Raw genomic sequence first — 208,139 nt, forward strand, 5'->3', positions numbered from 1 at the left:
AGGTCCCCTCAGCTTCCCTGTTCCTCCCTTCGGGTCCTTTCCGCTCAGGCGGCCCCTCCCCCACGGCCCCCCTGCAGCTGCCCGATGGAAGGTCAGTAGTGACCCCATGTGGCAGATCCAGGTGGGGGCACGCTGAGCCTGCCCGGCTACCGAGGGGATCGCCAGCACCACCGTGGTCTCAGGCTGCCACCTGGCCTCAACACATGCTCCTCCCCACCCCAGCGGTCAGTATGACAGTGCCTCTGCTAAAACCCGGCTGTCACTGCTCACCTGGCTCAGCAGCAAGTGTCCAAGGCCACAGTCCCTGCGTTCTCGGCCCCTTTGACTTCCCTTCCCGCCTCTCTCCACTTCCCTCGCTCTCTTCCAGCCACACGGCCTCCCTGTTCTACCTGGAACCACTCGGCATGCTCCTGCCACAGGGCCTTTGCATGTGCTGTGTCCGTACCAGGCACACCCCGCCGTCTCTCGGACTGGCTTCCCCGCTTGCTTGGGAACTTAACCACAAGCCCCTGTCGGTTCCGCTGTCCCCAGCCACCCTCATTAGACCTGGCACTTCCTCTCCTTCCCTGTTGTCAGAGTCCTCAGACCTCAGCAACTTTCTGATTCACCGTTTTGGTTCCATCTGCTCCACAATGGCAGGAACTTGGGCAGTTTCGCTCCTGATTCCCAGCATCTAGCAGAGTGCCTGGCACCGACCAGCAGGTGCTCAGTAAATACTCCTGGAATAAACGAGGGAGCCTTTTGGGACAGAGCTGCCAGCCTTGGGGCCGCCTGCCTCGTGGTTCGGGGCCCTGCTCCCTTGGCTCCCCGGCTCCCTGGCTCCCAGCCCAGCTGCCAGGTCCACTCAGCCAGGGAGGGTTGGGGAGGGGGTGGGGATGGGATCGTTGAGGCCGGGGGAAGAGGCAGGGCTGCCAGGTCCCCCGCGGCTGCAGAGGGGGTGCATCCAGCTGCACCATGTCCTTGCCCTCCCATCCCGCAGTGATTCTAGGACAGCCCTCCTTGCTCCCATCAAGAGAGGCCGGCGCCAGGAGAGGGGGGTCCAGCACCCCAACATGGCAGGAAATCCCTCCAAACCTGGACGCACCCCCACACCACCCCTGCTCCCAAACATGAGAATTCCCTCCCTCCTGGGGAAGCCCCTCGTGGGACAGCTCGGTCATCAGAAAGGCCCCCAACGCGCACGAAAACCTGTCGTCCCTCCTGTAGCAGCAGCACCACCGCCACCACCACCAGCACGGAGGGGACCCCGTGCCCACGTGCCACCACAGCCTCGTGCCACTGTGGTCCCCAGCACCCGCCATCAGCGTGGCCATCCCCTGGGTGCTCTTGGCTCACAAGGCTACGGTGACACCGCTTCCCAGAGGGCTCCCCCTGGGGCACCGAGTTTCTAGAAGCTGTGACGACAAAGCACCACAGGCCACAGGGTGTAAAAACAGAAACGCCTTCTGTGCCAGCGGAAGGTGCCAGCTGGGCCGTGTCCCCGGGGCTGGGGGCCAGAGCCTGTCGCAGGCCTCCTCCCAGCCTCCGGGGGCCTCAGGCAAGGCCTGGCTGGCGGGTGGCCCTCTCCGTGTCCTCTCGTCTTCTGTCCCCGCGGATTGCCAGCAGCCTGTGGGGTCCTCTGCCTCCCCATCCTGTGACTGCCCCCGTGTGTATGTCTCCCCCCTCCTTCCCAGGGGCAAGGACACCGCACTGGCCTAATGATTTCATTTAAAGTCGGGCACCCTGTTTCCAGATAAGGTTCCGTGCGCAGGGCCTGGGGGTAGGACCCCAACCTCTTTTTTGGAGAACACGGTTTGCCCCTAAGAGACCTGTCCTTGGGTTGTCTGGAAGCTGCTTCCCTCTGGCTTCTGCTCCCCGCCCCCGCCCGGGGCCCTCAGCACCGCCCCCCCTGCCCCCACACAGCCCACAGTGTGGAGACCCCACAGTGCCATCCCGCCAAATAGCCGGCTCCGTGCCTGCCTCTCCCTGCCCACCTCCTTCCCCGGACCCACTCTGGCCTGTCACAGCCCCTCCCAGGGGACTGAGCACAGGGACCCGCAGGGGCACTCCAAGGTCACGCAGCCAGCAGGTGACGTCAGCCTGGGCTCTGTGGGCTCTGTGCCCATGCTCCCAGCACCTCTGCTACTATGCCCGCTGGACCCCTGGTCACCTCTCAGGGCACAGGCAGACAGCTGGAGGCCACCCTTCCAGCCTGCGTGCACACACATTCCTGCCCTAGCCACCTGGCCAGGCTGGGGCTGCAGGTGACCACGCACAGGGCCAAGGGGACAGATAGAGGCAAGTGGTGACCCAGTCCCTGGTGCAAGGGGGCAGAGGAACACAAGCCAACCACTGACCACACTGGCCAGGCCTGGAATCCAGCCCCTCCCCACCCGTGGAACTCAGCCCCTCCTCACCTCCCCACATGTTGGCATGTGGCTGGGCCTCCCCCAGGGGTACCCATGCACATCCTGGGGAGAAGTCTGACACTGAAGAGTGCGAGACCACCCACAGAGCAAACCTCAGGCAGCTGTGGCTCACGTGGCCCTCACCCCCTGCCTGCTGGGTGGGATGGGGTCCCTCTCCCCAGTACAGGACCCCTGGAGGATCCCACACCAGGCCACAGAAGGTGCTGACTGCGGCTGTTACTTCCACTGGCCACTTCCCCCCAGCAAGCCCCAACACCCACCCCCAACACCCAGCCAGACAGCCCAATGTGGGACTTGATCTGGGGTCTCCAGGATCACGCCCTGGGCTGAAGGCAGATGGTCAACCACCAAGCCACCCAGATGTCCTTATACTGATGTTTATACTAAACTTTTCTTTTTCAAATTATTGTGTGGTTTCTGTTTCCCTGATGGAACCCTGATACACCTTATATTCTGAAACCTTGCTAAATCCATTAGTCACAGCAGCTGTTTTGTAGATCCCATTCGGCTTTCGAAATAAACAATTATGTCATCTGTAGAGACGGTTTTCCTCTGCTTTCCAATCTTCGAGCCTATTATTTTTTCTTGCCTTATTCCAATAGCCAGGACCTCAAATATCATTTGAATGAAAGCAGTGAGACTAAGAAACCCTGTGTTTCTGATTTCAAAGAACAAGTGTCAATAGTTCGACCATTAAGTAGATTATTTAGTAGATAAAAGTAGTTCTTAGTTTGCTTTTTTTGTGTGTGTGTGCTTACATTCTAAAAAAAATCATGAATGGTAGAGATGCCTCCACCATTGTGCAGTCGGCTAAGCATCTGGCTCTTAGTCTAGGCTCAGGTTGTGGTCTGAGAGTCATAGGATCGAGTACTGTGTAGGGCTCTGCACTCAGTGTGGAGTCTGCCTCAGTTTCTCTCTCTCTCTGCACCACTCCTAAAATAGAGAATTCTTTTTATTTTTTTTTTTAAGATTTATTTATTTATTCATTCAGAGAGAGCAAGAGAGAGGCAGAGACACAGGCAGAGGGAGAAGCAAGCTCCATGCAGAAAGTCCGATGTGGGACTTGATCCCGGATCTCCAGGATCACACCCCGGGCTGCAGGCGGCGCTAAACTGCTGCGCCACCGGGGCTGCCCGAGAATTCTTTTTAGAACTCCTAGAGCAATTTGGCAATGTGGCAGGATACAAAGTCAATGCCCAGAAGTCAGTGGCATTTCTAATACACTAACAATGAGAGTAAAGAAAGAGCAATTAAGGAGTCAATCCCATTTACAATTGCACCCAAAAGCATAAGATATCTAGGAATAAACCTAACCAAAGAGGCAAAGAATCTATGCCCTAAAAATTACAGAACACTTCTGAAAGAAATTGAGGAAGACACAAAGAGATGGAAAAATATTCCATGCTCATGGATTAGAAGAATTAATACTGTGAAAATGTCAATGCTACCCAGGGCAATTTACACATTTAATGCAATCCCTATCAAAATACCATGGACTTTCTTCAGAGAGTTGGAACAAATTATTTTAAGATTTGTGTGGAATCAGAAAAGACCCCGAATAGCCAGGGGAATATTAAAAAAGAAAACCAGAGCCGGGGGCATTACAATGCCAGATTTCAGGTTGTACTACAAAGCTGTGGTCATCAAGACAGTGTGGCACTGGCACAAAAACAGACACATAGATCAGTGGAACAGAATAGAGGACCCAGAAGTGGACCCTCAACTATATGGTCAACTAGTATTCGACAAAGCAGGAAAGACTATCCACTGGAAAAAAGACAGTCTCTTCAATAAATGGTGCTGGGGAAATTGGACATCCACATGCAGAAGAATGAAACTAGACCACTCTCTTGCACCATACACAAAGATAAACTCAAAATGGATGAAAGATCTAAATGTGAGACAAGATTCCATCAAAATCCTAGAGGAGAACACTGGCAACACCCTTTTTGAACTTGGTCACAGCAACTTCTTGCAAGATACATCCATGAAGGCAAAAGAATCAAAAGCAAAAATGAACTATTGGGACTTCATCAAGATAAGAAGCTTTTGCACAGCAAAAGAAACAGTCAACAAAACTCAAAGACAACCTACAGAATGGGAGAAGATATTTGCAAATGACGCATCAGATAAAGGGCTAGTTTCCAAGATCTATAAAGAACTTATTAAACTCAACACCAAAGAAACAAACAATCCAATCATGAAATGGGCAAAAGACATGAACAGAAATCTCACAGAAGAAGACATAGACATGGCCAACAAGCACATGAGAAAATGCTCCGCATCACTGGCCATCAGGGAAATACAAATCAAAACCACAATGAGATCCCACCTCACAGCAGTGAGAATGGGGAAAATTAACAAGGCAGGAGACCACAAATGTTGGAGAGGATGCGGAGAAAGGGGAACCCTCCTGCACTGTTGGTGGGAATGTGAACTGGTGCAGCCACTCTGGAAAACTGTGTGGAGGTTCCTCAAAGAGTTAAAAATAGACCTGCCCTATGACCCGGCAATTGCACTGCTGGGGATTTACCCCAAAGATACAGATGCAGTGAAACGGGGGGACACCTGCACCCTGATGTTTATAGCAGCAATGTCCACAATAGCCAAACTGTGGAAGGAGCCTCGGTGTCCATCGAAAGATGAATGGATAAAGAAGATGTGGTTTATGTATACAATGGAATATTCCTCAGCCATTAGAAACGACAAATACCCACCATTTGCTTCAATGTGGATGGACCTGGAGGGTATTATGCTGAGTGAAGTCAGTCAATCGGAGAAGGACACACATTATATAGTCTCATTCATTTGGGGAATATGAAAAATAGTGAAAGGGAATGAAGGGGAAGGGAGAAAAAAATGAGTGGGAAATATCAGAAAGGGAAACAGAACATGAGAGGCTCCTAACTCTGGAAAATGAACTAGGGGTGGTGGAAGGGGAGGAGGGCGGGGGGTGGGGGTGAATGGGTGATGGGCACTGAGGGGGGCACTTGACGGGATGAGCACTGGGTGTTATTCTATATGTTGGCAAATTGAACACCGATAAATTTATTATTAAATAATAATAATAAAAATACTAAATGATTATTAAATTCTGTCAAGAATTATTAAATTCTGTCTCCTTTATTCTGTAAATATATTGAGTTATATTAATCTTCAAATGTTAAGCCAACCTTGAATTCCTGAAGTAAATTCTACTTGCTCATTGTGCAGTATCCTTTCATATTGTTTTACTGGATATGCTAATATTTGCTAAGTATTTTTGTATTTGTTTATGAGGGATATGGATCCACAGATATTTGTCTTTGCAATGTCTTCATCAAATTATGGTATTAAACAAGTTGGAAAGTACTATTTTTTGAAAGAGCGTCTTTAAATTTGTTAGAATTCACCAGTGAAAACATCTGGGCCAGGAGTTTTATTTGTGGGAAGATTTTTTTTGTAATTAAAAATTTTCAATGTATTTAATATACAATGCCATTCAGATTCCATATTCCATTTTTTGTCAGTTTCAGTTAAGTTGAATTATTCAAGGAATCTGTCATCTCATCTATATTGAATTTTTGGCATGAAACTGTTCATAATATTTTTACTTATATTACTAGCTGCAGACTCCAAGTGATAATTGCCTTTCATCATTAATTTGGGGTTTCATTTATTTTAATATGCCTAGCAAAGGGTTCTTGAATTTTTATTTATCTTTTCAACATGCTAACTTTTTGGCTTTGTTAATTTTCTCTATTTTTTTACTTTCTTGTTTTTTATTTCTGTTATTATTTCATCCTTTCTACTGATTGGGTTATTTTGATATACATGTATATCAGATTGGCTCAGTAGGGTAAGGACCCCACCCCTGGAAATCAGCTGTGACTAAAGTTGGGGTCAAATACACACACAGTGTACAATATACACAGTGTATATTGTATACTGTGTGTGTGCGTATTGTATACTGTGTGTGTGTATGGTTTTCTTAAGTTAGAATATTAGTTATTAATTCTAGACTGTTCTTTTTTTTTTTTTTTTAATTTTTTTTTTAATTTTTTTTTATTTATTTATGATAGTCACAGAGAGAGAGAGGCAGAGACACAGGCGGAGGGAGAAGCAGGCTCCATGCACCGGGAGCCTGATGTGGGATTCGATCCCGGGTCTCCAGGATCGCGCCCCGGGCCAAAGGCAGGCGCCAAACCGCTGCGCCACCCAGGGATCCCCGACTGTTCTTTATTTTCTATTATAAGTATTTAGATTTTCCTCCAAATACTATTTTGTTTCCCAAATGTTGATATTTTGCATTAGTCTTCAGTTCAGATTATCTTCTCACTTCCGTTATGATTTTTTTCTTTGACACGCGAATTGTTTTGAAGTGTGGCTCCTTTTTCTATCTTTTAAACCAAATTTTCACATATTTAGTTTTTTTCTAGATATTATTTTTATTACTAACTTGATTGACCCCATTGTAGTAGTCCCATGATTTCAATTCTTTGGAATTTACTGGAACTTATTTTATTTTATTTATTTTTTAAGATTTTACTTATTTATTCATGAGAGACAGACAGAGAGAGAGAGAGAGAGAGAGAGAGAGATGGTACTCCAGGTACCACGCCCTGGGCCAAAAGCAGGCGCCAAACCGCTGAGCCACCCAGGTGTCTCTGGAATTTATTTTATGTTCCAGATTCTGGTCTATATTGGTGATCATATCATGGGCATATGAGAGGAATGTGTATTCTGTTCTTGGGTGTAGTACTGTATAAGTATCATTTAGGTCAAGGTGATAGGTAGCATTATTCAGATTATCTATTACTTTATAACTTTTTGTTGAGCTGGCTTTTCAGTTGCTGAGATAGGGTGCCAAAATCTCCAACTATGAATATGGAAATGCCTGTTTATCCCTTAAGTCTGTTGTGGGTTTTCTTCCTCCATGTACCTAAAGTTCTATTATTAGATGCATTTCCATTTGTGATAGCTCTGTCTTCTAAATAAAATGACCATTTTGTCATTATAGAAAGGTCATCTAGATCTAGTAATACCTTTTTGAAGTCTGTTTTAGGTGGGTAGGGGGTTGGGTGAAATCAGGGATGGGGATTTAAAGCACACATTTATCATGATGGGCACTGGGTGATGTACAGATTGTTGAGTCACTATATTGTACACCTGAAACTAAAATGATATCATATGTTAACTATACTGGAGTTGAAATTAAAACTTCCTGAAAAAATGAAAAATAAAAGTAAACCAGGTTGGGGATCCCTGGGTGGCTCAGCAGTTTAGCACCTGCCTTTAGCCCAGGGCATGACCCTAGGGTCCTGGAATCGAGTCCCACATTGGGCTCCCTGCATGGAGCCTGCTTCTCCCTCTGCCTGTCTCTGCCTCTCTCTCTCTCTCTTTCTGTGTCTCTCATGAATAAATAAATAAAACCTTAAAAAAAAAAAGTAAACCAACTTAAGTTCCTGGAAAGAATTAAGTCTATTTTGTATATTATTCATATAGATTCCCTGGACTTTTGATGCTCACTGTGGGTATATGTCTTTGCTTCTGCTTCTGTTAGTTTTCAACCCATCTCAATAAAGTGCACACAGTTATGTCTTGCTTTCATATCCATTTTGACAATATATGTTTTGCCTCTTACTTGTAAAGTTTAGTACATTAACATTAGAAGATAATCATTGACATGGTTGGATTTACATTTACCACTTTATTTATTTTTTGTCTGTTTGTCCTGTTTTTTTTTTTTTTTTTTCTTTTCACATAAACTTTCTTGCCTTATTTTGGATTTTTGAAATATTTTTTTGGAATTCACTTGCAACTTATCTATTTTTAAAGCTCTTTTTGTATCATTCTTTAGTAGTTGTTCTAGGGATCATAATGTTCATTCATATCTTTTTAGTTTATTTGGGATGACTCCTGTCGTACTCAACCTAAAAGGTAGAAACCCTGACCCCATGCATCCTCCTCTGTTGAACCTAATACTAAAGCTGTTGTATGAAAAAATAAATAAAAATAAAAATAAAAAAATAAAAAAATAAAGCTGTTGTATGTATTACATCTACCTATAAAACTAATAAGACAATTTTATAACTTCTGCCTTAAACAGCCCTGTTCATTTCTTTAAAATTAAGAGAGGAAAGTACTCCTTTATACAGCCCAGGTAGTTACCGTTGCCAGTGATCTTCATCATTTCCAAAATATTCACGTTTCAATCTGTTCTCACTTCTTACTGCCTTGAAGAATTTCCTTTGGCATTTTTTCTGTAGTGCAGGTCTGCCAATGAAATAAACTCCTTAGGGGCACCTGGGGGGCTCAGTCGGTCAAGCGTCTGCCTTCGGCTCAGGTCATGATCTCAGGGTCCTGGGATCGAGCCCTGCATCAGGCTCCCTGCTCAGTGGGGAGTCTGCTTCTCTCTCTCCCTCTCCCACTCCTCCAGCTTGTGCTCTCTCTCTTGCTCATGCTCTTGCTCTCTCTTTCTCAAAATCTTAAAAAAAAAAGCTCCCTAGTTTTCTTTTATCTAAAAAAAGTTTTGATTTAACCTGCAGTCTTAAATATTTTTGGCTGGTAGAGAATTCTGGTTTTGACCCTTTCCCCCTCCTTTGGCAATTTAATGTTCCTTTATTGTACTGAAACAAGATATTGTTCCACTGTCTTCTGGCCTTCATAGTCTCAGCTTGTAAGTCAGCAAGTCTCAACTGCTGGTTTTCCGTGTCATTTTTCTCTGGATGCTCTCAAGATTTCCTCTTTATCTTGGTTTTCAGAAGGTCCATTACAGTGTGCCTGTGTGTAGTTTTCTTTGTATTTTATCCAGCTTGGGGTCCACTGAGATGACTAAATCTGACAATTTATGTCTCTCACCAAACTGGAAATATCCTTAGTCATTAAATGTTTTGTATGCCCTATTCTCTCTTCTCCAAAACTCCAATTACATGTATGTAAAATATTCTGATAGTGTCCCACAGGTCTTTGAGGCTCTGTTCATTTTGTTTCAATCTTTTTACTCTTTATTTCTTTTTTATTTAAGTAATCTCTACACGCAATGTGGGGCTCAAAATCACAATCCCCAAATCAAGAGTCACATGCTCTAGAGACTGAGCCAGCCAGGTGCTCCCATTTTGCTTTTTATTTTAGAGATTGGGTCATTTCTATTAGGCTACCTTCAAGGTCACTGATTTGCTTCTGTCATCTTCATTCTTCTATTAAACACAACCAGTTTTTATTCTGCTTTTTGGGGTTTTCTCTCGCCCCCATAATTTCAGATATTATATTTGGTTTTCTAGAATTCCTCCTTTGTTTCCTATGATTTCTATGCTTACTTTTCACTGAGATTTCCTATCTTTGCATTTATGTAAGCCTATTTTCCCTTATATACTTGAAGATGTGTATAATAGCTACTTTAACATCCTTTACATTGATTTCTTTTTTTATTTATTAAATTTTATTTATTTATTTGACAGAGAGAGAAAGAGAGAGTGAAAGAGCACTGATGGGGGCCAGGGGAAGGGGCAGAGGGAAAAGGACAAGTAGACTCTTTACAGAGCAGGGAGCCTGACACAGGGCTCGATCCCAGGGATCATGACCAGAGCTGAAGGCAGACACTTCACCAACTGAGCCACCCCAGCACCCCAACATCCTTTGTCATTTTAAGGTTGGTGTCCGCTGATCATTTTCGAGTAGGTTGTGTGTTTTCCTGGTTCTTCATATCATTTTTCATTGTATGCTGGACATTGCTAATATGTTGTAGAGGCTTTGGGTTCTGCTGGAATCAAGCTGCAGACTGTACCTACTGGTAGCTCAAACCTCAGGTTGAGTCGGCTGCCCATTGCTGATGTGTGCCCCACCATGCAGGCGTGGCTCGGAGATTGGGCAAAACTTTGAGCAGAGTTTATGCACAGAATTTAGGCTCTCCCAAGCTGGCTTTCTCCCCTGTGGAATTCCCTACCCGCTTTCTAGCAACTGTGCTTGTCCCAAACTCTGTCTTCCATTCTTCAAGCCAAAAAGACTGTCAATTTCTATTAGGGATATAGCCACTCTAACAGAAGGGCCAACATCAGCCTGGCTCAGCTGAAAAGCTACATGATGGAAGCTCATCCTGTGCCATTCACTTTTCCAAGTGTGGACTTCCCTCCAGAATTTGTCCTTGCTCATTCTTCACTGCCTTCAAGTCATTGCTGATATTTTAAATTTAGTTTTGCTCTTTTGTATTTTGTCCAGAGCTCATAATGCTGTCTGAGGAAAGGTCAAGTCCTGTAGGTGCTATTCAGCCAGACTGGAAACAGAACACTTACGTACATGAAACATGACAAATAATTAAAGACCCCTTTGTTCTTCTCCTCTCTGAAGAATATGGTATGTCTCTTACCTATTCACTTTTTATGTGAATATGTCTTCTATGTATATTGTTCAAAAAGTATAATACTGGGGAACACAGCTGGCTCCATTGGTGGAGCATGTGACTCTTGATCTTGGGGGTCATGAGTTTGAGCCCAATGATGGGTGTAGAGATAACTTAAAAATAAAATCTTTTTTTAAAAAGCGTGATACTGGGGCACCTGGGTGGCTCAGGGGTTGAGCATCTGCCTTTGGCTCAGGTCATGATCCCAGGATCCAGGGATTGAGTCCTGCATTTGGCTCCCTGTGAGGAGCCTGATTCTCCCTCTGTGTCTTTGCCTCTCTCTCTCTGTGTCTCTCATGAATAAATAAAATCTTTTTTTAAAAAAGTGTGATACTGTACAATTCATGAACTACATATAGGATGCAGGACTTTTAGAACTTTACATAAGCCAAAACACATGGTATTTACCACCCTCTGATTTTTCTTTTCCCCTCTCTCTTTTTTTAAACATTTATTTATTTATTTATTTATTTAAGAGAGAGAGAGAGAGAGAGAGAGGCAGAGACACAGGCAGAGGGAGAAGCAGGCTCCCTGCAGGATCCTGATGTAGGACTCGATCCCAGGACCTTGGGATCATGCCCAGAGCAAAAGGCAGACACTCAACCGCTGAGCCATCCAAGCATCCCATTTTTCCCCCTCTCAATGTACTATTTGGAGATCCACCCATGCTGAGACCTGCAGTTCACTTCGTTCATTTTTACTATTCAATCACATGGATGTAATCCCTTTATGTGCCATTTCTTCAACTGATGGGGACTCAGGCTGCATCTAATTATCTGCTCTGACAAGAACACTGCAGGGATGCTCTTGTACCTACCCCTTCGGTTATTTACCTAGACACACAATTGCTGGATCAGCTTTACCTTCGCTCAGCTTGCTAAATTGCTCTCCCAAGTGACCGGACCAATTTATATCTCTACTGTCAGTACATAAAAGTGCCCATTCCTCAAAATATTAACAGTGGTTATCTATGGGCAGTAAAATTTCAAGTGATTTTCACCTTCTCTTTCGACACATTTTGTCATTGAATTTTTTTTTCCCCTTTCTGATCAGTTGTTCTTACAACACAACAGCAGACTTCCTGTTATCAAACCAACAGCGGAACCTGCCCTTCCTCTCGCACCCTCTCCAGGTCAGGGAAGGCTGCTGCCATCAGCTGCCTGCATATCTCAAGTGAGAAAGCCGGTGGGAGCCCAGGACTCTCTCCTCCGTCTCCTCCCTGCACGTGCCTGTGTCCTGTGCACCCTGCTTCAACTCTAAATGCAGTTACTTGTGCATTTCTTTGCTTATTTACTCCCCAACTATTCTGCAGGCCCCCTGGGGGCAGGTGGTGCATCCTCCTCCTCTGTGTATCTATGAGACCAGTGCCGCCAGGTGCAAAGCAGATACTCAAGAGCATGCAGGGGATTGCAGAGTGGACACAGCCTTCCACACTCCACAAACGAGAAAAAGCTTGGAGAACTTAGCCCGCTCACACACCCACAGTGGGGGAGGGGGACAGAGTTCCAAGCTGAACCCCCTGACTTTGAACTCCCTGCACTGGCCAAAATGGCCCAAGCCATGCAGCTGTGACTCTGAGCCAGCAGCAGCAGTGAGGTGCCCGGTCCCTGCTCCTGGCCCCCTGGTGACGGCAGCCTGGCTTTCTTCAGGGCAGACCGACCACTTGCTTTGCCACCGGCTTTTATGTTCTGGCCGGGATTCAATAATTCATCGTGGATATCAGCTCCAAGTTCTGGGCAGCCGGCCCAATCTCTGGAGTCACTTAAAATCTCTGTCGTTTCTGCAAAAGTGAATGTTTGAACAATTTACGGCACGCATCTTGTCACCAGGGACGCCCTGGAGTCCTCGTTTCCACATCATGTTTCATTGTTTTAAGCTGAAACGCACCACGCGCGCTTGCAACACATTACCACCATGGTTGCTTTCGTCTGCTGTGGAAATTATGGGGAAAGTGGGCTTCGATACAAGGCAGGGTGACCAGGCCACGCCGTGCTGGAGCTGGGATTCCACGATCATCCTCCATGAAAGGGAGACTGTTATCAAAGCAGCCGCAGGAACGCGCCTTGGGGCCACCTCTTGGAGTCAGGAAATTTGAGACATACATTTCACAGACGTGGGTCACACCGTAAACCCTTCTGCATAATGCACAAGATGTGATTTAATGTTGTTGTTAATTCTGCTGTTCATAGCGGTGCGCTCTTGAGGGACCCATCATTTTTATTTCTTTTTTTTTTCCTGGCAACAAAACTCTGAGGCTTTTCTGGGGTTGTGCTGAACTGTGGGAGCACAGACCCCTTCCCAAGGGCACGGGAACAGATAGCAAGCAGCTTCTCTGGGCGCCGTGGCCAGTCTCAGCTCTCTGCCTGGCTCCGGCAGGTCAGAGCTGGAGGGCTGGGTTCGAAAAACAGAAGAAGGAAGGAAAAAACTAAAAGAACAAGCTTTGGTGGCAAAAGAGGGAACAAATGAAACCATGGTCACCTTCCAAGCTGCGCATGAGGACCGTTCTGGCCTGGTTTAGCCGAGGGCGCGTGAAGGAGCTGAAGATCTGGTGCATGGGGAGGGTGGGGAGCGAGTGAGAACCACCTCATCTGCAGCAGGGACCCGGCAGAGGGAGACACCTGCCAGCCTGTGGCCCCGCATCGTTGGTCTGCTGTCCTCCGGCCTCCGACCACAAGCAACCTGACGCACAGAGCCCTCCTCTCCAGGGAAGATGGTTCAGTGAGCGGCAGGGACCCCCTTGCAGCAGCCTGCAACCCAGCGCCACCTCCTGTGCTCGGCGGACTTTAACGGGATCCATGTCCTTACGAACTGGATGGACGGCCAGGACCCAGGGACGCTGCGCTCCAACCCTGACTCAGGATGGAATCCGTGCCAGCGAATGGCTCAGAGAAAGGAGCAGGGCACTGTCCCACTCTTGGGTCCAACAGATCCGCAGCGGCAGGTGCCAGCGTCCACTGACACATGCTGGGAGGTGGCCCCAAGGTCACACGTCCCCTTCTTTAGAGACAGAGAAGATAAGCAGAGCAGAGGACTGCACACCTGCGGGTCAGGGCGTGGAATTAATACCGTGAAGGTGAGAAGAAAGGGCACCTGCTCGCTCCAAGTCCCAGAGTGGAGCCCTGGGCGACCCCAGGACCCAAACGGGCACCTGGTGGGGCTCAGCACCCCATCCCAGGCCTGCACAGGCTGATGGGAAACCTGCAGCAGACATTTATTCTTTGCTCCCCTCTCCTCTGCGCAGCAAGAGCTTGGGGTGCTTGGCACACAACTAATACTCGGTGGAGGGGGGCAGGATGCCTGTCACCATTCAGTCTGGAGCTATGTGTCCCCTCACCCCCACATCCATACGTGGAGCTCTAAACCCCAGTGTGGCTGTAAGTGGAGAAGGAGCCCTTGTGGAAGTAATTAAGGTTAAATGAGGTCCCAGGAGCGGGCTTCGAGCCAGCAGGATCTGTGTCCCCATGGGAAGAGACTCCAAGGGCTGGCTCCTTCTCCATCTCTCCCCGTCCCGCTGTGCGAGGACACCGTGAGAAGGTGGCCGTGTGCAAGCCAGGAAGAGGGATTTCATCCGGTGCTGGGCCTGGCGCTTCCGGACTCCAGCGCATAAGAGATAAACGTCTATCGTTTAAGCCCCCAGCTTGTGGTATTTGTTGTGACGGCCCAAGCAGACTGACATGTCTGGGGCGCTCTGGGGTGCCAGCCCCCTGTCACCCTGGCCCCGGGTGGGGCACACCGCACAGGCCCCAGCCAGTTAGTGCAGACCTGGCCACTGCGATGGTCGCGGTGGGCACGCGAGCCGAGCCTGTCCATCGGGGTGAATCTGGGGGCTCCGTGCTACGAATGTGGAACGCCTTTCTCCTCTGTACCTAAGCTGCAAACACAGGGTGCATCTCCCCATGTGGAGGGCTCAGGCTGCCTGAGCCCCAAATCTCTACTCTGCCCATGGCCAACCCCGAGCCCTCCCACTGTGACCTCGGCCTTGGACCTGACACTGGTTCTGGCCAATGGGGACGAGCGTGGAGGCCACCAGCCAAAGCCTGCAAACTGCACGCACCTGTCTTGGTGCCCCCGCACGCATGCGGTGCGCCCCGCTTGGCCTACTGGCCACATGCACGCCCACCGGGGAGCCACGTCCCCACAGCTGACCTGCAGCCAGCCCGACACGCATGCGAGCCCGGAGGAGAGCAGGAGAGACGCTGCCCTGGCTGCCCCGCCAGACGATGGTGGACAGCTGAGGCTCACAGCTGCCGCTTTACCACACGGCGGGACAGCCGCAGGAGATGCCAGATGCAGGTACCCCACCGACAAGCTCCCACCTCCGGCTCAGCCATGCTGGACTGTGATTCTAGACACATCATCTCATCTCAGCCCACAGCCCAAGAACGACGCAGAAGGGCCAGAGCCTGGCTGCTCACTACAAGGCTCGCCAGGAGTTTTTTTATTTTTTAAACATTTTTAAAAAGATTTATTTATTTATGAGACCCAGAGAGGCAGAGACCCAGGCAGAGGGAGAAGCAGGCTCCCTGTGGGGAGCCCGATGCGGGACTCGATCCCAGGACCCCAGGGTCACGCCCTGAGCCGAAGGCAGACGCTCAACCCCTGAGCCACCCGGGCGTCCCTCGCCAGGAGTTGAATGGTGAGTTTACGAAGCACGAGGAGCACACGGAGCCCTCAACGCGACATTTCCAGCACTAGCGGAGGGTCCTGGCCGCCATCGGGGGCCGCGGGGGGCGAGACGGGGCCCGCGGGGTGTCTGTCTCCCCTGTGGCCTCTCGCCAAGGGGCCGCCCAGCTCACCTGCCCCGGGTTGTTGGTGCGGGGCTCCCCGCGGGCCTCTGGGGTGCTGAAGACCTTCCCGTAGTACTCGATCAGCAGCTCAGTGAACAGGTTCAGAGGCACGAGGGCGCTCAGGGAGGACGCCCCCTGGGACGGCCAGATTAAATTCAGCCCGAAGACACACGCCAAGTTGGAGCTGTTCATCTTGTTAAAAATGCTCTCCCGGGACACCTGGAGGACACACCCAAGACCCGGGGAGTGACTGTGGGCTCTGTGCTCTGGCCTTGTGCAGCCACCTCGCTGCCCTGGGACTCAGGTTCCCTGTCTGCAAAAGGAAGGACTCAGTCTTGATGCTCCGAGGGACCCTCTGGCTCTGACCACCCGTGAGCTCCTTCTGGGATCTCCTCAGCACCCCCGTCTTCTCTTCCACTCCAGAGGACTGGGGAGGTCCCCTCAGGGTGAGGGAGTGCAAGCTTGGTGTTTGGTGTCACCCAGCCAAACCACGTCCCTGGTAGTTACACTTAGTGTTTTTTAAAAAAGATTTTATTTATTTATTCATGAGAGATGCAGAGAGAGGCAGATACACAGGCAGAGGGAGAAGCAGGCTCCCTGTGGGGAGCCGATGTGGGACTCGATCCCAGGACCCCGGGATCACGCCCTGAGCCGAAGGCAAATGCTCAGCGCCTGAGCCACCCAGGCGTCCCTCTGATATCTACGCTTTGGCTGATGAGCTGGACATAGTCAAGACTGACTAGCACACGGGGGTCACTGGAGGACTGGGGGTGCTGGTAGGGGGAGCTGACCTTACAGCACTTACAACCCCAAGCAGCAGGATACATCACCCATTTTACAGATGAAGAAACTGAGGCCCAGAAGGTGGCAGGGGGGCTACCTGGCCCAATCTCTTGCTTGCCTCCAGGGTCCTGGGGACCTCCAAGAATCAGAAGAAGGACAATGCAGAGCCTCGGGGGCCATGGGAGAGCACAGGACCCGGGGGAGCACAGGTGCACAGCCTGGTGACCTCCTGGGGATCTGGTGAGGATGCCCACACTGCCCAAGCCCTGCCTCCGTGACACAGGCAGCCCCCAAGCCCCTGCAGGAGCCAATGCTGTGCAGGGCCAAGCCCCGTGGACGTGTTAACGTCAGTGCCCTGGAGGAGGACAGAGAACAAACCCATCTCCAGCTCATGACAAAGAAGTAGAAAAATGATTAGGATAACTTCGTTTTCAGCTTCTGAGAAACAATATGAAGTGATAAAGAGGGAGAACGAAATAGTTTTTTTCTTTTAAAGCCATGTTTACTCCCAACGTGGGGCTCAAACTCATGTCCCCAAGATGAAGAGTCTCCTGCTCTACCGACTGAGCCACCCGGGTGCCCCCGAAATAGTTTATTTTTAAAACTAAGAGGTGGTGGGAACACCCAGGTGGCTCAGCGGTTGAGCGTCTGCCTTCAGCTCAGGGCGTGATCCCGGGGTCCCGGGATCGAGTCCCACATCGGGCTCCCTGCAGGGAGCCTGCTTCTCCCTCTGCCTCTGTCTCTTTCTCTCTCTGTCTCTTGTGAATAAATAAAATCTTTAAGAAACAAAATACACACATACACACAAATCTAAGAGGTGGGGTTTGACAGGCTCCAACATGTGACACTGGCTGTGCCTGGGGGGTCCCCTCCACTCCCCTGGTCATCACATCCCCAGGCCACCTGCCATGGAGCAGGGCTCCCACACAAGCCCCGAAGACCCTGGGCTGGTCCCTGCTGCGGTGTCGCCACACCGTGGGGAGTAAGAAGCTCTGGCCTGTGCCCCGCGGTTGGGAGCCCCAAGGCCCAGCACTGCCTCGTTCACACCTGCACCCGACACTGCCTATGAAGGGCCCGGAGAGGTGAGGTGTTCCAGGAAGAGTCACGCGACAGGATGGTGGGTCTGGGAGCAAGATGGGGGCCCATTTGGATCTGGTGACCTCGCAGACCACTGCTCCCTGCCCGGACTGGGGAGCGAAGCCTGGACCCAGAGCCAGGACAGGTGTTTCTCTCACTGTTCATTTTTATGCTGTGCAGGGGGCTGAATGGCAGCCCCACAAAACAGGGGTCTCCCTGGGACCTGTGGGCGTGGCCTTACGTGGACAAAGGGTCCTTGCCGGTGGAATTAAGGGTCTCAAAGTGAGATCATCCTGGACTATCCAGGACTCAGCCTAAATGCAATGACGGGCACTCTTATAGGAGAAAGCGCAAGGAGGCTGGCCACACGGAGGGGACAAGGCCACATGGAAACCGAGGCAGGAGTGAGGCGGCGACAAGCCAAGGGACGCGGGGGCCACCGGGAGTGGGAATGGGCAGGACAGACCCTCCCCTAGGGCCTCAGTGGGAGCACGGCCCCATCCACACCTTGACTGGCCTTCTGGCCTCCAGGAGCGCGACGATAGATTTCTACTGTTTGAAGCCGCTGCCCAGTCCGTGGCCCTGGGTTACGGCCACCCCAGGACACTCATGGCCTCTCACAGGAAAGGCCCACTCGGGCTGCTCACACCCGTGTTGCAACCGGTGCCCTGGCCTGGGGACACAGCCGCCTCCCCTCCACCGACGGGCCATGCAGATGACGATGCAGGAGCAGGGGACCCCCCACCCAGCAGGTCTTATCAGTAAGTGGGGGCAGCCACGTGTGGGGCCAGCAGGGGAGACACAATGGACCCTGCCTGGCAAAGTCAGGCCTGGAAGTCCTCTGGGCTGAGAGGGAGCCCCGAGCCCCTGGGCTGCATGGGCACCACGTGCGGGAGGGTCCCCCTGGGCCAGGCACAGAGTTTGGGCCTCCCCCTCCGTCCACCCCCCACCCCGGGGCCTGCTTTGTCCACTCACCTCATGCAGGAAGCCCATGAGGTAGCTGAGGACGGTGTAGTTGTGTTCTGGAAGGCTCTGCAGGATCTGCCGGCAGCGCGTCACCCGCAGGCTGCTCTCCACACCTACAGCGGCACAGGGCTCTCCCTGAGTCCTTCCCGAGGGGACAGCACGGGCGCAGAGAGGAGGACAGCCCCGAGGACGGACTGTCCCGAGGTTGGGCCTGGAGCCCTCGCTCACTTCCCGGCCCCGTGGCTGTTCCCTGCTGAGCCCTCCGTCCCGAGACCTCCGGTCCCTTCTTCACACCACCTCGTGCACCTGCTACCTACCAGAAAGCCCGCAGAGCGAGTCACTCACGCTACGCTCGGGAATGGCCTAGACCACAGTCGGCAAACTACAGCCTGTGGCCCAGTGGCCCACTTTTGTCAAGAAAGCCCCAGAGCCACACCCACTCATCTGTAAGTCCCCGGTGGCTACCGATGCGGGACAGAGCTGAGTGGTGGCGACACAGACTGACCCACAGAGCTGAAAGATGGGCTCATGGCTCTTTACAGAAAGGCCTTAACCTGTGAGCGATTTCCTACAGCTTAGGGGCCCACACCCACTGGGGGCCTGGGGGAGCGGCCCAGACTCAGACGCACCCCCGCCCCCACTCTCCCCGTAACTAAAGCCTCCACTCAGCTCCATAAACCATAAAAAGTCAAAGTGAGGGCAGCTCAGGTGGCTCAGCAGTTTAGCGCCGCCTTCAGCCCAGGGCGTGACCCTGGAGACCCGGGATCGAGTCCCACGTCGGGCTCCCTGAATGGAGCCTGCTTGTCCCTCTGCCTGTGTCTCTGCCTCTCTGTGTGTGTCTCATAAATAAATAAATAAAATCTTTAAACAAAACAAAACAAAACAGTCAAAGCGACGCACATCCACAACGATTCACAGGGTGCTCACCATGCTCCGGCTGCAGACATGCGTGCACACACGTGCACACACGCACTCCCCACTCCTCCAACACACTAACCTCCCCCAGCTAAGCCCTGAACACTGGGTGCTTTCCAAACACAGTCCCCGCTGCAAGCACAAACTTCCCCACTCTGCACGCCCTCGTTAGCCTTTTAATAAAAGCTATTCTTTAAAAAAAATTAAAAATTTTTAAAAAGCCATTCTTTTCACGAACTCAAGCTGCCATAGGTAATGCCAGGGTAAAAGGAGTTCTCGTGAAATAATATTTCCCAAGAAACCAACGAGCTCGGAGGACACCGTCGTGTGGCCTGGACCTCAGGCTCCTGACCTCAACCTCACGTTCCCAAGAATTGTGGTCCCTCCAGCTCCCACTACGGTCCCCTGGAGAAAGAGCACTCAGGGGCGAGTGAGAGGGAGCAGCCTGCTGACTGTCCCCAGTGTCCAGCGGTGCCATGAGCCATGCCACTCACTTTATTCACATGTAACCCTCCAAGCAGCCCCGCTTTTGGAAAGTGAGCTCAGAGAGGTTAAGTGACGCGCCCAACGTCACATGGCTAATGCCTGGTGAGGCCCAGACCTGGCTCAGCGCTGAGCCACACTCTTAACCTCCTTGCAGCACAAGAGACGGTCGTCCTGGCTGCGACTTCCTTGTGCCCTGGACACTGCAGGCCCCTGGGGAGCCCATTCCTCCCGAGCGTACCCCCGAAGGCCTCGCTTTCACATCACTTCAAGGAAAAACCCACCCCACCCGAGTAGGGCTGCCAGATGAAACAGAGCACACCTAGTTAAATGTTCATTTCAAATAAATGGCTAATATTACTTATATTTAAGAAAAAATAGTCCTTGTTTATGGGAGAATCAAGTTGAGGTGAGCATCCTGTATTTTTTATTGCTGAATCTGGCAACCCTGCGCCCGTCACCACGCTGCCGGGCCGAGTGAGACCACGGGGTCTTCGGCTTCTGGAAGCATTTCGGTTTCTCCACAAACGGAACTTCGGGACCATCTGAGTCATGACATTAGCAGGTGGCAACACAAAACTGGAACTGCCCCGAATGTTTACCCAGAGTGTAACACGGTTGATGGAATCTTACACAAGCATTAAAGAGATGAGTAGATACGCACACGAGGAGGGAAGGAGGAGAAGATGAGTAATGTCAGAAAACACTGAGAAAGCCAGGCTCGAAGAGTGTGCGAGAGGAGAGGAGCATCCCTGGCCGAGGGGCGAGCGCACATGGAGCTGCTGCGGGTGGCCACCACCGTGGGACCACAGGGGTCGGCAGGGACTCCCGTCCCATTACACAGCCTTTGCCCTGTTGGTGTTTGGGATGGTTTGTTCTTTTACACTATGCGCTTGTGTTATTTCCATCATAGTATAATTCTTAAAAATTCTCAACATCAGCCTCCAGCCCGGCCCCACTCCCTGGTGCAAAGGGGCCACCGGTCGAGCTTCACCCCTCACAGACTTCAGACTTGATCTTTCTGTGGCCAGATCTGTACCCACGGGCCGTGCCTCGATCCCCTTAGCTCGGCGTTCCACGGCAAAAATCCGGACCATCTGCATCACCTGGGAATGGGCTTAGAAATGCAGATTCTTGGGCCACTACCTGGACCTGCTGCATCTGAAACCCCGGGGTGGGACCCCGCGACCCATGTTTTCACACGCCCTCTGGGGGGCCTGGGGGAGCCCGAGAACCTTGTGGCACTGCCAAGCCTCCACCTCTGCTCGCTGTCCTGCCCGGCCCGCCTTTCCCCTGCTTCCCTTCCTGTGAACGCCGACGCCCACCTGGAGACATGCTGCCCCCGTGTGAATCCCCTACACTTGGCTCAACTACGCGCCTGTCCCTGCAGCTAGCCCGGTGCTCCTGACGAGCAGGGCCCGCGTGGTCACCGCCCTCCTGTCCACGAGTGCCCAGCACGGGACCTGGCACAAGGTAGTCACGGCCAGGACGACCATCTCCTGTGCCGCAAGGAGGTTAAGGGCGTGGCTCAGCGCTGAGCAGATCTGCGTCCAGGTCTGGGCCTCACCAGGCATTAGCTGTGTGACTTTGTCACTTAACCTCTCTGAGCTCACTTTCCCCATCTGCATAAAAGTGGGGCTGCCTTGAGGATTAAATGTGCATAAAGTGCGTGGCTCGGCTCAACGGCACCAGTGAGCTCTGGGGACAGCCAGCAGGTGCCCGTGTCAAAGATGAACAGATGTGGGAGGAGGCCGGTGTGGCCTGTGCCACGCTCCCACTGTGCCGAGATGGCTGGCACTTTACAGGAAGAATGAGGGCACAGGGAGGGACACGGGGGAGACGGGCAGTGTCAGGGCAGGGGGTTAGGGAGCGTGACCGGGCCCTCTGGGTGTGTTGATGGGAGAAACACACTCACAGGAGGGGGCAGGGGTGCAGGCTGGGGTGAGGCCCTTACCCTCCCAGGACGCTGGGATCTCCCCTCATCTCAGGGACGGCTCTGGGGTCCCCACGACAGTCCTGAGGGAGGAGGACTCCATCCATCCCCAAGGGCGGAGGCAGGGTTTCTGAGTGCAAGCTGTCTCCGGTAACTGTTCTGAGAAGGCGTGAGGGCGTCTACCCACACCTGGGGGCCTTGGGCGGCACAGCCAAGTCTCCTACCCCCATCCCTTTCTAGATGCAGAAGCAAAGGTGCTGGACGGGGGAGCTCCTCCAGAGCATCTGGGAGGGCAGGGAGGCAGCGCCCTGACTAGGGCGGTGTGCCCCAAATCCAGACGCCCCCTGCCACCCCGCCCTCCCAGCCCAGCTGCACCTGACAACCCTGCCCCCTCCTCACGGGCAGCGGAGGCCCGGCCTGGCCGTGGTCACTGTGGTCCACGGGGTCAGGTCCCAACAGGAGGATGCCGGGCCGCCCCCGCGCCCCCCAGACTGGCCCTGGGCTGGCTCTCCAGGGCAGGCACCTACTGGTGATCTCGAGAATCTGCTCATAGGCCTTGAAGGTCAGCAGTGGTTGGGGCAGCTCTCGCAGAAAGGTCTTCAGGATCACAGCAGGGAGGTGGATGTCCCCGTAGTCGTCAAAGTTCACGGGCTTCCCTGGATACAGAGCGAGGTCTGAGTTTACGGGGCTGGGGATTCCGCTTCACGGTGGCGCACAGGGCTTTAGAATCCTTGACATCCGCTGGCCTCGGGGATGCTGCCACCGTGCCCTCCTCCGCTGTCCAGGTCTGGGGCACGCCACTGACCCCCACTGTGTGGTTTGGTCCCAGCCGGGAGGCGGGTGCCCAGCACCCAGGACAGAGGAGGGCCAGCCCGCAGGACCCCGTGACGGGCCTGTCACCGGATGGGACAAGGCATGACTAAGGAAGGATGAGGGCATGCGGGGGCCCACGGGAGCCTCCCTGGTGGCGGCTGAGAAAGCGGTGCCAAGCCCGCCGGAGGGGTCGCCCAACAGACACCCCTTGGAACGGTCCGCACGTTCCAAGCCACCGTCCAGGCAGCAGGAGCCGAAAAGCCCTAAAGGCTTTTGTATGACTTTACCTAAAAGCAAAATCCCAGGAGCCGGGACTTGGGGTTCCCCTGGGCAGCTGCCCAGGCCCTGGGCTCTTCTGGGGGTGGGGGAGCTACGCTACCTCGGCATCTGGGACTCTGCGGCCCTGTGGGCTCTGCGGGCCCTGCAGGGCTGCACAGGCCGCCGCGTGGGAGGCTCAGCGCGGAGGGTCTCCGGGGGGCAGGCTCACCTTGATTGTACAGCCGCTGAATCTCGCGGATGGTGTGGACACTGGCCGACCTCCGGAACAAGCCTTCGGCGTGGAGTCCTACAGAGAGAGAGCCTCCAGGCGTCTCACAGGTTCCAGCACATCGAGCTTCTAGAATGTTCCGACCTCCTACCCAGGCATCACCCCCCGGTGGCTGGCGGGGAATGCTCTCCAGCCTGGTTCATTCCCTCTCACCCCCACCTTCCACGATCTTCACCTTTATTTATTCCTCAAACCACCATATTCCCCATCCCCACCCGACGGCCTACTTCTATGGCCCCCAGGAAGGGAGAACCTGGTCAGATGGACCCGGGGTCCAGCCCAACTCTGTCCGTCCAACTCCTGTGTGAGCTTGGCGAAAGCACACAGCCTCTCTGAGCCCGGCCGCCCTGTCTGCAGAGCCCCTGCCTCTGAGGGCTGCAGGAAGGACCAACGGGCGAGGTTTGGCACGCGTGTGGCATCCGAAGGCCTCCGCGGGGGCTGCTTCCCCTCATTCCTACAGCTGTACCCTCCCGCTGACCCATCTGCTATGGCAGCCACTGGCTGCACAGGGTGATTGGAATGCACATTTCATTAGTAACAATTAAATAAAATAAAAAATCCAGTCACCCAGTGTAGGAGACACACAGGAAGTGCTCGACTGCGCTACTGCCACCTGCCGCTAGAGGTTACCATTATGGACTCTGCAAACACAGAACCTCCCAAGTCTTATGGGACAGCACTGGGCTCCCCACCCCCCACAATCTCTTCTCGAATCTGAAGCCCAGTGAACTATTCAAGGTACACACCCAACTCTGATCGGCCTGTGCACAGAGCCATTCCGTCTTCGCAGGTTAACTTCCCGTAGGGACTTACACGGACCTGCACGGTCCGGCCTCCCCAGTCCCCTGCCTCCAGTCTGCCCCGTGCTCCCTACTACTCCTGGCCCTTGCATGCGCTGGTCCCTCTCTCTCTATCTCTCTTTTTTTCTTTTTTCTGAGACACTGCAGTAAACGTTCCAAGGTGGTTCCCAAATCCCTGGACCCTGTGGGACAGACACTTTCTTCCAGGTATTCATTCAAACACTAATCCATATGCCGCAGTCAAGGGACTTGGCAGACAGAATGCAGGTCCAAGGCAGCTGACCTTACCACATGGAGATTATCTTGGGTGGGCCTGACCTAATCAGGCAAGCTTTTTAAAAAGGGACCAGGTTGGGACACCTGGGTGGCTCAGTGGTTGAGCATCTGCCTATGGCTCATAGCATGATCCCGGGGTCCTGGGATTGAGTCCCACATCGGGCTCCCCACAGGGTTCCTTCTTCTCCCTCTGCCTGTGTCTCTGCCTCTCTCTGTGTCTCTCATGAATAAATAAATACAATCTTTAAAAAAGAGAACATGCAATTCCAGGGACATGCCAGGTAACAGAGCCCCAGGGACCCCAGCCATGGTGGCTCCCGCTTCTCATCTGATGCACCCCCCCCACCCCCACTCTGCAGCACCTGCTCCTGCAGTGGCCGCCCCTCCCTGGTAGCCTGTCCCACCCAGAGAACTATACTCCTTCTCCCAGGGTGAAAGCAGCCTCCACACCTCCATGATTTCCCTGTGGGTCTGAGCTCTGGCCTCAGGAGTTTGGAGGAGTCACAGGGCTCACCCCCTCTGGTCACTGAGCACACCCACCCCCACGGGCAATTGCATCTGCAAACCAAGATATCATGCACCTCCTTTTTGGAGGGCTTTACATGTATTGTGTCATTCAGGCCCCACAGCAACCCCATCAATTGGCTACTGTTACTAACCCCACTGGACAGATGAGGAATCAGAGGCCCAGAGAAGATAAGTAACTACCCAAGGTCACACAGCTAGTACACAGTGAAGCCAGGATTCAAAGCTAGCAATCCATGTGCCTGAGCCCATCCCTGCACTGGGCTCCAGCCCCTCCAATTCCCTGGTCTGCAGGGTGCTCAGGATGTGAGATGGGCTCCTCAGGCCAGACCCTCATGTCCCTGGCTCAAGTCAGCTCTCACTCACCTTTCTCTCTTAGGTACGTCACTGTGAATCTCAGGACAGGGGGGATGAGTTCACCTTGATTTTTGTCCTTGAGGCTGAGGGAAAAGAGAAGGAGGCAACAGTGTTTACCTGGGCAGGACGGGAGATTCTGGTACTCTCCACACTGATGCAAAAACACAAGCTGAGTTGTGAGGGATATGGAGGACAAAAGAGGGAGGGGAATTCCAGGCAGAGGGGAATGCACAAGGGAGGCCCAGAAGCATGAGATTTGGTCAGACTGTTGGTTCTCTACTTGTCCTATCAATCCTTTAGAGAAGGGCACTGAAGTCTCCTCACAGATCTATGCATCCATTTATTCCTCAGTTCTACTAGATTTTCCTTTGTGTATTTTAAAGCTCTGTTACTAGCACACAGTTTTTTAAATTATGTCTTACTATTATGAAATGTCTCTCTTTGTCCCTGGCTTATTCCTTGTTCTGAAGTCTATCTTGCTTAATATTAATACAGCCATTCCAGCTTTCTTTTGGTTGGTGGCTGCATGGCATATCTTTCTCCATCCTTTTACCTTTTTAAAAAAGATTTATTTATTTATTTTGGCAAGAGAGGGTGAGCATGTGAAAAGTGGGGAGGGACAGAGGGAGAGAGAAACCCAAGCAGTCTCTGCAATGAGTGGGAAGCCCGACATGGGGCTCAATCTCACAAACCTGAGATCAGACCTGAGCTGAAACCAAGAGTCTAACACCCAACTGACTGCACCATCCAGGTGCCCCTCCTTTTACTTTTAATTTGCAGTCTTTTAACATTTTATATATATATATTTTTAAGATTTTACTCATTTATTTGAGAGTATGTGCACAATTGAGGGGAGGGGCAGAGGGACGAGCATACTCCCCGGTGAGCAGGGAGCCCAATGCAGGGCATGATCCCAGGACCCTGAGATCATGACCTGAGCCAAAGTCAGATGCTGAACAGACTGAGCCACCCAGGCACCCCTCATTTTATATTTAAACATCAGGAAGATCTTCCTTTTCAAAAACAAAATCCAAACCGAGAATCTCTCTTAACTGGAGTGTTTATGCCACTTACATTTAGTGTAATTATCAATATGGCGTGGTTTAAGTCTACCATCTTGCTATTTGTTTTTTATTAATTTCCCCTCTTTCCTTGATCTTGTTTTGCTGATTATTTTTTAGAATTCCATTTTATCTCCTTATTAATATATTAGTTGTGTCTCTTTATTTGTAGTGGGCCTAGTTTTACAATACACAGTCTATTCCTAAAATATTACACTACTTGACTTACAATGTAAGAATGTTACCACCGTAAAGCTCCACTCCTCAACCACATCTTTGTGTTAATGTCCCAATGTACAGTACTCCGACATGTTATTCATCTTCTATTTACTCATATATTTACGTTTCTAAAACTCTTCATCCCTTTGTAGGATCTAAATTTCCATTTGGCATTAAATCTCTTCTGTCTGACACACTTCTTACAGTGTAAAAGTGTAGCATTTCTTACAGTGTAGAAGTGCCGGAAATAAACCCTCTCAACTTCAGTTTATCTGAGAAAGTTTTTACTGTGCATTTCATTTTTGAAAGGTTTTTACTGGGTATGTCATCTTAGTTCAGAAAAATAAAATTTTGGGGATCCCTGGGTGGCTCAGTGGTTTAGCGCCTGCCTTCGGCCCAGGGCATGATCCTGGAGTCCCGGGATCCCTACATGGAGCCTGCTTCTCCCTCTGCCTACATCTCTGTCTCTCATCTCTCTCTCATGAATAAATAAAATCTTTTAAAAAATTTTAAAGATAAGAACTTTTTAAAAAAATTTTTATTTATTTATGATAGTCACAGAGAGAGAGAGAGAGAGAGAGAGAGGCAGAGACACAGGCAGATGGAGAAGCAGGCTCCATGCACCAGGAGCCCGACATGGGATTCGATCCCGGGTCTCCAGGATCATGCCCTGGGCCAAAGGCAGGTGCTAAACCGCTGCGCCACCCAGGGATCCCAAACTTTTAAAATTTGAAAAATATATTGCTCCACTGCCATCTGACTTGCATCTCTGTAAGAGAAATCGGCTGTCACTCTTTGCTCTTCTATGTCTAGTGTCTTTTTTTTCCTCTACTTTTAAGATTTTCTGTCATGGGTTTTAAGCAATTTGATTATGATGTGCCTTGGTGTCATTTTCTTCATGTTTCTTATGCTTGTGGTTCAGTGAGCTCCTAGAACCTGTGGGTTTATAGTTTTTATCAAAATTTTTTAAAGATTTATTTATTTATTTATGATAGAGAGAGAGAGAGAGAGAGAGAGAGAAAGAAAGAGAGGCAGAGACACAGGAGGAGGGAGTGGCAGGCTCCATGCAGGGATCCTGATGCGGGACTTGATCCTGGGACTCCAGGATCATGCCCTGGACCAAAGGCAGGCGCTAAACCGCTGAGCCACCCAGGGATCCCCTAGTTTTTATCAAATGTAGAAAAAAACGTTTTTCAAATATTTGTTGTCTTCATTCTGGAACTCCAATTATATATACCCTACGCTATAATATTAATTTTTAAAGACTGTTGGAATATTCTAATTTATGTTTTAATTCATTATGTAATAATATCACAGTCTATTTTATAAGTTAAACATATGACTATGAAATAGAAATGGTACAACAAAACTAAACATAGGTCAGGAACATGAATTTTCCCAGCAGCAGGTGCCCAAAGGAACACATGTTCCTTGCAGGGCCCAAAGCGGAGGCAGGGAAGGTGATGGGAACAGCATTGGCTCGTGGTGTGTGTTCTCTGCCATAGGTTGGTCTTTTTTTTTTTTTTTTTAATGTTTCATTTTGAATTATTTGTATGGCTTGACTGGGCCGAGGGATACCCAGCTATTTGGTTAAATATTATTGTGGGAGTGTCTATGAGGGTACTTTTGGATGGGATTAACATTTGAATCAGTGGACTGAGTAATAAAGCAGATTGCCCTCCCTAAGCAAGTGACCCTTCCTCCAATCTGTTTAAGCCTGGATAGAACAAAAGGCCAAGTAAGGGAGAATTAAGTCTCTCTGCCTCTCTGAACTGGGACATTAGTTCTCCCCTGCCGTTGCGCTCTGACTCAGACTGGAACAACCCCATTGGTTCTCCTGGGTCTCCAGCTTACCAACTGCAGACATTGGGACTTCTCAGCCTCTGTAACCACACGAGCCAATCCCTTATAATAAATATCCTACTGGTTCTGTTTCTCTAGAGAACCTACACTAATATACTGGGTCTGTTTCTACTGATCAGTTTTCTCCTAGTTACAGAACATGTTTTCCCGCTTCCACCTTATACTTTTTCTTTGGAAACTTTATATTGTTGGCTGCTAGATTTTTTTTTTTTATTTCTCTGAATGGAGATGAACGTTGTTCTGTCTTGCTTTAAATCATCTGGGATACTTTCAAGGACTGCTTTTAATTTTGCAAGGGAGGCTCTAGAGCAGTGGTCAGCCTAGGACTAATGTAACCCTACTACTAAGGTGGGAACTCCACCCAATGCCTTCGGTACTGAAGATCTTACTTTAGCTGGGAGAACAAGTATCGTCCCCAGCCCTGTGCAAGCTCTGAATAGTTTGGGGGCCTACTACCCTCCAGTGGTGCTTTGAATTTCCTTTCATATAGAAATCGTTTAAACACTCAGCCAAAGACTAGAGGGGATCTTCTGCAGATGTCCAGAACTCTCCATGCAGCTCCCTCCTCTCTAGAACTCTGTCCCACAACGTCACCCACCTACGGCCCCCCCAAACTCAGAACTCTGTTCCCTCATGTCTACAAAAGCACTGACTGGCCTCTCTCTGCTCTGCGGCCTGGAAAAGCTCTCCAGGCAGTGGCTGGAGGAACCCCAGGGCTCGTCCCCCTGGGGGCTCTTCTCTCAGGGATCACAATCCCATGCTGCATGCTGTTCAATGGCTGAAAATCTTCTAGTTTCAGGTAGGGCAGTTAATTTGTTCTGGGACTCAATCGTGGCAAGAAGCAGAAGTCATCCATTTATCATTGCAGGGTTGCTGGAGGCAGAGGGGTGGCCTCAGGCCTGGCTACAATCCGTGGTACCCTTCAAGCTTCCCTGGCCCTCATTCTGCTCCCTTGGGGTCTCTGCTTACTTGGTCTCCCAAGTAAGACCCTTGGGGTAATGGGGACAGGAATGGGGCAGGTATAGTTACCCCTCCGATTCTAACACACAAACTTGGACCTCTCCTTCTTTCCTTGGTTCCCCCAAGAACAGCCCAAAGCTCAGCAACCCCCCACTCTTTGGGAAAGAGTAGTCACCTTGCAAATATTCAGCATTACTCCTTGCTATGCGCTTGCACATCCATAGTTTCATTGGATTCCAACAGGGAATGGGTGGATGAGACAGGCTGTCATCCCCCCTGCCTCACAGATAATGAACACGGAGCCTAGTGAGGGGAGACTGCCTGCACCCCATGGCTGGGTGCACAGTCCATTATCTCTCTGTGACTCCTAGAGACTCATGTATGTAGTAACAGCACTGCTGTTACCAAAATGCCTGTTAAAATGTAGCCACTGGCATATGTTTTTGTTATAATGGAACACAAGGCTGGAAGTAAGCCAATAACCAAATGATGGAAAACTCCAGCAAGGGTCGAAGGTATACTAGTTGGTCTTCCTGGCCTCACTAGACCTACACTTGATGCAAAAATTTTGACTGGAACAACCTCAGGATGTTTCCTTCCTCTTTGGCACTGACTTCCCCGATGCTCAGCGAGCTCTGAGGCTCCAGGTCCCCTGGTGGCCTTGAGGACACTGGTCCAGGCCCCTCCTGCCAGCACCAGCTCTCCTTCCTCCAGCTAAAGGCATCCATGCTTCCATGTCACGCACTGACTAGATCCGGGTCCTGGAGCTGCAGGGGGTGTTCGGGTCGGGGACTCTTTCCTCACCATCACCCTCCCACCTTGTGGGTGAGCCTGGAGGGATCCCCAGAGGGAAGGCCCTGAGCACGTGAGAGGGTGTCCTCCAGGAGGTGAGGGAGGGCCTGACCAGGAGGTGTGCACTTCCCTCGGGAGCCCCTATGTTCCAGGGCAAGGGGGCCCAGCTCTGGTATGTGGTGGCGACTCATGGCATCAGGCTCTAAGACATATATGACATTTCTGGAACGGAAGTCAACAGTATGTGCCCCAAACCTTAAAAATGGCCATATTCTCTGATTCTGGAAATCCATCTATTCCTAGGAATTCATCCCAAGGAAATGATTCCAGATGTGTGTGCAAGGCCTGAGTCAGCCTCAATCTCTTCAAATCCGGCGTCCAACACAGGATGTGAGACACAGTAACAGTGGCTACTTGGGGGCGGATGAGAAGAGCAGATTTCTGTGCTATTTATTCCTGACACAGAACGCTGGCTGGGCACCACAGTGAGGTCAGCTGGTGCTCGCTGCTAAGTCTTCCTTCCCTCTCTGCTTTGCCAGGCTCTCCCGAGGATGGCCACCTCCCTGCCTCACTGATGGTGGGCTTGGCCATGTGACCTGCTGTGGGATGGCAGCAGGCATGATGTTCACCACATCCAAGGAGATGCTCTGAACGAGACTGCTGCAGCTGGGCTCGGCCATGCTTGCTCCCCTCCTCCAGCACGACAGCAGCTTGCACCCCGAGAGCCCACTCTTCCCACCTGGTGTCAGAAACACAAGACACACGAAGCAGAGCTGAGCCACCACCTACACCCACACCTCAGGAATAAACGCTTTGTCACTAGACCCTGCCTGAGCCTGAGACTATTTGTTAAGCGGCACAGCCTAGGAAGAGCTGACGAATACACATGGGAAGAATGTGCGCTCTCAGGAAGCTCAGAGTCCAGCACTGCAGAGGAGGTATTTTAGGGACACACTGAGGATGTTGGATTTAGACACATGGAGACGGGATGTGCAGGGAACGCAGGGAATGTGCACGGAGGTGAGAACGCAGAGGCTGTTTTGAGAAACCGCCAGAACTCAGATGGGGAAACCGAGGCCCTGAGAGTTTAAGCTACTTGACCAAATGAGTGCAGAGGCAAGATGCAAACCCAGACTGGCAGGCTCCAGAATCCAGCCTCAGCACAGCAGCAGCACTGGGACATAAATGTAAGCCACAGATGAACGGCAATGAACAGCACGGACATCATCCACCAATGGCACGCGTAGCCCCTGGGAGGAGGGTTACCACCAAGACGCATAGGGAGGGAAACCGAAAGTGTGAGCTCTGGCATCAGACCTCCTGAGACCCAATCTTGGCTCTGCCACCGCAGCCGGGAGACCCAGACACACCCCTCGGCCTGACCCCGCCGCCTGCCTCTATTTCCTCTTCTGTTAAATGGGGTGATCATCGTACCTGCTGCCAGGGTGGCTGAGTTAGCATGAGCAAAGCCCTTAGGACACACCCTGCGACTCCAGAAATAGTCAGGAGATATGACCTACAGAACAAATGACATCACGCGACCCAAAGACTCAACATTTGTAAAAGGAAGAATTAAACTAAAATTCGGGATCCCTGGGGGGCTCAGCGGTTTAGCGCCTGCCTTTGGCCCAGGGCGCGATCCTGGAGTCCCGGGATCCAGTCCCACGTCAGGCTTCCAGCATGGAGCCTGCTTCTCCCTCTGCTTGTGTCCCTGCCTCTCTCTCTCTCTCTATCATGAATAAATAGTTTTTAAAACAATCTTTAAAAAAATAAAAATAAATAAAATAAAACTCACGGCACCCTCCTGGCCAAGGATGCTGTGCGGGTGGTGACAGTAAACGCACATAAATCCTTGTCGCCTTCAGACTCCTTTCCTGTGAAGGCCCTGGCACGCTCACTCGCGAGCAAGTGTGCTTCCTCTTGTCCTCTCTCGGGACAAGAAACTGCAGCTGGGACCCCCCAAGAGGCAGTCCCCCTTTTATCAGGCCTGTGCAGCCTCCCAGCCTGGCACGTGCTCACGCAGGCACACAGCCCCACATGCATCTTACCTCGAATGCTGCAGGCACAGGGAAATCCGCCACCCGCGCTCCGTCTCTCCCACACCTCGGGCCTCAGTGCTGGCTCGCAGCCCGCCCTCTGCCCAGCACACCTTCCTTCCTGGCTCCGGTGCGCCCTCCCCACCCCTCTCTCCAGGCCCAGGGCACAGTCCTCCTCCAAGGAGGAGGCCTCCTCGCTCCTCTCTGCAGGGCGCAGGCTCCCTGTCCTCCGTCCCCCAGCACCGTGTGTGGACCCCATGACGCCTACGGACTTCTCGTCTGAGTCACTGTGGTCGACGACCCTGGTCACAGAGCGCCTTGCCCACGGTGCCGCTAATGCTGTCGATGACTGGCCGCCAGAGGTCCTGTACTGTGCAGATGTGGCTCCAGCGCCCAAAAATGTATTAACTCACTGAATCTTTGGGAGAGTTCTAGAAGTTTCCATGATAAACCCCATCTATAGATAAGGACACCAAGGCTCAGAGGATTCACAAAACCAGGCCATGGCCACACATGTGGAGGATCGTCAGTGGCCTGGGGGCCACGAACGCACTCCCTTAGATGGCACCTGCAGGTGACAGGTGGGGAGGTCACTCTGGACCAGTCGGCAGGCTTGAGCTAGGCCCACGGGGGGCAGGAGGGCCAGACTAGAGAGGACAGCAGCCAACCACACCGGGCACCACCGAGGGCTCAGCCACACCACACAGAGCAAACCCGCCCGCTGAGCTCTGCCCAGCTCCTGGCCCACGGAAGTCGGGACACAAACACAACGGTGGCTGCTTGAAGCTGCTACATGCTGGGGGGCCTGAGACCCACACAGGTAAACTGGAGGATGGACAAGAATGTGTCGCCAGGGCTCGGAGCCACGAGTCTGAGCCCACAGCCCCTGCTCCTGTATCTTATTCACTCAGTTTCTGCTGTGATTTTATGAGCCCAAGTTAGAGACCAGACGAGGATGCTGGGAGTGGCTTGGTGACTGGCCGGAGGCCCCACAGCCCCGAGGGGGGCAGAACTGGATGCCGGGCCCGGCCCGACCCAAATCTGCCACCGTTCTGCAGTGACTCGTCAGGTGGATGGCCACCAAATCCACCCTTCCTCGTGCTCCACAATTTACAGGGGACTCCTCACCACGTGGCCCCCGCGACAAGCACGAGAACTCCACCAACAGCACCAAGGGCCGGAGCCAGTCTCCGCAAGGATGCTCGGCCTATTAAGCCCACACCCTGAACTGCAGTTCGGAGGGGCGCACCAGGCTCAGGGGTCTGGGGGGCAGGGTGCTATCCTGGGGTCAGCACCACCGCCCCCAGGGAGCACTGGGGGTTCTTGGCACATGATGTTTGCTTGTAGCCCCTCCCCGTGGGAGACTCGCTCAGAGTAACCCTTCCCTGGTTTTGCAGGCGAGGAACACGCACACGAGGGACTGTGTGAGCTTTTCAGAAACAGCAGGGATGGGGAGGGAGGGGGAGCAGGCCTGCGTCGCTGGGCACCAGGCCATCCTGGATGGTTGGTCATTCATCACTCGTCCTCTCCCAGCTCCTAAATCAGGACAGTGGCTGCTGCTCACCTCACTGACCTGCGGAGGTCTCAGCCACAAAGGTGGCCGGGAGGCCCCGGGCGCCGGGACAACGGGCAGTGCAGCACGCTGCCAAGTCCTTGTACCCGCTGCAGACCCAGCCTTGCGCTCTGGCCGGGGGCTTTGGTGGGGTTACCCACCTCTGCGTGGCGGCCTCTGAGAGGTGAATGAAAACTGGAAAGTTCTGTACCATTAACGAGACCAGTCTCCAAAACTCTAATGGGGTGGGGGTTTCTAGCAAGGCAGGCTGACCCAGGTGACTGAGAACCAGAGCCCCAGGGGGCCCGTTCCCACCCAGCATCATTTTCTGCTCTCCGGACAGCCACGTGGTACAGGAGAGCAAAGACGAGGACCCAGGCATGAGGGGAAAGAGAGGAGAAAGCCAAGGCCCATCACCTCTTTCCTTGTGACAGCAGGCCCTGGCTCAGCTGAGACCTTCCGCCCTGGGATCCGAGCAGCTCGGAGCTGCGAGGTCCTGCTTGCGAACCAACAGCCCAAAGGGGACCTCTGAATCCGTCGCCCCCACATCCTGCTTCCTGCAGATATGCGAGGAGGAGGGGAGGTGTGGGCAGGGGGACATGCCCATTCCTCCCACATGCACATAGGTTGTGTGACGATAACAACACAGCGGGGAGAAGGGATGGTGGTGAGTTTCATACGGCGGTGAGATGAAGGCATCCCTGCTCAGAACCAGTCTGCGAAGAACGAAGATGTGAATTCTAACCTCGAGGCGCAAACTATCCAAACTGACTCAAGAAGAAACGTGAGACCTTAAAGGGTATAAGAAGCGAAGGGCCGAATTTATAATTTTAAAAGTCCCCACGAAGAAAAGTTCGAGATCAGAGGGCTTCACGGGCACATTCTACCAAATGTTAAGGAAAGATGTGCTCTGAGCCTGCACATATTCTTGCAAAAAAACCCAGAAGCGCCATGAAGCCAAGTCAAAGACATCACAATATAAGGTGACTGCACACCAGTATTTCTTAGGAATATAGATGCCAAACCATCCACAAAATACAAAATACTCGATAGCAAAGCAAATAAAGTGCCACATAAGAAGACGATCTACTAGGAATGCGTGTGATTCAGCCTATGAATAAGAGGTCCATGCAACATAAAAATCAGTGTAATTACCATATTAATAAAGGACAAAAACTATGTCATCTCAATAAAGGCAAACAAAGCATAGGACCCGATCTCACATCCCTTCATAGAAGAAAAAGAAGAACAAAACCCAACCACTCAACGAGCTAGGAATGGGAGGGCTTTTCCTCAGCTGGATAAAGGGCATCTATGAAAAACAAACAGCCCAGATCACATTTAACGGTGGAAAACCCAGCCACTTCCCGGTAAGAACAGGAAAAGACACTCCTACCCGACAGCATCCTGGAGGGTCTGCTCTGTGCGATGGGGCAAGAAGAAAGGAAGTAAAAGGCATCCAAGATGGACAGGAAGACGTAAGACTATCTCTGTTTACAGATGACATGATCTTGGATACAGAAAACACTTGACAAATTCACAAAACACCTATTAGAACTGATAACTGATGTTAGGAGGTGGGATATAAGATCAGTGTACAAAAATTGACTCTTGCTAAACACCAGCAGGAGGGAGCAATCCGAAAAAATGAAATTGCTAAAACAATTTCATTTATGGGACACCTGGGTGGCTCAGTGGTTTGGCACCTGCCTTCGGCCCAGGGCATGATCCCGGGGTCCTGGGATGGAGTCCCACATCGGGCTCCTTGCGAGGAGCCTGCTTCTCCCTCTGCCTGTGTCTCTGCCTCTCTCTGTGTGTCTCTCATGAATAAATAAATAAAATCTTAAAAAAAGAAAAAACCAATTTCATTTATCATTGCATCGCAAAGAACAAAACACCCTTACGTAAATCTAACGAAAAAGCATAAAACGCACGGACTGGAGATGATAAAACATCATCGGAAAGAAATGTAAAAGATCCAAATATGTGGGAAGACCTCCTGTGTTCATAAAGTGGAAGATGTGCCACTGGGAAGATGGTAGTAATCTCTCCCCCCACAAACCGACGCACAGAGACAGCACAACCTCTATTGAAAAATCCCAGCTGCCTTTGGACAGAAACCGACAAGCTGATTCTAAAATTAATCCAGACGCCAGAGAGACCCAAGAAAGCCAAAACCATCTGAAAAAGAACAACGCTGGAAGAGTCCCACTTCCCGATTTCAAAACTCCGTACAAAGCCAACAGTGGTAACAACAGTGTGGCACCGACCTGGGTCGACGGAATAGAACCAAGAGTCTGGGGAGAAACCTCACATTTACGGGCCATCATTTTTTGACAAGGGAGCCCAGGCATTTCCGTGGCGGAGAGCACGTGGGTTTTTCCAACAGATGGTTCTAGTCTGGGTGGAGTCATCACGGAAGGCTTCCTGGAGGAGGGGACTATGAAGGAGAAATGAGAGCAGGTGAGCCTGGCAGCGGGAACCGGTTCACACGATCTGCACACTTCTGTTGTGAGGCTGCCCTGGCCCTGGAGGCGAGGAAGGCAAGGTTTTAAGTCCAGTTACAGGGAAAGAAACTAGCCTGATTTCCCAAAGCTGGGACCTGCACCCCACCCCTGACCCTAAGGAGGTGCTTATGTCCCCAGCCTGCTTCCTGCCACCTCACAGTGGCCCAGCTGGAGCCGCACTGAGCACACACCTGTATTTTCCCCCTTCAGGGACAGTGAGGAGCAAAGATACCTTGACTCTGACTTCCCCTTAATCGATTAACTTAACTAGCTTGCTCTGAGGGGAGAGCTTTGCGTTGTGTGCTCCTCAACGTAACTCAGCAAATTAACATTTGTGAATAGGATCTGGTTATGAATTTTAATGACTTCCGTTCATTCACAGTCCAAACAAAGTACATCTTTGTGCTCTATTTAATATGTTTATGGCCATTTTACTGTAGCCGTTTGCAATGGAACAGCATAAAATATTAATTTAAAGAGGCAATCGCGCAGATTATCTCCCAAAGTGGCACACGCAGAGTGTTTTTCAAAGGCTGGGCGACCATACTCATCATCCCCTAAAGATATAATGACCTGGGGGTGCCTGGCTGGCTCGGTCCAGGCGGAGCGTACACGACTCTTGATCTCCGGGGTGCTGAGTTCAAGCCCCGCATTGCATGTTAAAAAAAAAATGGGAAAAAAATACTATAGGGCAGCCTGGGTGGCTCAGCGGTTTAGCGCTGCCTTCGGCCCAGGGCATGATCCTGAAGACCCGAGATCGAGTCCCACGTCGGGCTCTTTGCATGCAGCCTGCTTCTCCCTCTGCCTGTGTCTGCCTGTCTCTGTCTCTCTCATGAATGAATAAATAAAATCTTAAGAAAAAAAATGCAATGAACTGATGTTTACAGTTACAACTGGCCCCAGAACAGGAACAAAACCCAGGCCTTTATAAAGGACATTTCTAATATCTGTCTTCGGTCTGCTAACGGAGGGCTCTGGAGTTCAAATGCTCTGTGAACACACTCTGCAAGGCACCTGCTCGGGACAGAAAGCCATGGGTGCCTCCCCCAATCTGTACTCAGGTCGATGCCTCTAGAAATCCACGAGTTAGGTATGTTTTGTTTTGTTTTTCATTTTATAAGTCTTATCGGGCAATATGGAGACAGAAGCGGTTCTGAACAACCAAACAGGCAATATGAAAGGCACTGCTAGGGCTGCCAGACTAAGAGCTTTTTTTTTAAAGGTTTTTTATTTGGAGTGCCAGGTGGTTCAGTCAGTTAAGTGTCTGTCTTTGGCTCAGGTCATGATCCCAGGGTTCTGGGACCCAGCTCCCTGCTCAGCGGGGAGCCTGCTTCTCCCTCTCCTTCTGCTCCTCCCCCTGCTCCTGTGTGCACTCTGTCAAAAAGAATAAATAAAAAATAAAGGTTTTTATTTCTTTGAAAAAGAATGAGAGGGATGCCTGGGTGGCTCAGAGGTTGAGCGTCTGCCTTCAGCTCAGGGCGTGATCCTGGGGTCCTGGGATCGAGTCTCCATAGGGCTCCCTTCAGGGAGCCTGCCTCTTCCTCTGCCTGTGTCTCTGCCTCTCTCTGTGTCTCTCATGAATAAATAAATAAAATCTTAAAAAAAAAAAAAAAAAAAGAAAAAAAAAAGAAAAGAATGAGAGAGACAGAGAGAGAGAGAATGGGGGAGGCAGAGGGAGAACATGGCCCCCGATGACCTGTTCCCAGCACACACCAAGGGCAGCACCAGCGCTGACACACAGGCCAGGCCCAGAAGCACAGAGCTGACAACTTGGGCCCACCTGGGCCCCTCCTCTGAGAGCTGAGATCTCACCAGCGCCCCCCTCACCCCCCAGGTGAGCCTCAGGATGCTGGGGTCACACCCACAGGCAGGAGTGGGTCACACCACCCCATTTTTACAGTGTGTGTAAAGAAGGAAAATTTGGTAAATTTCTGTTCCAGTTATACTTGGGAACATCATACTCGTACGGATGCTGCGTTCACAAGGTGCCTCCAAAGTGGCTCTTCGAGGGGACACCACTTGTGTACACGTCTGGGTGGGGAGGCAGGGGTGAGGCCCCAGGGCCCAGAACCACACTGTCTGCCGGGGTAGCGAGGGGGCCATTTAAGCTCACATCCGTTAAAATTAAACGAAGTCAGAAATTCAGAGCCTGCGCTGCACTAGCCACATTTCAAGAGCTTGCCAGCCACAAGGGGCAGTGCAGATCACGTCTATCATCACAGAATGTTCTGGAAAAACGGGGCCCAGCTTTAGCCACTGGGACACACCCAAGGTCACTAGGCCCATCTCCTTACCTTCTAAATGCCAGCTCCACTCTCAGTTCCACCCGCCCGCCACCCCCCACCACCGCCCTCCCCGCCCAGCCAGCCCCCACCAGGTGTCCTGGGCACAAGGTTTCCACACACCCCGTCTCCCACACACTCCTCCCTGTCCAGTCTTCGCTTCCTACACCCCCTAACTAACTACTACAGACTCTAGTTTGAAAAGCCAGGAGCTTAGGGATCCCTGGGTGGCGCAGTGGTTTGGCGCCTGCCTTTGGCCCAGGGCGCGATCCTGGAGACCCGGGATCGAATCCCACGTCGGGCTCCCGGTGCATGGAGCCTGCTTCTCCCTCTGCCTATGTCTCTGCCTCTCTCTCTCTCTCACTGTGACTATCATAAATAAATAAAATAAAAAAAAAAAAATTAAAAAAAAAAAAAAAAGCCAGGAGCTTGCGATCCTACACGGGACCCTACACCCACGGAGGTGTCAGAAGGCTAAGCTGGGTCCACGAGGCTGTTTCTTACCGAAGCTCTAGGGGAGAATCCACTCCTTTCCAGCTCCTAGGGGCCACCTGCGTTCCCTGGCTTGTGGCCCCGTGTCACTCCAACCTCTGCTGTTTGCTTGGGTCCTCATGTCTCCCTCCTGACCCTGACCCTGGTGATGACACTGGGCCTACCGGATAATCCAGGATCACTCTCTCCCCATCCTAGTCACACCTGCAGTCTCCTTCACCACGTCACACGTGACACCACGTGTCACAGGGAGCAGGACACTGACCTCCCTGGGGCCAGGATTCATCTCATCACATGCTGCCCTCCTTCCTTCTAGGCCAGGAAGAAAGAGGAGGTCCTCGGCATCTGTCTCCCCTGGAGCCCCACAGCCCCTACGGGAGGACGATGAAGAGTCCCCCTGCCCAGATGCCTCAGGAGATGTGAGTGACAAGGACGAGGGGGGCAGGCAGGCATCCCCCGATCCTCCAGCAGGACACTGGCCAGAGAGTTTCAATTCACAACCTTCCAAATCCCATCAAGTCCCACCCTGGGGCTCCAAGTCGTCAGATTTTGGTTTAGGGAAACAAACTGCATGCAGGCTTCCAACGGGAAGTGACTCACTTTCATGGGAGGAGCAAACTGCCACCCAGGACCCACCATCACCCTCCAGACCCTGGTTTTTCTACACACTGTGTAGACCAGACCCAACCGCCCCACGAGGATCAAACACTTCCTTTGTCTTCTGTCATCCCAGGTGCCCCACCCAGGGCCCGGCCTACGGCCAGTAGCAGAGGATGCAAGGATGGACCAGCTCACTGCGAGGTGGGGGGCAACACCTGGAAAGGCTCCCTGTGGAGCCTGCTGGGACGGCAGGGGATGCACGAGGCCCCGGGATTCAGCCCAGAGCATCAGGGAAGCCTTCCTGGAGGGGGTGCCACTGAACGAGTCTCAAAAGATATCAAGTTGGCCCAGAAATCCTTGACAAGGAAACGTTAAAATTCACATCATCCAACTCATTCATTGCAGAAATAAGTGAACAAGCTGAGATGGGGAGTGAGTTCGAGGTCACGTGGCTTAATAAGGGGTGAGATCAGCCAGGAAGGTCAGGACAAGCTGTGACCCTAACGGTCCCCAACCCGGCAGCTGGACCCAACAGAACTTCATTTCTCACTCGAGCTCCGTGTCTGGCATGGGCGTCAGTGGGAGGAACACTGGTCACTCGGCGGGTCAGGCTGGCATCTCCACCCGTCCCCCGGGGCAGACTGCCAACTGGCTCCCAAAGCTCCCTCCTGACCTGACCTGCCCATGCCCACCCCCGCCCCATGGGCCAAAGCAAAGCACGGGGCGGTGCCTCCCTTCCAGGGTGGTGGCACGTGTCCTGCCGCGCCTGGGGTCAGGAGCCACTGCAGCCGTGACCATCGGCATTGAGCAGCAGTGATGAGAGCTGAGAAGAGAAGCCCAGGACCCCTGTACCCCCACCTGCTGCCCAGTCCCCTGCACATGGCAGCGGGGGTGGGGGGTACAGTGGGAAGAAGCCCGGGCACCAGGTCCCCTGCACGGGGTTGGGGGGGAGAAGCCCAGGCCCCCTGTCCCCCCCGGCTGCCAGGTACCCTGCCCATGGAGCGGGGGCGGTGGGGAGAAGCCTGGCTGCCAGGTCCCCTGCACATGGAGGGGGGGTGGCGGTGGGGAGAAGCCCGGGCCCCCAGTTCCCCACACACAGGCGCACAGACACACACAGAAGCAGGCACTCCCATGTCAAGGCAAAGCACACGTTTCAGGTTCCCCGCTGGGGTAAATAGGACTCCTAGGGACAAAGGTCCTGGGACGCGAGTGTCCCGCGGTCCCACAGAGGAGACAAGCAGACCATGGCCCGGCTCACTTACTACTGCAGACTGACGCCAAACTGCTGGGTGGGCAGGGGGGGCCGCGGCGGCGGTGTCTTGGCGGGAGGGGAGGACCTGCCCTTGTGCAGGCTCCGGAGCTTCTCATCGTACCTGTGGACACAGCAGGAGCACGGCTCTCACCTTGCAGGGGAGGAGCCTTGGGCCACAGGGGCCGCACGCTGAGAACGGCTGCAGGACCCTGCACCGCGTCCTCTGGGCCCACGTGTCACAGAGCCATCTCACACGTGTGTATGTGCACGCACACACACGCACACAGTCCCCGCTATCACGGGTGTTCCCGTAGACGGCCAAGAGAGCAAGCCAACCCGTCTCTCCTGCGAGCCCCCGGCCAACATTTCACCTACGTGTCTGCACGAAGGCTTCCGTCTGCTAGGTGCACCCTCCCGCAGCCTCTTGACCTGGCAACCACCCCTGGAAACTCACTTCAGGACTCACCTCCTCCTGGAAGCCTCCCCTGGTATCTCCTCGCCACTAGCGCCCTCCCTAGCTGTCATCACGGACTTGCGGCCCCCACTACCTGAGAGCGTCCCGAGGGCAGGGTCACTCCCTACACTGCTTTACGTACCCAGTTTCTGGCGTGTGACTTGGTGCCCAGAGGAACTCAACACCTCCCCAGTTCCTGAGGGGCTGCCGACCTCCCTGCAGCTTGGCCAGGGCCCTGCTCCCCCCAAGGAGCCCCCCGCGAGGGAGATGCAAAGGGCAGGGGGCCCGAAACCTGCCCTTGCGTGGTGGTGCAGCCAGCTGATCACACGCCGCTCTCTGCCCCCCAGACCCCACCGGAGAGACCGTGGAGTGCGGATCCCCACTGCCACGTAGGCTGAAGTAGCAGACACACGAATGGGCTTTGGGCAGAGGCCATGGTGCAGGGAGCAGGCTTCCAGAGCACCTGCAGGGCGCCTGCGAACACTGCGCTCCGTGCATGGGGTCATCCACGCACCCCAGGAACTCCCCTGATGCTCTGCTTGGGAGCAAATGCGGTAAGCACCGAGGCAGCCAGCCGCCGTTACCGTGGTGCTTATATTTCTAAATCAGCGCCATGGAGGGAGGGGAGAGCCCCTTGGCCGCGCAGCCCGCCGCGGGCCCGGCTCAGAGTCAGCAGTTGGCATCCCTGCTGACGCCGCACGTTCCGGGGCCGGATTTGCTGGGCGCACATTTGGAGGCGCAGCCTTCCACAGGAACGGGACGGTCAGAGGCCCGTGGAACCCCTGGGGGGCCCCCCACACCTCCCGGACCTTGGGGGGTGCCCAGGGTTGGACTCACCGCAGAACCTCCGGGGGGACAATCAGCTGGTCATATTTGAGGTGTTCGCGGAGCTCGCTCAAGGAGTTGAAATAGATGACTTTTTTCCCAAACTTATGACTAAAAAAAAAAGGCAGAAGCCAGAGAGTTACAAGGATTAGACAGACAGGCCCGGCCGGGGGCGGGGTGCTGGCCAGGGGGTTTGGGGGGGGAGCAAGGCAGGCAGCTCTCCGTCTCCGTCACCGTAAGTGCTGACACCAGCCAAAACCAGAACATAACAGAAGCAGCGTCTGCAGATCTTTTGCTTTCATAAGATCTCAGGCACCCAACACTCTTGAGAGTCTCATCTGCATAAAAATAAAGATCTGCTCCAGTTTGAATCTGCCAGGAATCTGCAGACAGGGGAGGTGGGGGAGGGAGGGGAGGGCGGGGGGGGGGCTCCAGCTCCGGGGTGCCTCCCCCGCTTGGGCACCCCTCCCTCTGCCCGGGTCCCTGCCAGGGGCAGGGAGCACCCAAGGTGCCGTCTGCTTTCCCGCCAGGACAGTGTCACTCGGGAGGCCAGCCTGGAGCGAGCAGCGTGGAGAGGTGCCCGGGCTGAATCCACTCCCCGGCCTCTCCGGCCTCAGCATCTCCCCCTCGGAATCGGGTGCTCCCTCCGGGCGCTTCTGACACCTGGTATACGCCACGCGTGCTCGTACTGAGCGGCTGGTACCCCGGGCTGCAGGCAGAGACCCAAATGGGGTCCAGCAGGTGACAGTCAAGGGCCCGGCCTGGCACCTGCTGCTGGTAAATGATCACCGCCGGCCTTGCTCCTCGTCGCAAGCGTCCAGAGAGCCGGACACATTTCACATGCCCGATGTGGTGAGTGTGGACACCTGCGTACCCGTGATGCCAAGGCCACAAGCCATCGTCCAGGATGTTCCCGGCGTCCCCTCGCTTTGTATATGTGCTTACAACACGCAATGTGAGGTGTGCCCTCTGAACACGTTTTCAAGGGCACGACCCTATTGTCCACGCTGGCGGTGGGCAGACCCCCAGACCCTCTTCCCCTGTGTCACCGAAGTCCACGAGCATTTTATCACAAGCCCACCTGGAGGCCGAGCCTGCGGGAGGCCGAGCCAGTGCACTGGCTCCCCCTAGTGGGTGAGCGGGAATCAGACCCAGTGCATGCACCCCAGCACCCCAGCCACCTGCCTGGAGGGGCCTGTCCTTCCCTATGAACTGCGGAGCGGGAGGAGGAGGGGGGCAGAGATGTCAGCTTGGAGCTGCAGGGAGGCCTCTGGAGCCAGCCCCCTGCCCCTGGGGAGCGGCCCCCAACTCTCGCTGTTTCTCCTGCCTGACCCCCTCCAGCTGGTCACCAGCCTCTGGAGGGCAGATGCATGCAGAGCCCTGCTTCCTGCCCCTCAGACCCCAGAAAGGCCTCGGGGCAGAGCATCTCCAGGCCCCACCTGCAGAGAGGGTCTGGGTGAGGAGGGAAGGGGCTGGGCCTGGGGACACCACTGTTCTGGGGCATTGCACAGCCTCTGCGCTCAACCTCTTCACTTCCAAGTGAGGACTCCGGGGCTTGGAGAGGTCACGCAGCCACCTGAGGCCGCACAGCTGACAGGCCATAGAGCGCAGTCCTGACTCCACGGTCTCCACCTCTGATTCCCAAGGTTCTCTCCTGGCACCTGCTTATGGCCACGCCTGAGGCAGGAGAACATGCAGAACCACACAGGCTTGAGCTGGAATCCCAGCTGAGCTGCTAGTCACAGTGTGACCTCAGGCAAGCTACTTAACCTCTCTGAGCGCCAACTTCCTCTCCTTCGGAACAAGGAGACGACGGCTGACGTCACAGGATCGTTTTCGGGGGGCGCTGTGCACATAAGGTGTATAGGAAATTGTGACTAAAGTCATCACAGAAGGATAATAAAAAACTTGTAACAACAACGCTAGCAGCAAACACCGAGCATCCGCCAGCGCCAGGCAGGCCCTGTTCTAAACCCTCTGCACGTACCAAGTCAACAAGCTGTTGCAACAACAGAGCGACTGAAGCAGCGTGGTCGGCTGCATGGAGAAACCACGGCAGAGAGAGGCCACATCTCCTGCCGGGAGTCATGGATGATCAGTGGCAGGACAAAGACAAGGCCAAGGGACACCTGGGTGGCTCAGTGGTTGAGCATCTGCCTTTGGCTCAGGTCGTGATCCCGGGGTCCTGGGATCGAGTCCCACATTGGGATCCCGGTGGGGAACCTGCTTCTCCCTCTGCCTGTGTCTCTGCCTCCTTCTCTCTGTGTCGCTCATGAATAAGTAAATAAAATATTTTTTAAAAAAAAAGACAAGGCCAAGCTCCGGAACCAAGGCACCTGGGCTGCCTCACTACATGGTTGGAGCACATGAATTTTTTCCCCCAAGAATTTAGAGAGGTTTCTAGAACTCTTGGAGCTTTTCTAAGGCAAAGGAAAGCACCAATGAGCAGAGGAACAGCAGACCTGCCTTCCCGGGCAGCCAGGCAACCAGCACTGGCTTCTTCACCATGTCAAGGACGGTGCCAGCGTGTTGGTACCAGTTAGGCATCGAGGCAGATGGACAAAATCCCCCCTTCCCAACAGGTGTGGGGCTATGGCTGCAGCCCAGGCAGCAGGTGGGAGAACTGGCAGGGAATCCTCCGAAAACGAAAGGATGTCTGGCCACGGAAGTCTCTCCCTGCATTCAATGGGAGCTATTCCAGATCTCCAAGTGGAGCCTGCAGACCTGGGAGCCACATCTGGCCCCACCGGCAGGGCCACATGGGCCATGCTCTCTGAGCGTCGTTGAGTCCTTGCAGGGAACCACTAAACCTGAGGTGGTCGTGGGGACACCCAACACAGGTACATAAAGCAGGTGCTCAGGCCAGGGTGGGATTTAACACACTAGGGGTGAAGCTCACTGACCTTCCCTTTTGTGACCGTGACCCGCCATAGCCACAGCGTGGGTGGGGTCCCCCAGACACATGGGTGCCCGGAGACGAGCCCTTCACAAAATGCTACAAAGGCCATCCCCCCGAACCCGCGGGGTGGAGCCTCCCACCCCAGTGACGTCCTCACCGAGAACACCACGTACCTGATGAGCGGTTTGAAGATGGTCCACAGAACTTTGATGAAGTTGGTGGGGTGCACGATGTACAGCGCCTTCAAGTTCTTTTTGTACCTAAGGAGGGACGGGTGAGATGACTTCAGAGCAACACGCCCCACACCCTAAGCTGAGAAACTGTGAAGCCCTAACCGTGAGCCTCAGAGCCTTCGCTCTGTCAACAGAGCCGACTTAAGGACACTGAACCAAAAACAGAAGTGGGAAATCACGGTGGCTCAGTGGTTTAGCGCCTGCCTTCGGCTCAGGGCGTGATCCTGGAGTCCTGGGATCGAGTCCTACATCGAGCTCCCGGCATGGAGCCTGCTTCTCCCTCCCTCTCTCTCTCTCTCTCTCTCTCTCTCTCTCTCTCTCTCTCTCTCTCTCTCTCGTCTCTCATGAATAAATAAAAATAAATAAATAAATAATTAATTTAAAAAAAATAAAAAGAAGCGGGAAATCAGGACCTCTCATCTACCACTGCCTGGCATGCATGCAGCACTTTACAGTTTGCAAGTGCAGAGCCCCCACTTACAGGAGCTCACACCCACACCAGGAGGTCGGTGGGGGGGCTCACTGAGTACGCAGCAGGCTGCGGGGTAGGGGGCAACCACTTAAACACGAGGTGCTACTTAGCTTGCTTGCTTCCTCTCCTCTGCAGAATAATCTAGCCCAAAGCCATGAAGCTGAGCCCAGGAGGTTGGCACCACCTGGGGTGGAGACAGCAAGGGCAGGCAGGGTGACTGTGGCCTGGCTGGCATTGCCCGAGGGGAGGAGGGGCATCCAAACAAGCCATCGTGCCGTCACCCAGGGGAGACGTCAGCCAGCTCTTACCCACTTGCAAGAGCTGACGATTGTCAGAAATTTCAGGAATTTGGGGAAGCAGTTGTGAAACAGCCACTGTTAAGTAATAAAAACACATATGGAAGTCATATTAAGGTAATACATATTTAATAAGTATTTAGGGACGCCTGGGGGGCTCAGGGATTGAGCATCTGCCTTCAGCCCAGGGCATGATCCTGGGGTCCTGGGATCGAGTCCCGCATCGGGCTCCCTGCAGGGAGCCTGCTTCTCCCTCTGCCTGTGTCTCTCCCTCAGTCTCTGTGTCTCTCATGAATAAAGAAATAAAATCTTTTTAAATAAATAAATAAACAAACAAACAAATACATAAATAAATAAATATTTAAGACTCAGCACTTCCTAATTATCTTCCTACACTTACTACTTGCCGTGAATACCTTGAGACGACTGGCCTGCTGTAGCTCAGTAACAGAAGTGCACACCAAGCATCCACCCGACCCCGTGTCCAGTGGCAGCTGGTAGCCTGAGGCTGGCCACGGTGGCAGATCTACATAGGTCACAAGCCAGTCTCCCCGACCCCCGAGAGCTGGTCATTACACGCAGACCAGGGTGCCGTCTGGCCGGACCCGGGGGTGGGGGAGAAGCCGGGAGAGGCGTGCAGCGGCCGCCAAGTGTGTGGGCAGGGCTTTCTCACGGGGACGCGGTGGGACGGGAAGGGGGGTGTGCGGTGGCGGGGTGGCCCGAGGGATAACCGGACCAGGTGCTGGGGGACAGAGGGGTAAGCAAGTCAGCACGGGAAACGCAAGCAGGGTTCCCGCAGCCAGAGAGGAGGGAGACAGAGGCAGAGAGAGAGAGAGAGAAAGAACCAAGGTGAGGTCTGGGGGTGCAGGATGGGACCCGCTGACGGCTTTGGGGCAAATGCACAGTTCCCGGCAGAAGGAGAGAAGTGTGAACAGCACCTCAACTGGCCACAGGCAGGGCCCGGGGACCGATCCCCCCAAAAGCAACAAGCATGCTACTTCCAGGCCCTCTGACAGCAGCCTCCACTGAAGGCAAAGAGCAGACCCCAGGGCAGGCTGCGCACAGCGTCAGCTGGGAAGCTGGGGTGCTTCCTCATGCCAGGAAGTCGGGGAGGAAGGGGTGCACAGCATGACAGGACGCATCTGAGGGTCCCCAGAGCCAGGCCGGAAGGGCACCCGTTTGGCCGAATTTGAATGTGAACATTAAACACCGTCATGGATTAGAACATTAAACACCGTCATGGATTATAACCCGTCGAGCAAGACAGGAAGTCGCACGTCCGCATTGACAGGAACGAGCCAGAAGGGCAAACTGCCAACAGCCCTAACCCTCACTGGCCGCCACCACGGTTCTCGTTGGGCCAAGAAACAGCAACGGATGCAAAGGCGAGAGCACGACACGCCGGTGAGGAGCAAGATGTGTACGCTCCCGTCTCAAAGCGTCTCCCAAGGAAATACTACGGAATCACAAAAAGAAAGGCCCTCAATGCAGAGAAGAGGAGCCACAGGGACTTGTGGGTGACAGGGTCCCCGAGCGAGCACAGCTGCCACCGAGTCCATCCTTACATGGAGGCGGCTTCCTAGAATTTGGGGGGGGGGATCACGACACAGGAGCGCGGCCTGGTTCTCCCTTAAGAGGAGCAACCTGAGGGGAGAACAGTACGGAGAACGAGGTGTCAACAGCCAAGGGGAAAAGAATGCAGGGAGCGCATCGGGGTGCAGCAAGAGCACAGAAAACCCTGCAGTACAAATCTCACCAAGCTGGATTTGGGGCTGCACTTGCATACCTCCAGCAATGGGGAGCTCATTACTCCAGCCGACACCCCACTGCTGGTCTTGATGCCTAGAATGCCTGTCCTTTTTGATTCCACTGAGCCTAGGTCTGTAATCCTAACCCCCACCTCCTGGTCCACCTTTGTGGGAAGCAGGAGAGTCACGCAGAACAAGTTTGCCTCCTTCCATTTGACAATTTATCTGCATCAGCTCAACCCAGGGCTGCAGATGCACCTCCTCCCATCAGCCTGAGCTTCTGGGAAGGGCCCCGTGGAACCTGTCACTTGCGTCTCCTTGAGCACCTTCCACAGCCTCCCACTGCCTCCTAAACCAAGCCGGGCGTCTTTAGCACACCCCCTGCCCCCCGCTACCTCTGTCCACGGCTCCCCAGGTGAGCCCCCCAGCCCAGCCCTCCCACTACCGAGCCCCAGCCCTCCGTACTCTTTCTCGGGTCGGGCACCTAGCAACACCTTGCCCATCCCTCCAGGAGCTGCTCAAAGACCCCCGCCTCCACCTGGCCTCTCTGACTGCCCCAGGGGGAACGCTGGCACTCACCCCTGCCCCCCCTCCCACTCCTCCATCGTCCTGTGTCCTCCCATCCAACACTGCCTGAGAGCCTGCCATGTGCAGACCTTTCCCCTCATGCAAGAGACACAGAGAGGGGTCGGGGTGGGGATGTGCAGCTGGGTGTGGGGTGCACAACACAGTGCTCTGTGGATGCCCTGTCTGCTCAGGGACAGTGAGGTCGCAGGGAAGGGGCTGTTGATTCTCTGGGGACAACCCAGGAAAGCTTCACAGGGGAGGCTCCAGAGCCAGGGCCCGGTTGCCTCCAGCTCCCCCGCAAGGCCTGGCACCCGCAGTGCCCAGTAAATGGCCACAAAGTGTAGCAACAATCCTTCCCCTAAGACACAGGACAGAAAGCCAAGAAATCCCTCCAAAGACTCTCTGGGCAATGGCAGCAGGACCCAAAGCCCAGGAAGGCAGGCCTTGGGAAACCGGGCGCTCCCTGCCACCATGCCCCCCACTTGGAGGTCTGATAGGAGGACATCCATCATGGGCATGAAAGGCCCTGGAGAAGGAAAACCCGGAGCAAGCCAGGATAGGCACACAAAGGCCTGGTCACGCAGTCTATTGGCCAAAGGGTCGATTGTTAGGCAAGGTGTCGCTCAAGGAAAGATCCACCAGCTACAAGCTGTGCCCAAGTGACGCGGAGCCTCGGGTGGGACAGGAGACAGGGACTCAGGGGAGGTCCCAGCCCTGCCACGCACCAGGTGAGGGACGTCAGAGGGAGACCCCTGCTCTCCGGGGCCGGCATGTCCTGCCCTGGGAAGCACGCTGCCCGTCTCTCCGACAGAGCCACCAGCAAGCCCCTGGCAAACTGTAAAGTGCTGAGCAAGCACGAAGGGCAACTGGAAGACGGCTGTGCAGTCACAGTTCTTAGACCAGGGTCAGTAACCTGGGGCACCTGGGGCACCCAGGCCACATCAGGCCGGCCACCTACTTTTGTACCGCCCACAAGCTGAGGAGGGCTTTTGCATAGCTCGTGGTTGGGGACAAAAAAGATGAAAAGACCACCAGTTTATGATATGTGAAAATGATAGGAAATTCACACTCCAGCGTCTGTAAATAGAGTCTTATTAGAACCCAGTTCCGGGGCAGCCCGGGTGGCTCAGCGGTTTAGCGCCACCTTCAGCCGAGGGCCTGATCCTAGAGACCCAGGATCGGGTCCCACGTCAGGCTCCCTGCGTGGAGCCTGCTTCTCCCTCTGCCTGTGTCTCTGCCTCTCTCTCTCTGTCTCTCATTAATAAATAAATAAAAGCTTTAAAAAAAAAAAGAACCCAGTTCCACCTCTTGGTGTGTTATCTGTGGCTGCTCTTGCGCTACGTAGTAAGTAGTACGTGAGTAGAACCCAACAGAAACCTGATGGCCCATGGAGCCGACACATTGCCTGGCTGCCCCTGCCTTAGATGACAAAGCTGCATAGAGCCCCTGCCATGAAGGGGGGCGACCCCACCCACCCCGAGCTCCTTCAGCCTAGCTCCCCACCTCTCCCTGCCTCCTGTGGCACAGCCATGACCTCTCCGAACCCCTGCCCCAGGTGCCCCCTCACTCAGTGCGGCCCCGAGGCCCACCCCCAGGGGCCCCAGGGCACACACCTCCTGTCAAACTCCTTGTAGGTGCTCTGCAGCCAGCTCAGGGATGGCTTGTTCTGGCTGTTGAGCCCGTAGTGGAAGTAGACGATGGTGTAGTCGCTCTCCACGTACTGGTCCAGTGTGTGCTTCAAATACCTGGTCACAAAACACACACTCTCACCGTCACTGAGACCAAACACGCTTTCCCCGTAACAGAAGCCCAGTGGGTGCCAGCACCAGGTCACGCGGGGGCACGCACACACTGGGGCACCTGGGAACCCGCCCGCAGGGCGTCCCATCCCCATTTGTCAGGGGAGGCTGGGTACACAGCGAGCAAGGGGATGTGACCAGCCAAAAAATGGTCCAGAAAAGACATCCACGGCAAATCTCTGGACTCTGGAACCCATGAACGTGACCTTATTCGGGAGGGGGTCTTTGAAGGTGTGACTAAGGTAAGGTCCCGGCAAGGAGGAGTCTATCCGAGATTATCCAGGCGGGCGCTAAACGTACATATGTCCAGACAAGACAGATAAGAAGGGGAAATCACGTTAGGGGGTGTGCCCCCGGACCCGGAGGGTGACAGTCTGTCCACAGCCGCAGGAGCTGGAAGCAAGGCAGGCTCCTCTCCTGGAGGGAGAGCTCCCCCGGGAGGAGCACAGCTCTGCCAACGTCTGGCTGTGGGAACAAATGGATAAATGTGTTGTTTTGTGCCTCCAACACGCGTGATGAGCGACAGAGCCACAGGGAACACAGGACGCACTGGGATTCACACCCAGGATGGCCTCCTCGACCCTTCTGCAATTCCTTCCATCCAGATTGGCTCAGGACATTTTTTCTCAGCACCATAAAGCACAATCCCGGCTCTGCCTGCCACGTGACCACACGGCGCTGTACGAGTCCCACGAGCGCCTCCCACCCTTGGTCCTTCCTGGCCGCAGCTGGGGGACCCGCCTGGAAAGGTCTTGTCCAGCCACCTGCAGGAGATGAGAGGCCGAAGGCCCTCTCCGAAGTCCAGCCCGATCGTGGGCAGGGGCCGCCAACACGGAGGCGGCGCACCAGGCTGCCCGGGGCATCGTCTAGAAGCACATCTTGCCGTTACTTCAGCCCGGCTTCCGGGAGCCTGTGGTGGGGGGCACACCTGCTTTCACCACGTGCCCTGCAAGGGCGGCCTGCCGGGAGCTCTGGGTGCAATGAGCGTGGGCCGGGGGCCCGTGGGGACGAGTGTCGGCAGAATCACTCCGGGAGAAACTCGCAGAACCCCCCATGTCCAGGATGCTGCGGTGGAATCTTTATCTTGCACAAAAGGAGGTCAGCTCCTCCTCTGCTCATCTGCCTCCAAAGCACCATCAGAGTGCCCTCTGCCCAAAGCACAGACTCTCAAGAGCAGGCTTTGCATGAATTTACTCACTTAAACCCCACAGGAACCCTGGAAGCAGGCACCGTAGGCCCATTTTACAGAGGAGTCAACTGAGGCCGGCCAAGGAAGCAGGAAGGGATGGGCAGGGCCAGGACGTGAACGGAACAGCCTGGCTCCAGAGTCCACGCCCCTGCCCACGCTGTCCTGCCCCCAGAGAGCCACGCGCCCCCACCCGTCGTCTCCAGCATGCCAGCTTGACACAAAGCTGGCCTGCCGTGTCCGAGGTCTGGGCTTATCTGTAGTGGAAGCAGCTCTGGCGCCCACGCTCCGGCGCACTTGCTCCAACACCCTGCGGACTGAGCCACAGGGGCACCATCATCTGTCACCCTGGCCGCAGAAGCCAGCCTGTGACCTCCCTCCCATCGCACGGGGCGCCCGCACCGCCGGGAACTCACGGTGGCTTCTGCATCTCTCGACCCTTCTGGGGCCGGGCGGCGGGGGTGGAGATTGGGGAAGGTCCCTGGTCAGCTCACACTTCCAGTCAAAGCGGGGCCCCTTCCGCTGGCCCAGCGCACTCCCTGGTCCTCCTTGCAACACGCTGAGCTCTCCCCGCGTCCGGGGCACATCTGCGGCGTGTGCTCGGCACAGGAAGTCATTAACTAAATTACTGCTTGAGCTTCAAAGGCACGGACTTATTTCTTCACCCATTTCAAAAATAGGAGCACACATCTGGCCACGAGAAAGCCACCGCTTGGACAGGGAGACAGGGAGGATGGTGTGTGTGATGGCGGCGTTTTCCATGGAAGCACGGAAAAGACTCCGCCATGGGGCTCTCCCCAGAAAGGCCAAGAAGCCCACAGGGCACCTCTGAGTCAACCAGAGAAAGGTGCTCCTTCCTCTTGATCGACACCCTCCGGCGTCGAGTGAGAAGAGCCGCAGCTGGACAGCGGACCGGTCATCATGCTGCCCTTGTGCAGTGAACAACATACACAACTGGTCACAGAGGCTGTGCTGACCACCTCCTTCTGGGGGGGATGGTTTCTGAGGCAGGCACGCGAGAAAACACAATGTACCAGGTGTTGTCAGAGGCAGGTGTTTTTGGATGGAGGTGAAATCCGTAATATAACATTAACCATTTAAAAACAATTCGGTGGCATTTAGTACACTCACAATGTTGTGTAGCCACCCCCTCCGTCTGGTTCCCAAACATTCTCCTGGCCCAAGAGCAAGCCCACAGCCACTAGAGGGTCAATTAAATCCCTGCCTCCTACAGCCTCCTGCTTTCCGTCTTTTGGGGGCACTTCTGTCTTTACAGGAAACCAAATCCTGATCACCTCCTGGCCCCTCAGAGGACCTTCAGGGCCGGCCGACCCCGCCACTGGTCAGTCGGTCATGGGCTATGTGGGGACGCGGAGGGAGTAATCAGGCAAGGGAGCGGGTTAACCTTGGAGGGCCCCAGCTAAGAGGTCTCCCTCATCCGGCGTCCCCATGTGTGTGCCCTGTACACTGCGAGCGTGCTGGGAGGAGGCCTGTACCTCCCAGGAGGCCCAGTTCGCTGTCCAGGGTAGCCTGCCCGGGAGGCCAGCGCCTCATGAATTCCATAGCAGATCTCACTGTGTGGCGGCGGCAGCGCTGGCTGGAGACCCCGGAGCCCCTGCTACCATCAGGGTTCCTGCTGTCACCGCTGTATCTCCTGCTGCTGTCAGAAGATCCTTCAATGGAACAGATCGGGGGATCCCTGGGCAGCTCAGTGGTTGAGCATCTGCTTTCAGCTCAGGGTGTGATCCTGGGGTCCCGGGATCGAGTCCCACATTGGGCTCCCTGCGAGGGGAGCCTGCTTCTCCCTCTGCCTGTGTCTCTGCCTCTCTCTCTGTGTCTCTCATGAATAAATAAATAAAATCTTAAAAAAAAAAAAAAAACTATCAACCCAAAGGCTCTCAAGGGCTTCTGGGACCCACTCCTGCCTTCATCAGAGCTGGGGGGCTCCGGGTGGAGAAGTGGGTCGGAATGGTCAGAACCGGGAATGGGAGCAGTGCTGTCATCCAAGCGGAGCTGCCCTCAGAGAGTTTGGTCTTCTCCAGACCCCAAGTCTCCCGCCCACCCAGAGGGGTCTGTGCAGTCACTGTGGTCAGCACGCGCGGACTCCCCCAGCACCTGTCATGAGGTTCAGGGGCTCCTGCCAGGAAGGACTTGCCTGAAGCAGCGTGGCCATCACACAGAGCATGTGGACGCCAGCAACAAGGGGCAAGACAAAGGGGGGGCGACAGTGGCCAAGGCCACACACAGGTAAGTGGAAGGCCTTCCTTCTGAGCAGAGGAGACTGAGCAGATGCAGGGGGCGAGTGGGGGCCCGAGAGGGACGGAGGCCTGAGAGGGCCTGAGGTCTAGTCTCAGAGCTTAAGCCTGTACGTGGAGAAGCCATGAGTCCCGCAGGTGGATTTGGTGACCTGGCAAAGGATAGGACACCTGCTCAGGGACCCGCAAGCTCATCTACATATATGAGCCTTTAACCCTGAACATCCTCTGTGCTGACAGTGAGGGAGAGGCGTGTGCACGGGGAAGGCAGCCTACAGGGCACGCATGCCCACAGGGGGTGCGTGTGTGTGCACAGGGAGCGTACACACACACACACAGGGGCGTGTGGAGGAGCACAGGCACAGACGGACTTACTGCAGCAGACGCCTGTGGTTGAGCTCGTGGGAGGGGGGCATCAGGCAGCAGCTGAACGTGATGACTCGTCTCCCAAAGCGGTCCTCCCCTGCAGGAGCAGACACGGGCATGAGCCCCACCAGCGCCCAAGGCTGCCTTCTCGTGGCCCCCCAGCAGCCCACCTGACCCAAGAGGCCCAGGCGGGTGGCAGGTAGCATCTGCGACACGACACTCTGCATATGTCGGCCAGGCTCGTGCTCACCACCAGCCTGCACGCTGGGCATCATCTCTCCCCTTGACCAACGGGCAAGTGGGGCCTGGTGGGATTAAGTCACCGGGGCAAAGCCACATGGTGGGCCGGGGGCACCCAGCTCTGGAGCCTAGATGCATCTGGCTTCCAAGCTGGTGCCTGGCCATACCGCCTGCGGCCTCCTCCCCACCGTACTAGGTCGCCCCCCTGAGCGCCCCCAGGCCTCCCGGCCCTGGAGAAGGCAGGGGGTGGCTTGGGCCCAGTCACCACTGCACGTGACCTCAAAGCATACTGGAGTCCCGACACTTGGTGCTGGCCCCCCGCATGACCCGGCTGACACCCTGCCTGTCCAGACGCCGTGGTGCTCACCACATGTGGGACAGTGGCAGGGGGGATGCTCCCCAAGGGCCGGCGCTCCCCAGTACCCAGGCTCACGGCCCGTGTCTATCCTCAAATCGTGTCCAATACTCCACCGTTGCCAATGGACTGAGACTGCTCCTAGAACCTGAAGAAAGCAGGGACCTTCTAGAAATCATACAACTTTAGACCCCCTTTCACTGTGAAGAAGCATTTACCTCTGTTTTCAAGGTTTATTTAAAATGAGCAAGGATGGGCAGCTGGGGTGGCTCAGCGGTTTAACACCGCCTTGGGCCCAGGGCGTGATCCTGGAGACCCAGGATCGAGTCCTGCGTCGGGCTCCCTGCATGGAGCCTGCTTCTCCCTCTGCCTGTGTCTCTGCCTCTTTCTCTCTCTGTGTCTCTCATGAATGAATAAATAAAATCTTTAAAAATAAATAAATAAATAAATAAATAAATAAATAAATAAATAAATAAAGCGAGCAAGGATGAGAGCGAGGCTCTCCCACCCCTTCCAGCTCTGAACCGAACTCATCGGGACGGCGCACACACGCACACGCACACGCACGTGCAGGCTCAGGCCCTGCCCTGGTGGCACACCCGGGGCAGCTGCTTGTTATTGAGGACACGTCTGGTTCTTCCCAGGAGCCCGGAAGCTACTCCGACATTCAGAATTCTCGAGCCGTGCCGGTTCCCAGACACAGGACGTCCTCAATGCCGAGGCTCCTTAGGGATTCAGCTCATGCCTCTTGTGTGTTTAGAAAGCCCCCAATGGGAAGGACTGCGATGGAAGCCCCACGGCGATCGGCCTCACCACATGGGGGCTTCGGGCACAAATCCCCCCCGACAGCTGTGCCTCCCACAGTTTCTACCCCCTTAGGGGCCAGGGGACCTGCGTCCACACTCGCCCGTGCGGCACAAGGGAAAGGGACAGCGTTGCTCCTCCAGCGGGGAATCATCCGTGTGGCTAAGAAGACACAGGAATTAACTCCCCCAAGGGCTGAAAGAGAAAGTTAACACCCGTGACAGAAGGTCAACATCACCACGTGGCATCATCAACCGGAAGCAGGCCACGCGGAAAGTCTGGGATGGACCAAACAAGTGGGCCCACGGCAGACCAGGTCAGCCAGCGTTCGTGGACGGCCCACTGTACACTCAGTTCCGGGGAGAAAGACCAGGCGCGGCCCTCCCTGGCCTCCCCGTCCTGGGCCAAGGACAGCGATGTGGGGACGGGGCCTCCACCCAGCTCACGAGCCCCTGAGAAGCCACGGGGGCTCCGGCAGCCAGGCTACTTCTGCAGCGTCTTCCACCTGGCTGGGCTTGGGTCACACAGTCACAGTCAGGGACGCCATCCAATGGGTCATTCTGAAGGGCCCTTGGCTGCTGGTGGAGGGTGGCCTGGAGCAGGACGTCCCAAGCAGAGGCTGCCTAGTAAGGGAGTGAGGAGGTGGGAGACTGTGACCTCCAGGACTGGGGAGGGCCCCCCCACCCCCATGCTGGCTTGGGCTGCCGGGCCATTCGCAGGGGACACAGGAGCCGAGAGGGGAGCACTGGGTGCAGCTGTGGGCATGGGCTGAGCCCCATCCAGGACTGAAGGTCCCCAGCACAGAGGAAGGATGACTTGGGGTGGACGCTGGGCCAGGAGGCCTGTGGGCATGAGGAGCAGCTGCCCAGACCGCTGGGTCCCAGGAAGAGTGAGCAGATCCATCCACTGAGCCACATGGTGGGCCACAGTCAGGCACGTCGTGGCTGGAAAGAGGCAGTAAGCAGAACATCCACACCCCACCACCGCAAGGGACACTAAGGAGCAGAACTCAGTGCCAGGCACCAGAGCGTCACAGAGGAAAAGGGACAGGCGTGGGGACCAGGTGCCCTGCCACAGGGGTCGCAGCAAGGCCACCCAGGGACCAAGGATGAGCAGCAGGAAATGCCCAGTGAGAAGTGTGACATCAGACTCCTGGAAAACCCGAGGGACTTGATGGGCCAGAATGCCAGGACACAGCGGGTCCCCGTCAGTCACCAGCACACTGCCCTCCTTGGATCACAGGCCCGGTATGCTGGCTTACCGACGGCGGGTGGGAGGGGCTCAGGCCTGTCCACGCACCCCAGGCCTGCGGCTGCTGAGACCCACTGTGCTGGCCAGGTGAGGGGACGCACGACCCCGGCCCAGAAGGTGGAGGGTGTGCAGAGCCCAGGACGGTCAGGGTCCAAAGGGTGAATTCCCACCTGGGGAGTCTGGACTCGGTTCAGCCACGAGAGGAGCACAGAGCAGGCCGCAAGTCCCTCCCACTCACCACCTCAAACAAGGGCAGAGCACAGCTTGGGCAAGCCACTGAGGCAGGGCCGTGGAGGGGCCTGCACAAAGCACTGGCACATTCATGCCTTCGTTGCATCAACACTACGGGTCACCTACTGTTTGCACGGTCCATCAACTCGCACGACGCTGAGCTACTATTGAAGGCTTTGTGCTCCCCTGAAACCCAAAACAGCACCTAATGAAGCACCTAATGAAGATCTTCTCTTCATCTCAACAGATTTTGAAACACCCCGCAAGCTAATATCACAGCATTCCTCAGACTGGACAGACCCACGGGGCTCACAGCGAGGGTGGCGGTGGGCCAACGGGTCTGTGAAAAAGTAAAACAGGAGAGAGGGACAGAGGAAGAGCACAGTCTGGGCCATGTCCCCGGGAACAGAGTCCCTGTCCCCTCACAGCCAGGCAGCCCCAAGCCAGCTTCTCTGCTGCTCCGCGGTACATGCACGATCATAAAACTGGCTTGGGAGTGGGGCATCCGGGTGGCTCAGCGGTTGAGCACCTGCCTTTGGCTCAGGGCATGATCCCAGGGTCCTGGGATCGAGACCCCATCGGGCTTCCTGCAAGGAGCATGCTTCTCCCTCTGCCTGTGTCTCTGCCTCTCTCTCTGGGTCTCTCAAGAATAAATAAATAACATCTTAAAAAAAAAAAAGAAAAAGAAACCTGGGTGGGAAGGCCTAGTCAGTAACGCCGACGACGACGTCACGGCATAGCACTGGCATACAGTAAGTGCTCAATAAATGTGACCCGTTACCCTAGGCCAGGGCAGACGGCAGGTGTCTCCAGGCGGCGGTTTCATTTACAGAAGAGGAAGCTGAGGCCCGGAGAGGCCACGCGAGCAGCGGAGCGGCACCCCCAGCCCCCGAGCGCCCCACAAGCTCCACGGCTGCCTGAGCACAGGCCTCCTGGGCCACCCTGAGAAATCCCAGGCGCGTCCTGCCCCCCACTTATTAAGCAGTCTACGCAGCACGCGCATTAACACCACCAGTCAATACAAGTAAATGCCCCTCCGTCCTTCTCGGGTAACACCGGCCAGCGTATTGAAAACGGGCTTCCGGATGATATAACGCGGAACGAAATGAAAACTATCAATAAAATGCAAATTCTGCGAGGCGTCAGTTTAATTCATGGCCCGTCTCCCCCTCCTTGCTGTGCACAACCCAACATCGCTCACCGTCCCTGAGACGGGAGAGCCCAGTTTATGAATAAAGAAACGGCTCCCGGAGCCATGGCCCGGAACGCGCTCCAGACGATCCGTCATCCGCTCCGAGGGAAGCACGACTCAAATGCATAATAGAGGCGGCAGCGACCTGACCAGGAGGGACTGGGGAGCTTGTCCCTTTGGGTTGTTGTTTTAAGGCTGCTCATCTCTTTTGCAGAAATGAAAGGAAACTTGAAGACCCATTTTTGTCTGCAACCTGCAGGGAAGCTGGGGCCGGGTCTAAACTGATCCGGGTCTGGGGCGGCGGCCTGTCATCCGGGAGGACTAGACCAGACCCGCCTGTCCTCTGGTCTGCCCCTCGCCACCTCCGTGTCTCTGGATTAGACCTCCGGCCTCTCTGGTCCCCGTGCACTCCGCTCCCCACCACGTCATCTGCTCTGGCTGCACGGCCCCGGCCCCACGCTGAGCTCCAGACGTGACCCGTTTCTTAAAATGCTCACGTCAACTGTATTCACAAAACGCTATCGTAAGGATTCACAATTTCACAGAGCTTCTGCTTGACTAAGTGCACATCCCTTAAATATTGACAGATCTTTCATTATTACTTTGTACAAGATCCTGGTTTCTGGCTGCAGACCTGGCCGTCCAGTTCTGGGGGAGGTGACACCCAGAGAGGAAATGGGGGGGCTCCCCTTGGTGGGGAGCCATGTCTGCTCATCACTGTGGCAGGAGGCACAGCGTGGCCCACGTCACCTCCCGGTGGAGCAGGAAGGGTTCCAGGTGGTGAACCGTCCCCGCCCGGGGCAGGCCAGCCACAGAGGAGCATGAACCGGAGTGAGGGTCGAGGGGACGAGGGGACGAGGGGACGGAGCCAGACGCCCAGGTGAGGCTGGGAGGAGGGGACAGAGGGCTGACCCTCCGTGAGGCAATGCCAGGGGCTCTTGCCAGCGGGTGCTCCGATCGAAAAACCAACGGGGGTTTCAAGGATGCTGATCTGTGACTAATCTGTGATCTAACGACTCCTCTCTCCTCGGCCGCCGCGTCACTCAGGCTGCAGTGTTTAGATTTCCGTTGCTCTAGTTCTTGGACTATGATGTCCGTGTCACCCACGTGCAGAGCTGGTTCCGCCCAGCTTTGCTCCAGCCGCCTCCATTGGACTCCTGAGGTCCTCTGGCTGGGCTGGCATCTTTAGAGGGCGGCCTGAGGCCATCAGATCTTCCCTAAAGACAGTTAAACGTCTAGAGAAGCTGCTGTTTAAATGAGAATTCTTGTCTAACACAAGAGAAATCTCCAGAATCCAGGGACTCAAGCTGTAATCCTTCCCCACCCCCCTGTAAGGAAACTTGTAGCTCGAGTCTGGGCTCAGGTGTCCCACCGAGATGACCTTGGAGCACCTCTGGAAGAACCTGCTCACAACCCAGGGCAGCCCACAGACCCTGAACGGTGGTGCCAAAGGACCCACCAAAAACCTCGAGGACGCCGACAGCCTCTCTTCAGGAAGGAACCCTGTCCCAGCCCCCAGGTCCCAAGCAGGCGGAGATGAGGCCTGCATTAAAGGAATGACCCCAACTCATTTCCTAGGGCCCCCCGCCCTTGATTCAACTCTCCTTCTGCGCCCCTGGGAACCTCACCCCGTGCTGCTAGGACCCTTGAGGCAGGGGTCAACGCATCAAGAAGACGTAACAATCCTAAGGGGACAAGCCCCCTAAAAGCCAAGCATCGAGACACATGGAACAAAAGCAGATAGAACCAAAGGCAGGAACTAACAAATGCCAATCAGGGCGCTTTGAACACACCCCGGTCGGCAAATGATGGAAGGAGACACAGAAGTGACTGAGAAGGAGAGGATGTGGACACCATTCATCAACTGAACCGAACTGAATACGTAAAACTCTCCGCCCGACACGGCAGGACACACACATTCCTCCCCAGCGCACAAGGGACATCCGCCCAGACAGCTCATGCACAAGGCCACCACTTCGCAGACTTAGATCTTGGAACCAACCCATTGATATTCTTAAAAGTTACCGAGGCCCTCAAGGAGTTTGTTCCTGTTTTGCTTTTTAAAGATTTCATTCAGGGCAGCCTGGGTGGCTCAGTGGTTTAGTGCCGCCTTCAACCCAGGGTGTGATCCTGAAGACGCGGGATCGAGTCCCACATCGGGCTCCCTGCATGGAGCTTGCTTCTTCCTCTGCCTCTCTCTCTCTCTCTCTCTCTGTCATGAATAAATAAATAAAATCTTTAAAAATATAAAAAATATTTTAAAAAAAGATTTCATTCAAAAAAAAAAAAGATTTCATTCTTTTATTTTAGAGACAGCAGCACGTGTATTTATTTTAGAGAGAGGCAGAGCACGTGCGAGCTCAGGAAGGGGCAGCGGGAGAGGGGGAGGGGGAGGGCGGATCCCAGGCCAACTCCGAGCTCAGCCAGAGCCCAATGTGTTTGATTTCACAACCCAGAGATCACAACTTGAGCCGAAACCAGAGTCAGAGGCTCAACCAACTGAGCCACCCAGGTGCCCCAGCCCTCAAAGAGTCTTAAAATTTTTTAAAAAGCAGGTTATTTCTATTGAAATTGACCATACTAGAAATCTAAACGAGAAAATTTTAAAATATTTATTTAAATTTTTAAAAATATTTATTCATTTAAAAATAACCCATTGCAGGGGTGCCTGGGTGGCTCAGTCAGTTGAGCCTCCGGCTCTTGATTTTGGCTTAGGTCATGATCTCAGGGTGGTGGGATCGGGCTCCACTCAGCACAGAGTCGACTTGTCCCTCTCCCTCTGCTCCTCCCCTTGCTCATGCATGTGTGCACGCTCTCTCTCTCTTAAATAAATTCTAAAAAGCCTTAAAAATAACCCATTGCATGTTAACATAAATAATGTATTTTTTCCTCTTATGAAAAATACCTATATTTCCTGCCTTCTTTTTGTGAGGAAGCACCTGACCTGTACCCCCACATGGGATCCAGCAACCATCCCTGTTCCCTAAACCTTAACAGTTCTCCAAAATGAACATCTGGGGCTTGGAATGGCTGGCCACCTGTCCATCCCCATCCTCTCCTTGGGCCTCTGCACTTAGTGTGCACCAAAATACTTAGCACTTGTGTCTCTAGAGCCTCCAACTATTGAGAACCATCCCTCTGTTTGATCATCACCTTGACAAGTCTCCAGCTCCTTTGGGACAGGAACTATTGTTTATGGAGCTCAGTGCAGGGGACAAAGAGGTGAGATGGTAGGGTCACTGCCCATGACGGCTAACTCCACGAGTCACCCCGACTGGGCTAAGGGAGGCCCTGACAGCTGGTAAAACAGTATTTCTTGGTGTGTCTGCAAGAGTGCTTCCAGGGGAGAGCAGTTTTTGAACTGAGGAAAGAAGGTCGCCCACCCCAACACGGGAGGGCAACCCCAATCTGTTAGGAGCCTGGATGGAACCAAAGGGCATAGGGCGAGTTTGCTCTGTGCTTGAGCTGGGACACCCACTTTCTCCAGGCCTTGGGCCCTGGGGAGCACCAGTGCTCCTGGTTCCCCAGAGCCCAGGCTAGGACTTACACCCACCGGCCCTCCTGGGTCCCCAGCTTGCAGACGGCAGATCCTGGGACTTCTCAGCCTCCACGGTCACGCGAGAGCCAATCCCTACAATAAGCCTCCTCTTACTGTATCTCTGGATATTGTATCTCCTGATTCTATCCCCCAGGGAAACAACTAAAATGCTGCCCCCATGAAACACACCATATGGCCCTGACCCCTCAGGCCTCGTCAAAGTGACACAATAAATTCCCCCAGACCCATTGCTAGCCATGGGGCTGCTCATCTTCTAAGTGTGGGCAGATGTTTGTTCCCTTTGATGGGAAGCAACACAACACTGTCCTTGGTTAATAAAGCAATCCATTTAATTTTGGCCTCTGCTCCTTAAAGACCAACGCCGCCTGCTGGCTTTCCGGAGCACCCGGCGATGCTCTGACTCCAACGGGCATGTCAAAACCCTGGCAGGTTCTTTCAGTTCCCGTTGTGGCCACAGCCAGCTGGAGTAAAGCAGCGGGGAAGAACCCGCCCGTGCCACGGGGACACGGCACTGTCAGTGTGCCTGGGGCCACCAGCTGCGACCCACCTGCCACTTGCAGGATGCCGTGCCTGGCCACGTCGTAGAAGGGGTGATCCATGCTCAGCGCCGGGTCCTGGCCAGCCGTGGGTGCCACCAAGGGCCTTCCCGCCATGCTCAGGGCAGCTGCCTCCTCTTCATCTCTTTGCAGCTCTATGGCAGATGGCGAGGATTAGAGGAAGTCAGCTGTCTTCCCGAGGAAGAAGGGCAACGAGGGGGCCTCCTGAGGTCTTTTTATAGGAGTCACACACCTCAGCTGTGCAACCACTGTCCCTCTGCGCAGTGCCCCCCCACTATGCGCTTGTCTCCGCTATGCTCCCATCATGCACCCACCTCTCCTGTGCACCATGTATGCACTCGTCTCTGCTATGTACCCACTTCTCCTGTGCACCTACTATGTGTCCATCTCTCCTGTGCACCATGTGCCTATCTCTGCTGTGCTCCCACTATGTGGCCATCTCCACTATGCTCCCACCAGGCACCCACTTCTCCTGTGCACCCACTACATGCTCATCTCTCCTGTGTACCCGCTATGTGCCTATCTCTGCTGTGCTCTCACTATGCACCAGTGCTCCCACCATGCATCCACTTCTCCTGTGCACCCAGTAAGCACCTGTCTCTGCTATGTACCCACCTCTCCTGTGTACCCACTATGTGCCCACCTCTCCTGTGCACCCACTGTGCATTTGCTCAGTGTGAACCCACTACGCATCTGCTCAGTGTGTGCCCACCTCTCCTGTGCACCCACTATGTGCCTATCTCTGCTGTGCTCTCACTATGCACCTCTCTCTGCTCCCACCATGTGCCCACCTCTCCTGTGCACCCACTAAGCACCCATCTTTGCTATGTATCCGCCTTTCCTGTGCACTATGTGCCCACCTCTCCTGTGTACCCACTATGCATTTGCTCAGTGTGCACCCACCTCTCCTGTGCACCTACTATGCACCCACCTCTGCTGTGTACCCACTACGTACCTGCTGAGGATGCAGAACCATGGAGGGATAGAATGAGGCCTCAGGGCTGAATACTGTCCTCCATGTGGACAGAAATAGAAACTGAGGCTCAGAGACGGGGAATGAGTGCCCAAGGCCACACTGCTTGTTACAGCCCTGTCACCCCTTGTTTTGTGTACACATAGAATATGTCATCCTTCACATGTGAAAGATCCAGGGTTGGAATTCCTCCACGTAAATAAATGTTTGATTTTATTTATAAACAAAAAAACAACCAAGGAATAGCCTTCCATGTAAACATACACACATGTGATCTTCACCAAAACGCCAGGGGTGGTTCCAGAGGCTTGGCTCTGACATGGTTCCCTGTTACCCTGAGCCTCAGTTTGCTGGTCTCTGAGATGGGGATACAGAATCTGGTACCTTCACGCGTGGCCTTCAGCAGCAAATGAGGATTATCGTCCCACCTGAGCCCCCCAACAACCCAGGAGGGTGGCTCTCATCGCCCACAGGGGCTCATCTGAACCCCTGTGCAAAGTGCCCTGGAAAGATTAAAAAGGCAATCCGTGTGGCCTGCTGGGACAGGGGACTGGTACGACCCCAGATGAGGATGACCTCACTGGGCACTCTTTACAGAGGCCGACTTCCCGAGTCACATACATATATTATATATTAAAAGCAAATGCACGCCAATGACCTCCTCGCAGGACGAGGCCGGAGGAGAAGACACGTTTACCTATTTCGGCCAGCTGCTCCAGGTCCAGCCGGGACATGCTCTGCCACCAGGCAGGACGGCCCAGGCACACCGTCCCGAGGCCACCTCTCGGGGATCCAGGCACAGGGTCCTTCCGACACCCTGAGGGAGAAGCACACAGAACCAGGGACATGTCGCACACAAGGACACACTAGGGCTCGAGGATGGAAGGAAATGCCCTTTGGGTGCCTGGCTTGCTTTTCTCTCCTTAACATAAAAAAAAGCACCCACTTCTCGGGGTGCCTGGGTGGCTCAGCAGGTTGAGCCTCTGCCTTCGGCTCAGGTCGTGATCCTGGGGTCCTAGGATCAAGTCCTGCTTCGGGCTCCCTGCTCAGCGGGGAGTCTGCTTCTCCCTCTGCCATTCCCCCTGATTGTGCGCCCTCCCCACTCTCAAATAGAAAAAAAAAACGTTTAAGAAAAAAAATGCACCCACTTCTGATTCCCCAAGACCCCAAATCGAGACAATGTTTCCACTTCTGTTCAACTGCCCAGCACCCCCTCCATGTGGGGGAGGTCCAAGGAGCCGGAGCCCCGAAGGTGGCGCCGACCCCACGTGTGACGGCCTCTTCCTTGGGACTGTTGCCCATGGCCAGGGCTCCCCCTCACCAAGCAGCCCCATGTACCAGCGGGGCAGGGCAGGGCGACCACAAGGGTGGGGCACACCTGGAGCAAGAACAGCGCCACCAGAGCCGAAGCCCTCAAGGCCACCATCATTCCTGCTCAGAGAGACGCATGCACCCTCCTGCACCCATTTAGGGAGGGGGAAATGGGGCCAGCAAAGATCGATCAGAACTGCTCACGGTTGTGCGTTATTTTTTTTAAAAAAATTATTTGTCTTTATTTGAGAGAGCGAGAGAACACGAGTGGGGAACCTGACATGGGGCTCAATCCCAGGACCTCAGGATCATGACCTGAGCCAAAGGCAGACCCTCCACCGTCTGAGTCCCCCAGGTGCCCCAGACCCATTTTTAATAGCAAAAGGAAACATACGACTTTGTTAAAATGATGTTTTCTAAGAGTGCTAGGATGAGGGGTGATAAATCCATTTATTTTTCCACATTTAGCCGTTTCTCATTTTTGCAGAAGCCCATGGGGCTCTTAGAAGATGCAGTGATCCAAACTAAAACAATGCACAGCTGACAACGTAAAGCATGTTTTATGAACATGAAAAATGTAAAATCTTCCTTCCCCTTCCCCTTCTTCAATACTCCCTGTGGGCTAAGAGCTGTTTTTCCTTCTCCATTTTACAGATGAGAAAACTGACCCAGGGGTCAGGGAGTCACCTGCCTGGGTGCAGAGCCTGGGAAGAGATGATGCAGAGGCGCTCACCCAGGGCGCCGGCCAGAGGTGTGCAGGAGCAGAGAGAGTCAGGGAGGGCCCAGGGTCCGGAGATGCATGTCCCTTGCCTGGGGGAAGGGGTTCATGGAGAGCCCCTCATCATGGTCACAACTGATCACTTTGGGCAGTGGGGAGAGGAAGTCAGAGTCCGTGCTTGCCCATGACAGCTGCTGTTTAAACACTAGAATCCAACTTAGTATGAAGAATACTTGTAGGTGGGCACCCCAGGCCCCGGGGTCCCAGTCCTGGACACACACACACACACGCAGCAGAATGTGCATGGAAATCTGTGCACGGAAAGACAGGGGCCGGGGGCTCGGGTGTTCTGGGCGGCACTCTCGAAACAGCCCCAAGCCTAAGTAGCCACAGCCAGTGGAAGGCAGCTGTAACCAGACCGTCCCACGGCCACCCGCCCCGCAGCCATGTGTCTTCCACAGCTGTGTGTCCCAACCCGGGGCAGGGAGGGGGTGTCTCATCATCACGCCCAGCAAAAGGTCAGGTACACAATTCCACGTTTTAAAAGTCTGAAGCAGGCAAAACAAACCTACGGCGACCTCCGTCGACAGGGAGGGGCATGGGGGCTGGCCACATTCTACTCCCAGGTGCTGATGTGTGGGTGTGTCTGTTCACGCTGTGAAAACTGAGGGAATTCGGGGGGTCAGACGTGTCAGGCAGTCGGGGAGGGCTTGCGCAGGAGGTGGAAGGGCTGCGTGCAGGACAGGGGGCCAGTGTCACACTGCGGAATGCCTGGCGGCAGCAGGAGACCACATCTGTTCCTTCAACAAGAATGCCCTGGACAGGACCCTGGGTCCCAGACACAGGGGGGAACGGACGTGTGCCCTCAAAAGTGCTCAGGCTGAGAGGGACCCGGACAGGAAATGGTCAGCAGGAGGAAGGGAGCGGCCTTCAGCGGAAACATGCAGGAACTGACAGTGGCCAAGGAGCCTGCGGAGGCCGCCTCCCGACACCAGAGATGGCAGGGGCACAGCAGGGGCAGCGGAGGCCGCCTCCCGACACCAGAGATAGCAGGGGCACAGCATCCCCGGTCTACACTGCCTGCACCACAGGAGGACACCATAGACACGCACCATGGCCACAGTCCAGGCCTGTGGTCACAGAGGAAGGGGGACCTGGCTGGACAGGGTGGACAGCTGTCCTCATGGCCACCGGCATCCTTGCCCCCTCTGCCAGTAACGCACCCACTTCAGACCCCAGGGTCAGAACATGGGGTCCTTGCCTGGCCAATCACGGCTGCAAACGCCCTGAGCCACAGAGGTAAGGTCGGGAGTGATCCCACGTCTCCACTGTTCTAATCGGGGCGAATTCTGAGACTTCCATAAAAGCTATGGAGAAGAAATGATTCTTTTTTTTTTTTTTTAAAGTAGGCTCCAGGGCAGCCCCGGTGGCGCAGTGGTTTAGTGCCACCTTCAGCCCGGAGTGTGATCCTGGGGACCCCGGATCGAGTCCCATGTCGGGCTCCCTGCATGGAGCCTGCTTCTCCCTCTGCCTGTGTCTCTGCCTCTCTCTCTCTCTCTCTCTCTGCGTCTCTATGAATAAATAAATAAAATGTTTAAAAAATTAAAAAATTAAAAAATAAAGTAGGCTCCGTGCCCAGCACAGAGCCCGACGTGGGGCTTGATCTCACAAGCCTGAGATCATGTCCTGAGCTGAAACCAAAAGTCAGATGCTTAACCAGCAGAGCCACCCAGGTGCCCTAAGAAAAGATATCTTTTTTACATACCCTTTTTTTTTTAAAGATTTTACTTATTTATTCATAAGAGACACACAGAGAGATAGGCAGAGACACAGGCAGAGGGAGGAGCAGGCTCCATGCAGGGAGTCCGATGTGGGACTCGATCCCGGGTCTCCAGGATCATGCCCTGGGCCAAAGGCAGGCACTCAACCGCTGAGCACCCCAGGCATCCCAGAAAAGATACTTAAGTTTATTCCGTTGCACCCCAAACAATGAGGTGGTGGGCTTGGAACTACCAAAGGTCACCAGGTGGAATGTGAGAAGAATGAACCCAAAGGCAGAAAGAAGGCAGAGCAAGACAGAGAAGCAGTCCCCTAAAACGCCGTGCTCCTGGATCCAGCTGCACCTGGATGCAAAGATCCAATGAATCCTCTTTCCCGCATAAGCCAGTTCGGATTACAGACGACCTGTCACTTCTAACAAAATTATTTTCTTTGAAAAGTCCATGAAAACTACCTCAACGTCCTCTATTTGAGGAGAATGAAACGACCAGGCCCACCCTGCTTTTCTTTCCGATTGTGTTACAAGGTAAATGAACTTCGTTTCCGAAAACTCTGAGGGGGAAACTGGCTTAGCAATGGAGCTACGTGGTGCCCCAGCTGACCCTGGCCCTACACCCAACCCAGGCCCTACACCCTGAGCCCTACACTGGTACTGGCCCTGGCTCCCTCCACCCCCAGGACACGGCTGAGTGACCCGCATTCCATGGGGCCCCCAAGGTCACTGCTCTGCCCTTGATCCAAATGTCCCCCGTGCCAGGGTGATAACACGATCTCTTAGCGAGCCCAGTCCGCTTCATGTCGCCGCAATTCAATCCGTTGCCCTCCCTCTACTCAGAGCATGTCTAGACGGCAAAGTTTGGCCTAACAGCAACACCAAGGACGTAATTTAAGGGGAGGAAGGCTGCCCCGGATCCTGCGAACAATTTTTATTTCTGCACGTTGCCTCCGGTCTTGGTCTGGACACACCCATGTTCTCTAAACTCACTCTTGGGGACACCTGGGGGTGCTCAGCGGTTGAGCGTCTGCCTTCGGCCCAGGGTGTGATCCCGGGGGCCCGGAATCGAGTCCCGCATCGGGCTCCTCGCAGGGAGCCTGCTTCTCCCTCTGCCTGCGTCTCGGCCTCTCTCCCTCTGTGCCTCTCATGAATAAATAAAATCTTTAAAAAATAAAAATAGAGTCATACTCAGATTACATGTGCATTTTGTAATCCACCCGGACCGACCACTCTGAGCCCAGCCATCAGCCCCAAACATCCCAGACCCCAGAATAGCCAGCCCAGGCCGCCAGGAGCACACCTCCCCGCAGGGAGGCAGGGGATCTGGGGCGCAGGAAAGGAGTGGGGGGCACATGCCTGTGTCTGGGTGCCTAGCCGGGGCCTTAGTCAAGCAAGCGAGTCTAACGCCAGACAGTGAGCCGCCACCGTCCTTGGCTCCCGGGGCGCTGCTGGGCCGAGGACACACCCACCAAGACTTTGTGCCCGGAAGGTCTCCTGTGGATCTCAGGGAGCCTCCAGCACGGCTGTTCTAGACGAACTGGCCCTCGGGGACCCACAAACATAAGAGAGGACACCGTGAAATCTAGAACCAGACATTCCACATGGCAACTAGCCCAGCCTCTTCAAAAACTGATGTTATTTAAAAAAAAAAAAAAAGTGGGACCTGGGTGGCCCCAGACAGTGAAGCATCTGCCTTGGGTTCAGGTCATGGTCCCAGGGTCCTGGGATTGAATCCGATGTCATTGGGCTCCCTGCTCAGCGGAAAGCCTGCTTCTCCCACTGCCCCTCCACCCCGCTCACCCATGCTCTGTCAAATAAATAAATAAAAATCCTTTTTTAAAAAGATTTTTATTTATTCATGAGAGACAGGCAGAGACACAGGCAGAGGGAGAAGCAGGCTCCCTGCAGGGACCCGGGGGTCACGCCCTGAGCCAAAGGCAGGTGCTCAACCACTGAGCCACCTGGGCGTCCCATAGATAAAATTTTTAAAAAAGGAGAAAGAGAGACAGAGCGAGCAGGGTGGGGTGGGCGCATCGGACACCAGAAGGCCCAGGGCGGTGGCGTGAGTACAGAGCTTGCTGGAACCCTGGTTCATGAACAAGCAGGGGAGCTGGTCCCGGGACACGGGGAGCTGCCAACAAGGCCCGAATGGCAGACGGTGCTGATGGGGCCTGGTCCGTGTCCTCGGGGTGGCACAGGACCCCGTCACCGTGCACAGGAGCCGCCCGGAGCCGCCAGCGGGAGGGCCAGGCAGGGGCTATGCCAGCCCCATTCCCAGGGTTCAGCTGAGATGCACAGAGAACCCGCAAGGAACAGCACCAATTCCCGCATCAAGCACGTGCTCCCTACTATTCCTTCCGAGCTCCTGCTCTCGGAGCAATTCCAACCCCGTACGACTGTGGAGGGAATGAGGGAGGCAGGAACACAGCCCCGGCCCGGCCCTGACAAAGGCCACCACCTGCCCCCATTTATCAGACAACAGAACTGAGGCCGATGTGACCTGGAGCTGCCTCCACGGACTCCTGTCTCCTTCCCGTCCACCTCTCATCCACTTCGGCACAGGCAGGCCTGGGTGGTTTGCATTTCCACTTCTGGGAGCCCTGGCAATAGTGACCCAGCTCACACTCCAGTTCCAGCCAGCCTGTGCCCTCCCTCCATGTCTCCCCCCTCCCTCCTCGGATGGCTGGTGGCCTCGCCAGGGCCTTGCCCTCTCTGGGCTGAGACGGAGCAGGGCCCTGCTGCCAAGTCCTGGGGGGGCGGCCAGGACGCTGCTGGTGGGAGACCCTGGCAGGGCACAAGGAGGGAGCCCAGGGAGGGACGGGGAAGGGGAGCAGCCCCAGGAAGAAGGGCAGATGAGGCCTGGGGAGTCACACCTTTCACGCGCACACACGCAGGTCCTGGCTCACCTCCGCCTGGGACCCGGGCCCCCATCTCCAGCAAGGCCCTCGCCACTGTGACACCACCTCCTACCCCAGCGCACAAGACAGTTTCAGACCAGTTGCTCAAGACACACATTTCATACCAGTGACCAGACTTGCTACCAACTGTGCCCACGGCCTCCCTGGGCTGGCGTCGCCTGCATTTTTCCAAAGTCCCCTGACCCTAGAGGCCATGGCTTCTGAACACAGGGTGGCCAGATGGACGGAAGCCATACAGCCAGTTGGCCAGGGCTGGGGTCCATACACGGGATCGGGTTGCTCCCTGGCAGGATGCAGGGCCCAGAGCACCAGGCAACGGAGGCCCAGCACTGCCCCACACAGACCCCCGGGCCCACGGTGTCCACGTCGGGAGCACTGAGCCACCTTCCAAATCTGGCTTTCCCCGGAGCTGCAGGCAGCTCCAGGGAGGGTGGCAGTGGTGACAACAGGGCCCGGCTGTGAGCCACCCTCTACCTGCGGTGAAAGTGAGAAAAGAAACTCAATCATCTACCCCACAGCTCGGGCCGTGGCAGCTGGGTGCAAGGAGTGCCGGCCAGAAAGCCTGGTAAGTGGAGAGCTTGTTCACCTCGGTCACCCGTCCCTGGGCCACCCAACGAGACTGGCTGCCAGGCACAAGGGTGCCGAGGGCTGTTGCTGTCAGGGGGCGGAAAGGGGACGACCCAGCCTTGTGGGGGACTCACCACCACCCGGTCATTCCGCTTATCCCTCACGACAGGCCAGAGGGCCTCCCCGAAGTTGGAGCATGGGAAGGGGCCACCTTGTCCCCACCCCCAGAGCTTCAGGGTGCTCCTGCACCCCTTCTGTGGGCTAGCCTGGACCGACGCACCTGCTACAAACAGCTCAAAACAGCTCAAAAGCAACGTTCCGGGGACACGTCTTGAGGGACCCGCCCGACCCAAGGGAGAACTGTCTGGAACATTCTCACTTCAGAGCCTCGCAGGAGGCGCTGAGAACAGCCAGGAGGGACCCAGGCCTCTTCTTGCTCCTCTGTCTGGGGGGGAAGGGCCTCCCTGCTGAGCCGCATGAGGAAGCAGCTGGGCCTGGGGAGCTCAAGGCCACCAAAGCCAAGGAGGCTTTGCTTTTCCTCCAGAGTCCGCTTTAACCAAACAAAGTGATATTTACTCCTTTTTTCCTTCATTTGCTCAAAACCTGTACCCGGATCGCCTATCTCAGAAAGCACTGGCAGCTTTGTTTGTTTTGAAGTTTGCAAGCGCACAGGTGGGCAGGTGATTGGTGCCTTGCTGTGGCAACAGGTGGGGGGAGGGGTCTGTAAGGAGGACCCTGTAAGCTCCCCCAGCCCCACAATCTTATACTCGAGTAAAATAAGGCTCAGCACGCACCAGCGTCAGATGGTTCCTCACCCCCACTGCACGTGGTCAGTGGGACCCCACCCCACGCGGGATGGGAGCAGGATGGGAGCCCGGCCAGCGCGGGAGAAGGAAGCCCCTCCGCGGTGCTGCCACTTAAGGAGCCGAGGAGCCCCTCGGGGAGGCCAGTGTCCTGCTCCCACTGGGCCCAGCTGGTCCCACAGCTGCAGGTCCAGGAGCCCAAGTGGCGCCGACTGGCTGGGAGGCATCCAGGCGAGCAGTGGGCTTGGGCACCAGGGTAAGTCTGGTCCTATCGGCCTTGTGACAGTTGATTTTACGCGTCAACCTGTCTGGCCAGTGGAGCCCAGCTGTTTGGTCAAACACCAGCCTGGGTGTGGCTGTGAAAGTACCTGTAGATGGGATTAACGTTTACAGTTAATCCCCCTGACTTTGCGTAAAGCTGCTGATGTACCAGAATGTGGGTGGATCTTGTCTAATCTGTTGAAGGCCTTCAGAGCAAACGCTGAGGTATTTTTTTCAGGAACGGACTTCTGCCTGGAGATAAATGGAGAATTCCTGCTGCCCTACGGATGTTAGATTTGCTAGCGCCCACAACTGCATAAGCCAACACCTGCAGACAAAATTATAGATAAATATCTATTGGCTCTATGTCCCTCGAGAACCTGATTCAAGTCTCTCACATACTCAGGTTGCTCTTCCCATGAATTACCAGAATCACAAAACAGGGGCGCCTGGGAGGCTCAGTGGTTGAGCGTCTGCCTTCAGCTCAGGTCGTGACCCCGGGGTCCTGAGATCGAGTCCCACATCGGGCTCCCCACAGGGAACCTGCTTCTCCCTCTGCCGCTGCTGCTCCTGCTGCTTGTGCTCTATCCCCTTCTCTCTCTGTCAAATAAGTTAATTAAATTTAAAAAAAGAAGAAGAAGAAGAAAGAAAGGAAACTATACATTGTCCAGAACAGAGAACCCCCTCCGGGGGCTACCCCACTCCATCCTTGGGGAGCTTTAACTATGCAAACTGCAGAGAGCTGAGAGCAACACAAAATAATACTTGTCTACAGAGATGCAAATCCCATCCTGTCCTGTGGAAGGTGGAAGTCCGGTGGGTTCTCCCTCTGCTCCCCACCCCCCCTCCCCCAAAATGCCCTCAGTTGCCTCCCTTTCACTTTATTTCTGTATTCCCGACCTCTGCATGTCAGATCCTCAGTCTGGTGACACCACCTGCCTGGCTCCCTCGTGAGTTAAACAAAATCCTTTACGCGAGTCCATTTTTCTGTCTGTAGGACAGTCATGGCTTTATCCCTTTTCTGGAAATGATCTTTTAATGCTAGCCTTGCTCCAGGCACCTAGAGCTTTGCAAGGAAGGGACACGGAGTAAGAAAAGGCACATGTAGCCTGGCCTTGCTCACAGGACAGCAGGCTCCCGTTCAAGGATGTGAGGCCCCACAGCCTGGGGCTTCCAGTCCAGCTTGGACTCCACCTGCACCCCCTTACCCTGGGCATCCTCCTCTCCCCACTATGCTGCAGCTCCAGAAACTCGGCCCATCAGATGCTCTCCCAAATCCCATGCCACTCCCGCCTACCCCAGGAACTTATGAATGAATAAAATCTTAAAAAAAAAAAAAAAAAAAAGAGATGCTGCACAGGGCAAGGTATCGGGTGTGTGTGCACGGTCTCTGGGTGCACCACCTTCCCAGCACCCCCATGTGCTCAGCAGCCGGGAAGCTCTCCTATGCCACTTAGCACAGAGGCAGGACTAAATCATCACTGTGCTTGATGATGGACCTCAACTACCAGCCCCAGGTCTCTCCCTGGAGGTTGGGGGGTAGGGCTGAAAGGCTCAAACCCTCTCATTAGGACGGAGGGGGTCCACTCTCTAGCCCCCTCCACTAGCCCCCTCATTAGCATGAACTCAGGTAAGATCCAAAGGGACCTTTTATTTTATTTTTTTAAAGATTTTATTTACTCATGAGAGACGCAGACACAGGCAGAGGGAGAAGCAGGCTCCCTGCAGGGAGCCCGATGTAGGACTCGATCCCAGGACCCCGGGGTCACACCCTGAGCCGAAGGCAGACACTCAACTGCTGAGCCCCCAAGGTGCCCAAAAGGAACCCTTTAAGAATGAGAAAAGACACTCCCATCCCTGGGTTCCCAGGAGCCCCGTGCCCAGAACTGGGTCAGAGACCAAATACACACTGGTGCTCCCCGCCATGTCCTGTTCATTCTCATGACCTGTGTTGACACAATCCCCTCCCCAGCCTGTCCCACACAGTTAATGTCCCAGAGCTCATCTGTAAACCTCCACTGGGTGCGAGGGTGCACCTGCGTCTGTGGTCCTCAGGTTAATGTTACCATGGGGCCCCCTCAGCAGATCAGCTTCGTGAGGGCTGAGCTGCTGCCTGGACGCGCGCACAGGATCCCTAGAACCTACCACCATGGGGCGCCTGCCGTTGGCTCAGGTCATGATCCCGAGGTCCAGCCCCGTGTCGGGCTCCCTGCTCCTCGGGAAGCCTGCTTCTCCCTCTCCCTCGTCTGCCGCCTCCCGTACTTGTGCTCTGTCTCTGTTAAATAAATGAAATCTGGGCAGCCGGGGTGGCTCAGTGGTTTGGTGCTGCCTTCAGCCCAGGGCGGGATCCTGGAGACCCGAGATCGGGTCCCACGTTGGGCTCCCTGCATGGAGCCTGCTTCTCCCTCTACCTGTGTCCCCTTCTCTTTCTCTCTGTGTCTCTCATGAATAGATAAATAAAATCTTTTAAAAAATAAACAGAAACTTAAAAAAAAAAAAAAACCAAACCCAAAAAACAAAGAAAAAGAACCTAGCATCGTGCAGACACTACAAATGCACTGACCCTCCTAAGCGGTGGTTTTGGGGCACAAGCTCCATCACCCTCCACCTGAGTCTGCCCACCGCCACCTCCCCCTGGGTCTCTCGGTGCCAGACCCTTTACCCCTGAGCCGAGAGCCGGGCTCCCCGAGGAGCCCCCCCACCCCCTGCCCCCGCCCGAAGGGGGAGGGTGGGGGGGCGCTGGCTGGAGACATGGACCGGAGCAGGCCTGCTGCAACGTGCATGTTATGCAAAAGAGATTCCAAATCACCGGACCCATCTGTTTATAATTCATAGCAAAATGGTTTGTTGCTATAAAAATATATCTGCACATTTCACAAATAGGCCCCTCACAGCAATTATCTTAATGCAGTAGCTACAAATTAACACCTACTTACCTCAGGCAAATTAGCACTAAATTGAATTTGAGTGGTGTGGTCGTGTGCAGGGTGCACAGAGGAAGGGTTTGCCGCGCATCGCAGAAGGAGCTTCTGCTAAAGGGATGGGGGGGAAGGGCCCCCAAGCCCGTATTTCACAGGCCCCAGGGAGAGGGGCTGGCACCCCGAGGGGAAGGGGATGCAGTGCCCACGTGGGAGTGGTTGGAGCCCCTGCCCATGGCTGGGGGGCCAAGGGGTGGGGGTCACCAGAGTTGAGATTCTCAGGTCTCTAGTGGTACCTCATAAAAAGTAATTTTTAGGGGCATCTGGGTGGCTCTAGTTGTTTGAGTGTCAACTCTTGATTTCGGCTTGGGTCATGATCTCGGAGTCCTGAGTCTGCTTGAGGTTCTGTCTCCCTCCCTCCTGCCCTCCCCTGGTGTGCGCACGGTGTCGCACGCATGCGCCCTCTCTCTCTTCCTCTTCCCCAAAAGCGATTTTCACGCTCTTGTTTCAGCTCTGCTCCAAATTCAGTAAAGCAGACCCCCCACTTCCTGCTCTTCCTCACACGCAGCACTGAGGCCCTGACAATGGCAGGAAGGCACGTGTGGACCAGCGTCCAGGTAGTAGTAGCACCAGAGGCCGCTGGAACCAGGCACGATTCTCAGGTGAGACACCAGCAGCGAGACCCAAACAGGCTGTAATGGGCTGCGTGAGCTTGCCGGGTCGGTACTCCGACAGGCCAAAGGACTCTGCCCCAGAGCTGCTCACTGGGGCCTCCTGCCTGTCCCGGGGCCCTCGCAGCCACGGTGCCAGGACTTAGCGGCTCCCACTCCCATGGCTGTCTGGGCAGACAGGGCTGCTCCACCCCCCGCCTCCCCGCCAGGGTACCTGGGTGCTTGCGCAGGTGTAGGCCATCCCCTGCACAGCCCTTCTGGGTGGCCTGCTTACCTAACAGTCATCCTATCTCCCTTCTCCAAGCTGTGTTGGGGGAAGCCAAGCCCGAGCCAGTCAGCACAGGGCCACTTCTCTGGTCCCAGGAACGGCTTCATTCAGGTCCATGAGGCACCAGGAAAAGTTTCCCTGATGCTTCTGGGAAAGATCGCAAGAGAGGACCCATAGAGAAGTCCCTGTCCGCACAGCCATGTATGAAGATGAGGCCAGAATGCTGCAGCCAACTCACTCCCCACTGAAGATCCAGGGGTTCATAGAGAAGGCAGGGAATTGCCAGACCCTGATTGAGCCATACCTGGTCTCCACACCATCGCCAGACCATTTCAGCTACGTGGGCCAAAATACCCTCCTTGGCTTTTGGGCCAGTTCACAATTGGGTTTTCTCTTCCTTATAATCAAAAGCATCCTGGGCAGCCCCGGTGGTGCAGCAGTTTAGCGCCGCCTGCAGCCCAGGGCGTGATCCTGGAGACCCTGGATGGAGTCCCACATCAGGCTCCCTGCATGGAGCCTGCTTCTTCCTCTGCCTGTGTCTCTGCCTCTGTGTGTGTGTGTGTGTGTGTGTCTCTATGAATAAATAAATAAAATCTAAGAAAATAAATGAATAAATAAAATCTTAAAAAAAAAAAGCATCCTGAGGCCTCAGTTGGCCCTCCTACCCCAAGCTAGGAGAGGGGCTTCCCCTGGGGCAACACCCCACTCCCTCAGAGTCCTCATGGGCCTTCGCCATGTGCCTGTGTGTCCCGACCCATCACCATATGGTCACAGACAGCCAGGGCTGTGTCTGTCTCACCCAAGTCCCAACACTAACCAGCCCAGGGCCAGCGAGGAGGGCGGCGATTGAGACTCCTCCTAATGGGTGCTCAATGCCACGCTCTCCATCCTCAAACCCCGATCTCCGTTCTACACCTCTCCCCACCCCCATGCTGGATTTGAATATCCCGACTACCCAATCCAGACGCTTCCTGACACCCTGCGAGCACCAACACCTGCTGCAGTTCTTGGAATAAAATTCAAGCCCCTGCAAGCACCTGAAACACTGATTCTTCACGCCTGTGCCTGCAGCCACCTCATGCCACCTCCCCAGCCCCAGCCCCACTCTCTCTGCTCCAGTCACACAGGCCTCAGGGCCGTCTGAGGTTGCCCCTCAAACACTTCAAGCTGCTGCCGCCTCGGGGCCTTCCCACGGGCTGTCTTGGCTACCTGGAGCACAGCGGCTCCTGCAGGGAGGAAGGGACCCATAAATGGTTCCTTGTTATTACTGCTGGCTCAAGTCCAATTCAAGAATTCAATCTGAGGGCGCCTGGGTAGCTCGGTCGCCAGAACACGCGACTCTTAATCTCAGGGTTGCAAGTCCCAGCCTCGCATTGGGCTCTGTGCTGGGTGCGGAGCCTATTAAAAAAAAAAAAAAAAAAAAGAAAAGAAAAGAAAGGATAAAAAAAATTGATATTGGAAGCAAATGGGAATCCAAATGCGTACTGCACATTATGGAATTATGTTAATTGTTTTTTTTTAAATGATTTCTATACGCAACGTAGGGCTCAAACTCACAACCCTGAGATTAAGAGTCGCACATTCCACCGAATGAGACAGCCAGGTACCCCTATGTTAACTGTTTTAAGCAGAGCTGCCTGGGTGGCTCAGTGTTAAGCGTCTGCCTTCGGCTCAGGTCATGATCCTGGGGTCCTGGGATCAAGTCCTACATTGGGCTCCCATGCAGGGAGCCTGCTTTTCCCTCTGCCTGTGTCTCTCATGAATAAATAAATAAAATACTTTAAAAAAAAAAAAGCATAGTAATAGTATTGTCATGTTAAAAAAAGGGGATCCACACTGTGATATTTATGGAGTCTGGGGACTACTTAAAATCATACAGGAGGGGATCCCTGGGTGGCTCAGCAGTTTGGCGCCTGCCTTCGGGGCAGGGCGTGATCCTGGAGTCCCAGGATCAAGTCCCATGTTGAGCTCCCTGCATGGAGCCTGCTTCTCCCTCTGCCTGTGTCTCTGCCTCTCTCTTTCTCATGAATAAGTGAATAAAATCTTAAAAAAAAAAATCATACAGGAGCGGGGGCGGGGGGGCTGGAGGTGGGGGAGTAAGCAGGTGAAGGCAGGTGGGGGCGAGCCCAGACCAAGTGTGGCTGCAGCGCGGCAGCAGCTCACACTGGGCCGTCCTGCTTACTCCCAAAGGTGTTTTAACAGCACAGAACCAACAGTGGTGACCTGGGAGCTGCAGGGGCGTCAGAGGCACCCAGAACTTAGCGGAGAACAAGACCTAACAAAGAGGGACTTTCGGGGTGCCCGGGTGGGTGGCTTGGCTGGTGAAGCGTCTGCCTTTGGCTCAGGTCATGATCCTGGGGTCCTGGGACCGAGCCCCGCATTGGGCTCCCTGCTCAGGGGGGAACCTGCTTCTCCCTCTGCCTCTGTTCTCTCTCTCTCTCTCAAATAAATTAATAAAATCTTTTTTAAAAAAAGGAAAAGAAGCAGCAGCAGCACTTTCCAGAAGCCCCACCCGTGCCCCTGCTGGTTCAAAGCCCTCCCTGGCTTTAACCACCAAAGCCTCCCTGTAGATAACCAGGGTGCCCACCCACAAGGCCCACACAGCCCACTGTCCACAAGGATTTTCTCTGCTTGCTTTTTTTTTTTTTTTTAAGATTTTACTTATTTATTCATGAGAGACACACAGAGAGAGGCAGAGACACAGGGAGAGGGAGAAGAAGGCTCCCTGTGGGGAGCCCGATGGGGACTCAATCCCAGGACCCCGGGGTCACACCCTGAGCCAAAGGCAGATGTTCAACCACTGAGCCACCCAGGTGTCACTCTCTGCTTGTTTTAATTTCACCTCCAAGAGGGGGAAGGGAAGGGACGGCTCCCCAGGAGTTTCTGGACTCCTGACCTGCCAAACCAGTTCCTTCTGATGGACACTCACCAGGCTCCCCGCCCATCGGCTGCATCAGAAGAAAGAACTGCTTGCCCCTCAGCCAGGGCAGGAGCAGGTTCCACACAAGCTCACTCTGCACGCTCCCCGTGGTCCATGGGTAGAACCAATACTGCGAAACACACTTATGAAGGCGCCACACCTTGTCACAGGTGCTGAGCGCAAGTCAACTCATTCGCTCCTCTCAGTAACCCCGAGTCGGTACTAACATTGCATTTACAGATGGGGAAACCAAGGTACACGGAGCGGCAAGCAACCCCAGTTAGCAGCTCCAGGGCACACAGCCAGGGGGTGGGGGAGGTCAGGAGCCGGGCTCCAGGGCCAGCTGCTAAGCAGAGCGCCACCCTATCCCTCCTGAATGCCCACGATGTCCCCTCTGAGCCTCAGGACAACCTGCTGCTTATGTAACCTGTCTGAGAGGCAAGAACACGGAGACCATGACTCAGCCGGGTCTCCCGCCCTCCGGGGACCCAGAAACCTGGACGGCACCCAGAGCGGACTGCCGGAAGTTCCAGGAGCCAGGACTCGGGAGCAGGTGTCCCCAGCAGGAGCCCCACAGGGGCATCTCCCAGGCCATCCCTACACCACCCAGTGGGGTCCCCAGAAGGGCTCCCCGCGGCTGTGCCCCTGAGGCCCGGGAAGCCTCTGGACACACCCAGTACATCTTCCCTGAGCATCCATTTCAACCCAAGGGTTGATGGAGAAGTTTAACAATTTATCTGAAAAGAAACCAGAGAGAGCATTCTTCGATCCTGATGCTAACTTCTGAGGCATCTGAAGGACCGTCACCTGCAGGCTTTGAACATCTCCACCAAGAAGCCCGACCCCAGTGGCCTGGAGGTGCCACAGCCTGGCAGGGAGGTGAGGATGCAGGGAGGTGAGGACGCTGCAGCCACAGCTCAGCGGGCATCCGGCTGGCTCTCCACGCGCGGGCCCTGCGCCCTCGGAGAGTCACCTGAGCCTCCCCGCCTCCACGTCCTCATCTAGGGGGATAGTCACAGCCCTCCTGCCTGGGGAGGCTGCTGTGAGCGAGCCATGCGGCAAGCGAGCCTGCAGGTCGGGGCCTGATGGCCCTTAGGGAAGGGTGGCCAATGGGGCCGTTTCCCAGGTTAGGAGGCTGAGTCCCTGAGAGAGGAAGTGACCCTGCTCAACAGCTAGGTTTCTGCCTCCCCTTGCAGCTCTTTCTCTCCCCTGCCGTCTCTGTGCCTCAGTGTCCCCAGCCTGGAAAGAGCATTAAAATCAAAGGATGGGATGGAGTCTTGGATGCGGCCAAAGATAAGCACGCCAGGCAGCTCCAGGGTGCTCTGAGCTCTTGCTGTGCCCCCTTTGACTGAAGCCACCGTTTACTGCGCGCCTCCGACTTGGCCTGGAACAGCCTGTTAGGAAGATGCCGTAGGTTCACACGAGGTCTAGTCAAGGAATTTCCAGACCTTAAAACATCTCACTGAGGTCCCATTTCAATGATTCAGTGATGTTATCTAGGTGAATTCCTACCGGCCCTACCTATCAGGTCCTCTGCAGGCATTCCCACCCCACCTTATGGGTGAATAACCTCCCCCCCTCCCCGTGTGACTCCAACCTGCATACCTTCCATGCCTACCTCCCCCATCCATCTTCCAGTTCAATGGCTGCCTCCTCCAGGATGCCCCCCGTGACCCCCCTCTAGCCCCCAGCTTCCCTCTGGGTCTCCTGTGTCCAAGGACTGTGGAGGCGGCTGTCCACAGGAAGAGCTGGGCTCAGGCCAGTACCCTGTGTCCCTGCTCACTGCCCCCTCCCGGTGTCACATGGAGGAATGGTTAGTCACTGTATTAAAGGAGAAACGCACGAACGAGATCCCCAAAACGGCCAACAGAAACCAACCAAAGGATGCTGACTGTTGAGTCTTAACTTAAATTCCAAGTTCTCACCGGCATGAATGTTAACACCACGTTTCACAGATGTGCTAAAGCACAGCGTAGCCTCTGACCCAGCACCTCCCAGTCTGTGGCCACCAGACAGCCAGGGCCATGTCCCCACCCCTGTGCCCCCTTCCTGAGGATTCTAAAGGTCCTTCTCCAGGGGCCTGGGGAGCCACCCCACACAGCCCCAAGCCAGTGCTGCAGTCAGTGACCCCAGGAATTCTGGGACCAGGCCCCATGCCAGGGCTTGAGAACCGGGAGAGGAGCCAGGGCCTCGCCCCTAACTGATTGTGTGTTCTGGCCCACTCACTCCTGGGCTTCCACCCCTGGGGCTGGCCCAGCCAGCAGCCCAGCCAGAGCCCTGGCTTTGAATCAGCCTAGCACCTGCTCAGCCTCAGTTTCCTCATTTGTCAAATGGACAGATGCCTCCCACCTCCCTGGTTTGGGGTGAGGGGGCTGATGTGCCTGTACAATGTGCAACCCTGCCAAATGAGAGACCCCAAATGGGGGGGAATGGGGGGCCAGCAGCCAGGCAGATGGCTGGGGAGGGGAGGAGGGGGGAAAGGGGATGGGGCAGGAGAAAGGGGAGGGGTGGAGGGAGGGAAGGGGTGCAGGGGTGAGAAAGAAGAGGAGTGGTGGGGAGGGGAGGGGTGCAGGGAGAGGGGGAGGAGTGGGAGGGAAGGAGTGCAGGGCCAAGAGGGAGGGCGAGGAAGGGGAGGAGAGGCAGGGAGGGGAGGGGGTGCAGGGTTGAGGAGGGAGAGAAGAGGAGGGGAGGAGGCAGGGAGAGAAGGGGAGGGGCTCAGGCCGGGAGCAGGGAGGGAAGGGAGTGAGGGAGAGGCAGGGAGCAGGGACTGAGGAGGTGCACAGGCAGCGAGGAGGGGGGAGAGGCAGGGAGCAGGGAGGGGAGTGGGTGCGGGGCCAGGAGGGGGAAGAGAGGGTGCGGGGCCAGGAGGGGGAAGAGAGGGTGCGGGGCCAGGAAGGGGAGGGGAGGGTGCGGGGCCAGGAGGGGGAGGAGCGTGCTCCAGGAAACCCAGAGGGGAGGGGGGGAAGGGCGAGGAGACACCCCCCCCGGCGGGGCCGCTGGGCTCGCCCGCCTTCCCGCGCAGGTCACCTGTCGCCGGGCCCACCTGGGCGGTGACCCGGGGCGGCCGCCCGCTCACACCGTCGGAGCCGCGTGGCGTCCCCACGCGAGGCTCGGGCGGGCTCCCCCGCGGACGCCGGGCCTCACCTGCCCACAGCCCCCCGGCGCCTCACCTGCGCTCCGCGGCCGACCCGCCTCACCTGGCCCCGCCCCGGAAGTGGCCCCCGCCCCGCGCCCGCCCGCCCCTCGCCCCGCCCCGGCCCGCGCGGCGCTGCGGTTCTGGGGCTCGGACGCCCGGGTCGGCGGAGGTCGCGGCGGGGCTGGGACCGGCCGCACAGGTGAGCCCGCGGGCGGGGGGGAGGTGCCGCGAGCCCCTGGCTTAGCCCCCGGGGCGCGCCTGCGTCTCGCGCGGGTCAGCCCCTCCTTGGCACAGCCCACCCCTGCGGCTGGCCCCTTCCGTGCCCGCCCGCCTGCCGGCGCTGGCGATGTGCAAAGTGAGGAGCAGGCAGGAGGAGTCCATAGAATCTCCCAAAGCGTCTCCTGGGCCCGGTGCTGCCTTCCTGGGCGGCGGTGGGGACCCCACGCTGAGCTCAGAACTCCCCAGAGACCGCGGCCCTGACCCAAGCTGAGGAGCCAGGAGGAGGCCTTCCTGGAGGAGGCAGTGTGACGGAGACTTGGGCCTCTAAAGGGTCGTTCAGGCCACGTGCTGCATTTCCGCCCGTGGGAGCATTACTTCCCTGCCCTGAAGCCCACCCCGGGGCCCAGTCTGCACCCCGCTTTTGCCTACACCGGCTGATCTCATCCAGCCTCCTGCTCTCAACATGGTCTATACCCTGATGATCCTAACCGAAGATCTGCTGACCAGAGTCCTGCCTCCACCTCCCCACCTGCCCTCTCTGTGCAGAGGCCTGAGGGCCAGCTGGAGCCCCTCCCTGGGCTTCCTACCTCATGGTCCCTGGGCGCTGTCCAAACCCTTGGGGTCATCCTTGGCTCCCCTCCAGCTCCCACGTCCCATCTGCGGTCCCTCAGCAAGCCCCACAGCTCTTACTCCAGAGTAGATGAGGCACCACCACTTCTCTCCCCCACACTGGCCCAAGGAGACCTGGCCACCAGCACCTCGCAGGTGGCTCATGCAGCGGCCCCCTACCAGGTCCCCCTGCCCCACCCTGGCCCCTTTGATCTGCCTCCACACAACAGCCACAAGAGCCTTTCATGCCTCGCCCCAGCCCCAGTGCTCCCCTGACCCGGGTGGAGGGGGACAGGTGGCTCCCCAGTCCCAGGCTGCTTTGCATGGACGGTGGCACGGCTACTGGTGGACCATGTGTGATGGGCTCTATGGTGCCCAGTAGCCGCCGTCCAGCAGCCAAAATAATCAGACATGCTGACCTCTCCCCATCTCTGGGGGAGGGGTCTGATTGCAGAGGCCAGCCAGCATAATAACCCCCCTCCTTAATGGTAATGGTGAAGGTTCTCGAAGTAACTGGTCCTGGCTGGAATAGTTGGGGGAGAAGAAATCCTGCTTCCTCCTTTTCCCTCCCCCAAACTAGATGAGGAAGGTTGGTGCACTGGACTCACCAGGCCATCCTGTGACCACAAAGAGGTCTAAACAGAGATGACAAGGAACCAGGTCCTCCAGAACCCCCGGATCAAACCTGCCCCAAAGCCTGCCCTACTTCTGGACTTTTTAGTTTGATGCACCAATAAAGTCTTGTTTAAACTAGTTTACAGTTTTTTATTCCTTGCAACCCAAAGCATCCTCTGATAACACACTCTTATACTGTGTTACCAAATTGTGGAGTTTCTCTCCTGACACTAGCAGAAAAAAATTTAAATTTAAATTTAAATTAAAAAAAAACAAACAAAAAACAGAGAAGGCCTCTGACTGGCTGAGTCTGAGACACATAACCTTTCCAGGGGCGGGAAGGGAGTTAGACCAGGGCCTTATCCTCCCCAAAGTCAAAAGACAGTCTGCTTCCCGCCGGTTTTGCTAATGATAACCATGAAATACATGAATATGGATTAGTGTCGACAGGACCAGTGCCCGGCACGAAATTGGCTGTTTCCATTCTGTGGCAGACCGGGGCTGCAAGGCCGTTTGCTCCCGGCTGGGCTCAGAGCTGGCGCCAACCCCAATCAACGTGGATGAAAGGATGACCCCCGTTTCCTGTTACCATTGAAAGAAGATTCCCACGGCCTCTGTGCTGACCTCGGTTGGTACCTTCTAAGTTCTTTCCCGTGTATCTCTCACTCTCTCTCTCTCTCTTTTTTTTAAGATTTTATTTATTCATGAGAAACACAGAGAAAGAGGCAGAGACACAGGTGGAGGGAGGAACAGGCTCCTCACTATGAGCCCGATGCGGGACTCGATCCCAGGACCCTGGGATCACGCCCTGGGCCAAGGCAGACGCTCAACCGCTGAGCCCCCCAGGCGTCCCTCCCGTGTATCTCTTAACTCAGGTGAAAGACCCTGTAGGCAGAGCATCCCCTGTTGGGAACCAGAACTACCCCCTCAAGCAATAGGCCCCCCCTGAGCCAGCAAATCCCCAGGTGACTGAGCCCACGACAATGACAACCTGACCCTTACCGCCCACCTGTTCCAACCCACTGACCTTTGTCCCACATTTTCCAGGTATAAACCTGGACGTCTTTTCAGCTCTTTGGGGACAGCATTTGAGATGTCCGTGCGCTGTCTTCCCAGCATTGGCCTCAATGGAATAAACTGCTTTCCTGTGTCACCATCACTCATCTCCCTGCCTTTGGATTTTGTCAACGAGTGGCTGGACCTGGTCTCTTTGGGGCCCCGGAGACAGGCGCTCCCACACCCCTGCTCCCCATGTGCATCATCACCCAAGCAGCGGCCTTTTTGTGTGCAAAGAATTTGTAACCATACTCACCGGCCAGCCTGTTCAATTAGCACCTTGCACCTGCCTCTTATTCTTGCGTACACTGCTTGATCCCAAAGGACTCTAAGTAGCGAAGAGGGGACTGTGGTGCTAACTTCTCACACCCATACATGTGTGTGCCTCTGGACAGAGCGGGAATGGGCCTATTTGTACACCAAATCCTTCTCTCTCAAAACATGACATCAAGGATTTGATTCATGCCAGTAACTCACACACTCGATCCACACTCCATTGGGTTAATCTAGTGCTTTGTGTCTCTTCTCCTTTTTGGAATACAAACATCTTTTTTTTTTTAAAGATTGTATTTATTTATTCATGAGAGAGACAGAGACAGAGGCAGAGACAGAGGCAGAGGGAGAAGCAGGCCCCACGCAGGGAGCCTGATGTGGGACTCGATCCCAGGACCCCAGGATCACACCCTGGGCTGAAGGCAGGCATTAAACCGCTGAGCCACCCAGGCCTCCCCAAACATCTTTTTTTTTAGTATCAATGCAAGTTCAGTCTCCCACAAAAGAGGGACAGTTTGCAGGTTTTCTGTCTTAAAAAGCAACTTTGGACAGAAGAGAAAATCCCCCAGTCGCCTTGTGGCTGGCCCCATAATTGCACGGTATTAAGACACGGAGGGGGGAAAATGCCACCCTCCCCGCACTTGTGTTTGTGAGACTTTCATACAAATTCCACAGCTAGAGCTTAGTGATCATAACATGCGTATGATAAGGCAGTAATGCAGAGTGATTACAGGGGAAACAATGCAGGTGTGTTCGCCATTCATGGTAAAAGGAAGGAGAAAGAGAAAGGAACAGTAAAACCCAGGCAGGTCCCGGTTAGGTTCCTTTCTCCATTTTTCCCCAAGTGCGTCTAATCAGCAAGCCACCAGTTACTCATTTCCTTTTGTTGCTATAACAATAACTCCGTGCATTTCAAATGCCTTGCAAGAGAAGACAAAGAATAATAATGCGAAACGAAGGAATTACATCTGAATGGCATTATTCCGGCTTTATTAAATTTGCTCTTACAAATGTTTATGAAGTCGGAGAGTTGGCTCTTCCCCAAGCAGCAAATTCCACGTTAATAAGCACTGGGGGCTGGAGAGCTTGAAGAAAGGAGGAAATAAAGATCCTTTGGTCCAAGGTCTTAGGCTGCACATTTGTTTTCTCTCAAATTAACTCTCCCTGCCAGCTGCTTGAGCCAAGACTTGCTCTGCTTTGAACCTTATTAAAACCTCGAAACCAGAATTTCCCTGCTGAGTGTGGGCGTGGTGGCTGGATGGAGCCTAAAGGGATCTAGATCCCGACCCAATCTCTCCCTCACGGGCCAGGCCCCTAAGACCCGGGGGGAGGCGAGGGCCTCCCTGCAGCGGTGCAGCCCGGGCCAGCTCCCAGTTCAGGGCAGGTTTCTCACCCACCCTCCAAGCCTGCTCCCGCCCCTGTTTCAGAGCAAATGCATCTGGTTGTTAGCACTCACTGCAAACTGAGTACAACCCATGTGCACCCTGCACGATGCTTTCTGGGATCATTTGGACCTAATTATTGAAATCCTGTGGATTTGCAACTGAGCAGGCCACACTCTTGATGCCCTATCTGACATGAGGGTGGGACACCGGTTGTGCCCTCTGGCACCCTGCCCCTTTCACATGCCCCTGCTACACTGGGACTCCCACTCCTCCTAGTCTCTCTGCCCAAGGTGGCCAGACAATAGGTTTACTCGTTTTCCTTCGCAACCAGGGCCCAAACAGGGACTTAGGCTCCACCATCATGATGTATGCTCTTAGGGAGGAAGCAGTCCTGGAATATATTACAGTGGAAAGGGCGGCTGGGCATGTGAGTGGAGGGGTGGGGGAGGCTGCGGTGGCTACAAGTACCTGGGACATGATTGGTGTCAGTCCTGGTGGCAGCTGGAGCATCTCTGTGCAACTGGAGCATCTCTGTGCAGTGGGGGCATCTTGTGCAATCGTAGTGTCTCTGCAGTGGGAGCATCTCTGTGCAGTGGGGGCATCTCTGTGCAGTGAGACCATCTCTGTGCAACTGGAGCATCCCTGTGCAGTGGGAACATCCCTGTGCAGTGGAAGCATCTCTGTGCAGTGGGAAGATCTCTGTGCAGTGGAAACATCCCTGTGCAGTGGGAATATCCCTATGCAGTAGGAGCATCCCTGTGCAATGGGAACATCTCTATGCAGTGGGAGCATCTCTGTGTAACTGGAGCATCTCTGTGCAGCGGGGGCATCTCCGTGCAGTGGGGGCATCTCCGTGCAGTGGGATCATCACTGTGCAGTGGGGGCATCTCCACGCAGTGGGGGTGTCCCTGGCAGGGCCTGCAGGAGTGGCTGTTTTCCCATCAGGTGTGTCCCTTGGAGTGGGTTGGGTCCCTGCTCCTGGAAGGAGTGGTGCCTCGGTGTTGGCTCTCCCACTCCCGACGGCTGGGATCTCCCAACATCCTTTAGCGACCTCCTTCCCTATATTGAGACAGAATCTACTTCGGGGGCTGGCAAACACGAACCCTGCCAGATCCCGCATCCTCCCCTCTCCCCCCGCCAAACACAGGCTGACATAAATCCCCTTAGTGAAAAGAGAAATGTCAGCATGAGAAATTCTTCTTGTGATGATGTGGATGATACTTTACATTTTTATAGCTTTTTACAGCCTGTTAAAGCGGTTCTGAGCTCTAAGCAAACACATCAGTCAATGGGGAAGAGCGTTCTTGGGGTAAGACCGTCCGTTTATTATTAAGCCATTATCACTTTCAGGTCAAAACCCATTAAGCGCTTGTCTACCCCATGCATTGTCGTCTGCGCAGAGCTACTTAATCAGGGACGCTGGTGTCTGGGAGCTTACAATCCTACAGCCGGGCTCTGCGTGTGTCCATAGTGCATGCACAAGCAAAGAAATATCACCAGCCACAGAATTTTGTGTCTGGAAAAATCCGTGCTACCGAAGCCAGAAACTGAGGATGGAGTACTTGCCTAATGTCACACAGCAGCGACCAATTCAGGATCAGAGCCCAGGGTCCCGGCTCTGCCCACGAGGGCATGCGTGCGTATAAACATATAAAACCGCGTATCCCCTTCGACCTTCTCCCCCCACTCACAAACCACTTTGGAAAGAGTATTTTTTAAAATATTTTATTTATTTATTTATTATGAGAGAGAGAGGCAGAGACACAGGCAGAGAGAGAAGCAGGCTCCATGCAGGGAGCCCGATGCAGGACTCGATCCCAGGATCACAGAATCATGCCCTGAGCCGGAGGCAGATGCTCAATCACTGAGCCCCCCAGGCGTCCAAGGGAAAGAGCATTTGGGAAAGAAGAGTGTATCAGTCAGGTCAAGCCAGGGTATGCCACAGTAACAAACAGCCCCCCCATCTCAGGGGCTCACACAGACTTAGGTCTACCTCTCATTCACACCACATGTCTGCAGCCCCCAAGACCTCACCTAGCAGAGCTGTCCCATCTAGAACAGTGCCACTCACCACACAGAGGGAAGGTGAGCTCCGGAGAATCTCCACCTGGCAGCTCCCAAGGGCCCCACATCCCTTCTGCAGAGAACGCGCCAGCCAGAGCTGGTCATGTGGCCCCAGCTGCCACAAGGAGACAAGGAAGTGGGGGCCTTCCAGGTGCCCAGGAGGCAGAGAGCAGAAGAACATCGTGATATTAGGGGCTTGAGTCTGTGCCCGCTGCATCCCTGGCTGAAGCTGCACGGAGTCCCCAAGGTCACTGATGGACACTCCCGGAGTTCGGAGACCACAGTCCCTTGCTGGAATAATGCTCCCCCCACTCAGGCCTCCACAGAGGGGCCAGCGTGGGGCGCCCCACACTCCCCAAGGAAAGTGCCACAGGGAGGGAAGGAGGTCTCCCTTCCCTGCTCTCTCCCTCCCTCCGTCCTGACCCCTTCTAAGTATCCTGCACCGTCCTGTGAAGTACACTCACGCTGCGGAACCCTTCATTGTCCAAAACTGAAACCCTGTCCCCACTAGACACGTCCGTCCCACTCCCCAAGCCCCCGGCAACCACCTTTCTATTTTCTTCCTCTCTGAGTCTGATGACTCTAGGGGCTTCCTATAAAATGGAATCCGACAGTCCTTGTCCTTTTGTGACTGGCTTGTTTCACTGAGCATGATGTCCCCAAGGCCCCTCCGTGTTGTGGCACGTGTCAGGATCGCCTTCTTTTTTTTTTTAAGAATGAACAATATTCGGGGACACCTGGGGGGGCTCAGCGGTTGAGCGTCTGCCTTCGGCTCAGAGGCAGACTCAGAGATGGGGACTCGATCCCAGGACCCCGAGATCATGCCCTGAGCTGAAAGTAGATGCCCAACCGCTGAGCCACCCAGGTGCCCCAAGAAGTAATTAAGGTTTAAATGAGGTCAGAGATCAGGGGGCCCTGACCCCATAGGATTAGTGTCCTGAAGGAGAGACATGGGAGGAGCTCTCCGTCCACCACTTGAGGGTCCAGTGAGAAGGTGCCCATTTGAAAGCCAGGAGCAGTGGCAGTGGGAGCAATTGAACGGGACAGTTGGGGGGCTGAGCATACCCCTCCCCAAGGCTTGAACAGATTGAGGAGTAGACACCCCAGGTGGGCTTGGACTTGGGGCCGCAAGGGGTATGTCCCGCTCCTCGGAGGCTCTGCCCAGCCTGCCCAGACAGAGCCCCAGGATGGTAGGCCCACCTCTGGGCAGCGCCAGGGAGAAGGAGGGGAGGGGCCGGCTGCCTGGGCTGGGGGCCTCTCCAGGGGTGAGGCAGGCAGACCAGAGCGGCCCTGGATGCTGAGTGAGCCCCGGGAACAGGTGGCCCTCCCACACCCGCGCCCAGGACTGACCCCAGGACTGAGGAGGCCCCCCGGGAGCGCTGGGGGAGGAAGCAGGGAGCCCCAGGGAAGGAGGCAGTCTCTGAAACATGCTGCTCAGGGCCACTCGGCAGGGCAAGGATCACGGGCAGACTGGGACGTGCCTGGGTGTGTCCCCGTCTGCCTGTAAAGTTTGGGGGCCCCTCCAGTCATGCATGAGCGTGTTCCCCACACCACCCATGCATTTGCAGTGAGCTCCATCCTCTAACAAGTCCACGCAGACACGCCTGTGCCATTTTGAACTGAAGTCTGAGATGACAGGAAGGAAAGGGTAGATGACAGGGAGGGTGGAGAGGGACTAACAATACGACAGGATTTTCTTTACCTTTTCCAAGAAAAGGACCAAGGCTCCCTCTGGCCTGGCCTTCCTGCTCCCCAGAGGCTCCTCCACCATTCAGCTCATCCAGCAGGCATGTGGCCCCGGGAGGCGCAGGTCCCAGCCATGGGTCCCCCGTCCCCGTCCCCGTCCCCTAATGCTCTGGCCAGCAGCCACCAGAGCTCTCCAGTGGGACCGAGGTATGACAGGGCCCTGGCACGGCCTCCCTCTCAGCCGAGGGACCATAGCTGGCCTCACACCTCTTGGAGCCTCTGTCCTGTGGCCTGTGAAATGGGATGTGTGGTAGTAGGCAGCCCCAGGGACAGGGACAGGGGCGGGGATGGGAGGACGACGCGGGCGCTGGCCCAGAGCAAGAGCGTCAAGATTCTGGGGGCCAGGGATCCCTGGGTGGCGCAGTGGTTTGGCGCTTGCCTTTGGCCCAGGGCGCGATCCTGGAGACCCGGGATCGAATCCCACATCAGGCTCCCGGTGCGTGGAGCCTGCTTCTCCCTCTGCCTGTGTCTCTGCCTCTCTCTCTCTCTCTCTGTGACTATCATAAATAAATAAAAATTAAAAAAAAATAAGTAAAACACCTTTGACTTTAAAAAAAAAAAAAAAAAAAAAGATTCTGGGGGCCAGGACAGCTGCTGCTGTAAAATTCTCCCGGTCCCCGGAGGTGGCTTTCTCGACCTCCGGTTCTCCTGCCTCCCAAAGTGGGTGGGTCCTGGCGGCCGAAAGGGCCTTTGCTTGTTAGGAAGGGTGACAGGCTGGGTTTGGAAGCCTGGGACCAAGGGACCGAGCTGACCTTTTCTGCCAGAAAACAGGGAAGATGCCGAGGGGGCAGGGCCAGGATGGTTTAGTGCCATTGGCGGTACGGAGACAGAGAGACAGAGGTAGAGAGGTAGAGACAGAGACAAAGAAAGACAGAGACAGAGACACACGTATGCATGTGTGCATTAGTGTCTGCATAGATGAGCATGACCTCCAGGGGAACCTGAGTTCCAGCAGGGAATGCAGAGGTGTGTGCAGGGGGGGTGGGAGGTGGAAACTCTCTCCTGCAGCCCCCCTTCCCCCCCGATTCCACCTCCCCTCCTCGTGGGAGGTCCGTGAAAGCCCCTCAGTTCCTGGATGCTCTGGTGCACTGGGCTTGTTCATGGAGAATGTGATGAAGGAGGGGGCCTTGCTTTGGGGCCTGGGCCCCAGCTGCCCACTCTTCCCATCCTGGTCCTGTGTCTTCTTCCAGGAGGGGACCCTCCTCATTTTAGCCTCAACCCTCCTGGATTCCACAGGTGCAGGTGAGGGAGGCAGCCGGGGCCATGGAGCTCCCAGTGTCTTCAGCCGGGTTAGCCCAGGCCTGCCTTCCTGGGGCCCATGGTGTCGTGGGAATGTCACAGGCCTTAGGAAGGGGGGTGGGGGTGGGGGTGCCAGGGGAGGCTTGGCCAGGTTTCCCCTCAGGGAAACCAGGGAGCATCTTGCACTTGGGGAATCTTGAAGTACGCCAGGCAGAGGGGTCCGGCTCAGGGAAAGCAAAGAATGAGGGGTGCAGGCAGCAGTGGGAAGCAGCAAAGGGCCTCAGGAAGGGGAGTGTGTGTGCACACATGTGCATATGCACGCAGGGGTATGCACGCAGGGGTGTGCACGCAGGGGTGTGCATGTGCTGCATGTGCTGCACGTGCATGGAGGAGGGAGTCGATGCGGGGAGCCCCAGCCAGAGGCGGCCTAGAGAGGCGCCCCCATGGAGGGCCTTCCGCACCAGGCCCAGGGCAGCGGGCAGCTGCAGGGGGCTCCGGGAGGGCAGGAGGGCAACGGGGGGCAGCCCCCGTGCTGTGGAGCAGCCTCCCTGGCTGCCCCGGGGTGCAGCTGGGGAGAGAGGCAGCCCAGCCGGGCGGGGGCAGCGGTACAGGCAGGAGGGTGAGGAGGCATCAAGGGTGACAGGTGGGGCACCTGTCACTCCCAAGCGCTGGGTCCCGGTGACTCTGGCAGGAAGGGGAAGCCGGCGGCCCCCATGGAGGAAGCCAGGGAGCGCCCTGAACAGGGCCACACGGCAGGGGGGCTCCCAGGGGAGGGTGCCCTGAGTCCCCCGCCCCCCCGCCCCCAGAGGTGAGCCGCAGGGGCTGGAGTGCCAGTCCTCAGCTCCCTGAGCTGATGCACTGGATGGAAGGACAGCAGCGTCCGTTAGCGTCCCTCCTGAGGAGTGCACGGTCGGCGGAGCCCGGGCCCAGGAGCAGCACCCAGCGTCTGTCCCCAGCAGCGATCACACAGGCTCACATCACACCCAGGGGGTGCTGAGACCTGAAATGTCACTTCAGGTCCTGACAAGTGGGCAGGGGGGTACGGGCCCGCGTGAGATCTGGCTGTGGCTCCGACCCGGGCGCCGCCACTGACACGTTCTGCAGACGTCTGCGTGCGTCTCCCCTCGTCATCTGTGTTTTCTTGTAAAAGCGCCATTCTAAGGACGTGCTAGACGGGCTTCGCAGGTGCCCCAAGGAGTCACACAGACCGAGGCAGCACCCCGAGACGGAGAGCGGGACCCCCTCTGCAGCTCGGACACGGGGTTCCCGGGTTGAATCGTTTAAGACAGCTTTGTTGGTTTTTCCCAGATTTCCCGCTGTGTGGCCCTCTGTCCCCCTGCACCCCCGCCACCATCCTCTTCATCGGCTGAGGCTGCGGGATAGAGTGGGTGCCCCGTTCCCACCACCCCTCGGCTCCACTGCCTGCTTTTGGGCGAGTTTCTGCCCGAAGCGCTACTGACTTTGATGCTTAGCGGGACTTTTCACTTCAGACCCTTGGAGCACCCGCCTGGGACGGAGGGCTGCCGGTGTCTGGTGCGGGTCACAGCACGCGGGTCCCGTGGGGGCTGGCTGAGACGCAGAGTCCGCATAGGCAGGTGCAGGCTGGGCCCGAGACCCCCACGCCCCATGCAGGGGCCAGAGAGTGTCCGGAGAACCTACAACGAAGACAGAAACAGTAAGGTGGGTTCTTACAGCCCAGCCCATGGGGAAGGTTCCCTGGTGATGCCGTGGGCGGACCAACCACGAATAGTGAACGTTCCATAGGCTCGCTGACCTGTGGCTGGGGCTCGGCGGGGACAGGACAGGTGGCCTCCTGGTAGGGGTCGGACTAATCACGGACCCCTCTGAGCGGGTCTCCCAGGAGCTCGAAGCCCCGGGGCCCCTTCCCGGGCCCAGTTCTCTTCCAGGGCTTGGGGCTGCAGAGGTACGGGCTTCTCCACATCTAGAATGCCTGCACCGTAGAAGGTTCCAGCCCCACGCCCCGTGTCTGCCCCTGAAGTTACAGTGAGGGGTCCCGTGGAGGGAACAGGTGGAGGGACTAGGGGTGGCAGGTGGGGTGGGGTAGGACAGCAGGCTCCTGGGCCACAGGCTTGCACTAGCCGCAGCCAGCTTGGGGCCTGGCCTGAGCTCCCTGGTGGCCAAAGTGAGACCTGACCGGGGATGTGGCCTTCGTCGTAAGAAAGTTTGGTTCTCGGAAGGGATGCTGGTGCTTCATCCAAGGCCAAGGCCCGCACATCTGTACATGAGACGTTCTGTGGATTGCGGGGAGGAAGCTGAACCTGGTCCTTTAAATTATGTGACCCCTGGTCCTGAGTTTTCATGTCATTTACCCATTTATGACAAGATGTTTCGGTTTACCTTAAATGTTTTTTGAACAAGGCTGGGTGTAACACTAGACCTGCTCCCAGCCCAGGTGATGAGCTGCTCCTCTAAGGGGGGGTCCTGGGGGCAGCCCCTCCACTTCTTCAGGACCCAGGCTCTGCATCCACCCTCCTGGGGGCTCACCTTCTCCATCACAGGTGAGGCACCACAGGCTGGCGTATGGGGTCTCCCTCTGCCCAGGGCAGTATTTTGTCAGAGCTCTGGGGTCCCCACAGACAAAGGCCACACCTGGCCGTGAGTCCCTGTACTAGCAGGTGCCACCAGAGTCCCCAGGGGCCTGGGATGCCCAGACCTCTGCAAGGGAGCCCTTAACACTAGAAGGTGGGCACAGAACAGAGGACCCAGCCCCCCGGTGAGGGCAGAGCCACACAGGTTCCTGCCATTTCTGGCCTTGGCCTGGCCCTTCTGCCTGGAGGGGACCCTGCTGATGGTCATCACCCCCATCCCAATCCATTAGCTGGCTCCAAGCCTATCCTGGGTTCCAGGAGGGAGCTGGGAGCCAAGGAAGGCAGTTCAGGGATCTCAGCCCCATTGGCCCAGCCGAGTGGCCCTTCTCATTAGTTCTCCGACCTGGAACAGGCTTCCGGCCCAGTTCCCGAGGCTGGGGTTGCTCACTCTTGTCCTCCCAGCTGCCCGGCTGCCCCCTACTCGGGGCGGCCCACCTGTTCCTGGAGCACCTTCCAAGTGCCGGGGCGGGGGCGGGGGGGGGGGGCACGGAGCTCGTGAAGTCAGTACATTCCCATCTCACAGATGACAAGCCAGAGCTCCTTCTGGCCGGCCGCCCCACGGCACATCTGTGCCCTGAGCTGAAGCGGGGGCTCCTGGCTGGGTCTCCTAGGAGATACGCAGACGGCTCCTTGCGCAAATCCCCATGGCTGGCGGGCCCTGTGTCACCATCAGTGAGCCTCCCCTCCTGACCACCCAGTGCACAGCACTCTCCAGCCCCCATCCCGTGGGCCCCCTCCCTACCTCCAAGAGATGAACTCGAAGGGTGAGCCCTTTGAATGGGGCAGGGGGTTGCCTTCCAACCAGATGAGAAACATCCCCACCCGGCCCACAAGAAACCTCACGTGCTCTTCCCTCGCTGGTGGCCGTGCCCATCCCTGACCCTATGCGTGTGCCCTTCCTACCATGGTCCCAGCCACTCCTAAGAGGCTACCCCGCCTTCCAGCTCTTCCTTTTCAGGGCCTCTGAGCCCCACTATCAGGATGGGGCAGAGGAACTGGGCCCCAGCAACCTGCCCTGGGACCGAGATGTGAGATCTGGGGGTGAGCCCCGGGGAAGGAGGTCTGGGGCCTGGCGTCACAGACATGAGCTCGGGATTGGGGCAGACAGGTTTTATTCCATCCTCTTCCTGCCCACGGCCAGCCGCCCCGGGCAGAGTGAGGACGGGTGGCTCGTGGGTCTGGGTCAGGCACACACAGGTCACGCTGTGGCCTGAGGCGAACGGGAAGGGGTTAGGCAGGTCTGTGACCGACCCCCATTGCTCTGGGGATCATTCTGGAGGCCCGGCTGAGTCACAGGGTTCGGTGTCCACGGGGGTGGACACTGGCGGGCCGGGGCAGGCTGGGGGCGGTGGCAATGTCTGTTCCATGCACACACGGCTGCCCAGCGGACCTGGTGACCTGTGAGGCAGGTGGAGCAGCCAAGAGGCCCCAGCACGGAGCGGGGCTGGGGGCTGGGGTGGTGGTGGTTTTTCCAACAGAGACTCAGGAAATGGCAAAGTGGCTGGCGCCCACAGGAAAGAGTAAAAAAACCTCTTGCACACATGCACCCGACAGGCACACACACGGGGGCAGTAAAAACGCGGGGCCCTCACACAATGCTCTGCCGACCCCCAGCCCCCTCGAACTCCGATGCGCCAGAGCCACGGGCCCGGCCAAAGTCAATGAAGATTCCTTCCGAATCCGAGTCCACGGATTCCAGGATCTGGTCCACCAGGTTTTCTGGACTAGAGGAGGGCGGGGAGCCGTGGGCCGCGCCTGGGCCAGGCTCGGGGGGCTGGCTGGGGGGGTACAGTCTGCTGGGGCACGGCCCCGACTGGGGCACTGGAGATGGTCTGAAGGCCCCGGCGGGGCCCTGGCCAGGCGAGTCAGAGAAGCCCTGGGGCTCGGGGCAGGACGTCATCTCCGAGACCGAGTGCCTGCGGATACCAGGGCCACCGGCTGCTGCACCCTCAGCCTCGTGCTCCGCCACGGGGTTCAGCAGCGGGGTGTTGTAGCTCTTGGAGCGCACCACGGGGTTCTTGGCCAGAACGTCCCCTGAGCGGGAGCGGCGCAGGAAGTGCTTCTCTGCAGAGACAGACAGACGAGGTGTCAGGCCCGGGAGGCCAGGGGCCAGGTGGGCAGCAGCCACTTGGCAAACCCAGGCACCCGTGTGTTCCAGGCCCTTCCTGGGCCCAGAGGACAGCCAGCACCTCCTGTGTGCTTAGCTCTGCATGAAAGGACAGCCACGGGGAAAAGCCAAATTGGTGTGGATCCTTGACCCAGTCCCCGTCCACCACTCCTGTTGGGGCAGCTCAGAGAGTGAGGGAGAGGCACGCGGGTCCCCACCCCAGCTCTGACACTGGGTCTGTCCCCACATCACTTCTTTGTTCCCCTGGATGGGCAGGAGCTGGGCGGGGGCCGGCTCAAGTCAACTGCTTGGTTCAAATGTGCATGTGCCTCAGTTTCCCTGCCTGTGGAAAGTCAAAGATCTCAGCACTTCCTACGTGCCAATGCTTTCCCAGGCAGACACAGCTCCTCCTGCGTCAGACCTGGAGTCTGGCGTGTGTATGTGGGGAGGACAACAAACCCACGTGGGTGCCCACAGACCAGGTAGTGGTGAGTGCTGGAATGGGGGGTGGGGGCAGGATGACAAAGGGTCTTCTCACGTGATGGCGGGGCTGGGGTTTTATTCGGAGCGTGCTGGGTGCCCCAGAGGGCAGGAGATGGTGGCTGGGCCTGGGGGGGGGCCAGGATCTCAGGCTCCCACTCGGGGCCCCCAGCTCCATGGAGCGGCCACCATGTGGCAGGACTGAGCGTGGTGAGCGGCTCAGGGCCCTTTCCAGGGCAGGAGACAGGTGCTCCCCACCAGCGGCCAGTGGGCACTTCCAAGGAGCCCCTGTGCACCGTGCCCCGTCCACCACGTTTTCATGCACCTCTCTCCAGCCTGGCTCCCCTTCCTTCAGCTCACCGGTCACTTCCGGTGGCGGGGGGGGCTTCCCTGGGCTTCCCACCCTGGCCCCCCCATCACCCAGGTATGGAGCCCCTTGGACTCTCATCTGCTTGGTCCCTGGTGGTGAGAGCCCACGTGGCTGGGGCTTGGTCTGTGAGGACCCCCCAGGGCCAAGAACAGGGGCCGGGGCACAGCAGACGCTGTTTACTGAGCCCAATGAACCAATGGGGCATCTGTTAAAGGAGCCACGTGGCTGGCTTCTGCCCTTCAGGCCAGGCAGCCCCACCCCTGCGATCCCCAAACAAGCTGGGTTCCTTGGGCTCTGGGCCTTTGCACATGCTTGTGCCCTCTGCTGGCCAACTCTTGACTTTCAGGACAGAACTCGGATGGGACCTCACTGGGAACACAGAAGCCTCTGCCGGGCTGTAGGGGAGTCGTCATGTCGCCGTGTGTGGCGTTGGCCCACCAGGTCCCTGCACACAGCAGGGCTGGTGAATGCTCCGGACCGGTCTATGCCTGACAGAAAAGCCCATTCCCAGTGGGATCTGGTTCTGGCCGTCTATTCCCTGGGGAGCCTGGATGGCCGGATTCCCTGGTGGGCCTGGGCAGCGGTGGATGGGGCCAGAGGTTACCCAGCTCCCCGCCCACGGCCCAGTCAAGCCCTACCCAGGATGCAGGAATGTGTGAAGGGGCCCTCGCTGGAGTAGAGGCCGTAGGTGCCCAGGTAGGGTGACACCACCTTCTGGATCAGCGTCTCCAGCCGCAAGTAGTCCTTGGTCACACCCCGGGACTCGTGCACCCCCTGCAAGAGAGGGAGGGAGGCGGGTGGTCACCGGACAGGTCCTCGCCTGCCCGGCCCAGTCAGACTGAGCTCAACAGTCACCACCAACAGCCAGACCCCCGGGTTTCTGGCCCCCACCCGAGCCCGTGGTGACCTCCCTTCCCAGCCTTCTTGAGTCAGGGTGTCTGTCCCTCCCTGCTTTGACACCCTCGAGGCTGCCCTCTGCACATGGCAGCTGGAGTGGCCTGAAAGATTGTGACACCCTGTGGCCACACCAGGTTGAGAAACCTGTACTCTGCCCTTTGGAAGAGAGCCCCCCAACCCCAACCCCAACCCCATGCACTGGCCTCCCAGAGGCTCCAGGCAGTCCTGGGGGACGCACCAGCTGACCTCACTGAGCGACAGCATCACCGCCCTGGGGGCCCTTGCTCCTTGCCCCAGGGAGGCTGCCCCCCTTCCTCTCCACACTGCCGCCTGGCCCTGCCAGCTGTCCACTTCCTCCCTGACCCCCCTCATCCGAGCTCTGAAGGGAGCTCCACCTCCTCCGGTTCCATCAGAGCCAGAGCCCGAGGAAGGCAGCCGCCCGGAGGACAGCCTGGGTGTTGCTGAGGGGGTGCAAGCTGGTGCCCCAGCATCCCCGGCAGAGGGCTGGCACAGTTGGGCTCCAGTGAGCGCTCACAGAGTCACTGTCTGAAGGAATGAGGGGACAACATCCCTCCTCAGGGGGCTGCTGCTGGTTCACAGCACATGACACCCTTAGGACATCAGATGACAGCTACAGACAGCCACACTGCCTACGAGAAACCCACAGACTAAACGTAAAGGGGTGAGGGGTGCCTGGAGGGCTCCGTCAGTGAAGGGTTCGAATTCTGATTTTGGCTCAGGTCACGATCTCAGCGTCATGGGATCAAGCCCCTCACTGGGCTCCATGCAGGGCAGGGAGCCTGCTTAGGGTTCTCTCTTTCTCTAAAAAAATAAATAAAAATAAATAGAAGCAGAGGGTTGAGAGCTGTGCCACGCCGATGCCAGTCTCAGGAGGGCAGGAGCAGCCAAGTTACTTCAGACAGGGTGGACTCTGGCCCAAGGAGCATCATCAGGAGTCATGAAAGTCATGACATAATGATACAAAGGTCAACTCTCTGGGATGGTGTGACAACCCCTAAGGTGCCTGCACCTAATAACAGAGCATCCGACCAGGTGAGGCAAACTGCTAGAGCCACGGGAGGGGCCGTGAATCCACTCATGGTCGGGGACCTCAACCCTGCACAGAGACAGACAGAAACTCGGGAAGGACACGTGGAACTCAATGCTACCCCCAATAGACTGGATCTCATCACGAGCAGACTGCTCTCCCCCGACGACGGCAGAACATGCATCCGCAGCTCCCGTGGGACACCTGCCAGGTCCGGCCACGTTCGGGGCCGTGAGATACACCTTCACACATGGACAAGGACCGAAATCCTACAGTGCCTGCTCTCAGACCACAGGAGCATGAAGCCAGGACTCAGAACAGGAAGACAACCAGGAGATCCCCAAATACGTGCAGATGAAACAACTGACTTGCTTTGAAATAACCCATGGGTTGAAGAAGAAATCTTAACAACTAAAAGGTTTCTGGTGAGGGATGCCTGGGTGGCTCAGCGGTTGAGCACCTGCCTTCGGCCTGGGGCCTGATCCTGGAGACCCAGGATCGAGTCCCACATCGAGCTCCCTGCATGGAACCTGCTTCCCCTCTGCCTGTCTCTGCCTCTCTCTGTGTATCTCTCATGAATAAATAAATAAAATGTTTTGGGTGAAATGAACATGAAAACACAGTGAATGCACTGGAGACCATGCCCTGAGGGAAGCTGTAGCATCAAATGAATATACTAGGACAGAGAAAGCTGAAAGCCAATGATCTAAGCTTCTATTTCAGGAGACTAGAAAAAGGAAGAGCAAACAAAGTTCGAAGAAAGCAGAACAAATATAATAAGAGTAGAAGTAGGCGAGCCGAAGACAGGAAAGCCTCAGAGATAATCAACGCAACCCCAAGCTGCTCCTTGGAAAGACCAGCAACGTCTCTAAGCCTCCAGCCAGGCTGACTAAAACAGAGGATGTGAATTCCTAACAGCAGGAATGAAAGAGGAGCCATCACTACAGACCCCAGAGGTCTGGGCAGTGGGGTTCTAGGTTGCCATGAAGGACCCCACGTTCCCTGGAGCCCCCTCCACCCCCAGCAACAGCGGCAAGGATGACCACGATGCTTCCGCTCAGCTGGGCCATTCTGTGAGTTTCACACTGCTTCACTCCTGAGACCTACAAAGGATGTCTGTCTCTGCCCCCGGGTGCACAGGGAGAGAATGGGGGACCAGGGGCTGCATGCCTGGCAGGCACTCCGATGCACAGTTGCTGCCCCGGGGCCTGGGAAGGAGAACGGTCACTCTGCTGGAGAAGCACAGGGAGCACAATTGGTCCCAAGCACATGCTCACCAGCAGCTGTGACATTAGATCCATTTGGGACGGGAAAGCAGTGAGGACAAGGGCACCGGGGGCATGAGACAAGCTCCTTCAACGTGCAGGCCGGGTGGGGAGTGGGGCAATAGCACAGGTGTGCGGCCAGGGCTGTACCCATGGGGTAGGGGGTGGGGGCAGGAGGGCAAGTCCTGGAGGCCGCAGGGCCAAGCCCGGGAAGCTGTGTGAGGCAGAGAGGCCACCAGGGGGCAGCACTGCCCAGCCTGGCCCCCACCTACCTGTGTTCTTGGGATCAAGGTGAGACCCCCTTCCTGGCTCTAAATCTTGGTCCAGCCACTGGGTTCCCAGAAGCACCACCAGGGGCTTTACACCGGGTTTAACCCCCTTAGTGCTGGAATGTGCCCTGCAGGCAGGCAGTTTCACTGTCACACAGGTGAGAAAAGAGGCTGAGACACACTGTCCTGAGGTCCCATTTCCATCCAGCCAGGGGCCCCGAAAATCCTTCCAAATCTGTGGCAGGCCCGGCACCAGCTCCCACCCAGTACAGTTCACCGAGCCCTAGACCTCCACATTCTTCAGCCCTTCCCTGCTCTGGAACCTTCACTGGCTGCCCCCTGACCCCAGACCAGCCTCGCAGACCCTACTTTAGAAGGGCACCCACATGCTCGGGGGATACAGAACACTGACCTGTCCTCGCCTCATCAGACGCAGGCGAGGACAGGCCTCATCAGCCCTGGATGGACGAGGACTCTACACCCCGCCTGTACCATGGGGCGGCTGACGGTCCCTAACCTTGTCTTGCCACAGTGTGGTAACTGCGGGACACTGTGCCCATCACGGGGCCGGAGATGCGGCCGTTCGCAAAAAGCCGTGTTTGCAGCACAGGCTGGTGGCCCGTCAGCCCCTCTGCGGTCTCGGGCGGGCCACTCACTCCCAGGGGCTGGAGGGTGGCCGCCAACACCTTGCGGCTGCCGCCTTCCTGAAGCTGCCCTGGCGGGTACACAGAAACCTCTGGAACCACCATGGGCAGGTGGCCAACAGCCCCGACGATGGACTGGGGAGGGGCGTGAAGGCACGGCAGCCCCTGCCCATGAGGGACACCCCAGGCTCCCCAGGGAACCAGGCGGAGGCCAGGCCTGTCCTGAACGCTCACCTTCCCCCAGCACCTCCTGGGCTCCTCCTGCTTCCCTCTCCCCTCACAGGTTTTTCCTGAGAAGCATCCCGGATGTGCCACGTGGACCCGAATGAGTCTCAGGCTCTGCCTCTGGGGGGCCTGGCCTGGTGCCCAGAGATGCGCCTCCGTGGGCCCCCACCCACCTGCAGCACCAGCAGCATCTGGACGATGGCGGGGGGCACGCGGGCGTGGGTGCGGGCCAGCGCGTCCTCCAGCTTCACGCTCAGGGTGATGGTGTTCCGGAAGTGCAGCAGGGCCAGCTGGCGCACTGACGGCTCCTTGCCCTGCAGACAGAGTGCCGCGTCCCCCGCCCTGCTGCCGTCACGAGACCCCTGCCTCCCCCCGCATCCACAGATCCAGGCCCCACTGACCCTCGGGGCCCCCCTTCCACCTCATCCCGCTCCCGGACAGCCCCGGTCCTGAGGGGAGGCTCCTGCCCCACACCGAGGCCCTACTGTGTGCCAGGCAGGGCCTACCACGCACTGCTCAGGGCTTTACAGGCCTGTACCAGGGGAATGTCCTTATTTCCCAATTGTGGGCGGGAAACTCGTTCTGAGATGCCCAGGGACATGCCCGTGACCGGGTCGGGCCATGACCTGGGTCCCAGGTGTCCTGCAGCTGGGGGCCCCTCACCTGCACCGGGTAGAAGATGGCCTGCAGCGTGGGCAGCACGTCACTGAAGAAAAAATCCCAGGTCTCTGCCAGCGAGTCCAGCAGTTTCTGTCCTGTGGGCACAGGCAGCCGTCGCTGCTCACCGCCCCTACCCCGTCCTCTCTCCCGTGTGCAGGAGGACACAGGAGCTGTGGGCCGGGCTCCGGGCCTTGGAAGGCCCCCCACCCCCAGCACTTGGCAGCCCCGTGGCCTGGGGTCCGCTCTGTGGCCTCCCTGTGCCTCAGTTTCCCCATCAATAAAGTAGGACAGTGCAGGGGCTAACTTCCCAGTGCCGCGGGGATGAGGTGAGCTGTGACAGGGTCCCCGTGACGGGGCCCAGGGTGGAGGCGGCACTGGCTAGCACTGGCTGGAGGCTCCCATCCCCTCCTCAGCCTCGTCCTCCCCTCCCCCCCGAGTCCCATGTGACCCCCCAGAAGGCGGGGAGTCCATCTACCCACACCGATGTTTACAGAGCACCGACGCTGGGCACCGGGGACCTGTCACAGGACGGGGAAGCAGGACCTCGAATGGCGTTGTCTGCCCGTGGAAGGAAGGGGTGACCTCAGTGGGCAGATGAAAAGACAGCCTCTGAGATTCAGGTCTTTTTCCTCGAGGGCCCTGGTCCCTGTCACCCTGGGCTGCCCAAGGTGGGATCTGGGGGGCCAGGGAGATGGCGTCCAAGAACAGCATGTCCCAGGTAGGGCAAAAGCAGACAAGTGAAGAGGATGAGGCAGGGAGGGCTTCCTGGAGGAGGTGCCATCCAAACTGATGGAGGCGGCTGGGTTTGCCAGGTTGGACACCCTCAGGGTGGGAGCCGCACAAGCAGATGTGTGGAGGGCAGGCCTTTGGTCAAGCTCTGGGCACCTGTGCAGCCCCCGAGGGAGGAGGACACAGGCTGGCTCTGGGCTCCCCCAGGAAACACAAAGTGCAGAAGCCTGGGCCCTGAAGCCTGGGCCCTCCCAGCAGGGATGAAGCCCTGCTGGGTCTGGGATAAGCAGGTCCCGGCTCGTGTCGCCAAGGCCCCTGCTGCGAGGTGGGACCCCCCTCCCCCCTGGAAACCAGGCTAGTGACCGGCTGGATAAAAGGGGGTGCAGGGGTGTCTCTGGGTGAGGGGGGTGAAGTGCCACAGGCTGGCTGCCTCCCCAAGTACTGCTCATGGGGGACAATCTCGAGGCTCCCAAGGGACGGCGAGGCAGACAAAGGCCTTCGCCTCCTGTCTTACTTTCTTTGGGCTCTGGGCCCCACACGTTCCATCCACAAAGGCCCAGATCTGTGGGGCTGCGGGGGCTCCGCGGGGCCCGGGGGGCGCCCCAGGCAGCCCATCCGACAGTGGCAGGGCCTCCGTGCGCAGCCCATCCGCTGGCACTGGGGCTCTGGGGCAGCAGCCAGTCCCGGGGCCCGCACCTAGCTCCGCAGAACCCGGGGGGGGGGGGGGCCGCTGCCCGTGGAGCTCTGCCCGTACAAAGGTCCCTTCAGGTCCCTGCCACCCCTGGCAAGAAGAAAGGCGGCTCAGTTCCCGGGGCCGGCCGTGGGGTGGCTCTGGGCGTGGGCCAGGCCGCAGGGTGGAAACGCTGCGGAAAGCACATGTTGTCAAACACGGACACCAGGCCCCATCAGAGCCGCACGCTGACCAAGAGGCCGGGAAGCACGGCCTCGCCCACTGGCTGCGGTCTCCCGCGGGCTGAAGTCTAGGGGCACCAGCGAAGGGGCGGCAGGGCTGTGGGGGGTTAGTTTCAGGTGGCACAGTGGAAGACCCCAGGGGAGTCCTGCGACTGGAGCCTCAGTGTGTGATCCTCTGATGACGGGCATGATGACTGTCCTTGCGTGCACGGGGCGGCAGGCTCGCGGAGAGCAGGCCACAGGCACAGCCACTGGTGGGCGCAGCTGGGCCGCGTCCGTGCTGAAGCTCAGCCGAAGCCAGGTTCTCATCCGTCTCCCTTGATCAGCCGGGGAGGCCGGAGGGCACCAGGCTGATCTTGGCTCTGGTCTCAGCCCCGTGATGACCACAAGGCAGCAGAAAAGGCCGCAGCGGGGGCTCTGAGGAGGCCAGGTGGCCAGGAGGACGGCCCGGGGGAGTCAGGGCCATGGCCACTGTGCGGTTTGGCCAAATGGTCTGTAATAGGCTGGGATTCCTGCGGGACGAGGGAGGCCCGGGCCTAGGGCCTGGAGCCTGCAGGAGCCCCCGAGCTCCTCCCCAGAGTCCTGGAGCATCTGACAACCAAGGAGCCATCCTGGCGGCAGCCGGAGCCCACTCCTGTGAGCCACGCTCCAAGACCACGGAACCACACGCGGCCCCGGAGGGAGACTCCAGGTCTCCCATTTCCAGGAATCACTGGGCCTGGGAGCTGATATCCAAGGCCCGGGTGGAGGCTGGAGCGGGGTAGGCGGCAAGGTCCTGGGGCTGCCCACAAGGCCCCCTGTCGCCCTCCAGCAGAGGCACCGTTGAGGACACTGCTGGCCACAGGGAATCGTCTCGAGAGCTGCCCTGGGAGCCACACCGGGGCAGGAGGTGGATGGGGCAGACTCCAAAGGCCACCCCTTGGGGTGTGGTGCTGGCTATGTCCCCACGGCATGGACTGAGGGGGGCCGAACTTCCTCCCGAACAGACCACGTTTTGAGGCCTGGCTCGAGGGTCACCATTTTCGTGTAGTCCTCCCTGACTGCCAAGACAGAGCTAACCTTTCCTTCCCCAGGCCCTCCCTTCAGCCTGACGTTCGGCACGCTGAACTGTCACCGTCTGGCCCACATCTGTGTTCCTAGCTGGGCCATTGGTCCCTGCCAGGCAGGGCTGATCTCCTCCATCTCCGAGCCCCCAGAGGCTACCTGGGGCCTGACCCGTAGTGAGCACGCGGGTGGAGCCCATCCAACCCCACAGCGCTGGGATGGGGATGCTGAGGTTCAGGCCTGTGGCGGGAGGGCAACGGCAGGCCAGGCCCTGTGGCCCCCAGACTGGGGCTCCGTGCCCGTCCCTGAGGCCTGGGGAGGCTGGACGGCGCCGGCACTCCCCGCTGGTGGCCTGGCCGACACAGCCGCTGCAGGCGGGCTCTCCTGAGCTGCACAAAGCTTCTCTTCTCTGAAGATCCCGGCTCCCCTGGGCTGGAGCCGGTGGGTGGCACAGGCACTTCTGGAATGTGCCAAGTAAGGAGAGGGGCGTGGGAGGGCGTCTCCACCAGGTGCCAGAGCCTCACCACCCTGCCCTGCTGGCTCAGCCGCCGCCTCCTCCAGGAAGCCAGCCTAGGCCTCTCCCTCCCCTCCCAGGCTCCTGTCTCCGAGCCTCCGCCCGATACAAGGAGGGGTGTAGGAAGCACAGGGGACATGCTGCCCTGAGTTCCTCCGCTGGCCAGGGGGTCCTCCTCTGTGCCGTGGGCTACCAACCCTTCGCCCTAGGATCCGAGTAAACTCAAGGAAAAACCTGAAGCAGTAGTAGAACCAGGCTGGTGCCTCAGTTTCCCTGTATGTGCAGTGGCTACAGTGATGCTATCTCCTTGGCCCGGATGTTGGGGATCCAAGGAGTCAGCAGCTGGCCAACACCCAGGACGGTGGAGCACAGAGCGAGCCAAGTGCCTGGTGCAGAGAAAACGCTCAACAGACGCTGGTGGAGCCTGAGCTCAGCACGGGGCCTTGCACGGAACAGGCCTCAGCATAGGCTCCTGGGTCTCCGGAGATGTTGCTGGGATGGAGTTCAGGCACCAGAGGCCCCGGGGCAGTGAGGGGAGGCAGGGCCTCCACCCGATATCTCAGCCCTCCTGGGCTCTATTGCAGGGGTGCGGGAGGGGGGATGCTCTTCCCAATAAGGTTCCCTCCTAGGGTCACATCCTGGCCTGGCTGCCCTGCTGCCCCCCACCCCGAGCCCTGGGGCCACAGGTCAAGCTTCCCAGCAGTAGCGCGGCCCACACTTGGTCCCAGCTGCAGGGCCACCAGACTCACCCTCATAGAAGCGGATCTTGTCCCGCAGAATCACCATGCCTTTCGTCAGCAGCTGGTTCTAGAAAGCACGCACGGGGTGCTGTTACCGCCCCGGGGCTGCTGGGGGCAGGCAAGGCCCCCAGGAGCCCCCCAGCTGGCAGCCGAGGCCCAGGGGGCAGGGACTCAGCTGTGCCCGCCGCCCCCCAGCTCGCCCTGGGAGCACAGCGAACCCCCCAGAGGCCCGCTGCACAGGGCAGGTGGCCACCTTCATGTCCCACGATGAAGGAAGGCCCTCCATGCAGGCGGGCTGCAGGCTGGACATCCTGGCCTGGGAACCACATTGGGGACTTGAGGCCCAATGCGCCGGGTTCCCGCTGTCACGCCACCCCAGCATCACGGCCACTCATCTGAAGCATCCAAAAGGGGAACGCTCGGACACAGGGAGTGGATGGTAGCCGCCGGGGGCCATGGGGAGTGGTGAAGGGGGGCGGCTTGGAAATGTGGGGCTGCTGCTGGGGGCGGGTAGTAGGTTCTGGAATTAGCGGGGTTAGCGCCCTGAATGCCACTAACTGTATACTTGAAATGGGCACTGCACGAGTGTAACCCCGTGATAAACCTGTCATGCTGAAGAACCAACCCTACAGCTGCATGAAGTGAGGCCTTGCACTTGGAGCCCACCCCAGGCAGGTGGTGTGAGCCAGGCAGGCAGTTCCAGGATTTCACGGGCTCTGCGGGCTTTGGACCAGAGGAGCCATGACAAGTGTCAAGTAGGGCACAACCTGGGGACTGGGGGCCTTGCGGTGCTGATGCGGGCCAACAGCATCACCGTGTGAGCTCAGGGCACTGGGGCCATGCGGTGACCCAAACGTGGATGCTCAAGAGCCCACCCTGCTATGCCAGGGGATGAACGACCCGTCAGAAAACCAACCCCAGGGGCACCTGGGTGGCTCAGTGGCTGAGGCCCTGCCTTTGGCCCAGGGCATGATCCTGGAGTCCCAGGATTGAGTCCCCGCATCGGGGTCCCCACGTGGAGCCTGCTTCTCCCTCTGCCCATGTCTCTGCCTCTCTCTCTGTACCTCTCGTGAATAAATAAAATCTTTACTAAAAAAAACAAAAAAAAAAAGAGAGAGAGAGACAGAGAGAAAAGAAAACCAACCCCGTGTCTGCCATGTGCCAGGGCACGCATGGCATGAAGACTTCACCTGGATTGTTATTAACCTTCACGATGCTCCATGTGGGCTAGACGGAGAAACTGAGTCACGGTGGTGAGATGGTCCTGGGAACCAGTGCTCCATGTACCCACCAGGAACAGGTGACCCCCACCCTTTCTGGGCAGCTCAGAAAGCAGCCCCAGCCCCGCGGAGAGCAGACCACCCACCTGCAGGTACTCCGTGAAGAAAGACCCCAGCTCTGTCTTCAGCAGCTGCCTGTAGGCCGGAGGGGACACGGGAGTGAGGGACAGCAGGGCTCGGAGCCTGCGCGGCATGGGGGGGGGGGGGACACGCCCCACCTGTCCCCACACCGAGGGCCTCTGTGCTGCTTGCCCCAGGCTCTTGGGCACCTGCCACCATTTCACACAAGAGGCAGCTGGAGGCTCCCCAAAGGCAGAGTGGGGGCCATAGGCACCCGTTACGTTCTCAGGGGACACAGGCAGACGTGGGGCTCCAGCCCCTCAGCTCCATCCCTCCCCCTGCAGCCGCTGCACAGCCCCTTCCCCTCCCTCCATCCTCCCGGTCGTCCTTCCCAGGGCATCTTCACGCGGCTCCTCCCATGCTCCACCCTCAGCAGGCTCAGAGAGGTCAAGTGACTCATCCAGGGCCACACAGGACACACCGAGCTGGGCTCTGACCCTTGTCCTTTGTACTCAACGTTGACAGCTCTGTGCTGCACACCTCTGGGGGCTGAGGGAACAGCGGGTGTCCTGGCCCAGACCCAGCACAGCCTGAAATTCTTGGGCGCTGTCAATGTTAGGCCCACCTGTCCTCTCCCTCCCCCTTGGAGCTGTGTGCACACGTGCACACCTACACTCGGGGGTGGGGTGGGGACCGAACTCACCACCCCCCCCGTACCCACTCTGTGGCTGCTCTGGTCCTCAAAGGCCTTTAGGGGCTGCAATGCTTTACTTTCCTGAAAGTGGGGACCCTCCAGGACTGGCTGTCCCCCGGGGGGTAGGGGCGGGGGGATAAGTGTAGCCCAGAGGGCAGGTGGTTCGCGTGAGGTAACTAGCACCCCAGCAGCTGACCAGCAGTCACCCCTGGAGCTGGGGGCTTCGGGCAGGATCTGGAAGGTGTGGAGGCACAAGGAGGGGCCACAGCCCCTGATCTCCGGTCACGGACCGGAGCTCTCGACAGCTAGACGGGTGGTACCTGTGTGCCTGGTGGGATGGGTAAGGACCCCAAGGGTCAGTGCACCTGCAGCCGTCTGGAGGCAGCCCCGGGGCCCCGTCCCACACCCCTGCCCGGTGGCTTCTCTTAGCACAGGACCAATGTCAGGTCACTGCCCGACACTGTCCCCATGTAACGGTGAGGTTAACGGGGACGACATTCACCGGGCTGAGCCCCACCGGGACAGCAGGGGGTGGAGTGCTGCGCTGTGTGAAGCCAGTGACCCCGTGGTCAGCCCCCAGCCACCGTCCCTCCACCTTCTCCCAAGTCAGGGCTTCCAATAATAAAATGTGACCTGAGCTCCTGTCATGACCCCATGAACAGGCTCAGTATCTATCTCACGGTCCCCATGTGACACAAGGGGCCGCTCTGGGCAAGAGCAGAGGGAGAGGCTTCTGGAGCAAAGGGCAAGGAGGGAAGATCTTCTTTTAGGCCCAAGACTGAGCCTGGGTGAGTCCCCTCTGCACGTCAGGGGCCAGAGGGCCAGCCCCCCCCATGCTGCCAGTGCACCGTGCGAGGCCGGGCAAGGCAGGGTACGTCCCCTCCCCTGCCTGTATTCCAGAACCCCGGGGCCCAGGACACCCTAGAAGGTAGAGCAGGAGGGTGCGGGGTGTCAAGGGAGACCATGGCTTATCCTTGGTGTATACAGCAGGTGCTCAGTAAAGCCCTCCTTACCCTCTCCCTGGCCCAGTCAGTCGAAGTGAGTATGAGCATGAATGAATGAATGAACGTCTCCTTTAGGGCCAAGCAGACCCTCTGTCCCACTGCTGGCTGCCCCGAGCTCCCCACTACGTGTGCCCCTGAGCAGGGGCGAGGGGCATGGGCAGCCGAGCACTCCCATTTGTGCTCTGCCCACCAGCTCTCCCAGCTGCAGATGAGGGAAACCGAGCTCATTCTACAGATGTGCAAACTGAGGCCCCAGGGCCAAGTGGTGAGGTCCCTGTGGGTCCTGCTGGTCGCACTGCACCCGCACCCTTAGGGGAGCCTCCAGGCAGCCTACGCACCCGGACACCAACCTGTCCAGACAGGTCTGCGGGGGCAGCGGCACAGGCAGAGGTAGGGGCAGGAGCAGTGGCACTGGCAGGGGTAGGGGCAAGGGCAGTGGCAGGGGAAGGGGCACGGGCACAGGCAGGGCAGCCGATCTATACCCCAGCCAGAAGCCCAGGGGGCAGTAGGAGGGGCCTCAGGGCACAGCAGGTGGCCAAGGTCCTGCCCTGGGGCTCACACACCTCTCGGGCCCCAGGCAGACCAGGAGCTGCCTGAATGCTGTGGGACAGGCCACCCCAGGCAGACACCCGGGCAGCAGCGGCAGAGTCAGGACGGGCTCGGAACGCAGAGCAGCCTGGGCCATGGGCCTTTCACAGCTGAGCACAACCAGGCACCTGTGGCCTGATTCTGAGGGTGGGGTGTGCGAGGAGTCCTTCGGGGGCAATGCCGTCCGAGACGCGGCAGAAAGACGCGTCCTCTGCAACCCAGAGGGACTTAGTCTCTGTCTGGAGAAACTATTTTGCAAAGTGTGTCTTTTCCGGGGCCTCAGGAGAAGGTGATCAAAGGAATAAAAGGGTCAAGAGAGAGGCTGGATCAGCAGCCTGGATGCCACCCAAATCCACCCTGCACGCTTTAGAGACCACCACCTGGGATGTGAGAAGACAGCCCCCACGGGGGCGAGAGCCCAGTAAGGGTCCAGATCCACAACATATAAAGAACTCCCGCAACTCAACAATAGGAAGACATATCACCCGATTTACAAATGGGCCAAGCGGACGCTTCCCCCCAAAAAACGGGTGGCCAACGGGCTTCTGAGATGTTCCTGTCATTAGTCATAGGGGAAATGCAAACCCAAACCACAAGCCGGCACTTCACACCCACAAGTAGAATACAAACGCCCAGAAGTAACAAGTGCCGGTAAGAAGGCGGAGGACTGGCCACTCAGACGCTGCTGGCGGGAAGAGACGCCGCCGGCGCGGCCACCGTGGGGCACCCATCCCACCCTGGGTCACCTGGAGAAAGGAAGCCGCCCGACCACACACAGCCCCACCCTGCACGTTCATGGCCACGCCTGCGTTACAGCCCCAGGGGGCAGCAGGGGCCCAGGTATCTACCACTAAGTGAATGGAACCACGAAAGGCGGTGTCCCTGGCGTGGAATGTTATTTGGCCACAAGAGGGAACCAAGTATGGCACAGGGACGCCCCTGTGGTTTAGCAGTTGGGCGCCTGTCTTCGGCCTGGGGCGTGATCCTGGAGTCCTGGGATCGAGTCCCACACTGGGCTCCCTTCATGGAGCCTGCTTCTCCCTCTGCCTGTGTCTCTGCCTCTCTCTGTCTCATGAATAAATAAAATCTTAAAAAAAAAAAAAAAAAAAAAAAAACATGGGGAGGGAGGATGACGGCCAGACACCAGGGTCCTGTGACTATTCACCCCCCTTGGATTTATTTAGCCTTTCCCGGGCACAGCCAAAGAGCACCCCCACCAACCTGCCCACCCACCTGCGAGAACAGAGGGGAATGTGCGGTGACAGCATCAATGGCTCTGGTCACGGGGCCCTCTCGTGGGATCAAGGCTGATGACTGATGACATCATGTGTAATTAAATGCACTTGATGGAACGTGGCCACGTGCTGGAGAAGGGCAAGGGGCAGTCCCAAGGGACCCACAGGCCCCAGGGTCAGGGACCCGAGTCCCAGCTCCACTGACCAGCCCTGGGAACCCAAGCGACATGCCGTCTCTGCCTCAGTTCCCCCACCTGTAAAACGGTGACAATCAGGTCACCGCTGCTCGGGGCCGAAGGCGTGGGAAGCTTGCCAGCAAACCCTTGACGGAAGTGTTGTGAGCATAGTGAGTTAAGGACGCCCCGGACGGAAGGTTTGCGCGGGTTAGAGACACGCTCCCTGGGCAGCCACGGGCCAGGAGCTCCATGCCTCCCGTCGTGCCCGGCTGCCGCCTGCCCCTTGGGGGAGGGTTCTGGGGCTGGAGAGGGGAGCCTCTGTGCCCCCCAGCTCCCCAGCACACCCCCCCAAGGGAGGCCACCGCTCTGTGCTCGCCCCCCAGGGGTGGGGATGGGGACGCACCACCTGGAGGGGGAGACAGCTGAGAGCCAGACAGTCGTGACCACCGTTTCTGCCACCAGACGTGGGGGTGGGGAGAATGGGACACACGCTGGCTGCTTTGTTTGTGAATTTGGGAAGTGGTCTCCCTCCTTTTTGTTTACACATCCAGCAGATTCCCCAGGTTTGCCGCGAACTCCTGTCTCCCTCAGCGGATGCATTTGAGAACGACAGGGCTCCTGGGGCTGGCCCTGGGCGGCCCAGATGAGTCCCCAGAAAAGCAGGGTCCCCTGATGGGTCGCGTGTAGGGGCCCTGGGAGAGGCAACGAGCTCCTGCTCTGTGACTCCAGCTGCCCCTTCCCCACCCGGGCCTCAGTTTACCTGTCTGTAAAGGCCCCTTCCGCTCCGCTACACTGGGCAGCGGTGCCCTGTATGGAAACGGTCCCTATCCCAATGATGCTTTTCTCCCCATCTTGAGCTGATGAGGAGCTCCCCTCCCCAGATACTGACATGGGGACTGGCACGGGCCGGGGAGGGAAGGAGACAGCACGGGGGTAGGAAATCCCTCCTCGGGGCAGCTGCGTGACCCTGGGCAAGTGTCCTGACCCCTCTGAGCATCACCTCCTATACCATGAAGCAAGGCTGACAGCGCTGGCCTTGCACACCTCTTCCCCGGGGCAGATGGTGCTACGCTCACACCGGCAGCTCGGAGGGCCGGTCTGTCCCGGGCTCCCTCAGCAGTGCTCACCGCCTGGCCACCCACAGGAAATGAGGGGCGTTCGGCTGGGCTGGAACTGCCCTTCCGGGAACAACACTCCCGTCATTAGGCAGGTGGGTCCTTCCTCTTTAACAGAATAATATCCTTCGTGATGTTCGCCACCCGCGGGGAATGTGGGCGTCATCTGGAGCCACTGACCAAGGCCCACCCCGCTTCCCCTGAAAAGAAAGTCCTCAGGATGGGTGGGGGTGAAGGGCGGCCAGGGCCTGCGGTCGGGGTCGCTGCACACTGGGGTGTGGCCGGGGGGACCAGGGCCTGGCTGTGGCCTCCACCCAGGCGCTGCCTCCCCCGCCACTCACAGGCCCACGACGCGACGGGACGCTGGCCACTCACCGGACACCTTCGTTGAGGCTGAAGAGCTCCTGGTCAGGCAGCCCCTTGCGCTGGAAGACAGCGATGACCCCGTTGTGGATGCTGCAGGCGGGAGAAGGGATGGCGCTGAGCCCCGGGACCCCTGCCCACACTCGAGGCCTCCCCTCCCCGGAACAGCCCACGCTGCTCAGCTCGAGAACAGATGTGGGTCTGCTCAGAAGCAGGTGCCCGGCTGTCCTCGTGGGACCCTGTGCTCCCAGGGCCTCAGCTCCCGTCTTGACCCCATAGTCCCAACGTCCCCAGGGCCTCCGCTCCTGTCTTGACCCCTACCCCAGCCTCCCCAGGGCCTCCACTCCTGTCTGGACTCCTAGCCCCAGCCTCCTCAGGGCCTCCGCTCCCATCCTGACCCCACAGCCTCAACATCCCCAGGGCCTCCGCTCCCGTCTCGACCCCCAGCCCCAGCCTCCCAGGGCCTCTGCTCCCGTCTCGACCCCTAACCGCAGCCTCCCCCCCAAGAGCTCTTTGGGAGCCTGCACACACTCTGCCCTCCTTCCTGTGTTCTTGAACCCTCTCTTCCCAGGAGCACCCTGAGATCACCCATCCCACCCTGTAACGTAAGCCCGACACGGGCTCCTGGGTGCCTCTGACTCCCAGCATCCCTGAGCACCGAACGCTCATATTATCTGCCCCCCCCCCCCCCCGGGGAAGCTGCCTCCAGCCACAGGGCCTTGGCACATGCCCTTTCTGCTGGTTGGTCCTCACCCACATCCGTTATCTATTTCCTTTAGATCACGCGTCACTGGCAGCCTTGCCAGCACTTGGCGGTGAGCAACCACACTTTTCTGTGTGGTTTAACTTGTTTCCATCGCTATCTACAAACCCCAAGGGCACGGGGCTGGTTGTTCATGACCTGCCTGTGTAGACCCAGCATCTGGCCTGAAGGAGGCTTGCAGGCATCCGGGGAGAGCTCCTCCTTGACTCTCCCTCACCCTCCAAAGCAAGTTGGTCCTCAAGGCCGACCCATGTCTACCTCTTGCAGCTCCCCTGTACTACCCCCACCCCCCCCTCCCTTCCAGCCAGGGCTCCTCTTTGTGCACCTGGACCTGATGATGCCAGCTGGCCTCCTCACCACCTCGAGCCACTTCCCTGATCAGGGTCTTGCGAGGCATCTGTTGCCCTGCAGATACAGCCCAAGGCCTGGACATGGCATTCAAGGCTCATCAGGAATGGCCCCTCCCCACATTCCGGGGCATCATACACTGAAGCCTCAGAGGGGGGACCTGCCAGCCGCCGCACCTCTGCGCTTTTGCACCCGCTGCCCCTTCTGCCTGGAAGGCCCTTCTCCCTGGCTATGAGGCAAGTAATACACTGAAGACTCGGCTCAGAAGCCACTTCCTCCATGAAGCCCTCCGGACCCCATCCTCCCCCCACAGAGACTCCTATCCTTTGCTGACTCACTTTCCCATTAGCAACCCCCCACCCAGGGCAAGCACCAGGCCTGGGTGGCTCTGCTGCCCTCCCCCCTAGGACCCAGTGCCTGATCTAAAGCCCACAGACTTGCTGCTGTGATTCTTGGGGGGGGGGGCCCAACTTTGCAGACAGGGAGACAGAGGCGCACAGAAGCCAAGTCCCCTGCGGGAGGGCACAGAGCTCGCCAGGCGCCCCCTCCTCACACCGGGCGGGTGTGGGCAGGGCTGGGGCAGGGGCCCGCGTCCCAGGTGGGGGAAGGAGGCTCCAAGGCGTGCGGGTCGTGCCCAGGGCCCACGGCCAGTCCAGCTCCACCAGGACTCATAAGCTTCTCGGCAAGTGCTCACCAGCACCAACACATCATGGGACCCGGGGCTGCTCCGGGCCTGGCATTGCAATGCCACTCATTTGCGTGTCCAAGACACATGTCCTCTGATTTCCATTTCTGGCCTGTGAAAGGGGGTCATGAGCAGGCTGGCCCCCCACCCCAGGCCGCGGTAAGGATGGGGCCTGGCTGGGGTCGAGCCTCAGGGTACGGTCCTGGGGGGGATCGTGCTCTCCTGGGTCGGAGTCCCCGGTAGACCCAGGCCCAGCACCGTGTAAGGCTGCTCCCCCTCTATGGCTAAAAACGATAAAAATCCGCCAGGAGGGCTGCCTGGAAGCCAGTGGTCCTCCAGCAGCTGCCACGCTGGAATCCCAGCAGCTGCAAGCTCGCTGCCAGCCCTGTGGGGGTTGCTGGGGGGCCTGGGGGCCCAGCTGCTCCTAGGGCAGAGGGGACCAAGGTCGAGGCCCTGAGGGGGGAGACAGCTGGCGCAGGCCGAGCCCTGGGTGGCCTCTCTGTGGCCCTCCGCCTCTCCCTCCCGGCTTTCAGGAGGGACCCCAGCCCCGAGGTGATCCTCCACCCCAGGGCTCTGGATGGAGGGGGCTGGCCCCTCGAACCAGGTCCTCCCCGAGGCCCTCAGGGCATCTGGTGCCCTGGGTGTCACATGTGTCACCCCTCCTGCCTCAGGGCCTCTGTCCCTGCTGTCTCTTCCTCTCTACACTCGCCCTCCACCCACCCTGAGGACCTCAACCTCCATCCCACCCCCCCAGGTCGGTCCCTCCTCCCTCATACCCGTCTTGCAGAAAAAAACTGACCTTGGCGGTCATTTCTCGGGGAGGGAGGTCTATGTGCCTTACTGTTCTCCCCTGAGCCCCAGCCTCCCCCAGGCCCTGCACCCAGAGCGTCAGCCAGCGAGGGACATTATCTCCCTTGGGTCCTTCCTACACCTGCATCCCAGCAGCCCCGGCCCCACCCCAGGGGCCACCCTGAGACTCCGCTTCCCACACCCGCTGTGACCCCTGGCCACCCATGCCTCAGCTTCCCCATCAGCACGATGGATCCTGAAAGCCGGCACCCAAAGGGGACGGTGCCTGGGCAGCAGCCTGGCCCACCAGTGATGCCCACTATGGCATCTGCAGCAGTGACTCTGAGGAGAGGCCTGTCCCCAGAAGCTCCCACCACAGCTCAACCATCCGCTCTGTGGTTTTCTCCATCTCTTGCTTCTAACCACCACACAGGGGGCCTGTCACACCCCAGGCTCCGGAAGGAAATGCTCAGGGTCTGGCGAGCCAAGGGACAGCCCAGGATCACACTCAGCGTGACACCTGGCAGAGCCAGTGAGCCAGGCCTGTGGTCCCCACGGTCCCCCTACCCCCTTGCGCTGGCCCAGGAACTGCCTCCCACCCCGTGCCTGGCCAGACGGGGGACGGGGGTGCGCTGACAGGCAGGGCCTATGCCTTCCATCCCTCTGCAGGAACGGGCTGAGGCTCCCCTTCCTTCCCAAGTCCAACTTGGGCAAACAACAACAAAAATCCTTGCTGCGAGTCATTCGGGGAGAGGAAGGGTGGGGAGCGAGAGGCCCTCATGTGACTTATCATCCCCCCAAAATAGAAGTGAAACCCCAGGCACCACGGGCCATGGCCTCCCAGCCAGAGGTGGGCAGGCCCAGACGCAGGCCCTGGCAGATGGTCCCGTGGAAACCACAGGCGGCCCCTGAGGGCGCTTCCGGAGGAGACCCACGGCCTATCCCTGCCGAGCACTGCCTCGTGGAGCCTGTCCCCCTCCCCGGTGCGTCCCAGCATCTCTTGCCTGGGCCCAGGTCGGTAAGTGGTAAAGGGGAGAAGGTGCGAGGCCCCTGGCGAGACTCTAGGGTGCCCTGGAGAGCAAGGGGCCCAGGGAAGGGAGGGGGCACAACCAGACTGGGAGGGGCAGGGTGGACTGCAGGCGCCTGGGGGCACCTGCCCGGGGATCCCTGGTTTGGGCTGGAGCCCATATGGGGCGGCAGGGTGAAGGGGGCCCCACATCCCCCTGTCACTTTTCCCAGCGCTGCCCACATGCCCACACAGGAAGCCCTAGCACAGTGCGTGGGCTGGTCAGTGAAGCCAGTGTACCTCTAGGGGCCCCTGAGGACCATAAGGCCCCTGGCAGGGACCTGGAGGCACAGCCCTGCCTCTGTCGGCTGCCCACCCCGATTCAGGCACGGCCTCCAGAGGCCTCTTCCAGGTGACCCCAGCAGGCCGGCCCAGACCTGAGCACGATGGCCACGTCCTCAGGACCTGAGCCCTGGCGTCCAGGCTGGGCGTGTCCCACCGGCCACATGGGAAGGGATGGTCAAGTGAATGAGGAAGGGCGGGGGGGGGGGGGGGTTGCCGGGCTCCACTGGGGCCCCCAGGCTCCACTCCTGCTGCTGGCTGCCACCCCACCCGACATCTGGGGTGCTAGTCCTCCCTCTTCTGTCTGCGCCTGTCCTTGCCGGTACCCGGGGGTCATGCCTGGCCCTGAGAGATGAATGGGGGGGCCACCTCTGCTCCAGCTGCCCCAGGAGCAGCCCACTGGCCTCCTCTTCACCTCCAGGGGAAAGGCACAGGAAGCAGGCAACTTGGAATCCAGGACCCGATGTAACCCTCTGGAAACTGGGGTGACAAGGCCTTTTCCAGGCCTGTGCCAGCTTCCTCTGCTCCTCTGCAAACAGGTCCCACTCACCCCCTGCTTTCAGCCCACCTGGCTGCAGATGCTCTAACAGGGCTCCTGGCCGAGCCGGAGGGGCCCAGGCCCAGTGCACTCCTCCCTGGGCACCTGACAAGGGGCCTAATCCGCCAGTCCTGACTGCAGGGGGCAGAGTGGAGCACCCGCATCCTTGAATGGGTGCCGGGGGCTTCACATCCCCCCCTTCCCAGCTGTGAGGCAGGTTCTGGATGCCATGCTGGGGAGGGCTGGGGTGGGGGCCGGGGAGGGAACTGCAGGTGGGAGAAGTATTAGCATCACAAATGCCACAAACAGGGACACCTGGGTGGCTCAGTGGTTGAGTGGCTGTCTTAACTTCAGGGTGTGATCCCAGGGTCCTGGGATCGAGTCCCGCATTGGGTTCCCCCACAGGGAGCTGTGTCTCCTTCAGCCTGTGTCTCTGCCTGTCTCTGTGTCTCTCATGAATAAATGTATAAAGTCTTAAAAAAAAAAAAACAAACAACCCACAAACAGTGGCTTAAAACAACCCAAATATGTTTCCTCACATTCCTGAAGGCCAAAAGTTCTCAATCAGTTCTGCGAAGCTGAAATCAAGGTGTTGGTGTGACTGGCTCCTTCTGGAGGCTCCAGGGGACAATCTGCTTCCTGGCCTACTCCAGCTTCTAGAGGCACCCACGTTCCTTGTCCCAGCCTTGTCCCACCCAGGAAGCACAGTGGCACCTTCTATCTCTGCTTCCATCCTGCCATCTCCTCCCCTCACTCTGACCCCTGTGCCTCACTCGCTCTCCTGAAGACCCCTGGGATGACACTGGGCCCCCATCTCGAGATCCTTAACTTCATCACACCCGCAGAGTTTCTGCCTTTGACATATTCACAGGTTCTGGGGGGCCGGGGTGTGGACAACTTTGGGGGCCGATAACTCTGCTGACCACACCTGGACTGCCTGGGGGGGGGGGGGCTCAGGACCCAGATCCATCAGGCAAGGCTGTGGGAGGGGCACCAAGCACAGGCCCTCCCAGCCCCCTCCAACTCCATGGACCACCCCGGAGCCTCCAGCCAACCTCCTCTGGCCCCTCAGAAACCCCTGAGAGGTGCTGGTAGACGTGCAGGCTTTGGAGCTGGCCCTGGCTTAGAACCCGGACTCAGTGTGGACCTGGGCCCCATATTCTCTGAGCCTCAGTATCCTCCCCTGTAAAATGGGGCCAATGAGTTCCACCTTGAGGGCCGCTGGGGAATTACTGGAGCGCCGCTGGCGGGGGTTTAGTCAGGGCCCAGCTCAGGTCAGGGCCTGCACATGGCCTGCACGGCTGCAGAGTGCAGAGCTCTGGGAGCCTGGCGTTGCTGGGAGGAGGTCTGTGTGCAGAGCTTTCTGCAGGGGCAGGGCGGGCGGCCCTTGCCCAGGACGGGGGAGGGTGGCCCAGGCGGGCTGTCTACACCCTCCAGGTTCTTACCACCAACACCCACCTCTCTCTATCCCTGGGGCCATGACCTCCAGTTAAACCTGGGGTCAGATCCCAGACCCTGACATTAGCATGAGATCTTGAGCAAGTCCGCCCCCCCCCCCCTCAGTTTCCCTATCTGTAAGCTGAAGACAATCATCTCAGCCTTGGAGGGAGAGGATGGGGAGCAAGGGAGTGTCACATGCAGTGTGCCTGGCACCGTGTGGGCACATACCCTACCCTACCCTACTTGGGGCCTCCCCTCCCATACCTAGAAGGTGGGGTGGGCGCTAGGCTCTCCAAACCTCAAGCATCCAGGCCCAATCCAGGGCTGAGCTTTGGGGAGCTCCTGCTTGCCCCTCGCCCCTCAGCTGGCTCCTCAACTCAAGAGCATGACCTAGCATGAAGCTAGAGGCCCCCTACCCACATGGGGTCCAGACCCCGTGAGGAGCCAACTGGGGCTGTCCAGGAGGAATGCATGGACAGAGGGGGATACGACCTGCCAGGTCTGAGCCCTGGAGGGAGGAGGGAGAAGGGAGGACTCTGGGTGGAAGCAGTAGGCCAGCCTCCGAGGCCCCCAGCCTGAGAGTGCTACACAGGTACACCTATCTGGGGCCCTGCACTCGGCCTGGCTCAGGACAAGCCCGCCCAGTAGAGAAGTAGGGGCTGAGGAAACAGCCTTACCAGTGGGGCCTGTGTGGGTCACCCACACAGTTCCCGCACACCTAGGAGTCAACATTCTGGAGGAAGGAATGAAGCACAGGGGCCAGCTACGTGGTCAGCGCTCACCTGTCTCCCAATTTATCTCCTTCCAGGCACTAAACATGACCTGTGGTGACCTCATTCCTTTACTTGTGTCCCTGTTTATCTCCTGACTCCCTCCCCCAACTCCGGGCCCAGGAGGCTGTTCTTTTTCTGCTGACTCAACACCCTGGGAGCCGCCCAGCGCCAGGGAGTGAACAAATGCATGAGCAACTGAATGAATGAATGAATGAATACTAAGTGAATGCATGGATCCTATTCTCCTGAGAACAAGCTTTGTACTTTTGCCCCACATCAAGGTGAGGGAAGAGGCACAGGAGATGTAGGGGAGTGTGCCCAGGGTCACTGTTGTGGGTTGAATAGTGTCCCCTAGAAATTCCTGTCTTCTGGAAACACGGTCTTCACGGATGTTGGTTGGGTTAGGATCTTGAAACAAAAACCATCATGCATGAGGGAGGCCCTAGAGCCAATGGCTGGTGTCCTTAGAAGAGAAAGGAGAGCGAGATTCGGTCACAGAGACCCAGGAGAGGCCACACGAAGATGGAGGCTAATGGCCACAAGCCAAGAAATTGCCGGGAGCCAGAAGAGGCCGAAGGATACTCCCCTGGGGTCCTCGGAGGGAGCACAGTCCTGCCGACACCTTCGTTTTGGACTTCTGGCCTCCGGATCCTCTGTTGTTCAAAGCTACCAAGCTCGTGGCAATTTGTTACAGCAGCCCAGTGACATTAGTATGGCCACACAGATAAAAAGGCCTTGGACTCCAGGGAGGAGCCCACAGCTCAGCAAAGCAGGCCCTGACAACGGACACAGCTGTCTGGCATGAGGCTGTCATCCTGGGGACACTGCAGGGAGCACTGCAAGAAGGGGTGGGTGGGCGGGCAAGAGAGACCTGAGCAGAGCCCCCCCCCTCTACCCCCCACCCCCCCGCCCTCCACTCCTCCCACTCATGGATGGGCAGAGGAAGGCGCTTTGCTTCTCCTTGGCTCCGCTTCTCCTTACCCCCTCTGCCTGGGGAGGAGGGAGCAGGGGCTCTGGCTCTGCTGTGTCCTACATGGGTGACGGTGACATGGGCAAGTCTGCTGGGTGCTCTGTGCCCCCTGTACATGGCCAAAGGGGGTAGGGGTGGGGTGACAGAAATACCTCCCTCGCCAGGGAAAGTGAAGCAAGAGCCATGAAAGGCCGGGCACCCAGGAGGAGTGCAAGACGGCAGGTGGGAGCAACCATGTGCCCAAGGGATGGAAGACTCAAGCTGTGGGAGAGGAAACGTGTTCTTCTGAAGTCTGGCAGAGGCTGAAGCTCTAAATCCCATTAAGTGGAAAGCAGCGGAGAGACTCAGGTGGCCTCTGTCTGCAGGCACCTCCCTGAGCTCCCCAAGACTCAGAGCTGGCCTCAGGTCACACGGGCGGGTGGCCGTCTGAGCCCTTGAGCCAGTCAGTGCCCAGCCAATACCCTGGCCTCCGTCTGGACAGCCCCAGCAGGAGATCCCAGCTGGCAGAGGGGAGCTCACAAAGCTCAGTACCCGGCAGACTCCTGAGGGCCCCCCCAATCCCATTCCTACAGGCCCACCCCAGCATGAGTTTGGGCTTGCAGCGTGAGTTACAGAGTACCTACTATGTGCGCGGAGCACTGTGCAGAGGGTTTCAATGCATGTTTGCATTTAATCCCTACAACAGCCCCATGACGTGGACACTCTCATTAGCACACCTTATGGCTATGCAAATTAAGGACCCCAGAGGTTAAGCGACTTGCTCAAGGCCACGAAGCAGGGAAGAGGCGGAGCTGGGACCGGAACTAAGTCTGTTGGGCTCCTTCCACTAAGCCAAAGTGGAGAAACAAGGGGGCTACCTGCACCTATCTCCTGAACTCCGAGATGAGAGAAATCAACTCTTGAGACACTGTGCGGTCAGTAGGGTCACTGAGATTCCCCAGTGAGAGTCCTTCCTTCCCTGTCTCCTCATCGGCCCCGTAAGGAGGAAGGCACATGAGCCCACGGACGTAGGGAAACTGAGGCAAACCCAGCCCCAACAGTCTGCAGCTCAGCAGGGACTGGGAAGACCAGCCCGTGGACAATGCGGTCCTGCCCAGCGCACAGACCAGGGTCTCCGGCTGGCAGCCCCGAGCCCGCAATGATGCTCACGAAGCTCTCGATGAGCAGAATAAATGTGTGGCTACACTGACAGTCGGGTTCCTGGGGGGCCAGGACCGCAGCCGGTGCAGCTGGCAACACTTCACTGCCAGGTGTGCCGGGCAGTGGGGAGGCATCCTCGGCCCCCTTGAACAGCCTCCCCCTCCCACCCTCCCCTCCCTTTCCCTTTTGGTGGAAATGTCTACTTTGCAAAGGGATCAGGAGCAGCCAGGATGGGGACTCTCACTAAATAAACCGTCTCTTTTCCGGATCCCAGCCCCACTCTTCAAACAAAGCTTGGGGGTGGGGGGACTTCCCACGCCCCTGCTGGTCTGGGAAAGGCCCCCGGGGGGTGGGGGGGAGGGTCGTCTCAGGAATGCCAGGCAGCTGCTGCACCCCTGCTGACAGCTGGGAGGACCAGGGGCCGCTCGGGGGAACTGCCCGCCCACCCCTCTCCGACCAAAGGGACCTTGACTCTGAGACAGGAAGCGCAGCGGCCACCCACCGACTGCGCCCTTGGGGCCCGTCTGCTCATCCGCGAAATGGGAAAAATACTTCCTGCTCCATTTACCTCCCGGACTGCCCTGAGCACCGGGGCGCAGACGGGGAGACCCCGGGGGGGGGGCAGGCGCGCGGGCTCCGGGCCCACCTCGTCGCCCACCCGCTGGGCGCTCCGGGCGCGCCCCGAGACCGCGGGCCCGTCCCTCCCTTCGAGAAACACGTTGCACTAAACTTGCCCGCCCAACTCCGGCGGGGCGAGTTCCCCGCAGACCGTGCGGTGCCGCGGCGCCCCGGGCTCGCTCCCCGCCCGCGGGCCACTGCCCCCCTCCGCGGGCGCCGGGCCGGGCCGGGAGGGCGCGGCCTTACCTGTTCCAGGTGGCGTTGGCGCAGGCCCGGCGCTGCTGCGTGCCCCGCTCGTCCGCGCCGGCGGCGGCCGGCTCTCTCTTGCCCAGGTCACTGAGGCTGGGCGAACTCATGAACTTCAACCTGCGGAGAGTCCTCATCGTGACCGGGCGGCCCGCGCCGCGCCCACGCGCGCCCCGCGCCGCGCCCTGCGCCACGCCGCGCCGCGGGCCCGGCCGGCACTGCGCCCTCTACGAGGAAACTTGGGCGAGAGCAGGAAGCGGAGCGGCCCCCCGGGGTCCCGCCCCGCGCCCGCGCCTCCGCCCCGGGCCCCGCGCCGCCCGGCCCGCGGGGTTAATCATTGCTCCGAGCGGCCGCAGCCCCGAGCGCCAGGAGCGCGGCCGGCAGCGCGGACCCGGCGCAAACGGAGGCGGGGGCGGGGCGCGGCCGCGGCGAGGGGGCGGGGCCGGGGCCGGGCGGGGCGGGGCCGCGGCGAGGGGGCGGGGCCGGGCGGGGGCGGGGCCGCGGCGAGGGGCGGGGCCGGAGGGCGGGGCGGGGCCTCCTTGCCGCGGCGGCCCCAAAGCCCCCTCAGTGTGCCCTTGGGGCGCGCCTGGACCCTCAGGTCCTCCGAGGGCCACCTGGGCCCACGGAACACCCACACGCGTGGGACGCACAACCCCACCCCGAGCGTCCGCCCCGAGCCGGCCGCTGCGGCCACACGCACGCAGGGCGCTCGGGGCCTCCTTCCTTTGCCAGTGCATCTCCAGAGTCACCCCTGCTTGGCATCCCCGCGAAGGCTCTGCCCACACAGAGCCCGCAAGGCCCTGCCGCGTGGACACAGACTCCCAGGTTCGCATGAAGACCTGGTGGAGACCTCCGGCCCCCTTGGGGCACCCCACCCCACCCAAGCCCAGCCTGGGCCCCACCAATCATCCTCCTCTGGCTGGAGGGTAGCCACACCCCGGGCTGCCACGAGTGGCCTGTCCACTGCAGAAACCAGCAAAGCTGTCGCTCCGCCTGCCCTCCAGGTATCAGGGATGGTAAAAACAAGTGGGTGCCCTAAGACTTGGTGCCTGGGGACAGTGACCCCACTGAAGGAAGGGCAGGGCCCTGGTGCTCTCCACACTTCACACAACACCTTTAGATGCTTGGTCTCAGATCACTCTCCCTCTATGATGTAGGAATTCTTTTTTTTTCTTAATAATTTTTTTTTTGGAGTATTAGTTGATACAGAGATAGGGATCTTTCTTCCCATTTCCAGTTGAAGGGATGTGGTTCAGAAAATGCAATGACCTGCCCAATGCCATATAATCAGCAAATGGCAACTCTGGGCCAACCCAGGCCTCCCAAGCACACTGCACAGGCATGCACAGCAACCCATCCTCAGCCCTGCCCCCCATCCCTCCCCAATTCAGACAGGGCACCACAGCACTGTTGCCCTCACCCTACTTCCTGGGCATTTCCTGGGGCCATGCCTGTGCCGAGCAAGTTCTGGTGGCACCACAACCCCCAACCCCATGTCCTCCCATAGATACTTCCCTGGTAAATCAGTGGGGAGAAATGTGCTGATCCTAGAATCGCAGCAGGTGATGGATGCTCAGAGGCTCCCCCCACGTTGTACAGAACAGGGAACTGAAACCCAGAGGCCACTGGATCCCTTTTGCCAGGGTGCGTGCATCTCCCACTTCCTCTCCATGGCAGAACCAAAGCACCTGCTACCCAAGAAAGGGGTTCCTTCCACGCCATGGGTGGGGGCTAGTTAATTCAGTCCGACGCAGTGTAGAGACAGTAATCAGCCTGAAGGAGGCACTAGTGGGACCTGGCTCAGCCCCCAAAGTGGGGCTCTTCATGCCCAATGTGCCAGGTGGGCTGGTTTGCCAAGGTCAGGGCAAGCCCCTTAGAAAGTGTATGACGAGAACCTCACAGGGTTAGCCACACCCTGCTATTAAAGACATTGCCCGGTTAAAGTCAATCAGCACTTCCTGAGCACCTGCTCTGTGCCAGACGTTACCCTCATCCTAGGGAGGCAGAGTCATGTCCGTTAGACTCCCTGACCTGACCTCAAAATCAATGGAGTGGAGATCAAGGACCGTGAACCTGCAGAGTCCATCATCCCCAAGGCTGAGACCTGCAGGACCTGGCGTAAGCAGACAGGCCAGGAAGGACTGAGCTGGCCCCTTCCTCGCCCCTGGTGGCTTCTCACCCTTTTAGGAACGCCTACGGAGGTGTGTGGGCCCTCTGCCTCCACCGCCACCTCCCCGGCCTGGGAACCAGACACCTCCCAGTGCCAGCCATCTCCTCCTTCTCCGGCAGCCTTCACCCCAGGTTAGGCTCCGGGGTTGCCCTCTGGTCATGTGGTGACTTTCCATCCTCTTGCCATGAGCCAGGAGTGCAGGGACTGTAAGACGGCTTCCGTACTACATTTCCAAGCCCAGTGCACGGTAGGCATGCAGCACAGATGCTTTGTGGAAAGTGCCAGACTGGACCGACAGAGACAGAGCCATGGTCACTATCAGCGGTGCGAGTGTAGCAGAGCAGGGCCATGGGGTTGGACTTTGGGTGGGATGGGATGCATGGTGGTTTCCCAAGGGGTTAGCAGGTTGCCCCCCACCTTCCGGGGGAGAGGGCTGGCTTTGTTTGTTTGGCACACTCAGGTGGGGGCGCTCGGCTCTGGGGCAGAAGCAGCCGCTCAGGGTGGGAGGGGGAGGGGGGCAGACCCCGTGGATGAGAAATTAAAGGAAAAATGGGTGGCATGTGGGTAAGTCAGCCCAGAAGGGGAGGCAGGAGGAAGGGAGAAGAGGAAGAGGGGAGGGGGTCCTGCTGGAAAGGGGGTTCTGGGAGTGGAGAGGGAGAGCAGGGTTCTGGGAGAAGTGGCCAGCAAGAAACTCGGGAGGGAGGGATGGCAGAGGGATTTCAAGGCCATCTACAGCGTGTGTTAAAGCTGTAAGCACCCCGGCCCCGGCTGCGACCTCTGTAAAATCTGCCTACACCCCAGAGCCCAGAGCCGGGGTGTGGTGGGGGCTCGGTGAGGTGCTGCTGTCCTGTGTGAGGGCAGGTGACAGGCAGCGAGGGGCACAGGGGTGTGGCTCAGCCAACCCCCAGGGCTGGAATCTGAGGCAGAGGCCAAGTGGAGGCAAGGCTGTCGTGACCCCCCACCCAGAGCAGGGGACAACCCCTAAATGTGTTCTGCACGGCCTGCAGTGTCAGGGGAGAAAACAAAAACTGTGTGCAGCCAAGATTTGACAATGGAGAGATTGACATGGAAACCCTGATTTCTGGCTTCCTGGGAAGCATCAGATGACCAGGCCTCCCGGGCCTAAACCCCACGTGACGGCTCTCGTGGAGCTGCTGCCCCCACAGGCAGGCAGAGGGGCTCTGGGCGCCCACCAGGCCCGCCTCCACTCACGTAGGGGGACTTTGAGGCCTGATAAGAGGTTGGGAATCGAGCAACTGCTTGTAAGGCTTGGCCCAGGACAGGGCCCGAATGTGCCAAGACTCGGGATGGAAATGCCCCTGTCAAAGGGATTGGGAGGCTGGGATCCCCATCCCCCAAACTGCCAAAGTAACCTTGCTCTGGATCCATGCCAGGCCGGATGGCCCCAACCATGCCCTTCCTCCCCCAGGATAGAAGCTGCAGTCCATCCTCCCACCCACCAGTGGGGTGTTGGGGGTCAGGACAGGGCCCTGGTCACCAAGAGGGACCCCAGGGCTTGTCCTTCCGATAGGAGAGAGAGCCCTCGATTGAGTAACCAGAACTGGGGTCCACCAGCCCTGCCACCAAGTCTGGTGATTCCCAGGCCTCAGTTTGTCCATCTGTAATGTGGGTGGGATTGAGGGTTCGGAGCCCTGCCTCCCACCACCCCCCTACCCCAAGCCTCCACGGGAGAGTCTGGACAGGGGAAATGAGAACCAGAAGGCCCTGTAGAGGCCATGTGCTCCCCAGAGATGTGGCCACAGATGGAGATCCGGGTGTCTTTGATGCCTGCGGTACTGCTGGCCGAGGGGCTGGCCCAGAGGTTTTTGTCTTTGCAGGTAAAGAAAGCACTGGGACCAGTGATGACCTGCAGGAGGGGCCTGGCACCTGTAGATGGGCTCAGGGCGCTGAGACTTTGCTTCCGAAAGCGCCCTGGGGTTCCTTCAAAATGCCCCCTCCCAGTCCTGCTGGGGGCCTCAGTCAGGTTTGGGGGCAGGGCCTGGGGATTACTAATAAGCATCTGAGGGGACTCTCGTGGGGCCTGGGGTCTGCACACCCCTGAGACTGGCTCAGCCCCTCACTCCACGGATGGGCGGCCTGATGCCCGCGATGGAAGCAGGAAGTCCGTGCAGCTCTGCAGCGCAGGCCTCCAGGCTTCCAGTCCACCAGGGAGAGCCCCGGAGCTGCAGGACGCCAGCCTGCTCCTGCATGCCCCCCCCCCCAGAAGCCGGGAGTCAGCCCACCCGAAGGGGCCGGGTTCAAAGGGGGCCACGGGAGCGGCAGAGAAGCAGGGCACAGGGGCGGCCACCATGGCTGTACTGGGTCCTCCAGGCTCATCTGGGCTGGGGAGGGGGCGAGGCCCGTGCACAAAGTCACAGCAAGTGGCAGAGCGGAAGCTGGAGCCGGGCCAGCTTGGGGGTAAGGGGGTGGATGGCCGCCAGCTCTGTCACTGTCACCGGCGCTGTCCTCAGCCGGCCTGCGTCTTGCCCGCTTCCAGACACTTGTGCCCCCTGGTGGCTGAGCCTGGTGCTCCCCGAAGCTGCGAGGAAAGGCCCTTCTGCACTGTGGGGTCTTGGGGACCCCGGGGTTGGGGGTGCTTAGCAATGTGCCGGGCACAGCACTCCTCCCTTCTCTGGTGTGGACTGGCGGGGGCAGGGGTGACGTGCCTGCCCCGCGAGGGGTGAGGTGGGACAAGGCAAGCCACGTGAGCATGGGGTTTGTGCCAAGCCCTGTAACTGCTGCCTGCTACGGCCGCGTGGTGGAAAGATTCCTGCGTCAGGGCCGAGGTGCTGGGTGACCCTAGCAGCGCCCGTGATTAGGTTGGCCACCTCTGAAGGCTTTGCAACGCGCGGTCCTCAGGGACCGTCCCAAGGCTGGACAGCGGCTCATCATCGCAGGTTGGATGGGCATCGGAAATGACACCTGCCACCTTCCGTGAACGGGGGGACCTAACAGAGACTCCTGCTTGTCAAGCCTGGGGCGCGTGGGGCCTGCTCTCAAACTGCTCCAGAGGAAGGAAATGTCCCCTCTGGTGGCCTTAGAGCCAGGCTCAACTATTATTACTCTCATTTCACAGATGGGGAAACTGAGGCTGAGTGGGGTTAAGTTGCTTTCTCAAGGGTCGTCAGCTCCGGAATACTGGGGCTGGGACCGTGTACTGCTGGTGAGGCAAAGTCCGCCTCCCGAGGGCATATTTACTGACCACCTACAACATGCCAGGCACTGTTCTAGGTGTTGCGGATACAGCAGGACAGGAGACAAAAAAGACAGGGTCTCTGGCATCATGGGGCGGGCTCCAGTCCTGTCCAACACCCCCTAACATCTTCATGTGCCCCTCCAGTCTTCTCTCTACCAGCTGAGCCCCCACCAGCCCCATCCCACGGCCACCAGGACCCCATGCAGAGCTCTTCCTCAAGCGGATGGTCTCTGACCTCTGTTCTCAGAACACTCGCCCTCCCCTTGCTCTGGATCCAGTTCCAGGGGTGGGTGAGGAGGTTTGGGTCCGCGGAGGTCCCTCGTCTCCAACAGGATACCCCCATGACGACGGCCTTCACACGACTCTGTCTCCAAACCTCACTCTCCCATTTGTAAATGAGGCCTTGACCAGCCAGCTCCCCAGGGCCCCCTGGGCTGGCGTTGTATAACCCCGATTCTGGTCTATAAATAGGTGGCCGTGGCACTGCAAGGGTAAAGCAGAGGGGGAATGTGGCACAGCAGAGGTTGCAGGCTTCTGCGGTGCCCCCCCAACGGGGGCTGTTCCCTGCTGGGCCACCTCCCCTGCCAGCCCCTTAACCTCCTGGAACCTTGCCTCCTCCGTTGAATGTAGAATGGGGAGACGGAACCGGGGACCCGCCGGCATGAGCATGGGGTACCATGAGAACAGTGACTGCCGACGAGGCCCGAGAAGCACTCAAGATGGGCCGGGTACGGGACGCAGCCACCAGACTTTCCATAGCAATCCCATATGGAGCAGCTGCCGCCATCATCCCAGTCTATAGGGAAGCCAGCTGGGGATCCCCCTCCACGAAGGTTAAATGACTGGTCCACGGTCATAAGGCCAGGCCGGGATTCAAACCCAGGCTGCCCGGCCTCCACGTCGTGCACTCAATGACCTTCACTAAGGAGGCAGCGTGGGTCTGCCTGACCAGAGCTGGCCTGCGGTGGACATAGCCAATGTCACGTCTAGAGGCAAGGTGGGCAGTGTGCAGGGTGGGGAGAGCTGGACCACCGCCACCCAGGGGCCCACTCCTCCCAGCCTCCTTTGGGAGAACCACCCCATCCAGCCCTTCAACCTTGATTTGGATACAGACATGGCAACCTTCCTGCCAGACTGGGTCCTGGGGGCATCCAGATTGCTCCCCGGTTGTGGGTAGAGTTGTGTCCCCCCCTCCAAAAGAGGCACGCTGAAGTCCTAACTCCTGGTACCTGTGCTCGTGACCTTGTTTGGACACAGGGTCTTTGCAGATGCGACCGGGTTGGGATGTGGTCATGCTGGAGGACCAGGGCCCTAAATGCAATGACTGATGTCCTTATAAGAAGACCCTGCGAAGACATGGAGACAGAGACACGGGGGGAGGCCAGTCGTGCGAAGACAGAGGCAGACGGGCGTGAGGTGGCCCCGCGCCAACAAGCGCCGAGGATTGCTGGCAGCCACCCGAAGCCGGAAGAGACAAGGAGGGATTCTCAGCCCCGCTGACACCTTGATTTCAGACCTCTGGCCTCCAGAGTGGGGAGAGAATAAATTTCCGTCGCAAACCCTCCAGCTTGTGGTCATTTGTTAAGGGAGACCTAAGACATGACCATATCACCTTCCCCTCTCCCCCCACGGCGCCTGGTTTGGCCTCAGCATCCGGGAACCCTACGTCCAAACGTGGACAGGTCGGGCCCTCATGCCGGCCAGCTGCAGACCCTTCCCTCCCCTTCCCCTGCTCTCTCTGATGGGAACGCACAAACCCTAGGACACGGGTGGTGAGCATCTCTGTGCCAAAGCACAGCGCTCCGGCCCCTGCACCCTAACTGCGTGCCCTGCTCTGGGTCCGGTTCCTGAGCTGAGCATTTGCAGCAACGCTGCGAGGTGGGCCCTGTTACCATCCCCGCTGTGCAGACAGGTAGACGGAGGCCACACGGGACAGAGCTGGATGGGACTGGGCTTGACTTCCAGCTTTATTTCTCCCTCAAGCACCTCCTTGGCCGGCAGCCTTTTCTTAGAAGAATCCTTGGAAAGAACCAGCACTCGAGATATCAGAACTCACACGGATAACACAAAGACCTAGGAGGGGGCGCCCGAGCGAATGGGAAGGCTCGGTGCAGGGCGGAGGGGCTGTAGGACGTGCTCTGTCCCTCACTGTTCCTCCGTGAGCCTTCGTTACCCCTCCAGGCAGGTCCCGGGGCCCCGGGAATTACAAGGCCCAGGCGGGCATTCCGATCCAGCAGGGTGTGTAGAAAACAAGCAGCATCCAAACTTGGCCTGAATTCTCGATTCCATAAATAAAGCCCCAAGAGCCCAGTAAGGAGGTGGCATGGGGTTGTCTGGACTATGCCAAGTCCAGGGCTTTGCTCCCAGGGGAGGGGGTGTCCACCCAGGATGGCGTTCCATGCGCCATTCCTCCGTTCCTGTAGGAATGTGGCTCAAAGTCCACAAGGGTACGGATTCAATGAAGGAGAAAGTACTGCTGAGATTCACTGGAAGGGTTGGGGGGTTCCATCTCCCCACGGTGGGGGAGGTACCCCTTACTGAGTGCCTAGCCCACATACCCCCACCATAACCCTGCCCACTGGGCAGCCCCATCCTCCGCTCCAGGTGACACTGAGGTCCTATGTCCTGATGTCACCCACAGGGTCACAGGCCGGTGAGGGGGCAGGGCCAGGGTGGACACCGGGGTGCCCATTCTAGTCCCTGGCTTCCTGCAGGGTGGACTGTGGACTGAATTTATCTGCCTGGAGGCCGGGGCCTTCCACACCTGCAGTCTGGGCAGGTCCCCTGCTACCCTCCCAGCAAGTACAGGTCCCAGGCCTGCGCCCACACTTCGCCCACTGCTCCAGGCCCTCGAACCCTGGCAGGCTCAGGACTCCACCTTGCTGCCAGCACACTGACTCGCTCCCCGGATGTGACGGGGCCCCGCCAGCCCAGAGGCTTCAGACGGAGCCCTCCGCCTGTAGGATTTCCAAGCTTGGTGTCCAAGGCCCTCCACAATCTGGGCACCGGCTTCCATTCCTTCAGTTACTGCTTCATCCCCACGCTGAGCCCTCTGGGCCGCTCTCTGCCACCTGCATCCAACCGGAAGGCAGAGTGACTGCTGGTGCTCCAGACTTCCTGCCTGCCTCGCACCTCCGGGCTTTTCTCCGGGTGCTGCCCTCCACGGGGGATGCTCTTCCTCCCTTTCCTCCAACGAATTTCTTCTCCGGTGACAGTGATAAGAACACTAAGGCAGCAGGGTGGTCTCGACTCGGGGCACAGGCTGCCTGGGCTTTACTGATGAACAGAGGTCCACCTCGAGCTGACTACTATTGTTTAACTGTGCCTCAGTTTCCCCATCTGTAAAACGAGAACCACGATAATACCTTCCTCCCTGGGTGATTCCCAAGGCTGAAAACGTGTCCACAGATGTAAAATGGGCCAGGTGCACAGTGGGTGCTCATCGGTACGCGCTGTCTTCCCTCTGCCTTGGGTTAGGATCTCGCGACTGGGCCTGCCTCCTCCATCAGACTGGATGTTTGCTGCGGCCCTGGCTGCGGTGTGCAGAGGTGCGAGGTAAATGCCACGTAGATGCAGACAGAGACTTTTCTTCTCGACCAGAGTTGGTTCAGGCTCCTTAGAGCCCTCGGCTGGACTGGGCCCAACCTTGGGCTTCCCATCCGTCCTTGCAGGATCCAGTTTGAGCAGGAATCCTGCTGGGTCAGTTTAGCCCCTCCCCACACCCTCCATATCTTATCAGTCTGGCCTGCCTTCAGCAAGAATTGCCTTGAGTCGGTCACAAGAGTGCCCCTTACCCCACTCACTGACCCTGGCCCTGCTCCTTGGCTGTAAGTTCTGCTTGCTGGAGGCGGAGCAGAGTCTAATTTCTCTCCCCCATTGCAGAACCCTGTCTGCAGCTAGGAAATGCACAGGCTCTGAAAACTCTTTTTTCAGGCCACAAAATCTGGATCTGCCCTAATGTCAGGCTATTTAGAGTCCTGGTCTACCCCACTCTGTGTAGATCTAATGGCCCCCAGGACGCTGCCCTCATGCCTCCTGCGGGGTATCAACAGGTTGAATCATCATTCAAAAACCCAGTAGGAATTCCCACGTCACATCTGGCCCTGAGGGTCTCAGATAGGGGACAGAGGCTATGCACTCATGGGAAGCTGAGTCACAGAGCTGGCAGGTGGCTGAGCTGGATTCCACTGGCTTCCAGAGATGGCCTGCAATTTAGTAGGAGTCCTGGAGACAGGTAACTGACAGACTCTGGAGAGTGCTCCCTGAGAAGCAGTCATCCTGGGAGCATTAGGATTCTTTTGCATCGAACCACTGAAAGGTCAAGAGGCTGGACGATTCTTACACCACCTTGGGCCCAGGGCCTGATCCTGGAGTCCTGGGATCGAGTCCCACGTCAGGCTCCCTGCATGGAGCCTGCTTCCCCCTCTGCCTGTGTCTCTGCCTCTCTCTCTCTCTCTGTATCTCTCATAAATAAATAAATTAAAAAAAAAAAAAAAAGAATGACACAACCTGAAAGCTCTCTCCCTATGCATCTCCTAGAAATGCTGGATAAAAAGACTACATGCATAACTTTTATATGAGCTTGTAAGAAAGTGAGGAAAATCACTAGAGGCCAGAATAATACTAATACTATCATTCAGATGGTCTTATTGCTACACTTAGATCACATTTAATGTTGATTTTCCTGAATAGTGCTTGAGAGATGCCATAATTCAACTCGGAGGGACATTCTCAGCGCCTTAGTGCATCGAGCCCCCTAGCGCTTCCAGCAACCTCAAGCATTGCTGTGCCCATTTCACAGATGAGGAAACTGAGCACATCCAGTGCTCATAGTGCTGGAATCCAAGCCCAGGCGGTCTCGCTCCCAGGCCTGAATTCTTCAGGCTTATGCTCCACTCACTGTGCTGTATCAGCATAATGGTTAAGTCATGGGAAAAGGCTAGGACTTAAAAGCCTGGATGTGACAGGAAGGTGAACAGCCCTGTGGGGCAGAGAGGGGGTGTTGAGACAGAGGGGAAAACCAGCAATCAGGAGGGGAGACCTGAAGCAAACGGGCCGGTGGGAGAGACAACGGAGCCCCTCATACAAAGCCAGGGCTCTCGAGGGGCCGTGCCCCTAAGAAATGGGGAGCAGAGAGAAAGATCTGCACCCTGGCAAAGAGAGATGACTGGGAAAGCTTGTGTGTGTGTACCTGAGCTCCAGGGAGGAAAAAGCGTGCAAGTCTCCTGGAACCTGCGGTCTGGCATCTGGCCTCCCAGAGGACACGGTGTGGCCAGGCAGGGGATAGCCTGGGGCTGCCCTCCAGAGCCATCCTAAAGGTGCCCAAGCCGGGCCAGGTGTCCACGGATCACCCCTGGCTGGAAATAAACTCACCATCCCAATGACACAGCACACAGGGAAACAGGCTACCAGGAGGGAAGGACAGCACACACTACAAATATCAGGACACAGCTCCCAAGAACTTGAGCCAAGAAACTAATGGGAAGAGACTGTAAAGTGAATTTGCATAACAGAGTCAGCTGCCTACTGGGAAAAGCCAGCATCCTGGGCATGGGATGGGTTCAGTGGTCCCAGCCTACTGGGCACCGGGCTAGGTGCTCGAGGGGACAGAACCCGGGGCAAGGGAACATCATGCAGTCCCAGTGTTGACTTCCCTCCCCATCATCCTTCCTCGATGTTCACATAGAAGTCCCAACTGAGGGACGCCTGGATGGCTCAGCAGTTGAGGTCTGCCCCGAAGTGATCTCGGGGTCCCTGAATCGATTCCAACGTTGGGCTCCCCACGGGGAGCCTGCTTCTCCTTCTGCCAGTGTCTCTGCCTCTCTCTCTCTCTGTGTGTCTCTCATGAATAAATAAATAAAATTTAAAAAAAAAAAAAAAAGAATCCTAACTGACTCGAGTGCCTGGGTGCATCCGGGAAAGGTGTTGAGCTCCAAAACGAAAATATCTGGCTCTCTGCAGAGTAGATGCGCTTCAAGATCAATCTGAGCTTGCTGCTGCTCCCGCTTAACCCAAGCCCAGCGGGGGGAAGTGATATTCATGGAGCATGGGGTTGGAGACATGCCATTCCCCCAATCTCACCCTATATCAGAGCCCGCTGAGCTGGGGTCCCAAGACCCTGGGTTTTTCCCTGAAAATGTCTGCCTAAATCCTGAATGGGAGTGTGCCTTTTGCTGGAGTGAGGGGCTTGGCTTTCACGGGCTTCTCCAAAAGGGTGGGGACTCCACCTTAAGGTCAAGCTGAGGGATGAGCACGGACCACCAGGATGGAGTGCCCATGGTACCCAAAGATTTGGAGGAGGGGAAACATTGTTTTTGTGCTTAAATGCACACGGCTCTATAACAAATTAGGGAGAAATCCTCATGGATTCTGAAGACGACACAGGGAGCTTCAGTCATCTCACAGTTATGGGACCTCACTGGGTCCCCCTAGCAGACCTCCTAAGGATGCCCCCCGCCTCTCCCCAGCAGTTGGCAGAGCCGGGGAACCTGGTTCCAGACACCAGGGCCTTGGATCAAGCCAGACCACGGGCACACGGAGGGTGCTGCTCAGGACATCACCCGGGGACCTCTTCATGACAGCTCCTGAGGGGATCATCCCCTGGGCCTCATTACCAGGAAAACCTGCGCTTTCATCTGAAGGGTGTTCATTTTTTTTTTTTTTTTGAAGGGTGTTCAAATCTAGTGAGTGATCCTCTTGTCCTCTTTGCTCTTGTTGCTGGGAAGCTCAGAGCCAAAAACTAGTCCATATCTCACAGATACACTGGACCTCCTGGCATGATTTATTTTTTTTCCAATCCGGGTGCATCTTGATAACGGGTGTTACTTTGCGAGCATCTCTCCAGCGGCCAAGCACAGGCCTGAGGAGGTACGCGTGCAACCACACCATCGTAATTCCCTCTGGTGCAAGTATCACCAGCCCTACTGTAGAGACAGGCTGGCCAAGCAGCGGGAAGCAACTCATGTTCCTGTGGGGACACAGGGGGTCGGGGCACTTCCCGGGTGGCTCACCTGGCAGGGCAGCAGCCACACTCTGACTCCCTTCCCAGAGGTGTCAGAGGAGAGGGGGAGGGACCTCCCTCCACGTCCCCTGGGGTCCCTGAGCCCTCCTGCCCTCCTTCACGCTCCCCTCCTCACACACCTGTGTCCACGGCTCCTACTGCCCCCTCCTCCGAGAACGTGGCCAGGTCTGGGAACCGACACACTGTCTAAGAAGGGCATTTAAACAAAAAACACCTGGCCCTCCTTTCTTACCAAAAAAGGCTATTTCAACACCGTAGCAGCAGGAAGAGACAGGAATCGGGCTTCCCGGGGAAGGATGCTGACGGCCCCGTTCCGACACAGCCTCCCCAGGCCCTCCTCGCTCTGCTGTTTCCCACAGAAAGCCCTGCCCGAAGGGCTCCTGGAGCTCACGGGGTCCAGCTATCCATGCTCTGGATGGGGAGCCCGAGGCCTCAGGCAGAGGTCCTCCTGGGCGCTGGGCATCCCCACCTCCCTCCTGGGGGTCACCCTACCAATCAGAGTTCCCACCCTGTTTTCCAGGGAGCGGGCTGCAGTTCAGAGGGCACTGGCCACCCCCCGGCCCGCAGCAGGGAGGGGAAGGCCGAGATCTGAACCCAGCTCTGGCCCGGAGGCTGAGACCATGAAGTCGTCAGTCATCGCGAGCACCTACTGGATGCCAGAGGCTGTGCGTGGAGGCTACCACATTGCCCCTCCCCTGGCGAGTCATGGGAGGGCAGAGGCGGAGGGGGCAGGGGGTGAGAAGGACAGCGATGCCCTCGGGGGGCCCTGAAGAGCCCTCAGCAGCTGTGACATGTTCAACAGGCCTGGAAGGATGACCTCGCCCAGCAGGGCTGGGTGAGCCGTGCCATCAGCAGGGGCTGGGCCGGTGCTCACCTGCCCTAGGTAACCTCCCAGCAGCCCACCCCGACAGGCTCTGGAGCGGAAAACGCAAGGCCACAGAGGGGGCCAGGAGGTGCCCCTCAGGCCTCCCACTGCCCCTGCCGTGCCCAGACCTGGCCGGCGTGGGGCCGCAGGTGGAGCTCACAGACAGGGTCTCCCTCCAGGATTGGCCCCTGTGTCCCCAGAGCCCCGAGAGCGGGGCTCGGAGTGAAGCCAGGTGAGGGCGAGGGGCATCTCAGGGTGCCTCGGGGTGCATGGAGGTTACAGGAAGGCCACCGCCTGGGGTTTGGACCCCTCGAGTCCAGGGCCTGGGTCTGCTCCCCTCCCCAAGCTCTGCCGGCTTGAGTCTCCTGCCTGCTTCCACCATCACCAGCCTGAGAACTTGCACATGTCACGTGGGGATGATGACTGGACCTCATGGGGTCGTGGCGATGGTGGAAGGGGCCACTGATGTGAAGTGAGGATGGGGGCCTCTGGGAGTGCCTCCCACTGGGACGCCGAGATGAGGCCAGGCTCTGTGAGCACCGGGGTGGGGGGCACATGCAGCTTGCTTAGCTGGAGTCCCAGGGCCTGCCCCAAGCCTGCCCCCCACCCCGGGCCTCCAGCCCTCCTGGACCCGCATCAGCTTGGGAACCCCTTATCCCTGGGTTGCCCTCAGATCCAGCCTCTCTGGGGCCCCAAGAGCACGATGCAGTGACCCCGACCCTGGTGCTCATCTGCTGAGTCCTTTGAGCCAGGAAAGCAGGCTCCTCGGCAATGGCAGGAGGCCTGTGCTCCCCACTTTCACTGCTGAGCCCAGATCCCCATTACTGGCACCCCTTCCATTCATGCTGACTTGCAGCGGCTGAAGGGGCATGCTCCTGGGCGGGGTGGGGGGTCCTGGGTCCTAGGGTACAGCCCGATGACCTGCCAGCCACAATCAGAGAGAGAGAGGGATCCCTGGGGGTCAACCAGGCACCCCAGTGACAGAGCCAGGGCCAGGACCTGATGGTGGACACCCCTCCTGCCCCCTGCTGTCCCGGAGCCCTTCTCCAGGAGGTTCTGGGCATAGGAGGACGACGGGCTTGCCCAGACCCCTGGCCTGGTCCCCCAGGGGCTCCTACTTTGGGTCTTCTTAGTGGTTTCTGGTTTTGCATAACAGAGGCTTTGGTTCTTTCTCTGCAGTTCCCAGTGTGGGTGGCAGATAGGGTGGGGACCCAGGTGACGTATCTCTGCCTTGTGGCACCTGTAAGCTACACGGCTCCTCGGGCCCTGTCTCAACCCTTAGAGATTTCTCCACAGAAGGGGCAGGTGGCAGGAAGAAGGGGTCTGTGAGACTTCACCAGAGATCCTGCAAAACCCTGCCCGGGGTGACCTCACCCAGCAACGTCTTCCCCAGGAGCCCCACCCTGGGGCGTATACACCTGCATTTGGAGGCACTACCCAGGCTGCCTGGAAGACTTGAGAGTGGGATCCCTCACTACCACAGACATGCTCCTGACTCTTTCCTCGGCTGGCTCCTGTGGTCTGAAGTCCTACTTAGTGCTGGACGGGGCCTGCCTCCCCCACATTCCCCAGTGGGGTCCCAGGGCCGCGAGGGCAGTGCCAGAGGCCGTTTGTACTTCCCTCCTCTTCATTCAGTGAGTATTTCTTGAGAACCTAGCATGTGCCAGGCCCTGAGCAACGTGCTGGATTTGAATCTGACCTCGGCCAAATCTTTTACCCTGTGCCGGCCTTGGTGTCTACTTGGCCATCACCACTGCTCTGGGAGGAAGACACAATGTTGGGTGGGGGAGAGGGAGGAGTCCCCATTCTACCAACAGGGGACAGAGGACTGGGGTGAGCATGTCTCAGGGTCTAGAGCCCAGCATCCGAGGCCACACGCAGGGGGCCTGGCCCACCCCCAGCTGACCAGCTGAACACGGGGGGACAGGGCCCTGGCTGGGGCCTGAACAGGCCCTCTTCATCCCTCCTCCCCTCTTGACCCTCCCACTGCCTATAGCACCTGTTAGCACACGCGCAGGGAGGAAGCTCACCTGCCTTAGGGACATTCTCAGCATCCCCCCTCCAAACACCAGGGCCTTTAGCCACTTGTTGGGTGCTTGGCCTTGGGGCCAACAGACCCAGAAGACGGCCCCCAACCTTGCCTGTCAGCATGGAGGAGGACTTTCCCTTCATTGGCTGGTTCTCTACACCTTCAGGTAAAGCAGAGCAAGGCTCACCTGCACTGGCCCCACCCCCTCTGTGACTCGGTGGGCAGACCTCGCTGGCAGGTACCCATGACTGCTCAGGGCTCTTTCTGGTTGATCTTGTGAAATCTCGCTTGTCTCCCACGTCTGGGGGTTCCCCTGTTCCCCAGGGCGGCTTGTCCCCTAACCAGCCACCCTGGGTGATGCTCTGACCACAGACTACAGAGCAGGTCCCAGCGAGGACCCGAGGTGGTGAGCTTTATGATGGCTCCACCTCCGTGTATGATGCTGCTGGCTAATCCCCTCTCTGCAGATGACCCAGCAGAAGCCCTGGAGGCTCAGGAAGCCCAGAGCCAGGGCTGCAGGAAAGACCGGCTATTCTAAGTTGGGCTCTGGGGACAAATCTCGATTGAAAGCACAGCCCTGTCACTAACTGTGACCTGGCCTCAGTTTCTCCATTCTGTGAGATGGGGACCCAGCAGTGCCAGCCTCTCAAGGTCGGGGCAAGGATCTCATGGGCTCCTTAGTGCCTCCCCCAGAGTCAGGCTGGCAGGTGGAGTGCTCAAGGCTCGGGGGATGCAGCTCTTGTGATGCTCTCGGGGGCATGCTCCCCCCTCCACCCAACGTCACTCAGGATCGAGTCCAGCCCTCTCCTCCAGGGTCTTACCACCCCTACCTCACCCTCCTCTGGGGCTCCAGCCCCGCAGTGCTCGCTGGCCCAGCACACCTGCTTTCCTCGCAAACCTACCTGCCAGCAAGGTGCCAGCGATGCAAGGCCGACGGCTGGGCCGGGGCCTCCCCTGGGCTTCTGTTTGTGACAGCTCCATCACGCCACGGGCCTGTGTCCCGTCAGCCTCCCTCATCAGACTAGGTCAGGCCCATCTGGTGGAGCTAGAGCCAGCCGGCGGGACCTGTGACTTCGTGGCAATTGCCTCCCAGAGTTTAGCACAAGTCTCTCGATGCGAAGTTACCGAATGAGCACCCGTGAACACGCCCTGCCACCTGCCGCCTTCCCTCCAACACGTAAATGCCAGATTTGCCGGGTGGACACGGGGCCTGACAGGGGCGGGGGGGGGGTGAGTCACGGGGGGTCACCCAGCTCCAAGGGGAGGAACTCAGGCCAGCCCTGCTGACCCCTGGGGCTCTGCAACGTGGCCCCACCCCCCTGTGTCTCTCCTGGCCCCAGAAGTCCTTCCTGTCCACCTGAACGTCCATGATCTTTGCAGGTCAGTAAAATGGAGGCCCGGCCTGCGGAGACTTTTCCAGAAAGGCAGCGAGCTTCCACACGGAGCACGCCTTACAGCTTTACTCCTGTCTCTCACCCTATGTTTATAAAACCACACCAGAGTCCTGGAGGTCACTCAGTCACCTGATCCCTCCTCGGACACCCCTGGGGTCCTGCTCTGTGCCAGCCCGAGGTGGAGCCCTGGGACCCAGGGATGAGTCAGGCAGGGCCCCACCTTGAGCCTTGAGGGGGGAGACTGAACAGATGCTCATGGGGCACTAAGTGCTGTGTCAAATATATGAGCAAAGATTCCAGGAGCCCTGCCCCATCTTGCCTGGGTGGATACAGGGCAGCCAAGGAGGCTTCCTGGAGGAAGAGGGAGAGTTCTAGGCAGAGGAACACATAGGGAGGCCGAGAGGACGGCAAGGCGGGGGGCAAACGGGCATATGGGTGACCTGTGTGCATGGGCAGGCAGCGAAGGGCGACAGTGTTCCTAATCCAGCACCGGGTGGTGGGCTGGAGGGGTGGAGACGACCCCAGCCACCCACAGGTGTCCCATAAGTCGCTAGCATGTGACCTGGCTCCCTCCTCCCGCTGCTGGTGGCCAGCGGGGCTCCCCGGGAACAGGAGCTCGCCTTCAGCACCCTAAGCTGAAGTCACTCAGTCACCTGATGTGACTCCCGCCCTAGGCCAGCAGCTGTGCAAGGGCCCCGGGGCACCAGCGCTGGGTCTTCCCTGGGGGCGCTGACCACAAAGCCCACCGGGGCCTCTCTGGAAACCAGACCTGGTCCAAAGGCCGATGGATGCCCGGCGGGCTGGTGTGCAGATGTGACAGGAAAACAAGGACACGGGTGCGATCGTCACTCGACAGCGCACAGTTTACCCCCCGAGTCACAAGCTGGAGACCCTGGCTCGGAGCGGCGGGGCAGCCCAGCAGAGCTCACCCGCCACGTATGTGTGCGGTACGTGGGCCCGGGCGCTGCACCCAGGCCCCGACGGCTCCGTGGGCTCCCCCCACTGTGGCATTGGTGTCCCCCGCCGGTCCATGGAGCCTAGAACGCCGGCTGGTGGCCAGGGCACGAGCATATATTTTATGAATGAGTGAACAAAAGAATCTGCACCCCCTGCTCCTCCCCCCCGCCCCCCGCGGCAGTAGGAAGAAGCCATCTGCTACTGTTTTTTGTTGTTGCTGTTACTCTAAAAATCAAAAGCACAAACCCAAAGTCAGAGCTCTGTGTCGCATCAGGACGGACAGACACCCGGGCCCCCGATGCCAGGCTGGAATCAAGTTTGGCATCACAGGGACAGGAGTCAGAGGCCAAATCTCCACTGGGCCACGAGTGGCTGGGGGGGCGGGGGGGCCTGACCTGTCGCCCCCTCCCCTGCTTGCTCGGAGCCTTGGCGTCCCCACCCCTAAGCAGAGGTGCAAGAGGACGGAGGACCTACCTGCCTTGCCGGCTGCGGCTGCGTGAGGACTGAGGAGGTGGGACCTGCGGGGGTGAGTGCAGGGGGGTCACAGCCTGCTGGCCTCCTGTGTGGTGACCTTGGCCGCTGGGTAAGCTCTGGAGCCTCAGCACGACTGCACTGGCCCCACGGGCAGCAGAATGGCTTACACATTAGGAGGGACCCACAGGGCCAAAGGGCAGAGGGGCCCAGGAGGGCGCGGGCAGGTGGCTCCCCCCACCCCCCAGTGACTCAGCAGGACTCAGGGAGGCCGACAGGTTGAGGGATGGGAGCTGCCCCTGGCTGTACCCTGTGCAGGGAAGCCCAGCTGCCACTGTTTTTGATAAATATTTTATCACCGCTCACAGAGCAGTCCCCAGGAAGGTGCCTGCAGCCTCCGAGCCCGCAGAGCACCCCTTCCTGCCCGGACAGAAGGAAGTGGCTGGGTGGGGTGCAGGGTGGGGTCAGGAGCCCAGACCGCTAGCGCATTACTGTTCCGCCGAGACTTCAGGTCAGCTCAGCTCATGCTCCCTGAGCCTCAACCACACTCTGCCCCACCCTGTGCCGGGTGCCGGGTGCCAGGTGCCGGGTGCCAGGTGCCGGGTGCCAGGTGCCGGGTGCCAGGCTCAGCCCTGCCCTGTGGACAGCTCCCATGTTCCCCTTCACCACACCTAGGGCGCCAGCCTCTGCCTTTTGGCCCAGGCAGATGTCCCATCCTGCTGGCCCAGTGCCATGCCACCTCCTCCAGGAAGTATCCCCAGCTTTCCCCTTCTTACTATGTGACCTTGGGCAGGCCCATCACCCTATCTAAGACTATTCCTAATGTGGAGCTGATGGTGCCCACTTGTGGGGGACGGGACAAGACCCTATAAATGAAGGGTCTCCCCGTACCTCGCCCACGTGGAGACATTCTCTTCAGAGGGAGCTGAACATCAGGAATCCAACCAACAAATATCGAGCATGTCTCAGGCTGGCACACAGGGACAACACAGGGCCTGGCTGCTGCTGGCAGGGCCCCCGATTTTACCGGGGCCACCAGACCCCCATGACACTGACACGAACACCAAGCATAGCAGCAGCAACAACATGACAGGAATCGCAGCTACCGCGTCTCAAGCCCTTGCCGCTGCCAAAGGCTTGACATCACATCCCCTGTTCACACCTCCCAGCAGCCCCGTGCGCTGGGGTTCTCACCACCCTTCAGAACAGACTGGAAACCACAGCTCCCCACCTCTTCACGGCTGGGCTCTCCCCACTGTGGCCAAGGCCACGCTCAGGGTCTTCCCCAGCCTTCCCTCTCCACCCAGAGCCTACTGTGCCAGGGACCACAACCACCTACTCAAGTCCGAGACCAACGGTCCCAGGGACACATAAGGTAGTGAGCTCCCTGTCACAGGACATAATCAAGCATCATGTTTATTATCATCAACACGTGGCCTCAATGGCTGGCTCTCAGTCCATTTTAAGCAGATCCTAAGGACTGACCTGCTGTGTGACCTTGGACAAGAGACTGACCTCTCTGGGCCTTGCCTTCCTCATCTGTACATCTGTTAAACAAGGGCAAATATGTAAACCTCTGAGCTGTCTTCAGGTGCATCTCTGGGGTGGGGTGTGTGTTGACTCTTACGGATTTTGTAGCTTTACCACCTCCCTCCCCCTTCATGGGTACCAAGTGGGGTAGAAATCGAAATTCCCATTTCACAGATTCGAAAACTGAGGCCCGGGCAGTAACCACCGCTCAGACTTGAAGGGTCCGCGGCAGAGCCAGAACCAGAGGGCGGGTCTCCTGGTGCCGCATGGGGGCCGCCCTCCCCGCCTGGGTCCTCCCTGCCCCGAGCCTTTCTTCCTGGGTTCCCCCGTGGGCCCCGGGGGGACTGGTTTTCCTGGAGAAACTGCTCTGGCAACACACACAAGGTTTTTCACCAGTTTGGCCGATGGCACAAGAAGCAGGACCATAAGAAAACGAGGAAGACGTCTGCTTCCTCCCTGTGGGAGCTCCTGCCATCCTCACGGTGCTCTGGCGACATCCTGTCATCCTCAGGCAGGTAGCGTGGGCGCGGTGGGAAGGGGACGCGCACCCCTCTCGCCAGAGACCCTAGGTGTGAGCCCCAGCCCCACTCCTGGGTCCGCTGCCCGGGTCTCCAGGCAACCGCTTGGCCTCTGTGAGCCTCAGTTTGCCTCTCTGTTCATGGGGCATGGCCATGATCACTGCTGGAGAAGTCCGCGGGTGGGGCCTGCACATGGAGGGGCTCAGGAAACGGCAGCCCCCCTTCTTCCTGGGCCGAAGCCCTGGAATCAGAACTAAGGACAGCACCACTGTGTGCTCAAACGAGCCACACGGATTTCCTTGACAATCCCGGCACCACCGCCCGCCCCTGGTGTAGACAGCCCGTGGCAATCCCACGGTAAACTCCGCCTCGGGCCTCGCTGTGCTCCCTCGAGGGTACCCAGGGGCACGGGTGTCAGCTGAAGGCTCCTCTGGGCCAGGAACCCAGTCCTCCGGCCACCCCGGAGGTGGCCCTCAGCGCTGACACTGGTACCAATCCCGACAGTAACACTGGGACCCGTGCCGGAGCACGGTGGACAGAGCCACAGTACGCCCAGGTGGCTGGGCTGCCGCTCTTCCACCCGCGCAAGGGGAATGTCCCTCTCGGGGCCTGACACGGAGCCACGAGATCCTCGCCACACCCCTCGGTGCTGAGTGCTTGCAGTTGTCACCACGTCACAGATGGAGAAGCCAAGGCCGACAGAGGTCTAGTGACTTGCTGGGGGGGTGGGGTCAGGATTCGAACCCAGGCGGCCGGGGCACCACAACCCGTGCTTTTAATCATCTCAACACTTAAGTCCAAACTGACCCAAGGCAGGCGGCAGAACTGAAGCTCAGAGAGGTAGGCGGCTTCCGCTTGGCCGCACGGCTCTTAAAGGGTGCTGCCACCTGTACAGCAGGTGGGCCCGACTCTGGGGTCCCCGGCATTGATGGCCCCTCTCTGGCCCCGACTGGCTCTCAGCCATCTGAGACTTAGGGATTTCTGAGTCACCAGAGCTGTGCTCACACACCGATCTCAGAGGCCTCATCCCACTGGTGCTCCCCCCACTGAGACTCAGTTTTGAGACGTATAAGAGGGATGTGGTTAAAAGGCAAAAAGAGGGTTATAGTGTCACCAGGAAGTTGCCTTTTTGTTCCATTAAAGCCACGTCTTCATAGCAGTCCAAGACTCTAACGTGCATCTCCTGACGCAGACGTGGGGCACGGCTGGGTCCTGTCTTCTTCAGCAGGTACCCCAGGGCTACCCCAGGCCACCCCGGGCTGCTGGGTGAGCCCAAGGCAGGACTTCCTGACCCTGCCCTGTGACCCTGAGGAACAATGACCCCGCAATCTGACCCTACAGCTCCCCATTCAGATTGCACCTGGGGCCCCTCCCGTTCTGTGCGGCTCTCTCTACCTCGTGGGACCTCCTGTCATCTGCTGGGCCTGGAGGAGGCAGGGGGGACTGAGTGAGGGGATGAAGGCAGGAGTGAATGGCTTCCTGTCCCTCTATGGGCATCTTGGGAGCCCGCTATCCTCACAGACGTCCCAGCAGATGATTTTGTTCATGTCCATGAACGCCCAGGACTCGGGGCACCTGGACAGGGCCCCGGGCTTTCTGCTTCCTCTCCTCGGCCCAGCCCCTCCTGGCTCTGCCCAGAGCCTCCTGGGACACCTGGGTGTCATCTTCCAAGGCCTGCCTCCAGAAAGAGCTGGCACCAGCGGCCCAGCCGGATCCCATGAAACGCTGCCCGACTGCCCAGGCGATCCCGCTTGACCGTCCCCAGGCCTTGCAATCCATCCATTAGAAACAAAACAACAACAACAAAAATCCATCCGCTAACCAATGTTTCTGCACAGGCTGCTTTCCCTGGTGATGAGAAATTAAGTCCATGCGGATGTCCCCATCACCGGATAGTTAAGGTGGCCGAAACCCAGAGAGTGCCAACCGTTCTCACGGCCTACGCCACGTTTGCGGCGGGCTTGCCACGTGTCATGCGTGGTGCCTCTTCGGGTCAGCCCAGACCCGTAAGGAGTGGGGAGTACTACGGTTACCAGATGGAAAAATGGAGGCTCTGAGAAGCAAGGTAGCTTGCCTAGGACCCCAGGGACAGCCGGCAGTGGCCCTGTGATGCTGCCTGACTCCAGAGCACCCCAGGCTCCCCCCCCCCATTTTAAACAAACGGCTTGGCAGGAAAGACCCCCAGGGAGGCCATAACCTGCTGATTGAGGAGGACTGGGGCTCAGATAGGGGGAGGAGCTTGCTCAGGGACACAGCAAGACCACGCCCCCGGGTTGGGGTGCTCTTGGGTCCACCCCATTGCCAACCAGCCAGAGGGAGCCAGTGAGCTTGTGCCCTCTTCCAATGCCACCACTCAGCAGCGTTCACCCTTGTATGTGCACCGGGTGGAGGTGGGGGGTGCGTTGCACGGTACAGATTCCTGGCGCCCCCCTCCGAGGTCGGGACAAGAGCCCAGGAATTGGCATGTTATGAAGCACTGTCATTGAAGAGGACAATCTGGTGGCCCTGGGCCCCACCCCCAGAGCCCCTAGCTCACACCCCTCCAGAAGGGTGCTCCCAGCGGGGCCTGGGGCAGGAGGTCTTGAGAGGCCCCAGGGAGGCCCCCCTCCCCCTCCAGATGCGGTCCAGGGAATAGCGTTTGGAATCCCACGGAACTCCGGCACAGCCGGGCTTTGGCCAAAAGCATCACTAATCACCTGGACAGCGATGGCCAGTCCATGCAGTGCTCCCGGCAGCGGTCGGCGGATCTCAGTGCTGCCCCACCGCTTGGATGGGGAAATGGAGGCCGCCCACAGGAAGTGGCCTGGCGGGCCAGGGCCAGGGCCAAGACCACACCCAGCGATCCCCAGGCCAGGGACCCTCCCCAGCCCAGCAGGTCTTCCCTACCTTGGCTCCACTGGACACAATCTTCGAAAGCGTCAGGCCAGTGAACGGTCTGATTTTGCCAGAGGCCCGGGACCCGGACCCAGGCAGGTCAGTGCCACCTCTCCGGGCCGTGCCCAGGGCTCCCCGGTTCTGAGGGCACAGACCTCTGTGTGCTCCAGCCCTGGGGCCTCTGCCCTCAGATGCGCCTGCTGCCCCCCACCCACCCCCACCCACGCGGGGCTCTGTGGGGCCAGCTCCCCACGGGGAGGGGGGAGGAGGCCCAGGCCAGGGGCCAGAGGGGTGGGGCCGCGCTGAAGCCGGACAGGGGGACAGGGGGACAGGGGGACAGGGGGACGGCTGGGGAAGGAGGTGCCCCCGGCCCTCTACCATCTTTGTTCGCTCCACGAAGGGGGGCAGCGTGGGGGGAGGGAGGGCCGCCACGGGGAGGGGGCAGCGTGGGGAAGGAGGGGCAGGGAGCGAGGCGCTGGACAGCCCTGCACCCCCCGCAGACCCGCCCGCCAGACCGAGACCGAGGGAAAGTCAGAGAAGAGACGGGAAGGGGGCGGGGCGGGGGGCGAGAAGGGGAGACGCGGGGGGAGGAGCTGGGAGGGCGGGGGCCGGGGAGCGGGGCCGCGCCACCCCGACCCCATCGCGGGTCCCCGCGCCCCGTCACGCGTGCACACACACACACGCGCGCGCGCCCCGCACACGCGCCCCCCGCCCCGCCCCGCCCCGCCCGCCCCTCCGCCCGCGGGGCCTCGGGGCCCGGCGCCGCCGCTCACCTCGGTCCCCGCCGCCGCCGCCGCCGCCGCCGCCGCCGCCGCCGCGCAGAGCCGGAGCCCGGGCCGGGGGAGGGGGCCTCGGAGGCCCCGCCCCGCCCCGCCCCGCCCCCGGGTGCGCGGCCGAGGCGACACCCGCTCCGGGAGGCGACCCGGGGGCACGGGCGCCCTCGGCGGATCCCCCACCCGGTGCACTGCGCAGGCTGGAGGCGGTGCCCGCGGGGATGGGGCGTCCCCTGGCCACCCCGCACCCCGCCCCTGCGCGCTCCCTTCCTGCCCCCCGAGCGCCCCCTCCTCGGGCCTCGGCCAGTGCGGGGCGCTGCGAGCGGCGAGGAGGAATCAGACCCCGGGACGCAGTCCCTGCGGCCGGGCGGGGGGCGGGGAGCCTCGGGTCTGGCGCTGGCAGAGGGGGCAGGGACCGAGCAGACAGATGCTTCCAGCGTCGGAATGGCCCAGCGCTGTGCCTCCCCAAGTGTGCCCCCCGCCCCCCGCTCCGCGGGCATCCCCCTGAACTTGTTGGCAATGCCCATTCTCAGGCCCCACCCCAGACTTGCAGAATCCAGGGCTGGGGCCTAGGAATCGGGGCTTTAACAAGCCCTCCAGGCGATTCCCATGCTTGTGGAAATTTGAGTGTTGCCCTGGCTGGGATGTCCAGCACCCCATGTCCCACACCCCCGATGGAGCCCCCAGGTCCCACATCTGAGAGCTCCCAGGTCCCACATCTGAGAGCGTATACACGGGGTTCTTTTCATCCTCTGTTCAAAAAGGCCCACCTTATCCCCTTTGTGGCACTGTGTTAGGAAGGGGGATCCAGGAGAAAGCGGTCCCTGCACCAGGAATTCCCCGGGGCAGGAATCCTGGGCCAGAGGAGAGTGTCATCAGAGGCCAGGCTGCCAAGGCCGGGCCTTCCTACCGTGGTTCCTGATCCTTATGTGTGTTCAAGTGTAGTGATGGTTTTAAAGTCTTGAAATGGGAGCACCTGGGTGGCTCAGCAGTTGAGTGTCTGCATTTGGCTCAGGGTGTGATCCCGAGATCCTGGGATCGAGTCCCTCATCGGGCTCCCCGCAGGGAGCCTGCTTCTCCCTCTGCCTGTGTCTCTGCCTCTCTCTGTGTGTCTGTCATGAATAAATAAAATCTTAAAAAAAAAAAAAGTCTTGAAATGCAATTATGCAAATATTTCTCTGTATTCAGGACTTTTTCTCCTGTGATCTGGTTGTTTGCAGCTAAGCCACCTGCCTTTGTTAAAGTGGGACAGGTCAGGCAGCAGGCCTTCCTGGGGACTAGAGGCCAGGAGGGGGAGTGTGCCGATGGGCTTCACCAGGGTCCAGGGACATGCACCTCTGCCTGGGCGGTTGGCCAGGGCGTCCAGAAGGTGGAAAGGGCATCTGGACAGAGGGACCTGCTGGGGCAGACACATGTAGCAAGTGTGTCCTGGGAATGTCCAGCACGTTCTCTGGATGATTTCAAATAGCCTCCCTTTCTTTTTTCTTCCCTTGTCCTACTTCGGTTTTCTTCCTAATACTCAGACTTGGCATTTTCTTCTGTAATTGATCATTTCTTTAGTATTGAGTTTGTCCACTGGGCTGTAAATTGCCTGAGAGAATTTCTTCTCTTCCCCCGAAAGTGTCCCCAGCAGTTAGGAGAGCGTTTGGACCTCAGAAGGTGCCAACTAGATGTTTGTGGAAAGAATGGGTGATGAATGGCCCCATAATGAGCACTACTGGCCGCTTTTCACTGGTGGCACCCCTGTTCCCCCAGATGCATCACCTGCCAGGCTCTGTGACCTCCCCACCCCGATGGGCGGCATTGTCCTCTGGTGCCTGGTTGGGGATGGACAGAGCTGGATGCAACAGCCGGAGATTAGGAGGGAAATGGGGCATCTCCTCCCGCTGACCGCGTGCTGTATCCCCTGGCTGGCTGTGCCCTCTATGACCGTAGCTCTTGCTGGGAGGCTCCCCACAGCTGTAGGTCCCGCTGGCTTCCGTATAAAACACCACTTCCTCTGCTTGTTCTTTCCAGCCCCAGGGATGGTAGCAGCGTCCTGCAATCCCAGTCTCTGGGTGCTCCTAATCCTGCCCACTCCTCCGTTAACGGTCTCTTATTTAGACCACGTGTATGACATTACAAGGGTGGATACGTGTTATTATACATTTGTCCAAACCCATGGAATGCATGACACCGGGAGTGACCGTAACATCAGCTCTGGACTTTGGGTGATACGTCACTGCAGCAGGTTCATCAGTTGTGACAGATGTCCTGCTCTGGTGGGGGATGCTGATGACAGGGGAGGCTGTGCATGGTGGTGTGTGTGTGTGTGTGTGTGTGTGTGTGTAGGACATCTCTGTACCTTCATTTATGCTGTGAGCCTAAAACTGCTCTAAAAAATTTTAAGTTAAGAAAAAATGCCCAAGACCATACAGCGAGTAATGACAGAGCCAGTATTTGAACCCAAGACCTCTTGGTTTAAAGCCTATATGTCTGGGGTTTTTTTTTGGTGGGGGGAGGTTGAGCTCTTCTCCCCCGAGTAGCCCAGGACTGGTGGTAAACAGTGAAAATGAAGGTGACACAGGTGGCATAGACAGCAGCTGGCCCCTGGGAGCCCCCGGAAAGCATGTGCTGGTGGCTGGGCTCCCAGGATGCCCATCTGCCTCTTTTAAGCAACTCAGTGAGAACGGAGTGTCCCCCAGGGCTGGCAGGAAACCCCAGTTTGAGCGCTCGTGTGTGTGTGTGTGTGTGTGTGTGTGTGTGTGTGTGTTAGAACAGCTCCGAGGGTCACGTGAGGCTGTGGGAAACCACCAGGAGGCTCAGGTGAGGCCCCTGTCCCCACCGCAGCAGCCGGTTGACCTTCCATTTCCTTCCTTTGCTCGCCAAGTGAGCAGACGAGACCAGCGCCCAGTGTGTGCTTGGACTGTCCTGGTGCTGGCAGGGCACACGTTCTGCAGCTAGGAGACCAAGGCTGAGTCCCTTATCAAGGGACCTGTCCACTCTGAGCCTCAGGCTCCTTGTCCCCACCATGGGGGTGGCCACACCTGCTAGTTTCACAAAGTTGTTTTTTCATTTACTTCTTCATTGGTGATTGAGTTGTTAAAAACTATTTAACAAGCTTTTTTGCTCATTGCCTGGCACTTAAGAAAAGGCTTTGCAAACCTATAGCTGTGGGCAAGATTTATTTCTCTGAAAGGTGAATGTCTCTTATGGGACAGGGAGAAAACCCGCAGACTCTGAGGGCTCTCTGCATGGGGAGGACACTTACCCAAAGTTCAGTGACTTGCCCAGGGGCATACAGTGTGCCAGGCTTGTAATGCACACCCCCTCCCCCAAATGTCCACGTTCTAATCCCCAGGGCTTGTGAGTATGTTACCTTTCAGGGCAAAAGGCACTTTAGAGATGCGATTAAGGGTCTTCAGATGAGGAGATGATCCTGGATTATCCGATGGACCCCCTGTCATCACAAGGACCCTTCTGGGAAGGAGGCAGGAGGGCCAAAGAAAGAAAAGGGTGGCATGGAACAGACCCAGAAGAAGATGAGAGATGCCATGCTCGTGGCTCTGAGGGAGGAGGAGGAAGAGGGGGAAGAGGAGGCCACAAGCCGTGGAATGCAGGTGGGTCTCTAGAGGCTGGAAAAGGTAGCAAGACAGATTCTTTCCTTGAGCCTCCAGAAAGAACACAGCCCTGCCGAATTCTGGCTCTCGGCCTGCACGAGAATGATTTGTTTTAAATCTGTAATTTGGAGACACCTGGGTGGCTCAGTGGTTGAGCGTCTGCCTTCGGCTCAGGGCATGATCCCAGGTCCCGGAATTGAGTCCCGCATTGGGCTCCCCGCAGGGAGCCTGCTTCTCCCTCTGCCTGTGTCTCTGCCTCTCTCTGTGTGTCGCTCATGAATAAATAAGCAAAATCTTTTTCAAAAAATATATCCGTAAATTTGTGGCCGTCAGTTAGAGTAGCCACAGGAGACCAGGATACACAGCAAGGCTAGATTTGGAAGCTGGTCTCCTGCAGCTCAGCCGTGCCCTGCCCCCAGGACTGCCATCCAGGGACCCCTGTGAGATTGGCAGGTGCTTCAGGGTTAATTTCCTCCCATAGGGTGCTTAAGATGTAACCAAAAAAATATACATAAAATAACAGAAAAAGCAAAATAGAATGACTCCCAGCTTCACCTGCCCAGTGGAAGAATGAGAACGCTCCTTTTCTCGGTTTGCAGATCTGATCTGTTCCTATAGATCTAAAAGGCTAGTCGGGGTCACATTTCGGGACAGGAAGGGAAGGTGAGGTTTCTGAGCAATAATAACATTACACTTGCATGCATTTCCCCATTGTGTACTCTGCTTTCCTTTTGCACTTCAGCCTCTCAGACTTGACCTTCCATCTCAGACGCCTTGTTAAATGGCGCTGCTTAAGCAGGCGCGTCGGTCAGCACCCCTTGGCAAGCACCTGTTAGTTATTGAGCTTGTGTCTGGGAAGCTGCGACAAATAGGAGGAGACGCTGAGGTACTCATTGTCTCTCCTTGGAGTGGAAGAGGAGAGCCCGGCTTTCAGCTCCGGGTCCCTGGGGTGCAGCACAGGGCTTGGCCCACAGTAGGTGCTCCCTGAACGTCTGGCAAATGATGGAAGTACCTTGCAGGCCCTGCATAAAGTTGGGATGCAGGAGACAAATGCAAGCCTCACCTGCGCACCATACCTGGCGCCACCCGTGGACATTGCACGTGGACCTCGCACCTGTGTGCTACACCTGGTATCACACCTGTGCTCGGGTGGCCAAGGAGGCCGTGGGAGTTGGGCTGGACTCTCCCTCTGAACTCTGGAGATGCCAGCTCCCCACCTGGGAGGACACTGTCAGAATGGAGCCCACCCTGACGAGCTGGTACCCAGAGGTTATCTCCTTGTGATCCAACCTAGAACCTCTCATCTTGGGAATGTCCAATCTTGTCCACCTGGGATGCCAGGCCACCCAGACTGCCTTTAGCCCCCCGGCCTTGCCCCTGACCCCCGTGGGAGATGCAGGAGGCCCTGGAAACCTCAGTGCAGAGCTTGGCCCCTCCACCGTGTCCACCCCTGAGCCTTCCATCTCAGCCTGGGGTGCATTTGGGAACTTTCCTGAACATTTGAGGGGCTGTGGGGAGTTCCCACGTGTTGCCCCACATAGCCCTTCCCCTTCTTTGGAGAGCCCTCCCTCTCCAGAGCAGCTTGCCTCCCGTGGAATGGAAATAACATCAGACAAATCTGCTGATACTCAAGACAAAGACAAGACCCCTGGGTCATGAGTGAACGGACGGCAGCGTGAACATCCTGCAAGCCACACAATGACCAAACCCAGCTCTAGCTGGCTCCAGGCCCTGTGGACTAGGGGCTATTTTTTTTTAATTTTTATTTATTTATGATAGTCACACACACACACACACACAGAGGCAGAGACATAGGCAGAGGGAGAAGCAGGCTCCATGCACTGGGAGCCCGATGTGAGATTCGATCCCGGGTCTCCAGGATTGCGCCCTGGGCCAAAGGCAGGCACCAAACCGCTGTGCCACCCAAGGATCCCGACTAGGGGCTATTGATTTGTTTGTTTTAAGGAAGCTCTGTGCCCAGCGTGGGACCCGAACTCGTGGCCCCAAGATCAGGAGTCATACGCTGTACCGACTGAGTCAGCCAGGCGGCCCCGGAGCAGGGTTATGGGTTATCGAGAAGCCCCCTTCCCAACAGTGTCCAGTCCGGAGCAGAGCCTGCCTCCTCAGGCCCCCACCCTGCGCCCTCAGCACTCGCCCAGTACCCCATGAGTCCTCTCTAACTCTCTTGCAGCATGCTCCGCTACCACAGTGGCCCCTCTTTGCTCACCCACAGGGATGCCCCTGGTGGTCTCTGTCAGAGACTTTAGGTAACGGGGAGGCTCTCCCGGCCACCAAGAGGATGGGCTCCTCCCCAGACCCTCAGATGGAGGGGAGAGAGCCGGAGGGCAGGAGAGGGGGGTGGTTCGAACCTGGCTGGTGGCTGTGCCAGGGAAACGGTGGACCGTGGGCTGCTAATGCTCCTGTGGTGACATGGCCCGGCTGGCTGGCTGGGGGAGGTGACCCAGCTCGGGCCACGGGCAGACTTGCCAAGCCGGGCTGGAGGGGTGGGGGCTCTGCCGAGAGCCACTGGCCGCTTGACGCTCCCGCTGACTCTGGCTCCAGCCTTGGATTTGTCTGCTCTGGGCCCTCGTCCCGCGCCGGGAGCCTAGGCGCCCCTCTGTCTTAGATGCTGGGGAGGCTGCTGGCCCGCTGGCCGTGGGGACAGAGTCTGATCCAACTCGAGGACCATTTTCCGTGTTGTTCCTGTGCCTCATCTATGTGAGGCTTTGCATTTGGGGCTGGGCTGCAGATGGGAGCCGAGGAGCACTCCGGGGAGGGGAGCAGGGGAGTCAGACTCCAAAACCATTTCTGCCACTTTTTTTTTTTTAAGATTTTATTTATTTATTCATGAGAGACACATAGGGAGGCAGAGACACAGGCAGAGGGAGAAGCAGGCTCCCTGCAGGACTCGATCCTTGGGCCCCAGGATCACTGTCTGAGCTAAAGACAGATGCTTAACTGCTGAGCCACCCAGATGCCCCCCATTTCCACCACTTGTTGTGACAAGGGCTGTGCTACTGGGTGCTCAGAGAGGGCAGCAGGGAGCTGGAGGGGGAGCCGGCCCCCTCCCGGTGAGAGGCCAGTGGTAGTTGTGCACAGAGAGCAGAGTGTGGCTCAGGGCTCCAGGACCAGTGCTCACCCCACAGGCCGGCGCCCTTGAGCATGGAGGCTTCGGTTAAGTACCCCAGGCCCCGTGCCTCCCTGTGAAGGACTTGGGCTCAGACCCGGGCACTGAGCCAAGGCCGGGGTGCTGGAAGGGGCGAACTGGGCGGGACCCAGCCACGTGAGCCAGACTCTCCCTCCAGAGACCCACTCATTCACTCCGCCCGGTGGAAACAGCTCTGGCCACACAACGTCCCCTCTCCTCCCCTACCCGGGGTGGTGGATGGTGGGGGGAGAGTGCAAGTGTGGGATGGATAAATGGGGTCTGGGCTGCGGCCCTCCACACAGCCAGCCCCTGTCCCCCTACCCCTCGGACACCCACCCTGAGAAGCTGGCAGGGAGCCCCCCGCACTTGGCCCAAGCTTCCAGGGCCAGGGAGCAGGATTAGCGCAGCCTGGCAGTCCTGCCAAGAAGCTGTCTTCAGTTGCTGCTTTCCGATTTCCCAAACAGAACAAGCCTGGCCACCGCAGAAACCCCGGGGCCCAATTTCCCTTAAAATAACTCCGCAGCCTCGGTGGCCTTCCTGGCAGAAGCAGCCCCTGCGGACTTCTCCCAAGTTCAGCATTCCTGGACTCCTCCTGCGATGCTGGAACCACCCCTCGCTCCCTGAGGCCAGGCCTGGTGGGCGCTTTGTAGACTCCCTAGTGTTTTCTGCACAGACCACCTGGATGCTGGGACCCAGAGCCCAGCTAGGACCTCCGGACTGGAAGCTGGGCCTCTGGGGAAAGCCTTCAGTTTCTCACCATTCCCCAAGGTGTTAGCTACAGGTTTTCTTGTAGCTTCCTTCTTTTTTTTTTTTTTTTTTAAGATTTTATTTATTGATTCCTGAGACAGACACAGAGAGAGGCAAAGACACAGGCAGAGGGAGAAGCAGGCTCCCTGAGGGGAACCCGATGCGAGACTCGATCCCAGGCCCCCGGCGTCACAACCTGAGCAAAAGGCAGATGCTCAACCCCTGAACCACCCAGGTGACCCTTCCTGTAGTTTCTTTATCTAGTTCTCAATGTTCCCTCATGTTCCTAAATGGCTGAAAAAAATTTTTTTTTATCATGAATGAATTTGGTCCCTCCCCCCCCCCCTTTTTTTGCATTTATTGAAATGATACGGTTTTTAAAAATCCTTAATTCTGTTAATGGGGTAAATCGCACTGATTGATTTTGAGCATTAAATCAATCTTGCATTTCTGGCAAAAAGCCGACTCTGTCACGATTCATTATCCTTTGTGTGTATTGCTGGGTTTGACTTGTAATTGCCGGGGATTTGCTCTATGGTCAAAAATGATACTGGTCTGCGGTGGTTCCTCCCTCCTCTCCTTCGTGTGATGTCCTCGTCGGCTCTCGGGATCAGGATGGCTCTACCTTGTTAGAACAGTTCGGGGCGTGGTCCTTCCTCCTTCGGTGTCTGAGGGGGTTCTTATGAGACTGATATGGTTTCTTCCTTAAATATTGGATAGAATTCACCAGTGAAGCCATCCACACCCAAAGTTTTCTTCCTGAGAGAGTCTGAATTACAAAATCAAATTTTAGGAATAGATACGCGGCTCTTTAGATTCTCTTATTTTCTTCTTGCGTTGGTTTTGGTAAGTTATGGTTTTCGAGGAGTTTGCTTCGCGTCAGGCCTCAGCCTTATCGACATCACATTTTTTTCATGATGTTCCCCTATTATCCTTTTATTGTAGGATCTGTAATGATGTCCCATCTTTCCTGGGATTGTTAATTTGTGCTTTCTTTCTTTTTTCTTGGTCAGTCTCACCAGGGCTTTGGGTATTTTATTAATCTTTTCAAAGAACCAGTTATTGGCAATGTTGATTTATTTCATTTTTTAAAAAGATTTTGTTTATTAAAAAAAAGATTTAGTTTATTTATTCATGAGAAATGCAGGGAGAGAGGCAGAGACACAGGCAGAGGGAGAAGCAGACTCCCTGCGGGGACCCTAATGTGGGACTAGATCCCAGGACCCCGGGATCACGCCCTGAGCCAAAGGTAGATGCTCAATTGAGCCACCCAGGTGCCCCCGCTGCATTGTTTTCTGTATTCATTGCCTATTGCTGCTGGAACCAATGACTTGGGGTTCAGCTAAGCAAACATCTTACCTTCTAGTCCTAAAGGCCAGAAGTCTGATGGGGGCCTCCGGGGCCTAACCCCGATGTGTCTGCAGGGCTCTCTTCCTTTCTGGAGCCTCCAGGGGAGAGCCCCTCCTGGCTTCTTCCAGCCTCTAGACACCACCCACACTCCTTGGCTAGTGATCCCCACCTCCCTCTTCAAAGCCCATAGTGGGGGGCTCAACCCTGCTCTGATCTCATCACTCTGAACCTCTTTCTCCCTGTTCCACTTTTAAAGACCCTTGCTAACATTAAAAAAAAAAAAAAAAGACCCTTGCTGTTGATCACACTGGACTACTGGAACAATCCAGTGTATTTCTCTGTTTCAGCAGCCTTCACTTAACCTGTCACCTTAATTCCCCTTAGCCACCTATCAGTCACGGAGTCACAGCTTCCAGGGATCAGACACGGACATCTCTGGGGAGGCTGCTATTTCGTAGAATTTGATTTTCATTTGCTCTCTAGCTTCTTTAGATTACTGGTTTTAAACCTTTGTGTGTTTTTTTTTTTTTCAAATTATTAACACCGAAAGCTTCCATTTCCCCCTAAGCCCTGCATTAGTTAGCGGCTTCCCACAAATTCTGACGTGTATTTTCGTTTCCGTTCAGTTGAAAACATCTTCTCATTTCCCTTGGATGTCTTCTTGGACTCACAGGGTTATTTCATTGCATGCTTCTGAAGGTTCCAAACATTTGGAGCTTTCCTAGATTTATTTGTTGCGACGCATCAACGACAGAGGAATTCTTTGCGTAATTTCAGAGCATGCACTGAGACTTGTTTTATGGCCCGGGATCTGATCGATGTTGGTGAAGGTCCCACGTGTACCTGAAATGTGTACTTTGAAGTCGTCTGCTGCCCTGCTCTGCAGGCTGTTGGTTGGCACAGAGTCTGGGTCATGGCCTCCCCTCTGTGCCTGTGGTCTCAGCACCTGATCAGCTACTGGTAAACCCGTGGCTCTGCCCCTGGGCATCGGTCAGTGGGTGAAGGGATGCAACTGGGGGAAGGAAGGGAGAGATGGAGGCAATATTTTGGTCAAAGTTTGTTGAATGAACTAAATGTCAAGTCATAGCAACCTAGGCAAATGTGTGGCACGCTCAAGGGAGAGGCGAAGGGGGAGCCTGGTGAGTGGGCAGGTGGGCCGATCCTCACCTGTTTGGTTCTCCATGTACCTGCGTCTCACCAGGAGCCGACCAGGATCCAGCCAGGATCCGGCACGGGGCAGGCCCTCTGTAACCACTCCTCCGTGCAAGGACGACCGAAAGGGAGGGCTCGCCCAGACTTCTGGTCAGCCAGATTTGGTCCCCGTCCTGGCTCTGCCCCAGGGAGTGTGTGACCATGAGCAAGTCATTTGTGTGTCTGGTGCTCGGCCTCCTCACCTGTGAAGCAGGAGAGTAATCAGTACTTTGCAAGTGTTGCGATGGTTGAGATGAGGAGAGCAGAACTCCTGTCTGGCACAGCACCTGGCGTGGGGCAGGGGCTCCCCCGTGTTGCTGTTGTCTGGTGCCCAGGGGGACCCCGGGGCGCTCCCTGGTCTGCCCGGGAGCCTCGGGTGCTCTGAATGCTGGAAGCAGCACTGCCCACAGGGGACCTTGTGCACCTTGTTGTAACCCCCGCCTCGTTACAGACTCCTCTCTGGGCTCTCGGCCTCTGGGCATCCTGCGGCGGCGGATGGATTGCTCCTAGGGGTGCAGGGCTCACTACTTCTAGCTGTTGCCTGAACTCTCATCGTGGGGTTCAAGTCGGAGAAAGATCTTTCTCATCTACCTCCCTTGTTCTCCTAGACTGTCCACGTAGGGGATGGGTGCCTCCGTCTGGAACAGAATTAAGGCAGGATGATGGATTCTGAGCACAGCGAGGAAAGAAATCCTGCCGCTTCTTGCTCTACTTCCTTTAAAAGCTGGCCTTGGTATTTCTGGGGTGGGGGGAGGGGGTTGTCTTTTTGGATCCCCCACCCTGTCTCTGCTCTGAAAGCCCCGCCTCATCCTCCAGGACCCGCCACAGGTACACAGCCACCCTATTGGTCCCCACCTGCCAGCTGCTCCCTGCGTTGTGGCGTTGGGCGGGAGCAGATGGAGGATGGGGCGGTGACCCACCGGCAGGCACTGTCAGGCCCGGGAGCCTGGCTGGGCCTTGGCCACCGGGTCCCACATTGCAGCCATGTCCCTGCCCTGGCTTCCTCGGATGGTGGGCTATGGAGGTGGCCCCTGTCCCTGCCCCTGGCTTCCCGCAGCTGCTTCCTGCCCTGCCCCCAGCAGGAACCAGGCCTCCCCGGCTCCCCCAGCACAGGGTGCTGACCCTGCCCTGGGGGCTCAGGGGGCCTTTGTGTGTGACCCTGACGGAAGCCTGGGGACAGGAACGCCCTGGCCTCCTTGCTTGGCCCTCTGGGCCATGGGCTGAGCCCGAGAGGCTCCATGTGTGCCCCGGGTTCCCGCTGGTGGTTTGGATGTGATGCTGGGCGGGCCCGGGGCCCCAGGAGGACTTCTCTCTGCCTCAGGCAGCAAGGGCCTGGGGCAGATTCCGTCCCGGCTCACAGAATTCTCATAATGGAAATCTCTCTGCTCAGCTTGTGACCCATCATAAATGCTCAGAAAACACATTTTCAACAACTGTGCGCCTGTAATTACATGTTTCTGGTGCCCGTCTCTCCTCCAGAGCCTCATGGTAACGTGGCGAGAGGGTTCTGCGGATTGACTGGTCAGCCCCCGGCCCCCTGCCTGGCTCGGACGCTGAGGGGCCAGTGGCTGGATGAGTGAGAGGACAGCTGGGTGACCCGCGCCTCCCTGAGCTGGGGCCCTGGCCCTCCTGTGGGGCTGGTGGGGGCACTGGGCCTCCCGGAGCTGGCTGTGTGCTCCAGCCCGGGCCCTCCCGCTGCCAGAAAGCAGAGCCAGGCAGCCCCTAGATGGGGCCCTGGGCCTCCAAAATAGGAAGAGGTTCTGGGACACGTGGGTCTTGACCCCACCCCACCCCCGCCGGCCTCCAAACTGTGTGGCTGGTGGAGGGGACGTGTCACTTAAAAAAGACTTCTCCAGTTCTATGGAAACTCCTGCCAGGCAAAGAGAAATAAAGAAGTCACTAACGAAGTCCAGGAGCCCAGCATGTTTGATCTGCTGCTGTTCTGGGAAGAGGCGGGAGTGGCTCTGGCTCAGGGAACAGTGCGTCCCCCTGATGCGGGCCAGCCAGGGGATGGGCTGGGAGAGGTGACAACGCGGTGGCCGGTCCCTGCTTGTGCCCGCTGTCCACACGATCTCTCGTGGCCTTCCTCTTGTCACTGTATATGGGTCAGGGCGCCGCTGGCCAAGGCCGTGGACCTGGATCTGTGGGCTGCTGGAGCCCAGTGGCGTCTCCCGCCAGCGGCCCAGCCTCACCCCTGCCAGACCCGGAGGAACTGCCCAGAAACCCGAGGGCAGCCATCACCCTCATGGGGGATGGGAGCCTGACAAGCCCCCTCCCAGCTTCAGGTGGGCAGCAGCACGCGTGCTCACAGGTCGGCCTGGCCAGGCTGCAGGGACCAGTGGGCCTCTGGCGGGGACAGGAACTTCTCCTGCACCCTGGCTGGAGGCCAGCTGGGTGGCGTGGTGCAGCAAGTGAGCTGACACCGTAATTCCACGTCTGGAAACCTGTGTGGAGGAAGGATTCTGAAACCCTTCACTCTGTTCCCCAGAGCGTTATTTGTAGCAGAAGGAAACGTATGTGCCCAACAAGTGTGAATCATGCCGTGATCATGCATCCTTTCTCCAGAAGGTGAGGGAATCAGATTTACAAAGAGTTTTCGAAGACATTGGGTGGGGTGGGGTGGGGTGGGGATGCGTGAACAATCAGATAGGATTTTAAAAGCCCCCACTAAGATTCAAAGTTTCCCGGGGAGATGCAGTCCTGAGGTGTTATCGGGGATGATCTTTGCAGCCCTACAGTCTGGAAGGTTTCTGCTCCTCCTGGCTTTCCAAATTAGCATTTCCCAGTGCCCGGTGAGGGCGAGTGGGAACCGCTTGGAGGGTGGGAGGAGGCCGAAGCGCCTCCCTCCGTGGACCAAGGGCCGCCACACGTCAGATGAGAAGAACCAGGTCTTGCATCACATCCCAAATCAGCAGGAAGCAAGTTCCGCGCGCCGCAGCCTCTGGCCCAAGCCCTGTGCTGAGGACGGGAGTCTCGACCCGCAGCTCACATTTGGAACTGATCTCCTGAAAAAAAAAAAAAAAAGGGAAATGATCTCCTGGTTGCTCAGGATCCACTTCCCAAGCAGGTGCCTGAGACTCTCCCTTCCCTGCTCCCGACTCTGCCCTCAGGCCGCTCCGGCCACATCTCTGGCCTCCCTGGCTTTGGTCTGGCTGTCGGCCTGGCTCACAGATCCCGCTGCCGACGCTTAGGGGCCTGGGGGTGGTGAGCGGAGGTGGACGGATTGCAGATAATTACATCGTAATCCCTGTTGCTTTTTTGCCTTCAGACCCTGGTCACACTGAGCCTTAAAAGGAAGCACGGTGATCCCTTCAAAGCCGAGCCCTAGAGCGCAAACCTTCTGGGTCCTCTCGGCTCAGATGCTAAGACCTTAATCTCCGGCCCTCGGATTTGGCCTGGTGGCCGGGCTCCCCAGTCCTCGGGCGATGCGTGTTTCTGGCACCTGCATGTACGTGGGCCACCGTCCAGTTTCAGATGAGGAAGCACCTCCTGTGGGAAGCCCTCCCGTCCCCTGACGCCAGATGCTGCCCCGTGGTGGCTTCGGCTACGGTTCTTGTCGGTGGAAGGGAGCACACCGAAGCTGTCCAGTGCCACAAGCCCACGGGGTTTGCTGCTTGCTGTATCTTCAGTGAGGGTTGTGTGCCATGCATACAGTAGGTGCTCAAGGAACCTCTGCAGGATGAGCCCTGGGAGCCCCTGAAAATGGGCATTCCCTCCACTGTTGGCTCCAGGGGGACACACCCAGGAGGATGCTGGCACCTGCAGGGTTCCTCTCGGAGGATCCTTGGTTTTTGCAGACGAATAGTGGGAGGCATCCTGGCTCTTGACAGAGCCACCAGCCTGTGGGGCCTCAGTTAGCCTTTCTGTGAAATGGGCGTCATGAACGCAGCCTCTCCTACTGAATTCTTAGGTTTTCCTCCTGGGTGTCTCCTTCACTCACGAATGGTTTTAACATTCACACTGCTTCTGACACCAGATGTGTGGGTTCTCCCCCCACATCCCACAATTCTGTGACACCAGCTGGACGTCCTACAATTCAACCTCAGTTCTGACACTGTCTGGCTGGGGGCAGCATCACATCCCACAGGTTCAGGGCCCAGTCCCACAAGACTGCCCTCCACCTTGGGTGCCAACGGCAAGTGGTAGGTGCACAGGTTGCCCATGACTTCTTCTGACTTGGCTACAAACCAGAAGTTGCCACGACCTTGTCCGCCTTGGATTTGATTCTTTACTAGAACAGCGCAGAGAACTCAGGGAAACACTTCTGTTTGCCGTATTAAAGGCTCTGATAAGGATCCAGATGAACAGCCAGGTGAAGAGGTATATGGGGCGAGGTCAGGGAGGGTCCCCGACACAGGAGCTTCTGTCCCTGTGGAGTTGGGGTGCACACCCTCCTGGTACATGGATGTGGTCACCAATCCAGAAGCTCTCCCAACCCCTGACTATGGGGGTTTTATGGAGGCTTCGTCATGTATGTGCAATTGTTCCTTAACTCCATTCCCAGACCCCAGCCCCTCTCTGGAGGGCGGGGGGTGGGGCTGGAAATTCCAGGTTTGTTCTTTCTGTGACCAGCCCCACGCAGGAGTCCACCCAGAACAAGAGATGCTCCTGGTGCTCTTTCCCCTCGGGAATTTAGAAGGGCTTCAGGCGCTCTGTGCCAGGAACCAGGGGCAGAGACCACTGCACAGGTCCTAGGATCTCACGTCTACCTCAGGAGGTGGTGGTGAGGTCTACCCTGAGAGCTGGGTGGGCGGGGGTGTGGCTGTGGTTGAACCAGCCAGTGGTTCAACTGGATGGTGGGGGTGTGTATGTGAGCACGCACGTACACTCGTGCAGAGGGCGTGGTGCACGCTGTGAGCCAGCTAAGCCCAGGCTGCGGTGGGCTGTCTTCTCTCCTCCTGAGTCCTTGTGTGCCCCTGGCTTAGCAGCAGGCCAGGCCTGGGCCCTCCGTCCACTCGTTCCCTAGGCCAGCACACTTGGCACCACTTGGCTTAGAGCAGGGACGGCCTGTCTGCCTTGAGGGTGCTCCTCCAGGTCCCCTTCTCACTGCCTGTGCCCCGAGTGAGGGGCTCTTGGCTGGGCTGTGAAATCCAGGGCAAAGAGTGGTGCTGACTCTTACCCACCTTCACTGAGCTCTTTTGGCCTGACCATCCCCTCCCACTACCCTTGTGCAGTCTGGAGCATTGGACCGAGAAGGAGAGAAGAGATACGGGAGTGAATGGAATTCCCTTGTCCCCAGGGAGGGTCCCTGGATAGACTTTCTAGGCTGCTGAAAACCCCTCCCTCCTTCGCTCCCTCTCGCCCTCCATCTACCCACCCATCCACTCATCCATCCACCCATCCATCCATCCTTCCATCTATCCATCCATCCTTCCATCTATCCATCCATCCATCCATCCATCCCTCCACTACCCACCCATCGTCTCATCCATCCATCCATCCCTCCTTCCATCTATCTATTCATCCATCCATCCATCCATCCCTCCACTACCCACCCATCGTCTCATCCATCCATCCATCCAACCATCCATCCATCTATAATCTACTTGCCCATCCATTCATCCATCCACTCATCACTGCTCCTTGTCTGATTCCTGCTCTGTGGAGCCCCTGCTGGGTGCTATGGACACAGGGGCAGCCAGTGTGGTTCTTGACCTTGGGGAACTCACAGTGGGATGGGAGAGACAGTGGCACACAGGGATCACCTCAATGCCAGGTGATGAGTGCTATGATGAGGGTGCCCAGCAAGACTGGGATGTGATGTCCTAGACTTTCTAGGGTGGTAGAGGATGTGCCTGGGGGATTCAAGTGGGAGATGAAGCAGGAGAGGCTGTGGGGCCCTGCTTTTCCATATGAATTTTGGGATCGACTTCTGCAAAACAGGCAGCTAGGATTTTGTCAGGTGGAAGGCCTTCATCTGGAGGACAATGAGGAGCCATGGGAGAGTTTTGAGCATGTCAGAGGCTTTGTTAAGACTGATGTCAGTATGGAGAATGGATTTGAAGGGGTGGGTTAGGTCCAAGGAGACATAAGAAAAGGAGGTAGGAATTGGGGGTGGCTGAGGGCCAGGGAGCCATGGGGTTGGTGCGGCCAGAGTCAGGGTCTGGGGCTACTTAGCTGTGGGGTCACCTCTCCAGCAGCAGACCCAGCCCCCACTTCCCACCCCTGCCCCTGCTTTCCTGGCCATCCTCCTTTCTCAGCACAAGTTCTGGGCAGGGCAGGGGGGCCAGGAGAGGGCCAGACTGGCATTGGGACATCTGGGTTCAGCTCTGCCCCTGTCCCAGGGTGGTCTCTGACGGGCAATTTCCCAGCCTCTATGAGTCTAGCTAGCTTCAAACAGACCTACCCACTAGAGCTGGAAGGGCCTTGGGAATCCATGCAAGCCTGCGCTCCGCTTTGCCGATGGGAGGACCGAAGCCCCATATAGCTGACCCCCCACCCCCACCCCCACCCCGTGAGTTCTGCCCTTGGGAGCTCAGCCTTGCTCTTGCTGGTTGAGCCCCGTGCCTTCTCTCTAGGACCGGAGAACAGACTGCCTGCAAGCACACAGCTCATCAGAGCTCTCTTGTCCAGGGGAATAAAGTTGCAAAGAACTTTACTGGTTGGGGAACTTCCTGTTCCATTTCTCTGAACAACAGCTTACTCAGTTAGGCAAACCCCTGGCCGTGAAAGGACACAAAGTGCTCGGCGACCTGCCCTTGCCGTGTCCACCAATCCCACTCTGCTGTATCAGCAACCCGATCGGTGCCAGCCAGTCTCTGCTCAGATCCGTCCCCCCTCCCCCCCACACCTTGACCTCCTTTTTCCAAGACAGTCCTGGGGTGTCCTCTCTTGTGATACAGACGCTGAACTTGGCTTTGAGGGATCAATAGGGCATTGGGTGATTTCTGGGTCCACTGGGCAGGATGGGGCCCCTGACTGTGCTCTTGGCACCGACTCCTGGAGATGTCTGCTTTATTATACTTCTCAACTGGATTCTTAAAAAATATATTAAAGCAGTAGACTTTATTTTTTTTTGGAGCAGTTTTACATTCACAGTAAAATTGAGTGGAGGCTCTAGAGATCTACCCCTCTGCCCCCGCCACACGTATGTGCTCAGCCTCCCCCGTCACCCACATCCCCCTCCAGAGTGTGACCTGTTACAACTGATGAACCTGCATTGACACATCATTGCCACCCAGAGTCTGTAGTGGACTTTAGGGCCCCCCCTGGTGTCGCACGGTCTGTGGGTTTGGACAGACGTAAGCAACGTGTATCCACCGCTTAGTATCACCCAGAGCGTTCTCGCGGCCCTAACCATCCCCGGGGCTCCAGCGACTCTTCCCTCCCTCCTCCTCACGCCCGGGAACCACGGGTCAGCTCAGGGTCTCCATGGATCTGCCTTTTCCAGAATGTCGTGGATTGGAGTCACACAGCGTGGCGTCCTTCACTTAGCAATGTGCACCCGAGGGCCCTCCGTGCCTTCCCATGGCTGGGTAGCTCGCTTCTTTTTATTGCCGAAGAGTAGTTGGTGCTCATCCATCCAGCTGTGGAGGGAGGCTGAGGTGGCCTCCAGCTGGTCTGCCTTTTATTGTGGTTGATCACGGAGGGGACTTTTCTCCTCTGTGAGGCCCTGGACAGGAGACAAATCGTCTCTGGGGCCCTAGGCCATTCAGGAAGTGACAGGAAGTGACTGGAGAGTGAGCCCAGAGCTCAGCTTCCTGCGTGCCCCGAAAATCCTCAGCAGAACTGGAGAGCCCAAAGCAAGGGTCACCATGGGGCTGCCTCTGCGGGCTGTTGAGGGAAGGTGGGGGAAGAGGGACCACCTGGGCAAATGTCAACTAGACCTCTCTCCCTGGGAGGCTGGTGGCTCCTCCCTGGGGGTCCTGGGCTGCAGTGTTGTGGGGAAGGAAGGTGATGGGGTGGCCAGGTGCATGGGGAAGAGCGCTCCAGTAGAGGGGACAGGCTGTGTAAGCCCTGGCAGGGGGACGGAGCGCCACCCTGTGGGTCTGGAGCAGAGAACCCGGATGGGCTGGGGGTAGAGCAGGGCCTTCCGAGGAGCAGTTAGGTTTTACCCCAGGTCAGAGGAAAAGACTGGGGTGGGGGGTGTTTAGGTAGGGAGCAGCAGGCCCTGATTTGTGGTTTAAAATTCAAGTCAGGGGATCCCTGGATGGCTCAGTGGTTTGGCGCCTGCCTTCGGCCCAGGGCGTGATCCTGGAGTCCCGGGATCGAGTCCTGCGTCGGGCTCCCTGCATGGAGACTGCTGCTCCCTCTGCTTGTGTCTCTGATTCTCTCTCTCTCTCTGTATCTCTCATGAATAAATAAATAAAATCTTAAAAAAAGTAAAATAAAATTCAGGTCAGGACATAGCTGGCTTGGGGTACCTGAGGGGCCCAGTGGTTGAGCGTCTGCCTTCAGCTCAAGTCATGACCCTGGGGTCCTGGGATCGAGTCTCCGCAGGGGTCCTGCATCTCCCTCTGCCTGTGTCTCTGCCTCTCTCTCTGTGTCTCTTATGAGTAAATCAATAAAGTCTTAAAAAATAAAAAAAGACCTAACTGGCCTGACTGCAGGTGGGGGCTCCAGGAAGTGAGGAGGTGGATTGGAGGGGGTTCAGGAGAGGATCCCCAGGGCCACGGCAGCTGGACAGGAGGGCTGTAGGCGTTGCTCTCAGGGTGTTCCTAGGCACCCCTCCACTCCCTTGCCTTGGGGTCCATTAACCTGGGTGCCTCTGGGAGCAGAGAAGGTGCGTAGCCATTTCCGTGCCCCCAGCAGGCTGCTACATAGCCAGGCCCAGTGCATGTGCTCCATCGGGTCTGAGTCTCCGCCAAATGCTGTCAGTATTACCTCTTCTGATCCAGGAGGTGGGCCCAAGAGGGGGAACCTCCCCACTGCCCTACAGGCTAGCAGAGGTGCAGGCAGGTGGATCGGGTTGGTCTCAGAGTAGAAAAGATGCCAGGCTGAGATTAGTAGCTGTGTCTGCAGGCAAAATGCCCCCCCTTTAGCACTGCTCCTTCTGCTCTCTAACCCCCACCTCATCCAAACCCACATCAAAGAGGTGGGAGTAGGGGTCCATTTCCATTCCTGAAGATCCCCCACCAGCTCCCAGACACCAGTGCGATTCCTTGGGGGCAGAGCTGGGGTCTCAGCCTATGCTGGCTCCTGCTGGTCTACACAGCATGGACTCCTGGTGGGAAAGGGGATTGGAAGCTGGAAGGGGAGGTTGCAAGCCCTGGACAGAGGATGAGGACAATCCGCTTGGGGGAAAGACCTGATGGAGATGCTGGGGCCCAACCCCCAACAGAACTCTGGAGGCTGACCTGAGGAAGGGTCAGTGTCATCTGGCCTTGGCCTGGGGGGCCCTGGGAGGAGCTTCAGCTTTTGGACACCCACCTGAGGGTCCCTATCCCTCACCAGCCACATGAGCACATTCACCTCGCCTCCATTCATCCATGGCGTGAAGACACAGCAGAATGGTGGAGGGAGAGTGGTGTCAGGGAGGCTGCTGTGGCTGTCTCTGCATTGGCGGCCCGTCCCCACCCACCTGATGTCCCAGTTTGCACCCACAGTGCCGAGCCCCACCCTTCCGTCTCTGCAGGTGCGTGGACTGCCTTCTCCCCGCCGGCCGTGAGATGGCAGCAGAGCACCACAGATGCCACCCTGGGTGGCCCAGCCTGGGGGCGGGAGGGCCGACCACCCAGTCTGGGGGCTCCTCAGGACCTGGGCCTGGGCATAGGGACCTGGCCTGCGGGGACGGAGCTGGGGTACCCACACCTGCACCCTCCCCGCATCCCGGACAGCTCACCATTCTGTGCATCAGTAAACCCTTCCTGCTGTGTGCCCGGCTGAGTGTGTGTGTGTGTGTGTGTGTGTGTGTGTGTGTGTGTGTGTTGGGGAGGGGAGCGCCCATGACGCCAGCACAAGGCCCAGTGCCGGGGTAGCCCAGGCTGTGGGCCAGGGCCTGGGGTGGGTGAGCCCAAGGGAGGTGTCTAGCTCGGCCTGGCAGTGAGGGAGGGCTTCCAGGTCTTCTGACGTGTCCCGGAGCTCAGGCCCAAGGCGGGGGAGCAGTGGGGACAGCTGCCCCCCATGGGAGCATGGGCATCCCAGGGCCAGGCCCAGCTCACCTGGCAGCCTGGGTGCAGGGCACCACCCAGCAGCTCATGGGCTCCACGTGGCTCCTACAGTCAGGACCAGGGCATGATGGGCGGGTGGGGGGGGTGGGGGGACCCAGGGCAGAGTGCAAGTGAGGGGCCCTTGTTCAAAATGGTTAACTGGAAAGACGGGGATTGCACAGCCTGAAACCGAGCTCTGGCCTTTCTGAGCGTGGGGCTCTGGGTGACCAGCCCCCAGAGTCCCAGGCCGGGGTCCGACCCTGCAGCTGTGTGGCCCTGGGCTGCCTTCCCTGGGCAGGTCCCTGGTCTCCCGGCAGCGTGTGCGAGGGACGCAGGAGATTAGTCTAGAAGATGAGCTGCCCTCGGGTACCCCACGGTAGCTGTGTCTGTTCCCACGACAGGGTCGGTGGACACCCAGAATCCTGGCTGAGGGCCTCTGTCCTGGATGCCCCAGGGAGGCCTGGGGTCCAGAGGCGCCGGGTGGCGGGCACTGCGGCCAGCAGGGGGCGCTGCCGCCCCGTTCACGGGCTGGGCACCCGGCCCAGCTCCAGGCCTCAGCCCCTGGCAGGGACTAAGGGGCTCAGACCCCACGGGTCTGGGGACTCCTGGCATATTCGGAGCCTCCACATCCCGCTGGGGCCCCTCCCCTCAAAGGCCCCTGCCTCCCTCAAAGTTGCCACAGGTGGGGGGCAGGCCTGAACGGGCCCTTGGAAGCCTTGAGTCCTGCTCGTATGTGGGTTCCCAGGGCCCAGCCTTCCCAGCGATGGCTCAGATGAGCTGGGGCGCCGCTGGGCGTGTGTCCTGGTGGCATCTGTGAGGTCTGGCGGTGGGACCATTTCCTCCAGAGCAGGGCCGGGCGGGCGGGTCCCCTCCTGGCGTGGCTCCCACGTTCTCCTGCCTTCCTGCACCCACAGGCCTCCGTTCCTCCGTTCCTGGGGTGGAGCTCAGGCAGGTGCTGGGCACGGCTCTACAGAGGCGCAGCCACCGCCCAGGCTCCTGGTGTCAGGGTCCTGGGGCTGCCACAACAAATTGCCACAAAACTGAAGCGCTTGGGACTCACAGGTGGCTCAGCGGTGGAGCATCTGCCTTCAGCTCAGGACGTGACCCCGGGGTCCTGGGATCGAGTCCCGCATCGGGCTCCCCGCAGGAGGCCTGCTTCTCCCTCTGCCTGTGTCTCTGCCTCTCTCTCTGTGGGTGTCTCATCAATCAATAAATAAAATCTTTTAAAAAAAATTGAGGTGCTTAAAACAATAGAAGTTCTTTCTCTTACACACAAGAGGCCAGAAGCCCAGAATCAAGGTGTGGGCAGGGCTGTGCTCCACCCGAGGCTCTAGGGGTGGATCCTTCCTGCCCCTTCCAGCTCTTGGTGGCTCGGGCGCTCCTGGGCCTGCACCCGAGTCACCCCCATGTCTGCTCTGTCTTCAAACAGCCTCCCCACTGCATCTCTGCCTCTTACAAGGACACTGGCCAAGGGATTTAGGCCCCACCACGTAACCCAGCGTGCAAACACCCTTTTTCCAGATAAAGTCTTGTTCACAGGTTCTGGGGTTTAGGATTGGGACACTCAACCCACCGCAGTGCCCAAACCAGTGTGGGCAGGGCTGGCCTCAACCCAGGAACCCGGCCCAGCCCCCAGACTCGTGCTCCTTCCCCAGGGGGCCCCGCCTGGCTTGAGATGTGGGGCCCCTGTCCTGAGAGGCCTGTTTCCCCATCCATGTTTCTCGTCGAAACATCAGCCCCTTCGCCAGCCTAGACCTGGGACCGAGCTGGCACAGAAGGCCTGCTTAGGGGATCCTCCTTCTCGCTGGTCCCTGCTTGTCGCAGGCCTTGCTCACACAACGCCTCTTCCTGGAAGCCCTCTAAGGTCCCTGGTGGGGTGGACTCCCTTTCTCTAGCCCGAACCCCTCCAGGCTGTGGCCCTCCCTTGGCGTTGCATGCCCTGCAGGCAGGAGTGGGTCTGGTCCCTGAGCCCCTGGCCCCGGGGAGATGCCCAAGAGGACGCCAAAGGAGTGAGGGACAAATCAAGGCCTGAGGAGGCAAGCCCACCGCCTGCACCCTCCTCCTCTTTTGGGAGGCTTGGTCCCTGCCAGGATAAAGCCCCATTTCCCAGTGGGGATGGGGACGTGGGTGGGTGGCAGCTTTCCTGCTGCCTGAGGCTGCCTGCAGTGATTTTGGCAGCACCCCCTGCCCCCCACGGGGGAGGGGAAGGAAAGGCCCCTCTGGCCTGGAACAGAAAGCTTCCCTCCCGAACGCTTAACTCAGATGAAGTGCGGGCTGAAGACTCAGGGGCTGGGTGGAGAGGCAGCTGTGCCCTCCCCAGGGAGCCTGCTGGGCACCATCCCCACGTCGCCAGGAGAGGCCCTAGGCTGTGCTCAGCCCACAGGGGTCTGCGTGCCAGGGGCCTTAGTGGACATGTGTCTGAGACAAATCGCGGTGGGAGGAGCCAGGGTGGCCTCAAGCCAGTGGCCAGAGTGGGCTCAGGGGCCGAAATCAGAGAACCTTCTACCGGGATGGCTCCATGCATTAGCCATCATCTTGGGAAAGTCTTACTGGGTGGCTCGGGTCCTCAGTTTGCAGCTCTGTAGAATGGGGATGGCCCAGCACCTAGGCACATGGTGCTTCCAGTGGGAGGTGAGCCCAGCACGCTAGGCCATGGGCTGCTCCCAGCTCCTTCTCCATTTCCCACCCTTTCTTCTCTCTTCTGGCTCCTCCCTCCTGTCCTCCCTCCCCAGCCCCCGGAGCCCCTCCCCCAGGCTTCCCCCAGAAGGCAGGTCAGGGGTCCCCTTTCCCTTTCCCTGCACTCACCACAGCTCAGCACAGTTCCACCTACTGTCTTCACTTCCATCATCTTTTTTTTTTTTTTTTAAGATTTTATTTATTTATTCATGAGACACACAGAGAGGCAGAGACACAGGCAGAGGGAGAAGCAGGCTCCCTGCAGGGACCCGGATGCGGAACTTGATCCCAGGACCCCAGGATCATCCCTGAGCCGAAGGCAGATGCCCAACCACTGAGCCACCCAGGCGCCCCTTCACTTCCATATTCTGATCCCCTTCATCTTTATGATCCCAACCAAGAACACGCCTTCTCCAGGAAGCACGCTCAGATTTCTGGGCAGAGCCTGCTTTGTCCTCCCTTTCAACCCCGCACCGTGGAGCCTGCCCCTGTCCTTGGAGCAGGACTGCACCTTCCTGCCCCTGGAGCTGGGGGTGTGAGTCCCAGCCAGGCACAGTGTCTCAGGGTCTCGGGAGCCCAGGGCCCAGCCTGCCCCCTGAGCGAGAGTACCGGGCCCGCTCAGCGCGTCCCCCAGGCACCCAGGCTGCCTGCTGTGTGAGACGGAGTCTGACCCAGAAGCACGTCCACACACTGTGCTAAGTGGGGACACAGGGCGAGCCACGCGGTGTGGGATCCCTTAGGTCCACTTCCCCTTCCACCTTTCCCCCCTGGCCCGGCCCCTAGAGACGGGTGATGGGAGAGGCCACCAAGGGGAGGTATGGTGAATCCTACCTTTGTTTGTATACTTCCTTGTATTGTTTGGGGGAAAAAGTTCTTTTTAAAATGTGATTTTTGTTATTCCATAAATCAAAACTATTATTCCCAATTTTGAAACAAAACAAAACAAAACAAAACAAAACAAAACAAAACAAAACAAAACAAAAACGAAAGCCTCGTAGGACCTGGTTCTACTTGCGATTCTCACAGACCCAGGAGGGGCTCTGCGTGTCCCCCTCCTGCCCCAGCCTCCCTGTCTTGTCTCCACAGGTGGGCTTTTCTGAGACAAGGGGGCTTCTGGACACACGTCCATCCCCAGAGCCAGAGGAGAGACAGCAGGTGCCCAGGACCACGTAGCTCGGTTGCCAGGTAACGGTGGTCACCATAGCAACGCTGCCTCCTGGGAGGGAGCGGAAGCCTCAGCAACCCCCACCCCCCCAGACAGAGGAATGGGAAGTGTCGCCCGGCTCTGCCCCAGTCCCAGCTGTGCATCCCCTGGGCTTTTCTTTGCCTCTTGCTCGCCCTGTGCTCTTCCCTTCCAGGCAGCGGATGCGGGGCGACGGGCTGCCTTGGCTGGGGGTCAGGGGAGGGCCACTGGCTCTCTTGAGCCTCAGTTTCTCCCCTGCCGAGGGCCGTGGTGACAGTTGTTCTTCCTTCTCCGTTCACAGGCATCTGTCCTGAGCTGGGGGCTGCGCTCGGCCAGTGTCCCCCCACAGGGGCACCTTCACAGCTCATCGGGGCAAATTACAAGGGCGCCAGTGGGAACTCGTAGGGCCGGAGGTGAGGGAGCCGTGTTGGGGGGTTGGTTCTGCCGCTGAAAAGCTGGGGGCCCTTAGCAGTTCTCTTGGCCTCTTTGGGCCTCAGTTTCCTCATGTGACACAGTACAAGCCTTGTTTCCCTGTCCGTCAAGAGCTGTTTGAGACAGGAAAGCAATGGGCTGTGACTACAGGAGGAGCATGGGGGGCACTGCCCTCACCCCATCCCGGGGAGCATGGGGGGCACTGCCCTCACCCCATCCCGGGGAGCATGGTGGGCACTGCCCTCACCCCAATTGGGGCACATGGGGGCACTGTCTTCACCTTGGGCACTGAGGATGGGCTCACTCCCCCCCAGTCCCAGGCAGTGGCTGCCTCCCCCATCACCGTCTCCACCGGGTTCTGCTTCTGAGGTATTTAATCACCCGACTTTCCGACTCTCCATGGCCCCCAGCTACATCAGTGTGTCCCCCAGGCTGTGACGCCGTGGACTGGCCCACAGCTGGGGACCAGGTGTTTGGGCTGCACCCGGCCAGCTCCCCGGCTCCCCTCCTGCTGGGCCACCCCGTCGTGCTGTGTGACCTGGGAGTAGCCCCTTGATCTCTGTGTGGCCTCGCTGCTCTCCGAACACAGCCCTGGAGGATGAGTGTTGGGGATAAGGGGTGCCGGCCCGTAGGCAATGGGCACCCCGGTGACAAACCAAGGAGCTCAGCTTGGACCGGGCTGCTCCCCTCTCATGTCCCCATCTGTGGCTGGGGTTGGAATCGGCCACCCCGTCACAAGGCCAAGGGACTGGCTGGAGGAGTTGACACGGGGCGAGCCCTGAGTGGTGCAGGCGTTGTCTTGGGGACGCTTTGCCCCAGCCTCCTGCCCTTCCTGCTGCCCTCACCCCAGTTTTGCTTATTTCCTACCCTCATTCAGCTCCTGTCTGGCCACTCCCCCCAGCCCTGCGTGGGTGGCCCAGCTCCCGCCAGTGGAGGGGGATGTGTGAAGCTGCCAGGCTTCCTTCATCCCTTATCGGTTGCCATGGAAACCTCCTAGCAACGGCGCAAACAGGCGCAGGGCCTAGGCGCAGCCACAGCGCCCCTGGACCGTCCCTGGAGCCATCCAGGGTCACACTGGGAGGCCAGGGTCAGGCCGGGGAGAGGGAGCCCCACAGGGCCTCCCGGCCCGCCCTCCATCTACTTCATTCTTTTTTTTTTTTTTTTTTTAAGATTTTATTTATTTATTTATGAGAGACACAGAGAGAGGCAGAGACACAGGCAGAGGGAGAAGCAGGCTCCCTGCAGGGAGCCCGACCTGGGACTCCATCCTGGGAACCCAGGGTCATGCCCTGAGCCAAAGGCAGATGCTCCACCACTGAGCCCCTCAGGCGTCCCATTCTTAAGTGACAACAGCATTGCTCACAAGACATTGCAGCCCTGCCAGGTGCCGGCCAGTGTGTCCTGGACGTCGTCGTGGTCGTCGGGCTTGTGAATGAGCCATGCCGTGAGAAGCAGATGCCCTACCCCCTCCACCCCGTCCTCACCCCGCCTGGCTGCAGCTCCATGGACCCTTCCCTTCGTGTCAGGAGGAGGCAGGAGCTCCCCACACGCACGCCCCCCTCAGAGCACCCAGCTGCACGCGGCCCGACGGCACAGGCCCCACTCGACGTTCACACACCAACACATATGCCCTCCCATGGCCCACTGCCTCGAATCCACTGGGGTCCCACGTTCAGCCCTCCTGAGGGGCACTGTTTGAAGGGGCACGAGCCTGTGAAGCCCCCCACCCCTTGGAAACCATGCACAGTGGGCATCCTCCGACCCCTCTGCCTGCCTCCTTCCCGCCTCCCTCACGGGAGCCCCTCCTCACTGGGCCTGCCCGCCCCTCTCCAGCCTCAGGGAACCCAAAGTCCGAACCAGCTACAGCTGCTCGTGCCCCACATACCACATCAGGGGGACACCACCTCCGGCTGCGTGTCCTCGCCCTGGACGCGAGGGAGCAGGCCGGGAAGGGCCCGGATCCCAGGCAGCAGGACAGCAGCCTGAGTTTGTCCGTAGGAGGACCCAGACACTGAGTCCCAGGACCGGCCAGAGAGAGTTCGCCCCTCTGCCCAAGGTGGGAATCATGCGTGTAGAGCAGGGAGGCAGGATGGGAGGTGGGAGGGAGATGCAGAGGTCCTGGGGTCTGCGGGAACGGGGCCCCTGGGCACACTACCTGCCTGCCCCTGCTTCTGAACCTTGGTGGTCCCTGTCCTGGGTTTTGTTTCTCAGGTGAAGGGGGAGATTTGATGGGGTGAAGATTCCAGAACCAGAGGTCGGAGCCCTTCTTGTCTGCTCTTTCCTTACCCAGGAGGAAGGGTGGGGGCCTCCTCCTGGCGGGCGGGCTGGGGAAGCCGGCAGGGCGGGGGTGGGCGTGTGTTCTGGGGCCCGCCTGCTTCTGCACTTGGGGGCAGCCGTGCTGGCACCTGGCGGCCTGGTCAGACGCCTCCCTCCTCCTCCAGCTCATCCTGGCGGCCTCTTCCATCCTCCCTCAGAGACCCCGATGCCACCAGGCCAGTCTTTGAGGGCCTGGGGTGGGGATTTGAGGTGACACACGGGGGATGTGGGGTCATCCCAGGGAGGGAGAAGCTGGGGATCTGAGGGCCTTTAAGGAGAGACCCCCCCCCCACAGTCCCCTTGCCCTCGGGGGCACAGGGACCTTGCCCTCGGGGGCACAGGGACGTCAGGGATGCCCAGGCTGCACGGCCATTGGGGAGGCCCAGGTCTCCAACCCCCGCCCCCCCCAGCCTGGCCTGGGCGCCCCCTCACGGCCCGCCCTCGTCACCTTCCCGTTCACGGTCAAGACCGTGTGGGATGATTGCCCGCGTCCCCAATCACACCGTCTGCCCCGCGCACACCCTCTGTCCCCATTCTGAGCCTTTCCCGTCACATCTTTCCTCTGGGATCGCAGAGAGGTGGCCTTCGCAAAGGGAAGCGACGCTGAATGGTACTCTGGGCAGCGTGCCGCGGGAGCCTCTGCGCTCTCTTGTCCACGTCACGCTGTTTATCGTCGCTACTGCTGCGTCCTGTGTTGTGCTGCTCCTTTATCCACTGCTGCGATTTCCCCTGTCGTGGTGGCCATGGTCAAAATGATTGTTGTTTTTATAGTCACTGTTCCTGTGGCATTTATTAGCGTTGTTTTCATTATTACCCCTCTTTGGCATCAGCTCCCCGGCTACGTGCCATCTCCCTGAACAGCAGCAGCAGTGCTCAGCCCTGCGCTTTTGCCCCCCGGAAACGCTGGATGATGTCTGGGATGTTTTTGGGTGTCATGGTCGGGTGGGGGGTGGCTGCCGGCATCACTGTGTGGGGGCCGGGGCTGCCGCTGGGCATCCCACAGGGCCCAGGATGGCCTGCAACAGGACATCATCCAGCACAACGTGTCACCAGCATGGTGTGCTGGCACTTGAGGCTGTCCTGGAGGAGCTTGGCGCCTGCCGGGAGGGCTGGGGCCAGGTCTCCATAACTCTCTTCGGGAAAGTGCATGTGGGGTCGTCACTGTTTAAGCCTTGGCTCTAAACCAAACGTCTGGGTTGGTGCTTGGCTTTGCCTTTTTCCTGCTGGGTTGTGCCGGCTAATATCCTGTGTCACCTTGATGGGCTAAGGAGGAGGTCCAGATGGCTTGTAGAAGGTTCTTTCTGGGTCTGTGAGGGTGTTTCCAGAGGAGAGCGACATTTCAATCAGTAGGCGGAGTAAAGATCCGCCTCCCCGATGCAGGTGGGCATCATCCAGGCCCTTGAAGGCCCAAGTGGAACAGAAGAGCAGAGGAAGGGTAAATTCTCTCTCTCTCCAATTTCTCCTGCCCTTGGAGGTCAGTGCTCCTAGTTCTAGGGCTCTGGGGTTTGGCCTGGCTTTCCTGTATCTCCAGCTCGCAGATCGTGGGACCCCTCAGCCTTCATAATCACATGGGTCAGTTCCTCATAATATGTCACATATGTGATATATTGACCTCCTATTGACCAACATGTCTTAGTCGGCTTGGGCCGCTGTGGGAAAACACCAGGGAGTGGGGGGCTTATACCACAGGCATTCATTTCCCACAGTCGTGGAGGCTGGAAGCCCCAAGATCGGGGGGCAGACATGGTGGGATTCCCATGAGGCCCCCCTCCGGGGGGCACAGGCAGCCGCTTCTCCCCGTGTCCTCTCCTTCTTTTCTCTTGAGGACACTAATCCCATCATGGGGGCCCCACCCTCACCACCTCATCTAACCCTAATGACCTCCCAAAGGCCCCACCTCCAGATACCATCATAATGGTCAGGAGGCTTCAACATGTGAGTTTGGTGGGACACGTTTAGTCTGTCACACGTGTGATCTTTTCTATTTTGTTTATTTATTTTTTTTAAAGATGTTATTCATTTATTTGACAGAGAACGAGAGAGAGAGAGAGAGAGAGAGAGAGAGAGAGAGAGAGCACAAGCAGGGGGAGTGGCAGGCAGAGGGAGAGGGAGAAGCAGACTCCCTCCTGAGCAGGGATCCCAATGTGGAACTCAATCCCAAGACCCTGGGGATCATGACCTGAACTGAAGGCAGATAAGCATCTGAGCCCCCAGGTGGCTCCTGAGCCCTTATTTTATTCATTTCTTATTTCATCTTAACACATGGATAAAACTGCATGGATATCTCCTTCCCCCTGAACACCTTTCCTGCACGGGGATGTGCTAGGGCCTCCATCACCATAGCGGCTGCTGTCTGTTGTTGAACTTCCTGCAACTGGAATCACACAATCCAGAGTCACCTGTGTCTGCATTGTTTTGTTCAGTATTATGTTCAAGAGAGCCGCCCTTTCTCTTTAGCCCAGCAGGTGTTTTTTCCCCCCATTTTCCATTGTCGTGTTTTATTGAATGACTATGCCGCAGTGACTTATGCTTCTCCTATCGAAGGACATTGGGTTTGTTTTTAGTTTCTGGCTATTTTGAAAAAAGATGCCACAAATAATCTTGGTGGGTTCATGATCCCATTACTTTGGAGAACACACTTGGCCATGCAAGTGCTGGGCCATGGGGCAGGAGTATATGGAGCTTCGATAAATACTTCCAAACCTTCTTTGCGAAGTAGTCATTCCATGTCTTTTAAGAAATCCCCCCAAAAATAGGGCAGCCCGGGGGGCTCAGTGGTTTAGCGCCCCCTTCAGCCCAGGGCCTGATCCTGGAGACCCCGATCAAGTCCTACATTAGGCTCCCTGCATGGTGTCTGCTTCTTCCTCTGCCTGTGACTCTGTCTCTGTGTCTCTCATTAATAAATAAATAAAATATTAAAAAAAAAAAGAAATCCAAAAAAACAGACTTTACTTTTTGGAGCAGTTTTAGATTTACAGCGAAACGACCAAGATCGTGCAGAGTTGCCCTACACCCGGCCGCCAGCCTCCCCTGCCGTCAGTGTCTTCCATCCATGGGTTACAACTAATGAGCCAGTAGTGATAACATTCTTATTAGCAAAGTTCCTCCTTTACCCGGATTCCTTGCTTTTCCCTGAAGTCTCTTTCCTGTCCCAGGATCCCAACTAGGATATGATGGCATATGTAGCTGTCATGCCTCCTTAGGTTTTTCTGGGCTGTGACAGCCTTTCCCTTTTTTTCTTTTCTTCTCTTTTCTTTTCTTTTTTCTTCTTTTTTTTGGCCATCTTTTTAGTTATTTTTTTATGTTTCTTTAAAAAATTAATTAATCAAAAAAAATTAATCATAGATTCACATGCAGGTGTGAGAAACAATGCAGAGGGTCCTTTGTGCCCGGTTTCTCCCATTGGTGACGTTTTGCAAAGCAAGAGCCCACCCGAGCCCGGGCTGTCTGGGCTCTGACCCTGATGGGCAGCAAGGCTGGGACAAGAGCCTTCCCGCTGAGCTTCACGTCCTACCGCTCACCGAGGGGCCCGCTGGAGGGGGTCAGGACCAAATGGTGCCAGGTGGATGTGTGGGGGTTATTATTACTGTTGTCATCATTGTTGAGTGATATTTGGAGAGCAGAGCTCAGCTTCGTCCTGGGGGGTCGGCCCAGAGGGGTGGCCTAGGCTTCTCCCCAGTGAAGGGAGCTGAGAGCAGGGAAGGGGGTGCCTGCGGATGACCCTGCTGCTTGGAACCTAGGGGAGGGGCACAAGAACTATGCCAGAGCCCCCAAGGAGGACAGGGTCGGGGACAGGTGGGTGTGTGAGCCAGCAGACCTGGCCACCCCCTGCCCAGTCCTCATGGGGGAATGGGACCCCACCCAGAACCAGGAGAGGCCCAAGGATGTGGCTCAAGGCTGTTGAGCCAGTGAAGAACCACAAGAAGCATCATCAGGAGGTCTGGTGCTGCTTCTGGAACACGGTTTTTGCCACCTCAATGGCAACTGGAAACAACCGCGTGAGGGAGCCCTGACACCCGCCGTTTGGCAGGCGAGGATACCGAGGCTCAGGGAAGGCCCCTGGGAGAGTGGAGACAGTGGCCCTTGAGGGTGCCCCCTTTCGGGGATAGCAGGCCCCGAGAGCCTGCCTTCGTTCTCTCTCCTGCTTTCCCAGCGAGGCGCAAGCAAGCGCCCCGGCTGCCCCTCCTGCAAAGGAAGCAATTCAGGAGATGGGTGGGGAGCCTCCCACGGGGCACCTTCCCCCACTCGAGACAGTCCGAGGTCTTTAAGTGGAAGCCTGGAGGGCGAGGGTCAGGTTATCTGTCTGGCGTTGGGGACCCCTGCTGGCCTCCAGGGAAGCAGGACAGAGCTGCTTCTGGAAGCCATTGGGAGACGGGACTTGTTCCCTCTGATGGTCCTTTGTCGATTGTCACCTGAATTGCCGCACTTTGCTGATGACCACACGTGCATATGAATCCTGCCTGGAGGGGGCGGGGGGTCACTTAAAGCCAGAGGCAGCAGCACCCGACTGGCTGGGGGCATTGCAGAGTGAAGAAGGAACGTGCCTGCGTGCCAGGGCACCCCGCAGGGAGTTTGTGGGAGCCCCCGGAGGGTGGGGCACAGGTGCACACACCTTGGGGGCTCGGAGATGGGGCATAAAGGTGCAGAGGGCAGGTGGTGACTGCCAAACACAGGTAACACGGGGCGGGGCCCTGCCTGTCCGGCTGACCTGGGACAGGTCCTGCTCTCGCTGTTGTCCTCGGCCCCTGTGAGTGGTCGAGAGAAATGAGGCAGGACCAGAAGGGTCCCCTAGGGAGTCCTGCAGGATGGGGTGAGGCTCCTGCTGGCTGGGGATCCAGACATTTCAGATATGGGGGGCCCCTGAAGGCTGCTGGAGCTGCCTCCTGGGTTCAAGGGTTTTCATGCTCATTTTGCAGGTGGGGCATCTGCGGCCAGGGAGGGAGCGATGGCACCAGGCCCTCGGTCGCTGGGGGGTGGGTGAGGGTTTGGACCCAGGGCAGCCCTTCTGCAACCCCGGACTGACCTGAAGGTACCCCTTCCCTCACAGGGGGTCCTGACCCCACAGCGTCTCTGGGGGCAGGGGTGGGCTCTGCTGGAGGCCATAGAATAAATCACAAGCTTCCGGCTCAGCCAGCCTCCTGTTCTGGGCTCTAGGATGTGAAATGCGTGTGAAACCATGGCGATGACAGGGTGCAGGCGCTCCGCCCTAGGGCCGCCCTGTCCCCCTGCTGCCTCAGCTCCTGTCATCCCCCATGGCCCTCGGCTCTCCCCGCAGAAGAGGGCAGGCCTGAGGTGCAGGTCTGAGGGAGACTGTGCTCCCAGCCCCTGGGCCTTCGCCCAGTCTCCCTCCGCATCCGAATCCGTGTCCCAATTCCCCTGTAGAAGGACACAGTCCTCCTGGATTCGGACCCACCCTACTGACCTCACTGTAACTCCATCGGCTGCAAAGACCCTATTTCCAAATAAGGGCCGTTCACGGAAACCAGCAATTGGGACCGTACCATGTTTGTGGGGAGCACAATTTGAGCACAACACCCTCCTTCTGGCCTCTGCCCTCTCGGCAGCAAGGCCCCCTCCTCTCCGACTGCTGCTTCTAGGCCCCTCACCATGCGGTGTGTCTTGGGGCATCTCTGTGTCTCCCCCTGGGCCGTCGTGGGCTCTCCAATGCTTCCCGGTATCTGTCATGGTGACACTAATCTGAGACATGGCCCGGACCCTCCTGTGATGCACCGCCACCACTCAGCCTTGGCATCTCTGAGCCACGGGCCCCTCGGCACCTCCCTGAGCTGCCGCCTTCCCCAGGGCTGCCCTGCCAGCACCCAAGCCAGACACCCTGCATCCTGCTTGACCTTCCCCTCCCTCCTTCCCAACCCTGCTCCTTCCTCTCTGTCCCTCGCTCCTCCCCTCCTCTTCTCCATCCCTCCTCCCCTTCTCCCCTTTCTCCATCCCTCCTTCCCTCCCTCCTCCCTCTCTCTTCTCCATCCCTCCTCTCCCCTCACTCCTCCCCCTCTGCTAACAGCCCCTTTTGCTCCATCCCCACTCAGGCCTCACCATCCCCTCCAATCCACCCACTCCCAGTCCCTGCTTCCCACAGCACCCACTCCCTCTCCTGCCCCTGCACAAGAAGTAAGACCAGGACCTGGACATTCTGCTCAGATGGTGACAGGGCTGAGTCCAGGGCCCCTGCTGCCACTGGGTGGGCTGCCTCAGTCATCCAAATTCTGCTTTTTAAAACTTTTAAAAACCACCTTCCAATCCTCTTAGGTTGTCACCCAAAAGTCCAATATCTGAAAATGTTCTGTGAACCTAGAAGAGCAACAGATCCTTTAGTAAGGCTGGATGAATGCTTGTTGGATGGAAGTGGGAGGAAGGGAGGGACGGAGGAAAGCCCAGGTGACCCACACAGGGGAGGGGAGCGGAGTGGCCTGAGGCATGTTGTGGGAGAGCCAGGCGGGGGCCGGGCTGGTGGGCCCAGGGGTGCAGCCGTCTTGGTGGTGAGGGGGTCCTATGATGTTTGATGTTTTCACGGCGGCCGAATGCCAGGCCCTCTGCCCCTGGGGTTGCTCTACCTTCTGTCTTGAAGGTGTCCTGACACATCTTCCACCCACCACAGGCCACTTGAGTCTTGTGTTTTTGGCTTCAGATGCCCCAGAAGGTTTCCAGAAGTCAGGATAAAAAATATGGGCCCAAACCAAGTGAGCATCCGGGTGGGGAAGCAGAGCTTGTGTGGACCCAGGTCCGGAGAACCTTCTGGAGGCAGTGTGACATAGGCTGACAGCAGGGAGAGGGGCCCATCTCATTCTGACATTCCATTTTAATAATATTCAAGCGTTCTAATTAAAGCCTCTGTGCTCCCTTTGAAATACTAGCAATTACAAAGATGAATAATTGCATAATAAATATTAATTTGCATCATGGTAATGAGGCCCAGAAGCATCCTGCTGTTAAGTGAGAATTTAGCTCTTTCCACTCTGGGTCTGGGAGGGAGAGAGGGGAAGGGGGATTCTCTGGCCCAGAAGGGAGGCGGCAGGAGCAGAGGGGCCCAGTGCCCCCGGGGGCCCGGGCTGGGTGGCAGGGGTCCCCCTCTGCCTCTGAAATCATGATCTCAGCCTGCGACAAGGGGCTCATGGCTTCCCTCCTCCTAGCCGCAACTTCCCCATATTGACAATGACAATGGCTGAAAGGGGTCTCTAAGGGTCGATTCAGGCAGCGTCAGAGGGGACAGGGATTCCCTTTGTTCTAATGTCAAGCCCCACCTCTGGAATCCCCGACTGTCCGACTGTCCATTCGCAAAGCTGCCCGAGAAGCCCGTGGACGGGAGAGCCACTCCGGCCGAAAGGGCGCCCCGAGCCCTCTCCTCTGGGTGCTGCCCCACATCCCTTCTCGCCACCCACCCCTTCCTGACTTGGAATCAGGGACAAACAGGGCTGGGTAGGGCCAGGCAGGGGGCCGCGAAAGCAGGCTCACAAAAAACCCCAAAATGCCGAGGTGTAAGGAAACCACAGATCAAGGACCAAGCCAGACCCCAACCCCGAGGTGTGGGTGGGGAGAGTGTCTCCTTACAACAGCTACTTGTGACCAACAAAGCATAACCAGACCCCGAAGAAGTGAGCCATTAAATCGCCGTCCTTACTCAGTGCTGACGCCATAACGTCACAAGGATTTAGGTTCCCTGGTTAGGTTCTCGATAAAAGACCGACCCTACAAGCCCTCCGTGGCAACCCTGTCGGGACCCCTGTCACTCCTGAGGGTTTCTCTGTATCTCTGCTTAGTAAACTTCTGTCCCTTTACTCTCCTGTGTCCGCAAGATTTGTCCTTCGACCCCATGAGATGAGAACCCAGCTGTCCCGTGTCAGCACCATGTCCTACGTTTCGTCTGGTTTACTGTCTGGCTCCCACGCGAGGGGGTGAGGTGTGGGTGAGCTCCTGGCAGCAATAAGCAGATTGTTTTGCTCCCCGCCATACCCCCCGGCCCCAAGAACAGTGCCCAGAATTTAGGAGACAGCAAAGATTTGCCGGATAAACCGAGATCTTTTTCCTTCCACAGCAGCATCTAGAAGCTTCCAGGCCTGGCTTTCCCCCTTGACACCTCCTATGAAATCAGAGCCAACAGCCTGCTGGCCTCCGGGGCTGGAGTGAGTGTGGCCCTCACACCACGGAGACTAAATGTAACCAGGCAACCACAGTGACCCTAAAGGTACGTCCCACCGACTTCTCATCTCCCCGTCGAACGAACTCGTGAGCTGTCGTGAACGTCGCTGGCGCTGGGTGTGCATCTCATGGCTGACATTTGCCATGCGGTCCCGGGTGGCTGGGGCCGTGGTTGTGACGACCTTGACATCCCAACCACAGAAGGGAATTCTAGTCTTCCATCCTCAGTGGCAACCTCACAATGCTTGGTGAGCTCGGTCGGGTCTTGGTTCTTCCTCGAAATAGCTGCTGTGTTTGTCACAGGGCGCGGCAGCCTGAGCAGGTCCCGCTTCCCCCCGGGTCTGCAAAGCTCTTTGCGAGTCAGCGGTGTCCTGTCTGTCTTCTGCTCTGGGAGGTTCCACTGAGATGCCACAAGAGTTGTCCTCCGGCGTTGCATAAGTGCACGGCCCTCCAAGTGCCTCTCACGGGCCCTGCGCGCACAGCAGTGCTCTGGCCTCAGCGGGGTGAGTGCGCGTGTTCCTGATGGTTGTGGCTGCTTTGCGCTTGCTGAATTTTGTCATTGGAAGGGGAGTTCGGTGGTCTGACTGGCTCTCTGTTGGGTGGCGGGGGACAGGCCCTCTGGTTATCTCTTCATGTTCGTGACGTCGGCCTGTCCGTTGGCCCTCAGGATCCTGCTGCTTTCCGGCCTTCGTGATACCTGTTGCATGCATCACTAGGTCCCATGACATGGTCAGGTTGGGCTGACGGGTAACTGTGACAGTGGGCCTGGGACGGCCCCGCGTCCCCCTGTTTGTATACAGCTGGTCCCTTAGGTCATTGCTCGTTTGCACGCCCCCGTGAGATGGAGTTGTCACAGAAATTAAAGCTTTTGTGTTTGGGAGCAGACGGCAGCCCTTCGAGGTCCTGGGTCGCTCTGACCTGTTCGTGGAGCTGCCGCCGACGATTGGAGCAGAGTGTCCGTGATCCGGGTTACCTGCGACTCGGGGGTGAGCTCAGAAAACCAGCAGCGAGTTTTCCTTGTGTGTAAATGAGACAAAAGAAAGCGTTTCTTCCTCCTCCCGAGGGAAGGCCCTCAGTCTCCTTGTAGGGGAAAACCTTTCCTTTGCCGGGGCCTGCAGGCCAGCTGCCCCTTCCACAACTATTGGAGATCGATTGGTAATAAAAATTGATCACTTCTGTGCACTCTAGGGATTTCTAGCACAGCAGACGTGTGTAACAGTGAGGACACGGGGGCACCTGGTGGCTCCGTAGTGGAGCATCTGCCTTCAGCTCAAGGCGTGACCCCGGGGTCCTGGGATCGAGTCCTGCACCGGGCTCCCTGCTGTGCAGGGAACCTGCTTGAGATTCTCTCTCCCTCTCTCTGCCTGTCCCCCTACTCACATCCACTCTCTCTCTCTCTCTCTCTCTCTCTGTCTCTCTAAAATAAATAGGTAAACCTTTAGGAAGAAAAAAAAGTGCCTTTTCGTAGTTTGGAGATGGTTCTGCATGGTTTGAGCACCGACTGTTTGCACGCAGTGGGAGAGAGTGCTCTGGCCCGTCTGGGGCTGGGCGGCCGCTAAGAAATGGGAGGGTGGGCAGCCCGGGTGGCCCAGCAGTTTAGCGCCGCCTTCGGCCCCGGGTCTGATCCTGAAGACCTGGAATCAAGTCCCGCATCGGGCTCCCTGCATGGAGTCTGCTTCTCCCTCTGCCTGTGTCTCTGCCTCTCTCTCTCTCTCTCTCTCTGTCTCTCATGAATAAATAAGTAAAATTTTAAAAAAAGAAAGAAAGAAATGGGAGGGCCTGTCAGTGAACCAGGGACAGTCCTCAGAGTTGCTTGTGTGCTGCAGGAGGGTGCACGTGGTGAGCTCTTCCTAACTTCACGGCTGGCTGGGAGGGAGGGATATTGCAGTTAGATCCCCTTGGGGGGCGGGGTGGAAGGCAAAATCCCGACGTGGCCCCAAGTCCCCAGCCGGGGGACACACACCTCCCTGCAGCTATTTGCTCAGACACTAATCGAGGCACTGCTTCGAAGCGGCAGCCTCAAAGATGCCATTAAGGCCTCTGATCATTGACCTCGAGGGAAGTATCCTCAGTGGGCCTGGCTTAACTAGGTGAGTCCATGAGTCCACGGCGGGGCCTGGGCTGTCAAAGGGAGACGGGTTGGACATGACAGACAGTGCTGGTTTTGGGGATGGCAGGGCCACATGGCAGGGGATGTGGGCCGCCTTCCGCCGCTGAGAGAGGCCCCCAGCTCCAGCAGCAAGGGTCTGTGGGTACAGGGCTGCTTGGCCTGGCCTGTGCCATCCATTGCCTTACATGCACCATGACTCACGGGACGGGAGGGGGGTGTTGCAGGGAGAGTGCAGGATGCAGGTGTGCAGCTGGAGGGGTGAGGGGGCTGGCAATGGGGAGTCTGGGTTCAGAAAGCTTTAGGGAGAGGGTCAGGGAGACCTGCAGGGAGAGGTCAGCACGGTCAGGGCCACCTGAGGATGACAAGCCAGGAGCAGGCCAGTGGGCACAGGGGGCGGGTGAGGGGCCTGCTGCGCTTGTGCAGGAGAGAGAGGATGGTGGCTGACCCTCCTGGTGAAGTTCTGGAGTACAGGTGGGGTCCGGAGCCGACAGCCAAGAAAGAATTCTTGAGATGTCTTGGGTGCAAAATGGTGATTTTATTAAAGCTGGAAGGGAGGGGGAATGGGACTCAGGGGCAGGAAGAGCGGCTGCCCCCGGGCCTGTGAGGCGGCAGGTTATATACCCAGGAGTTGGGTCAAGTAAGCCAAAGGGAGATTCCAAAAGGATTTTCATCTGCTTAGAGAACCTACTAGACACTGGAGGCCTTGCCATTGTCAAGTTAAAGATTGCATTTCCCTCCAGGGAGGCATTAACATTAAGACAACTGGAAGCTTCCTCAAGAATGTCACACACATCCCACCCTGGGTGGCATCGTTTGCGGGACCTCAGCTGTGCTTTGTCCTCAGCTAGCCCCGCTCCCTCATCAGCCCCACCTTCTCCGGGCCCTGGCTTGGCAGGGCTGGTCCTTCTCCCAGTGGCCCCGGGTGAGGGAGTGACCCCGTCCTGGAGGCGGGGTGGGGGGTGGGGGGCTGGTCCCAGTGCTGAGATTTGTGCGGGGTCCTGTATCTCCCAGAGCCTCAACTTTCCCTGTCTGTAAAATGGAGATAAATCATGGTCCTCCCCCGGGGCTCACCGTGAGGACATGTGTGGGGAAATCGCTTTGCAAATGGTCACGTGTTGACTCCATGTGATCTGGCTCTCTTGGCCTCCCTGACCTCACTGCCCCATGTCCACCCCGGGTCTCTGCACCCAGTCCAGTCGCTTCCTTCCCGGGCCCTCCCTGACTGCCACCTGATGTCGTGCTCTCCAGGCCCCTTCTGTCTTTGTGGCCCGACCTGCACTAGGTGTGCCTCCCCGCGCGCTGGGCCGGATTTTGGCCTCCGGGAGGCCAGGGGCCGGCTGGGCCTCACTCACCCACGGGCCTGGGACAGTCTCCAGCACAGAGCAGACACTCGTCAGCCTCCCTGGGCACAGGTGCACCACCTGGGGGGTAGGTGGCCAAATAGCTCAGCCTGCCTTGTGTTTAAAAGGGCAGAAGTCGGACCAAAATTCTGACCAGCTGGGAAGCAGGAACGGGGGTGGGGGTGAAGGGAGGCTTTCAGGGTGGGGACAGGCCATGCCCTGAGTCATCCTTGGCTCAGAGCCCTGAGTCCCCAGCCCCAGGTCCCAGCCCCGAGCCCCGAGCCCTGAACCCCCCAGCCCTAGCCACCAGTCCCGAGCCCCCAGCCCTGAGCTCTGAGCCCCCAGCCCCAGGTCCCAGCCCTGAGCCCCCAGCCCCCAGCCCCAGGCCCCAGCCCTGGGAGCTGTACCCCCTTCGCTTCCCGCTCTGTCACAGCCACTTAGTGGTTTTCCAGCAAAGGCGGGAAATGAAGTCTCCCAGGGTTTGAAGCGACGCAGCTGATGATTCCCAAGTAATTAAAACACAATTTGCAAATGAGGCCTCCAAGAGCATCCCTGCCTCCGCCAGCGTTTGCAGCCTGGGCGTTCGTCTGGCAACGAGCGTAGGGGCCAGAGGATCACTGCTCCGCTGCTCTGCAGGCCACCCCCACCCCAACCCCTGGGCGGGAGACTCCGTGTCAGCGGCCCACGGTGATCCCACGGATCCTCCGTGCACCCCTGATGCAGCTGGCTATGCCGCTCAGCTTCTCCGCTGTCAGAGCAAGTCTACCGCAGCAGAAGACGGCCCGACATGTCGCCCTGAACACCCCGGGGCGCTGCCGCTGTGGTCTGACTCCGGTTCCCCGGCCTCTCCCTCGCCCCCTCCTCCCCCTGCTGCCTCTACCCCAGCCGCTGCTGCCCTCCAGGAGGCAGACAGAGCGCCACCCCAGCACCTTTGCACGGGCCACGTCAGGGACTTACAGCACACCGTGTCACCAGACTGGCGTCAAGGCGCAGGTCCCCTTGCTCCTGTGGCCGGGGCATGGGGCACGCCGGAGTGATTGAACCCTACACACCCAGGGAGATTCCCATCAGGCCTTACACCATCTCCTCACCGTTCACCCCCAGCCGGGCTGAGGACCCAAAGATGCCCACGCTGTGAAATATGGGGGCAACTTGGAGCCCCCTCTCCTGATTTCCTCCTCCTCCTCTTCTGCTTCCTTAGTCTTTATTTTCTTTGTTTTTAATTCCAGGTCTCTGGGGCCCTGAGCCACGAGGGTTCCTCGGATCTCAGTCCCCTAATCAGCACATTGGGTTGGGCTCATCCCTCTGGGCCCGTGTGCCGTCTGGGCCACCCTGCATGCATCTCACTCACCGCCGGGCCCCCCCATGCCCGCAGCCGGCTCCACACACACAGAGAAGAGCACAGGGGGGCATTCCCGGAACGTGTGCCCGATGGAGTCCACAAATGGGCCGAGTGATACCACCAGGCTGGCAAGATTCGCCAAGCCTCGTTTCCCTGCCAGCTCAGTGTGGACGTGGCCAGGCCCCACCGCCTCCATCCCACCTGCCTGGCCCTGTGGCTAGGAGGCCTCATCCCCATGTCGCAGCTGGGGGAGCTGGAGAGCGTCTGTGCTGGGCTTGAGTGCCCTTGGCAGGGTGGAGATTTCTCCCTCTTGGCCTCTTATTACCCACAGATGCAGCATCTGGAAGGTTTCGTTGGAAGGCGTCCCAGGGGGCCTGTGGTCTGACCACCCCCCCACCCCCCAGTCTGCTGCAGCCCTGGCTCCACTCTGGGGCCGTGATCTCTCCCTACCCACCCCTGCAGGGTCCTGAGCATCTCGAGAACACAGCGGGGGTGGGGTGGGAGGGCTGGGTCACACCTTGGGCCCAGGACACTCTCCGGAAACGTGTTCTGCGGAGACAAGAGGTGTGGGGGTGGTTTGTGTCTGAGTTTAAACTGTGCTTGGCCCTGGGGGAAGGTTCTGGACAACTGGGAAGCAGCATACCTCCCCCCTCCCCACCCAGGCTCCCTCCGAAGGAAGGAGGGGAAAAGAGGCGACAGGGTGGAGGGCCTGGGGGCCGTGCACACCTCCGGGCGGCGCCTGTCTCTGAGGCGTGGGACCTCACAGGGCCAGCTGCTCCAGTGGGCTGCGGATATTTACCCACTAAACGCAGAACACCCGTCACCATGGCAACCGCCCAGCCGCGGGAGCCGTTGGCACATCTGCTGCACCTGGCGTTTCCCCGACTCAGGCGTTGACTCATCCCGTCCTCTCCGTGTCCCCGGGAGCTGGTTCTATAATCACCCCCGCCCTCGGGTGGGTAAACTGAGGCCGGCGGTGGCGAGTGGACCCAGCCGGGCTCTCCCGGCAGGAGAGTGGTCTCCTGACTCCCAACCCAGGCAGAGGGGGGCTTCCTGCTGGGCCCGGCTTCCGGGGGGAGTCCCCCCCCAGCCCCGTGCTGCCTGTGGTTCTGACCCAGAGATGCCTGGTGTGGGGCCTGCTGGGGACACACACTCCCGCTGACGTCAGAGGAAACACATGCGCTGGAAAAGGTCATGCGGGTGCAAGAGACACTGAGGCTGGCGGGCACCTGGGCCTCGGGCTGAGCTGCGTGCGGGGTCCGAGCGGTGTCCCTCAGCCCTGCATCCTGGGCTGCGTGGCGCCAGGCAAACCACTTGACTTTCCCATCTCTGCTTCCTCATCTGTGAAATGGGTATAATCAGCTCGCCTTTTAGGGCTCCTGTGAGGACCAAGGAACGCGTCGTGGCAGGTACTTGCCTCATCCCGACCGCTTCAGCCTCCTGCTTATTTTTACTATTTTTTTTTTTACGATTTTACATTTTTAGAGTAATCTCTAGCCTCCACGTGGGACCGGAACTCGCGACCCCGAGACCAAGAGTCGCACGCTCGCTCTACCGACCGAGGCAGCCGGGCGCCCTGCAGGAGTGTGTTTCAAAACCACAAAGCGCTACTTCCGTGGGAGAAATGGATGAAATTTAGGGTGCTGGCTGGGAATGGCGGTCACCAGCCAGAAGCTTCAGCCGCTGCCCCAGACACCCCACCCTGGGGCTCCCTGCAAGCTCCCCTCCCACACACACCCCTCCGGCTTCTCGGGTGCGCTGGAGCGCAACACGGCGACCCCGCGGGCTGCAAGGATCCGGCTCTGGCCTCATTTCTGCTCCGCTACCTGCTTGCCCTATAAATGTCAGGCTGGCTGTTAGGGCCCTGGGACGGGGCCGTCCTATTAGGCACAGGGCAGAGCGATGGCAGCTGGTAAACAGCCCTGGTTGTTTCCTGCCACCAAGTGGTGTGACACCTGTGTCACCATCAGGTGGTCTCCCAGGAGAAGCTGCCGGCGGCGGAGCGTGGGGTGTCTGTTGGGGAAAAAAGGTTGTGAATGATGGCACAGGTAGGCCTGGCTGCCGGGCCCCATCGGAGGGACCCCGCGCCCCGGGGACAACTGGGCGGAGGCGATGCTGGGTGGCTCCTCCGGCCACTCCTTTACCGGACTTTGTACTTCCTTGGCTGCTCTCTCACTAACTCAGCTAACCTGTCACATCATGGTCCGGCCCTTCTGCCTGAGTCCCTGCCATCTGGGTGTCTCAGAACACAGGCCCCTGCTGCCCACTGTCCCCTCGCCCCTGCTGGCTGCCTCCCCTCGTGTCCCTGCTCCCCATGTCCCCCGTTCTCTCCTCTCTCACACCCCATCCCAGGAAACCCCACCCGAGCTCCCCGATTCCCCGGATCCTCACGCACCCCCTGCCAACCAGATATCCCCCCACCTGGGGTCCAGCCACCCTGCCACCTGGCGGTTCCTCGAACCCGCTCCATCCTCCTGGTGGCGGCTCAGACCCAAAGTCTGCCCCCTGCCCCGACTCCTCTCTCAAACACGCACTGCCACTCCATCTGCAAATCTTGTTGGCATGAGTACTGGTGTATAGTGGGTGCCCAGTGGCTGCTGTCCCTGTTCTGGCCCCTTGCTATGCAGGTGGCAGAGTCATGGGGCCCCTCGGCCTCTGTGAGGAGCCCCTGGGGGTCAGACACAGGGTGACCTGGTTTCTGGGAGCTCAGGGAGGAAGGGCGAGAAGGACACAGCTTTGGCCCAGGCCCGCGACCTCACAGGCTGCCCTGGGGGTGAGGAGGAGGTCCTGGGGAGCTGTTGAGGGTCCAGTGTGGGAGCAGCAAGTGCCACCCGGCTTCTGCTTGGACAGTGAGGCAGCAGCAGGACCTCGTCCTCTCGACCCCCCGAATCAGCTCCTCCCATCGAGCTCCTTGTCCAGCACTCTGCTGGCTGCTTCCAGACCCCGAGTCCCTGGTGGCCTGCCCTCCCTCCTTGCCAGCTTCTGCTCACACCTCCTCTCTCCTGTCCCAGACACCTGGCCTTCCGTCTCTTCCAGAACATTCCACCCCCGACCCCCCCCCCCCCCCCCCTTGCCTGGTCTTCGAAGTACCTGACAAGGGGCTTGGCCTCTGGGCCAACAAGGCTCCTCGTGGTGAAGGGGGTGAGGTGGTGTCAACCTCAGAGGCTCTTGGGGGGTCACGTGAGGTGGCTGGGCACCTGCCAGGCGCAGAGCCCGGGGCTGGGGAGGTGTGAACTACAGCCGGGGTTGTGTTCTTGTTGACGGGTTGCAACACGCGGCCGGTGTAAGCATGAAAGGACTAGATGGGTATGATGGCGACAGATCTTGGGGACTGTGACTGTCACCTCCCCCCCCAATGCTGGTGGGGACAGCATTGGTGTCCCCAGGGTCAGGTGCTGGTGTCTCCCTGGGCCTCCAGGACGGCTGCGTAATTGGCGGGCTGTGGGGCCAAACGAAACTGTGGGGTGCTTGCTCCGGGATCGGGAATATCAGGGGAGCATTAAACTGAGGGGGCTGCTTCTGGGTGGCCAGCCCCACGCACCTGCACGCCCTCAAGCCCGTCCTGCTGGCGTCCCAGGGCCTTGGGTGGGGTGTGTGCATGTGGGGAGGGGACAGAGGGACAGCCTCGAAGCATCACATTGCTCTAGACAAAAGTTGCCCGCCTTCCGTTCCAGCCTATTTTAGGCTTTGCCTGGCATGAATATTTTAGTGGGAAGTCATTTTTCTCCATTAAACCCCAGAGGTTGAAAGCCCTGCTGCAGGGGGGGGCCTGGGGGTCAGCCGGGTGTCCCCCGGGGGTCCCGTGGATGAGGAGCAGCCTACAGGGGCCCTGGGGTCCGAGGCTCCCAGGGCAGAGCTGGTCCAGGTGCGGAAACCACAGGAGCGCCGGGGACGCCCCCCAACAGGGGTCCAGGCTGACCTGGGGGTGGGGGAGTGGGCTCCGTGTGTCCAGGGGGCGTGAGCTGTGCAGGGGGCACTGAGGGGCGTCAGGAGAGTCGGATGGCCGGGTGGTCGCTGTGATCACTCCCTGCGTGCTTCCCCAGTGTCCCCTTGTGACTCCCAGAAGCTTACATAGAGACGACCCCCCACGAGCGCCTTCTGCTCGACTTAGACCTCAGGTAACACCCGGGAGCCTCCCACGAACGGGCCGACATCCCCGCCTTAGTGGTAAACTGGGACTATAGGTCCACGCTCCCTTGGGGCCCATCCCGTGTATGGGACGCACAGTCCCACCCCGAGCCGGGGCCCTCGGAGCCCGTCTTCTGCCTCCTGCTTGACGTCCCCGCCGGCCCGGCCCGGGGCAGACCATGGTTTCATCCCCCCTTTAGCGACCTGAGGACTGACCCCTCCCTGGCCGTAGGGGGCAGGTCACCACACCTCCAGGACCTGCATCCGAGAGAGGCCAGCTCGCTCTCCGTGGTCCCAGGGCCACCGGGTCGCCACCCCCGGCCGGCCTATGTCCTGGGGCAGGGGTTTCGAGAGTGTGGTCTGCGCCAGGGGCATCGGCATCGCCCAGAATGTGCTAGAACAGGGAAGACGCGGCCTCCTGCCCCATCCCCAGACCCTCTGAGTGGAGCGGTGGGGAGGATCCGCAGGGGCCCTGGCGCTCGCTGCCCCTTAGGGGCCACCCCGAAGTTCTGAGCGGGAGTCTGGCTGCCTCGCCTGGCCGGTGTTAGCTCGCCGCGCTCCGCCTCAGCCCTCTCACCTGTAAGGTGGAGCCGCAGCAGCACTGCCTCAAGGGTCCCTGCGAGGACAAGGAGCCCGTGTGTGCAGGTGCCCCGCACGCGGGCCAGCTCCTGCCACCTCCCCTCCCCACTGCAGGTGTGCTCGGCCGGAGGAAGGCTCCCGAGGAGGAGGCCCAACCCCTAACTCCTGCCTCCTACGACTGTGTCATCTTACAGGGGCAGGGGACCGTGCACATGTGATTCAGGGAAGGGTCTCGGGACGGGAGATTAGCCTGGATTATCCGGGTGGGTCCCGGGTCCTCACCAGGTCCTTGTAAAAAGGAGGCACAAGGGTCAGAAGAGGAGGCGTGGGGCCCGAGCGATGCCGGGCCATGAGCCCGGAGCACAGGCACCCCTAGAAGCTGGAAGAGGCGAGGAACCCACTCCCTCCGGTGTCCCCAGCGCAGTCCCAGCCCTGCCGGCACCTTGGCTTTAGCTTCTGGAAACTGGTTTTGGATGTCTGACCGAAGAGAATCCATTTGCGTGGTTCGCGGTCACTTGTTATAATGGCCACAGGACACTCATCCGGGAGGAACGCCCCCGGGAAGGGCAGTGGTGGCTCTCCCCGAATCCCCCCACCCCAAACCTGGCCTGTCCCTGACCCGCAGCACTGTCCGTCTCCATTCCAGAGCCTTGGTTTCTCTCTGAAGGACGTGGTACGTGACTTCCTCGTGGTGGTCTTTGGGGTGCCCCGTGCTCAGTGCACGTGTGTCATAGACCCTGATAAATGCCAGGCACCCCCCCCCCCCCGCCCCCGATGAGAACTAGGGCTGGATGCCCTGCTAGTCTCAGCCCAAAGAGCATGGGGATCTCTGTGGCCACTGCCTTAGAGGGTCAAGGGCAGCAGCCCGGGCCCACCCCCCCCCAGGGTCCCCTCCAGGCTGCTGCCTGCTTTGTTCTGTCCCCATCAGTCTCTCCTCCCACCTGCACACTCAGATGCAGCAGGAGAGGCTGCGCGGGCTGCCAGGTGGCACTTGCAAGGCTCCCAGGAACAGGAGCGCCCCTCCTCCCCGCACCTGCCTCCCCCTACCTGCCTCCATGGTTTTAGCTCTGCAATCGCTGGCAAAGAAAAAAAGTAGCTCCAAAGGGCTGTAGTAACGGTTTGGGGGGACTGGAGGTCTCTGTGTCTCTGGACGGGCTGCGAGCACAGGGGGCTGGGTGGGGCCTGCACGGTGCAGAATAAGGCAGGGGGTTAGCTGGGGGGCTGCCTGCTGGCACCAGGGTAGCCAAAGGCAGGAGGGACCCCTGCAGGGTGACAAAGGAGGCAAATCCTATCTCCGGTCGGTCCTCGGGACAGAGAAGGACCCCTCTTGGGGGATGAATTACTCCAAACTGTGTGCAGTGGGCTCACCTGTCTTCGGGAGGGATCGGGAAGGCGTGGTGACGATTCCAGCCTTTCCAGGGCTGGGACCGCTGGACCAGGGTGGGTGACCGGCTGTAGGCCCAGGACGGAGTCCTGCCACCCACTGGGGTTCCTGCCCCCCAAGCTGCAAGGGCAGGAGGCTCCTCAGGGAGGCATCCTGGGGCCATGACGGCATAAGGAGGTCCTGGCTGGGGACGACCTTGTGCTCATGGAACAGGGCCCTCTGCTCGCGTGTAATGGGAGCCGAGGAGGGACGTCCCCCAGGTCTCTTCGTCGGGGCCTTCTCACCTACTTCCCTTGGGGATGACAGCTCCCTGCCTGGGGCTGGGTCCCTGCTGTCCCTTGGAGCTGGGTGACCTTGGGGGAAATCACGTCTGTCTCTGAGCCCGTGTCCTGGGCTGAGCCAGGCTGGGTGGCACCTGGGGCTCGGCAGGCCCCACTGCTTCTGTTGTTAGTATCCATGGATGCCCACTTCCTGGTGATGTCCGGTCTCCTCCGGCTCAGCTTCCAGCTCCGTGGAGCCTCTCCAGCTCCTAGACCCAACCCCGAGGTCTCTCTGTGTCTCACCACCGGCGCTGACCCCATGGGGCTCCCACCTGCTTAGTCCTTGGTTTCCCCAAAGCACTTCTCTCACTGACCACCCTATGCCTCACATGCAGAAGATTCTAGATAATGGGAATCGGTAGTGAGTTGCAGACAGTGGCCTTCACCAGTGTCTCCAATCTTGCCCCTGGCCCAGGAACTCCCACCACCGAGAATTTCTCCATTCTGAGGGTCTCAGCCTGGGGCCCTGTGTGGGCTCCATTCCTCTCCCCATCCCCCAAATCCAGCAGAGGGAGAGAAGGAGAAGCAGGGAGCCCAATGCAGGGCTCGATCCCAGGACCCCAGGATCATGACCTGAGCCGAAGGCAGATGCTTCACGGGCTGAGCCACCCAGTGCCCCATGCTCTGTTGTTTTTATAAAACTATACGTACTTACTGTATCAGTCAGAACAACTTAGGTTGTGCTGCAGTAACAAACAACCCCTGAGGATCAGTGACGTCAAAGCCTCACCTCTGAAGTGACAGCACGGGTTTTTCTCACATTCCCCAGGCCAAAGCACACCACCTGACCACACCTGGGGGCCGGGGGAGTGTGATCCCACCAGGTGCCTGGGGGACAGGTCTGGAATGCCCGTGTGCAGCCCACATGACCGACACACCCATCCAAAAGGATGCCCGTAAATCAGAAAAGGTACAATGTTGAAGGTATGAAGGGACCCACATCCTGTGACCCAGAAGTGATCACCCTTTATATGATGTGAACATCACTCCAGACGAATGAAGGAAGAGAGAGAGAGAGAGAGAGAGAGAGAGACTTTTATGAAAACGTTATCTTGGTGGCTTAAGTGTTTAAGCATCTGATCTTGGTTTCAGCTCAGGTCATGGTCTCAGGGTTGTGGGATGGAGCCCCGTGTGGGGCTCTGTGCTGAGCATGGAGCCTGCTTAAGATTCTCTCTCTCCCTCTGTCACTCCCCCCACCCCAATAAATAAATAAATAGATAAATGTTATCTCACTACATAAAACTTTTTTTAAAAAAATATTTAATTTATTTATTCATGAGAGACACACAGAGAGAGGCAGAGACACAGGCAGAGGGAGAAGCAGACTCCTCGCAGGGAGCCTGATGTGGGACTCGATCCCAGGACCCTAGGACCATGCCCTGAGCTGAAGGCAGATGCTCACCCGCTGAGCCACCCAGGTGTCCCTATCTAAGACTGTTTTTAAAAAGATTTTATTTTGGGGCACCCTGGGTGGCCCAGCGGTTTAGTGCCGCCTGCAGCCCCGGGCGTGATCCTGGAGATCCAGGATCGAGTCCCACGTCGGGCTCTGCATGGAGCCTGCTTCTCCCTCTGCCTGTGTCTCTGCCTCTCTCTCTCCCGCTTTGTATCTCTCATGAGTAAATAAAATAAAATCTTAAAAAAAAGATTTTATTTATTTATTTGAGAGGGAGCGAGTGTGCACAAGCAGAGGGAGGGGCAGGCTCCCCGATGAGCATGGAGCACGACGTGGGGCTCGACCCCAGGACCCTGGGATCATGGCAGATGCTTCACCTGCTGAGCCACCTGGGCGCCCCTCACCCCATAAGACTGTCAATGAAAATAGTGCATTTAATTTTTACGTTGTCCAGATAAAATGAAAAAGCAATGGGAGGAATTGTTAAAATTCAGGCAAACCATCTCCCTGCCTTACACCATCAGCGTCGGCAGCTCTTTGCCTCCTTGCAAACAATTTTCTTTTTCACGCTAAGTGCTTGACGGATTTCTGCTTGACCGATTTCTGTTTCCTTGAAGTCCAGTCCATAACCTCGCTGAGAAATCTGTGGCGTGGGGTGCCCTCTGGAGCGCTCAGTTCCATGGCGTCTTCCTCCCACGAGGGCTTCTCCTACTGGGTGTCTACGACGTGATCTGTCGCACGTCCTCGGGGCTGTGATTCAAGGACCCCAACCACCCTCGTGTGGTGATGTTTCCCACAACTTCCCACATCTAGGAACCCTTCTCGAATTCCCTTCTCTTTGTCTTTCTCAGCTGCGATCACTGCAGCTACTCCAGAGTTTCCCCCATATCATTATTTCCATCTGTTGTGTTCATTCATTCATTCATTCACTGCATGCTAGTTGGTAGCAGGCATGTTTCCTGGTGTTGGGTCAATGGCAAGACAGGTAGAGTCTTCCTCTTGGAAATTGTGTGTGTGGGGGATGAGAGACAATTAGCTGGATAAATACACCCTAGAGACCGAGAGAAGTCGTAAGGACCGTGAGGACAGCAGAGCGGGAGGGGGACGGTGGTCGGGAGGACCTGGGCGAGAAGGGACATCTGAGCCACGTGGGGAAGGATGTGAGCTTCTCTACAGCTCCCCACTTACTGGTCCAGAGCACGTTTTGTCCTTAAGTTCTTTCCTGGGGTCTCACATCTCCGCCTTGCAGCCGAGGGGATCTGTTGTCTTCGGATCTCCTCCGCGGATTTCGGTTGGTGGAACTCTCGATTTCCTTCGATTATCCCACAGCGTGAAGCGGTCGAGGAGACCTTCCTTTCCTTCTGTTTCTTGGTGGATTTTGTTTGTCTTGGACTGTTTGTCTCCCTTCTGCATCTGCGAAGGTCCCCCCCTTGGATACCGAGTGTTTGCACGGTTGCCATGGCATCTTTTCATCTTGCTCACGCTCGGGTGACTCCGTCCTAATAGTCTGTTTGTTCTGGTGCATCGGCGTATTTGCTTCCAGTTCCTCTTATTATTTTCCTCTTCGGGTTTTCTTTAAAAACCGTGTTGCAGTGTTTGTGAAATGATGCACACGCACACGTGGGTGACTTTGGGGTGCCCCTGGGGCCGGCTCCCCTCTTTCCCGATGTCAGTCTCCTCGTCCTCTGGCTTTTGTCCACGGTGGCTGGGTGTCAGCTTGCAGGCCTGCCCTGGGGGCGTAGCAGAGGGGAGGCTGCCCTGCCTGGAAAACCCTGCTCTTTCCTCTCCCGGAGATGGGGAGATGGTGTTGACCGTCTACACAGGGGCTCGCCCAGCTATGTAGGATCCTCTTGTAGGGGGTGCCCTTGCGGTGACTTAGCCGCTCCGGAGACCTCACGGTGATGATGGACCAGACAGCCCCGCTGCGCTTTCCCTGTTCCTAGAGCTTCATTCAGGGGCGTCCACTCCCCTGTGGTCAGGACGGGATGGAGTCCAGAACACCACCCACCTTGCTGTCTTCCAGATTCGCTTTGCTCCAGGTGTTCAGCATGAAGACTCAAAGGATGGAGGGAGTTGGAGCAGTTGAGGGGTAACATGCACGCTTGGCCCAGATGCTAAAGGGCTCCCCGCCGTGAAGCCAGGCATAGGCGGAGCTCATGCTCAGCAAAGGCCAAATGCTCCTGTGATCCGGAGCATGTTTCATCCTCACGGACCCCACGGCCCTCACAGCGGCCCTGAGGTGGGTCCTATGACTCCCCTCTGGCAGAAGAGGAAGTGGGCTTCATGGTGGCTGGGGCCTGCCCGATGCCCCCTACCTGGAAGAGCAGAGCTGCCCTTGGGACTGGGTCTGGGGACCCCCGTCTCCTGGGTCTCTCTGGAGACCCCGAGCAGCTCCCCTCCCACAGCCAGTCTGAGTGCAGAGCCCTCTTCTCAGGCAGCCTCCCAGCTTCCCTGCCAGCCTCGGATGTGTCCCCGTGGCCACAGCCCCTGCCACACTCGGGCGACCACCCTTTGCCCCCAGATTCACCTTGGCCCCATCTCTTCTTGCTCTAGCCAGCAAGGACGGAGTGGGTGCCCATTGGGTGCCAGGTGCTGTTCTGGGAGCTTGTGGGTGGGGTGGGGGTGTGAGAGCAGGACAGCGGGAGACCCTTGCCCCATGGGGCTGACGTCCTAGCAGGGGTGTCAGCGAGATCATGCACATTCATATGGAGCATATAGCAGGGTGGGCAGCAGCAGCAGGTCCGTGGAGACCCGGATGCCCTGGGGCCCCACGTGCCCGCAGAGCTGGCAAATTTACCCAGGATGGTCGAAAGGTGACATTCAAGCAAGCGGAGAGGCCCAGGGACAGGGGCTTCCTGGAGGGACAGGAGGGCAAGTAGGGCTGACATCGGTGGGGTGGGGGTCACATGAGACCCTCAGGGGCTGGAGGGCACTTGGGGGTCAGGAGCAGGGGGGGACCAGGAGGGGCCTGATGTGGGATGGCTCCAGCTGCTAGGTCGGGAAGACACCCCGTGCTCGGGCCTGGTGGGGGTGCAGAGAGGTAGAGGCCGGGGAGCCCAGGAGAGCCGCTGGCAGCTTGGGCCGGGCCATCACTGGGACATTACCGTGGGGCCAGAAGGGGTCGACGGGCTGACCCGGCTGACCATCGATGTCTGGAGCCTGTGACACCGCCCGCACCATTGCTTTGCCCTCCCCAGGAAGAGCTCCCGACGAGCGGCCTGGGGGCTGAGCTTTGAGGGCGCCCCGGGAGGTGAGGTCCCAGGGGCTCTGGCCTCGCCCTCCCTGCGGCCCCGTGTGTGGCCTCCAGACTCAGATGTGCACGTCCCCGGCCAGGCCCTGGCTCACGAGGGGCTTGGGTGGCCTCCCTCCTTCTCCGGTCTCCGTCTCCCATCTGCTCAGCTTGGGGGGGACCACGGCCTCTCAGCGGGCTTGGCACCCAGGGAGGGCGGACAGAGGCCCTTAGCACCTGCTTTTGCTGGGTGTCTGCTCCGCCTGGAAAACCCGGCGGCCCCTGCGCCTGCCCCCGCTCATGCACGGGGTCATTTCTGAGGTCACACAAGCAACATCCCCCACCCCCCCACCCCCTTCTGCTGCACCGCTGCCACCCAGAGCTGTTCTATGTCCCCACTTCTTGGAACATTGGGATGGGAATCTCCCCATCTGGCTCAGCCCCCATCGCAGCTCGGGGCTCGCTGACGCCCATCTGGGCCGGGTGCCATCCCTGACCTTGGTTGGCTTGGGGGCTGTGCCAGCAGGAAGCGCACAAGGTGGGCAGGGGCGACCCCAACACCGGTGAGTGGGTAAGAGATGTGCAGGCGGCAAGGGGTGTGCTCCACCGGGCGGGGAGGGCGGGCGTCGGATGTGGAGAGGTCAGGGACGGCTTCCAGGAGGAGGTGGCCTTGTAGCTGGGGTTGTGACTGGTGCTCGAGGGTCGGACAGCCGGGCGTGCCAAGCCGAAGAGGCGATCGGAGCAGGCAGGGGTCAAGGGACAGGAGGTGGCAGGGTGGATTCGAGCGGGGGCCAGGGGTGCCTGGGAAGAAGGAAGTGGCTACACCTGGAGCTGCTTGGGATGCGGGGATGCTTGACCCGGAGCTGATGGGCTCCAGTCCCACCCACTGCTCCCTTAACTTCCCTCTGATGTACAGACTGGAGGGCAAAACCTTCAAGTTCCCAGCCTCCCTGGCAGCTAGACCTGGCCACGTGACCCACTGCTGGCCCATGAGAGGCGAGCAGAACTCCTGGGGGGAGAGCTTCTGCCTTCCAATAAAAGGGCAAAGGCTTCCAAGAGGATGGCTTGTGACTTTCAGCCTTTGGGTCTGACATCCCGGAATGTGGAGGCAAACGCCTGGTTGCACAGCAGCCATCTGTGACCATGAGGAGGCACATGCTGAGATGCACGTGGTAGGAAGCCAGAAGAACGTGGTCTCGAGGCCTTTCCTGAGCAGGACATCAGCCCTGAGCATGAATACGGGCTGGGGGAACTCAGAGAAGCCCCCTACCGCCCCTACCCCGGTATCCTGGGAGCAGGAAGGCTTTTGGGAGCCGGTGGTCCGGGAATTCTATTTAGGGCTCAGTCAGACTCCAAACTCCCTCCCAATGATCTCTGCCACCTTGTTCTCCTAGGACCCGGCTCTGGCTCATTGGGCACCCTTAGGGCCTGCCGTTAATAGGCAGGGGAGCTCGGGGGCTGAGCCGGGAGGGGAGGACGGTGGCCTGGGGACGCTGTGTTTTAGGAGCACAGAGACTTCTGCTTCTGTTTGACCAGCCGGTTGGACACTGGGGTCCGGGCTGGGATGGACGTGGTGATTCGTGAGCAGGGTGGGTGGCAAGGGGTGGAGGGGAGAAGAGAGGTCAGCAGAGGGCGGCCCGTGCATGAGGCTCAGGTCGTGGCTCAGGAGGCAGAGAGGGATGCAGGTGGGCAAGTGGGAGGAGGACCCAGGGTGTCGCTCCCAGAAGGGCGCTCACCGTGTGCAGCAGCAGTCTCCCAATTTTGGGATTTTGTTCACCCCAAATCGGGGAGGCTTTCACCTCAAGATCCTTAACCAATCATGCCTGCAAGGACCTTGTTTCCAGACAGGGTCACCTCCTGTCGCTCCTGGGTGAGGGTGAGTTGTTGGGGGACATGACTCAAGCCCTCGGGGCACTCGGTCAGCTGTGGGAGCTGCGCTCGGAGGCCCCATGGGCTCAGCCGCTGCCAGGGACCGGCCATGCGTGGACGCTGGAGCCGACTGTGGCCCTCTCGGGGTGCTTCCTGCAACGACGCTTCCAGGCCAGAGCAAGTGTCCCCCCCGCTCCCAGGGACACAAGGCGGGTAATGAGCTCTGCCACCTGAACTGACTTGTTTCGGAGTTAAAAGAAATTTTTCTGTCCAGGGATAATGAACTTGAGGACCTGAGAAAAGGGAACTAAACATGAAAAAAAACACAAAAAAACAAAAAACCCGGGTGGTTGTAGAGTCTGTTGGGAAAGGCCTAAGAACAAAGCCCTGTGGTCACAGTCATGGTCACGGTCACGGTCATGGAAGGTGCGCCTGCCGCCGGCGAGCAAGGCCGCCAGAACCCACTCACCTTGGGGGCACCGCAGCTGCTGCCAACGGCTCCTTAGGGCCCTCGGTGTGTGGAAGGCGCGGGGTGGTAGGGACAGCCCCGGGTGTGGAGCCAGACAAGGTGGATTCAAATCCTGAGTCCAGCCCCTGGGGAGCCCGCAGCCCAGCGCCCGCCTCCATACAAGGGACCGTGTGGCCGCCACCGGGGTCGGGCACAAGTGTCAGACAGGGCGGTGTATGGGACGCATGAGGAGGAGCCCGGCACATAGTAGGTGCTCCGGAAAGGCGGCAAATCCTCCCGGGAGAGCTGACCGTGGCCGGAACAAAGCCAGCAGTGAAGACGGATGGGAAGAGGTGCCAGACCTGGGTTGGACTCCGTTCTAGCTCAGGCCTGGGGCCTCGGGCCCCTCGTCGAACCTCCCTGGCGAGGCCAGAGGGGGCTGGGGGTGAGGTGAGATGAGAGGATACCTTGCAAACTGTAAAGGGGGGTGTCCATCTGTGTTTTATAAATAATGGCAGGAAAGCCCCACTCGCCACCACCCTGCCTGCTGGGCCGGCACTGCCTTTTCTGGTTACCTGAGTGGCTCTCAAAGTGGGGTTCTCCGGCAGGTGCCAGGGTGGTGAGGGGAGGGCCCGTAAAATTGTGGTGGACCCTCTGCCCTGGGGAGTGGGTTAGGGATGGCGGAAGGCTCTGGGGGCCCTGAGGGGCTGGGCCAAGACTGCATGGAGCCAGGGGTCAGGTCGGGAGGGGTTCCTGGAGGACACGGGATGGGAACCGAGGTCTGAAGCCTCGAGTGGCCGAGGCTGCCAGATGCCCTGTGACACCCCCTCTTCCGTTTCTTCACATCCCAAAAAGGACCGGAGCTTGGGGTGCACACATTGCCTCTGGGAGTAAAGTCCTTGACGGACCTCTCGGTGGAGAAGTGTGGCCTCGGGATGAGGTCTTGGCTAAGGTATAAGCAGAAATGCTGAGACTTTTGGTGCTTAAAGGCTCAGCTGCAGAAGCGGACCTTGTAATTGATTGGCTTTTTTCTCTGCCTTCCAGTCTGATAAGAATGTGATGGCTGGAGCTCCAGCAGCCACCCTGGATTAAGAGGTGACCTTGAAAACATAGGCCATGTGCTGAGGACGGAAGAGCAGAAATATAAATGCAAGTGTCTCCCGTGAGGCGCCAGCTATCACACTGGTTCTGGGTGTCTCGTCTCTGGGCTGGGAAGGATGGGGAGCCAGTTTCTTTTTTTTTTTTTAATTTTTTAAAATTTTTATTTATTTATGATAGTCACACACACACAGAGAGAGAGAGAGAGGCAGAGACACAGGCAGAGGGAGAAGCAGGCTCCATGCACCGGGAGCCCGACGTGGGATTCGATCCCGGGTCTCCAGGATCGCGCCCTGGGCCAAAGGCAGGCGCTAAACCGCTGTGCCACCCAGGGATCCCAAGGAGCCAGTTTCCATCCCATTTAAGCTTCTCTTGTTTCAGGGTTTCCTGTTGCGTAGCCAGACCCGATCTGGCTGGTGAAGGAGGGACAGAGACCTCCCCACGGGCAACAGGAGACCTTGCAGGGTGTCAGGCGGCCGGGGGATGTGGCTGCGTGGTGCTCTAGCCCCGCGCTTGGGGCGCTCAGTAAGGGGGTTTGAGATGTCCAGGCACTCGGCGATGAGGACGTCGCCCATCCTAAGGTGTTCTAGCATCTTCCCAAGCCTCAGAGCCCAGTGGCTCATCACACAGCATTGAGATGATTCTGCAAATGAGAACGTGGCGGGAATTTATCAGGACCCAGTGGCCCTGACAGCCGTTCGGTGGTGCCTCCAGGTGACGGAAATGGGGCGTCAGCTCCCATGATCTGTCTTCCGGAAGGATAGAGAACCGGGGCAAGGCTCAGTGAGGTGAGGAAGAGGCAGAGGGAGGCCAGGCGGACGCGGGGTCCTCGCGCAACTAGGTGGGGAGTTGTAGGGGTGTCCCCAGCTGTCAGTGAGGGACGGGGCTGAGGCCCTTGGGGAAGAATTACCTCCTTCATTTCTTCATCGATGCAGGCCCCAATCCCAAAGAGCTGCCCCCACCCCCTTGCAGGCCATGCCGAGACCCGGAGACGTGAGGGCCCGGCTCGTCCCTTCTACCCCTCCTCCGATGGGTGGGAAACTGAGGCCCAGAAAGGGACAGACAGCGACTTGCCCAAAGCGCCTACAAGGCTGTGGGGGTGCTAGGACAGCGCCCTCCGCTCAGCCCCCTGCCCGGTGTCTTGACTGCAGGCTGCCTTCTAGATGCTTCTATCAGGTGGGTGTCGGCCCTCCAGAACCCGACCGTGGACGCAGACGTGGATGATCACCTGGGGCTTACAGAGAGGCCACTGCTGGGGGGGGGGGGTAGGTAGGAGAGTGGGAGGTCCCAAGCTGGGGCAGGAGGTGCATCAGGACCCCAACCCGTACAGGGACTCTGAATGTGATCTTGTGTCACCCCAGGAATCCTCCACTTAGAGCTGGAAGATAAAGACCCACAGGCTCTTAGCAGCACTTGCCAACCTGGTGGGTAAGGGAGCCAGGAGCCAGTGGCCTTTGTCTCGCAACCTGGGACCCAGCTGAGTGCAGGCTCCCAACACTGTCGGCCAGCAGTGAGTGGCCAGGACAAGGGGCCCCGGGAGATGGAGAGGCCCAGGGAGGGGGTGGCCGGGGCAGGGGCCCGAAGCCAGGTGGTGGGACCCTGCACTCTTGGGCAAGTGGCACCTGGGCCCTTGCGGCTGCAGCAAGCACCTGCTGGAAGGTTCTGTGCTCCCTGGAGCTCCAGACCTTGAGGAGCGGCGTTGGCCACTTTGTCATCAGATGGAGGCAGCTCCTGGGGAGGCCCGTCCTCCCCGAGGCAGGAGGGCAGGAGGGCAGGAGGGCAGGAGGGCAGGAGGGCAGGAGGGCTGAGACGTGTTCCCGGGTCCAGAGCAGGTAGCAGGGAGCACGGGGGCCGTGGTGCCTGAACTTGGCTAATGCGGGGGACCTGACTTCCATCCTCTCATGACGGGGGGCTCACTCCCACACGGGCCGTGCAGCACCTGTTGGGGTCCCTCTATCTCCACTGAGCTGAAGTCTGTCTCCCTACAGCATCCCTCTGGGAGCTTATCTTCAACCCGCCTGAAATTATCTGCAGGACCCACGGTGGCCTGCGCTCACCGAGGGCTCCGGGACAGGCACAGGGCTGGGGCATCCTGGGTCTCGCCCGTCCTCTGTCCTGGGCTGTTGCGAACTCCTCAAATCTGAAAGTCCGAGATTTCCTCTCCGTGTCACGGATGAGACCACGGAAGCACAGAGAGGTGAAGCGAGGTGCCCACGGTCACACAGCTGGTCCATGGGGAGCAGGACGTCAGCCCAGGGCGAGCGGCTCCACCACCTGTGCCGTTAACTCTGCGACAGTGACCAAGTGCCTGGGTGACAATCCTCTCCCCAGCCTCTGCGTGGACCCAGCTCCCAGCTCTAGGATGCCCCGGTCAGCCGCCTCTTTGTCTTCCTCTTCTTCCCCCTTCCTCCTCCTCCTTCCTTCCTCCTCCTTCTCCCTCCTTTGTCCTCCTTCTCCCTCCTTCTTCCCCCTTCCTCCTCCTTCTCCCTCTTTCCTCCTCTTTCTCCCTCCTTCCTCCTCCTTCCTCCTCCTTCTCCCTCCTTCACCTTCCTTCTCCATCCTTCTCCCTCCTTTGTCCTCCTTCCTCCTCCTTCTCCCTCCACCCTCCTCCTCTCTCCCTCTCCCTCCTCCATCCTTCTCCCTCCTTCATCTTCCTTCTCCCTCCTTCTTCCTCCTCCCTTTCTCCCTCTTCCTTCCTTCTCCCTGCTTCATCCTTCTCCTTCCTTCGTCCTCCTTCTCCCTCCTTCTTCCTCCTCCATCCTTCTCCCTCCTTCTCCCTCCTTCATCCTCCTTCTCCCTCCTTCAACCTCCTTCTTCCTCCTTCATCCTCCCACCGCCCCCTTTCTTCCCCTTCCTCCCCTGCCCCCGATGTGTGCACCCCCAGCAGAACGTCAGCTCCAGGAGAAAGCTGTCTTGTCCACCCCGTGTGTGTGTGTGTGTGTGTGTGTGTGTGTGTGTCGGGAGGCTCACCTCCTGGATCGGAGCCCATGGGCGACGGGGTGCGTGCTGGAGTTCGCCACCCGGAGGTCGGGTGGGGTGGAGGGTCCCAGCACCACTCTCCACGAGGCCCCGATGAACCATGGAGCTTCCCTGGACCTCACATTCTGCTTTTGCAAAATCAGGGAAGCAGACACCAGCCTGATGTGAGGATTCCATTCCTGGCCCAGCCTGGACCCGAAGGCCGCTCAGACGGCACCCCCACGTCTCGGCCCAGGACCGCAGAACCCAGCTGTCTGCCGGGCTCTCAGCCTCCTACCACTCGGGCATCCACGCACGTTTAATTTGATCCAGGGGAGGAAATCATCTCTGTTTTTGGTGGTGGTGGCACTAATGGTCTATTTCCTGCTCAGCGCTCGGTGCCGAGTTGGCAATAATGTAGAAAAATTAGTATTATCAGGACTGCCTTCAGAGCAATCTCTTGCACCAGAGTCCCTGACACGTTAATTAAACTTGATAAATGCTCTTGTCTAAAGATAACTTTTGAACAATGGATCTAGTCACCCACTTAAATAGTTGCAGGCGCGCTCCGGCAAATTGCCGAGGCGGCGCTCAGAGATCCCCGGTCCGGCAGCGGGGCTGGGGTGCTGGGGAGAGGGACCTCCGCGGGCCTTTGCAGGGCCCGACACAGGCCTCGGGGGACCGAGGAGGGCAGAGGGCTGTCCCTCCTCAGTTCCAAGCAGGAATTCTGCCTGCCTCTGCTTGCAATTCCTGCACAAGCCCCTCCCTGCTCGGCACCCCATCCCATCACCATAGCAACCCATTCTGCGATGGGCACTGTTGGGGGAGGCAGGAGAGCCCAGAGAGAGGACCTTTGTCCCTCTCTTTTCATTGTTTGTTGTCCTGGGGACTCATCCAGGAAGGGCATCGTTTTCTGGGACATTCTTCTCCCCTCCGCCCTCCAGACGCTCCAGTGCTGGAAAAGCCCACGATGCAGGAAGCTCCTCCCGGGACCTCAGCAACAGAACCTGGCCTGCCTGGGGCCCAGCATCCAGACACCGGGTCATGTGACTGTTCGCAGCACCCCAATTCCATCTAGCTGTGTCCGAGGCAGAGACGCGAGGGGCCACGAGGTGTCACTGGGGAGTGACTGTGCCGCCCCGAAGAGCCCTAGGGGGACTCAGGGTGCTGTTCAGAGGAATAAGTGGAGAAAGACACAGGGGACTGTCACAAGTCCCCAAGGCCCTGGTCTTCCTTGGAGCAGGGCTCCCACCTTCCTCAGTGCCCCCCAGAGCAGCCCCCTCCTAGAGCTCCCCAGCAAGTGACTGTGGCCTCGGGCCCTGGCCTGATCCAGAGCCCCCCATGCATACGTGCTCCCCAGGGGGGCAGGAGGAGGCAGGTGGGCCCAGGTTCCAGCCCTATAGTTTACTCACAGCTGTGTGGCTGGAGGCTGATCACTTGGCCTCTCTGGGTCTTGCTTCCTCAGCTGGCCCTGCCTCCCTCCGGCAGTGAAAAGCAAGTGGGGCATGCAGGGGTGTGACCCCGAGCCTCTGCCCAGACTCCACGTGGAGGGGAGATGCTGTGGCACAAGGAGAAACAGCCCGGGCCCTGTGCAAATAGCAGTCATTTAGTAAAGATTTGTTGAATGAATGAATGAACAGTTTTGCTGTGTGTCTTTCAAGGCAAACTCCTTTTCTTCCCTGGGACTCAGTTTCCCTACCTGTAGGTGGTGAACTAGAACCAGATCATCATTAAGCTGCCTCTTCCTCCTGCCTCTCAGCCTCATGATGCTGCCCATCCTCTGGAGCACTGAAGATCAAACACGAGCAAGGAAAACAGGAACTAACATTTATTAGACACCAGCTGTATACCAACCACGCTGTACAGGGCAACCGGACCTTGGAAATGAAACCGACCAAGTCTGGCCTTCCAGATTCAGGGTAAGGAACTCCATGGGGCAACGGTGGGGGTGTCAGTGCTGGAGACATGGAGGCACCAGGGCTGGGGGGCCCCATGGAGGGATGGAGAAGGCTGCCCGGGGACAGAGTGATAGGTGAAGAAATGACAAAGAGCAGGTGTTGCAGACCAAGGGACATGTGCAAAGGTCCTGGGCAAGAGAGGGCGTAACTCCCATTCTGTTGCTGTCATTCTTTTTTATTTTTTAAAGATTTTATTTATTGATTCATGAGAGACACAGAGAGAGGCAGAGACACAGGCAGGTCGGCCAGGTGCCCCACAAGGTGACTATTTTTATCAGCGAACTCACAAGGCCCCTGCCGGCAGCTCTGTGAGATGCTGCGCCCGCCACGCGTCCTGGCAGTGCCAGCAGGGACGGTGGGGACGGTGCTCAGCAGGGGGGCCCTGCTTACTGGCTCAGCCAAGTTGACACTGAAACGGACACATTTATGTTTGACCAACGTCCCACATGTTGTGCCTGCACATTTTATATATCATCCCAATGATGCGTTTCATTCTGTGTGGGGTGAGAGGGCTGATTTTTCCGGCCCAGCAGTCTGCCTGGTGTGTATGGGGACCATTCTGCTTGGTTCGGGGTCACAGCTAAACCAGACCCTGTCCCTGCCCTCAGGACGTGCCCATTATGGGGCTCAGGGGGGCGCCTGGGAAGGGGCCCCCGCTCACCCTCCAGTGATGACAGGGAGCCGACTGGTCCATGCAGAACACAGGGGAGGAAGCCAGCGTTGACCCCGCCTTTCCTGTAGGGAGGCACTGCCTGGCGACCAAGGAGTCGGTGAGGGGCAGCCTTTCTCTATAAAATGACTCCAGACGCTAAATAAAGACGTCAGGATAGCCCAGCCTGTCTGGACTCTGCAGCCCCCAGGAAATTAATGCAGGTACAGTGTCCTGGTGCAAGAGCACGACGACCAGCCTGAGCAAGGGGCCTCGAGGAACCCAGGGCCCCAGTGGACCCCAGGCTCTCACCGAGCTAACGGAGCTGTGGGGGCTGTGCCACCTCGAGCCCCCCTCCCACAACTGCCCCCAGGGCCTTCCGGAAGCCAAATTGAGCCCCTCCCCTTCCCAGGACTCCGCGCCGCCCCCCTGCCCCGCCCCCCGCACCCCTCCCCACAGGCTTGATCGTGGAGTCCTGAAGCACCGCTCCCCAGCCTCCAGGCTCGAGGGTACCCCAGGGTTAGTCTCCCTCCTCCCCAAGTAAGTGGTTTCTGGTTTCCCAAGTGAACCCTGACGGACACACCTCGCGCAGGCATTCGTTATAATTAACATGATGTTACAAAAACCCTGATTGTAAGGATTTAATTATCCCCAGATGTGGGCCTTCGGGCCCTTGCAGGACCGCGGCCACCTCATCAGGCCACTGCTCCCAAAAGGAGCCTGAGGTTCTGAGTAGGGGTGGCAAGTGCCAGGTCCGAGATCGGCCCCCAGTCGCGCCCGGCTGTCCACCCACCTGGGCTCTTGGTGCTCCCGCGACCTCGTGGCCACACCATCCCCACACTTACCCCTCTGGCCCCGATCGCACTCTGCGCGTCCCTCCTCCAGGCCTTCCCTGAAAGAGCCCTCGAAGACCCATTCTGCCTGCCTGTCGCCTCCTCTGGGAAGCCCTGCTGCCGCCCCCCCCGGCCCCCCACGTGGACTAATCCCTCCCCCAGCTCTGATCCCACTCTGTGTGACCACCACCCACGTAGGCGGCCACCTCCCCCACCAGCCTGTGATGTCCTCCAGGCCTGACTCATGTCCTTGTCCCCAGGGCCCAGCCCAAGGCGTGCACCGCGGGACCCCCAGCCTCAGATGCCAATCATGAAACCCCTCGGATGGTAGATGGCAAGGTCAAAGCCAGAGAGGGGAAGCAACGTGCCCCGGGGCAGAACCGGGACCGTCCTGGGTGGCCTGCCTTCTGGCTCTTGCCTTCCACCCTACAGCTCCTGGGAGGCAGCAAAGGAGGTGAGAGCAGGGAGGCCCCCCTGGAGGAGGCACTCGGCTCTCCCGGAGGCCGCCCCTATCTCCCCAGGAAGAAAAATGAAGCCTGAAACGATCGTCTCTGAAAAGGCAAAGTCACAAATAAAAAACAGCTTCGAGCCTGACGATTGCCATCTGTTGCAAATGCCACCACAAAGACAAGACAATCCAAGAGCGGTGCCTGTCCCTCGCGGGAGCTCGTTCCTAACCGGAGTGTGAGCCCTGGAATCCAGGGAAGACCCAGGCTGTGGGGCTTTGAAGACCACGGGGACCCTCGGCTCCACTGGTCCCAAGCCGGGAATCTAGGGCCAGGGCTTCCGAGGGGACCGAAAGGCCAAGCAGCCACAGGCCATGCTCCCGGGCCGACCCCTGGGCTGGGGGAGACACACAGTGCAGGGCAAAGCAGGAACCCAGCCCCTGAGCGCGCAGAGGACCCAGGCCTGACTTTAAAACACAAGGATAAAAAAATAAATAAATAAATAAAACACAAGGATAGAGAACCACGTTTAGCGCCACGATGATGCTGTATAAGTCACCCCAACACACAGGGCTCACAGGTCAGCCCTCAGGCCGGGCTCTGCCGATCTGACCTCAACCCTCCTTCTTTATCCTTCCCCTTAGAATGACAGCAACAGGGGCACCTGGGGGCTCAGGGGTTGAGTGTCTGCCTTCGGCCCAGGGAATGACCCTGGGGTCCCGGGATCGAGCCCCGCATCGGGCTCCCTGCATGGAGCCTGCTTCTCCCTCTGCCTGTGTCTCTGCCTCTCTCACTGTCTCTCATGAATAAATAAATAAAATCTTAAAAAAAAAATATGTCAATGTATGGTCACTTTGTGCCCAGGTCCTGGCATTGTGGGCCTGGGGGGATGGCTGTGGCAGCGGACGCAAACCAGGGCACCCGGGCGGCGAGGGTGGGTGTTTCTTCTGGCCAGGTGTGTGCCCCGGAGCTCTTGGTTGGCTACCCTGGTGCCTGGGTCTGCCACGTCCCCGAAGTCCCTTTGCCTGGGGCAGGGGTCAGCTCACACGCCTGCTCCTTGGGCAGTGTCAGGGGTAGAAGCTGCACCCGGGGGCCGGCTGGGCCTGGCCTCGCTGCCCTGGGACCCCGGGCAGGCTGCTCGGCTTCTCTGAGCATCCGAGTCGCCCAGGAATGTGTTCTCCTGCCGGGCAGGATGGGGGACGGAAACTGAACCAAAAAGGCCTCGTAAACTGTGAAGTGCTTCCCCACGTGAGACCCCAGGCTCTCGGTTCGGGGCGGTGGACAGAGCAGGCACGGGGACAGGGAGACAGATCTGTTTCAGCACCCGGTTCCCCCTCTAGCCGGCCCAGTGCCCCAGGCCTGGGTGGGGAGGGGTGGTGCGGCCGTCCTTGGAGGGCGGAGGCCAGGGACGGGCCACGAGAGGGAGTGGGAACACCGCGTCCTGTCCCGTTTGTGGTTGGTGTGTGATTTTTGGGGGGCTGGCTGTGTGCGGGGCTCGGGACCCAGGTGCGGGGCATGGAGGCGCCGTGGCAGGAGAGGCAGCTGGCTAACGTCCCCTGTGTCCCCCTGCAGCCAGGTGAGCGAGCATACCCGGCCCACCCAGGGTGAGCCTAGGCACCCTGGCCCCCAGCTGGGCACATGGTCTGCGATGCGGCCTCCATGGAGAGTGGTGCTCAGACGTGCCCAGGGCTGGTGTGGGGCGGTCAGTGAGCTTTCCGAGGAGTCCACCCACCCCCTCCCCAGGACACTGTCCTGTGACAGCCTTTGCTATTTGCCACCATGCAGACCCTCGTGGAGACACCTCTGGGTCTCCTGATCCCTGGGGATGGGGCTTCCCATGGGGACGGGGTGTAGGTTCGAGGCTGGGAGCACTCACGACCTTGACCCCTGGACCGGGGACCCCCACCCAGTGGGCCTAGCGTCCTCCTGTCGGGATCACCTCCAGCTCCAGGCCCTGGGGTTGGACCATGGGAATGTGCCCACACTCTGGGCATGGAGAGGCCTGCAGGGTGGCCACAGACCCCTGACATGAATGGTGGTGGTCAGAGCTGGCCTTGCTCAGCATGCCCACCTGCCCGGCACGGGGCCAAGCCCTCCGGGTCTTCACAGTAACACCAGGAGGGGGTACCGTGGATATCCCCATGGAACGGACCGGGGCCCCGAGGCCCAAAGGGGCACAACCACTGCAGAAGGTCAACAGCCAATACAGGGTAGAGGCAGGATTGCATCCCGGCCTGCAGAGCGTGGGCCGGACCCCAGGAGGGGATCGGATGGCACAGCCACAGGTTTCTCAT

General features: G+C 58.0%; 2 protein-coding genes and 3 long non-coding RNA genes across 12 annotated transcripts; 2 read left to right on the forward strand and 3 right to left on the reverse strand.

The window, feature by feature from the left end:
* Positions 1 to 15,200: 15,200 nt before the first annotated feature.
* ARHGAP8 (Rho GTPase activating protein 8) lies at positions 15,201 to 81,264 on the reverse strand. Of its 4 annotated transcripts, none has more exons than XM_072742155.1 (13): positions 81,225 to 81,264; positions 63,623 to 63,742; positions 61,943 to 62,086; positions 53,773 to 53,860; positions 49,771 to 49,902; positions 45,015 to 45,101; positions 41,955 to 42,053; positions 40,674 to 40,784; positions 25,057 to 25,130; positions 23,030 to 23,107; positions 22,257 to 22,385; positions 18,408 to 18,511; positions 15,201 to 15,791 (listed from the first exon to the last, which is right to left on the reverse strand). In XM_072742155.1, the coding sequence occupies exons 2-13, from the start codon at positions 63,657 to 63,659 to the stop codon at positions 15,477 to 15,479; spliced, it is 1,398 nt and encodes a 465-aa protein (XP_072598256.1). In that variant the 5' UTR covers positions 63,660 to 63,742; positions 81,225 to 81,264; the 3' UTR covers positions 15,201 to 15,476. The 4 variants fall into 4 exon arrangements, with proteins under 4 accessions (XP_072598256.1, XP_072598257.1, XP_072598255.1 ...); XM_072742156.1 differs by having other exon boundaries at positions 81,098 to 81,235; XM_072742154.1 differs by lacking the exon at positions 81,225 to 81,264 and adding an exon at positions 81,082 to 81,214.
* Positions 81,265 to 81,301: 37 nt separating this feature from the next.
* Positions 81,302 to 85,087, forward strand: LOC112934078 (uncharacterized). The gene is made up of 3 exons (XR_011997940.1): positions 81,302 to 81,389; positions 83,075 to 83,261; positions 83,681 to 85,087. It is a non-coding gene; the product is annotated as an uncharacterized lncRNA (long non-coding RNA).
* A 1,971-nt stretch (positions 85,088 to 87,058) lies between these two features.
* LOC140595945 (uncharacterized) lies at positions 87,059 to 87,502 on the reverse strand. Its single transcript, XR_011997941.1, has 2 exons — positions 87,419 to 87,502; positions 87,059 to 87,211 (listed from the first exon to the last, which is right to left on the reverse strand). It is a non-coding gene; the product is annotated as an uncharacterized lncRNA (long non-coding RNA).
* A 6,598-nt stretch (positions 87,503 to 94,100) lies between these two features.
* PRR5 (proline rich 5) lies at positions 94,101 to 145,251 on the reverse strand. Of its 5 annotated transcripts, none has more exons than XM_072742149.1 (9): positions 144,881 to 145,251; positions 121,083 to 121,202; positions 111,437 to 111,517; positions 106,276 to 106,324; positions 104,919 to 104,976; positions 100,974 to 101,065; positions 100,484 to 100,624; positions 96,601 to 96,736; positions 94,101 to 95,069 (listed from the first exon to the last, which is right to left on the reverse strand). In XM_072742149.1, exons 2-9 carry the CDS (start codon positions 121,190 to 121,192, stop codon positions 94,594 to 94,596), a joined length of 1,143 nt encoding a protein of 380 aa, XP_072598250.1. In that variant the 5' UTR covers positions 121,193 to 121,202; positions 144,881 to 145,251; the 3' UTR covers positions 94,101 to 94,593. The 5 variants fall into 5 exon arrangements, with proteins under 5 accessions (XP_072598250.1, XP_072598251.1, XP_072598253.1 ...); XM_072742150.1 differs by having other exon boundaries at positions 96,674 to 96,736; positions 100,484 to 100,652; XM_072742152.1 differs by lacking the exon at positions 144,881 to 145,251 and adding an exon at positions 144,120 to 144,808.
* On the forward strand, positions 144,120 to 206,681 carry LOC112934063 (uncharacterized). Its single transcript, XR_003237804.2, has 11 exons — positions 144,120 to 144,206; positions 168,766 to 168,864; positions 169,164 to 169,275; positions 179,658 to 179,807; positions 180,065 to 180,264; positions 198,948 to 199,052; positions 199,974 to 200,177; positions 200,363 to 200,511; positions 200,990 to 201,371; positions 202,124 to 203,878; positions 205,660 to 206,681. It is a non-coding gene; the product is annotated as an uncharacterized lncRNA (long non-coding RNA).
* Positions 206,682 to 208,139: the final 1,458 nt, after the last annotated feature.

This window comes from Vulpes vulpes, chromosome 16, assembly GCF_048418805.1.
Source record: "Vulpes vulpes isolate BD-2025 chromosome 16, VulVul3, whole genome shotgun sequence".
In the NCBI taxonomy this organism is placed as follows: Eukaryota; Metazoa; Chordata; class Mammalia; order Carnivora; family Canidae; genus Vulpes; species Vulpes vulpes.

What these genes read in the sequence shown, in the direction of transcription:
- ARHGAP8 (XM_026017438.2), bottom strand. Translation starts at nt 78,088, where the DNA reads ATGCAGCCGATGGGCGGGGAGCCTG. An exon ending in GCCGATGGGCGGGGAGCCTG is followed by an intron (nt 63,743 to 78,063) that starts GTGAGTGTCCAT and finishes CTTCTCCCTCAG; the next exon opens with GGTGTCGGAAGGACCCTGTG. An exon ending in GGAGCAGCTGGCCGAAATAG is followed by an intron (nt 62,087 to 63,622) that starts GTAAACGTGTCT and finishes CATCTGCCATAG; the next exon opens with AGCTGCAAAGAGATGAAGAG.
- PRR5 (XM_072742151.1), bottom strand. Translation starts at nt 127,742, where the DNA reads ATGACCACATCCCAACCCGGTCGCATCTGCAAAGACCCTGTGTCCAAA. An exon ending in CCATCTTCTACCCGGTGCAG is followed by an intron (nt 100,625 to 100,973) that starts GTGAGGGGCCCC and finishes CTCTGTCTGCAG; the next exon opens with GGCAAGGAGCCGTCAGTGCG. An exon ending in AGATGCTGCTGGTGCTGCAG is followed by an intron (nt 96,737 to 100,483) that starts GTGGGTGGGGGC and finishes CCTCTCTTGCAG; the next exon opens with GGGGTGCACGAGTCCCGGGG.